We start from the raw sequence: 288,358 nt of genomic DNA, 5'->3' as shown, positions 1-288,358 counted from the left end.
ATATTCAGTGACTGACTTCCATTGTTTCTGTTGAGAAATCATTTGTCAGTATTTTCATTATTCTTTTGAAGATGATATTTTTTTCTTTCTTTTCCTCTTTCTCCTTTTAAAATTGCTTAGTTTCTATGTTTTTCTTCACAGTTTACTGTAAGGTGCTATTCTTTATATTTATTTACCTTGCTAGAGATCACAGTCTCCTTCAATCTATAGGTTAATATTTTAAGCTTTTTTAAAAAAGCTACTAGCTTTTTAAAATATTCCTACTGCCTCATTATTATAGGACATCATATTTTATGGGGCTTCATTAGACATAGGTTAGACCTTAATATTTATATTTTTTCTGTACTTTTTTTTCCTCTGTGTGCTTTAATTTAGATATTTCCTATGAACATGATTTAAAATTTTCTAATTTTATCCTGAATTTATTCTTTTATTAAAATCAAATATTAAGTCTAATTTCATTCATTCTATTTTTCATATCTGGAATATGTAGAATATCCATTTCATCGTTTTTTTAGATTCTAGTAAATTTTTGATCTTTTCTATTTTGTGCATTTCCATTTTATTTTCTTGAACAGTTAACCTCACTCTTATTTTAAATTTCTTGACAGGAGTCTCCAATTTCTGGATATCCTGTCATCTGTTTCTGTGGTTTGACTCTCTCTTCATATTGTGTCATATTCAATGATGTTCCAGAACTGGCTCATATCCACTTGAGAGAGCAGATAATGAACATCTCTTCCTAACTCTGCATTCAATAACTTTACATTGATAGTGTGAAATCACTCATGGTACTAATGTTTAAACCACAGAAATCAGCAAAAGCCACAACTCAAGACTCCTCCAACTCCCAAAGCCATGGCATATGGTCCTGTATTTCAGCATGTCTAGTGATTTTTTTTAATTGAATGCCAAACTTTGTCTATAAAAAAGTTAAAGTGGCACTAGCTGATTTACTTTCCTTTAGGGAGGCTTCACTCTTTGCTCTGCTAGGCAGATAGAATGATGGCTGGTAACTTTAATCAAACCAGACTTCTAGCTGAGTAGATGGTGGATTGAAACTTTGGTAAGGTTCTGTCTACCTCAAGTTACCCAGCTCCTCTGGTATAGCCCTCCAGAATTTTCAACTAAAAGATCCTCTCCTGAACTCTCAGCCTTCTTGTCTCAGCAAAATTTACATAGTGGAGAGCTTATTAACAACTTGCAAATTCTATATCTAATATTTCCCTATCCCTGTTTTTGTTTTCCTTAAAAGAGGAAGGAACAATTGGCTATATACATTTATAAAAATATACTAATTTTAATTTTATGTACAATTTATGGAGAAAAAAACTGTGAAATGGAAAGACTAGCTGAATTTAGGATAAATGTTTCTTCTTTGCAATAAATCTTAATGTTTGAACGATTCCTATAATTTTGAGAAAAATATAAAACATTAATGGTAGAAGTGAGTTTTTAAATTATAATACATGCTTTAATTTTAGACAGAATTTATTGGCCTCCTCTTATGACACATTATCCCACTTACCGTTTTAATTGTTCTAATTCTTTCCTCATTCTGGTTTTATATAAATATTTGTATCTAGTAATTTTTATATTTAAAATATTGCATTTATAACAATAAAACATTCATTTCTTCAGTAAAGACTGAAGTCATGTCTCATTTCAGAAGACAACCTGTTTATTTATGCTCAAATAATATACAGCAAAATGCAATTAATAATAATCTTTTCACTTGAAATTTTTCTCCAGAACCTTATTTTGGGTAGATGTTAGGTAAAAGGAATCAGAATGTACGATGACAATTACGCAATAACTTTATCACTAAAGGCTTAAAATCTTTGGTGAAATAGGTGGGCTTACATTTCAATCATCCACTATTCATTTTAGAGCAGTTTTAAAGCAGTTTCAATGAAGGATAAAATATATCCAGTTACTTCTTGAGAAAATTCTCTGATTATCCCAAAGTTTTTGCTTAGGATATTATATGATAGTTATTTAATAACATCATAAACATCAAATTTCTGAGTGATATTATTAGAATTTCTACATTGTGGTTACATGGTCAAAGATAAACAACCTGTCACAAATATCATCATTAATCAACATTTGAATGCACATATTCGAATTTTCCTTAAAATATTTTTATCTTACATACTTATGCAATTGTAATGAAATCAAATGTTTAAAAAGCCTGGAATGATAAAGATATTGGAAATGATCACTCAGAGATTAAAATAACTATAAATAACATCTTAGAAGGTCTAGTGAAAGAGGTAGAGAACATGCCTGAAAAACTGGTGAATTTAGTAGACATTTAAACCTAAAAAAGAAGAGTATAAAGGAAATGTCACAAGTAAAAAGACAAATTAGAGATGAGAATTTCCTTTGAAAGTTTTATCACAATATTGGACACTGCAGGGGGAGGGGGGGAGCAGGAGGAGGGGGTGGGGGAGGAGATAAATTAAGATAAATCAATGAAAATTATCCAAATAAAATGTAAAGAGGAAAAAAAGGGAGATAAAAACAGGGCAGAACTCAAGTTTTTGGCTGAGATTCAATAACATGTACTAGATTTACACTCCCTCCTTAAGCAACTAAAAACGTATAAAATATATGAAACAAGAATTTTCAGACATTGGACAAAACTCAGTACAGGATAGTGATTTCTGAGAGAGGAAGAACAAATGAGCTGAGCCCAGTAGTATCCCCAGCACACTGCCTGTAGAAAATCTCTATGGCACAGAGCAAGAAGGTGGAACCAAGGTAGAGCTGAGTGGTTTCCCTGAGTGGAGGGGACAGAGTTGGGATTCCAGGGAGGTCAAGGCCGCTAGAATGTGCAGGACAGAGCACCAGAGAGGAGAGAACTGCATGAGAGATAGTTCTGGAGCTCTTTGCAAGGTCAGCCTTACATCTGCAACTAAGCAAAAAACAGCAACATGTATGAAGAAACCACACAAGGCTTTTGGGGGAATGGGAGCATAAGGAACAGTCAATGGAGTTTTCAAAGGGTTCTCAATAGTTTGTTTCTACAGAAAGAGCCATAGTGAAAACAGTCTCTTAATTCATATGGGATGGGGTAGTGTACTCAGAAGATACTCAACAGTGGGACAAAGTTAGCCCTAGAATAAAAGTTGCTCTGGTCCTACCTGAGAAACACACATGAAAATGTAGATCTTTTCCTCTCACCATATACAAAAGTTAATTCAGAAAGGACCATAAACCTAAACGTAACATAAAGTGTGTTTTACAAAAGCACATATAAACTATGTAAAGAGACAAGTATTATTAGAATTTGCCCCCATAGGGAATCTATTCTGAGCAATATTTTAAACCATATGCTTAGAATGAAACATAGATTTTATTATGTCCATCAAACAAGAGTGAAGTATTCAAAGAACAACTTGGTAATAACTAAATGGGGAGGAGTGACTTGATATCTGATTCCAGAGTAGCCTACCTTAATCCAAAGAATATTATATATCATGCAGAGGAATGAATATAGTGTATGTTCATTGGGTAATCCTTAATAAATAGGTATTATTTTTGACACATTTTAGAACTACTAAATCTTCTGTTGTAGGCCCAGGGGATAACATTTTTCTTTTACCCTTGAGGAACCTTCTTTCTTCATCCCTTTGTCTACAAAACCGTAAGATCTTGAGGGGCAAATTGGGGTGAAGACCTAAAGAAATGAGTCAAGGAAGCTGATTCTAGTCTACCTGATTTTAGTTTCATCCAGAGATTAAAGATACAGATTAGTCTCTGTGTTTCATGGATAGGCACTATTTCAAGCAACTACAGTGGCGTTTGAGGCCAAAGCTCAGCTTGTAATAGTGCATTTGTTTAGTCCTGTGCTGGTACATCTGTCTCCCTCAGGGACTTTACAAAGTGCCTACAGGAAGCAGAATTTTACTTCATCTTGTATCCAACATTCTTTTTCTACCGAATATGGCTGAACAAAATCATATCATCTGCATTAAACTAATTTAATTTCTAGCCAATAATTTGTTTTTCATGAAAACTAACAGTTTAGGTTTTTTCCCTCTTTACAAACAGTTTCACTCATGACTATTCGGCACAGGAATGACACGGCTTTTTTAGCATAGTTAAGATTCGAGAGTTTTTCATAAAGTGAGATATTTAGCTCATTTTTAAATAAGCTAAACGAATCTTAGCTCTTTCTACGAAGACACTAAAATAAAGGATTCAAACTTAAGTTTTATCCTGACTGCATTTTACTTATCACTGTTTCTTGAACAGTATTCTAAAGCAATACACATTTCAGTGAAGATGTTGATACAACTAAACCCAGAATGGATAACTTTCTTTCAAAGCAATCTACTTCCTAATTACATCATCTTAGCTGTGTTCTAAATGGGCCCGGTAGTCTTTGCAATGTTTTAAAAATACAGTTTTCCTACATCAGTTCTAATTTTACATGGAAGACTCTCAAAATAGAGCCAAAGACATGATACATATTCTTTACAGCGAGAAAGAAGAGGTGACTTTTTAAAAAATAAATTTATGGGCTTCCCTGGTGGCGCAGTGGTTGAGAATCTGCCTGCCGATGCAGGGGACACGGGTTCGAGCCCTGGTCTGGGAAGATCCCACATGCCGCGGAGCAACTGGGCCCGTGAGCCACAACTACTGATCCTGCGTGTCTGGAGCCTGTGCTCCGCAACAAGAGAGGCCACGATGGTGAGGGGCCCACGCACCGTGATGAGGAGTGGCCCCCGCTCACCGCAACTAGAGAAAGCCCTTGCACAGAAACGAAGACCCAACACAGCCAAAAATAAATAAATTAATTAAAAAAAAAAAAACTGACCACATGCCTTAAGGTGTAACATAGGTAAATATTAAATAGGGATTGTACAAGGTAAAACAAGAAATTAAAAAAAAATTATTTATTTATTTATTTATTTATTTTATTTTTGGCTGTGTTGGGTCTTCGTTGCTGTGTGCGGGCTTTCTCTAGTTGCAGCGAGCGGGGGTTACTCTTTGTTGCGGTGTGTATGCTTCTCATTGCAGTGGCTTCTCTTTGTTGCAGAGCACGGGCTCTAGGTGCGCGGGCTTCAGTAGTTGTGGCTCACGGGCTCTAGAGTGCAGGCTCAGTAGTTGCGGCGCATGGGCTTAGTTGCACTGTGCATGTGGGATCTTCCCGGACCATGGATCGAACCTGTGTCCCCTGCACTGGCAGGCGGAGTCTTAACCACTACATCACCAGGGAAGTCTGAAGAGGAGGTGACATTTTATAAAAACTAAATAAACTATATGCTCCTTTGTGACATAACATTTATACATGTACCATCTTAACTTAGAGAAGGCAAACCTACTCCCCACCCCACCACTTTCACTTTAACCTACAGGCCAATAACTTCAAATTGAATTAACTTGCTTTTCAATAAGACTGTTGATGCAATTGAGTAATTATGCTAAGTTGCTTCATCATTATTCTTCTCAGCTCTGCATATATAACAGTGATTGAATTAAAACTCCTATTTACATATTACAATCAGTGGTTACCTAGACTGTCATATTTTAAATTTTGAGGTAACATTAATTAAAAGACATGAAAAATTCATCTAAGATATGAGCCTAGAGAAACTTTACATTTTAATATATTTATATGCACATAAAGTACATGTATACAATTGTTTTCTTAGGAGTCATTGAGTTGTTCAAGTAATAATAAGAAGTGTTATGCTATTTTTATAATGTTCAACACAGTATATTTTGAAGTTCCTTCAATAGGTGAATATTTCCAATTAGCAAATAGTACACAACAAAATACAAGTTAGTTTCTAAATCTTAACCTAAATAGTTGTTCTTGCCTCCAAAACTATTCACACCCCCCAGTAAAAAGTCTTGTGGTTCTGACTGTAAAATTAATACATCTGATGCAGTAGTATCCTTTGGAATCATCTGTAGCAAGTTCCTGAACAACCTTTGATCCTGTTCTGACTCACAACTTTTATCCAGTGTTTAATGCCCTTTTCTCATCAACCAACCACATATGCATCTTTTATTAAACACATGGCTTGCAGGATACAATAAATAATTTGACCTGAATTGGAAATTTTCTGTGTGCTATTCATTGTGACACATGCTGAAGGCTCAGAGAGGAACAGGGCATAGTCTGCACTGACAGAACATGTCATCCAGCCATGTTCAGCTAGATAAATAAACAAATGACAGTGAAGTATGATGAATACAAAGCAGGAAAAGCATACAGAGATTGCACAGAGTGAGTGATTATTGCTACTTGGAGAGTCAGGGGAGACTTTGCAGAGGAAGTGATATGTGATTTGGGACTAAAGAATGAATAAAGTATTCATCAGGTGGACAAAGGGTATTTTAAATAATGGAACTTAGATGTTCAAAGAAATAGGGATTTACTATTCTTCCCTAAACAAAACACAACCACCCTTCCTAACAGAGCCCATGCTAATATCACTAGTGGATTATTCAAACCCTCATTCAGGTTTATATTACCCCCTTCAAAGCTCCCACATGTGTTTTGTGGTAGCAGTCAGGAAGTTCATAAACATTTAGATTTTACTTCTGATACATGGTAGGATTGTACTTACTTGCCTCACTTCATGGTAATTCTGAACAAATAACTTTCTTTGATCAGTGAAGTAAGAACAGAAGTTGCATGTATTATACCTAGGCAAATGCTTTTGAGATCTGATGTATTACTTGATACATTCCCTTCCAACTGTCATGGTGATCGTGGACACACATATTGAGGAGTCTGTGTGAGCCTGGGTCCTTGAGTGGCAATGATAAGCAGGCCCACAACCTGCTCCTGGATGGACATTTAATGTGAGGGAATAATGAACTTTTAGTCTTATATATTTATAAGATTTTGGGTTGTTCGTTACCACAGCATAATCTAGCTTATTCTGCCTGATAATGGTTTTAAATACTTTAATATTAAGCCTTTGGTACCAAAATACAGTGGGTAGATGAGTGAGAAGTTGCTTAGATATATAAAATATACATTGTTGTGCAGTGTATCTCCATATTGTAATGATTCTCCTCATAACAGGCACTGCACAGCTCACCTACTTACCCCTGGGCGTGCATAGCCATTATTAGTCCCCCTGCTTTTATATGGTTTCTTGGCAGTCTGTACTGTGTCCTCATAGTACTTAATTTAATTCATAATTATGAAATTACTGGTAGAATTATTTCATTATTGTTTGCCTCCTGTGTATATATATTGTGATCCCAAGTAGATAATGCCATGTCAGTCATACCCCAGTGAATAGCAAAGACACTGAACCAGGGTGAGTATCTAAAGTAAAGTCTAAATAAATAAGTGAATGAATGCATGAGTGTATGAATGCATGATTTAGGATACTAAATGCATATATTTAAAAAAAAATTTTTCTGCCCCTTAAAGCCCCAGACAAGGGGAAAGAGACAAAGTTGTTATAAGTAGGTTTTACTGACTGGAATTTAAAATAATCATCAAGAACTAAAATTATTGACTTATAATAGATAAAAGGGGTATTCATAATGATATAATATGATTTTCTCATTTTACAGATTAGAAAACTGAAATTGGTACTGGCTTGTGATTGAACAGTGGCAACACAGAGAGTAAGCGACATTGCTTTCAATTTTATGATAACAATAATGATTTTCCTTTTCAGAATGTGGTTTCCATAATTTTTGTGAATAAATGAATAGCTGCCATTAGATAGCCACATCACCTTGAGCAAATATTTAACTCTTTGGGACCACAGTGTTCTTGTCTCTAAAAGGAGAATACCAATATTGTCTACCATATAGGCTTGTTATGTGGGCTAAAGAAATATATGTTAAATAGATAAGAAGGTTTCCTGCATACAATTTACATATAGATGTGCAGACACACACTATATGAAATGAATACTATATGTGCACACACACATATTTACTCTGATGGTGATGATGTTGGTGATGATGATGAACGTACGTAGTCAAATCACAAAATGTGGAATCCTAAACAAGTTTCAGAATTCTAATTATTCTTCATACATTCAAAGTCTCTCAGAATAGCATGCATTTAGATGAAATATGTAAGACTGAAGAATTTTATGATGTAGGGTGGAGAAATTATGGGTATTATGGTTAGCTTCATAATTGTGGCACATTTTAATTTTTTATGTTTATATCTCCATGATATTATTATTTTTGAGTTATAACTTTAAAAATCATACTGGTTTATATAATTACTATCATTAAGGCTACGTTTTAAACAATTATTGCAGGGAAAAAGAAAGCTAAGATCATTTATGGTGTGCTGATTTTACCCAAGATTCAAAATGGTACAGAGAGGTGCTAATATTTATAGAGAATCCACTTTGTGTCAGAATTTTCAGGCATATTTTTTTTCTTTTTTTTTTTTAACATTATTTAATCTTTCTGAGGTGTTTTCAGTTTTTTTTTTTTTTTAACATCTTCATTGGAGTATAATCGCTTTACAATGTTGTGTTAGTTTCTGCTGTAAAACAAAGTGAATCAGCTATATGTATACATATATCCCCATATCCCCTCCCTCTTGTGTTTCCCTCCCACCCTCCCTATCCTACACCTCTTGGTGGTCACAAAGCACCAAGCAGATCTCCCTGTGCTATGTGGCTGCTTCCCACTAGCTATTGGTTTTACATTTGGTAGTGTATATATGTCAATGCCACTCTCTCACTTCGTCCAAGCTTACCCTTCCCCCTCTCCATGTCCTCAAGTCCATTCTCTATGTCTGCGTCTTTATTCCTGTCCTGTCCCTAGGTTCCTCAGAACCTTTTTTTTTTTTTTTTTAGATTCCATATATATGTATTAGCATATGGTATTTTTTTTCTCTTTCTGACTTTCTTCACTTTGCATGACAGACTCTAGGTCCATCCACCTCACTACAAATAACTCCATTTCGTTTCTTTTTATGGCTGAGTAATATTCCATTGTATATATGTGCCACATCTTCTTTATCCATTCATCTGTCGATGGACACTTAGGTTGCTTCCATGTCCTGGCTATTGTAAATAGAGCTGCAATGAACACTGGGGTACATGACTCTTTTTGAATTTTTGTTTTCTCAGGGTATATGCCCAGTAGTGGGATTGCTGGGTCATATGGTAATTCTATTTTTAGTTTTTTAAGGAACCTCCATACTGTTCTCCATAGTGGTTGTATCAATTTATATTCCTACCAACAGTTCAAGAGGCTTCCCTTTTCTCCACACCCTCTCTGGCATTTGTTGTTTGTAGATTTTATGATGATGCCCATTCTAACCAGTGTGAAGTGATACCTCATTGTAGTTTTGACTTGCATTTCTCTAATAATTAATGATGTTGAGCAGTTTTCATGTGCTTCTTGGCCATCTGTATGTCTTCTTTGCAGAAATGTCTATTTAGGTCTTCTGCCCATTTTTGGATTGGGTTGTTTGTTTATGTGATATTGAGCTGCATGAGCTGCTTGTAAATTTTGGAGATTAATCCTTTGTCATTTGCTTCCTTTGCAAATATTTTCTCCTATTCTGAGAGTTGTCTTTTCATCTTGTTTATGGTTTCCTTTGCTGTGCAAAAGCTTTTAAGCTTCATTAGGTCCCATTTGTTTATTTTTGTTTTTATTTCCATTTCTCTGGGAGGTGGGTCAAAAAGGATCATGCTGTCAGTTATGTCACAGAGTGTTCTATGTTTTCCTCTAAGAGTTTTATAGTGTCCAATCTTACATTTAGGTCTTTAATCCATTTTGAGTTTATTTTTGTGTACGGTGTTAGGGAGTGTCCTAATTTCATTCTTTTACATGTAGCTGTCCAGTTTTCCCAACACCACTTATTGAAGAGGCTGTCTTTTCTCCACTGTATATGCTTGCCTCCTTTATCAAAGATAAGGTGACCATATGTGTGTGGTTTTATTTCTGGGCTTTCCATCCTGTTCCATTGATCTATATTTCTGTTTTTGTGCCAGTACCATACTGTCTTGATTACTGTAGCTTTGTAGTATAGTCTGAAGTCAGGGAGCCTGATTCCTCCAGCTCCATTTTTCTTTCTCAAGATTGCTTTGGCTATTCAGAGTCTTTTGTGTTTCCATACAAATTGTAAAATTTTTTGTTCTAGTTCTGTGAAAAATGTCACTGGTAGCTTGATAAGGATTGCATTGAATCTGTAGATTGCTTTTGGGTAGTATAGTCATTTTCACAATGTTGATTCTTCCATTTCAAGAACATGGTATATCTCTCCATCTCTTTGTATCATCTTTAATTTCTTTTATCAGTGTCTTATAGTTTTCTGCATACAGGTCTTTTGTCTCCTTAGGTAGGTTTATTCCTAGGTATTTTATTCTTTTTGTTGCAATGGTAAATGGGAATGTTTCCTTAATTTCTCTTTCGGATTTTTCATCATTAGTGTATAAGAATGCAAGAGATTTCTGTGCATTGATCAGGCATATATATATATATATATATATATATATATATATATATATATATATATTATGGAATATATAATTTATAAAATAGATAATTTGTAATATTACATATAATTTCAATTCCATATGTTTCCTACTAATTTTTAGAGACATAAAAGCTGAATATGTTATGATAAGCAATTTGTCAAAATCATCAACTAGAAAACTACTAATTTTAAAAAGTTTAGAAAGAAAGTAAATTTATACACTAAAATGATAGAAGCCAAACTCTCAGACTTCTTAAAACAATGTAGTTTGAAATTTTAAGGACAAATTGAGTACAATATCCAGATGTACAGAGATCAACTGTTAAACATCAACTGTTTTATTTTACTTATGCAATACTAAACCCCAAGGATGCCAAAGAGCTTGCCTAATTTGAATAGTGTTTGAGAGATGATGACGATTCTGAATCTCTACTCCTCCACCCCTGGTCTATATCCAAGGTCTTTGTATTATTATACATGTTACAATGTTTGTAATATAGATTTATTAGTTCAAACTTTCATCAAAAATAAATGTGTGGTATTCTTGTAGATGATCACCTATCACTGCCAGACATCATGCTGCTAGATCCTTCCTATTTAGTTTAGAGTCCATTCTCACTCCATACACTCTCCTTTCCCAGACAGTTACTTATGTCACAATCAAAATAAGAGATAATTAAAATCTATCATAAGATTCTAAAAATGCCTTAATATTACTGTTGGAAAACTTGCAGATAACTTGAAAAAGATGGCTTTTTAAAAGTTGTTTATACTCCAATGAGACAAATACTTACATCCATGGAAATGAATGACTATGATATGTCAATGTCTAATCCACCTGGATAGAACAAACTTGGTCAAAATAGTAGCCTGTAAAGGAAACCATGTTATACTCACTCTATTTAAAAATAAACATTTAGAGGTTTCTAAATCAGGACTTTATGAAGGTGATTAAAGGGTTTGTTCAGAATGACTGAAAAAATATATATATTCTGGAATAAAAACATTATGTATGTATATATGAGTACATGTACATAGACACAAATATACATATATGTACCTTAATTCATCTCTGTGTATATATGTTATATATATGTATGTATGTGTGTGTATATACACACACATATATATACTGTATAGTTGTTATTCTTGTGGGTAACTATATGTACAGATGTGTTTGTGTGTGTATACATCACTATGTAGTAAATTTAGGCATCCTATATAAAACAATAAAGTTGAAAATTTGAAAAGACAGAATTCTAATATATAAATATAATATTCTTTATAAAGAGGATATCGGTAAAAAAAAGAAAACTTCCTCAAATAAACAAACCCTTAATGTTGGCTTAAAATATAGTCTCTATTCATAGTATCTTCTGTTTTTTAACAGTTCCTTATCATTATATTTGCATCCTGTTCTTCACCTATATGATTCTTGAAACTGGTAAATTTCTCATATCAACATTATTTCTTTGGTTGAAAAACTTAAGTCTCTGCTCCTTACCTTAACTTCCCCTTGAAGCAGCAATTTGTCAACAGTATGGTAGAAGTCTTTATGTCTCTCTAAACAGTACTGCAAAGGTGTTCTGCCTCCAATTACTGCTTATACAGGAAGAGTAGTTCTACCTGTATCTTGGTTCTGAAGAGTCCTCTATGTCTCAAAAATTTTAAGATAAATATAAATGACAACCGCTCTTGTCCCTATACCCTTGTGATATCCACAATTTAGAGGTGGGATGTCAGTATTCTTTTTCCACAGCTGGAGGTATAACATAAGCAACATTATCTTTACTTAATTTGATATTATCTCTTTCCTAGTCTTAACTTTTAAATTGAAATTTTCAGTGCTTGAGAAAACAGAAAATATATTTTCAATTAAAATTTTTCTGATTATCAGAATTTTTATTCTAAAATATATTCAGTATGTCTTGATTTAAAGTTCTTGACTAAGATTCATATCTACAGATATAGCATTTTCTTTTAAAACCTGTATCTTTAAGCATAGCATATTAGCGTTCAACATTAACATTTTTGAAATGAATAAATACTAGAACATTCATCACATATTTTGAAACTTGCATAATTTAAGATTAATATTCCCAAGGGAATAAAGATAAATTTGAGGCAATGCAGTCTTAGATATTATAAATCTATAATGAATGCACTTTATTTCTTTCATAATGCTGTTCTTTTTCTCACCACTATCAATATGTAATTTATTGAGAGGCCCCTATTAAATTACCAGTATTCTTTATCATTGTAGTCATAAGACTGTGTAAATTTGCCCACTTTTTTTTTTTTTTTTTCTCTTTTGGTGTATTTTTTATTTAGCTCTTGATGTGAAAGCACCACTATCACATAATGGATGCTTGGATAACATTTATTTACCTCTAGCTCAGTTCCTTTGTGTTACTGCTATTTTTGTGTACTGATAGCAGACTCAGGTTAAATAATGAGATGAAAGCTCCATTAAAAAGTATAAAGGAATATACATGTAAAATTTGAAAAAAAATATGCCTTTACATATACTGATACACCGCATAGTTAGCCACAACCTATTTGCTTTGAAGGGATAAAGTTCATTGGTTCATGAAAGCAAAGAGAAAGGAAGAATTAATAAGAGCTTCTGACATTCAAAAGAAAAGTCACATATAGAAGAGAGAATCCATCGGTTCCACGAAAGGGTCCCCCCTCATCTCCAACATCACAAGGGTATAAAAGACCCTGCTTCCTTTATACTTTTTCTAAACAAACTGGGGGAATAAAAAACAAACAAAATTATTGTTTAAATAATTATACAGAAATGTATGGCTTGAGATATTTTAAGGGATTAAACTTTGTGCATTAGACTAAAACTTTTCCCACTGCCATGCCATAGATAAGAACTAATGAGAAAGAAAAGAAAGTTTTATTCTCTTTGCATATGGTCTAGTATGTTAATAATAATTGTGGAATAGTATATTCTGGTATGCTCAGAAAATAATAATCACTATGTTTCATGGTATTTTTAAGTAAATATGAGGTTAAAGTAATAGGCTTGTGCTATGACCCTCTACATGATAGAACACTAGAGAGATGCAAAAAGACATCTGTATATATGTGGCTGAAGGCATGAGAAAATTATAATAGCAAACCACAATTCTTAGAAAATATTTTTACCATAATAATAATTATGAAGATTGTTTCATTGTTAAGAATTTCTCAAATCAATTTATTTTATGTACACATTAAAATGTTTTATATTTAATAAATATGTAAGATACAAAGACAACAATACTGATTCCCAAGACCCGAAACCCATGATGAATATGAGTTATCATGACCCAGCATTTACTGTCATTAAGGTCTGAAAATATTTGTTTCCATCTAATTGCTATTTTTGTTATTTTAAAATTATTGTTCTTTTTGTTTAAAAATACACTTTATGCAATTGAAATTTAATAGAAAAATTAAACTGCAGAAATTTTTGATCTTTATATGTAGATATTACCATGTTTAGTGACATTAATAGAACCCTCAGGCTTGTGTTGAGTCCATCCTAAAACTTTTTGATGGATAGAGGTAGAATTTGAAAACTAACTCTGCTCATCCTCTCTGTTTGCTTGATAATCTTCTATTATTTTTTTCATGGTGTCCATAGTTTTTGGGTTTTTGTATATTATGTGGTGCCCTATTCAATGGTGGAGTCTGCTGGTGAGTACTTTTGCTGACATTAAATATTTCTGGGAAATTTTGATAAAATTAGTAAAAAGAAATACCATGAGAATTTCTGAAACTTCTGTGATATCCACTTTATAGCCATTTAATAAAAATTTCCTTCAGAGGCTAGACAGGTTTTCATTTGAGTTTTAAAACTTTCAGGATTCTAAAAAGTCCAAGATTTTTACTTTTCATTTTGTTTTATTTTATTGACATGTATCACAGACATGAAAAATAGCAACGTTTTATAGATATGAAAAGCACAGTAGAGATACTACCTTTTTCCTCTTTCAACTGATATTTTAAAAGAAAGTTTTCTAATATCCTTTTTTCCCCTCTTATGTTGCCTTTTTACCTCGTTTCTATTTCCCTTTTTATAAAGGCCTTTTGAAATAATATTTTCCACAGAGTGGAAACAGTCTCTCATAGCCTGACTGACACTTCTCTAGGGGGTTCCTGTTCTTGGAATATAGCCTCGAGATTATTAAACCAACAAATAAAACATTTTAAGACATCCCATAAATTTTTGGCCCAAGCCCAGCAGCAGTTTCAATGTTTCTGGTCAGGGTGACTCTCTGAAGGACAGGTATGAGAATTGCTCCAAGTAGAAGGAAATTGTGACGTGGAGTCAGTCTGTTTTGTTTGTTTTGTTTTTCACTCAGCCATTAGTAGCATGAAATGTGGTCTTTTCAACACAATTTCAACCTGAATACCTCTCAGCCTGTACTAATGCTTGAGACCTAGAGACCTTGATGAAGCAGTTTTATTTTCTCCTCTCAGTTAGTGAAAGCTCCCATTGTAAGCTCTTTGTAAACAGAATAGAAAATTCTGACATACTATATGTAAAGTATTTGAAAATTCAAATTCCATCATTTAAATCTCAAGCACATCCATTGTATATTTTAAATAGAGAAGATGAGACAACTTTAAGTGTTTCATATCCATTAGCAAGTGAAGGACTTGAATTGTATCTCAATTACCTTTGCAGATTTTTCCGAAGGTTGCACTTTTACTTTAAGCTGAAGAAAAGAAAAAAATTAGAAAAGTTCCAACTTGACCTATTTTGTTTAAATTTACCTTTTTTAATTGGTAGCTCGAACATCACAGATTTTATCTAGTGTTCCCTGACTCTCCAAAAAGTGAACTGATCCTTTACCTGGCCTTCAACAGCACTTGGCTAATATTCCCTTTTAGCAATTATTGCATTCAGTTATAATCATCTGGAATATATTATCTTAACATTTTCTCAATCACTCTAATCATACCTTTCATCTTTTTCATGAGTCCCCAAAACTGAAAAAGACAGAGATTTTGGAAAGTAAGACAAAGGATTAGTCTTATTACTAATAAGGAAAATAAAAATCATTTGACACAATGTGTATTAGTTTTGTGAGGATTAATCTTCACAACTATCCCCTTTCCTAACAACTCTCTCAGTAGGTAGTTATTATTATCATACCATCTTATTTATGAGGAAACTGAGTCACAGAGAAGGTTCAGGAACCTGCCCAAGGCCATGCACTTGTAAAGCTAGAATTCAAAGCCAGACAAGCTTACCTCTAAAACCAGGTTTTCTGTATCAAATGTTTTGTTAGAAAGTGTCAAAGTTGACACTAGAAGCATGTTTAGTCAACAGAAAAGAATGATACAGGCAACAAAAGTTTTCTTAACTTTTTGGTTGATTACACTAAAATCTATATAATATTCATTATATATATTTTTTCCACAGACACATATATATGCATGTTTGAATGTGTGTACCAATGTCATATATATACATGTACACATACACACATATATCAATCCATCTATCGAGAGAGAGAGAAACAGATTATTTTTTTTAAAACTTGGTTTTTAATAGCTTAGAAAACTGAAAGGACGAAAAGAGCTCTTTCAATATAACAACATAGAAAGATAAATCTCTAGAGGAAAAACTGTACCAAGAAGTGTGCAACTTTTATGTGAAGAAAACAAACAAACAAAAAATTCTCCTTAGCTATATAAGAAGAATAAACAAATAGAATGCTATATGTTGATTTTGGGTAGAAAGACACAATAATTTAAATATATCAAGTCTCCCTAGATTAAGTATGCTTGGATAGAAAGACACAATAATTTAAATATATCAAGTCTCCCTAGATTAAGTATGCTGACTCTGTTGTTTATTTACCCAACAATCTGTTCACTTCTTCTTCCTTGAAAATAGAAACCCAAAAAAGCATATGAAAAGCTGCTCCACATCATATGGCATCATAGAAATACAAATTTAAGCAACAATGAGATATCAATGCACATCTATTAGAATGACCAAAATCTGGAACTCTGACAACACCAAAGGCAAGGATATGGAATAATGGGAACTATCATTCATTGCTGATGGGAGTGCAAAATGGTACAGACACTTTGGAAGACGGTTTGGCCATTTCTTACAAAACTCTTACCATACAATCCAGCAATCCCAGTCCTTATTATTTACACAGAGGAGTTGCAAGCTTAAGTCAACCCCCAAATTTGGGCACATATGTTTACAGCAGCTTTATTCTTACTTGCCAAAACTTGGAAGCAATCAAGATGTCCTTCAGGACATCAGATATCTGATGTACAGACTATGGAATATTACACAGTATTAAAAAGAAATGAGTACAACTTGGAATGAAACTTGACAATATCTATAAACATTTTAAATATCTACATCCTTTGAGTCAGCCTTTCAACATCTAGAAATTTTTCTTACAAACACATTTGCAAGTGTGCCCAATGACAAACTGAAGAAACAATGATGTTTATTCAATCTTTACTGATATGGTACAGCCCAGAATATAGCTTAGAAGATGTACTGTTATATGAACAAAACATAATATATCTAATAGTAAGAAGATATTGTGGACTATAGTCAACAAGAAACCATAAAATTTACCAGAGGAAAAAAATATTTTAAAGGATAGCAAGAAACAAATAAAGTCTTATTAATAACCCCATGGTTTTAGGAGACACATCAGGACAAACACCAAAAGGAGGAAAAGTACAGCTCTTCGTATCATTTCTGTATTTCTTTTTCCTTTATTCTCTCTTCATTATCTTTTGATTTTTATGCTGACATCTGTAGCCAGAAAAGCTGCTGCAAATGACTACTCATGCTCTGGAAAGAAAATTTAGGTTTAACTTTAACGCAATGTGGGGTGTGTGTGTGTGTTCACAGAACTCTGGACAGAGAGTCCCCTGAGAAGTTAGCAGTCTATCACTAATATAATGAAGGTATCCAAATGGAACAATGAAGGCTATTTATGTTTGCAACGCTGAAGAGAAAAGTTTTCAAAGGATACACTTAAGTTCTGTCTGTTTCTAACCTTCTACTTTCATTTGCCTTTGTTACAAAAGGCCCAAGAATGGGAATCTTTTAAAATTCAGCTATCTAGCCTCAGCCTCCACACGAGTAGTTTTGATGGAATGCTGATTAAACTTTATACAGCAATCTTGTTTGAAAACTTCAGAGCAAGAAGCACTTTATTTTCCAGGTATCAAGAATAAACACTTTGAACTCTTTAGCACTGTAATAATTCTCTGAAAATGTTAAGTTCTGTTTTCCAAATTCTCTATGCTCCTAAAATGATGAGAAGTTACAGTGTACACAAATGACCTTCTCCCTAAGCCACATTAGTGGCTTATTCAGCACAGTGACCTCCCCCTCCACAGACGTTACTGTAAATCAGTGATGAAGATGTCAGGTCCAGGTTCAGAGTTCAGTGTCATCATTTTCTCTTCTTAATGGAAGAGCTTAAACACTGTGGTTCCTAAGCTTTCCATCAAACTGAATATCTCTGCTATGCAACACAACGAAACATGCTTTTACTCCTCTAAATTGCTATAGCTGATGCTTGCCCTCTCTTAACCATTGAGAAGTGACACAGATTCTCTCTCTCTCTCCCACTCCACATTAATCTGTGTTTTAAAACACAGAACACAATCAGGTGGCTGGGACAGGAGGAAGAGAAGATGGAGATTTCTAAATATGTTAAGACATTTTAGAATAAGGCAAAAGTGTTATTTTGAATTAAATTTACCTTACTGTAGTCACTTTTTATCCATCACTGACTAATGAGTGCTGAGATTTAGAGAGGACCTTAGAAATAGAATCCAATGTTGTACTGAGGAGTGTCTAAATATTTCTAGGCTTTGTAAGAAAGAAGGTGTGCTGGTATAATTCAGCAGCCCTAATTTACGTGAGAAGAGTTTACTATGCAGAATACTTAAACATGCATACTTTTTGCTAAAACTATTTTAATTTTTTTTTAGTTCCTTAATTATTTGAGGGTATTTTAGTATCATACTGTAAATATACAATTATGCTACTTTTAATTTGTATTGTGAAAATCACTAATCTAAGTCTAAATGAATGAACATGAGAAAAACTAGAGGAAGGACTTTATATAAATAAAAGTTGCATTTCCAGACACTGTGGTGTATAGAAATTATAACTCAATTAAGCACAAATTTTCTTAAATATTTTCTCTAAATGTCATAATCCTAATTAAGTTTATTACTAAATTCCTTACAATTGTAAAAGCTATCCTTTTGTGCTACAATAATTTTCCTTTCATCTTTAATTACTTTATTAACTTCTGAAAATAATGTCATTATTGTAAATAGTTTTAAAAGTATAGAAATGTACATATTAAAAAACCTCATGGGGCTTCCCTGGTGGTGCAGTGGTTGAGAGTCTGCCTGCCAGTGCGGGGGACGCGGGTTCGAGCCCTGGTCTGGGGGGATCCCACATGCCGTGGAGCGATTGGGCCCGTGAGCCACAATTACTGAGCCTGCGCGTCTGGAGCCTGTGCTCCGCAACAAGAGAGGCCGCGGTAGTGAGAGGCCTGCGCACGGCGATGAGGAGGGGCCCCCGCTCGCCGCAACTGGAGAAAGCCCTCGCGCAGAAACGAAGACCCAACACAGCCATAAAATAAATAAATAAATAAATAAAATTAAAAAAAAAAACAAAACCTCATGATTCTAATGCCTAAAGAAATCACAATCCACATGATAACTATTCCAGTATTTCTTATTACACAAACATCAGTATACTATCTTTTGCAATTTAATGGGATCAGATTTTATATAAAAATTTGTATTTGCTTTTCAATATTAACATTATATTTGATCATTTTCTATGGCATTAAGGAGTCTAGAAAACACTATTATAGTTGCCATATAATATATACCTTAATTTACCCGTTCTATTTTTTGTTATTTCGATTGTTTACAAAATATGCCCTCATAAGTATTTGAAAACCAATATTTTAATTAATTTATTCTTTATTTCTTATTTTCTTATTATTAATCTTGAGATGAACATTTTTATATTTAGATTGCCAATTAAATCTCTAGAAATATTAACTAATTCTATTCCCACTAATTATGTATTAGGGTGCTTCTGTTTCATTGAAGCCTGCCAGTGTTGAACAGAATAATTTTCAAACACCTCTGTTTATTTTATAGGGTGGGAGTATGACATTTTAATATGGATCACCAGCTTTAGCTTGTGTTATTTTCACCTCTAAGATTTACACATGTGCATATAAATTCGATGAAATGATTGGGAATACAAGTCCGTAAGAGGGCAACATGCATGCAGAGATGATTCTGCTTAGGGAAGAAGACAATTTAAGGAAAAAAAAGGAGATGAGAAGAAAAGTACATGCCTTTCTTTAATACTGATCTAGGGCACAGCCCAATAAATCTTTGTAAGAGGGGTAGTGCTAGTCCATCTTATTGATGATGTTTCAGATAAATTATTTAAAATTTGAGGGCAAGGAAGCCTTTTTGGGGGGTCTAGGAAATAAAGAAGTGTCAGGTTGACACAGAAAGATATTCTTCTAACTTTTCTAAGAACATGTAAACTGTTAACTCCTCATCATACCCCACAATTTGAATTCGTTCATTACGTATTATCTTCCCTTGAGTTATGTATTTAATATTGTCTGTTTGGGGGTTTGCTGGTAAGTTCTCTTTAGCCGTCTATTCTTGGAGCAGTATCAGCTAGTATTAAAAAGCTTTCTGTAGGGTTTTATAAAAATAGAGAAGGAATTTTCACCTTTATCCCTCCCACTGAGTTTAAAAAAACAATTTTATTTGAAAAGTAATATATGAGGAGGATAAAAAATCAAATAGAACAAACTGCATATATTGGCAAGTAATTTCTCTATTGTTGCATATCCCAGTCCTTTCTTCCTTTCACAATATTTGTCTTCAGTCTTATATGTATCCTTCCTAAAATATTCTATGTATGCATAAGTAAACACATGTTTATGCATATGCATATGTAAATACAAATATTGATACAGATTTTTTAACACGTGAGATATTTTTCTATCTTCTTCTTCCCCTTTGTTTACTTGTACAGCATGAAATATTAAAGTTAACTTCCTTTGTGAATTTACACCTTGATTAATATACCTAAATCTTGTTTTTTAAAAGATTTTTCTGCCAAATATATTAATTTTTTTCTTGAAAAATTCTGCTATATTTTGCTAAAACACTATTCAAAGAAGTGTAAACACTATAAATTCATATGGTTATATTTGAACTCTCCCTAGAGTTACAATTAGTAACAGTGAAGAAGAGATTTTAATGCTTATTTGAATTCAGTTTTCTCGTTATTCTGGGTACAGTGGAGATTAAGCTCTCTTACTGCCTGTACTGAAAAGAATGAACACAGCAGACCTGAGACTACTATCCTTACCATGGCTTGCTTGCAAGGTTGGACCTTGGCTGGCATCTGGCAACTTGGATCTCAGGGTGTTCCTAATCAACAATTAACAGATAAGGATGGTCTGCTATGTTTCGGCTTTTAAGTAAACAATATGATTTATGCTGAGCACCTACTTGTCTTTTATGAGTCTGGAATTTTGGTATCTTCTAAGCAGAGGGTACTCGTGTGACCAACCCCAAAAAAGCTCTGAACACTGAGTCTCTAATAAACTTCCCTGGTAGACAATACTTCACATGTGTTATCACAAGTCATTGTTGGGGGAATTAAGTGTGTCTTACATAACTCCACTGGGGAAGGACTCTTGGAAGCTGTGCTTGGTTTCCTCTGGACTTCACCCCATGCACCTTTTCTCTTTGATGATTTTGCTTTGTATCCTTTCACTATAGTGAATATTAGCCATGAATACAACTATATGCTAAGTTCTGTGCATCCTTCTAGGGAATCACCAAGGCTATGAATGATCTTGGGAAACTGAACACATTCTCCCTTGCACTGGGTAGAGTCATGTAACTGGAGCTGGCCAGAACACCCCTTTGTTTCTTTCTCGCTGAGATGGTAAACAACAATATCCCACAGTAAAGATTCTTTAAAGCTGAGGCTGAGAATGGAGATGATGTGGAGCAAAGCACCCAGGTGACCCAAGGTGAAATTTGCATTGTAAGAAATGAATCTTTGATTGTTTTCAGTCACTGAAACTTTAGCGTTTTATGCTATTACAGCACAAGTGGGACAGTCTTGACGGATACAAATACTAAGCAGATTTTTGTTATGCTGAAAATAAGGTTACATAGCATGAAGGGTATTTATATCACAGATTAATAGCAATAATCTCTTGTCATGCATGAAAAATTGTACTACCTATCACTCATACTTAAAATTTTAATGGCCATAGTTTATTTTATTAGAACAGATTATTTTCTACTGCATATTTTTGTCATTTTGTTACAAATAATATTGACAGCCTGGACTAATTGTTATAAAGAATATTCATAGATCAAAATATACTATAATTTATATGAAAATAGCCTTATAGAGTCTTCTAAGAGTTGAGAAAACTTTCAAAATTAGGTGTAGGCAGATATTAAGAGTCAGTCACTTAATAAAATGATGAACTGAATGAAATGGCAAATGAATGGATGGTTTTTCCCACCTCATTTTTATTAACATTGAACTATGTATTTTTTTTTTAACATCTTTATTGGAGTATAATTGCTTTACAATGATGTGCTAGTTTCTGCTTTATAACAAAGTGAATCAGCTATACATATACATATGTTCCCATATCTCTTCCCTCTTGTGTTTCCCTCCCACCCTCCCTATCCCACCCCTCTAGGTGGTCACAAAGCACGGAGCTGATCTCCCTGTGCTATGTGGCTGCTTCCCACTAGCTATCTATTTTACATTTGGTAGTGTATATATGTCAATGCCACTCTTTCACTTCGTCCCAGCTTACCCTTCCCCCTCCCCACATCCTCAAGTCCATTCTCTACGTCTGCGTCTTTATTCCTGTCCTTGTATTGATTATATACTACAGGGCATGGGTCATTAGCTGGACTTAGTAGAAGAAGCATTAGCACAAAACTGAAGTTGGATGCAGCTGGATATGACAACTTAATATTATTTATTCACAGTAATTAATATGTCCAAGAAACTTTACCTTCAAAGAAATATTTAAACATCTCTAAAATATACTTTATTTAAGGGGAAATATATGGGTACAAGCTGAGTTTACCTCTCATCTTGGGGGTTTCTAATTGGAGTGTGGATATCTCTGCCTTTACAAATAATTCATAGACCAAAAGTAAGAGCTGGATATTTTAATGATTTCTATTTTCTAATCTAATTTTTCTAATTTTTTAACCCCAAAACTCAAGTAATTAATCTTCCAGTAAAATCTTAGAAAAGGTGAAGCCTAAATATTGCTACAGAGTTTCCTGATGTTATAGCTATAGTGAATTAAAAAAAAGATATAATGAACTGAAATACACTTTATAAGATTACTTGTTTGCCAAAGGCTAAATGTGTTTTTATCACTAATTTACATCTTGTTTTAAAATGTAATAAATAAAATTAAAAATTTTATATGAATATTTTTACCTTATGATATAAATGCTGGTACTTAGAATGCGTCTGCTTAGGTCATAAACATGTAGTTGATAAAGACAGCCTTTCCTAATTCCTATCTATGGAATATGATGTTTTCTAACTCATTGGGAAAATTTGCTGAATGTAAAGTTCTTTGTATTCTATAGTTTTATAAGTAGGTTTCATTTAAAATTAACATGAATTTATTCACAATACCTTTATTTTATTTTATATCCTAGCAAGATTATGGTTCTGTTTATGCTATAGCTACAGAGAAATATGTTTAATTAAGTTAGCAAATAATGTTTTTAAAAATAAACTTTATTTAGAATAGGTCTATTTACAAAAAAAATTATGAAGATAGAACAGAGAATGCCTATATATCTGCACTGTTTCTCCTATTATTAACATCTTATATTAGTATAATACATTTGTTATAATTAATGATGTTGATACATTATGATTAACTACAGTCCATACTGTATTCAGGTTTCCTTAGTTTTTATCTAGTGTTCTGCACCTGGATCCCATACACGATATCATATTTATTCATTATGTCTTCTTAGGCTCCTTAGGCAGTGATAGTACCTCAGAATTGGTGTCTTATAACCTCAAGAGTTTTGGGGACTCCCGGTCAGTAGAATGTCCCTGAATTGGGATTTCTTTGATTTTTTTGCAATTAGACTGGGATTATGGTTTATTTTTTTTGACTTTTATTTTATTTTTTTTGAGGGGAGGGGAGAAATATCACAGGGGTGAAGTATCAGTTTCATCACATCATATCTTCATATAAAGACACATACTATTAACATAAATTATCATTGTTTGTGTTCACAGTTGATAGAGGTAGTGTCTGTCAGGTTTCTCCACTGCAAAATTACTTTTTTCCCCTTTACATACCATATCTTTTAGAATGAAGTCACTATGCACAGCCCACACTTAAGTGGGAGTTATGTTCCATCTCACTGATGCCAGAGTAGCTACATAAATTATTAAATAATATTTTAACTACAACAAAATACTTGGAAAAAGTATTTGCAGTCATTACGTACTCATTTCGACTACTAAAATGATTCCTTTAAATTAATTCTAAAGAGAATAGCCTGTTAGTAACTATTCACATTTCCATTGTTGGGAATATTTTTCTAGATGCTCACTGAACTCCAACCCAGAGTTCTCTACACCAAATGTTATCGAACAAGTCTGCAAAAACATCATTAGGTCTGATGTGGTCCCATTAACATAACAGAGAATTTTGGTGCATTGAAGTTTGAGAAACAATGTATTAGATTCCTCAAACATCCAACTACTTTTTAAAATTGCCTTGGAAATATTTTATTCTAGTCTAATTAACAAACTTTATAAATTAAATAAATTTCTTATCTAATTCATACAGTTAGGGTGCAGTATAAATTAGAATACCATTTCCCTGACTCACTGGGCAGTGAGTTCTCTAGTGTGGTATATTAACTATTTTTCTTGTCTTATGAGGGCTAACTCGATCATCAAATATGGTACAGTCACAGACCGTTAATCTTACATAAAGCCTCACTTTTTACCATTCTTTCCTCAAGTCAGATAGATAACACCTCTTCAACATTTTACAGAGAAAGTTGAAAAGTTTGTATGACTTTCCTCTATTTCTCTCTTTTCTCTCTGTTTACCTCAAAGCATCTCAAAGCATTACCACATCATGCATTTGTTACGTAGCAGATATTCTGTACGATTTCTTTCTTTACTTCTGTCTACCTCAGGGATATGAGGTGTTGTTTGTATTTTCAAAATAAACTTCTTCATAATTACTTTAACAGATTTAACTTAAATATGAAATTATAGGAAAAATATCATGACTAAATATTGGCTAAACACTGGATAGAATACGAATATGAAGAAGGTATAGTCCTTATTTGAAAAGGGAAAATAAGGTCTTCTCAAGTTATCTACAAACATTTATTAATGTGCCAACCCCACACTCCCATGTACAGTGGCATGTTCTACTCCTTCAGGTCTCCATTTTGGTGTCAATCCCTCAACAGTGCTATCCCTGATTCAACTGGACATATTTTCACAACTTCTACTTTTCTTTCATAGCACTTACAACAATTAAAACAATCAACAAAATAAAAGGCCACCTATGGAATGGAAGAAAATTTTTCCAAGTCATATGCTGGGTAAGAATATGCAAATAACTTACACAACACAATAGCAAAGAAAAATTAAGAAATGGGCAGAAGAACTAAATAGACATTTTTCCAAAGAAGACATACAAATAGCTAACAGGTACATGAAAGGGTGTTCAACATCACTGAAATGCATAACAAAACCAAAATGAGATATTACCTTACACCTGTTAGACTGGCTATTATCAGAAAGTATGGGGGTTCCTCAAACTATTAAAGAAGTTGAGGAATTTCCCAAGATAAATTCTGACCAGAAAGCTCACTACAGTTGAACAGGCCATACTATATTGAATTTTCACTACATTCTGGGTAATCTTGACACTTGAGGAACTACAACGTTTAAGGCAGAGCCAAAAGACTTCACAGAAAAAAAAACCCCAAAAAAACACACACACACACAACAGGATAAAGATGCTCTCTGATGCTAAGAGAGAAGTAGAGAAACATCTGAGGTTTTAGGCTTAAGACAGGAATATTGGTGTGCTCTGAACGCATCTGATGAAAGCTCTAAGGAAGAGCCAAATTGAAAAATTTTGGCAAAATTTTCTTATAATGTGTGATACAGAATGATGGATTTGTAACCAAACATTTACCTAAGGTTCTGGGAACTAATTCTAAGTTAAAAAAACAAATAGCACACACATGCACACATGTATGTGAGAATGTGTGTATGTGCACACACATGCACACACACACACCCTGTCTACATATAGATTAGTCCATAACTAAGAAGGAAAATAAATTACTTCTTAAAGATTATGACAAAATTCCACAAAATTTTTCTCATGAGCCAATGAAATGTTATTACTTTTACTTTTCCAATACAAATTATTTGTACTCAAGGTTAATTTTTATTTATTGAATGTAATGAATTTTATTATGTACTCTGTACTCACATGTGGATAAGAATATTTGATACCTGAAAGACAGCTGTGTATTAATATGATAGGTATGAAAAGACTGGATTTCAAACATAATCCTTAACTGTTCGTTAATCTACCTCAGTGTTTTCTTTATCCTTCTGTTAGGCATCCACTTTTCTGGCCGTCATTGTCCCCCATATGTTTCAAATGCTAGAATGGTCACATTGGCAAGGTATCCTCTTACCAGGATGATTTCACAGGTCACCAAATGATGAAATCTTTAGCAACTGGACTACCACCTTGTGGCAGAGATTATCCATGTCCCACATTCACTTGGAACATGACCAACTGGGTTATAAATCAGCCACTCTTAAAATCCCTTTCTCTGAACATTCGCAGAACTAGCTGTGCCATTTTGGGTTGTCTGCAAGCTGACACCAAGACAGAATAAATATGACAGATATTTTTTGTGGGAATGCCTATAAAGGATAAACTAGGACAAAATGAGTAGTATGGAGACCCTTCAGATCACAGTATAAATATGATACTTGTGAAAAGAGAGAGGAAACAGAAGGATTGGGTAGGAAGTAATTCAGACTACAGCAAAGTTCTAAGAATGTCTCAGCCAGACCAGTGTGGACTCTTTAAGCAAATCTTGCTCATTCCCGGAATCCCACATCTGGCAGAAAGGGACAAGTACTAAAGAACTTGCTGTGCTTAATCATTAGCTGGGAACAGCCCAGAGGGAAATGTGACTTTGGTAGCAACTTAATAGTAGATCCACAGGGATCTGCAGTTGTCAGCAGGAGCTGTCAACTATATTCTACATAGAAGTTTCTCTTAAGCAGTACACTGAGCAGTGCACTTATCACAACCCTCTCTCTTCACTTGGTATAATCCGCTGTTATTTTAAGATTCAGCTTAGATATGACTTCCTGAAAGGTCATCTCTAACATTTTCCACAAACAGCATCATCTAGGTTAGGAATCTTTCTTCTATTCACTCTATGCATGATCTTGTCCTAATATCTTATTTTGTTTTAAGATAGTCATTTACTTATTTGTCTTATACCACTGAAATTAAACACTTTGAGGTTAGGAGTTATTTCCTCTTTATCTTATATTCCACAGAATCAGGCAAAGTGTATTACTGAAAGAAGGAACGAAGGATATAAAGAGTGGTAGATTTTATTTCCATTATGTAATCACTTAGAATATGCTTAAACCTGGAGATAGATGATACCCCTATTGCCAGTATTGTGGCAGCTGTGATATGAAAGGAGACCTGGTCCTGGAGCCAGATGACAAATCTAGATTAGACATATACTGATAAGATGTAGTTGATTGGAACTCTATGAATCACAATTTCGTCAAATAGGACTATTAATATGCATTTTAATTCACTGCCATTAAAATAAATAATCTTGGTTACAGATTCCAGACCAAGGTAATAAAGAAAACCTATAGCCAGAACTACTTAAACATGCTTGAATATATACTGACAGTGTTAAAAACAAGGCAATGGGTCCTAAATGGAGTTGCTTATGCTAAACCCCATGTCACCAAACTGAGACTTAATTATAGTTTTGGCTGTCTCAGAAATGGAACCTTAAACCGGTCAATCAGGAATCACCAGATCAGCACTAGCGAGGTCATCTGCCTGACAGACCACTGCCATCTGCCAAAAGAAAGTAACTTTGCAATAACCAACCCACTTTTTTGCCTCCTTTATTTTCCTCTTTCCTGCTCCCTTCTGCCTATAAAAGTCTTTCATTTTGAACAGTTCCCCAGAACTACTTTCTATCTGCCAGACTAGATACTGCCTGATTTGAATTGATTTTTGCTCAAATAAAGTCTTAAAATTGTAATATGCCTCAGTCTATCTTTTAACAGTTCTGTTAGAAACAGTAAGAAGCGGGGACCGAAGGAGACCCCCGACGGCCCCAGGAGCAACGAGCAACCAGACGTGGTACCTGCTGAGCCCTGAGCTCGCTGCCTCTTCCGCCTCAGGAGGTGCTGGGTCCGTCCCTCGCGGAGTCTCCGCGGCTTTTGTCTTAGCTTTCGTCTTAGCTTTCAGGCTTTTTTGAACATTTTTTTTCCAGACCGGGTCCAGAAACTGGCTGGAGTTGAACTAGGTCTGACTTAAAAACCAGACGGGGTCTAAGGTTGGACAAGGTCCTATTTAGAAAGCGGACCGGGTAGAAGTTCCGACCACAGACGAGTTAGAAAGGGAACTGGTTCCGGGTCGGACTGGATCCGACGGAAGCTGGACTGAGCCGAGGGTAAGGCCTCAGGTGAATATAATTTTGTTTTGAGGCCGAACAAGCACGTTAATCTTACCCAAGATAATCCTGAATTACTGTGGCCACAGGAGAGAACCTTTAACCTAGATTGGTTTATCCATTTAGGAGGCGCCTCAAAGAAAAAGGGTCTCAGCCAAGCGCTCACTCTAAAGCGTAGAGGGAAAACCATTTTCCCTCCTCTTCAGCTGCTCGTGACCAGCATGAGACCCGCTGGGACGCCGCGCGCGCTCCGGAGCCTGCAGAATCCTGGGGAAACTGGAAGAAGCCGGCAAAGGTAAGAATTCTTATCAAAGTCAGCTCTCCTAGGCCTCTATCTGTGGTGCCTGGTCGCGAGAGGAAGGGAAACCTTCACGTCGTCCTTTCCTTTCAGATTGGCAGGCAAAAAGCATGTGTGAGAATTAAATCTTTGAAGCGTGACTTGTGAATTTGCTTTCGGGTACTACCGGTTGTCGACCTTTTCTCTCCCTGGGACAGCTATCGCCTTGTTTGTCTCGTTTTGTGTCCTGAGAATTTGACTTGGCTTTCTGCCTGACTGGGGCACGTAGGTTCTTATGTGTGCAGGAAGCTCCACTGTTAGGTTTGGGGCCCCCCAAAATATGTAGACAGAGATGTGGGTTGCACTCCATTGGTGGCTAGAATCCTTCTGTTGCCAGCCCTCAGGGGAATTGTCTTTCTTTTGGTTGGTTGTCTTTGGGAGTGGCTCTGGATCTTGAGAGGGAAGTGTCTTTTGTAGCGTCTTTGGGGATGCCCCTTGTGTCCATGGGGTTGTTCAGTCCTGCCATGGAATATTTGTTGTTTGTCCCAGCTGAAAATTGATAAGATATTCTTAAAACTTTTAATATTCCTCAGTTTATCTTTTAACAATAGATAGATGAGAGAGACAGGGAAAGAGAGAGAGGCAGAGAGACAAAGAGAGGGAAAGGAAGGGGGGGGGGGAGAGAGAGAGAGATTGATTACATGTATACATATTCTTTCAAGAAAGAAAGATAGTTGTCTAGTGTCAGAATCAAATAGGGACCTGAAAAGGATGGTGGTAGAAACATGAACAAATGTAATGACTGCCCTGTGGCTATTATCAGAACCTGTATCCTAGAGAACTGTGTCAGATATTGTTTGTTGATAGTCAGTACTTTCCCATTCATTCAGAGCACTTCATATGAACATAAACGTTAAAAAACCTGAACTCCATTTCTCATATTCTCTTTCTAGCAGGATTCTAGATAAATCCCTACAATTAAGGGAAATAATTTGGAACATGAAGACATTGAGGTTAAGTCTTCCTACCCCTTTTGGGACCCTTTTGTCGATCAGCCATTTCAGATCCTCAAGCAGATTCTAGCCTTTCAAACCTGTGTGAAAACCTTCAGTTTCCTGTACTGAATCTCTTTTTGTTTAAAATATCTACATTGGTGTTTGTTTTCCTAACTCCTCATAAATTATATAGTATTTGATATAAGAAATTAGAAAGTTAACCACAAGATAGAAATCTGAGATTATTTACTTAATTGGGTTAGATTAGGAAGCATAATAAACATGTTGCTAAGAGACAATGGGATACTGATAGTTCATGGCATGTAGCTTCTGTTATGAAACAAATTATTTAACTTATCCCCTTTCAAGGCAGCACTTTGGGAGACAAACTGCCTTTTGTATTGGAATACTATGAAGGAAATAATAAATATAAGCACAAGTCTGATGGCTGTCCTCCTGCACTATGCAGTGTACAGAAGGAAAATGAAAGACTCAAGATTTGAAATACACAAATCAGAGACCAGAGAATTTCTTTACTAACTGGGTAGGATATCTTATCTGCTGTAATCACAGGAACAATGATCTGAAAACCAGACTCAAAGTTTGATCTTGAGGTTTACAGAATTACAACACATGTTGAATTCAAAGCATCACTGGGTCTCTTATTCAAAAAATCAGGACCAGGAATTCCCTGGCAGTCCAGTGGTTAGGACTTGGCACTCTCACTGCTGGGGCCCAGGTTCCATTCCTGGGGAACTAAGATCCTGCAGGCCACATGGCATGGCCAAAAAAACAAAAGGAAGAAAAAAAAAAAAAAGAAAAATCAGGACCTTTTTCTAGAGAAAGTAAGAGCCTGAAATTTGGAATGAGAGAATTTGAGAAGATTATAATGACTAAATAACTTGAACTCTCAGAAGACTCTGAGTCCTCTTGTCAACAAAAGCAAGCTTTCCTTCTCTGTGGAGATTAGCCTCTTCATAATTGAATACTCAATAAAGACTTAAGACAGTTAGTTACCTTGGAGAAGGGTGGTAAAACTTTGGGATTATGGATGAGCATGTATTCTAAGAGTGTTAGAACAGGACAGAAATATCACAACACTGGATCAAGATAAATTTATGATAGTGGCTTAGAATAAATAAAGATACAAGGCAATAATGTGAAAGAATTTATTCACAATCTTAGGAGGCTAGGGATTTGAGCATTTGTCATGTGTGACAGCCTCAGCCACACCCTACCAATATAAATTTGAGTACTCATAAGACGTGTCTTTATCACTGATGTATTCAAAGATATATCAGTGAGGAGAGCCCCAGAATTTTTGGAAAACTCTATAGTGGCTATATTATGAAAGCTAAAGATTATAGTGGTAGATGGCAATATTGAAATGAGTTTTCTGGGGTTTGGGGAGAGATGATGTTGATCTCGGAGAGGCAGCAGTGAGCGGTGGTGTGAAGCGAGATCTTAATTCCCTGCCCAGGAATTGAACCTGGGTAGCCTGGATGAAAACTAGGAATCCTAGCCACCGGATCCCCTGGCTCTTGCCCCCAGTGAAAAATGCATTTCTCACGGAGGCAAAAACTGTAAAAATAGATACAAAGTTTATTATTAGTGACATAGCACAACAACAAGTGGGAGAGCACACAGAGAAACAGTTTGTTTAGTTAAGATAGAAGCAAGGCAGAGATGCACACCTGGAGAGAAAGGGTGTGGGTGTCCTCCCTAATGAGGAGGAGTGCAGGAAGAGGTGGTTAAGTCATCTATATAGGGCAGTTCTTCCAGGTCTTTTTTTACCTTTGGCCAATTATCTGGTTTCTTTTTCCACACCTGCCCTGCCCTAGGATCCTCCCCACCATGCGTGCTCATCTTTTTCCCAAGATGGATTCCAGCCCAGAGACCTATGGGGTGGCCTTAGCATCACATATTATGGGGTGGTTCCCCCTCCTTTTTGACCCCCAAGGAACCTTTCTGCACATGTACAATGTTTCCCTTGCCCCAAGGATGGGAAATATATGACCTCTTGGTCCTGTACTCAAACAGGGTTTAGCCCCTCTCTGTTCCTGCCATGACTGTTATCTTAAGGTGTCCACAGGAGACAAAGCCTGGCTATTTACCCTGTTTCTGTTGTTACTTCCACTTCGGAGAGCAAACAGGAGGCTGATTGTAAATACCTAATCTGGAGCCCAACTATCTCCTGTCTCAGGAAATGCAAACAGGAGGCTAGTTGTAAGTGTCCAGGCTGAAGTCCACTTTTTTCCTGCCTCAGTGTGACCCTGGAGTCACAGAGTTCAAGTAACAGCACTTACAAACCAGAGACAAAGTAGGCAAATTACAATAATAGACAGCAGAGCAAATTGAGGTATTCAATGATATAATTTGTTGACATCATTGTCAGTGAACTGTCTAGTAAAATATTGCTTATTCTGTATACTAAAAATTCTAGATCTGGTGGAAGAGATCTAACATGAATTAACATAATGGAAAATCAGTGTCCCACATTGAATTTCCAGACTTGAGCCAGTTCACACATGCAGAGTCCCTTGAATGATGTAAGACTGAATCCCCATTAGGGACTATATTGCAGTATTGCAAAGAGTATGTGCTTTAACTATTTCTCCTCAGCTTCCTTAAAGAAATATGTAGCACTTAACATGATGACTGTGCTTGGGGGAAATCCAAAACAAAACAGGGATGTCTGGTGAGGCTATACATTTACAATAATCCCTGGATACCCCAAACACCATGGTGATCCATTGTCAGAGAGGAAAATTATGAGGGTCAAATGATCGATAGAGTTGCGAGTTGAATCCATGTTACAATAGGTCTGGATGGTCTTTGATTTTCCCTCAGTTCCTGAATACATAGTCTTACTCTCCAACTGGCTGAAGGGACAACTGGCTTTCAGACACATACAATAAAGCCAATGTTATAGGAAAATACAAGTGGAAACCACTAGATCTTCCATTACTAGCAAAATACTGAACTAAAAGCAAATATTACATTCTTGGGTACTGGTTGAGAATAGTACCACCATGGTGTAATTGCAAAATGTTAATCATAAAAATAGATTTTAAACAATGAGGGAAAAGAGACAGATTCCATAAAAAGCAATAACAATTAGATTTATATGGACTTTTCATAAGCCACAAGCCAAAAGGTATTATTAAGATAATAACACCTTAAAAGCACTAAGTGGAAATAAATGTCTATCTGGAATTAAATATGCAGCTAAATATTCAAAAATAGAAATAAAATATGATAATTTTAAGCCAAAAAAAGTGAATGAGTTTATTGCCAAAATGCCTTAACAAAAGCCACTTCTAAAGAATGACATTCAGTCATAAAGAAAACAGACCAGAAGAAATAGGTACAGAAGGTAATGGTAAGCAAATGACTTGATGGAAGGCAATTTCAGGTAATCTCCTAAGGCTGCAAACTGGGACTTTCTCTTAGAATGCTAAAAGCTGTTACCTTGTGAACAATTGATGTAGAATGCATACATACATGTAAATAAGAGCCATATGGTCTTATTCAATACAATATCCAACATGTAGGAATCTGTTTTGGTTTCACCCTCCACAGTTTCATTCTCTATACATTTCTCCAGTTACTACTGAATCCAGCGTTTTCATACCTGTGTACTTCCATTCAGCTCTTCAAATTTCAAGTAAATTACTTTTATTTCCTTAAAGATCTTTCTTGATTGTTTTTTCCTAAATTATGAAGGTCTAATTTTCCTTCCTTTTCTTCTAATTATGCCAGGCTTAAATGAAACTTGATAATTGTACTTTCACTATCTCTTTGTTATGTAGCTTTTTTTCCTGCAAACAAAAGACAATATTTGTAAGATGCTTTGCACATTTAACAGCTTTATTTACATTATATATTTTAATAGTCTCTCTTTTTTAATATTTATTTTATTTATTTTGGCTGTGCTGGGTCTTAGTTGCAGCATGCGGGATCTTTAGTTGTGGCATGCAGGATCTTTAGTTGTGACATGTGAACTCCTAGTTGCGGTATGCATGTGGGATCTAGTTCCCAGACCAGGGATCGAACCCCAGGCCCTCTGCTTTGGGAGCGTGGAGTCTTAACCACTGGACCACCAGGGAACTACCCAATATGTATTTTAAATTGACCTTTTTTCTGTTCTCCCAAGTCTAACTCTCTTTGCAAGCTATTCATTTCTCATCACCTTTTCAAATTTATTTGCCAAAATTGTTTTAAGTGAAAGAAATCACAACTCAGTATTACTTAGGTCAGAACTGGTATTCAGAAGAGGGAAAATATGCACATAAGTCCTAGGACAGGATGGAATATAGCATCACTGGAAAGAATACTGTCTGATTGATAGGGTACCTTGGGTTAAGGACAGTGGCAAAGTAGGGGTGAAGAGAGGGAATTTGATGTGAGACTTATATCTGAAAACATGTCCAGTTCTGTTATTTCAAAGATCACAAATAAACAGTGAAAAATTGGTCACTATTCCAATAAAAGAAAGAAGAAGAAAATGTATGTTCTACTGCTAGAAGGTCAAAGTTATTGTCCTTATAACAAAGGGATCATGAATTTGTAAACTGAAGGAGACCTTATTACATAAAGTTTTGGTTGGATACATAAACTATGAGTTTTCAGTAATTTGATACTATAGTTGCATAATTATAATAATGTCTTGAGTTGTTGCTTTGGAAGATGGATTATGATGTATCTAATTGAGTTGAATCCTTTAGATAAATTCCATTAATTTGACTTACTGAACACTAAAGAGTGTGTAATTTAGGATTAAAAAGGCATTATTATACCAGTTATTATTACCAGTTTATTCCAAGAGATATTTCATTTACCAGAGAGTGGAATACTAACCAGGACAAAAGGTCAAAGATACAATAGAAGCTATTATTTTCTCTTGCACAAGAGCTAGTGAGAATATGAACGTAGCTATCGCACTTCATTCCCTAGCTACACTGTGTTGCAGGGCCATGGTTGTATAGCTGAAATGAAGCATTGCCAGATATTTCACACGGTAAGGTCTTATACGACCTGATAAGTTATTAAGGAAACCTCATAAGCTTCCTACATGAAAGATATATTGAGCAGTCCATCTTTCATATAGAGTATTTGGAATTGAAATATCAGCATGCATCCTGATCGCTGATCTCTGGACAGGCTATTAATTATATTATCCAGATAATATTTTTCCCACATGCTTCACAGCACAAGTTGTTTTTTTCTAATCAGAGATGTATTATTGAATGACAGTATTTGAACAGCATATAATTAATGTGCTGTTCAAATATTGAATAGCATATAATATAATAAATCTTTGTAAAATCATACCCTAGAAATGGCAGCTCTTTCTTCAATGCCAATTTCATAAAGAGACAAGAACAGATTTAATCTTGAAAGTTTTAATCAAATCTGTGGGATGTCCTTAACCAGGCTTCTTTACTTGTCAAATTATATTCCTTCTCTATTCCTTCTTGGAGAGCGAGGTACTTGATTCCTGTGGTTCTTAATTGTCTCTTTCCAAACTTCAAAGGAAAATTAAAGACTTTTCATATCACTTGAGAAATATAAAATGTAGGCAAGATGAACTAATAAATATTAATGCCATTAAAATAACAAACAGCAACAGGAACAAGACACTCATTTGTGCACCATTTAAATGCCATTTTTAATATATGTGCTTTAATACATTGCAAAAAGTCATATCACTTGTGAAATGTATTATCTTCATATGAGAACTATAGACATTTTTGCAAATGCTCTAATATATTATTTTGTGAGGACTTGGCTTCCCTAAATAAAGTATTAGCTATTATATTAGCATAGTTTATGCAAACTTATATTCCAAATGCGTGCAACTCTGAATATTATGAATCCAGTATTCTCTATGGTCTATGAGAATTATTAATAAGAATAACATAAGGGCAGTGCCATTAATATATAATTGGCTTTTGCCAGTTTCATACAGATTACTTTCAGTATAATATATGATAAAATCACTTTTGCTCTTTCAGTCAAGACAAATGCCATGTGGTTCTGTCAAGATAGATATATTTTATTTTTATTTTACGAACCTTTATTGTTTTTTATTCTGATATACAAAATCCATTCTTTCATACAATATTTACTTCACTGACAATGAACAAAATAGATACCATTCCTAATCTTATGAAGGTTATACTTGGGTGGATATAAGAAACAATAAACAAATAAGACATAATAAGACAGGTCATGAAATAGTATTTGAAAAGAAATAAAATAAGTGGATAGAGAAATTCAAAGGTACAATAGATGTCTCTTGGACGATAGACATGGAAGGTATCTGTTAATATTTGAGCAGAAAATTTAAAAAGAAAATGAAAAATCATACAACAAGACTATTTCAGGAAGAGGAAGTGACAAGTGTAATTGCTGCAAGGTAGAAAAACACTTAGGGTGAATAAAGAAGAGCAAACAAGTCAGTATGGCTGAAAGTAAATGAAAGAAGGAGAAAAGGAAATTAGATATGGGAATAACAAAAGGCCAGATTTTCTGGGATGCTATAGGCCACATTAAGGAATTTGAATGTTATTCTGAATGAGATAAAGAAGCATTGGAAGTTTCTGAGCCAAAGAATAACATTATCCAACACATATTTCAATGCATATTTGCTGCCCATGGTGGAAGTAGAGGTCAAGAAAGGAATCAGGGAGAAGAATTAGAAGTCCTCTGGCATAATCTAAATCAAAAGTATGGTGGTTTATAACATGAAAGTAATGATAGAAATAATTGGGAAAGTTGAATTAAGGATATATTTTGAGATAATAGCAGTGGGATTCATTGATGTGTTGAGTATGAGGTGTGAATGAAGAATGAGAGGCATAAGATAGAAATATAACTTGTCAAATTCACAAAACTAGTTAAATGCATAACCAGCTTTGAACACAGGTAGCCTGGCTTCAGAACAGATGATTAAATTACATTTACTTAATGACCCTGCAACAATAATTATTTAACTATAGCTCATAGTTTTGTACATCAAGAATTATGGAAATTCTTACCTGAATGATTTTTCTGCATCATGTGGCATTGAATGATATCACTCAGTTCAGTTAGTGTATTATATGATCTGAAGAGTCCAAAATGACTCCATTCATATGCCTGGTCCCTTGTTTGTGATGACAGGAAGGCTGGGGTTGCATGAGGCTCTCTCCCTCTTCAAGTGGTCTCCAAATTTCATGGCATCACTGCAGGAATGTAGTTGGGATCCATACATGGAGATACACGGCTTCAAGGGCAGTGTTCAAGAAACATTAAGAGGAAGCTGCTGGTCCAGGTTAGACCAGGCTGGCATAGCATTATTTCTGCTGTATCTCATTAGTCAAAGAAGATACAGAGCATGCCTCAGACTCACTCTTTCAGTGAAAAAATATCAGAGGATTAGTAGACATCTTCCCATACCCACAAATATTTATAAGTATTAAATTTTTTCAGAAACAATGCTGACTACTCTGTTTCTAGATTAGTTAACTGGGTGGGTATTAATGCCTCTAATTGTGAAAGAAAATTCAGAAGGATGTAAGTTTTAGGTTGGATGAGGGAAATTACTTTAGAATTAATATAATTTGAAACCACTTCAAGACCATTATATTCAGTACTTAAGTCCACCATTTTATAAAATATGGAGAGAAAGTGACTATATAGGAAAAAATTGGAAATCAGGATGTTTCTTTCAGTTTATCTATTCATCACAAATATAGCATTTTCATATCTGTAAGAAAAAAATAGTTGCACCAATTTCTTATCAGATGTTTTATGGCTAAATTAAAGCTAGAATAATGCAGAATCAGACTGACTAGTTTAGGATCTCATTTTCACCTTTAAATAACTGTGTGACTTTGGATGACTTACTTAGCTTTCCTAAGGCTGAATTCACACTTTTATAAAAAGACAGTAATAATAGTGCCTAAAATGCAGTGTGGTAACAAAATTTAAATGAGCTAATAAATTCCAAGTATTAAATCCAGTGCTCAACAATAATGACTATTATTATTCACACATTCACACTCTCCCTATAATCAATTGGGTATCAAGAATAAATAGTTTGACAAAACAAAGAATGAATTTGACAAATTCATTCAAAAAATGAATAAAATGATTTTGACAAAAAACCATCAAGTTCAATTCTTACCAAAAAACTCCTGTTGAAATATATATGTGTATATATACATATATATATATATATATATGTATATATATGTGTATATATATATATATATATATATATATCTCACAAACACACATTTCTAGAGCATAAAAGATTATTATTCATTTATAGTAAGTAATCATTTTAGTTCCCCAGGCCCCAACTTCCTCTTTACATGAAGTGATGAGAGGCAGACTGTGTCACTATACATGCACGGGATTTTGTACTACAGGCAGGCAACTCTTAAAAGATTAATCTGACTGGTTAAATAGAAGAGGAACAGCTGTCACTTCTATTCTCTTGAGAAAGAGAGAGAAAGCTTTTGCTCCCTAGCGTAAACAGTTTAGCTTGGGAAGGATCCTAGGTTATTAACCTTGGAAAGATGAGACCAGTGTCTCTAGCTTTCCATCCTAGGGGATGTCCACATAGTTTCAGATCTCATACCTGCTTGAAATATAAACACTTACCGCTGGAATGGTAAATGTCTATAGTGTTCTCATGAAACAGATATTCCATCATAGCATAACTTCTAAGGGCTTCTCTCTCAGCCCAGGTCCAAAGTTTTAGTAAAATTTGTTCAGAAAAAAAGCCCTAACTGAGCAGAAGCATACAAATATTTCTTGTACAGTACCACAGTATTTTAATTCACCATGGATATTCTCCTAAATTTACAAAGAAATAACCTAGGTATTCTCAGTAAGATTTAATTCTTGCAATAACAAGTGAATATTATAAATTTTAGCTCTAACTGGTAAAATTGGTAAATTCTTTTTATTTTTTCTTTTATTTGTATCTTCTAAATTTTCTTCAGTGACTATGTATTGTTAATTTTGAAATAACTAAAAAATATATATTATTTTCTGGGTATTGCATAATATTTTTTCTACAACTAGAACCTAAGAAAAAACAGTTTGTAAACTTAATTGCTAAATATAGTTTATGAAATTTCTATGCATTTTAATAATTCATGCATTTTCTATGCACAAATATGAAATTTTTGGCATTTTTTCCAATAGCTGTTAACATTGTTATATGCAGTTTAATATTTTATGCACATCTCTTCATCTCAGTATATTCAAATTGGGTAGTAAATGACCCTGCCCTGCATTCAGGCTCAAGGCAGCAGAGTTACTACTCACTAAATACGTCAAGATTCTTTACTATTAAAAGTTGGCATTGTATGCTATGTCATTGCATATGACATTGTATGTATGTAGTTTTCAGGAGACAACAAAAGGGGGAAAACTTCAATAATTCAAAGCCTCCGTGACTAAAAATGAACACTCACTTTGGAGACTTTTTAAAAGTTAACTTATATTTAGACTCTTCCCGTACTCCCCTCTTGGGGATTATTTCCGCATAAAGAGGTATTTCCAAATAAGATAGAATATTCAATGTTTACATACATGTGTTCTTGCCAAAAATCTTGTAGAATATAAGAATTGGAGTTTATCAACTTTAGTCTGAAATCATCCTTTTAAAGTGTCATTTGATCCAGCCATGTACCAAATATTGGATAATAATATTCATAGCCTAAGTAATTATTCATTGTATGTGGCCCATTCTTGGGGTAATGAGGCACAGTTATTGTCTATGGCCTTAGTGTGCAAAGCTCTCTATATAACTTCACACTTCATCAATGATATCATGTGAAAGGTAAATCCAGTCCTTCTGCAAAAACAATCCATCAGTTGTCCTTGCTTAGGAGCAGCTTTCACAATTTCTTTCATTGATTTTTACAAAATTGAGAATACCTTGTAAGTATTTGTTTTCACTGTAAATTGTGGACTTTATCCCAAACTATTTAGGCAGCAAACTCCAGGTATAATCCCAATTCTGGACATAGACCCTAAAATGAGCAAAGAAACAGCCGTAAATTTGTTTTGAGTAGAGATTATGCATGCTTGACCATTATTCTTACAAATTAATAGCAGAGCAATTTTAATTTCTTTTTCCTTGACCCTTACTAATATGCATTTGAAATCATTCAGAAAACCCTCTTTAGTAAGGAACTTGGGAAGGTATACTGTAGCTGTCAGATGACCAATTGCATGGAAAATTGAAATAGATGAGAAAAAGTGTTTCCACTGAATTACTTTACACCAGAGTGTGATAATCACCTTGGTAATGTTAGGCTAATGCCCTTCTTTTCTCCATTACATTCCATCAACTTCCATCATGCTTCGCTTCCTTTCCAGGACTCAGGGTGGCTCTCACTCCTCCCTATACCAATTTCATTCAGTACCAGTCCATTTCACACCATTCCAACACTTTGTTCTCATCAGTTTTTGCTCACTATCTTTTCAAATATCTTATATTACAAGTGAGCTATACCACTATTTCATTTCCTCATTCATGTATTTAAAGCATCCTCGAAATTCATGAACAAGGAAAGAATACATAATAAAAGAGATCTTGAAATGAATAGAAAAATTAGAAATGCCTGTTAAAATAACACACCAAGTCAAAAGGAAAAATTTCACCTATCCTACTTAACACTTCAAAATCAGGTTATATTAGAGAGTAGATGGAAGCCTATTGATCATTTAGACCTGTGTTCAGACTACTCACTTTATCCTTTCTAGTCCATAGGCGATCTAATAGGGTATTCCAATCCTTAGTCCAAATCCCACGATAGAAAACAAAAATCCTTTACCCCTAAAAGAGAAGCTAGAAGATTGTGTTAAATTTATGTTACCAATAAACAGGTCTTACGGACTACATTGATTCGTTGATCAATCATCTAATGACTACCTAAATGTGTCAGAGAAATATATTTGACTTGAGAATACAAAAATGAATAAAACATAATCATCATCCCTTTGTCTTATAGTCTAGTGTAGGATTAAAATGATATTAAAATATACTACATCTGCATTTACTTGTATTATCTGATTGTTAAATGTGATAATTTCATGTTTCCTCAACCAGATTGTAAACTTCAAGAATAATTCTTTTAAATTATGTGTATGTTACTGATACCATGACAAACTTCCATCTCTTCCAACTGCCAGGATAATATAGTAAGGGCAGAGAAAGCTGCAGGAGACTTTAATGGGAAACATAGAGCCAGTGAAAATGGCAGGAGTAGGTAATATGATTTCCTAAATACTTCAGAAATTAGAATATATTCTCCATATTTACCTAGTCTAGGCTTTTCTTCATGTGGCAATAATGTCTTAGTACCTTCATAATTCAGGATATATATTCAGGAAAACAATCCATGTTCTATAATCATAAATTTGGAGCTGTTTTTCAGAGTGTTTAAAAGATGAAAATCTCATTTACCTTATTAGTGATTTTTATTTCCTTGTATGTTCTTTGTATTTTGTGATCTCTAGTACAAACCAATTAGTAATGTAAGATTTTCCATGTGGTTATGGATGTTTTGGCATGTTGAAGGATGTCTCAAAAACACAGTAATGCCTTCTTCAATATCCTACATATATCCTGTCTATTACTAGAAGAAATTAAAAATTATATCAGTTATACACAGGTGATAGATAATAGGTGAAGGACGTACACATTTATGCCCTAATTTCAAAGGAAATTATAATATTATCTAATATAAAATAAAAACAGATATCAGTGGGAAGTTTATAATCTACTGGAAAAGACCTACCCAATAGCAAAGAGAGAGAAATAATATGGAAAATACAGAGTAAATGATAATTCAAGAGAAGTCAGAATGGCAGATATGAGATTATTTCACTCCAGTTTTCTTTTAGTAACTCTAATTTTTAAGCTTCTTGTGCTGGATTATCATTTACCAACTCAATATCACCCCTCCCTCTTCTATATTCTCTACAAAACTGTAGAAGAAAGTGAGAAACAAAATTTTCTAGAATCTTTTTTCCTTGAATCTGGACTAGTTTCCCAAGAAGAGGAAATCCCCAGAGATTTAGAAGGCATTACAAAAGAAGGGTCCATATTGTTTTTCAGTGGCAATAGTAAGCTTACTTTTGAGCAGAGATGAAATTCACAAGAGCAACCTAGTGAGGAATTGAGAACAACCTGAAGCTTGCGAGAATTGCTATCAGCTTCCTAGAGATTCTTTAGACTGGCAATGGCCTTTCACAAGATCTGGTGGAACACAGATCTTGGTGCTATAAACTGACTGGTGGTATCTGATTGCTTCCTTTGCTCTTCCTAGGATGGTGAAAGCACCGACTTCCTTACATTAAAATATTTAATATGTAGATTATATCGAGTGGCTTCTGTTTTCCTGAAGGAACTGTGATTGAAGGAGTTGTGATTGAAGGGTAATAGACTATTATTGATGAATAACAGATGAACTATCAAGACAGAAAAAGGCATGGATGGATCTTATATGCATATTTCTAAGTGAAAGAAGCAAGGCTCAAAGCCCTACACACTATATGATTCCAACTAGAATACAAAATTTTGGAAAAAGTAAAATTATATAGGTGATGAAAAGGTCAGTGGTTTGGGATAAGGAAGGAAGGATTTGGGATAAGGAAGGAAGGTTTGAATAGGGGAAGTTCAGGGGATTATTTTTAGGGCAGTGATACTACACTTTATGATATTCTAATAGTAGTTATATGACTGTACGCATTTGTCTATACCCATAGAATTTTACAATATAAAGAGTGAGCCTTAATGTAAGCAACTTAAAAAAAAATCATTTTGGAGAGTGGAGGATTCCAGGATAGATTGAAGAATGTGACTCATCAATCTAACTGTATTATACATGTATGAAATAACTTCACTGAAGTAGTTAGGGGACATATGCACTGGTATAGGTATTTATGAAACGAGTGGAATCTGTAAAGCTAAAGATACAAAAAAAGTCACCAACAAGAAAAACTGCACATAATCATTGTAGTTGATATAATCATTTCCCATGGTATATGGGGTTAACAATTCTGATAATGCTCTTCATGTACATTAGATTTGAACAATTAAACAAGTGGATGGTGGATGGCAGAAGTAAGCTATCTCACACAGTGGAGTTTTCAGATAAGCATGGGAAAGAGGCTAGAATGATTCACATGGTAACGAATTCGAGTTGGAGACCTCAGTAATAAATTACGTTTAGCTTAATGTAGATACAGATGGTTACATGTAGAAATATTTATAGATATGTGTATATACCCTAGTTAGTGTACACAGGTATATTTCCTTGCTCTGTCAGTTGAGAGGACCTAAAAACAAAGAAGCCTCAGTGGCAAAAAGAGTACCCACCACCCTAATCTTGCTCTCTAATTCTATTCTCAAATAAAAAGAACAAGCCTCCTTGGAGAAATGGCTGATTCTATGTAAAGTCCATATAGAAGATGAGCCTGGAGTATCTTGTAGTGTCAAAATATAAGAAAATGCTAAAAAATTAACAAACAAAACATACAATGATGGGATTACCAAAGGGACGCAGGAGCCAAGTGAAGAGTTCCCAATGGCTAACAACTTGAGAAACACAATGAATAATATAATATTGGATTATAACCCAAAGTATAAAATAAATATCTATAAGTTCATACTGACATAACTAAAGAAGTAAAAATAGTAAATGGAGGGGAAGAAACAAATCTGTTCAGAATTTCAAGTAATTTATGCAGACACACTGCCCTTGAGGAGGAGGAGCATAACTCCTCACTCTGTAAGTATGGGCTGTGCATAGTAACTTCCATACAGACTGCAGCATAAATGGGTTTAAAAAGAGTAATCTGCAGTAGCAAAACCTGACAAGCACTACCTCTGCTGGGTGATCAAGGTCCATATCAACACTAATAAGTCATTTTGATAGTATGTACCCTTTTTTTTTCTCTCCCATTTTCTTCTAATCATACTCCAGTACCCATGGTTTAATTATTTTAACTTCATAATATGCTCTAATATCTAGCAGTGGTTTTTCACCCACATTCCTTTGTTTAAAAAAAAGTTTTTAACTATATTTCCTATTTTAAAGAAACAAACCAAAAATGTCCCATTGAAATTGTTAGCATTTCCAAGTTGATGTCATCCACATCTTCAGGGCTCCGATTGTTAAGTGACTGACCTCATATTTTATACTATTTGCTTTTTCCCAAAGAAAAAAACATCAATTTGGCAAGAATTGACATATTTCAGTGTGTGATGCTTTCATCCAGCACTTCAGCATTTTTGTCCATTGATTCAGCTTCACCAGCACAATTATTTAACACCCACACTGCCAAGCCCTGTGCTAGGAGCCAGAGATATTCTTTTATATCACTCGGTAGAGTTGTTGCTGTTTTTGTTGTTGTTTTGACCTTTAATATATGATGTGGTGAAATGGCACTTTAAGTCCAATCTAATAATGATGAAATATAGGAGACAAATTCCATTTGGGGGACATTCTATAAAATACCTGACCAATACTCCTCAAAACTTGCAAAGCCATCAAAAAGAAGGAAAGTCAGAAATTGTCACAGCCAAGAGATCCCTAAGGAAGCGTGATTGGTAAATGTGGATATACTGGATAAGATACTGAAACAGATGAAGGACATTAACTCAAAACTAAAAAAAAAAACTAAGTATTTTCTTTAGTTAGTAATGAATTAATACTGGCTCATTAATTTTAACAAATGTACCATACACATATAAGACGTTAATAATAATTCTCTGTACTATCCTTGAAATTTTTCTATCTAAAACTTCTAAAATTAAAAGTTTATTTTAAAAACACAAATACTAAACTGACAAGCATGTAGTCAAAAAAGGACTACTTAATCTACGGTATTTTTTATACTCCTTTTCCTAAGTATCTTTGGTCTCAGAATAAACATGTGACTAACATTATGCATGTCCAACACTATACACAGCCTATCACTTTACACAAAAATTTACAAATCAACTTAAAGATGGGAGATGGTGAAATCCACATAAAACAAAATTGGAAATATATATCCAGGGAAGAATAATACAAAGATGAGATTAAAATACAAAACTCAAGTTTCAGATCATTGGCCTGTTAAATAACAATGCAATTTAGCATTTTCAGGTTACTCTATTATTTAGATTACCTATCATATACAGCACATAACTTTCCAAGAGTTCTTCTAGAAGAAGCAAATGCCATGTAATGTTACATGGTTAAGTACTTTAGGGAAATAAAATTGTTACAATTCTGTACCCTACTTTTGGAAGGTCATTACATATTGGTTTAATAAAAGTTTTGATAAATGTGACAATAGAGAACTGCATTGAACAACTATGACTTTATTTTCCCAATATTTCCCAGAAATATTTGATCATGTGGATCTGATTTTTTTTTCATAAAGCCTGTAAGTTTCTTACAAAATTAATACATCCATAAATATATGGCAAAAATAAAAAATCCTACAATTTTGTTCATGAATAAAAGGACTTGATCATATTAAATCAAAATTCAAATATGAAACATCTCAACTCAGCATCATACTGGTTCTTGTGTTTTCAACATAAAAGAGAAAGAGTTCTAAGAAACAAACACAAAAAATAAGCATTGACCAATGTTTTAAAACCTTGAAGCTGTTCCATTTTGAATGAAAATAACATGTTATTTAGAAAATTATCTGTATTAAATCAATTTTATAATTTGTTTCCATTTTAGTGTTCTATGAAACTATTTTATTGCATTTTTAGGAAAGTGTGATTTCTGAAATAAATGATGGATGAGCAAGACTTTATGTCCTATAATTATACCTATTATAACAGAACCTCAATATTAAATAATCAAGTTTACTATATTCATAGTAAGTTAGCCTAAGGCTATAAGAAAAAATTAAACTGGGCAGCAAATTGATGTGCTTTTTGTAAGAGAATACGTTTCACAATTTCTCTAAGAAACTATTGATCTGTTACTGAAAAAGCAGAGAGGAAAAAACCCCTCAAATTCTGAAACCAATATACTAATGCAGATTTATGTGGAACAAAAATCAAATTTCCTTCAGGCTAGACCTAATCACTCTGGGATGAAAAAATATATTGAAAGGATATTCATAAAATATTTTCTTCATTATGTTTTTCCTGTGAGATTGTTCAAAATGTTTAATGCTTTTATACGTTGCTTTGAAGTTTTAATAAAACATTTTCCAGAAGTCTTCCTAACTTTACATTGTATAAGATAATACAAATTTCTACTTAATAAGTGATTTCCTGAGATTGGCCATTACTGAACATTTGAGTACCTGCTGTATTTAAACCAATAGTTCTGCAATCCTGAAAATCCAAAGTACCATTCTGGCAAATGGTGAAAAACAAATGAACAGTTTTTCAAACAGTGAAAAACAGATTCTTATTGAGAAATTTATATCTCTTTGGGATGGTCAAAAATGTCAAGAGAAGGATTTCATTGTCAAATTCCAAAGAAATGTGATGTTACCCATTCAAGAGAACAAATCTTTCTGCCACACACTACTTATGTTACCTTAGACAAGTTATTAAAATATTGTGATCAATCTGGTCCCTCGTTACTGCTCCCAGGGGGGAAAAAAAAAAGGAGGACTGGAAAATGTAGTAAGGGTGGAAACTGACATGATTTGTAAACATTTTAGTGACATCATTTATTCTATGCTAACCACAGGACTCATGTAATAATTAATGGAAATTTCAGGTGAAGCTCAAGGGAGTGAATTTTAACATACATTTTAATATAAAAAATACTAAAATGATCATATATGGGACTAGTCTCATGATATATATAATTTTAGTCCTTGATGAAGAAGGAAGGAAATTAACTGATTAATTACTTTGGATATCTCAAATGAAGGCCTTAGTAAACAATTATTTTAAAGATTGTTTATTATAAAATGTTTTTGGTTGTATAAATTTTTTATTAGTAAAAATTATGAAGTTTGACAATGCCAGATGTTAAAGAGACTGTGAATTAAAATATCCTCTTTAAGAAACAATTTGGCATGATCTTGTAAGTCTAAACATTCACATAACCTATAAACCACAAATCAATTCTTAAGAACACAACAGGAGAAATTCTTGCACATCTGTAAATAAGATGGGCATAAAAGTGTTCATAATAACACTGTTTCTAATAGGAAAAAACAAGGGAATACTCCTCCAAAAGGTAATTGGTAGAGATTTCCCAGAAGTATTTTGAATTAAATAAGCAAATATCAGAAGTTTACATAAAGCATATCTTTTTTAAAAAGATCAAAAAAATAAGCAATATCATATTTAAGGAAACATATATGTGGTAAAATTATTTTTAAAGCAATATGAAAAATCCACTATTTTTCTAGCAATATCAAAAGTTTCCTCTTAAATGTCCAGGATGTAGGGATGAGAAGGAAGTGGAGGAATAGTATAGGGGAGGAACAAATGGTAAATAAATGTAAGGTATTGTTAACATTCTAGTTCACAAACATTCATGAACAATGAACAAATAAAAAAATAAGTAAAAAGTTGGTCATCATCTGTATGATTCCAACTTTGATGTCCTGCAAAGAGCAAAACTGTGAAGGCAGTAAAAAGATCAGTGATTGCCAGCAGGGAGAAGGAAAGGAGGAGAGATGAATACACAAAAGTACAGAGGCTTTTAGAGCAGTGAAAGTATTCTGTATGATACTATAATGGTGGATACATGGCATTATGGGTTTGTCCAAACACATAGAATGTACATCAACAAGAGTGAACCCTGGTGTAAACCATGGACTTTGAGTGATAATGATGTGTCAGTGTAGATTTCTCAGTTGTGACAAGTGTACCACTCTGATGAGGTAGGTTGATAGGGAGGCTGTGCATGTGTGGCCATAGGGAGTGTCATGGGAGCTCTTTGAAATTTCCTCTCAATTGTGCTGTGAACCTAAAACTGCTTTAAAAAATAAAGTCTATTTAAAAGGAAGGAAAAAAAAGGAGTCATCCTATACCAAGAGGTGTGATAATACATATTGAACCTTGCATTAAGATTAATTCAATTTTGAGTAACCTACCTCCATTTTTTAAAAATCAGCAGAATAATTTACTAAATTATAAATTGAAAAATAAAATCATATGATTATCTGAAAAATATGGAAAAAAATTAAATCATTTTTTATGAAAGAAAAAAACACTTGGCCAACTAGGAATAGATGAGAACATCTTTTATATTGTAATTGTTATGGTATCATACAGTTTAACTCAAACTTAAGTTTGAAATATTTATGTCATTCCCTTTAAACTCATGAAGGAGACACTATCACTACATCTATTAAACATTATATTTTATATCCAATTCAGTAATTTAAGACAAACAAAATAATTCAAATATATAAGGGTAGGAAAGAAATAAACATTTTATGTTTATATAAAAATATCAAATCCTCTCAAAACTATTGATAGCAAACTCTATTTTCCCAGAAATGGAATCAAAATTATGGAAATTTGATATGTGAATGAAGTGACAAAGGAATAAAAAATAACTCGCTGCCCCATACCATGGACATGTATCAATTCCACTTCAATTTAATAATCTGAATTTGAAAAGAGAAACTTTAAAATATTTGGAAGAATATAAGTACAGACAAGAGAAGGAATCTTAACCAAGGTCCAAATAGGACAGATCTAGAGAGGAGAATATGAATAAATTTAACAACATTATAATAATAACATTTTTGCATAAAATGTATTATTAAACATCAAAATAAAAGCTGAAGACTTAGCAAAGATATTTACAATGAATACAATAACAGAACATTAATTTCCAAAATATATAGAATAATCACTAAGATCAATAAAGGCGAATGGCCCAAAAGAAAGGGAGCAAGCAATGAAGAAGTTCATAATTAAAAGAAAAAGATTATAAATGTAGTAGAAAAGGAAATAAAAATCAAACCACAGTTAGATACTTACATCTAGCAAATTGAAAAATAAAAAATAAAAGCTGACAGTTCCTGCTGCTGCCAAGAATGTTGAGTAATTGAACCTGTTTTCCACAGATCTAGAGAGTATACCAGTCTGGAGAGCAGTTTGGCAAGATTCAGTAAATTTTAACAATGTGCATAAAGAAATTCTTGGAAGACGGCAGTGTGACATAGGTTTTTAATCTCTTTGATTCCCTTTGTATAGAACAGACAGTGTAAAAAGGAAAACATAACCCATCCCCCCAAAATTTATGGACAACATCAAAAATAAAAACTAACTGAAAATGTATCCCCATGAACCCCAAAATACAGTGGATGGAGAGAAATCACCTACAGCTTTAAGGCATCCATTATATCAGCAGGGAGAAGAAAAGTGCATCTGCCAGAGCTGAGAACATAAATAAAGTCAAAGGTACTCACTAAAGAGCACAGAAGGCCAATCATTGGAGAATAGTAGCTGAAGCTAGAAGAGCTTTGCACAGCCACAAATAATCGAAAGGGTTCTGAAGCAAGATATGAAGGAGCTTGTATTTGTTATCTACTGTTGCAAAGCAAATTACCATGATCTTAGTAGGTTAAAATAACATACATTTATTATCTCACAGTTTCTGTGTGTCAGGAGCCTGGGGGATATAACTAAGATGCGTCCTTCACTTAAAGGTCTCAGAAGGCTGCTATCGAGATGTTGGCTGGTCAGTCTACATCCTCATCTGAAGCCTCTACTGGGAAAGAATTATTTCTAAGCTTACTAAAGTTGTTGACAGAATCCACTTATTTGCAGGTTTAACACTGAGTACCCTAGCTTCTTACTGGCTGTCTACTGGAAGATACCCTAACTTCCTTGGAAAGTGGACCTCTAGGAATGGACTCTTACTTCTTCAAAACCAGGTAGGGCAGAGGCTCTAGAGCAAGTCAGCTAGTAAGATGGAGTTCTAAATGTAACATTATCACAAGGAATGGCATCTCCTTTTTTCTATAGTCTACTGATTAGAAAAAAATTACAGTTCTGGGCTTCCCTGGTGGCGCAGTGGTTAAGAATCTGCCCGCCAATACAGGGGACACGGGTTCGAGCCTTGGTCCAGGAAGATCCCACATGCCGCAGAGCAACTAAGCGCATGCACCACAACTACTGAGCCTGCGCTCTAGAGCCCGCGAGCCTCAACTTCTGAAACCCCTGTGCCTAGAGCCCATGCTTCGCAACAAGAGAAGCCACTGAAATGAGAAGCCCACGCACTGCAAAGAAGAGTAGACCCCGCTCGCCACAGCTAGAGAAAGCCCGCGCGCAGCGACGAAGACGCAATGCAGCTAACAATAAATAAATAAATAAATAAATAAATTATTTTAAAAAGTCAGTTCCTCCCACACTCACAGGGAAAGGATTACACAAAGGTATGACACTGTGCGATGGGGATTGTCGTAGGCCACATGCCCTCTCTGTCCGTGACAGGGCTAAAGCAAAATAGCCACTGCAGCTATTTTCAAGATCAAAGCCCCATACTGAAAAAAAAAACCTGAGCAATATTGATTTCAAATTTGGGACAAATAAAGAAAATAGAAATAAAGAAAAAAAAAATAGGCAGCAAAGTATCACAATCAAATTTCACTTGAAGTCATTGTAAGACAAAAGACCATAAGGAGCTAAATAATATCCTTACAGGAGAGTTTTTGAATTACTGAAAAATTTATGCATAAAACAGGTGAAAAGTATAAACTAATATTTTAAAATTACCTAAAAGTAATTAAAAAATGATAAAATATATCAAAGAAAAACAATGCATTATAATTAGATAAATGGCAAACACTGTGATAAAACTCAGGAAAGAATAAGATATAAAATAGTAAAAAAAAATATTTTAGAGTGGAGACAAAGCTAGAAAGAAAATAAACACTATAGGTGCTGATTTAAAAAGCAAAATGTTAAAAAGAGTATATTTTTAAGAAATGAATAGAATTGAAGACATTCAAAGAGTTTGAGAAAGAAATTAGTACAGGAAAGATATATATCATAATGCAAAGGAAGAAATCCAAAAGAAATGTATCATAATCCCTAGTATGTATACACTCAGTAACATAACTTCAACTGCATGAAGCAGCAATTGACAAAACTAAAAGGAGACATTTTAAAATGTACAGTGAGACTAGGAGACCTTAATATACTTATCACAATAGCAATTAGAATATCAGACAAAAACCTCAGTAAGAATATAGATTGTAATTAACAATGTCAATAATTGATATACATAACGTAATTCAATTTACATTATTGGGATGTATAAAACTGCATATTAAAAAATAACTGATTATTTTTAGTTGAATATTGAAAACTTAGCAAAATCTATATTATAGGCAATAAAGATAGCCTCCAAAATTTTCAAATTATTTAATTCAGAGTACTGTTTATGACAAAATTGAATTAAGCTAGAATACAATAACAAGATAGCTAGGGAATTTGCATTTAATTTGAAACTAAATAAAGGGCTTCTAAATTTATGCATCAAAGAACTAAAACTGAAAATTTAAGTTTGAGGTGAATTTTAAGTGAAAGAAAATAAAACTACATGTATTATAATGTGGGAAGCAGCTAAAGGCATACTTAGAAAAAAAATTTAGTTACATTCACTGTTAGAAAAGGAGAAAGGCTAAATGTCAGGGATTTAAAGCTTCCACTCTGGAATAGAAATTAAAATCTAATAAATGTAGATAAAAATTAATAATAAAAGAGCAAAAGTAAATAAAATAGGAAAAATAATTTTAATAGAGAAAATGAAAAATCAAATACCCCTAGCAAGGTTAAGCAAAATAAAATAAGAAAATATACAAATTGTCAATAACAGGAATGTAAAGGACATCTCACTACAGATCCTACAGACATCAGTAGGATAAGAGGATATTAAAAATTTTATACCAATACATTTGAGAATTTGGGTGAAATAGACAAGTACCCAGAAAAATACAAGTGACAAAACCAACAGAAAATCTTGCTAGTTGTATATCTATTAAAGAAAGAAAAACTGTTATTTAAAATCTTTCCCATAGAGAAATCTCTAGACTAAAATAGCTTCACCAGTGAATTAGTTCAAACATCTGTGGGAAAAGTAACACTAATCTTACAGTTTTAGAAATAGAGGAAATATTTTCCCTTTTTATAAGGAAAGTACAACCTTGATTTCAAAACCATAAAAGGATCTTAAGAGAACATGATCTTAGAGAACAATATTCCCCATGGATATAGATGTAAGAATGCTTAAGAAAATATAAATAAGTTAAATCAAGCAATATATTTAAAAAGATATATCACACAACATGATTCTAAAAATGATTAGTATCCTTAACATATAAGTATATTCTATAAACAAACAAACAAAACAAATAGAAAAGTTAATAGAATACATGCCAAAGACTAGAGCAGAATATTGCATAAAAGGGTACCTCCGATAGGTCAATAAACACACGAGATACCAGTATACACCCAGCAGAATGGTTAAAATGGAAAAAAAATACCAAGCGTTGATGAGGATGCAGAGAAATTGCAATTCTTATAAAGTAGGAGCATAATATTGGCAAAACCACTTGGAAAATTCTGTAACAGTGTTGACTAAAGCCAAATATAAACATACACTCTGATACAGCAATTATATTTCTCAATGTATGTATAACAGAAAGGCATTCATGTGTTCACCCACAGATGTGAATTTTCAGAACAGTATTTATAATGGGTGCGATATGCAAACTATCCAAATAGTAAATGTCTACCCAACTGTGGAATTGATAAATTATGTGAAATATAGTCACACACCAAAATAGCATAAAACAGGAAAGAACAATCTATAATTCAGCACTCAACAATATGGCTGAATCTCACAAATACAAAATGTAGGAAGACAGAAAAGAGTTTAAGCTGTATTCATCCATTTATATAAAGTAATTCAGAGTATTAGAAATCAGGGACAGTGGCTACCTTTGAGGGAGTTGTGCCTGGGAAAGAAACATGAGGGGAACTTCTGTGTTCCTGGCAACGTTTTGTTTCTTGATCTATATGTGAAATACACTGTTCATTTTATGAATTTGCAGTAGTTGTACACCTATGCTAACTTCTCTGTTCTATATTATTTGTCATTAAAAAGCTAAAGAAATGGCCAGTGTCTGCAGAGTGAATGCAGCCTGTTGGTCACCTGGCCTATGCAAATAGAAGGAAAATACAAGCCAATGTAATTTTCAAATATCTGCTGAATTCAGAATTCTTTCAGTAAACTGGGTTCACATTATAAGTTACCCCAGTTCTGATTGACTATCCTATATTTAAATCTCCAATATAAAACTCATGCTCATTACTAAAATTGATTAATAATTGTTGTGATGATTACATAAGAAAACATATATAAATCCCTTAGTCCAATGTTTGGAACATACGAAATATAGTGTCTGCCCCATAGAGTCTATTTTATTCCCAACTTAAAGAGGTTTGCAATCATTTGTGTAAACTGAAAATCCATGGTACATAGACAATTTTAACATACATACAATTAAATATCCTTGGAAGCCATCACAGAGCTTTGATGTCAGCTCCCTGGATGCTCCCCATATACTCTAGCTTGCTCAATTCATTTTGCCCTTTAAAATTTAATGAGAATTGGCTTGAATTCTCATATGTAGCCAACATTTCTGAATTCTTACTTTTACTGAGTTGTCCATGCCCACTCTTCATGTTTTAACTTTCCTGTATATTTTAACATACTAGATATTTCACTTCTCCCTTTGTTCCTAACATACCACTAATTCAATGATAAAAACTTCATTATACTTAGGTATAAGCAATCCAAAATTCAGAGTTTATAAGACTCTATAATGTTGTTCTGTAGTTGGAATACAGTTTTAAATGTTAGCAAGGGCCTGATTTGATTTGGAGAGGATGGAACACTGACAAGTAGCCATAAAGCTTCCCATGAAATAATCAGGAATATTGATTCATAAAAAAGTCCTACATAAGAGCAACAAAATGAATGAAGACATAGGATTAGATGAGTTTTACTTTAGAGTTTAGCAAGATATAAAAAAATAGAGATAGTTAAGTATAGACTTTGCAGGTTGTGAAAAGCCCTACAGAATATAAGTAGACAAAGATAGCCTCAAAAATTGTAGACAGAGACTTGTCTTCTGGGTCCTGAGCTTCTTCACATGTGGGCCATTTCTCCTTGGTGGCACATTTTCCTCTGCCTATTTTCTGTCTCCGCCTCCTGTCAATCTCAATATTATCAAGCTCTCATCAATGCCATCCATACAATTAGATTTTACCTCACATGCAGATAAAAACTACTTAGAGGATTAATCTCCCAGGACTATTTGCATTTTGCAATGTATTAACTCTTTTAATGGGTGATACTCTAAAGGTGAAAATATTCACTTTGGACAGAGTTAGAAGAAAGTGTCAGCACCCTAAAAAGCAGATAACATAATCAATAACCTATTCTGAATACAAAGACCAGGATGGCCCTCAATAGAAAGTTTATGTAAGAACTTATGCATTAGAAATTAGTTACAAAACTTTAATAAGAAAGCAAAGCATTATTTGTTATACGTTGAATTGTGTTCCCCCCCTGCCAAATTCCTATGTTGTCTTAAGCAGCAGTACTTCAGAATGTGAACTTATTTGGAAATAGGGTTGTTGCAGTTGTAATCTATTACCTTAAAATGAAGTCATTACATGGGTCTGATCCAGTATGACTGGGGTCCTTGTGTAAATGACAAATTTAGACATGGAGATGACACTGACACAGAGAAAACTCCATGTGAAGATGGCAATTATTCTGGCACAAGCATTGGGATTACCAGAAGCTGGGAGAGAGACCTGGAACAGATCCTTCCCTGGCAAATTCAAAGGGAGCAGGACCCTGCCAAACACCTTGATCTTGGACTTCTAAGCCTCCAAAACTGTGAGACAATACATTTCTCTTGTTTAATCACTTAGTTTGTGGTACAGTAGTCTCCCCTTATCAACAGTTTTGCTTTCCATGTTTCACTTACATACAGCCAGTTGCAGTCCAAAAATATTAAATGGAACATTTCACAAATAAACAATTTATAAGTTTTAAATTTTGTGCTGTTCTGAGTAATATGATGAAATCTCACACCACTCCTTGCTGCTCGGGATCCCCAACCGTCGGCATCTGTCTGCTCCTGACATGCAACCGTCAACATCAACCATTAATCATCAACATCGTCGTGGCTCGATGATCCAGAATCACCCAAAGTGGATGATCCTCCTTCTGACATGTCGTCAGAAGGTCAGTAGTAGCCTAACATTACGCATGATGCCTAAATCATTCACCTCATTTCATCTCATTATGGAGGCATTTTATCATTTCACATCAACACAAGAAGAAGGGTGAATATAGTACAATGAGATATTTTGAGAGAGTGCGAGAAAGACCACATTCATATAACTTTTATTACAGTATATTGCTATAATTATTCTAATTTATTATTAATGTTAATCTCTTAGTGTATCTAATTTATAAATTAAACATCATCATAAGTATGTACAGATAGGAAAAAAAAATAATATATACAGGGTTCAGTACTATTTACAGTTTCAGGCATCCACTGGGATCTTGGAACTTATCCCCTGCAGATAATAAGGGACCACTCTACTTTGTTACAGTAGGTTTAGCTGTAATATAGTATTTTATTTTCAAATTAACTTTTATGTAAACTTCATTCAAAGGCTAGAAGATAGGAGTAGGTGTGTAAGGGATTGAGAAGACATCCTCACATATAAGACTGTTACTCTATTCTACATGGAAAAGGGCTTCAAAATGAATTTTCTCTCTGGGAAAAGAACTAATTGTGATGTTGTCTTTTCTCACTCTTTTGATGTATGAGATATGCATCAAGAGCAAGATTGAAAAATGTCATAAGCTAATGTATCTTATGGAAACAAATAATGCACGTAATTAGATAAGGAAGGATTACATATCGTCTAGTAGACTGAGAAAGGCTATCACATCAAAAGACTTCTAACCCCTACAGCAGATAAAAGCTTCAATTCTAGAGAAATCTAGATAGATAGAGGCCATTGGCACAGATAGGCTTAGAGCTAACTAAAAAGTCATTAGGTTAGGTGTTTCTGTATTATTAGTGCGGGGGGAGGGAGATGAATGGGAATATACTAAATGATAAGTAATATAACTGTAACCTTAATAGTGTTAATGACTGTTTGTCATGGAAATGCTCAGTATGTGTGGGTAAATATCAATTATAAAGCATTGGAATTAAATGATTTAAGAAGTAAGTAGCAGATTTTACCTTCAGATTAATGTTTTTAGATTTAATTTAATCTTTATAATTTGATTACATGCCATGCTACTATTAAACAGTGTGACATGATTATAGGAATTGGAAGAAGCCAGGTACATACCATAAGGAGATATATTTTTAGAGAATTTTATTGGGGGAGACATTTCAAATGGATTTTTTTTTAAAGAAAAGTGTCTGGAAAGAAAAGAAACGTAAAGAGAAAATCAAGAGATTGTAATCTCAAATTTAAAAAAAAGCTGCTAAATTGAGTGGTACCATATAAGACTTAGAATTTAGAAAACTCATATTAGGTTCACACACAACTTAGATGATTGCCTACTATAATGCTGAATGTAGATCACAGAGGAGCACAACATAAGCATCAAAGAGTAATAGCAAGGGATCACAAATGGAAAGGTTGCTCATATATTCAGTCCACATAAGATGGATCTGACATATATAAGATGAAAAAAAATTTTTGATGGGGTATGGATAAATGGAATTTTACCAGCTTCATATGCCATGTTTAGTAAATACTATTTTTATACATTTTTATATATTTTTAAATATAGGTATGAGTTTAAGAGTTCTTATTCTGCAGTTTAGTTATCCCTACAAGTACTAGGGTATGAGGAGAAATGCGGTATAAGATGCTAAAATGACAAGATGCTATGTAAATAGAAATGTCGAGCAATTTGGAGTAAGAATTTTTAAATCAAAATTTTGTAATTATCATGCATTTTCTAAATAAATAATTTGTTTAATAAAAAAATTCTGTAATCTATAACTCTGCATGCTATATCTATAAAAAGTTAATGATGCCTCAAATCTTGAAGAGAGAACCTGAATTCATTATGTTTTTTAATGGTGGTATAAGCTCTCCTGGGTTTAAGGGGTAGTGTGTTGGGAGTTGAAACGTTATTAAATTATTGTCTTTATGCCTAGCCCATTGTGGTGCATTTCTGTTTATTCCCCACAAAATCCATTCTCTCCTTCTCCCATACCAAAATATTTTAAATGCATATGACTTCCAAGTTATAAAAGGTATTCCCTAGCCTTCCTCCCAACTAGGCATGGCCATGTGACTAAGTGGAATCAATGGAATATGAGTGGAGTGAGGTAGACTACTTCTCTATTATTTTGTATAAAGAATTTGTTTGTTCTCCATTTCTATTCCAGTTCACTAAAATGTTAATGTGATGATTGAGGTTAACACCCCATTTGCTGTGAGAAAACAAGAGAAAGAAATATCAAAGCAACTATAACTTAATAAATTGCTCTTAGGAGTATAATATTGGCAAAACCACTTTGGAGAACTTTGCAGACATTGTGGAACAGGGCCAGTTCACACCTCTTATCCTCTCTCCTGAAAGGCAAATGCCAAATCGCTGTAGTATACTGGGGAATCTTTCATACCAGATTAGTTTTGTACCCTAAGTCATATCACTTGTAAATTGGTTAAAATGAAAATAAATTAAAAATAATATTTCATAGGACAAAAAAATGGGCTAATTATATAATAGAAACCAAACAGCATATGACATGTTAAGCTGGACTCTATTGTCTGGGCAACAACCTCAACTCTATTATTTTTCTATGTTATTAGTGAAATGTTTGGTTAAAACATTAAATACATATGAAAATATAAAGTGTGAGGCATCAAAATTGTAAATCTATTTCCTAAGAAGAAATGAAACCTCCAATGTGTTGGACCTGAGAGCTCAAAGCAGTAATGTGATAACAAAAATATTAAGTGCTTTAACATTGTAGACAGCAGAACTGGTCTGTAGGTCCATATCTGAGTGTCTCAACTGGTGTCATTATTTGAGCTAAAAGTTGTTATGCAGTGTCTCTTTCATCCTCTTAGTTTTCAGTCCAAAGTGTGCCCAGATTTCCTGGTTTGGGCCAGGTAATCATAGAAAATATTTTAAAGATATTTGACAATTTTAATCTGTAACTTCTGCAGTAATTCAGCTACTTCTGGGCATAGAGTATCTCTCATTTATGTTTAGAAGCAGCCAAATTGTATTAAGTATGCTTCATTAATGATTCACTCAACATGAGGCATTAATTAAGCACCTTATAAATTCATATTAATTGAGAAAAAACAGTAATTATAATGATAATGAGCTCTTCTCCAAGTAGTTCAAGCCATGTCTCCAATATTTTCAGATGTATCAAATATAAGATTTATTTTGGGAATAAGCTGTTTTTTTCCTTGTTTACATCCTATCATCATACCTGGAAATATATCAAAACATAAATTGCTTTTTCTGCACAGAAAGACTAAGTAAAGATGAATGTATTGCCCATTTCAAATGTTATGACCCCCTCCCAATCTGCACATTCACTCCTTTGTGAACTCCTATGGATGCTTTTGCATGGGTGGGATTATTTCAGATGTTATCTTTAAATAATGTTTCTTTCTCTGCAGTCCCCACATTCAAATGCGTTTGCGGAATCCAGCCATGCATATAAACAACAATTTTTCAAATCCCTGAATCCAAAAAAAAAGAAAAAGAAAAAAAAAAAAAACACATTTTCTGTCTATTCCTTAGCACAGTGTTCAACTGAAGTGCTATTATAATCATCTAATTAAATGATAGCCAAAGCACAGAAGAAAATTATTGTCCGCTGACAACAAGAAACAAACACAAAAACAAATGTAAATAAGTGAAAGAGAACAGCTGTGTAACATGTGTAAATACATGTATTTTTTTTTTAAAGAATATAATTGCAAATCATAGAGACTCTGAATTTGAAATAGCTGTTCACTCTATTCTTCTTTAAATGCTTTTATTTTCTTGTCCAAAGGGACAGAATATTCTCTCAATTTTTCTCTCTCATTGCTGCTCCCTCTCCTTCTCCATCCCTGTCTCTTCTTCCCTCAACACTCCTAAGTATTGGAGTATCTCAGAATTCGTTTCTCAGACCCTTTCTTTTTTTCTTTCTTTACTTGCTCTCTAGGCTATTTCGGGCTTGAAATGTCATCTGTACACTGATGTCTTTTAAATTAACATCTCCATCAATGACCTCTCTCCTAAACGGTAGAATCTATATCCAGCTACCTAGTTGCTATGGAGGTTCCTTGGTTACTAATAAACAACTCAAATTTAACATATTCCAAGCAAATTAGTAATTTCTATCTCTTCCTTTAACCTGTTCCTGCCCTATCTTTCTTAGAACGGTAAATGGCACTTCCATTATCTCATTTTCTCAAGCCTAAAACTATTTTATTTTTTTATTTTTTATTGAAGTATAATTGATATACAATGTTGTGTTAATTTCAGGTGTGCAGCAAAGTAATATATCGGAATGCATATGAGATTATTTCTAAATCAAGGCTGTGTTTTCTGATATAAGTAGTTTAGAATTTTCCATCACATAAGAGGATTCTGGAAAATCATGAGATTTGCCCAAGTGTTTATCTAGGGGCAGTGGAGGTACCTACAGAATAATTTTAAAGAATGTCATAGAATAAAAATGTTCTGCTGTGAATACATTCCATGGGCTTTAATTGTTTGTACATAACTCTTAGAGGCAGAGATCAAAACTTGAATAATCAGGCATTCCTTGTTTGATTGTTACATCATGATGAGATATCTTCTGAAAATAATAGACTAGCTGGTGATTTTCAGCCCCATCAGTCACTTTCTCCAGAGAAATTTAGATATGAGATGCAGAAAAGGACACTCAGTGGTGTGGTGCTAAGAGAGACAATGGAGAAATCAAAAAATAGTTACAGTTATTAGCAAGCAGAATATGTGCAGTAGAGAGAGATGAGAACTGGTAATAGCATTTAACAAACCTGAAAACTCTGGAATCGCTCTGTATCTAATAGATTAAATGGCAATAGATTTCTTTAAAGTTTTGAATACCTGATTTCTTTTTGGGAAACAGTTGTCTTTGTGTTCTGGAACAAAGAACAATAATTACTGTCAGGAGACCCAGGGTATGTTACCAAGGAGAATATTTTTGTGTTTCTTCACCATGCTGTGTTTCCTTAATATCAGCTCTCATCTCTCTCTAGACATAATCTCCAGAGATGGCCCAGTTTTCTTAAATTTTATGTACAGAATTTAACTGCTTACTGATAACCAATATATAACCAACATACTTATGTTGGTTATCAATTTTTTTCTACTCTATACATACACACCTTTAGCTGATGATAGCTGCATCATCAATATATGATCATTTATTAACAATTTACATTTTGATTAACATTTAAATTATTTCCAATTCCTGTGTCATTATCAACAATTATTCATGGATACTTTTATGTAAAGGTTTGTACCTGTCACTTTTTTATGATGTATATCTATATATTGTATTACTCAAAAAAAGATTCTCACAGATAATTGGATCAATTTACACACACAGTAGTAGATTCTTAATCTCTAAAGACCTTTGGTTTTTGGGTGTCGACTGGGTAATGCTCAGTATGAAAATTATATAAATGATATTCTGTAATGAATGTGATGATATTTTTGGCCTGAAAATTCCAATTCAATCACTCTTTTGAGAAAATAAACTATATTTGTGTAAAATTTTAGGTAACTTTCATATTTCATAGTAACATTTTAAATATATATAAATGATTAGCTCATCTTTAACAGAAATAATTTGGCAGAAATAATTTAAAAGTAATTATACAGAGTAATTTGAATGAAATTTCGTTTACTTTTTAGGTACTAAAAATTAGAAACTTTTGAAAGAGTATCCTTAAAAAGTGTGCTGACTTGGAGGAATGTCATATATACACACAACTGTGCAAGTAATAGTCACACGAACAGCAAACAAAGTAATAGACACATAAAGATAAATCTTTAACTGAATTCTTCAGTGACTAAGACATGTATAATATTTGCAAGTAGGCATTTTAAATACAGGCGTACCTTGGAGATCTTGAGAGTTTGGCTCTAGACCACTGAAATAAAGCAAATAAAGCAAGTCACAGAACATTTTTGGTTTCCAAGTGCATATAAAAGTTATATTTATACTATACTGTAGTCTATTAAGTGTGCGATAGCATTATGTCTAAAAAACATACATACCTTAATTAAAAATTACTTCACTGCTAAAAAATACCAAAACAATTACAATAGCAACATCAAAGAACACTGATCACAGATCACCATAACAAATATAATCATGATGAAAAAGTTTGAAATATTGTGAGAATTACCAAATGTGACACAGAAACATGAAATGAATAAATGCTGTTGGAAATATGGTGCTGTTATATTTGCTTGATATGTGTGACAGACTTTCAATTTGTAAAAAGCACAATGTCTGCAAAGTGCAATAAAGAGAAGCACAATAAAATGAGGTATGCTTGTTATTAACTGTATATATTTCTCTTATAATTATTTATTAGCTTTTATATTACGAATTTTTTTAGATGAGGGAAAAAAGATGTTAGAAGACTGATTTGGTACATCTTAAAGTATCTATTCATAGAAAAATATATTCCAGTATGAATCATAGACAAACACACAAGTGGATACAGACTTATGTATATGACATCCGAAAGTAATCATTTTCTATTTTTTAAAGCTTTGTCTGGTAAAGTTGTAGGTTATGTAACTTAGAGAAGAGTTTAAAAGAAGTTGAGTTATTTAGCTGCAGTAAGTAGAGGTTTAATTATAATGTCGTGATACTGCCTAAATAGAAACCCCCTGGATTCTTTCTTTACCTAAAGTAAATGTATGACTCCAACGGCGGGAATTTTATTAGGATATATGGAAGAACATTCTTGAAATATTTTTAAAATGAGCTTAATAAGCAGCTATTTTTAAGAAACTAGGCTTCTAGTAGGCTTCTATTGTATTAAAATAGGTTAGGTAATCTCTCTGAGAATGTGTGGGTGAGGGTAACTGAGGAGACTAAATTAAGTCTCCTAGCTTTCTAGTTCCTATGAGATCAGGGATTTTGCTCTCCTTTTACTAATCCATACAGACTAGGGTTTGTTTCCTAAACCTTTTCCAGTGACTCATCCTTCTTTCCTGAAGACAGGACTTTGATGCCATCAGTCTGAATCTCTGTGTGGTATTTGTTCCCAGATTCCCATTTGGAGCCCCCATCTCTTGTTCTACTTATTGGAAGCCTACCCATTGTAAATGTTTATTTCTTCTGGACACTAAAATCTGCATCAATATCTCTTAATTACCTGCAAGCACAGTGTCTAGATTCTGGGCTCTATCTTTATGTATAAACTTTGTCCAGTAACCTGGTGATGAATTATTGGTAAGTATCTACCTCATGCTCATCAATATATCTAATTTCTAGTTGACCCATCCTATTACTTACTGAGTTCTAAGCCCCCGTTCTGTTGGTTCCACTCCTTGTATTTTTGCAAGAAACTTGTAAGTAGACTGTTATTTAAGTCATATCATGCAAGGAAATGTGTTTAGATTGTGAGAGCATGGAACAGGGGAAGCTGGGACATAGATAAAAGAAAGTGGAAAAACAATTCTGATGTCAAAAAAAGGGGGGGAACTAATCCATGCTTCCAGGAAAGTGGGGCACGTTAACAGGGAATAGAGATGTGCCTACCTCATGAAGCTGAGAAAGTAGTATCACCATAGTCCAACCCAAAGTTAGAGCCCTACCAAAATTTAAAATCAAAGTTTTTAAAATCTTGATTTAAAAATCTACCTCAACCAACAGCGCAGGAGTTCTAGTAACAGTGTCTCAGAGTGAGGGTAGATAGATAGTGGAACTTTGACTTGTAGTTCCCATAATAAGTAGTCATGGACTGATAGAAGAGTGACATGAGGACTTTCCTGACTACAGATAGTGCCAGCACTGGAATGATCAGAGGACTACCTCCATAACTCCAAAGCCAGAAGGTGCCTGGGAACATGGAAGAGAGAACAGTTTGTAAAACATCCAAGCAATTTGCATCCTTCTCTGAAATGACAATTTTGTTGGATTTGTAATTCCTAAGCTTATGAAAGTGGATGATAATCTAAAGAAATCTAGAGAAATAAGTTTTTGATTTGCTTTGTTACCAAATTACACCCCAAACTAGGAGCCCTAGAAGCACCTGCTGCTGTGTGAACTGTGTGTTCATTCAGCCAATATGTATTGAGCATTTTCTAAGTGCATTACTTTTACATATCATAATAGGAACTAAGTATAAAGAGGACTTGGTGGTAAACCAAAATGAAGGGAAGTCTAATACTTTCTGGTAAACATAGATTTTAGTTGCTTTTAATTGATTTCTCTCTTTCAATAGAGAAACTTTGCCCAAAAGGTGTAGACACTAGAAAAATATGAAAGACTTAAGAAGGCCTTATTCATTTTCAAACTAGAATTTATTTTTGTTATGCTAAAATAAGATTGATATTTGGTAAAATAAAGCTAACTTCTTCCCTTCCTTTTTCCTTTCTTCTTGTCAAAAAGTGAGAAAAATGTAATATTAAAAAATATATATGTATAGGCATGGTCTTAGAATTAAAACAAAACTTAACATCTGTTTAAATATGATTATATTCTTGTTAGAAAGCAAATTTCAAATTACCGTTTCCTCCAAATAAGAAAGATAGCTTACTCATCAATATTTTAAATCATTTAATTTTATTTTTACTTCTTTTAACTAAATGAGCTGAAGTACAGAATCTTCTCCCCCGACTTCTCTAACTTTCATGCTATTTTATTTTTAATAAATTTATAAATTATTTCATTCTGTGAGGAAGTCGTCTACATTACAGATTTTTTTATGTGCCAGAAAATTGGGGTGGATGGTAAAGGAGAGAAGTAACAGGGTTTCCTAAGCAAACTTATGACTCTTCCAAGCCAATGAGTTGCCATGTACAGTGCTGGGTAATTGCATGTAAGAAAGTGCTGGCTGGACAAGGAAGATTATATTAACTATCAATGAGAATAGTTAAGTTTTCAGAGTGAGCCAATAAAATTAGAATGAATGGTGCTATAGTAAACTTTGGAGAGAGAGAAGGGAAACAGTATATAATAAGCATGATATGTTAGTCTAAATACCATATATATTTTTAAATTAATTTTTAAAGTTTTCTCAAAAATACCTTCATTTTAGTATATAGTAAAGCTTAACCTAAAGTGGTAAAACTTTGAGGTTTAATTCCTAATTTTTTTTTGGCTTTCAGAGGTACATTATACATGAAGTAAAATTCACCCTTTTGAACTGTAGAGTTCAATTCTTATCATTGTATATAATCATGTAACCTCTACCACAGACATGTTATAGAGGTTTCATTACCCTAAAAAGTTTTCCCCTGTCCCTTTGAAACTGATTCCGCCTGTAATGGGCTGAATGTTGAAGTCCTTTTTTTTTTTTAGCATCTTTATTGGAGTATAATTGCTTTACAATGGTGTGTTAGTTTCTGCTTTACAACTAAGTGAATCAGCTATACATATACATATACCCCCATATCTCTTCCCTCTTGCATCTCCCTACCACACACCCTCCCTATCCCACCCCTCTAGGTAGTGACAGAGCACCGAGCTGATCTCCCTGTGCTATGTGGCTGCTTCCCACTAGCTATCGATTTTACATTTGGTAGTGTATATATGTCCATGCCACTCTCTCACTTCATCCCAGCTTACCCATCCCCCTCGCTGTGTCCTCAAGTCCATTCTGTAGTAGGTTTGCATCTTTATTCCCGTCCTGCCCCTAGGTTCTTCATGACCATTTTTTTTTCTTTCTTTTTTTTTAGATTCCATATATATGTGTTAGCATATGGTATTTTTTCTTTCTGACTTACTTCACTCTGTATGACAGACTCTAGGTCCATCCACCTCACTACAAATAACTCAATTTCGTTTCTTTTTATGGCTGAGTAATATTCCATTGTAAATATGTGCCACATTTTCTTTATCCATTCATCTGTCGACGGGCACTTAGGTTGCTTCCATGTCCTGGCTATTGTAAATAGAGCTGCAATGAACATTGGGGTACATGACTGTTTTTGAATTATGGTTTTCTCAGGGTATATGCCCAGTAGTGGGATTGCTGGGTCATATGGTAGTTCTATTTTTAGTTTTTTAAGGAACCTCCATACTGTTCTCCATAGTGGCTGGATCAATTTACATTCCCACCAACAGTGCAAGAGGGTTCCCTTTTCTCCACACCCTCTCCAGCATTTATTGTTTGTAGATTTTTTGATGATGGCCATTCTGACTGGTGTGAGGTGATACCTTATTGTAGTTTTGATTTCCAATTCTCTAATGATTAATGATGTTGAGCATTTTTTGTGTGTGTTTGTTGGCAATCTGTATATCTTCTTTAGAGAAATGTCTATTTAGGTCTTCTGCCCATTTTTGGATTGGGTTGTTTCTTTTTTGATATTGAGCTGCATGAGCTGCTTGTAAATTTTGGAGATTAATCCTTTGTTAGTGGCTTCATTTGCAAGTATTTTCTCCCATTCTGAGGGTTTTCTTTTCGTCTTGTTTATGGTTTCCTTTGCTGTGCAAAAGGTTTTGAGTTTCATTAGGTCCCATTTGTTTATTTTTATTTTTATTTCCATTTCTCTAGGACATGGGTCAAAAAGGATCTTGCTGTGATTTATGTCATAGAGTGTTCTGCCTATGTTTTCCTCTAAGATTTTTATAGTGTCTGTCCTTACATTTAGGTCGTCAATCCATTTTGAGTTTATTTTGTGTATGGTGTTAGGGAGTGTTCTAATTTCACTCTTTCACATGTATCTGTCCAGTTTTCCCAGCACCACTTATTGAAGAGGCTGTCTTTTCTCCATTGTATAGTCTTGCCTTCTTTATCAAATATAAGGTGACCATATGTATGTGGGTTTATCTCTGGGCTTTCTGTCCTGTTGCATTGATCTATATTTCTGTTTTTGTGCCAGTACCATACTGTCTTGATTACTGTAGCTTTGTAGTATATTCTGAAGTCAGGGAGCCTGATTCCTCCAGCTCGTTTTTCTTTCTCAAGATTGCTTTGGCTATTCGGGGTCCATACAAATTGAGAAATTTTGTGTTCTAGTTCTGTGAAAAATGCCAGTGGTAATTTGATAGGGATTGCATTGAATCTGTAGATTGCTTTGGGTAGTATAGTCATTTTCACAATTATGATTATTCTAATCCAAGGACATGGTATACCTCTCCATCTGTTGGTTTCATCTTTAATTTTTTTCATCAGTGTCTTATAGTTTTCTGCATACAAGTCTTTTGTCTCCTTAGGTAGGTTTATTCCTAGGTATTTTATTCTTTTTGTTGCAGTGGTAAATGGGAGTGTTTCCTTAATTTCTCTTTCAGATTTTTCATCATCAGTGTATAGGAATGCAAGAGATTTCTGTTCATTAATTTTCTATCCTGCTACTTTACCAAATTCATTGATTAGCTTTAGTAGTTTTCTGGTAGCATCTTTAGGATTCTCTATGTATAGTATGATGTCATCTGCAAACAGTGAAAGCTTTACTCTTTATTTTCCGATTTGGATTCCTTTTATTTCTTTTTCTTCTCTGATTGCTCTGGCTAAAACTTCCAAAACAATGTTGAATTATAGTGGTGAGAGTGGGCAACAATGTCTTGTTCCTGATCTTCGTGGAAACGGTTTCAGTTTTTCAGCATTGAGGACGATGTTGGCTCTGGGTTTGTCATATATGGCCTTTATTATGTTGAGGTAAGTTCCCTCTATGCCTACTTTTTGGAGGGTTTTTATCATAAATGGGTGGTGAATTTTGTTGAAAGCTTTTTCTGCATCTGTTGAGATGATCATATAGTTGTTATTCTTCAATTTGTTAATATGGTGTATCACATTGTTTGATTTGCGTATATTGAAGAATCCTTGCATTCCTGGGATAAACCCCACTTGATCATGGTGTATGATCCTTTTAATGTGCTGTTGGATTCTGTTTGCTAGTATTTTGTGGAGGATTTCTGCATCTATGTTCATCAGTGATATTGGCCTGTAGTTTTCTTCTTTGTGGCATCTTGTCTACTTTTGGTATCAGGTTGATGGTGGCCTCGTAGAATGAGTTTGGGAGTGTTCTTCCCTCTGCTATATTTTGGAAGAGTTTGAGAAGGATAGGTGTTAGCTCTTCTCTAAATGTTTGATAGAATTTGCCTGTGAAGCCATCTGGTCCTGGGCTTTTGTTTGTTGGAGGATTTTTAATCACAGTTTCCATTTCAGTGCTTGTAATTGGTCTGTTTATATTTTCTGTTACTTCCTGATTCAGTATCAGAAGATTGTGCTCTTCTAAGAATTTGTCCATTTCTTCCAGGTGGTCCATTTTATTGGCATATAGTTGCTTGTAGTAATCTTTCATGATCCTTTGTATTTCTGCAATGTCAATTGTTACTTCTCCTTTTTCATTTCTAATTCTATTAATTTGAGTCTTCTCCCTTTTTTTCTTGATGAGTCTGGCTAATGGTTTATCAATTTTGTTTGTCTTCTCGAAGAACCACCTTTTAGTTTTATTGCTCTTTGCTGTTGTTTCCTTCATTTCTTTTTCATTTATTTCTGAGCTGATTTTTATGATTTCTTTCCTGCTGCTAACTTTGGGTTTTTTTTGTTCTTCTTTCTCTAATTGCTTTAGGTGTAAGGTTAGGTTGCTTATTTGAGATGTTTCTTGTTTATTAAGGTAGGATTGTATTGCTATAAACTTCCTCTGTGTTTTCATTGCCATTTGTTTCTCAGTATTTTTTGATTTCCTCTTTGATTTCTTCAATGATCTCTTTTTTTTTTTTTTTTTTTTTTTTTCATTTTTTTTTTCAATGATCTCTTGGTTATTAAGTAGTGTATTGTTTAGCCTCCATGTGTTTGTATTTTTTACAGAGTTTTTCCTGTACTTGATATCTAGTCTTATAGCGCCGTAGTCGGAAAAGATACTTGATACGATTTCAATTTTCTTAAGTTTACCAAGGCTTGATTTGTGACCCAAGATATGATATATCCTGGAGAATGTTCCATGAGCATTTGAGAAGAAAGTATATTCTGTTGTTTTTGGATGGAATGTCCTATAAATATCAGTTAAGTCCATCTTGTTTAATGTATCATTTAAAGCTTGTGTTTCCTATTTATTTTCATTTTGGATGATATGTCCATTGGTGAAAGTGGGGTGTTAAAGTCCCCTGCTATGATTGTGTTACTGTCGCTTTACCCTTTTACGGCTGTTAACATTTGCCTTATGTACTGAGGTGCTCCTATGTTGGGTGCATAAATATTTGCAATTGTTTTATCTTCTTCTTGGATTGATCCCTTGATCATTTTATAGTGTCCTTCTTTGTCTCTTGTAACAGTCTTTGTTTTAAAGTCTATTTTGTCTGATATGAGAATTGGTACTCCAGCTTTCTTTTGATTTCCATTTGCATGGAATATCTTTTTCCATCCCCTCACTTTCAGTCTCTTTGTGTCCCTATGTTGGAAGTAGGTCTCTTGTAGACAGCATATATATGGGTCTTGTTTTTGTATCCATTCAGCCAGTCTGTGTCTTTTAGTTGGAGCATTTAATCCATTTACATTTAAGGTAATTATCGATATGAATATTCCTATTACTATTTTCTTAATTGTTTTGGATTTGTTATTGTAGGTGTTTTCCTTCTCTCGTGTTTCCTGCCTAGAGAAGTTCCTTTAGCATTTGTTGTAAAGCTGTTTTTGTGGTGCTAACTTCTCTTGGCTTTTCCTGTCTGTAAAGGTTTTAATTTCTCTGTCAAATCTGAATGAGATCCTTGCTGGGTAGAGTAATCTTGGTTGTAGGTTTTTCCCTGTCATCACTTTCAATATGTCTTGCACTCCCTTCTGGTTTCCAGAGTTTCTGCTGAAAGATCAGCTGTTAACCTTATGGGGATTCCCTTGTAGATTATTTGTTGTTTTTCCCTTGCTGCTTTTAATATTTTTTCTTTGTATTTAATTTTTGATAGTTTGATGAATATGTGTCTTGGCATGTTTCTCCTTGGATTTATCCTGTATGGGACTCTCTGTGCTTCCTGGACTTGATTGACTATTTCCTTTTCCATATTAGGGAAGCTTTCAACTATAATCTCTTCAAATTTTTTCTTTGTCCCTTTCTTTTTCTCTTCTTCTTCTGGGACCCCTATAATTCAAATGTTGGGTGCATTTGATGTTGTCCCAGAGGTCTCTGAGGCTGTCCTTAATTCTTTTCATTCTTTTTTCTTTATTTTGCTCTGCAGTAGTTATTTCCAGTATTTTATCTTCCAGGTCACTTACCCGTTCTTCTGCCTCAGTCATTCTGGTATTGATTCCTTCTAGAGAATTTTTAATTTCATTTATTGTGTTGTTCATCGTTTGTTTGCCCTTTAGTTCTTCTAGGTCCTTTTTAAACTTTTCTTGCATTTTCTCCATTCTATTTCCAAGATTTTGGATCATCTTTACTATCATTAGTCTGAATTCTTTTTTAGGTGGACTGCCTATTTCCTCTTCATTTGTTTGGTCTGGTGGGTTTTTACCTTGCTCCTTCATCTGCTGTATGTTTCTCTGTCTTCTCATTTTGCTTAACTTACTGTGTTTGGGTTCTCCTTTTCGCAGGCTGCAGTTTTGTAGTTCCCGTTGTTTTTGGTGTCTGCCCCCAGTGGGTAAGGTTGGTCCAGTGGGTTGTGTAGGCTTCCTGGTGGAAGGGACTAGTGCTTGTGTTCTGGTGGATGAGCCTGGATCTTGTCTTTTGGTGGGCAGGTCCCCATACGGTGGTGTGTTTTGAGGTGTCTGTGACCTTATTATGATTTTAGGCAGCCTTTCTGCTAGTGGGTGGGGTTGTGTTCCTGTCTTGCTAGTTGTTTGGCCTAGGTTGTCCAGCACTGTAGCTTGCTGGTTGTTGAGTGGAGCTGGGTCTTGGTGTTGAGATGGAGATCTCTGGGAGATTTTCACTGTTTGATATTACATGGAGCTTGGAGGTCTCTTGTGTACCAATGTCCTGAACTCAACTGTCCCACCTCAGAGGCAGAGTCCTGACACCAGGCTGGAGCACGAAGGCCCTGTCATCCACATGGCTCAGAATAAAAGGGAGAAAAAGAGAAAGAAAAAAAGAAAAAAAGAAAATAAAATAAATTAATTAAAATAAAAAATAATTATTAGAAAGAAAAGAAGAGAACAACCAAACCAAAAAACAAATCCACCAATGATAATAAGTACTAAAAACTATACTAAAAAAAAGAAAACAAAACAAAACAAAAAAGGACAGACAGAACTCTAGGACAAATGGTAAAAGCAAAGCTATACAGATAAAAAAAGAGAACAAGGAAAAAAATATACATATCGTTGTTCCCAAAGTCCACCGACTCAATTTGGGATGATTCGTTGTCTCCTCAGGTATTCCACAGATGCCAGGTACATCAAGTTGAATGTGGAGATTTAATCCACTGCTCCTTAGGCTGCTGGGAGAGATTTCCCTTTCTCTTCTTTGTTTGAACAGCTCCTGGCATTCAGCTTTGGATTTTGCCCTGCCTTGCCTATAGGTTGCCTGAGGGCGTCTGTTCTTTGCTTAGACAGGACGGGGTTAAAGTAGCAGCTGATTAGGGGGCTCTGGCTCACTCAGGCCATGGGGAGGGAGGGGTACAGAATGTGGGGTGAGCCTGCGGTGGCAGAGGCCGGTGTGACTTTGCAACAGCCTGAGGCGTCCATGTGTTCTCCCGGGGAAGTTGTCCCTGTATCATGGGACCCTGGCAGTGGTGCGCTGCACAGGCTCCCGGGAGGGGAGGTGTGGATAGTGACCTGTGCTTTCACACAGGCTTCTTGGTGGCTGCAGCAGCAGCCTTAGCTTCTCATGCCCGTCTCTGGGGTCCACGCTGATAGCCGCGGCTCGTGCCGGTCTCTGGATCTCGTTTAGGTGGTGCTCTGCATCCCTTCTCCTTGCACACCATGAAACAAAGAGACAAGAAATATTGTCTTGCCTCCTAGGCAGGTCCACACTTTTTCCTGGACTCCCTCCCGGCTAGCTGTGACGTACTAGCCCCCTTCAGGCTGCATTCACGCAGCCAACCCCAGTCCTCTCCCTGGGATCTGACCTCCGAAGCTGGAGCCTCAGCTCCCAGCCCCCACCCGCCCCAGCGGGTGAGCAGACAAGCCTCTCAGGCTGGTGAGTGCTGGTCGGCAGCCATCCTCTGTGCAGGAATCTCGCCACTTTGCCCTCTGCACCCCTGTTGCTGCGCTCTCCTCTGTGGCTCCAAAGCTTCCCCCCCGCCACTCACCGTCTCTGTCAGTGAAGGGGCTTCCTCGTGTGCGGAAACCTTTCCTCCTTCACAGCTCCCTCCCACTGGTGCAGGTCCCATCCCGATTCTTTTGTCTCTGTTTTTTTCTTTTTTCTTTTGCCCTACCCAGGTATGTGGGGAGTTTCTTGCCTTCTGAGGTCTTCTGCCAGTGTTCAGTAGGTGTTCTGTAGGAGTTGTTCTACATGTAGATGTATTTCTGATGTATTTGTGGGGAGGAAGGTGATTGCCACGTCTTACTCTTCTACCATCTTGGTGTCCCTGAATGTTGAAGTCTTAACAGTACCTCAGAATGTGACTGTACTGGAGATAAGGGCTTTAAATAGGTAATTAGGTTAAAATGAGGTCATATATATGGCCTCTAATCAAGTATGACTGGTGTGCTTAAAAGAAGAGTTGATTATGATAGAGAAACACAGAAGGAAGACCATGTGAAGATAAAGGGAGAAGATGGACATCTATAAACCACGGTGAGAGATCTCAGAAGGAATCAACTCTGCCAGTGATGCTAGATCTCAGACTTCTAGCTTCCAGAACTGTGAGAAAATAATTTCTGTTGTTAACCCTCCCAATCTGTGTTACTTTGTTATGTCAGCCCTAGCAAACTAATATGTCCACTCTCACTCTCAAGCCCAAGCAATCAATGATCTACATGGTGTCATAATTTTTACCTATCTTGAGTTTTATATAAATGGGACCATGCAGTATGTAACATTTAGCATTTGACTGTTTTTACTTATGATGTGTTTGAGATTCATCAATGTTGTTGCTGTATTCATATTTCATTTTTATTGGTGAAGAGTTTTTCATAGTATATCACAATGTCTTTCTCCTCCAGTGGATGTGGCTATTATAAAAGAATGCCCCTCTGAACATTAATGTATACTCATGTGTGGACATATTTCACTTAGAAAAATACCTAGAAGTGGGATTGCTAGATTCTATAATAAATATACAACTAATCCTATAAGATACTGCCAATCTGTTTTCAGAAGTTAGTATCTGTGTCATTTTGTATTCAGCAGCAAGACATAAGAGTTACTGTTTTTCCCCATTCTTGTGAACACTGGGTATATCAGTCACTTTATCTTATTCTAGTGGGTGTTTTGTGATATGTGATAATTTTAATTGTAATTTTTCTGAATAGTGGTATTTACCATTATCTCATATGCTTATTTGCCTGTTTATGTCTTTTATTGTGAAGTGTCTGTCTAAATTGTTTGCCCTTTTAAAATTAGGTTGTTTTCTTATTAATGAGTTCTGAAATTTTTTTGTATATTCTGTATACGAGTCCTTTATTCAGGATGTGTATTGATATTTCAATTTTTTTTTTTTGCAAATGGATTGGAGAGTACACAGGTGGAAACAGTAATACAACTTAAGAGGTAAATGTAGTGGTCAAGGTAAAATATCTTCTGTTTGCCTAAGAAAATGGTTTAGGAATTGAGGAGATGAATTGGTTTGAAGGATATTAATAGGCAAAATCAATAGGATTTAGTGATTGTTTGATAATGTGGGCAAAGGAGAGAAGTAATTGTTGAGGATACATTTAATGTAACAATTTGGATGGTAGCACCAGCCTGAGTCAAACACTGGAGCATGACTGTTTGAGAAGTGACTGATGGATAGAATAACTTTGATTTTGGACATACGAAGTGGATATCTTAGTGAAAATGTGAAATGGGCAATTGGCTACATATGTCTGGAGCTTAGGTGAAAAATAAGTGAGTATAGCATTTTGAGAATTATTGATATAATGAAGAGTAAATCTTTGATGCAAAAAAATACATATTTTTCTCTTTTGAATCTCTTTTTGCCCTAATTAAGCTCATGTTTAAGACTCTTTTTATTCTTTTTATCCCTGCTTTATAGGATACACTTACAAAATAGCTTAATTTTGTCCTTAGCAACACTTGGACCCTTTTTCGTGAATTTACTTTTTTCATTCTTGCTTTCCTTTATCCATCTGTCCCATTTCCCCACTGATTCTCTTAGTGCCTTGACTCTTGTAGGAAACAGATTTGGCAAGCTTCTTTTGTAAAAGACCAGAGAGTAAATATTTCAGACATTTTGTGCCATAGAACATTTCTGTTCTTTGATTTTTTTTGATAGCCTTTAAAAATGTAAAAATCAGTCTTAGTTCATGGATCAATATAAAAACTGTTCACGGGCTGGATTTGACCTATGGGCTATAAAAATCTTAAACAGAAACCTCAATTAAATAGAGTTGAGATACCAGAAGGGGGAGCTCTCACACCCTGCCACAACGGGAGAACCCAGCAGGAAGAAGACTTTTCTTTCCCGGCAAGGACGCAGCCAATGAAAAGCCATGCACTCTGTTTACTATAGCTCTCCCAAATTCCTTTCTCTTTCTATAAAAGTGTTCTCCTTCCCTTGCTGTATGGGGAAATTTACATGTGACTTGCTGTGGTTGCAGACCCCAAAATGCAATTCTCTGCTATCTTGAATAAACCCATCTTTGCTGGAGAAATAACTGTCAGTCTATTTGTTTCAGGTCATCAGGGCCATAATTTGCCAATTCCTCCTATAAAGCATCACATTGCTCGAGGCTGCCCTCTTGGTGGCATGTTATGCTCTAATAGACTTTTGCCTATTCTTTACTCATTTCCAATAATCAGTTCTGAGTACTGTTTCCTTCTGACCATATGTACTTCCTACCTGAGCTTGGTTTCCCCTTCACTACCTCAAGTTTTATTTACTCTCTAATAGTGACCTTCAAAGACTTTCTTGACCCCACCCTCAAACCAAGTTGATCACTCCTTTCTCTATGCTTCCACTGTGCTTTTGGCATATTCCTTTTATTTTATTTAAAAATGTCGATGGTAAGTTTTGTAAATATGAAATGAATTAAACGGAATTGAATCTGTTTGAATCTCTCTACAGTTGACCCTCGAACAATGCAAGGGTTAGGGGTGCCACCCTCCACACAGCTGAAAATCCCTAACTTATAGGATCCTGTAGTACTGCAGTATTTGCTATTGAAAAAAAATTTGAGTATAAGTGGACCTGTGCAGTTCAAACCTGTGTTGTTCAAGGGGCAACTATATTGCAACTAATGCTAATACATGGAGCTAATGATGTCATTAAACTGTGAGAGGCAGCATAACATACGTGTAGTTGGTCTTCCTTATCCATGGGTTCTACATCTGCAGATTCAACCAACCTCATATCAAAAATATTAAAAAAAAAAAAAAATTTCCAAAAAGTAAAACTTGGGTTTGTTTCACACTGGCAACTGTGTGTATAGCTTTTACAGTGCATTAGGTATTATAAGTAATCTAGAGATGATTTAAAGTCTATGGGAAGATGTACATAGGTTACATGCAAATACTACACCATTTTATATAAGGGACTTGAGCATCTGTAGATTTTGGTATTCACTGGGGCCCTGGAACCAATCCCCTATAGATACCAAGGGATATATAGCCCACTGGTGTGATGTGAACATGTTGAATGTAGTTTTATTTCTTGTGTTGCATGAACTTTGGCCTTTGTTCTTTATTCTATTAAATGTAGATAGTTATATTTTCACTTTCAAGGTGCTAGTAGGGTTGGTTAAAAAGGGTATTGTAGTTACTATATAAGTCTAAAGTGTCCTCTTATCCAAAAGATATTTGCGTTTTTAACTAGGATTTTCAATGGCTTAGCTCAAATGAATTATCAAATTAAGCACCATGATTAGTCACTCACAACAATCTTTTTGGTCAGAACATCTCCTCCCCTCCCCAGTCTTAAAATTTGAATATTCTTGATTTTCTTAAGTATAAAACAACCCTTACTGTCACATTGATAGTAAACAAGTGACAGCTAAGCTTATTGTCAACTTCATAGGGAATTGATGACTGTACAATAAAATTGTAAAAATGGAATATTGCTTAGTCTAAAAATACAAGAGTAATTTAATTCAGGGAGTTTTAAATTTTTAAAGAACTGTTCAATCCCTGCTGGACTACAGTACACACATACCTACTCCTTGGGGAAGGTTAGTGGTGAGAAATTATAAAAAGTCTAATATCTGTAAGGTTAAATTAGATTGGAGAAAGTTACAAAATTCTCAAGTGTTTAGATGATACAATTATTCCAGAAACAAACTTGATTGTACCTAATAACATAGAAATTTCTTTATATATGTTTCTGCCATTGGAGATATTATGTCACTATAAAAATTCTTTTTCAAACCCATCCAAATAAATTACGTTAGAAAAGATTTAGTAATTGTTTAACTCATAAAAAAACAATAAATAAATATCAGGTTACTGAGGATAAAATGTCCACGACCAATAATATTTAACACAATATGAAATGTAACACCATGAAAAATGCAGTGTAATTACATTTACTGACATGCTGCAATTTAACTAGGGTTAATTGAACTATTGGCAATTTTTGCTTATTTGCCTTATTTAAAAAAAAAAAAACTATGATTTAAAGGTTAATTGCAGAATTTATAAGGTAATAAAATTGCTTCTCCATCAACTATTTTTCATATAAATATGGATGGTTAATTTTGTCACTCTCTGTAAATAAATTTGTGGATTTATTATTTAATATCTTGCATTGAATGTAACTAAAGAGTATGAATAACTTAGACTATAAATATAAAAGTTTATTTTAAACTAATGATTACTATGTTGGTGTTTCCTTTTATTCAGAGGGATAATTCTTCTTAAAGCCCAGGAAGGTGGTCTTTTATGTTTAAGGATCCTTCTTTTGGGGCTGTTCTATTAGTATCACTTATGATAACATTCTACTTGTATCTGCTTTTATTTAGCTCTAGTATGCTCTCCAATTCATTGATTTGTTTTATAATACTTTACCTCACTTTCTGAGATTTCAAACAAAATCCTTAAACTTCATCAAGCTTATTGGCTACTGTCTTAATTCCTTTATAATACTGCTGCTTCTCTAGTGAGCACCCTTATTCTTCACAAATTATCAGCTCCACTACATACTTATATGTATCACCAGCATTTCATCATCTCTGAGCAGCATGACCTACCCCTTGTTAAGTCACGTATTTTCCCAAAACTTCAGTAAGTAGTGATCCATTCCAACTACTAGTAGAGCATAAGGGTGGAAACTGCAGACTAGTTCAGGATGTCTGAGTTCGAATTGTAACTCTACCGTTTACCAGCTGTATGACTTTGGGCAATATACTTAGCAGCTCTAATCCTCTCTTCCTTCAAATGTAAATGAGACTAATATAATATTTAAATATTCAGTGAGATCATGCAACTAACCAATGCTCTAACTCATATTAGCTAATATTTGTATAACTGGCTTTGGTCTTCTACAGTTAGCTTCTCAGCCAATTCTGCATATTCATTATCATCATCGTCTACCTGTCAGTTCTGTATGCAGAAACACAGGACTGTAACTGAAAACTACCATAATGATGTGACATCTCAAAATCTACTTTAAATAAATGTGTTTAGTGGAGAGGGAGAAAATGTCTCTTTGGCCTGAAAGGCAAGTTAGATAATTATGTTACAAAGATGTATTTGCTTTTTTGCTTTCTCTGTGTTTTTCCTCCTAAGTCATGGCCATTTGATTCCATGCAGTTCTAGCTCAGGCAAATAGTCAGGGTTACAAGTACACAAGTTCAGAGCAGGGATGAAAATCAGGTAGATTTGGCACTCAGACTATTGAATATTGAAGTAATGCTTCTCTTCAACAAAGCCACAATGAAATCAAATGATTTTATTTGGAGAGACTGGGCAAACCATTGTAATATGAGCTGTCTCTGGCCAGAGAGTAAGAATTTTCAAGAAATGCAATTTAATGAAATAGCTAAGAACTTTTGCAACAGAGAACCTATGTCTTAATTATGATCAGTCTTTTTTTTTTTAATATAAATCAGATTCTAGATGTGTATCTTTTTTCTGCAGGGACAGTCAGTACATTACATACAGTAATACAGTACATAACCTGTGCTCATATTTTCATTTTTTAGCCTACAATCATGTGTCCTTGAATAGAGAACGTAATACAAATGGAGAGCTAAATGTAAAAGTGCATTTTTCAATAATGATAAGACAAACTCTCATATTCCTTGTCTTGAGATTTTGTTTTACAGTCCTTTAAATTAGAGTGTTTTAAAAATACATTGGCAAGATTTTCACTGTGAAAGATAATCATTTCAGTTCATATCATCTTTTAATGATGTACTTAAAATTTCTAGCATTATAATAGATGTGTTCTAATTTATTTTAGACACTACTCGTTCACTGTGTGCTTTACAGATATGCAAATACTATTGAAATAACCACAAACATATTAAAGATACTAAAATAATTCTTTTTAAAGCCATTTTCATTAAAATATATTATTCTTGAGTATATATCTTTAACATAACACTGAAATAAGTTGTATCTGTTTAATATTGTCGCTAATAGTAATTGTGATTTTTTCTTTCCTTCATTAGAAGATGTGAGTAAATTAATAATGAAAAGCAAACAATTAACAGTGTTCCAAATAGAATTTCTTCTTAAAAATCCATTTCTCCTCGAGAAAGGACATTATGATTTAGAATTTTCTCATGTGGCTTATGTGTCTGAATAATTATCCTAATAAACTTATTTTTACAATTGAGCTAGATACAAAATATTTATTCATGGGTACATATGTGTGTATCTACTTGGACAATTGATTTAGAATGACACAAAGTGTATGAAAACATGAAAATGTTTTGCAACTTATGTACAGCTTTCCTTTCCAATGTACCATAGATATTTTAGTGCAGCTCCCAATTTTAAAATAGCATGAAGTGATTAATATTCATCAAAAGGAAGTGGGAAGAGAGGCATCATTTTATTTTCAATTAATAGAAAACATGGTGTTGTCTATTTTTAGTCACCTGCTATTTATCCATTCCCCATGGAAGTGAATGGACTGCTACACTCCTTGTCTGCTTTCTTGCTGAAAGTGCTTGCCGGTGCTGCCAAGCTCACCACGCAGTTCCCATCTGGCATTGAAGCACTATCTTTTTCAGCCATGCAAGTCTGTGTTCTGTGATAAAGTACAGTTATGGGCAGCCTTGCTTACTCTACTCTGCTGCAGAAAGAACTCTCTTGCTACACTATTCCATTTGAGAACCCTCTTGTTATACTATTACATTCGAAAACTCTCTTCTGATGCTTGAATTTCTTCTGAAAGTGTACTTGCAATCGTAATGGTTCTTTCTTTAATATTTTAACTAACTTTACCTGTTTAGTATGAACTAGATATTTAATTCTAAGTTGAACAGCAAGGAAATGTTTACTGCTGAAAGTAAATTTTATGAGGAATAAACCACAATTTATATACTTGATTTAATCCAGCACATATCACTTAAATGTGGGGATTTATAGATTTTCCAAGCTACTGTGGAGGTAATCTGATTTGTGATATGTTGGTCTATTCATTTCAAATTCTACAAGATCTACAGTGATTATTTCAGGCTATGAGATGGCATAATGCTGTGTATCACTGCAAATCCTTTCAGCATGAGGAAGAATGCATTGGTTGTACTATCAACCATTTATTTAATGTGTGTATAGGTATCACCTTGGAACATCCTTTTCTGGTATTTTGTAGACACTGCCCTGCTTTGCCCTGCTAGAAATGAAGGGTAGAATAAAGATAATACTCTGAGTTAAGATGTACATTAAAATTTTAAATTATCAAAAATACAGGTAACAGAAATAAAGAGCAACATCTTAGTAAATTATTGAGCCATATCAAATAAAAAAATAAAGAACATAATCAAAGGAAACAATTCTGCAGAAGTCCCAGAAGTCCCAGGAATATGCATCTTAATGGATGGATGAAAGTAAAATTTGTGTTTTATTGACCATATATAAAAAGAAAAAAGCCTTGACAAAGAGTCTGCATATTATGAGAGAATTAGAAAAGGGATCCTCTACATAGCCAGGTTCTTCTAAAGGCTATAACCTCAAAGAAAGTGTGGATTAGAAATAAAAGTCAATCACCAAAGCAAGTAGATGTCAGGAAAACTTTTATAAGTTGGCCTAGCCTTTGACTAAAAATAAATAAATAAATAAATGAGCCCCCTCATAACAATAATCCACTGTCAAGTGGGTTTAACTACTTGAATTACATAATATATTGAGTGTTTGAAAATGCAAGCTAAAATAATATGAGTATTCCCTAGCCAGTGATCTACTGAGTGCCAGAAGAAAAAAAAATTTAAAGGCTAGTTGGATATTTGAACCCTAATCCAACATTACACAGCATTTCCAGAGATTAAACATAAACTGAAGTATCAGTAGAATTTGCTCATGATCCAGTTTTTAAAACCACATGATTGAAGATTCAGCAATTAATGAGATAATAGCAGGAAAAATATAGAAAGGAGTATCTGACCTTCATGTACTTCAACTAATAAAATTATCAGATAGAAACTATAATATAATCATAATAAAAATTAGGTAATAATAACATTAAGTTATAGGTAAACATAATAGAAAAGTAAACATTTTTCTTTTGGTTATAAAACCAAAATATTTTACAATAACTTGATTGTAGGAGACCATTGTTCCTGATTAGATTATTTAGATTAAAAAAAAAAATCTAAAACAATGTTTTTTAAGACATTGGAGAGCTGCTTTGGCAATCAGGACTTAAAGGTCGAAACCTGCAGAGAGGGAGACTTATTGAGGTCAAACTCTACCTTTCTGGGTTGGGGAGGCCATCTCCATGCTCATGGAAAGAGCATCTTTTTAGTTGCAGAACAACTGGTATAGATACTGTAAATTTCACAGAACTTGGGATACAGAATTTAGAATTCTGATCTTCAAAGGAAGTAGGACTTGAGAGCTCAATATATAGGAAGAAAAGAAGCTCAGAGAAATGATCATGACCCTCATAACTATATACTCATTTAATTGATTAAATTGACCAGTGCACTAACCCAGAAAGCACAAAGAGAGCTCCTTAGAGCAGAGGCATTTATTTTTTTAGCGGTTTCATGGAGCTGAAAAAAATAAAATGCATTCGGAATTTTTAAAGGGAGTAAAGTACTAGAAAATACCTCCGGGTCTTAAATTAAACAGCAATGTATGGTTAATGGTAAAATATTGAAAGCTTTGCTCCTGAGATTGAAAAAATATGGGTGTGCTAGCTAAAACTATTTCCATTAAAAATTGTATTGAAATCCCCAGAATAAGGCAAGAAAAAAAGAATAATGATTAAAACAGAAGTAAAACTGCCATTGTTATAAGACTACCTGATTAGTCTTACAAGCAAAATAAGACTCATAAGCAATATGAACAAGATTGCATATCTATGATATGCAATCATAGATTCCATATTTAAATGATTAAATTAATAAGAAAATTAAAGGTCACAGGATATAAGAGCAAATTATAAAAATCAATTTTTTCCTATAAGTCACTAACAAATTGAATTTGAACACTACTATTTCGAAAAATACCAACTCTGTTAACTCTTTTGGAATATGTACATCTTAAATTATGGGCAAGACCTCTTAACAGAAAGCCATGAAACACTGAGAAACATTGAAGCAGGTTTATATCCCAATAAATGTGTGCCTGTGAAATGAAAAATGAAAGACTGATACAGAGTTACAGTGTTTAATGCAGTTGGTTTAATGCAAGTGTAGCCATGTAGACCAATGAAAGAGAATAGAACAGGGGTTTCCAAACTTTATTGTACATCAGAATCACCTAAAAGGTGATTCAGTAGAACTGGGGGAGGAGGTCCCATTTTCACAATGGGCACTACAATCTGAAAAGCACTGGAAGGTAGAGAGTCCAGAAATAGGCCCATACTTATATATTTGCTAGACTTATATATTTGCTAGACAAAGATGAAGTACAAGAATAACCGTTTCAATAAATGACAGACTCAGTAATAAAATTGACAAAGAAACATGCACAGACAATTAATGAGACAGGATAACCAAGTGACCATCTGAAAAGTTGCTGAACTTCATTAATTATCAGGGAAATGAAAATAAAGCCATAAGATACCACTACTTAACTAAAAAAAAAAAAATTGTACGATATGATAAAGTCTGAAAATGTGAAGTATTGGTGAGGTTGTGTATAAATCCATACCTAGACACGAGGTAGTGAGATTGAAGAAGAATAAAGTCATCCTTGAAGATTGTAAAAGCCTCCAGATAGAAAGCAAAAACAATAAAATTGATAGCAGACTTCTAACAGTAACAGTGAGAATATAATATACTTTGAAAGGTTGAGAGAAAATAAAATCAGTCTAAAATGTATTCTACATAAACTATCATTCAGGATTGAAATAAGTGCATTCTCAGACAATAACTGCTCAAGTTAAAATAATTGTAATAATAATATATTTAATAAAGAAAATAATTTAAAATGAGTGAAATAAAAAAAGAAATTTGTACGCATGTATGCAGAGAAACAAGTAGCTGTGTAAGTCGTAAGCAGAGGCTCAAAGTATAAAACAAAAAGTATTAATTTGTAATCTATGGAAATAAAACCTGCAGACTGAAAAGGTCCATTAGGATTCTAAATTTCTTCTATTTCTCATGCGTATGGATAGAAGTCTTGTATGTTACTCATTCACTTAAAAATGTTAAGGATAATGATTAAATAGTAGAATATAGCCAAATCACTATTGTGAAAAAAAACAGAAGGAACTAAAGGTACCTAGAAATGTCAATCAAGCCAATATAAGGCCAAAAAAAAAAGAGAGAGAGAGGAAAACAGTATAAAAAAGCAGGATAAATTAAAAACAGAAAAAGTATTAGAAATAAATACATCAGTAATTAATACATGTAAGATAATAAGGCAATTTAAAGATACTGTCTAAAGGTTTGTATTACATTTTCAGACTGCTTTAAAGATTTTGAGGCATAGGATTATCAGCGAGAGAACTGCTACTTACTGATGAAAGGAAAAAGTCTCTAGAAAGATACTCTAATGCTAAAATTATATGCACTGAATAACATGGACATTTTTGCATATTCAAATCTTTCAATGCAAAAGTAAATGCATAAAATTAATCCTGTATATAATTTTTAAAAATTTACTTAATGGTATTATTTGAATGTTTCTAGGAAACTATAATTTGTATATTAAATTTGTATTCAAGTTATTAACTTATAAATATAGTGTTGTAAGAATCTTTAAGTTCAACTTACAAAATTTGTTTTACAGTTTTTTTTATGTAGCAAATAACAAGTACTTCCAGCAAGGCCTTTGAATAATATAAATTAATTCTAATTGAACAGAATGGAATACTGTAAAAAATTCTACTTATAATTTTAAGTAACAAAGTTTCTTTAAACTATTTTACTTGCATTTATAAATTAGATATGTTTAGTTTTATTTTTAGGCATCTCATAAGCATGACAGAGAAAACTCACAACTTAACAGGAAAATCTCTCCCAAAACCACTTAAAGAATTTTCATAAATCCAAACTTTTAATTGGTGAATTAAATTCTCTTAACACTCTAATACTGTTAACAGAAACCCAAATTATCTTAGACATTTTAGCTAAAAATAAAGTATCAAATATACAACATTCCCCTAAATATCACAAGCACTTTCATAAAAAATAAAAGACACTGATTATTTTAAACTTAATAATGGAATATTAGCTATTTAGACTTGGCTGTCTTCCTTCTATCTTATCTCTTAACTTACTATTGGGCATGCTGAGGTTACTTGGTGGAAAATTAAAAACCACTGTACTATTTGCAATAGCTGGTTTGCTGTAATTATTGATATATTTGTTTATCGTTCAGAAATTTGAAATCACTTTACAAGAACTGGTTATATGCCTGGGTTCGTCCCAGGCACTGATTAGACAGGTGGGACCATTTTTAAAGCTGCCTGATTTGGTAGATGGAATTTCCCACTTCTATTTACTACCTAATTGAATTCCCATGATCTTATCTGGCTATAATTCTAAGGACATTCTTTAGCACTGCCACAATTCTAAATATGTTTTATTGTCATTCATTGGATTTCAAAATTCTTCACATAGCTTTGTCTTCTGTAGCTATAATTCTGATGTCAGGGTAATGACATTTCAGAAACAAAAAGGAAGGCAAGTTATGATTAGCAGAAAAGAAGATGGTATTTGTTTCTTTCTCCCTCTAATACAGACTTTTTCTTTCCAATCCATTGTTATCAAGTTGGTTTTTAACTCCTCTTCTTATTGAATAATAGCAAGTTCAACATGTTATTCATATAGGAAGGGGTAATGTCAGCTAGTCTTTGACATTTAGGCAATATCGGTGGTCAATTTCAACTGAGACCCTGAATTTATAGTGTGGACTATTGGAAAGAACTTGGTTTTTAGCGTTAGATCTGAGGGCTAATCTGACTCTATTAATCACCACCTGTATGAGTTTGAACATATTACTTAATTTTTAATATGAGTTTCCATATCTTTATATCTGGGGTAACTAAACATCCCACACCAATTTGTTGTGAAAATAAAGTCACCTTACATATCTAAAGTACATTTTAAAGTGCTTTATCCATAGATAATTATTATTACATTGTCATTGCAATTAGGTAATCTATCAACATAATCTTCTACATGCTCAGGTGGAGTAGTTCATTACTAGTATTAAATGTAGCTTCTAAAATAGATTTTACTTTTAAGCTCACTAGAGCAAAGATTTTACTTTTAAATCTGCCATATTTCATACTGACATCAAGATCTGTGAAGGGTCTGAGATTTTACCCTATGTGTAAGCTAATAAGTTACTCTGCCAAAAGTTCATGTATACCAGCAAAGATGCAAGACTCCTGCATGAGACAAAGGGCAGTTTATGACTCACAGCAACAGCAGTAGTCAGCCTTGTATCATTTACCACTAGTTCCCCAAACCCTAATTCCCACATACAGACATGACAAGGTGCAGGTGATGCTTGTATATACAGTGGATTGTGTTAGAGGAAAAAACTGAGTTTAGGAAACACCAATAATTTACAAGGAGACTTCTAGCAAACCTATCCAAACTTTGCCCTAGAAAGAGACACTGTCATTATTAGTGTGAATAGCAAACCAATATGCCCTCTGTTCCGGAAGATTCTCTCTAACTTCCAAGGCTATTTGCTTTATAAACAATCTTGAAAGATAATGCGAAACTAAAACTGTTAGTGCCTCTGCTCAGAAGAGAGACAGAGACAAGAAATTTATAGAGATTTGTCTCCCTACGGCAGAATAATGGAAACTTTGCCCTTCTAGTATAAAAGTCAGGACAAAAGTTTCATAAACACAATTTTAATACACAGTTGTTTTAAAGTATTCAAAGTTATAAATTCTACCAAAACAATGTGTTGAAAGTCATGGTAGATCAATTACTTGTAAATGTCATAATAGTGTTTCAGAGGCGGGACATAAAAAACTGGGATATTTATGAGGTTTGGGGGGTATAGTTCAAGATATGTATTTCAATGTGAGGGGCTGATTAAGGTCAGCTCATGATATAATAGTTATGGATTTGTGGATAGGGCAAATCTAAGGTTTTGAGAAAAAGGTCCCAATGTGAGTGTATTTATTAAAAGTTAGCTATCTGATGTTCATCTTAATGAGTTTTTTATTCCTTTCATCCTGAAAGGAACAGTAATGTTATTTGCATATTTTATCTTTCTGGGCAAGAGTTTTCTGGAATAGGAGAGTAAGTGTAAGGTTAGTGTAGTCATGACAATGTGGAGATTAAGCTGTGAGTGTATAGATGATGTTGGTTCTCCAAAGCCAAATGACCTGCAACCAAAGCCTGCCATTGCTTGTATATGAAATTGGACTGGTGGCAAAGAGGATTCTACTAATTTTTAGTAGATTAGTTTTACATCTTGAAGACTGTGGTGGGAAAAGTGGTAAAACACAGAATACACCAAGTAGGGAAATAAAAAAAGTTGACCATAGTGTCAAGAAATGACTGATTTAAGATTAAAAATATAGGGAAAATAAATAGGGAAGAAATATTAAACGGAAAAAAATGTTAACAGAACATTGGGATCTGCTATAAGGATGAACATAAGGATGGAGTCACCTTAACACACAAAAAAGAATCTTTCTCGCATTCAGGACAATGGGGAAAATCAATTCCAATCGTAATACCTGATCTAAGTATATATAGACATTTAATATTATTATAGAAAATACCTGATTGCATAGTATTTTAAAGAAGGTGATTACATTGATTCATAGTTTTAGCCAGCTGAGAATTAACTCCTCTCTCTCCATGTATTCTTATTTTTATTTCTTTTCTTATTTTTTCTTTTAGTATAGATCTGATTTTTTCCAAAATCAAAAGTTGCATAAATCCCTGTAGACAAAGGGTGATTTATAAGCAAAGAGGGGCATCAAGATTAGGATAGAGTTCAAGAGAAGCAATAAGAAAGAAACCACTTGAGAAAACAAAAGTCATTTTATGTTCCAGTGACAATTCCCCAAGCCTATCATTTTCAAAGCAGGCTGTCTAGAAAATAAAACCTTTTCTTAAAAATAAACTTTCAGATATGAAAAATACTTTTTGTTCCATATGACAAACTTAGAGCTGTATAACCAATGGGCTTCCATTTTCCAGAGATAATTATTAGAATGAGAAAATAAGGCAGCAAAAATAGGTATAAATTTAATACATATAACTTTTCCCAAACAGAAAATTGGTATCTGTTCATACAGTTTGGTGGGCTGCTTCTTCTTACATTCTGGTTCATATCTCAGTTTCTCTATTGATGATTTGCTCTGGTGTATTACTGGGAAACCCATTATTAAAACACACCAAAGCTGTACCCTTCAAACTCACCAATATCTGTAAGAAAGGTGTTTCATCTCCATCATTCTGACTCTCTTATCTATCAAACTTGTTTCTGAATTTTGACATAGTAAGAAATGCAACATCTAACAAAGGAGGACACAAGAGGTGAAAGAGCTAACTGGAATGACTCCTTCAGAGGGAGCTGAGAACCAGTGGAAAATTGAGATGTAACTTCTTAATGCATCAGATTGAAAGGTAGTAACAACAGAAGTTGAGGAGCAACTATTTAAATATTGTGACAGCTGTGTTGCATTGTCACAGAAAGTCTGGGCAGACTTTAGGGTGGATGACTAAACATATCAATGTAAAAACTTTAAAAAGTATAATATGTCTCAAGATAAACATTTATTCTAGGTAGAGGCACAGGTAATTCCTTGTTTCTGTTACTGAATGCAAGTTCATGTACCATACACATAGTGAGGCCAAACAAACTGAAACTTTGGAGTGTGGAGCAGAGAACAATTCATTTCAGGGCTGTGCAAGGAGAATGGGTGGCTCGTGCTCAAAAAAACCCTGACCTCCCCGAAGAGTTTCTGCAAAGCATCTTTAAAGGCAAGGTGAGGGAGGGGTGTCCCAGGGTATGTGATCAGCCCAGGCACTATTCCCTGACCGGTTGATGTTGAGGTAACAGGATAGTTAACATTATCAATCCTTAGGCACCAGGAGGTCTGGGGGCCGCGTGCTCATAATCATCAAATAGTTAATTTCTTCCACTTGGTGATGGTTTTTAGCATCTGAAAAACTCAGGAAATATTCATGAAATACTGTTATCTGGGTATTTCAGAGAGGAGCTACAGCAGAGGATATGAGGGAGGGCTCTGTCCCAGGAAGGCCCCATAGGGTCCTACTTGGTTATACTTCCTCATGAAATATGTCTGATAAATTAATGCAATTTATCCTCTAAGGAAAGATGCAGCCAAGATGACACATTAAATGTTCCTTAGCTGAAGTCCACCATGAAAACAGAACCTGAGTCAAAGCTTGTGTGAGGCTAGTTTATTTCAGAATGTGATACCAGGTAGGAGGTGGAATGCAGGGCAGGGAGAGTGAAACAGAAAAGGAGGAAAAACCAATTGGAGGATGTGGTCTTGGCTTGGATGCTTTCTGGGCAACTGTTACCCATTTTCACTGGGACCTTCTGAGGAGCCTTATAAAATGAACCACACAATTATCCACCCAAAGACAAAACACGGAAATGTTTGTCCAGTACTCTTTGTTCCCATTGGTCCAGGGTGGCCATGTTAACATTGATTCCTTATACTTCTGACTACCTAGGCAATCTGACTAGATGAGAGTCCACACATGGGTCTCAGAGAAGCTCCAGGGAGAACTCAAACTGCAAGATGCTCAGCTCAAGTCAAGGCTCTGTGAGTTATGCCTGCAAAAGCTGCTCAAGGCTTGCATGGATCTGGTTATTGCAACCAGAGGATTTTAAAATAGTGTACAAGTCATGTCCAATATAAACAATAGCTAATTAGAACAATAATACTATATTGAGTCTAGACTGGGGTTAGATTTTGTCTAATAAAAGACAATTTGGGAGGAGATTTAATGATTTCAGTGATTCAGGAGGCAGCAGCATACTAGTGTATTTGTTTCCCAGAACCAATCTCTTTAATACTCTTTTCCTTTATGATGAAATTATTTTCTGTAGTAATCATGAAATTAAGTAATAATGGTCTAAAAAGAGCACACAGTGAATTTTTCTTTTATCGAATTTTATAATTATAATAATGCCAGTAAAATAATACAAATATTAATAATATAAAATAAATATCGCAATACAAAAAAAGGAAAACAAAAGGTGATGAATAAAACACTTTAAGAATCTATGTTTTTATAAAAGATAAAAACTCAGTTTTATATCTACATACTGGTCTATCACAGTAATGAATGAAAATGTTTATGTTTTAGTTTTGAGTCTTATGTTCTGCAAACTTGCCAGTGATTTTGTTAAAATCTATATTCTTTACATAGTAATGTTTAGTAAATAGCATAGCCAGGTCAATTTTAATTCATGATTGATAAAAATATTTTTATAAATTTTTAATTTTGATAAGTTTCACTTGATGTGACAATTATCCAAAAGAAAAATTCTTAAACATAATAATTAGCATAGCAGAGATTCATAAAAAGATAAATTTCACAATAAAATCCAGACATTCCCACAATATCCATGTCTTTATTTCTTCAGAATTGATTCCAGCAGATTTCCAATATTTCTGTAGTCCAAAAATATCTTCACCGTATAATTCATCATGCAATTATATTACCTTTGGTAAAAATATGTTTGATGTTTTTTCTTCAGAGAAAAATCACTAAATGTTAGTGTACATTGACTTCATTTGATCCACTGATTTACAACAGTTGTCCAGTTGTTAGTAAAAATAATTGAGGCATTCAAACACCGTCTTTTTGATTTTTCTGATAACATAAGACTACTATCCTTTATCATTTCTTTTGGCATTTTTCTTCTAAATTTTATTTTTTTCCCACAAAAATATTCATTTCCTTACATGTTCTTGTTGCAAAGTTAATAGCCTTTCCATATTTTTCTGTGAGCCAGTCTTCAAGGATTAATTTCAAAGCTTGGTGTTTCACTGTAAGTGACTCAAGTCTTATTCTGGCTGCTTGCTGTACATATGTCTTTATAATATTTATATCTCAAATTTCACCTTCAATTGAAAGATAACTCAGAAAAGACACATACAGCAGAAAGCAACATCTGATCTGATCCTTCTGAGCCCAGATTTTCCTTTGGATCACGCAGTACTTCATAGGTTGAATTAACTTTCAAAATTTATCTTTCCTGTACACACAGCTCCATCATGAGCACTCCACCTTTTAAGAAAGTCTTTAGTAATTATATCTACATTCTACAGCATTTTCTATTGGTGAGATGAAACTGGAAAGGGTGGATTTACTTTTCACAATTCCAAATATATCACCTGAGGAAATCCCTCTAAAAGAGTGAATTCTGTTCAGCTTTAGAGAATAATGTGTTCAAGGAACAAATGAGAATTTAGGATCATACTTTTTAACATTGTGCATCAATATTGTCATGCATATTGACCACAGTTATAGCATTGTCATATCCTTGACGATTGTGTACTTGTTTCACACAATTTCTCGGAAATAGAGTGAAAGCTCAAAATTAATTCTTTTATTTCATCTTGACCATCTTCAAGATTGATGTGTCTGACCAACTTATATTAAATGATCAAAGTATAAAGCTTCAGGAATGCTGTTAAGAATTTCAAACTACTTTGCATTTTTAATATCTGTAATTATCTGTTCTTTGAGGTAATTCCCAGAAGATGAATGTAATTATTTGGATCAATCTCTCTTCAGAAAAAATAACATACTAATTCTTACAAAATGTTCTTTCAACTTTGGATCATAATTTAAGAGTAATTCCTTCAACATCAACACAGTGTCCTTTATTTGCTGATGATACATAGTTTTTGTGATCAGGGAAAGAAATATTTTGTTTGGCTGAAAGCATAATTAAGTCTAAGCAAGATGCACGAAGTCATTTTTTTACCCATTTATATATAGTTTTCAGTTCTGTTGCCAAAATCTTCTATTTTGTAAGAAGATAGATATTCAGATATCTCAAGATCAGAGATTTTAGGGTATGCTTTTTTTTAAAATAAATTTATTTTATTTTATTTTTTTGGCTGCGTTGGGTCTTCATTGCTGTGAGCGGGCTTTTCTCTAGTTGCAGCTAGCAGGGGCTACTCTTCGTTGCGGTGCGTGGGCTTCTCATTGCGGTGGCTTCTCGTTGCAGAGCGCAGGCTCTAGGCGCACAGGCTCAGAAGTTGTGGTGCATGGGCTTAGTTGCTCGCGGCATGTGGGATCTTCCTGGACCAGGGCTCGAACCCATGTGCCCTGCATTGGCAGGCAGATTCTTAACCACTATACCACCAGGGAAGCCCAGGGTATGCTTTTTAATCAGGTGTTAAAGTGATTTTTTAAGGTAGACATTCCAGCTTTTGTCTCATTACCTGCAAATGGATAAAAGAAACAGTTCTTTAGTTTCAAGCAATTCATACAAACTGTTAACATTTTCCACCATATGGAAAGTATGTAAACACTACAGAAACCATGAAGTTGACAGGAGCTGACTTCTTTCTTTGTATTCTTTTCATTCTCACTCAACTGCCTAATAGTCTTTATTATGATGTGGTTCACTTCTTCTAACCAGGTTAACTCTCAATTACCTCAAACCATTATTAATCAATTAGTGACATCATAATACATCAAAATTTCATTTATCATATCTCTTCATCAAAGTCTTAGTCTTGATCTTTGCAAGCATCTCCTTATTATTATTATCATTACTACAGTATTAGTATTGACTCTTGATAATACTTCTTTTCTCTTAAACATTATCAAGGTTTAGAGAAAATGATTCATTGTCATCTTTCACCTGTATCATTTAAATAGTGTTTCTTGTATGGGTACTTTGGATGTGCAAACCTGAATTTCCTAAAAATTTTCAGGAACTATATGCAGTATTTCATGTATTATACTTTGCAAAATAGATTCAGACAATGATTCAATTACCTCTATTATTTTCCCTTTGTTGTACCCAGTAGAATGGTGTCCTTTCATATTGATAAGGGTACCTGACTTCAAAATTCTTTACAAAACTTAGAATAATTATAAACCAGTTATTGGTTTCACAATAATATTGCAAATGAATTCAGGCTTCTCCAAATTCCTGTAGGAAATGAAAAAAAAAACCAAACAAACAATGATGTAGTCAGTTATATATCGAATAAACATCATGAACTTTGAGCCTTTGGTTACAACTGATATAAAGATCACTTATTTAAATTATTTTTCATAAGTTACTAAATATATTTTATTATAACCAAAATATAAAATGTTTAATTTGAGTAACTACTGAATTGTTCCACTGGTGTGACATTTTATTTTCATGATTTGTTTTCTGTTTTTAAACAAAATAATAACAAAATAGAAGAATACATTTCAATTTTAAACATATTATTAAAATCAATAAAATATAATATGTGTGAACCAGTTTGAATTACCAAACAAAAATTGTACACTTCAGAGTTTACAGATTATTTTGCTCTATTATGTTCTAAGATAAAAACCAAAACTTCCAGTAGTCACATATAATGACAGACTCAAAATTATTTATCAATGCAATCTCTGTGCTATCACTTTATTTTGAATCTATCGTTGAAAAATAGTAATATGTAGTACCATATTTTTTGGAGACACACTACACCCAAGGGAATTCAAATGATTACAAACCCTTACAAACTTATTTAGAAAATGACTATATCTAAAGTACACTATATAACTGGAACTTCTCCAAATTAACTTCATATAGTGTACATTATTTAATAGAGGACAAATAATAAAATATATAAATTGGAATCACACATATACATTTTTTAAACTTGACTGTAACCACAAACATTTTTTGAACTTAACTAAAAAGGATTTTTACAGGGAAAAGTATTTTGTTACTGACATTATTTAAAACTGTTGGAGCATGATGATAATAAAAATATAGAATTTTAATTTAATTTAATTATTTTTGTAAATTATGGACAGTCATGCACCCCTTTACTGCCTGCTCCACAGCAGAATGCCAGGCCTCCACTGTCTATCATATGATAAAATGGAAAGTGACATGGAATAGGGTTATCTTTAATAATCAGTGCTTTAGCAAACCTATTACTGATTGACTTCATATCTCTCACTTTTTAGACTGACTTTAGAGAAAGTTAGAAAAAATAAGTATCCGGGTCAGAAAGTAATGGGAAATTCAGATCTAGCTAACATTACCAATTTAACAAGCAATTTAAGTAGACTAATTTAAGAGGCATGTTTAAGGTCCTGAAATCAACTGATATTTTCTCGTACGATGAGGAAGAGGCAAAGAAAGAAATAAAATACTTGGGGGATGTTTCTTGATTACAGTAAAAAGATATAGAACAAATACGTGCTGTTTTATCCCTAGAAATTACAAAATCTATGGAAAGCCAGTGCTTTGAGATTATATGGCAGAGATATTGGTTACAAGCACAGCTTCAGGTATGAATTCTCTAGGAAACAGGAAGCAGAAAGCTGTCTTCCTAGGCCTAAGCAATTCCATGGTAAGAGCTAATGATGCTAGTCCCCATTTTGCCTAAATTTGAGTAGGCAATTTTGTTTTTTCTCTTGTAACAGAAGTACTTCAAATGACAATTACCAAGTAGAATGCCTGGCATCTGCTAGGTGTTCTTAAATGGTAGCCATAAGTCCCACAATTATTATTACTCTTGTTAACTTTCAACAGATTCTACATCATATCAAGATGTTCAGATGATTTAATCAGCTTAAACTCCAGGATCATATAAGTCATAATACATGTTTACTGACAAGTTATTATTTTAGCTGTAGTTCTCATTTTCAAGTGTGTTGATGAATTGAACACAGATATCTGTTCAGATCTTTTTCTATTTCCCCTTCTTTATATGCCCAGTCTTCAGTGAAATGCAGTGAGATGCATGCTTGATATATGCCTAAGTGGAGCTAGCACATTTCTGAATCTGTTCACTGAGCTTAAACAGCTCACCTTGAGACTGGGTTGCTTTTTTTTGGGTAATTGTTGACTCTGTTCTTAACTACTGTACAGCTTCAAAACCTTCTTACAATCTATGTGTCACTGACATAGAAAATGAAAGTTAAGTTACAAATTTGGGAGTTTGCCACACTTATGAGAAACAGAGAAAGGCTTCAAAAACCATTGATGGGAAGGAATGCTGTGAAAATGGTATATTTTAATAACTTGCTATCAGATTATAACTTTTGAATAGATGACATTCATACAAAATACTCAGAGGATAAATGAATGCCTATTATTTCACAATTATTGGCAATAATATTGTATTGTTGATAATAAGCCAAGGAATTCCTCATTTACTATGTTTGAATTACTTTTGACTCGTCCATTCTTTTTAGGATTTACTCCTGAATCTGAAGAAAATGAAAACATATGAACTTGTTCATGATAAACTTCTTCCATTGTAGTACAAGACAGCATGCTTCTGAATTATATGAACCCAGAGGAGTGTTTTAATGTCTCTAATAGCCTGGGTTTATCAGGGGGAAATTTAAATTTTTAGTTAAGCTCACAGTTGATGTTTTCTACACTGTAGACTTTATAATCTTATATTAGTTCTGTGCATGGACTGTGCTCTTTCTCCCTTCCAGACCTCAGCATTTTTGGTCTTTTTAGTTCTGTAGATTCTTCTTCCCCACTCCTGAATTTAAAGTTCATTAGAAATACTTCTCTTGAAAGTCTTCCAGAGCTCTTAGATTATAATTTCTACCTATTTTGTGCTTCTATTTTACCTTACATTTTTCTCTATTTGTTCAAATGTTTTCAAAATTGTCTATGTCACTTCTGAGAACTTACAAGCACCACAGGGTCTCTGGTCTTGCCTCCTTACCCCTCCATTTTTCCCCACTGCCAAGAAAAGCATCTGATAATAATCTGTCAATATTTGTTGAACAAGTATTTAAATGAATGAGGGAGTGAACATGTTGAGTGTGATGACAAGGGCAGCAACCTGGGGTCCAGGCAGTTTACAGAAGAAAACAGTGCTCATACAACTAATACTAGCCGCAGATAAAACCATAATAAGAAACCAAGTTTTCTCAGTTCTTAGTCCAGTTCTAATTCTACCACAGTACACTGCCTTAATTAATCATGATTCCTTTATTATGTGTTATGGCAAACTAAGAACAAAAAGAAAGAATTGTTTAAGACACCATTTCTTTAAAGTCAACTTTGGGATTAATATCTGTGTTCACTTTCACTGACTTTAATAATTCAGGTGCATAAAACTTGCTCCAGAACTGTAACTCATTTGCTCTAATTTACATCTCTAAAGAGCAAGAATTCTACTGTCAATGAATAATGAATCACAACAGCTGGACTTTTATAGCTGAGGAGATATATATAGTGCTATAAATAAATCAATATTTTTATTTGTGTGATACGGCCAAAGTGGTTTTCTTCTTCTTTTAAATTAAGCCTTAATGAATTTTGTAAGTGATCTTGGACTTCAACGAAAAGTTCATCAGCAAACTCTAAAGGTTTTCCTTTGTGAGGTGTTAAAACAGAAAATATAGCAATGCTAGACGGCCTTTCTAGTAGAAGAGTACCTAGATTTTAAAGACCCAATTTGATTTTACTCTCTGATTATCCTTCCAGAAAATTTGTGAGCTAAGAATAGAATCTCATTGTTACGGTAAAGGGATCAATGATGGGTGTGAGAAATAACACAGCATCCCTTCACACAGAAAAAAAGGAAAGATCTTCTCTTACATCACCTTTTTGTCACATTTATGCTGGCTAATAAGTGCTTCTTTTAAATGCCCAACTTCTCTCATAAAGAGGAAATAAAAAATAACATAGATCAGGAGAAAGAGGACAGAAAGGATATTTCTTATTTTTCCTCTCCTGAGTTCTTCCTTGCAAAGGAAATGTGTAAAAAAATTTCATAAATATATTTATTAAAAGCTACTTAACTACTTAGCTACTTAGAAAAGATATTCATTTCTGAAAGGATCACTGAATAATAGAGAATCAAATAATTCTTTTCCTCATTACCCTCTAGTTGGAATTTATTCTGTAGGTGGCACATGCTGTTTTATATCATTAGAATATCAAAAAATAAATCCCAATGTGGTACTTTTTCATACTACTTAAATTTTCTTACAAGTCATTTAATTATATACCTAAGTTACTTTCATTTGATTATTGTACATCTGTCTTACAGACAAAATAAATGAAAACAGGATTAATATCTAATCACAGTTCCTTTTTTCCTTTTATTTAAAAAACACAGAACACTTTGTTAAGAGCATCTAGGAAGAAAACAGATGTTACTTACAAAGCATCCAATATTATTGATAGTTTCATTTCAAGCTTTTTTCTGCAATTATTTTAACAAAAAACAATGGCCTAATTTCCTCAGAATTTGTAGGAAAATGTTTGTTCTTCAATACTTATATACCCACTTCCAGTCTTGTTTGAAAGAATAGAATAGACTCAGGCTGGTAACAACCACAGAATTGACTGAGTTCTAATTAAACACTATATATTTTTCAAGTCACTATAACATTTTATTTAAAATTTAATTATGATTAGATTTTTATTGAATCATTCAATTAGTTTTTTTAAAGCGGAAACTTTATTTTAATAATGACATCTTGGTTTTAATAGTGAAAGCAAATTAACTGTATTAAAATTTTCTTTTTAAAGATAATATTCCCAATAGTTAACAAGTCATCTGTTTTTAAAATTTAACCATTGGTAAAAACTAACGGCATGAGTTGAGTTTGTTTCTAAAAGCTGAATTGCTTCTTGCTAAAACCCCAGGGGACTAGAGTTTTCAGTCTGACAAAGTAATAGGTGCCCTGTATATCTTAATTACATCTCCATTAACATAGGAAGAAAGAGTTACCTAAGTTAGCATGGAGAGTGGAGAGAATGCTCAGCTCTCCGTTGTGTCCTGTCCACAGTGAAGGCAATGTGAGGGTTCTGACAGTTGTTTGGTTCTTTTTGTCACTCATATTTTTCTGAAGCACCATGAGCTTCTGTCAAGACCTGATCATTTAGAACACTTTACTACCTTCCTACATAATCTTTTACAGGTGAATGGAAATATTAAAATGAATTTATTCAAAATATGTTTGTGAATATCTACTCTATACTAGGCATATTGAAGTATTAATGAGAAATACTTTGCATTTTTCTAGATAGGGAAACATATCAAATAAAGAATTACATGTAGCAATTGAAAATTTTAGTAAGAGCTACCCCATAGAGGATATAAGACGGAAATGGAATTGAAAATAGCAAGGTGAAAAGGGAAGAAAGAACCTATGGCTTTGTTAACTATGTAGACACATCAAAGTTTAAAGTGAAGTAGAACAGAAAAAGAAAAAAGGAAAATGTTTCTTTATTTGCCCTTACCTGATAGAGAGATTGGGAAAAGCTATATTTAATTTTGCAATTTTATTGGAATTTTTAAAAACATTTGATAGCAAGGGGTGCCCAAATAAGCATAGCTTTGGGTTTAAAGTTATTTGAACCCTGACCTCCTCTAATTGTATGGGACTGTTATTGTGCTATGATAATATTCTCTTTTTACACTAAAGGCAGATATATCATTTTTGCTAAAATCCACATTTATGTCAGAGTTTAATGTACCAAAAAGATTATTCATTTTATAGCATGTATTGGATCTTGACCAAAATAGCCTCAGAAGGCCTTCCTAAATTTAACAGATTAAACTGTTGTGAGTTAAATTGCTAGATGCATTAAGAACATCCAATAGTTTAATTTTTGTTTGTCTTTTAAAAAGAAATTCTACACTATATCTTAGTTTGATAATTGGAAATTTTTCTTTAGTATAATATATACTTGCATTCTGATCTCTCTCTCTCTCACTCACACACACACACACACACGTATACACATGCAAACCTCCCCCACATGTAACCTAACTCAGATGAGATTATTTTGGCCATTATTTTGGATTATTCATGAAGCTGTGGTTAGAATCACCAGTTTGATTTTTCTTATTAGTTTAATCAACATCATCACAGTGTCACTATCTTCCAAGACAATGCCTTGAAGTCATTTTACACTTTGCCTTCTACCTCAGTCATTTTTCTTTATTTAAATATTTCTTGAGTTGGCTATATTATACTATTAATTTCATATTGTTTTTGTCACATTTCTCCACCTTTTCTTTTTGACTGATGACTAAAAAATTTCTTGACTGAAATGCACTAAGAATGTGACTAATTTCGATGGTGACTATGAAGTAAAAATACTGTTGCAAATTTGCACACATGGAAGAAGCAGTGTGGTGGAGTGAAGAGACCATGGGGTTTGTGGTAAGGTCCCATTTTTTGTTTCTGATTTCTTACTTATCAGCTTATGACCTTGGACAAGTCACAGTGTATATTGACTCCTACAGTATTATGGTAAAGAGAATGTGATAAGATTATGGTGGAGCATAAGGGTTTTACAGTTCAAGGCTATAAAAATGAAAAAGTGATTTTTATCTTAAATACTCATAACACAGTTCCTCAGAAAGCATTTTCTTATCTGGGACTAGGGCAGTGGATGGTTATGATTGGTGAAAGTCACTTATATTGCCATACTGATGGCCCTCATTAATTATAAGTTGTCCTAACCTCCATAAAAACGTTTATTTTTGAACATTAAGGATATAGCATGTATGAGTTCCTATTTCAAAAGCTGAACAGTGGTTCAGATCCCATAGAATACAATGATTAATGTCTAAGACTCCAGAATCAGGCTGCCGAAGTTCGAGTGCTGCCTTATCACTAACAAACTTTGTAACTTTGGCCAGATTACTCCATGTAATTTGATCATAATCAGTAAAAAGCAAGATGTGGTACTTTGATAATATGTGATATGTTTTAAAATTGAAACTGTCTGTCATGGAGGAGGAGTCAATAAATTTTTGCTATAACAATTAGTGTTGGTTTTGTTGGTGGTGTTATTATTAAAGTTTTTAAAGGACAAAAAATGTAGACTTGAAAATGACCTTCTTTGGAACTTTAGGTAGCCATATATCTTAGTTCTACAGCTTATCAATTAATAAATCACATTAAAATTAATTAAATCCTTTCAAGTAGCAGCTGCTTATCTCATTGAATTCTAAAGAGTAGCTTATTACTTACTACTATATGACTAAATGTGAAACATTTTCCAAGCTTCAAGTGGATAATGGAAAAAAAGAAGGTATTTAGAGTGTTTTATAGATCTTTTCGGATTTTATTTGAAGGAATAATTAATTCAATATTCACTTAACTGTGTCTAGAACTTAAAATACTTTGATCATTCTTGGATTTAATGAGGGCTCATTTGGCTGTACTACATTCAACCATATTATGAAGTAGAGTATCTTTAAATTTCTAATTAGACAATAGTGCAGATAATTATCCTTTAAAAGCTTATATGAATACAGAACATGAGTATTTGATTCTAATTCCTAAGTATTCAAATCAAATTTTATCATATGTAGAATAGTCATTTATAAATAAATTAGGCACAGCATTTTTTTTCATCTAAATGTTGTCTTTCCTAGTTGATGTTTATTGTGTTTGAGACTGCTTTCTTGAAATGAGAATATATAACTTTATACCCAAAAGAATGTGTTTTGGATGTCATATTCTTCTTTGTGGAAAGTTCTATACCTCTATTTCCTATGCTAACGAAGATGATATTAGGTAAAGGGAATTGAAAATGTTAAGTTTATATATGTATATATACACAAATATGTTGAAATTTGGATTATTTAATAAATTTTGAGATTTCTTTGGGAAGATAATTTTTTAAATGATAATTGTCTCAAAAAGGCTTTTCTCCTGGAAATGTTTACAACTTTATAAAAACTAGTGTTAATAGTTTCATATTTGTTAGTGAAAAATTACTGAGTTTCTACTATGAACAGCCTACTAAATAAAGATTAAGGGAATGAGCTTGAATATCATCATACCTAAATTAAACCATCGAGGCCTAGGTGTACAGAGCCTACCTAAGATTGAAGTTAAAATAGGAGAATTGAAAATCCCTCTGTCATCAATAGCATTCCAGTACTAGGGATGGGGCAAGAACATGAAGAGAGATCCTCACTATACAGAGACTGCTGAAAATAGAGCAGAAACGCTGAGAAAAACCTTCTAGCAACCCGCTCCCAATATAAAACACAAAAGTACATCAGCTATCTGCTAGAGAAATTTGGAGACTAAGGTGAACTGAAGAGCCTATATCAACCACAAAACCTCAAATCCAACTTAGCTATTGACTTAACACCCATAAGAATGTTCAAAAAGAAGCAGCAGCATGCCCTTTTTAGGCATAAGTTCTATTTACCTCATATGATACAATATTAAAATAATATATAGTGATAAGGAGTAAATAGCAGAAATGTACAAAAACTTTATGGATAAAATTTTAAGATTTTATAAAAGATATGAAAGAGGATATTTCTGAATATAGAGATACACTATTCAGTTAAATAAAAATACTTAATACATAGCATATCATAATTCTCTCCAAAGTGATCTACAGATTCAATGCAATTGAATTAAAATCACAAATGTATTTTGTAGTGTTTGACATGGCAGTTCTAAAATTTCAGTGCAAATGTTTAGAAATAACCAAGTGATACTTAAAAGAGTGCCTTTTTGGTTGCTTGATAAGACAAAGATGGAATTGAAAAGAGAAAAAGCACCATTTCTTTTTTTATTGTTGCTGTTAACAATTGTCTGGTGAATGCATAGGGAAAAAATGAAATTGGATCCTTAACTCACACAAAATACATTAAAAATTTTAAAGAAAATATGTAAATGTGTAAGTGTAATAATTGCTCAAAATAAAACACAAGAAACCATATTCGTAATGTTTACAAGGATTTCTTTATACAGAATAAAAACTAAAAGTAAAAAATATTCATAAATCATCTGACATTGCGAACTTCTATTTATTAAAAAAAAACGAAGGGAAGTGAAAAAAAATGCCATAAACTCTTCTGGAACACATTTAACTGTTGAAGGATTTGTTAATTTACAGAATATAAAAAGAACTTTTATGAATCAATACGAAAACAAACATTAGAAAAATAATGAAAAAAATTTCAAAGAAGAGGAAGCACAAGTCACCTGTAAACTTTGAAAGATAAAGATGTGTGTGTGTGTGTGTGTGTGTGTGTGTGTGTATGTCTGCACACACATATATATGTAATCATAGGTAATGTAGGGTGATCAGGGTAATGTAGAGTAAAACCTGTGTTAAAAGAAGGTACTATTTTCTACTCACCAAATGAGCATCTTTTAGAAAACAGACGTTGGTAACAGTGCGTGTGGAACAGCAAGCACTCTCAGTCACTGCAGGTGGAGTGTTAGTTGGTACAATTACTATGGAAAACTGAACACACTTATCTTAAAACATAGGGATTCCACTGCTAAATATTTGACCCAGAAAATCCCCTATATCTCTGCACCAGATATATGTATATATGTATGTGTATATATATGTGTGTGTGTGTGTGTGTGTGTGTGTATATATATATATATATAATGAATGTAAATGTCAGCATATTTGTGGTTTGTCATAGCTCTAAACTTGAAACTATTTAACTATCCATTTAGAGTAGAATGAATAATTTGTCATTAATTCATACAATGGACTACTTTTTAACAATAAAAATAAATTACAGCTACATACATACGAATAAAAGAAAGAAGTCATAGAAACATACATACAGATTCCATTTATATAAGATACAAAAATATGCAAAACAAAGTAGTATATTGTTTAATGGTACTCATATTTTAAAAGGAAAATATAATTTGCAGAACATTAATGTATATCTTTACCTCTGCTGGATAGGAGGGAGATGAGATTTAGGAAGAACAATAGTGTGTTTTGAGGTGTAGTAATCTGTTTCTTGGCCTGGATACCACCATAATGTTACCTTCATAAGACTTCTATTTTATCACTTTCAACAGTGTACATGAACATTTTAATATAGTCTTTGTATGTTTGGTACGTATTATTTTTTTTTAAAGATTTTTTTTGATTTGGACCATTTTTAAAGTCTTTAGTGAATTTGTTACAATATTGCCTCTGTTTTATGTTTTGGTTTTTTGGCTGTGAGGCATGTGAGATCTTAACTCCCCAAACCAGGGATCGAACTCACATCCCCTACTTTTGAAGGTGAAGTCTTAACCACTGGACCGCCAGGGAAGTCCCACATATTATTTTTAAAAACTTTATTTACATTTGGTAATTTTTCATACAATAATATATATTTGCTTATATATTGCATGAATATATAAATTTATATAAATTTAATAAATTATACTTATTTAATATATCTACTAACATTTTAGCTATAAATTCACATATCAATTTTTTAATAAAATTTCAAATATATAGTTTAAAATAAATAATATACTTAGTATTAAATAGTACTTAAATATAAATATATGTCAAATAAAAACATATGAAGTTATATAAACATTCTCTTATAGTTAATTTATAGCTATTGAATGTGTACTAAGTGCAAGGACTAGTGGTATATATTGGTATATAGGCACATAAGAGTTGAGCGTAAAATACAGTTGCAAACACAAAATGCTTGCCTCAAAATTTAAAAATTAAAATAATTAGATATATTTAATCTATAAGAGCATCTGAACAAAAAGCACTTTTAACACTAGTTATCATTTATTCATATTAATAAAGGGAACCATATATCCATTATTTTTCTTGAGATATAGAAAGATGTAATTTTGATTTAAGAAATATTCAAGTTTTATTATAAACAAGTTTTTATTGTAACTTTGGAAATGAGTGATTATTCTTATTCATGTGTGGATATCTAGCATAAAAACCTCTAACATTTTCGTATTTTTTTCTTTAGTGAAGTAGTCTGAAAGGTAATGGTTTAGCTAAAATTGCTCTATAAAAATGAATAAATTTGGGGCTAGAAATCTGACATGGGTTGTAAAGACATTACTAGAAATGGAAGCAGGGTAAATCAGATGGACTAACACATTGTTTGAGGAAACTGCTATGTGAACTCGCACGAAAAATATGTCATGCTGACTTTTATGAAAGAAGTGAGCTGGGCTTTGTGGGTGACAGTTGTGGGGGAGGATAGAGGAAACAATTTTCAAAATATTACATGTTCTACCAGTGAAATTGTTCTACAAGTGCTAAAGAATCCTTCTGGATATGGTAATGTGATTTGCCTATAAAAAATTATTGAGTATGAGAAAAAATGCGCACACACACACGCACGGTCCTTCAGTGTTATTTCCTTAGACTGATATGAGGACAATTGTTAGGAAACATGTACGCTATATGCCTGCAGTGCCAAACGAGAATACTTTCAGAGGGTAAAGCTATATCCCATTTTACTAGTAGAAAAAATAGGGCTCTTACTCTATGCAGGCTCCCTTCTGTGTAGCTGTTCCCTTGCACAGTAGTAGCAGGATTGTGTTTACAACAAGCATGCATAGTATAGTCATATGATTTGGGTGATCGAATTTTTCATTTTGGTATCATTGCCAATATTTTGTGGTTGTGAAAACTTACAAAATTGCTATAAATTATGTTTAATAAGGGAGTATTTTCATGGGGTGTAACTTGTTTAAAAATGCTTTTGAACACGGCGTATCTCTGTTACTCTGTGAATCTAATTTTGTAACACCACACTTCTCACCTTATACTCTTTGATGTTTCTCTAAGCTGTTAGAAGCCCTGCTAGCAAAAGCAACTAATTGCAGTCTGTCAACACAGACCTAGTCCAGAAAGGGCAATCCAGCCTTCTCTCATAAGTAAAAAGTAGAAAAAAATGTCTCCAAAGCTCAGAATCAAACACAAAAACAGTTTTTATTAGTGTCCTTCCCACCAACACATACTTTTTAAATGGTTTTAATTAAAGTAGTTCTGAGGGAGAAAGCTTTATAGTTTATAAAGTATGACAATATGGGATGTAAGTATTTGGTACACCTTAACATATCCTTAAAAATTAATGAACCAGATTGTAAAAGAAATAATATTTATTTTGTAGCAGCAGAGGTATACTTAGCAAAATGCACAAGGACAAACATACACACAACAGTAACATTTGGTTTGAAAAAAGAGTAATGATTTAAAATATAAGTTAAACTTACCACAAAAATGCAACATTATACCTGATGGAAAGTTCCTTTCAGAAACAACCTGGAGTATAAGTGATAAAAATAATCTGGGTATTAATTTTACATATATGAGGTGTTTTTTACCCACTTAAGTAAAAGAGAAACATTTTAGAATTCCTTTTTTTAAATCAACTAGAGATGGATACTGAAGTCATAGGCCTAATCATAGTTAATATATGATATATTGAATTTGATATATATATGTATATATATATGCATAAGTATATGTAAATGCCCCCCCACATGTACACATATGATATTGATGGTTATTCTTATACAGGTAATACACGCTTCTATATAATACAAGTTCTTTTTTTTTTTTAATTAATTAATTTATTAATTTATTTATTTTTGGCTGTGTTGGGCCTTCGTTTCTGTGTGAGGGCTTTCTCTAGTTGTGGCGAGCGGGGGCCGCTCTTCATCGCGGTGCGCGGGCCTCTCACTGTCGCGGCCTCTCTTGTTGCGGAGCACAGGCTCCAGACGCACAGGCTCAGTAGTTGTGGCTCACGGGCCTGCCTACTTGCTCCGCGGCATGTGGGATCTTCCCAGACCAGGGCTCGAACCCGTGTCCCCTGCACTGGCAGGCAGATTCTCAACCACTGCGCCACCAGGGAAGCCCCAATACAAGTTCTTTCTATGTAAAATCTAGTACTTACCAGAAATATAATTATTTCTGGTATGTGATCTTAAAATGTTTCAACAAATTTCATAATCTTGTGACCTGTGAAAATTGCCTTATGTATTTAAAATGATAATCATTTAAAGCAACCTAGATGCATTCACATATAATTATCAAAAAATCACGTGCAATATATTGATTTTTTAAATAAAAATCTATTTTTGAGCAGCACAATATCAAAATTTGAATGAGGATTCTGATGAAACTGAAAAGTAATATACTTTTAAAATAAATAATGATTATTTTCCATAAATGATGAACATTATGCTTAATGGATTGTTATTAAAAATTAGGGCATTCAGAGACGATGTGATTTGAAAAGTGGTATGAGATATGAGATGAAAAACCTCTAATACTCAGTGATGAGTAGTGTGCTAATTAAACCGCATAATCAAGTAATGTCAAGGATTTAAAGGTTATTATGCAGTTGCTTCAGAATGAGTGTGGAAAATGAGTGAGGATTAGTTACTGTTTACTCCTTTAAAACTTCCATGCATTCAGGCTGGAGGTGGTAAGCAGGAGAATAAGAAGAAAGTGCTACAGACTAGCCCATCTTCTCTGCACTTGGAAACTCCTCTTTCCATCTTAATCCAGTCTTTTTGTTTGGTCTATTTGAATTTGCTTTCCTTAGTACAAATATATTATTTCACTAAATGTTGTGGTTAGCAATGACTCCTCAGTTTCAAACTCCGAAAATATGGCTATTTCAAGGCACTAGGCTCCCCGTCCCATTTAGGACCTAGAAGGTCACCACAAACCCACAGCACAAAATTCCTTTACATGTGTAGAGTGCAAAAACAAATGCATGGGATACCATTTAGACTGTACTCATCTCTCTTCACTTGCGTTAGAGGTTTTAGTGAACTTTCATTTTTATTTGGGGTGTGGCAATCCTTATTAGTGAAAACATTATCTTTTAAATACAAAGCAAAACTGCCTTATTATTTGCATCCATAAAAATAGTGGTTATATTCTGCTTTAGCCTTTCAAGAATTGAACATCTTAGTGCCAAAACCTTTATTATGCACATTTATGGAAAAGTGGACTGGAGCCAAGGTTGGCATCCCCCTCATATTTCTTCCTGAGAATGACTGGATGCTAGAAATAGCTGTAAACAACTTTTTGCAATTTGAAGAAAGCCAATATTAGTTAAGAGAATTTGTGTACACTGGAGTATAAGCTCTGCATGAGCAGGGGTAATTTCTGTCTTATTTAGTGCTGTAAGCTTTGTGCATAACCTATTACATGGAACATAGTTGTCACTCAATATATATATAAATAATAAAAGGTGATATTAGATAGGAACTTTATTTTAGCGACAATAACTTATTTCCTGAGACTTTTTTTGGCATAACATTCTCATTGTTAGTGATGATGGTAGCAAATAATACTAGTATCTTATTTTAACAAATATTATGCACCAACTATGTACAGTACACTGTGCTAGTGCCTGCTGTTGCTGACTGATGGCTATACCTCTGCATAGACTATAACTTGACGGGAAGTCTGTAAAATGTGCATGTCTGATGGTTCCATGTGTACTTCCTTAAGATGACCATGCTTTTTGCATCTTAATTTGTTTAGCAGATATTTATAGTATATATGTAGAATTACATATTAATACAGTTTTTTAAACAGTCCAAAATAAAAAATGACTGAACTTCTTCTTCTCTTTTTTTTTTTTTTTCTGTAATATCCCCATATCTCCTCCCTCTTGCATCTCCCTCCCATCCTCCCTATCCCACCCTTCTAGGTGGTCACAAAGCACGGAGCTGATCTCCCTGTGCTATGTGGTTGCTTCCCACTAGCTATCTGTTTTACATTTGGTAGTGTATACAAGTCCATGCCACTCTCTGAACTTCTTTTTGAAACCATTTTCTTTAACAGACTAATATCTATTTTACTCTATAGGTTATATGTTTTATTTTAACATGAGAAAATAAAATGAAGATAATGATTGACAATTGAAACAGTATAACTTACAATGCATAGAAAAGTTATCATCAAATATAAGTTTATTGTAAATTCAAATCACATTCTTAGAATTTGTAACCATTCTTTCTCTTATTATTTCATCTCTTAATGATGAACTTGCTTCATATTCTGTCATACGTTTTAAAAATCTCAGTAAAGAGAGATTTTATTCTGACATTGTGTTCTAGCAACTATTCTAAGGTCTGAAATCTAAAACATGTATTTAATGACATGACTTAAAGAAAACAGAAAGAACTTCTGGTTTCAGCTCCAACATGCAAAGAGCTTAAAAGTTGTCACTCCTGTCCCTACAACAACAACAAAAACTGAACAAAATGAAAATGAATAACTTTTCTTGAATCGTCAGATAAATGAGGTTGCAGGGGAAACCACTACCCTGAAATCTGAAGAGAGAGTAAAGGTTGAGAATCACAGCCAAGGTGGGCTTCCCTGCACCAGAAGCCATTGGAGCTATAAGTGCTAGGAACCTGCAAATGGCAATTTTGGTGAGCTGTTGGAGGCTGAAGGTAAACAAGCTTGAGTTGTGAGAAACTCCTAGGGACCACAGTCTTGGGAGGCAGCGTTTATGGCTTTTACTCCCAGGAATGCCACCAAGTTCTCATGGTGAAGAGCCCATAAAAATCCTCTTGTGACTTTGGCAGGAGTAGAGAAACATAGAACTTGATATTAAAGGCCTAATTGCCTCAGTTCCTATTACCCCATATATCATATCTGTATTCTACCAAAATATTACAGGGCATGCTAAAAGGCAAGAAAAAACATAGTCTATAAGATAAAAGATATACAGGAGAAAATCTACATGAACTTTGGTTCATTTATGAGATTTTAGCTTATAACACCAAAGCATAATCTGTGGAAGAAAAAATTGACAAGTTGTTCTTTATTAATATTAAATACATATCTGCTTGGAGGAAGACACTTAAAATAATAAAACAACGAAGCAAATGCTGGGAGAAAGTATTTGCAAGACACATATCTGATAATTTGTAGCCAAAATATGTAAAGAACTCCTAAAAATCTACAATAAGAAAACACACAGCCAGATTTGAAAATAGGCAAAAGATCTGAACAGACACATCAGCAAAGAAGATATACAGATGGTGAACAAGCACATCAGAAGATGCTTAATATCATTTGTCATTAGGGCATTGCTAATTAAAACAGCAATGAGAAACTACCACACACCTATTAGGATGGCTAAAATCCAAAAAACTTACAAATACTGGTGAGGTTGAAGACAACAGAAACTCATGCATTCGTTGCTAGTGGCCACTTTGGAAGACTGTTCTACAGTTTCTTACAAAGCTAAGCATAATTTTATTATATAATCCATCAATCACACTTCTTGGTATTTACCCAACTGAATTGAAAAATTACATCACAAGAAAACTATTATGTGAATCTTTATAGAAGTTTTATTCATAATCAACACAAACTGGAAGCAACCAATATGTCCTCTAATAGGTTTGAATGGACAAACAGAATATGGGTGCCTCAATATAATCGAATATTATTCAGTGATAGAAAGGAATGAGCTGTTAAATGATGAAAAGACATGGGTGAATTTTAAATGCATATTGCTATTTAAAAGATGCTAGTAATAAAAGGATACATGCTCTATGATTCTAATTACTTGAAATTCTGGAAAAGGCAAAATTATAGACTGTAGAAACATCAGTAGTTTCTTGGTTTTCAGGGTAACTAGAGAGTTGAATAGATGAAACACAGGATTATTTTTAGGACAGTTAAGCTATGTTTTAATAATAATTTAATGGTGAATACATGTTACTATATATTTGCCAAAACACATAGAAATTTACTGCACAGAGTGAACCCTAATATATGCAAACATAAAATTTGTTGGGGAGGTCAGTCACCCAGGATGGAATGAGAAAGTGACAAACACTCTAACTCATTACAAATACATGTAACAATCTCACAGAAAGAGGGGTGGAGGAAAAAGATGGTGACCTAATTAACTTTGGAGGTGATTAGAATCTGTATATAAGCCCTGTACTTTAGATGATAAATTTGTGTCTGTAGGGAGTGCATGTTAACAATTCTGATACCACTACACATGTATAATGGACGTAAACAATTAAATTAATGGGTGGCTGATTGTAGGTGCCAAGATGATCATGACTGGAGTTGGAGAGAAAGCAAAGATCTGCTTACTTGGAGCAGGTGGAAGAGGGATAGCGTAAGGTAATAGAAAGGAAGGAATCAGTATAAAGCCATCTGCAGCTAATGTAGACACAGATTGTTACATATAGAAACATTTATCAATATGTGTTTATACATGAGTTAGTAGATCCACATATATTTCCTTACTTTACCACCTCAGAGAGCTAAGAAACAAGAACACCCCAGTAACAGTGAGCAGCCCTAGCATCCAGATATTGGTTTCTTACTACCATTCTCAATAAAAAGAATGAGGAATCCTTGGGAAAATGGCTGATTGTAGGATGGGGTAGGAAATATACACATTAGTCTAGGGCATTTTACAGTCTCAGAAAATAAATTCTCCAAGAAAAATCCACAATGATGGGAGTATGACAGAAAGACACAGGAGCCTACTAAAATGCTCCCAGTGTCCAAAGCTGGACAATTTGAACAACAAAATAAAGTAGTATTGGATTATAACCTAAAGTTTAAAATAAATATTTATGAGTCCATCCTGATATAAATGATTAGCTAAATAAACAGAGAAGAGACAAATCTATGCAGAAAATTTCCAGATAATTTATGTGCTCTACCTTCAAAGTGGGGAAGAATAATTCCCCATCCCCTAAGTGTGAGCTGTGCATAGTAACTTCATTCCAAAGAGTACAATATGACAAGAAACTTTATTAAAAAGTATTAACCTTATAGTGAAGAAACTTGACTAACACTACTTCTGCCAGTTGATCAAGGTTAACATCAACAGTGATAAGTCATGTCTATCGTATGCACTCTTGATCTGAAAGGATAAAAATGGCACTTTCTCCCTGTGGTCTTTCATGAGAAACCCATAAGCCAAGGATAATCATGAGAAAAAACATTAGACAAATCCCAATTAAGGGATGTTGTTCAAAATACCTGACCAGTACTCCTCAAAACTGTCAAGATTATCAAAATCAAAGAAAATCTAAGAAACTGTCACAATCAAGAGCAGCCTAAAGAGACATGAATAGCATGTGAAATGTGGTATCCTAGATGGGATCCTAAAACAAGAAAAGAAAATTAGGTAAAAACTAAAGGAATGAGGCTTCCCTGGTGGCGCAGTGGTTGGGAGTCTGCCTGCTAATGCAGGGGACACGGGTTCGAGCCCTGGTCTGGGAAGATCCCACATGCCGCGGAGCAGCTGGGCCCGTGAGCCACAATTACTGAGCCTGCGCGTCTGGAGCCTGTGCTCTGCAACAAGAGAGGCCCGCGCACCGCGATGAAGAGTGGCCTCCGCTTGCCACAACTAGAGAAAGCCCTCGCACAGCAACGAAGACAAAACACAGCCATAAATAAATTAATTAATTAAAAAAACCCCCAAAAACTAAAGGAATGTAAATAAATTATATAATTTAGTTAATGTATCAGTATTGGTACCTTAATTTTGTTGAGTATGCCATACTAATATAAGATTTTAGTAATAGTGAAATTAGTTGAGAGGGTATATGGGAAGTCTCTAAAATATTCACAAATTTTCTGTAAATTTAAAATTGTTCTAAAATACAAAGTTTATATTATGTTATATATATACAGAATCTCCCATTTTTTAATAAAATTAGAAAATAATTTTGCAGTTTTAATACTTTGAATGCTTTGCATACATTAGTGACAAATTAAGCAATATCCATATGTTCTAGATATCCGTAAGGTGGCTTTTGAGTGTGGGTTACCTTCCCAGTTTTCTTACTATGGCTACATCAGTATTTATTTACCTTTAAAAAAAATATCAAATATTTATTCTTCGAGAGCACACTGTTAATTAGGATGTTTCGGAAAATTTCAGCTAATGATAGGCTTGGTGTATTTTGCCAATAAAATTGAATTTGAAATTATTGGGATAATGATTAAAACTTCCTATAAGCATATTAAACCATTTAAAATGATATCTTGGTAGTGTATTCATAGTTAAAATGAAGGATTGGTGGTGCTTAGAGCCTAACTGGAGAGCATAAACTCCTTTTTTGATAACCCTTTTTATTTCATATCTTTTGAAATTGACATGGTAATTCCAGGTTTGGCATATTTCATTCAAAGTTGATACTGTTGTGAAAACTGCAAAGTGTTGTCTAGGGTCACTGGCGTATCCACTTGTATGGCTTCTAAAGATAGCTTCCACATTTGAGAACTCTTGGATTACTTTCTAAAGGCCTTTTTATATTGTTCATAGTCTGTTGAATTTTGAAAATATGCTAGAGAACTAGAAGCATTTTAAAGTTTCTTTTTTTAATTATTATTTTATTATTATTATTATTATTATTATATTTTATTTTTGGCTGCATTGGGTCTTCATTGCTGTGCACGGGCTTTCTCTAGTTGCGGAGAGCGGGAATAGTTACCATGCCCTTGTGTGTTTTGAATGGCTATTTTCAAGAGACTGAATGAGACTTTCCCTAATATACAATGATTCTTCACTCCACTGGTGCTGAAGAATAGGTTTGACTGTGCTCTTTTAAGTAGGATATAGCCAACTATCGCTATGAAGTAACTTTAGTTTCTCATCAAATTTGCTCCTCCATAATATATTTGTTGACTACTAAATCCCTGCTATGAATTCTTAATTGTTCTCTGTTTATAACTCTCTTATGTCATATCATGCTTTGCCTTGTGTATAATTTTTTCTCATTTGATCAATTTTAAGCTTTCCTACTGAATTGTTTCTAAGATCTTATAGTAATAATAAGTATTTTTCTTTATTACCTGGAGTGCCTAACACAGTGATTCAATATAATTATTAAAATTTTGGCTGGAAAATGCTATGTAAAGATACTGATATTCCCAGATTTTTCCATAGATGAAGGCATAGTATGGTATGATGAATGAGTACTAAACTAACAGTATTTGTTCTAAATTTTCTATCACTGACTTTGGGGAAGACAACGAACTAGGAAATAAGAAGGGATTGAAGTACATGATCTCTAAAGTTCTTTCATAAATTTAAATTTATATGATTTTAAGATACACCCCCAAAAAGATATCACATGTCCCAGATTTCACTGGAGCCTTAAAAAGAGGCCCCAAAATTAGAAAATACTATGAAATAATTGTGTAGAAGCTCTCCATTCAGTCATTTCGCAATAGGGAAGGATATATTGTTTTCATGATTATCACACTCAGCTCTCTCACCAATCTGGGAGAAGATCCAATAAAGTTGGCTATTGGTGTATAATTTTAACATTTTTTCCGCTCTCTATAGTAAAATAAACCTCTGCATATTCCCCAAAATTTCTGCTCTATAATAACAAGAAATCATCCCAAGTGTGTCTTTTGGCCTTGAGCATGGCCTTGGCGTAGTTTTATTTGATATTGTATTATTTTTGTCTACATGAAGTTCATAGTGTTCTCTTATACACTTGTACTTTTTTAACTTTGAAAATTGGCTCAAATATTTTTTGAATCATGAACAAACATGGATCATAAAAATATTAAATTTTTAAGATTTACACTAGAGTGTTCAGTGTTTTGACAACAAATCTGATGACATATGCTATAATTGTCACTTTAGAGTTAAAAATGTTGTTTAATAGCTTTCATAACTGACTTTAAAACTTACATCTAACACAAGCCTTATTGATCTATAAACTATTTCAACTACTTTATTTGTACCCAGAAATATATCAAAGTATTCCTACATGACATATATAACAGGCAGCAATTCTGAAAGCTAGAAGCAACTCAGATCATTTGGATTGGAAATTCGTTGCCACAATTTCCTATATATATTTATTTTAATTGAGGAATTATGTCATTTATTTTTTATGTGGTGCTTTAATAAAACTTAAGTACCTGCAAAAGGAGTATTATTCTGACAATGGAGTTTAAATGATCTCTTAAATTGTGTTTACCTACCTCATAAACTACTTAACACTGATTTAAAAATACTTTTAAGTAGTTTAACAATTTTTGAAATAGCACTTTCTGACAAAACAGTTTGTTGTTTATAATAAAATCAAACTCTCTTGAATCAAAGATGTCAGTTCTAATAGGATTAGTATTATACTTTTCTCAAGTCATTTATAAGTACTCTATTTTCATGGAAATCAGTAATAATTCATGAATAGATAACTGGGCTGAAGCTCTTATCTTTAGTGTTTGAATATAAAGGATAAATGAGAAACTCATTTATTTAAGAAGAACAAAATATAGTTTGCTAATCCTATTGGATTTTTTTTCAAAGTCAGGGTTCACATGTTTAAAGAAACTTAAGACATCTTCCATATCTTTTGCCTTATCACTGGATCTATTGATGGAGTCTTTGAAGAATTAATATTTCAGCTTTCTTGAATACTCCAGGTACTTGAATTTATGCTCTTTAGTCCAGGTTATAATGTATAACATGAAATGCTGCCAATTTTAATATAATTATCAAGAATATTTTACTTTGAATTAAACAAATAAAAAAAGGTAAATAATTTTTACTTGGTAAAATTTGAATTTACAAATAAAAGGTGTTTTAGGAAATAACTGAATGAAATTTCTTTCCTATAGATTATAATTTATAATATTAATATGAATTCAAGGCCTATCATTGACTCTTGTTTTGTAAGTATATTCTCACATATTTTTGCAATGATTTTTAAAACTCATTTTCCACAGAAAACATATTTTAAAATGTATTTATTATGATTTTTAAATTTTAAATTGTGACAACATAAAATTACCATCTTAGTCACTTTTAGTATACCCTTCAGTAGTGTTAAATAAATTTAGATTGTTGTGCAATCATTCTCTAGAACTCATTTCATCTTGCAAAATTGAAATTCTGTGTGTGTGTGTGTGTGTGTGTATGCATATGCTCCTCGTGTATATATATATATGGAACTTATATATATATGTAAATTCCTTATATGTATATGCATATTTCATACATATATTTTTCTCTCTGAGTTTGGAGGGGGAGATATATCCTTAAGGTGTTAACAATGCTGGATTTATGCATTTTATTCTCCTTAACCTTTATATTCAGATTTTTCTACAACTTTTTTCTGTTAGAAGAAGAAATACAATTTATGTTTGTTTAGACACCTACATTATTAACCCAAGAAACTTAATGTTTTTATCCCCTTATTTTAAGATAAAATAGTAATAAATAATAATAGTAGTTATCCTATAACTCAGAAACAAGACATGTTTCTTCAGATTATTTACTATGTCATACAGAAAACAGCATATATGTTCAATGCTTTGATTCTAACAATAATTTGGCTTAGGCTTAGGAAGATGTTTAGAATGTTTCACTTCTGATTTTTTTTATCAGAGGTGAATAATGATTCAATTTTTACTTTTGGACTTTTTTTGTAGTAAAATATATATAACATAAAATTTATAATTTTAACCATTTTTAAGTGTACAGTTCAGTGGTATTAGTATAATCATATTATTATGCAGTCATTGCTGGTATTCATCTCCAGAACTTCATAATCTTTCCACACTGAAATGCCATACCCATTAAATAATAACTCCTCATTCCTACCGCCCCAGTACCTGACAACCACCATTCTACTTTCTATCTCTATGAATTTGACTAATTTAAGTACCTTATATAAGTAGAATGATACAGAATTTGTCCTTTTGTGCCTGGCTTACTTCTTTTTTGTATATATTATTTTTTTTATTCTCATACTTATCAATCTTTTCTTTGTGTCATCACTTTCTCTTTTTCTTTTCTTTTTTTTTGCCGCACCGTGGGGCAGATCGAACCTATGCCCCCTGCAGTGGAAGCTTCAGAGTCCTAACCACCGGACCGCCAGGGAATTCCCTGTACCTGGCTTATTTCACTTAGTATAATGTATTCAAGCTTCATTCATGTTGTAGCATGTGTTAGAATTTCCCTCCTTTTAAAGTCTGAATAATATTCCATTGTATGTATATTCCACATTTTGTTTATACATTCATCTTTGTTGGGTACTTGGGGTGCTTCCACCTTTGGGCTATTGTGAGTAATGCTGCTATGAACATGAGGACACACATATCTGTTTGAGTCCTTTTCAATTTTTTAGGGTATATACCAGAAGTGAAATTGCTAGATTATATGGTAATTCCATTTTTAATTTTTTGAGGATCTGCCATACTGTTTTTCATAGCAGTTGCAGCATTTTACATTCCTAATAACATTGCACAAGAATTTTGATTTCTCCATATCCTCACTCACACTTGTTATTTTCTGTTTTGCTGGCAGTAGCCACCCTAATGAGTGTGAGATGAAGTTTCATTGTGGTTTGGCTTTACATTTCCGTAATGATTATTGATATTCAGCATCTTTTCATGTGTTTATTGACTGTTCATATATCTCCTTTAGAGAAATGTCTATTCAAGGTCTTTGCCTATTTTTTAGTTGGGTTGTTTGCTTTTTCATTGTTGAGCAGTAGGAGCTCATTTTACATATTCTGGATATTAACTCCTTATCAGATATATGAATTACAAATATTTTCTACCATTCCATGAGTGGCCTTTTCTTTGCATTTATTGTGTCATTTGACGCACAAAGTTTTAAATTTTGATGTAGTCCAATTTATCTATTTTTAAAATTTTCTTGCAGATGCTTTTAGTGTCATATACAAGAAACTACTGATTAATCCAATCTCATGAAGATTCCCCCTAAGTTTTCTTCTAAGAGTTTTACAGCTGTGGCTTTTAAATTTAGATATTTGATCTATTTTTAATTAATTTTTGTGTATGGCATAGGGTAATTGTTTATCTTCATTCTTTTGTATGTGGACATCTAGTTTTCTCAACACCGTGTGTTGAAAAGACCATCTTTTCTTTATGGAATGGTTTTGGTACCCTTGTAAAACATCATTTGACCATATACATGGGTTTATTTCTGTGCTGTGTGTGCTGTTCTACTGTCTTTATGACAGTACCATGCTATTCTGATGACTCTGGCTTTGCAGTAAGCTTTGAAATCAGAAAACATGAGACCTCCAGTTTTTATTTTTATTTTCAAGACTGTTTTGCCTATCAGAGGTCCCTTGAATTTTGATGTGAATTTTAGGATAGATTTTAATATTTTTGAAAGGAAATGGCATTGGGATTTTGATAGAGATTGTATACCAATCCATGTACACAGGATATCTTTCCATTGATTTGCTTCTTTAATTTCTTTCAATAACACTTTGTAGTTTTTAGTATACAAGTCTTTTACCTCATTGGTTAAATTTATTCCCAATTTAAATATTTATTATATTTTATAATGTAAATCTGTACTTCTCTTCACACAATGCTCTCAGTTGAAAAAGCGGTTCATAATCTTTCTAAAATATTTATCTACTAGATTTGTTTCTTTTATTTATAAGCAAGATACTATGTCTGTGTTTATTATTTCTTAATTTATTATGTTGCAACCATCCCCTGTGTTGTAAGGTCAGTCACTCTAATAAATTTTTAAGGATAAATAAGTTATTAAAATTTAAAAATGTATAAATGTGGAGCTGATTTTGTTATAAAATGTAAGTCACATTTTTGGACTGCTACATATATTATAAAACTAAATGAAAATGAATTATTAAAAAAATCATGTAGAGTAGCAAAAGGAGTAAATCTCCTTTCTGATTATTGCTATTAAAAATAAATTTTGAATGATAAAATTAGTTTTGCTGTACATTTAGGCTCTTTAATATTTTAATTGAAATTGTAACTTGGGGGAAAAAAGTATTTTATGATGGAGTTTGCAGAGAACCATGAATTCAACAAGTATAAAACAAACAAACAAAACATTTCTATGTAGACATACATCACAACTATGCAATGCAAATCAAATGCAACTCCTTTCCACAGTTTAATTTTGCATCATGTTAATTGAAGAGAATATGAAAAGTAGAGTCTATCAGTAGGAGAAAATTTTAGAATATTTCTAAAAAGTTAGTAAGATAGTTTCAAGGTCTTTTTTTTTTTTTTTTGAGATAGCAGGATAGAGGAGAAATGGAGCAAGACCAGCAAACAGAAAGAAACAAGAGAATAAAAATAGAAAAAGAAATAGAAAAATATATAAGAATAAATTGGAAGGGGAAGAAAAAATAGAGAAACAGTAAAAGTGAGAAGTAGAAGGGTATAAATGAAAGTATCAGGAAAAAAAATAGATGACAGGAGAAAAACTGAGAATATAATATCTACAGCCAACTCAAAAGACATAGATATACACAAACATATGGAAAGCTAAAAGCAGGAGTAAATCATTAAGGAAGGGAGAGAGAAGAAGGGAGGGGAGGGGAAGGGAGGGAAGAAAGGATTCCAAAAGGGAATATGCCTTTTACCTGAGAATTGACTTCATTGAGGTGGTTACCAAACCATCATATAAGAGACAAGCATTAGCTCAGAGGACAAAATTGACTGACTATGAGGGAATCAGGATGGTTTCAAAGAGAAAATATTTAACAAAAATATTCCACGTTGTTATAAAGCAGAAGCTAACACACCATTGTAAGGCAATTATACTTCAATAAAGATGTTTAAAAAAAAAAAAAAAAAAAATTCCACGATATAAGAGAGTTCTCTAGCCACATAGTTCTGATGAAAAATTCTAGGTAGAAGGGGCAGCATATACAGAGGCTTTAGAGGTAAAATCAAATAATGTGGTTTATTAGTCTTGTTTTCTTTAGTTTGCAATCTGGTCAGGGTAACTGTCCATTGAGAAAGCCATGTAGTCAGATCTTGCTATTCGAAAAGGTCATCTAGAGGCTGTGACCACTTGATTGACCTATGAGCTGGACCCAGGCTATCAGAGGCTCCTCACATCTCCCCGTCCTTGAAATATACCTTCTGCCCACTGTTCCCACAGTGGGAGCTGTTTTCAAGGATGCAGCCTTGAGAGAGCAATGTGCTGTTGAGACCATCTGGACAGTATACCTGACTGAACAGAGTAAGGCTTCTGTACAGACTTTTAAACTTCGGGTGGTTATAGAGATCTACTTGTCTTGCGGCCACCCAAGACAAGTCTCATATGTAAGTTCCCTTGCTTGTTAAACCTGCCCCTTACCAATCTGGACTGGTCTGCCTCTTTCTCCCATCTCTCCTTGCCCTCTCTGTGTGTGGGTCAGTTTCAGATTTCACCTGGGAAGCTCCCAAGTTTGTGAGCCAACACTTCCCGATCATTTTAAGAATTTGGAGCATTATTCTCCATGAACTGGCAGCTGTGTAAGAGGTATTGATGGAGACAATTACTTGAAACAGAGACCTCAAATAAAAGATTCTTCCCATTATGTAGGTAAGAGATGATGAAAGCTAGAAATATGCCATGAAAGCTAGAAATAGCAAAAGGTATTTAAAGAAGGTAGGATCAATGGATAATAAACTGGATATTAGAAGTAAACGAAGAAGGGGTGAATCGTATGACTACTAAGTGTTTAGCTTGGCTAACTAGGTGTGCAGTAGTATTTTCTACCTGACTAGCATGACATGAAGAGTAATCTTTCTGTAATGCACTGATTATTTATCTTTCCCACTTAGGAACCCTCAGAGATAAAGTCCAAGCTCCTTTATATAGCATAAAGGACTCATTATCTCTCCAGACACACCTCTTCCATGCCCTTCATACCTCACTCTACACTCCAGCCATACTGAGCTATTTCATTTATCCAAATGTGATATGCATATTTCCCTTGGGGCTTTGTTCTCAGTGCCTGGAAATATTCCTTATCCTTTTTTTTTTAAATTGTTTTTATGCTTTTTTTAAAAAAATTAATTAATTTATTTATTTTTGGCTGTGTTGGGTCTTCGTTTCTGTGCGAGGGCTTTTCTCTAGTTGCAGCAAGCAGGGACCACTCTTCATCGTGGTGCGCGGGCCTCTCACTATCGCGGCCTCTCTTGTTGCAGAGCACAGGCTCCAGACGCGCAGGCTCAGTAGTTTGTGGTTCATGGGCCTAGTTGCTCCGCGGCATGTGGGATCTTCCCAGACCAGGGCTCGAACCCGTGTGCCCTGCATCGGCAGGCAGACTCTCAAGCAGTGTGCCACCAGGGAAGTCCCCTTATCCTTTTAACTAAGGCTTACTTGCCCTTTTCTAAATGTTACTTCCTACAAGAGACGATTCCTAATACTTCAAGAATAGTTTAGGTATCACTCATACATAATTGCATATAGCCCTGAATTTATCACTGCAATATAGTGCTAGTAAAATTGGCAGTTTCTAAGTGGAGAGAGACATCTGAAATTCTTAAAGTGTGCGCCTAGTTTACTACTGTAATTATCTATTACATTATCTGGGATGCTCAATGCACATGTGTGCAATGTAGTTGGATTTTCGAATCAACTGTCAGTTATTGGATATATTAACTTTTATCTTTTTTTCATTTGTTTTATGTATATTCAGCGCTAAACACCTTAGTCTTTTTTAAAATGGCAATTGAGAGTCATAAATAGCCTTCTTCTCTTCCTCCCTCCCTTCCTCTCTTCTTTCTCTCCCTTGTTTTTCTTTCATGGTCTTTGAAAATCTGCTAGATAACTATAGTTCCCAACTGGTATGCTGAAGTTGCTTCTTTCCAACTCCCCTATGTTTTCCCCTCAACAATACCTACAGAGTTGCCACTTCTGTAGAGGGAGAAGGGCTGGAGGCATTTGCTGTGCTGTGTTCTATTTTGTTTCTCCTATTTCTTCTCCCCTCCACCTTCCTGAGTAAAGTGATCAGCTACAGCTACAGGGTGAATGGAGGAAAAATAAAAATATTCATTTACTTCTTCTGTTGGTTCCCAGGTGATTATATTATCATTGCCTCCCTCACAATATATATATCCCATTTTTGTTGTGGAAGCAACAATTTGTTTATCCATCAAATAATCAGACATAGAGCATTACAAAATGCCATGTAGAAAAGTATAGAAAGATAAGATTGGGTATTTTAGCCAGCATTTTTAAAAACGTACATATACTCATGGATTATGATGCTTTTTAAATGCTCTTTCTGAAAATGTAAACACTGTTTCATATAGAGGATCCAAATAAAGAAATGGAACTGAAAACTTTGATAACCCTTCTTCCTGGGTTTTGTGTGTTGCTAGTATTCCACATAAAGTGTTCTAAGTCTCAAATCCAGAATATTATTAAAATTCTGAAAGAATTTTCTAATTTAGGGGAAATTGTCATATCACAACATATTCAACTGAAACAGAATTCAGAAACGACTTGTTTTTATTTGTAATAGAAGGGAATAATTTATGTGACGGTTTTATTTGGAACATCTTATTTTCTCTAGGAGGATATTCGGAGTCAATATTTATGTCTGTGGTCACATATTAGGAATCTGCATTCCCCTTGTTTATTTTTATATAACTTCTGCGTTTTAGCTGATGTTTAAAAATGATACACTTCTAAGTGGATCTGTATTACAATAAGTGATTGTTAATAAAAATACAATTATTTATGTTCAGTTACTGTGATTTAAAACAAAACCGTCTACATATTATAAAATTCATAAAATGACTTTAGGATGTAAAGAGGAAATTTCCTGTACATAAATGATCCTTAGAACTGCAAAAAGGGATACGATTTAATATGTTAACTGAAAACTTTAAGTGTTTCTCTCAGATAGAAATGTATATAGCATGATAGTATGGATTCTGGACTGTAGTTTGAAAGAAAGCAACAGTGAAAATGAATTTCATGCCAGTAGACACTTTAAAAACTAGATTTAGCAGCAGTCACATTAGCTTAGATAATGGGAGAATTTTTCTTCATTGAAAATGCTCTGTGTCTCTTAAGAAGAACTTACTGAGGCAGCCTGCCATCTAGCTTTTTCACAGAAAAACAGGCTTACAGAGTGCAGATGAGAGAGTCTGGAGCAGCGACAATTTTAACTTAGCCATTCCTAATTTATCTCAAGCATATTCAATTCATCTTCACTGCTCTATGCACACAGGAACACCAGATTGCCTTCCCTGGGGAACAGAATGCAACCAGGGATCTAGAGAGCTGTCACATTCCAAGAAATATTTAAATTGTGCTGATTTTCTTCTGGAGAACTGAGCACAGGGAATGAAACTCTCCATCAAGTCATAGCTTTGCGGGCAGTAGATCAGAGGATATTGCCAGTTTTCTAATGGATTGTTGTTATCGGGCAGGTTTTCTCTGAAGGTACGTAGTTATTTTCTCAATTCATTACCCTCTCCCTATTTATCAGGTAATGAGCTAATGAGCTGGGGATCCAAACCTGTAAAAAAGAGAGATGTTAAGTAGTCGGTATTGACTAAAGAATGACACCTTATTGCTGCATGTTTATAGGTGAATAATCGGATTCCTTTACTAAAGATTAGTAGGGTATAGTTTGAATTGCATTATCAGCAAAAATAGGCAAAAACAGAACCGTGCTGCAGGCTGCATTATCATAAGTTCATATTAATTCTCTTGAGGATTTTCTTTTGTAGCTGCAATATATAATGAAGGGAAATACAGACTTTAGAAACTCACTTAACCTTACACGTTTTAATCTTTTTACATAATCATGATATTTTCTCCGTAAGTTCCCAAATACAAAACTTTGTCTCAAATGCTGTTATTAATTTTTGGGTCATTGATGCTTATGATATATGAATATATGAAGGACAAAAGTACTTAAAGAAACTCCAGTAGGAGTCTTCATGAGACTATTATATCAGTGTGCTTTGTTGGCTTTTCAGCTCTTTATTTTTGAGTTTGCAAGCATCTTACTAAAATAAATTGCTATAGTTTAAGTTAAAGGCACATACTATAAAGATGTATTATTCAACTTTGTTCTGTGAAGCGAAAACCCCTACATCTATAGAAAACACAAAACTATTTAGCAAACTAAAATGTTAAAAGCTGACAAACTTCTGAATATTAACTGAACCAATACAAACAGAGAAAGCCTTATCCTGACCTGGAATTTAGCTTATTATACCTGTGATATATTAGACAGGAAGGGGTGACTTCTGTGCATGTTTCTTAAAAGTTAAAGATATGTTTGTAGGGCATTGTTCTTTGTCAGAGTAAGTAGGGGTGTAGGACAGAAAGCAAGCACATAGTAGTCACAGTGAGTTTATGAAAACTGAAGAACTATTTTAAAATATGATATGAGGGCTTTTGATGCTTCTAAGTATTTTATTATTGTGTGAATTCACTCAGTGAAACCTACTGTGGATTAATATTTTTACATGTCAGAAATAACTACTAGGATAGGTAGAACAGCCGGTGCATGTGGCCTGGAGCATGGTGTCTCTGCTGCCGTTTTTGGATTGTTACACAGACTTTGTGGACCCATCAATGGGTTAATCACAGGCTTGGGAGAGGAAATGGTGGCTGAGCTTCACGAAAGCTCTTGTTAAATGTGCTCTAATTTCTTTGGAGCATTTGAGAGACTATTAGAAGAATAAAGGAGAGGAGAAGGACTGAGTCACCCAAATAGTAACTTTAAGTGCATTCTCTTATCCTCAGAGGGGTTGTAAAAAAGCAACAAATGGAAAAAGAGGAGAGCAGAGTCCTCAAAGAGTACTTCTAAGTGCTTCTTTTTTCATGAATCTTACAAGAATTGAGGAACAGGGGCTTAAATTAAGGTTTCCCTATGGATTCTTCCATTTTAAAAGCTTTTTCTCTCTTTTATGGAACATTTTTCCCTCCACTCACTTAAGAAAGAAAAGAGTGAGCTAGTCCCCAGCCTTATTTCTTCCCAATGACTTGTAGCTCTAATTTAAATCTACAGAAGTGTGCTTCTGAAACTGCATACACTCCTGAGAGTCTCAGTTTCACAATTCAGTGAGTTATGAATGCCAAAGGATAAAGTGATTTAACATCCTTTTTTAAATTATTATCACAATTAGCTTTTCTGAAAATCTCAGACTATGTGTAAAAGAGGGCACAAGTAGGAAAAAAAGAATAACTTCAGGGAACACACTTTATGTTCTTTCAGAGTAAGATACTACCAGTAGATAAGGAAATAATATTCACTTAATGTTTGGGCATGGGGAAGAAATGACAGCAGCTTAGAAATATATCCTTAAATTTACATTTTAGATGTTAGATGGACAGAACAAATATGAAAACCAGGAGGGGCAGTTTCAATTTTCAGATTGCAATAAAATTTTTATTGCTCTAACCTCCTATTAACTTTTTCTACCACAGTCATGTTAGTGTCTCTTACCTTCCTAGAGGGTTATTCACTTACGCCACTATCTAAATCTGCTCAGCTTCCAGATCTAGTGCTAAAACTTGTTTTACTTCATCTTATGGTGAGTTCATTGTAAAATATATTACCATAATTTCATTTTATTAGTTGCTGTTAAATATTTAATATTTATTGAGTTCCCATATGTTTGGTGCTTAAAAGCAATATGTAGGAAGAAAATACATAATGATATTTCCCCCAAATCAGCCAGTTTATTAATATTTCAAGATTTCTAATTGGTGACCACGGAGGAAGGCAATTAAGTCTGACTCTTTAGTAGCTACTTAATGTGCATCTAAGGCATGAACAGTCCTATATTCAGTCAATAATTTGCATTCAGCTTTACTGAAGATCCCAGACTAATCATCCAGATGTTTTCAAATTCTCCCTTAACTGTTTTATATGTCAAAGTGTCATTGTAGACAGAACACTGGATTGGGGGTAAGACAAACTAGGTTTAAATCTGTTAATCAAGTTTGCGTAGGTCAATCATCTCCTCCATACCTCTATCTTGTCAGTGGTGTAATTGTGATAATTCTTGTGGGTAGTAAAGATCATGCACATTAAGTAACAAACACATAGTTTGTGCACAACATATGCTCCATAAGCAGTATCTGTTTTTGAACACATTTTATCATAGTTTCACATACAGTATGTTCTATTTGAAATCACCTTGACTCTTTCTTCAATGATGTGTATGTATACCTGTGTAATATCACAGATACATTTGTTTAACAGTTTTGGTAATAAAAATAATGTATTGATTATGTAGTTATTGCTTGGCACTAAAGTACTCTGTAGAATTACTAAAGCATTACCCATGCGTAGATAAAATTGGAATTTAAGATTAGTTTGAGAAATTAGTTGGCATGTTCCCTTTGGCTTTCAAATAGCAAAATTATCAACCATAACTTACCAGGGAAAGAAGATAGAACTATATCTCATTTTTCCACTTTTCCCTTCTCCCAAAGGATATGGAAATAGAAGACAAAACAGTAAATCCTCTTGCTCATTATAATGTGCCCTTTGCCCCTTTCATTTGCATTTTATTTTGCTACAGTAACTTGTCTAGTGAGATGGCCTCAAATTCCAAGTGCACAGGGCTGTTCAAGCATACAAATCCACCCCTCAAGGAACAAAGCAAATATATGAAAACTTTTATTAAAATAAAAGACAGGTTTTGCTTTGAAAAATGCTGAACATTTTTTAATGAAAGTGAAACTGTCAAATGCGAATGTTAAATCCAACCAGATGTTGACCTTAATTGTGAGTTTGAATCTTTACAAAAAGAGTATGCAAATCCAAGCTAGAAGCTGCTTTCTTTAGGTGACAAGACTGCTGAAAAATACTTTGTCTGAATTTCTCAGATACATTTCATATTGAGTGAAGCATGTACAGAAAACCTACTTTAATATTCTGAGTTATATGGGGAGGGAAATTAAGCATAATACGAGTCGGTCTTATATATCTGTATATATCTGTATTTATATATCTGTATATATCTGTATTGGAATTTGGAAATAGATGTACAAAAGTCTTTTTTATAAAAGGGAACCACCAAGTAATTATTTTGAAAGGCATGACAGGAAAGTATCTTGCACATTCTAACTAGATCAAAATGTGGACACAAAAGCAAGCACCTGCTGAAAAGCTCTTCTTTTTTTGGTTAGTGCCAATCCTGTTTTAAATCTATGAATTTACCTACTCATCAATAAGGAGAAGGTGAAGGTTTGGATATCTGACTTCATTTTCCAAAAGATCCTTGAAGTTCTTGTTCTATTGTTTTTTGATCCCCAACTTTGGATATTTTGGCCCAGTACTTAAGAAGATTGAAATCTATATTCTAATTCCAACTCAGTTTTCTGATTTGTACAAGTGTGTGTGTGTGTGTGTGTGTGTTGGGATAATAATATTCATATGGTGGTGTGGAATAAATGACATAATGTTGCAAAATAGCATTACAGGGGCTTGTTCATATAAGTACAGTTGATCCTTGAATAACATGGGTTTGAACTGCACAGGCCCATTTATATGCAGAATTTTTTCAATAGTAAATACTACAGTACTACATGATCCATGGTTTGTTGAATCCAAGGAAGTGGAACTGAGGATATGGAGGAACCTTCCTCCATGTATGTGGAAGGCTTAACTATATGTTATATGCAGATTTTTGATTGCTTAGAGGGTTGGTGTCCCTAACCCCCAAGTGATTCAAGGGTCAACTATGCTAAAAAATGTTAATAAGTATTATTGTTTTTCTTATGACATCACCTTCTCCATGCCCACTTCTGATATTAGGTTTCCTGTTATTCAGTTTGATCTTCAGACCACCTTTCGAGGGGGGGTCCCAGATTTGTGCTCACCTACATATTTCTCCTACCTATGGTTTCCTCCAAGTAAATAGTCTTATTTACTAAGCCCTGCCCCTTTGACCTAACCTTAAACAGCTTAGCCACCATCCCTTGAGGTGTTTTTTTTCTCAGCAAATTCTTAATGGGAAAGTAGATATCTTTAAGCTTGGTAATTCTCTCCTTATGTCTATTGTGTATTGACAAACTAATAAGAAAGGAGACACAAAGAAAATACTGGTTAACTTGTGGCAGATATAACCTCCTCAGCCTTCTAGAGCAGAGGCTTTCTTCTATGAAAGGCCTACCAATAAGAGTTATGAGCTGAATTGTCTCTCCCTAAAATTCATATGCTGAAGTCCTAACTCCTAGTGACTCAGAATGTGACTGTATATGGAGATAGATTTTTTAGAGAGGTAATTAAGTTAAAATGAGGTCATTAGGGTGAGTCCTAATCCAATATGACTGGTGTCCTTATAAGAAGAGGAAATTTGGACACATACATGCAAAGGGAAAACCATGTGAAGACACTGGAAAAAGACGGCCATCTATAAGCCAAGGAGAGAAGCCCCAGAAGAAAGCAACCCCCCTGACACTTGATCGCAGCTTCTAACCTCCAGAATTGTGAGAGAAAAAAGATTCTGCTCCTTTAGTCACTCAGTCTGTGGTACTTTGTTATGGCAGCCCTAGCAAATTAATACAGTTAAACATTTTAGATTTTGTGGACCCAATGAGGTTTCTGTCACATATTCTTCCTCCTCCTCCTTCCCTCCTTCTCCTTATTCACCCTTTAAAAATGTAAAACAAAACAAAACAACAACAAAAAACAAATAAAACAAATATTCTTAGGGGCCATATTTGTTCATAAGCATAGTTTTCCAACCCTTGTTCTAGAAAGGTCTTTCAAATCCTTCCAAAGTTTGGCCAAAAGATAGTCCTAAACTTCCACATTCTTACATGAGATAGTCTACTTTACAAATGGCACCACTGATTTTTAGCCTAAAAATTTAACTTGGCCCTTTTTTTCCTGCTAAAATTCTTCCAAACAGCTCAATTTAATGTAGAGTATTTTGATTAGAGTATTTTACGTTCACTCTGAAAGGACCCTTTCAAGTCCTAACGTTAGAACAAAATCTGAAAAAATATATAATAATAATAGCAGTTTACACTTGTTGAGTACATTCTGTGGGCTAAAGATATTCTGAAAACTTAACATACATTTTCTCATGTTACCTACCAACTACCTTGCAAAGTATCTGCTGTTATAATCATTTTACTGATAAGGAAATTGGAGAATAGAGAGATGAAACAACTGCCCATGGTTATTTACCATAAGTAACTTAGGTGACTTGTAAAAGTTTGGATACAGGATCTTTGGCCCAGAGTCTGGCATGTAATCAGTCTACCATAATGACTCTCAGATCATGGTAGAGTTTCATGTTTACTGTAGAAACAGGTATGAAAATGTTGGAAAGCACGTATCAAGTAGCAATTCAGGTGAAAGAGAGGAGAAATGATATAGTGCTTATTTTAATCCTACATATTATGTGAATGAAGTAGGTATGATAGTTCTCTAGTTAATTTTGTAATTTCTGTTTGTCTTTTCTTATATAGAATATAATTTAGAACTTTTTTCTCCTTAAAATATCATACAGTGAGAGAGTATGGATAAAGAAGGTAGTTTTATCATAGAAAACCAAAGGAACAAAATGGTATAATTTTGAAACTCACAGGAATTTCACATTTAATTTCACATGTAAGCATGTTAATACTTAATTTAATAATTCCTATTAGATGGAGAAATCCATGAAAAACCAAACTGACAACTGGGTATAAATACTCCATTATTCCTAGTCATTTTAATAGTATCAACAGGTAGTAGATTTGAATGTGTTTGTACAAGGACCTGTTTGAGTGAAAACTTTGCCAGGTGGCAATTCTGCTTTAATTCTAAGAAACATATGTTGTGTACTGTGTGAATATCTAGGTTGTCCTTTTTAATTTCATCAATACATCTGATATGCCTTCAGTATTTTTGTAGAACTGAATCATATTTTCTAGCCAAATTTGCATTGGTAGAACATCTTTAAAAAGAAAAATAGGCCAGCACTCCCATATGATATAAGTACAGTTGACCTACTTTATAAATTATTCTTCTGTCACCTCATTTGCACAACTGAATCCTTGTGATGTTGTCAGATGTTTATATTTCTAATAAAGAAATATAATCATCATAAAGTGGAAGGTTGTCAATCACCTGCCAAAGTCAATCAATGTAAAAAACCAGTCTTAGTAGTTCCAGCTTTTAATTATAATTTCTAGTAATTAAAATATATGCTTATATATATGAAGAACCTTAATAAAACACTATTATTGTTTAGGAATTTATTATAATGGACCCTGTTACTTTAGGCTCTGGTAGGTTACTGTTCATTGTAGAGCAAAACCAAAGTAAAATTTCTTTGTATATTTTCATTGGGACTGGTGGATAATATGGGCATTCTATTGTTTTGGAATTATTCTTTAATGTGAATTGAGATTTATTCTCTCTAAAAATAGTTTTATTTATCTTTAAGAAGTATGTGAGTAGGCATGTGAATGTATGTGTGAAGGTATTTGTGTGCATGTCTATGAGTGTCATGTGTGTTTGTGGATTTTTTTCAAGAATTACCCACAGAAGACTTGAAACACAGATCTTTAGTTCACAGGCAGAATACTATTGAGAAGCATCTTCTCACTAGTAAATGGACCCTGAAATATATAGAAATTAGAGCATTAAACCCCACCCTGGTTTATCTTGCAACTCTCTCCCACCATACTTTTACTTAGTGTTATTCCTCACAAAATAATTCATGTGTTAGAAAATATTCTACCAGGGATGTTTTTTCTCCTTTGGATTATCCTTATGAAGTCAAAATTGGGAATATTCTAGGGAAAGGAAAATCTTTAGCAGAATTGGTGGAATTTACATGAAGGAATGAAGATTAACATTGAAAAGAAGATAATGATTTCTAGGTTGTCAGTGGGGGTAGGGGTGGGCTAGATCTTGAGAATAATGTTGGGAACTGGGATATACTCATAACAAGAATTCTCTGAAGAGTTTAAGTTATTATGTATTCTCCTTTGATAGTGAGAATAGTTGTATTTGTCATTAGCTTCAACTCTGGTTTTCATTTTGTGACCCCTAATAGCTATCTCTGAAACTTTGGTAAACACCCACGTAGACCACAGGGTAGAGTGTAGACTAAATCTACACTAAAGGAAAAATCTTAATTTGCATATGTGTACACATAGACAGATAGAGTCATGGATAGACAGACACATACCTACAGACCAATTCGTACAGCCCAACAGATATGCAAACAGGAACAGGCTGACAGACAAAGACATGTAGAGAAAGATTGACAGATAGGAACTGGTAATGGGACAGGGACGGTAGACCAATATACAGGGACAGGCAAACTGACAGCCAGCCAGAAATATACTACAGAGAGATATAGATGAATAGACAGGAAGATAAGCACAGACAGGCAGATACAGACACAGAGATACTGAACAGACAAGGAGTCTGAGACTCAGACCCATGCTAACATGGACAGGTAGGTCTGGCCACTGAAAGGCATAGATATAAACGTCGACATGTGTGTGTATACATACACTATACACTAGAGTGTTACCTTATGCATTCATGAGGTAAAATTCAGTAATAAGCCATTTTCATTGCTTATTAAAGGATCATTTAAAAAATATATTCATCTATGCATTTTTTTCCCACTACACAGATGCAGTATAAAGAACCATAGATAAGTATGTCAACATGCTTTGTCATTCCCTTTATCTAGTATTTCTGTCTTTGGGTAAGAGAAACAAATAAAAATAGTCAAGTTATTGTGAGGTTGCTATTGAAATGTTCCCTTAAGCTCTTTTAAAGCTTTGTAATGTAACAGACAAGTCAGAATTCAGACAAGAAAATGATGAGTTTTCTTTCTTCAGGAGAAGTGACAACAATTATAAAACAAGCAAACAAAAGAACAAAACACTTGTGCCACGAAAACATTATTAATGTCAAAAAAATTATTGCAACCTCAGTCTTTTGCTTTGGGTCACTGAAATTACTTCTAAGTTATAAATGCACTTGATAATTTTTGCAGCAATAAATTGAGAAAAGCAAGGGGAAAATATAATGCTTCTGTGATTGAATGGAATGTTAACAGCTTGAATGGACGTATATCAAACTTTTAAAGTCTTGTAGAAAGTTTTGATTGTTGCATTATATTTAACTGCTGATTTATTTGAAATAGTTACTCAGTTCCTCAAAATGTTTTTAAAATTGTAAGAATGTGTTTAAAGAATGGCAAAGTCTAGTAGTTATTTAAGAGCTGCTTTTAGAGGTTTGGAAGGATGTATAGACTATATAATTAAATGTACTTTTTAGATTATTAACATTAGATAAGTACTTTGCATGTAGTGTCTTGCTGGTACTTGTAACCATCCTTTATTTTTAGTGGTAGGTGGGCATAATCAACCAGCTCAAAACTTTAAACAATCTTTCATATTATTTTAAAACTACTATTGTGCATCACATCTGGTACTTTTACAAATTAATACAAACAAAATTGAGATTTGTATTTTCCTATGAGTTTACTCTTTTTGGGGAGGGGATATTTTCCTTTTTGTTTTAATCTCTGAAAAGCACACATAGTTATATGATAAACCCTCCTTTTAAACATCTTTACTGAGGTAAATTTATATACCGTAAAATTCATCAGTTTTAAGTGTCTAGTTCAGTTACTTTTAGCACATTTACTGTTTGTGCAACTATCACCACAATCCAGTTTTAGAACATTTCCATCACCATAAAGAGACATCTTATTTCTACACAGACTCACTTTCATTTCTTACTTCAACCCAAGGGAACCTCTAATCTACTTCCGCCTCTCTATATTTGCTTTTTCTGGACGTTTCATATAAATGGAATCAGGCAATATGTAGTCTTCTGTGTCTGGCTTCTTTCACTTAGCATACTGTTTTTGAGGTTCATCCATGTTGCAGCTCCTTTTCATTACCAAATAATATCTTGCTCTCTGGACATACCAAATTTTGTTTATCCATTAATCAAGTAATGTACCTATGGACTGTTTCTGAGTTTGTTTTTTGGAGTTGTTCACTCTCAAAGAGTGAAGACTGTGTTTATTTTTATAGATTCTCTATTCATAGCATGAATGTGTACTTGGAAGCTAACGTTCAAATTAATTTACACTATGTTGAAGTTTACAGGACTCTTTTTCTAAAAACTATGAATGAAGCAAAGCTAACTAATTCAAAAAAAAAGTATGTATGTAGAAGTATATTAAGGTAATGCATAATGATATATTCTCACCTGAAAAGCTTAGGATACTTGTTTTAAATATAAATAATCTTATTTACTTGCTTTATATAAAATGTATCTCAAAACAGCAATATAAATGACATACACAGACTAATTTTTTTTATTATATTGCTTGTTGTATTCCTATTGAAGATAGAAATAAACGTTCTTGTAAAAGTTTTGATGTTTTCTGACTGAATAAACTATTTTAGAAATATAAAGTCTACAGATAATTAGCTTTATTGAACCCTTTTGTTGGTAACAGATTTTCCATTTAAAATGCATATTCTTCTATTTCTAGAGTTTTTAGTGCTTAATCTTAACAACTACCATGAATTATTATGTGACAGCTGTTTAAGTTTTGATATTCAGAGTTTGCTAACGTAATGAAAACAGGTTAGGTATCAATTTCTAAATCATATGGATGACTGAGGCCAACTGTGTGTTAGCCTGATTATCTCTATGGTTCCTGTCATTCTCTAAATTTACCAACGTCCCAGGCAGCTTGCAAACCTTTCTAGGAGGCTTATACTTCATGGTGATCTTTCTACTTCATTTATTTGTGACTAAATGACATGGAACCCTGTCTTTATTCATGTCTTTTATTTTGAAATATGTAACTTGGATATGAAGCAAAATTTATTTGACTTTAAATGGATTTTATTTCTGCTATTCACAGTCAGAAAACCAAACATATGGTTTACTGCAACAATTTCTATTAGTTTAAGTGTGTGAAATGCACCTTTTCCCAAGATACTTTTCTTTTGTTCACCTTTTAAGTATAAAATTTTATTGTTCCCTTCCTATTTTTGTTCTGTATTTTCTCAGACTGGGTGGTTGCATCCATTTGCTATACCTTCAACTCCATCTAAGTCTATTAGAACTCTGGTCATGGCTTCTTTCCTTTGATTCTGACATGGTAGTTTAATGTTGAATATCCAGTAGAAACTTCTGTTTACATAAAATACTGGAAAATATTTATTCAATAAATTATAAAGAAAAAATAGTGCATATGTTATTTAAGAGAATACAAATATTTTCCTGTTTTATAAGGTTTTGGACCATGTCCATGATTGCACCAAAAACACAGATTTTGGATCTCTGTTTTCCATCGTTATTCTCATGGATGCTATAAATGCAGCTTAGTCTCTTTCTGCTATTAAAATGGCCCAGTCTTTACTATCAATTGAATGTGCTCTCATACTAAAGCAGTTTTCCAATAAACAAATGTCTTGTATCTTTTAATTTATTACCATGAAATATTTTTAATTCTATAAATTATGTTATTCAATTTTGCCATCTATTACAATTTGAACTGCTTTTCTAAAAAAAATTAAGTACCATATTCTCTCAGTTATCATAGAAATATAGAGGATTAGTAACAGAGATAACTAAGGAGTTTCTTTGCCTGTCTTTGGAATTTTTCTTTTTGAACTGAAATAGTAATTTTATTGTACCTTATATTTTAGAAAAAACAAACATTGGATAAAATTATAGAACTACAAAGTTAACATTTTACTGTAGATTTAGCAGGACATTCCCCATTCCTACTATGTTTCAATTTAACTCAGTTGCTGATTTCCAGAAACAAACTAGAAATGTTGTAGTGCATCAGCCTAAGGAGAGCCCCACAAACTCTCACAGGAACTACCCCATTCTGACACATGCCCACTACCCACAAAACACTATTTCTGTGGAATTCTTTTCATTATGATCCCTATGTATCCATGGATGAAAAATGCAATGAACTGTTTTGGGTAAAAAGACATTGCCTGTTAGGTTTTACTGTGCTGGCATCATTTAAACAAAAATGATTGTGATGACATTATTGAAGGCATGGATCTATCAGGAAAACTTTGGGTATACTTTTTAACTTGCCCTTGAGTAAATATCTTAAATTACCACATGTGCAAAATGGGAGATACTTACAGTGGACTTTTGGGGTTCCTGAATTGCAGCCATTTTTTTAGCTGATCCTGCCCTGCATCCTACCAGATTAGTAGAGGATAACTATGACCTCATGACCTAAATTACAGCAACTAAATTCTCTTTCGCTAGAATCTAGAGTAGGGTTATACAAACTCTAATCAATCTTAATTTGGTGTCTAAACTGGGTAGTCAAGTACGGCAGGAATTTGTCAGCCAATTTGTTGGCTATGTGCAAATGGGAAAGAACAAGGCAGTTTGCAGGGAGCAATATGGGAGAATGAAGCATAGGGAAGTGGGGATGAGACACCCAGTAGTCACAGTAGGAGACACAGTGATAGTCTGAATAGCTTTTCTGTGTCCTGGTTGCACTCACTTTCTGCTCTTGGATTCTGGGAACCACCAAGTACCCCTGTATCATTCCAATTGACCTGAAGTAGGTTATTAGCACTCTTGCCAATCATACTAACTTCCTCATTACTGCAGTCTATTGTTCTCTCAGAAAATTATTTCAATAGTTTTTTTTTTCTTAAACCTCCAACAACCCTCATTTTCTCATTTCTTGTTTCAATCAGAAGAGAGATTTTTCATCTCCTCTTCAAGAGACACTTTAGTATCACAATATAAGATGCTGGTAAGCAGCTTAGTCTCTGGAGCCAGTGATGATGTGTTTGAGACTCAGCTCCACCATTTATTAAAACTATATATAATTTATATCTTTAAGTATTCTCTGTCCCCTTGATATGTTAAAGGTTCAGAGAGTTGAAATTAAATATTCTCTAATGTATTTTCTTCTCCTTGTATTCCCTATATATTTGTTTATGCATTTTGAACTGCTTGTTTGATATGTAGATGATCAGAATTATTTTATCCACAGTGTTACTTGTACCCTTTAATGTTATAAAGACCCCTGATTTGTGCTGTTAATGCTTTTTGGCCTGAATTCACCCTTGTTTATTACTGATATTGTGGACTCTGCTTCTTTATGTTTGAATTGCCTATGTCTCTGCACATTTAAAAAAACCTTTATGAATCATTTAGCTTCAGGTTTATCGTTGATATACAGCAGAGAGTTAGGATACTTTTGAAATCTAGTGTGAAAATCTTTCTCTTTTAAAAATTTAGTTTAGCCAATTTAAATGTAATATTTGAGAAATGTTTATGAGTTTCGTTTTTTTTTTGATGTAAGCTATTATCAGAAAGGTGAAGAATGAGCATAGCTCCTGCTTTCTTTATTCTCTTTCCTCCAACTTTGGTGTTTATATCATTTCTGCATTGAGCATACCTTCTGTTCTTCACCCCAAACCCCACATTTGTTTTAATCTTACATCTATAGATAAATGTGTAAAATGCCTCCACAGTTGCTAACTCCCTAGGGTTTTTCTGATAGTCTTTTGATTGGCTGATTAGTACCTATATCAGAAATAGTTCATAGAAAAATATTTTATTGCTTTTGTTCTTGAAAGATTATTTGACTCAAATAAACTCTGATTCATAGTTTCGTTCCTTATTTTTATTTTTACGTTTTATTCTCACAATGAAGACTCTTCAAAACAATTCCGAGATTAGCCATTTTTTTGGCTTAATCTCAATTTAGAGGAGATTTTTTTTGCCTGACTGCCTATAGCACCTTTTTTATGGCATTTTTATGTTTGATGTCAAGTAATTTTACTAGGGTACGCTTCAGTGTTGAAAATTTGGGATGATTTTTTTTCCCTGGGATATGATACCCTCTTTTAAATATGTAGTTTCAAGCCCTCTTTTGCATTTTATATTAGCTTTATTCCATTATTTCTATTTTTTTCAATGGGGATCCACTTATACAAATATTGACTCTCTTGTGTAAAAGCATCCTCTGTGTACACTATGTGTGCTGGACAGCTTTGGCAGAAAGACTAGAACTGGAGTGGGTGCAAGTCAGGGAGTATCCTGGGGCACACGGAGTCAGGGCTGCATTTGTGGGATGGCTAGTGCTGGAGCGGGCATGGCCTGAGGTGATTTCAGGGTGTGCTGTGCCAGGGCCTCCTTTTGGGGAGTGGCTACAGCTGGTGTAGGCCAGGGTCTTCAAGGATCTCTGGCAGGCCAGCTAGAGTATTTGGGCCATATTTCTTACCTGTGCCATCAAGGTAGAGGGGGAACATACAAAATGGCCTACACACAAAACAGTGGACAGAGTTCCACCACTTCCCCACTTGTTTGGCAGATGCTTTAGGGTTAGCACACGGATTTCCTTCACATGTTGTTTAGGTGCCCTTTACACCACTGCTTTTTTGTTGTGCCCCAGGGTGGGTGAGTTTGCACACAGGCCCCCTCAGTAATATGTCTCCCCACTGCAGGTCTCCATGTCAGGAGTGGGGTCTCTGTTGATATCACGGCTTCATCTCTCCTACGCATTTTTATGTGGTCCTTCTATTGTTTGTTGTACAAAAGCTGTTCAGTCAGATCTCAGTTCTTCTTCAGGAGGAATTGGTCTATATGTAGGTATAGATTCTGTGTGTCCATAGAGGAGGTGAGTTCAAGGTCTTCCATCTTGGACTGTAAGTCTAAAATGCTTGTTTTTATATTTTTTACTTTCTCCCTTACTCCAGTATAAGTTCCGTGAGAACAGTAATTTTTTTCTTCTTGTTACTGTTTAATGTTCACATCTAGAACAATATCTGACATTTATAGATATATTATACATGTGTTGGGATTAAGAAATATTACCAGACTTTTTCTTAATGTTTTTTGTTGATTAAAATAGAATATTTTCCTGACATAATAAATAATTAACAATTTATTTAATAGGTACTCTTCTAAGAATGTTGAAGGTATTTATTCAATTTTAAAACACACCTGTTGGTTAAATAGTATAATTATGTTTATTTTACAGATGAAGGAATTGGGGAAAGAGAAATTAAGTACTGCTTATAAGTGATGGAGAATGATTTAATTTAGAACTGTGACTCTTAACCAGTTTGATATATATCTGTATATCTCTCTGTATAATCAGAATTACTGATTTAAACATAGCCTGCCCTTTTCAACTTTTACCTTTTTGCTCACACTACTGGATACACCTAGAATGTCAAATTTTTTAAAAATCACATTTCTGCAAAGATCTTTCAAAGTGCAAGTCAATGATACCTCTTCAATAAGCCATGTTAGATTCTTCTCTGTCACAAAATTATATTCTTTTCCTCTGGTGCCAGTGTTGCTTATTTTATTCATTTATTTTGAGTGATCTTCTTTTAAGGTGCATTACAAAAGCTGTATCATGATGTACAGGTTTTTAACAGTCTGCTCTAAACCTGTCCAAGATTCCATTATTCTTCTACATAAATGACATATCAACTGCATGTTGTCTTTTAAATTCATCCCACTTTTTTTCCAATTAAGTTGTTTTGTCTATGCAGATTCATTCTTTTAGATATTCTTCCATCCATCTTACCACAATTACATTCCATTTTATTGAAATATATAAACTCAACATCCTTAGATATGTGTGTACACACACACACACACACACACACACACACACATAATGGAATATTATTCAGCCATGAGAAAGAAGAAAATATTGACATTTGTGACAACATGGATGTACCTTAAGGGCATTATGCTAAGCAAGAAAAGTCAGAGAAAGACAAATACTGCATGATATCACTTATGTGTGAAATCTTAAAAAGTTGAGTTCACAGAAATAGAGAGTAGAATCATGGTTACCAGAGGGAATTGGGGAGAAGCTTGTCAAAGGGTACAAACTTATAGTTGAAGGTGAATAAGTTCTGGGGATCTAATATATATATACCTCACCTCTTCTTTCTCCATTCATCTGTTGATCATTGCTTAGGCTATTTCCATATCTTGGCTTGTGAATAATGCTTCAATAAACGTGGAGTGCAGATATCTTTTTGATATCCTATTTTCATTTTCTGTGGATATACCCAGAAGTGAGATTGCTGGATCATATGGTAAGGTCTATTTTTAATTTTTAAAGGAACCTCCATAGTATTTCTCATAATGACTGAACTATTTACATTTCCACCAACAGTGCACCAGGGTTCCCTTTCAATCCAGTTTAAAAACGGACAGAGAAACCAAACAGACATTTTTCCAAAGAAGACATACAAATGGCCAACAGGCACTTGAAAAGATGCTCAACATCACTAATCATCAGGGAAATGCAAATCAAAATCAGAATAAGATATATCCTCACACTTGTTAGAATGTCTGTCATTAAAAAGACAAGAGATAAAAAATGTTGGCAAAGATGTAGAGAAAAGGGAACCCTGGGTACCTACTCTTATTTGTAATAGATATCCAAATACATACGTTGCATCTGCTTAGGTACCAGAATCAGTGACAATGCTTATGTCAATAATCTGTTTTCCTTAGTGTCTTAGTCAGCTTGGGCTGCCATAAGAAAATACAATAAACTAGATGGCTTAAACAACAGAAATTTATTTCTCTCAGTTCTGAAGCCTGAAAGCCCAAAATCAGGATGCCAGTATGGTTTGGGGGTCTGGTGAGAACTTTCTACCTGACTTGCAGATGGTGTCCTTCTCACTGTGTCCTCATATGGCAGAGGAAGAGAAAGAATGGAGGTGCAAGGTGGAGGGGGCTGGCTCCTCTCTGGTGTCTCTTCTTATAAAGGAACTAATCCCATGATGAAGGTCCCACCCCTACGGCCTCACCTAAACCTAATTACCTCCCAATCTCCATTTGCAACTGCCATCACATTGTGGGGTTAGGGCTTCAACATATGAATTCTGCCAAGACACAGTTCAGTACATAGCACCTAGATTTGGCCCACCCAGACACAAAAGTTTTAAGAAAGGCAATCAAAGGATCAAAAGCTTTTATGAGAATATATTACAAGAGATTCGGTTGTATCTATGTTTCTATAAGTAGGGTAGAATTCTATACTAGAAATTACATAGAGAGAAATTCTGACTATAGTGATCCATGAATATTTATATTGTTCATACTACTTATTACTTATATGATTTATTCATTTGTTTCTTCATGTCTGTTTGATACAGGAGTTAAAAATCTTCCCAGTATGGGGTAGCTTCATATCAAGTATAGCCTGGAAAATCTTTAGAGCCCTACAGTATCCCACAACCATTCTATAGCCCAAGTGTATTTGTAATGATTCTGATACTTATGGATCTGTGTTATGTCTTTATATTCTGTCAGCAACAATCATGCAAATCAACAAATATTTATTAAAGACTAAGTAAGAAGAATACAAAATAGTGTATAGTCCTTACACTTCTGGAAGCCTATGAAGAGTGACACATAATATACTAGATAGTAGTGCAGAAATATAAATTAGTATAGGCACAATCGGAACACATAGTAGGGACAAATAACTCAGCCTGAGAGAAGGTGAATTAGGGGAACCCTTCTTTTGTAAATGATGGCTGAGCTTAGGCCAGCTTCCTTTGAAATAGCAACTCCACTTCTAAGATTTTATCCTAAGGAGATATCACAGAAATATGGAAAGATATATGTCCAAGTAGCTTCCTTGCTATATTAATAAAAACTTTGGAATCAACCTAAATGTTCATTAGCATAATGGAAGTTAAGTAAATTACATACTTAACATAGCTCAAATAATATTTAGTCATTGAATGTAATACTATAAGCCTATATTAATTGAAAAGCAATAATTTTGCTTTTAGTTGGAGGAAAAAGATCACAGAATGAATGTGAGCTGCCTTTTATGTGAAATGGAATAATAGAGTGTAGCTCCTCTGTGTGGTGTAGTTTCTGAATTTTTTAAATTTTTCTTTTGTTGTGCTTACATTGTTCAGGTTTTAGTCATTTTGCAAATATGAAACAGTTACTTAAAATGTATAGGAATAATGGATCCTTTAAGAAGACACATATTATCTAACATCCATTCTAGTAACTAAAAACAGAACTTGAAAGAATTTTAAAATCTTTGCTGATTATTGTAGAAAAACTTTATTTTAGGATTTTAATTAATATCTGTTAATAATCTATATATGAAAAATAATTATGATCATGATTCTATAAAAATAGAATTTTATTACCAACACTACCAGAATAGGAATTAATCTTGCCAAAATGATCTAAAGTACTCAATATTTAAAGAATTAAAACCTCAAATTCCAATTTTTTATTGTAAGTAATTTGATTTTCATGTATTCATAAATAAGAATATCATGTCTATTTTATAATCTTACAGATCATTTTGCAGTTGTGAAACTTCATGCAAATGAGTGTATCATTAATAGATTAGTAGCTAATATATCATAGTATATTGTAATTTACTAGCATTTTAAAAATTATTTCATTAGTGTTAAAATAACTAATATTAAAATGCTTTGAAATTCACTTCGTGGTAAATGTTACGAAGCAACTTAGATCGATTTTTAATCAAAGAGCATTTAAGGCAAATATAAATTTGAAATGTGGCTGTGTTCAGAGTGTTGACATTTCTGTGAGTTGAGATACATTGTTAAAACTTTATATACAGTAAGTTAAATTTTAAATAAGGTATTCCTTGTACACTAAGAAATATCTAATTTTGTGATACTTAGAAGCTTTTTATTTGTTTCACACAAACAGTACTATCCTCAATTTACAAATTGAAAACAATATATAATAGATGGTCATCTAGTTCTTTGATTCATTAATAAAAAAAAAACTTTTTTCCTGTTCTGCTAGATTTGGAACTGTGGCATGAGACATTGACAAGACTCATTTTCTTTTCTTAAGAAACTCAGTCTAAAAATGTTCTTTTTTTCTCGAGTCCCTTTGTATCTTCTGCTGCACCTCAGGATGACCTGGGTAATTTCTAACTCTCTTCTAGTCTCAGCTCCAGCACCACTTTTGGTTTAAAGTGTTTCTTGATGTTCCTGCCTCGCTCCATATGTAAGACTGAGTTAGGGAATTCCTCCATGTGCAGCAAATGTCAGGGGCCCCCATCTTCTATAATAGTAATCTTTTTCATTTTAAGTGTAACTTGTTGACTTATTTTACTCTACCTTCCCACTGGGCATCTGCAGTACGAAGAACATTTGGCATAATATTAGTTTAATATTATCAAGAGCATTCTAATTCATACTAATTTGCTCAAAAGGGTCGCCCATTCTTATAGATTCTAAGGGTGTCTACTTTTCTTTCTGCTGCCTTTTACTTCTCTAACTTCCCATTCTTCCTTTTTGAAATCCCCTTTATTTAACTTAAGATGGAAGTCAGTCTTTCACAAGTTAAATCCTCATTGAATCCTTGAATGGCAATGAGGGAGGTTATAAGTAATTAGTAACTATCCCTTTTTTCTCTTTTACTTTTTCAGATTTTGAAAAATACAAAAATAGTAAAAATAAAAACAAGTACTCATATTCCAATTTCCCAGATTTATCCACGGTTAATATTTTGACATTTATTTCCTGTCTTTTTCCTTCGTATGCATTTATATTGTATCAGTGGAATATGAGTGTATTTCCCTTTAAAAGGTACAATATTAAGAAGCTTAATTAGCCCATGTGTAAAAAGAAGTCAGATTCTCTCCCCCATTTGCAGATATAATGACTTTTATAGGTTTGAGGTGTAGACTTCTACTCCATTTTTAAACATTCATATTCATATAGGAGTGACAGTAGATCTTGTTTGGTATTACTTTGTGTGTTTTAATTTTTTTAGTTTTACTTAAATAATATTATGAGACATGAACTATATTATATGTCTTTGTTTTCCATTTAGTATTTTCCCAGAGAGTCTTCTAAATTATTACACATAGATTTAGTTCCTTTAATTTCTATAGAGTATTTCAGTCAATAGATGTTCCATTATTTATTATTCCTTGCTCTATTTATGCACATTTAGGGTGTGTCCTGTTTTTCACTATTATAAACAATGTTCTACTAAAGTTCCTTTTAAAATTTTGACATGTCTTAGTTTCCAGAAATGTTTTTCTGAGGATACTTAGAATTACAATTGTGAACACAGGGAATACGTGTTTTCAAATCACTATTTCCCCCAAAGTTGTGTCAGTTTATATTCCTGTTCAATGCTTGATCTATTCAGCTCTTTTTCAAAAATTTCCTTTTTTCTTTATCTCCTAAAATAATTCATAAACTGTAATTAAAGTTTCTTTTTCCTATAAAGTCACTTATACCAAATTGTAGTGCTCTTTAATTTAAGAAACTTTAAATGAGACCATATGAGAAAGGCTTTATAGAGGAGAAAATACCACAGTGTTCAGTATCATTCTCAAGGAATATGTATGGGAAATTCCAGGAAATACAAGCTCTGTCTGCTTGGCAAAATGTGAGTTTACACACAAACTACTCCACACATTATTTTAATAAATACTTATTCAACAAATATATTTTTATGTCTACTATAAGAAGAGCCTCAGGCAGTGTGAGTAGGAGGGAACAGACAAGGTGTGGGAACAGTGGAGGGAGATAGATTTTGATCATCTGGAGCTTTATGTATCTTGCAGCTAATTCTGTTAGCAGCACTATATAATTAATACCTAGGCAGAGGTCTGTCTTTTCCTGTAGCACCAAATATCCAGGCTAACACCTTGCCCTCTCTTTGCAGCTTAATTTGATCCTACCACAAATGTCTTATCTTCCTAGGACCTTGAGCATAATCACTAAAATTTTCTGAGCCTTAAAAATAGCATTGACTGAGCCAGCGGTCCCATGGCGAAAAATAATATGTAGATAATTCAATCAGGTTTGTAGATTTCAAAGCCGTTTTCATTTTCCTGATTGCTTTTCTCCACACACATTATCAAAAATAATGAGGATTTCCTCACTAGCATGTAATTCTATTTGTCTCTCTTATCTATGTATAATATATTCCATTTTGCTCTTTATGTTTATACATGACAGCTGAAATGAGTGACAAATGAGTAAATGATACAATGACAAGAATGTATCAGTTGCCTTCTTCATTATATTTTAAAATCAAAGCCAGCAACTTAAAACTTTTTTTCAATGCTTCTTTTTAACTCGCCTCAAATATTTATTAGGCACTAAGGGCTAAATTAGCCACTAGGCTAAATGCCCAGTGACTCTAAACACTCACTCACATTGCAGTTTTCTACAACTACTGTAAACAGGAAGATAGCCTGAACCTATAATAAAATCTTCCCTACTGCATTTAAAAGTGATAGTTTATTTCATCCTCAGTGATTCACCCATTCCTTATTCATTCATCAGCGCAGCCCATATACATTTACAAAGTGCCTAGTCAGGCACTTTTATACTGGCTGAAGCTACATCACTGTAGAAGAACAACGTCCAAACTCTTTGAGGGCTGATATTCTGTTGGGATTTTTCCAACCGTTTAAAATTTCTTTTCATGTATTGCATATTTACTCATTTTTAATGACTAAGTTATATTTTTCTTGAATGCCTTATTTGTTTATATTTAACTTCATTTAAGATTTACCAAAGAGGATACATGGCTTAAAGACTTCCCATATGGACTGGGATTTGCTTCTTGTTTCTAATCTCCTATAGAGCTCTAGTGTAATTGAGGATACTCCACCATTGGATACTTTCCATATTTTTATTCATTGAACCAAACATGGTGGAGCTCTATTTAATGTTCTATGAAAATATTATAAATTAGCTCTAAGTTAGTCCTTGTAAGGTGGCTTTCCAAAAAAAAAAAAATGTATTCTTTGTAGTAAAATACAAATAGGATTTGATGCTTACTATATGTTGTTTTAATAGTGTGCATTAATTGGCATGAGGAAAATTTTGGAAATCTTACAATAAAGAAATATCTTTTATGCTGTTTACCTTGGCTTTTCCTAAATATATTTGAGCACAGTACACTTTTTTCATACACTACCTATTGACAGCGTAAGAAACTAGTATTTTGCATTGGACAATTTAAGAAATTTTAGTGTTATAAATTTATAGAGAAAGAATAAATTATGTATAATTTGTAGTATAGTGAATTTTACGTATTTGGGTTCTTTGAAAGCTGAAAAAGTTTTGCAACTGTTGAAAATTTGGTTAAATATAGAACGGTATACCAAGTCACAGGTAAAAAAAAAAAAAAAAAAAAAATGAAAGGTCATATCATGTCTGTACCACTTACTTGACGTAAGGACTTGGGAGTTATTTTAGCTGTAATTTTTAATTTTCTCCTTTAAATGGGAGTTGCTGTTGGTAATAATACATATTATTGATACCTTGAGTTAATAAATATTTGAGGTCTTTTGTGTATCTCTTCTACCTGGATGACTTGTAGTAAGTCTGAAATACATATGTATTTCCTCATCTGTTTAGAAAAAGATAGATAATAACCATGTAAATCTTAGTTTGCTGTTTTTCAAAGTCGTATCATTTTGCATTCGCACCTGCAGTGTGTGACTTTACAGTTCCAACACATTCTTGCCAACACTATTTTCAGATGTTTTAGTTTCAGCTTTTCTAGTGGGTGTGTAGTTGGATCCAAGTGTGGTGTTAATTTGCATTTTCTCAGTGAGCATTTATTAATATGTTTATTTGCCATTCATATAATTATTTTGGTGTGGTGTCTGTTCAAATATTTTGTTCATTTTTAAGAGTGTTGTTTGGATTGATGTTATCATTATTGTATTGCAAGAGCTCATTATATATTACAGATTCAGGTCCTTTATCAGATCTGTGTTTTACTAATATTTTCTTTTAGTCATATTTTTCTCATTTTCTTCAATGATAACTTAGGTTTTAAATTCTAGAATGGGTCTTAGCTTTATTCAACTCCTTAAGATAATTATTTCATCTAGTTTGAATTTTTGTTCTAGCATTTAATATGATTTCTGAAAATCCAATATGTTCTGCTCTTTTGGATATAGCATTTTTTTTCTCTTCAGAAGCTTTAAGACTTTTTATTTGTTTGAATTTTGCCTTTTCCTATCATGTGTCTAGCTGTAGATATATTCTACTCAGGAGCTGTTGTGTTTCTTAACTTGGCAAGAATTTTATCAATTCTGGCATATCCACAGTTGTTACCTGCATTAAAATTACCTTGCCCCATTTTTTCTAATTCCTATTTTGTCAGGCCTTCTCATTCTAGTTTCCATGCATTTTAACCACTCATTATGGTTTTTCATTTTTTATCCCTCTATGCTTTTTCATAACTGTTTAGTTCACTAATTATCTTTTCATGCTGTGCTAAACTGTAGCTTTATCTGTAAATTATTATTAATATGCCTTTTTAAATTTCCTTATAATACTTAAAAATTGTTAGCTTTGATTTGTTATTTTACAACTTTGTTTATTTATAAAATATTTTCTATAGTCTTAATTATGGTTCTTTTATCAGTCTTGGGAATTCTAATTCTCTTCTTTGTGCTTTTGAAGATAATTCATGGTGGAAATTTTATGCTTGTTTTGTGCAGTTTTGGATAAAGAATGAATCTTTGGTGGTACGTTTTTCTCCTGTACAAAATTCATTCAGTCGCAGGTTTGATAATACACTTTCAAAGCATCCAACAGATGTACGGTTAAGCAAACTGTGATACATACGTATAATGGAATAATAGAATAAAAGGGAACAAACTGTCTGTACATAAAATGATTTGGATGAATCTTCAAGAAGTTATGCTATATGAAAAAGCCACATCTAAAAGATGACCAGTTGTAGGATTCCATTTAAACATTTGGAAATGACAAAATTTTAGAAACAGAGAAGAGATTAGTGCTTGCCACGTGTTAGGGTTCAAAGCAGATTGGAGGGGGTGAGGTGGGGGAAGAATGGCAGGAGGGAGATGGATATAGTTATAGAAAGGCAGCAGGAATGATTATTGTTGTGATGGCACTTTTCAGTATTTTGACGGTGGTTGTGCATAAAAGAACAAGCATGTATGGAAAAATTGTGTAAAACTAAAAGACACACACATGTGTATAAGCAAGTAAAACTGGAGAATATTGAGTAAGAGTTGTGAATTGTATCAATGTCAGTATTTGGTTGTGATATTATACTATAGTTTTTCAAAATATTACCATTATTACAAACTGAGTAATGTGTACACTAAACTTCTAGGTATTTCTTAAAAGTGCATGTAAAGCTGCAATTATCTCAGTAAAAATTCCACTTAAATACAGAATATATAAAGAACATATGCAATCCACAATCTAGGAAAAGATATTTGCAACCCATATAACAAATAAGGAATTAGTGGAGAGAATATATACAAAACTCCTGTAAATTGATAATGAAAAGAAAAAAATACTAACAGGAAAGCAAATCCAGGAGAAAATGTTTTACAGTATTTTTAAAGACAATTCAAGGGGAAGATATCAGTATTCTGAATAAACATAGGGAAAGTTGTCCAACCTCACTAGTAAAAACTACTGAAAATTCAAGCAACATTATGTAATTCCATATTCCACAATTGGAAAAACACTAATATTCAATAAGATTTTTAGTATAGATACAAGAAAAGGAAAAATATATTTCTGGTAATATGACTGGCAACATTTTGCAGAGAAATTTGCCAACTCCTATGAGTGTTGAAATGTGTACACCATAGAGCTGATAATCTTACTTCTACAAAAGTAAATTTGATTCACATCCCACTAATTAAATCCTTGACCAAAAATTTTATTATGTCCAAAATGCCTAGGATGCCAGCGCTTATATTACTTATCAAAGTTTTACAAGCATCGGTTTTCTAAAAGAGTTAAAATAGTAAATTTATTCACAAAATTTTTAAAAATGTGCAATAAGTTATAAGCATATGTTGATACATGTGAAGCAACCAAACTGTTGGGGAATGTGCAGATTTCTTTGACGTCTTGTGTGATTTAGAAACCTGTCATTTATTTCCTAGGTGACCCAGAGAAATCACTGTAAATGTACGTACTTGAAATCAATATTGTCTATTCAATAAAAACACTCATTTATGCTTTGAAGTGTTATGGCAATAACTTAAGTGTTTGTGGATATGAGGTAACATTTTTTGTTTGTCATTCATGTCAAGTTTCATTTCAATTATAATGTTAGCACCATAATGAGAATTACCTGAAAAGGATAAAATGAGGTAAGCAAAAATTACAAATTTAAAAATAGGTATTTAAGAGCTAGAATAACATGTTCTTATTTTGGGTATATTTATGTATTATGGAATATCACTAAAGATGTAGGGTGCTTGAAAGAATTAGTGAATGAATTAATGATTTTCTTCAGACAAGAACTCTGTGGGCTTAATAATATGGATAGAATTTTTTAAAGTTTTAAAAACCATTATTAGAATATCTCATGGGCAAGAGAATATTTAATTCATCTTTGCATTTTAATTAACTTATTACAAATTTTTAAATTTTATATTTTTTTACAGTTTTAAAAAATTTACCTTTGTATCCAAAGTATCTAGCACAATATGCGTTCAGTAATCACATTTTGAATATAATGAATCAAACATAATCATGCCAGAGAAGTAAATCTAAACCTGCTTACTCAGGTACTGACAAAAGGATGGAAAATATAAAGTTTATAAAATACCTACCAATACACTAATATTCCAATAATTCTAAATATATGGTGGAGAGTCATCTTGCAAGAATGAGACTAATTATAGATTTTACATAGGTATCAATCATGATTATCAATCATAATATTTTAGAGAATGACTTATTGACCTGGTGCCACGTGGATTCCAAGATGACAAGTCCCTATGTGTAGCTGGCAATGCCTAAGAGTGAAAAGAGGAAAAGAGATCAGGAAAAAAATCAGAGTTAGTGAACGGTAGAAAAGAAGGGGCCAGTTTGATATTAATATTACATTTAAAAATATTCCAATAGTAACCCTTAAAAGACAGATTACTTAAAAGATACCACTTAGTGAGGAGGTAAAGCAGTAGCAGTCTACTTCCTGCAGGCTTATCGCCTCATGTGGGAATGTCTTTCCCTGTTTCAGACTCAAGGGTACTCCTTTGTTCTATCTCAGTGTGTATCATATGGCACCTGACCAACCCCACTGCTATATCTGTGCTGTGTGGGGAGGGGAAGGGATCCTTCATCCTGCAGCACAGAAGGAGTATGTGTAGGTCAATTGCCCTGTGTCAGTTGCCAGGAGAGACCCACTGGCTATGGGAGACCTATGCCTACCACTGAAGTTGATTTTATTCTGTCTGTTCTCTATGTGAGTAAAGTGTTGTTCCATCCAGTGCTTGACTCTTCTGTGCTTTCCTTGTCTACCAAGATGCAATGGACTGAAGTATTTGGACTTCTACTCCTGGGATAAGAAATGGATGTCGTTTTCCAAACATAAACCGTTTCCATTTGATGATAGATTGCTAATGCTTATGCCTAACCTTATGGTTTAGAGGATCATATTATACCTGGTACTTGAAAAGCTTCTCATATTTTATAGTCACTGCAGCATGATTAAGTGTTCAGTCTCTACTATAGCCTATAAGCAAGCTAAGAACTGCTTTTAAAATACAGAACACTTCCCTTACCTCTTTCTCTTCTACTTTCTTGTCCTTCACTTCCCTCCAGCTATAAAGATCTATTTTATATTCCTCCAATATACCAAATATGATCTTATCTCAGTCTTTGTAACTTGTTATCTTTAACACTCTCCTCTCAGTAGCTGCATGGCTTACTACCTCACATTCTTGGCTTTTCTGCTCCTACAATACCTTCTCAGGATGCCTTTCCAGACCATCTAGTTAAAATAGTAATACCCGCCCCAATCCCATAATTCATACCCCCTTCTTTGCCTTGTTTTTCTCAACATCGTTTACCACCTCTAACATATTATATATTTTACCTGTTAATTTTTAAAATTGTCTCTGCGTCCTTTACTCCCTCTACCAGGGAGCTTACATTTTTAGTTTTTCATTGGATTTTCTTTGTATTTGTTTTCTTTCTGTCTTTGTTTTGCTACTAGTGTAGCCTCAGGAAGTACCCAATACTAGCTGTTCAGTAAATATTCACTGAGTAAGTAAGCGACTCACTTTCCCTTTCTATTCTTGCTTCTCATATTTATGGTCTGAATTTTGCCTTCTTATATGCCACAGAAAGAATAGTAATGATCTGCATATAACTGCATAATGTAAGTTATATGAATTAAAATTTTAATATGACTTCATCAACAATTTGAGAAATGTCTGGTAGTTTGATACAATCTTTTAAAACGATTGCATTGTTGACGCTCCACAATATGAGATAATCTAAAGGAAAAGAGATCATGCTGGTAATTTAAATATAGTATTCTAAGAAAAAAATAGAAACTGTGAAATCGAACCCTTACGGGACATATTTACTTTCAATATAATATTTAAAAATGCACCAAATATAAATAAAGCATAATAAAATTCAATAAGTAAATAAATATTTCTCCAAGTTCTCATACTGAAAACTGCTTTGAACAATAATAACAAATTCTTCAGATTTCAATAGCACTTTAAAATCTCAGTCCTAGAAAGAATATTCTCTGAAAAGCATTTTCTATGTGGATATTGCAGAGGTTTTAGTTAAAAATACTTGCCAACTCAGCTATTCTTTAAGTTACCATTCTCTTAGTTTTCTTTTAAACAATTATTTATGATGCAGATATAGCTTTTACAATTTCAAGAAGAGCATCTCAGATGAGAGAATAATACTAGAATCTACTTTAAGAATGAAGCATGTATCATATGGCATCTTTCCTATGGCTTTTAATGTTTGCCCATAAAGTGGATACATGTGTTAAGGATGTTATTACAAAAACTACTACATATATTGAAATTAAGTTACCAGCATGATCTCATTTGTTTTAGATTACCTCATATTGTGGGAGCTCAACAAAGTGATCTTTTTAAAAGTTTATATCAGACAATACCAAAAAAGAAAATTACAGGCAATATCTTTGATGAATATAAATGCAAAAATTCTCAACAAAATATTAGCAAACCCAGTCCAACAGCAGATACAAAAGATCATACACCACGATCAAGTTGGATTCATCCCAGGGTCACAAGGATGGTTCAACATATGCAAATCAACCAATGTGATACACCACATCAACAAAAGAAAAGACAAAAACCACATGATCATCTCAATAGATGCAGAAAAAATCATTTGAAAAAATTCAACATCCATTCATGATAAAAACTCTTACCAAAGTGAGTATAGAGGGAACATATCTCAACATAATAAAAGCTGCTTATGAAAAACCCACAGCCAATGATTACATTGAGTATTAACTCAATAGTGAAAAGCTGAAAGCCTTCCTGCCAAAATCTGGAACAAGACAAGGATACCCACTCTCACCACTTCTAGTATTGGAAGTCCTAGACACAGCAAGCAGACAAGAAAAATAAATAAAAGGTATACAAATTGGAAGAGAAGTGGTAAAATTGTTATTATATGCAGATGGCATAATACCATATACAGAAAATCCTAAAGACCACACACAAACTCCTAGAACTGATAAATGAAATCAGCAAGGTAGCAAGATACAAGATTAACATACAGAAATCTGTTGCATTTCTTTACACTAACAATGAAATATCAGAAAAGGAAAGTAAAAAAAAAAACAATTCCTCTTAAAATCACATCAAAAAAAAAGAAATAAAACACTTAGGAATAAACCTGATCCGGGAGGTGAAAGACATATGCTGCAAACTATAAGACATTGATAAAGGAAACTGAAGGTGATTCAAAGAAATGGAAAGATCTCCCATGCTCTTGGATTGGAAGAATTAATAGAGTTAAAATGGCCATACTACCCAAAGCAGTCTACAAATTTAAGGCTATCCCTATCAAATTACCCATGACATTTTTCATAGAACTAGAGCAAATAATCCTAAAATTTATATGGAACCATAAAAGACCCAGAATTGCCAAAGCAATCCTGACGAAAAAGAACAAAGCTGGGGGCATAACCCTCCAAGACTTCAGACAATACTACAAAGCTAAAGTAATCAAAACAGCATGGTATTGGCACAAAAACAGACATATTGATCAGAACAGAGAGCCTAGATGGACATATGGAACAGAATAGAGAGCCCAGAAATAAGCCCACACACTTATGGCCAATTAGTCTTTGACAAAGGAGCTAAGAATATATAATGGAGAAAAGACAGTCTCTTCAGCAAGTGGTGTTGGGAAAGCTGGACAGCTGCATGTAAATCAATGAAGTTAGAACACACCTTCATGCCATACACAAAAATAAACTCAAAGTGGCTTAAATACTTAAATATAAGACACAACACCATAAAACTCCTAGAAGAAATCATAGGCAAAACATTCTCTGACATAAATCGTAGCAATGTTTTTTTAGGTCAGTCTCCCAAGGCAACAGCAATAAAAGCAAAAATAAACAAATTGGACCTAATCAAACGTATAAGCTTTTGCACAGCAAAGGAAACCACAAAGTAAATGAAAAGACAATATACAAACTGGGAGAAAATATTGGCAAATGATGCAACTGACAAGGGCTTAATTTCCAAGATACACAAACTTATACAGCTCAATAACAAAAAACCAAACAACCCAATCAGAAACTAGGCAGAAGACGTAAATAGACATTTCTCCAAAGAAAACATACAGATGACCAAGAGGCACGTGAAGAGATGCTCAACATCACTAATTATTAGAGAAATGCAAATCAAAACTACAATGAGGTACCACCTCACACCTGTCAGAATGGACATCATTAAAACGTCTACAAATAACAAATGTTGGAGATGGTGTGAAGAAAAAGGAACCCTCCTACACTGTTGGTGGGAAAGTAAATTGGTGCAGCCACTATGGAAAACATTATGAAGGTTCCTTGAAAAACTAAAAATAAAGTTGCCATATGATCCAGCAATCCCACTCCTGGTCATATATTCAGAGAAAACTATAAATTAGAAGAGATACATGCACCCCAATATTCATAGCCTCACTATTTACAATAGCCATGACATAGAAGCAATCTAAATGTCCATCGACAGAGGAATGGATAAAGATGTGGTATACATACACAATAGAATACTACTCAGCTATAAAAAAAAGCATAAAATAATGCCACTTGCAGCAACATGGATGGACTTAGAGATTATCAAACTAAATGAAGTAAGTCAGAAGGAGAAGGACAAACACCATATGATATCACTTATACATGGAATCTAAACTATGACACAAATGAAGTTAGTTGTGAAACAGAGTTAGACTCACAGACATAGAAAACAACTTATGGTTACCAAAGAGCAAAAGGGATTGTGGAGGGATAAGTTAGGAGTTTGGATTAGCAAATACAAACTACTATATGTAAAATAGATAAAACAAGGTCCTAGTGTATAGCACAGGGAACTATATTCAATATCCTGTAATAAACCATAATTAAAAAGAATATGTATATACGTGAATAACTGAATCACTTTGCTGTATACCATAAACTAACATAACATTGTGAATCAACTATACTTCAATAAAAACGTTTATATCAAACAGAGTAACAGACATTTCTCCAAATTTTGCTAATGTTATACTCAAATTTGAATTCAGATAAGTTACATGATACAATGATTATATGTAGATTATAACAAGCAGAAATCACTAGAAAAACAGGTAAAAGAGCAGTGCATGCTGATTGTGCTGGTGAAGGGAAAAGAAGATAAGGAGTTGTCAGGGGTGATAAATAGATAAGTATTCCAAATATCTAGGCTACATTTATGAAAACCAAGTCAAATACTTTTATCCCTATTGATTTTCATTTTCTAAACTTCTCCTTAATATACCTCAAACTTTGTTAATTAATTAGTCACTGGTTCGTTTTTTTTTTTTGTTTTTTTTTTTTTTTTTTGCTGTAATGTGGCACTTTATTTCAACTACCAGCCCTCACTTGGATTCCCAGTCTAGTCATGTAAAGGAGAGCAGACTGTTAACCTCTGAGAAGTCAACTATGATTGTATCCACTAACCTGAAACCTCCTACTCATTATTTCTAAATTATATTGCATGACCAACAGATCAGGAGCCATCACGTACATTGGAGGGGAATAAATTCTCAATATAGCTGCTGTGTATGTTCTCCAGTTCAACTTTCTGTTCTGTAGTCCAACCCATGTTTTATAAAGAGGCCCTACCCAGTGATAAGGGGCTTATTTATAAATCCCCAGCCAGATTCTCCTGCTGTAATCTAGACTTCATCTTATGTAAGCACATGACTCATATACATTTGTCCCTTTCCTGAAACCTCGGATGAGAGCCAACTCTCAGTTACCTGTGGTATAAATGCCAGAGATGACTGGAAGAACTAAAATCCACTGGTTAGTCCTAATGTGCATTTTAACTAATAATGTTAACCTCCTCCCTGATGTCAACTTTCTTTAACTATTGATTCTAATGAACACAGAAAAGGCCAAAGAGAAAAGCATAGGGTCTGGTAAATCAAAAAACTATACAATTATCGAACAGTTGAGACCTTGACATTTCCATTCTCTTTCACAGTCAATATTCTGGATAAGTATTTTCTACCAGCATCCAACACCAACTCCTTTAATCTAGAGCAATCTAACTTCATCATCCACTTCAACAACCACTAAAAACATTCTTTCAAAAGGCACGACATGGGCTTCCCTGGTGGCACAGTGGTTAAGAATCCGTCTGCCAATGGAAGGGACATGGGTTCAAGCCCTGGTCCGGGAAGATCCCACATGCCATGGAGCAACTAAGCCCATGCGCCACAACTACTGAGCCTGCACTCTAGAGCCTGCACCCACAACTACTGAGCCCGCGTGCCACAACTACTGAAGCCTGTGTGCCTAGAGCCCGTGCTCTGCAACAAGAGAAGCCATTTCAGTGAGAAGCCCGTGCACCACAGTGAAGAGTAACCCCCACTCGCCGCAACTAGAGGAAGCCTGTGCACAACAACGAAGACCAAATGCAGCCAAAAATAAATAAATAAAATAAATAAAAATTTTTAAAAATGCATGACATTCAGATGTCAAAACCAGTGGCATTTTTACTCTTCAGTTTTTTTTTTTTTTTCTTCTAGGTTTCTTGTGTACTGGAAAGTGTTGACTATTGCCTCAAATCTTAGATTTTTTTCTCCTGATTTTCATGCCATTGTGCTCCCCTACTTGCTCTCCTGGTTATAGCCATCACTAAGTCCTGTTGATATGAGTTTCATTCTAAATACAGCCCAAGTTCAACCACTTCTCACGAACCCCACTACTATTATCTTTGTCCTAGCCATGTTATAATTTAAGTGGGTGAATAAAATAACCCCCTACCTTGTCTTCCAGGCTTGTTTTGCCCCTCTTTAGTCTATTTAAAATTGAAGTATAGTTGATTTACAATGTCATGTTAGTTTAGTTTCTGGTGTACATCAAAGTGATTCAGAATATGAATATATATATTCATATTCTTTTCCATTATGGATTATTACAGGATATTGGACATAGTTCCCTATGTTCCAACCCTCCCCCGCCTCAGCCCCCTTTGGCAACCACAAGTCTGTTCTCTATGTCTTTGAGTCTGTTTCTGTTTCGTAGATAAGTTCATTTGTGTCATATTTTAGATTCCACATGTAAGTGGTATCATATGGTATTTGTCTTTTTTTTTTTTAACATCTTTATTGAAGTATAATTGCTTTACACTGGTGTGTTAGTTTCTGCTTTATAACAAAGTGAATCAGTTATACATATACATATGTTCCCATATCTCTTCCCTCTTGCATCTCCCTCCCTCCCACCCTCCCCGTCCCACACCTCTAGGTGGTCACAAAGCACCGAGCTGATCTCTGTGCTATGTGGCTGCTTCCCACTAGCTATCTATTTTACATTTGGTAGTGTATATATGTCCATGACACTCTCTCACCCTGTCACATCTCACTCCTCCCCCTCCCCATATCCTCAAGTCCATTCTTTAGTAGGTCTGTGTCTTTATTCCCATCTTGCCACTAGGTCCTTCATGAACTTTTTTTTTTCTTTCCCTTAGATTCCATATATATGTGTTAGCATACTGTATTTGTTTTTCTCTTTCTGACTTACTTCACTCTGTATGACAGACTCTAACTCCATCCACCTCATTACAAATACCTCCATTCCACTTCTTTTTATGGCTGAGTAATATTCCATTGTATATATGTGCCACATCTTCTTTATCCATTCATCCGATGATGGACACTTAGGTTGCTTCCATGTCCTGGCTATTGTAAATAGAGCTGCAATGAACATTGTGGTACATGACCCTTTTTGAATTATGGTTTTCTCAGGGTATATGCCCAGTAGTGGGATTGCTGGGTCATATGGTAGTTCTATTTTTAGTTTTTTAAGGAACCGCCATACTCTTCTCCATAGTGGCTGTATCAATTTACATTCCCACCAACAGTGCAAGAGGGTTCTCTTTTCTCCACACCCTCTCCAGCATTTATTGTTTCTAGATTTTTTGATGATGGCCATTCTGATCGGTGTGAGATGATACCTCATTGTAGTTTTGATTTGCATTTCTCTAATGATTAATGATGTTGAGCATTCTTTCATGTGTCTGTAGGCCATCTGTATATCTTCTTTGGAGAAATGTCTATTTAGGTCTTCTGCCCATTTTTGGATTGGGTTGTTTGTTTTTTTGTTATTGATCTGCATGAGCTGCTTGTAAATCTTGGAGATTAATCCTTTGTCAGTTGCTTCATTTGCAAATATTTTCTCCCATTCTGAGGGTTGTCTTTTGGTCTTGCTTATGGTTCCCTTTGCTGTGCAAAAGCTTTTAATTTTCATTAGGTCCCATTTGTTTATTTGGGTTTTTATTTCCATTTCTCTAGGAGCTGAGTCAAAAAGGATCTTGCTGCGATTTATGGCATAGAGTGTTCTGCCTATGTTTTCTTCTAAGAGTTTGATAGTGTCTGGCTTTACACTTAGGTCTTTAATCCATTTTGAGTTTATTTTTGTGTATGGTGTCAGGGAGTGTTCTAATTTCATACTTTTACATGTACCTGTCCAATTTTCCCAGCACCACTTATTGAAGAGGCTGTCTTTTCTCCACTGTATATGCTTGCCTCCATTATCAAAGATAAGGTGACCATATGTGCATGGGTTTATCTCTGGGCTTTCTATCCTGTTCCATTGATCTATATTTCTGTTTTTGTGCCAGTACCAAACTGTCTTGATTACTGTAGCTTTGTAATATAGTCTGAAGTCAGGGAGCCTGATTCCTCCAGCTCCATTTTTCATTCTCAAGATTGCTTTGGCTATTCGGGGTCTTTTGTGTCTCCATACAAATTGTGAAATTTTTTGTTCTAGTTCTGTGAAACATGCCTGTGGTAGTTTGATAGGGATTGCATTGAATCTGTAGATTGCTTTGGGTAGTAGAGTCATTTTCACAATGTTGATTCTTCCAATCCAAGAGCATGGTATATCTCTCCATCTATTTGTATCATCTTTAATTTCTTTCATCAGTGTCCTATAAATTTCTGCGTACAGGTATTTTGTCTCCTTAGGTAGGTTTATTCCTAGATATTTTATTCTTTTTGTTGCAATGGTAAACGGGAGTGTTTTCTTAATTTCACTTTCAGATTTTTCATCATTAGTATATAGGAATGCAAGAGATTTCTGTGCATTAATTTTCTATCCTGCTACTTTACCAAATTCATTGATTAGCTCTAGTAGTTTTCTGGTGGCAGTTTTAGGATTCTGTATGTATAGTATCATGTCATCTGCAAACAGTGACAGCTTTACTTCTTCTTTTCCGGTTTGGATTCCTTTTATTTCTTTGTCTTCTCTGATTGCTGTGGCTAACACTTCCAAAACAATGTTGAATAATAGTGGTGAGAGTGGGCAACCTTGTCTTTTTCCTGATCTTAGTGGAAATGGTTTCAGTTTTTCACCATTGAGGACAATGTTGGCTGTGGGTTTGTCATATATGGCCTTTATTATGTTAAGGAAAGTTCCCTCTATGCCTACTTTCTGCAGGGCTTTTATCATAAATGTGTGTTGAATTTTGTCGAAAGCTTTCTCTGCATCTATTGAGATGATCATATGGTTTTTCTCCTTCTATTTGTTAATATGATGTATCACGTTGATTGATTTCCGTATATTGAAGAATCCTTGCGTTCCTGGAATAAACCCCACTTGATCATGGTGTATAATCCTTTTAATGTGCTGTTGGATTCTGTTTGCTAGTATTTTGTTGAGGATTTTTGCATCTATGTTCATCAGTGATATTGGCCTGTAGTTTTCTTTCTTTGTGACATCTTTGTCTGGTTTTGGTATCAGGGTGATGGTGGCCTCATAGAATGAGTTGGGGAGTGTTCCTCCCTCTGCAATATTTTGGAAGAGTTTGAGAAGGATAGGTGTTAGCTCTTCTCTAAATGTTTGATAGAATTCGCCTGTGAAGCCATCTGGTCCTGGGCTTTTGTTTGTTGGAAGATTTTTAATCACAGTTTCAATTTCAGTGCTTGTGATTGGTCTGTTCATATTTTCTATTTCTTCCTGGTTCAGTCTCGGCAGGTTGTGCATTTTTAAGAATCTGTCCATTTCTTCCAGGTTGTCCATGTTATTGGCATAGAGTTGCTTGTAGTAATCTCTCATGATCTTTTGTATTTCTGCAGTGTCAGTGGTTACTTCTCCTTTTTCATTTCTAATTCTATTGATTTGAGTCTTCTCCCTTTTTCTCTTGATGAGTCTGGCTAATGGTTTATCAATTTTGTTTATCTTCTCGAAGAACCAGCTTTTAGTTTCATTGATTTTTGCTATTGTTTCCTTCATTTCTTTTTCATTTGTTTCTGATCTGATCTTTATGATTTCTTTCCTTCTGCTAGCTTTGGGGTTTTTTTTGCTCTTCTTTCTCTAATTGCTTTTAGTGCAAGTTTAAGTTGTTTATTCGAGATGTTTTCTGTTTCTTGATGTAGGCTTGTATCGCTATAAACTTCCCTCTTAGAACTGCTTTTGCTGCATCCCATAGGTTTTGGGTCGTCGTGTCTCCATTGTCATTTGTTTCTAGGTATTTTTTGATTTCCACTTTGATTTCTTCAGTGGTCACTTCGTTATTAAGTAGTGTATTGTGTAGCCTCCATGTGTTTGTATTTTTTACAGAACTTTTCCTGTAATTGATATCTAGTCTCATAGCATTGTGGTCGGAAAAGATACTTGATACGATTTCAATTTTCTTAAATTTACCAAGGCTTGATTTGTGACCCAAGGTATGATCTATCCTGGAGAATGTTCCATGAGCACTTGAGAAAAATGTGTATTCTGTTGTTTTTGGGTGGAATGTCCTATAAATATCAATTAAATCCATCTTGTTTAATGTATCATTTAAAGCTTGTGTTTCCTTATTTATTTTCATTTTGGATGATCTGTCCATTGGTGAAAGTGGGGTGTTAACGTCCCCTACAATGATTGTGTTACTGTCGATTTCCCCTTTTATGGCTGTTAGTATTTGCCTTATGTATTGAGGTGCTCCTATGTTGGGTGCATAAATATTTACAATTGTTATACCTTCCTCTTGGATTGATCCCTTGATCATTATATAGTGTCCTTCTTTGTCTCTTGTAATAGTCTTTATTTTAAAGTCTATTTTGTCTGATATGAGAATTGCTACTCCAGCTTTCTTTTAATTTCCATTTGCATGGAATATCTTTTTCCATCCCCTCACTTTCAGTCTGTATGTGTCTCTAGGTCTGAAGTGGGTCTCTTGTAGACAGCATATATATGGGTCTTGTTTTTGTATCCATTCAGCCAGTCTGTGTCTTTTGGTGGGAGCATTTAATCTGTTTACATTTAAGGTAATTATCGATATGTATGTTCCTATTCCCATTTTCTTAAATGTTTTGGGTTTGTTATTGTAGGTGTTTTCCTTCTCATGTGTTTCTTGCCTAGAGAAGTTCCTTTAGCATTTGTTGTAAAGCTGGTTTGGTGGTGCTGAACTCTCTCAGCTTTTGCTTGTCTGTAAAGGTTTTAATTTCTCCATCAAATCTGAATGAGATCCTTGCTGGGTAGAGTAACCTTGGTTGTAGGTTTTTCTCCTTCATGACTTTAAGTATATCCTGCCACTCCCTTCTGGCTTGCAGAGTTTCTGCTGAAAGATCAGCTGTTAACCTTATGGGGATTCCCTTGTGTGTTATTTGTTGTTTTTCCCTTGCTGCTTTTAATATGTTTTCTTTATATTTAATTTTTGATAGTTTGATTAATATGTGTCTTGGCGTGTTTCTCCTTGGATTTATCCTGTATGGGACTCTCTGTGCTTCCAGGACTTGATTAACTATTTCCTTTCCCATATTAGGGAAGTTTTCAACTATAATCTCTTCAAATATTTTCTCAGTCCCTTTCTTTTTCTCTTCTTCTTCTGGGACCCCTATAATTCGAATGTTGGTGCGTTTAATGTTGTCCCAGAGGTCTCTGAGACTGTCCTCAGTTCTTTTCATTCTTTTTTCTTTATCCTGCTCCACAGTAGTTATTTCCACTATTTTATCTTCCAGGTCACTTATCCGTTCTCCTGCCTCAGTTATTCTGCTATTGATCCCGTCTAGAGTATTTTTAATTTCATTTATTGTGTTTTTCATTGTTGCTTGGTTCCTCTTTAGTTCTTCTACGTCCTTGTTAAATGTTTCTTGCATTTTGTCTATTCTATTTCCAAGATTTTCGATCATCTTTACTATCATTATTCTGAATTCTTTTTCAGGTAGACTGCCTATTTCCTCTTCATTTGTTAGGTCTGGTGTGTTTTGACCCTGCTCCTTCACCTGCTGTGTGGTTTTTTGTCTTCTCATTTTGCTTATCTTACTGTGTTTGGGTTCTCCTTTTCACAGGCTGCAGGTTCGTAGTTCCCGTTGTTTTTGGTATCTGTCCCCAGTGGCTAAGGTTGGTTCAGTGGGTTGTGTAGGCTTCCTGTTGGAGGGGACTAGTGACTGTGTTCTGGTGGATGAGGTTGGATCTAGTCTTTCTGGTGGGCACGTCCACATCTGGTGGTGTGTTTTGGGGTGTCTGTGGCCTTATTATGATTTTAGGCAGCCTCTCTGCTAATGGATGGGGCTGTGTTCCTGTCTTGCTAGTTGTTTGGCATAGGGTGTCCAGCACTGTAGCTTGCTGGTCGTTGAGTGAAGCTGGGTCTTGATGTTCAGATGGAGATCTCTGAGAGATTTTTCGCCGTTTGGTATTACGTGGAGCTGGGAGGTCTCTTGTGGACCAGTGTCCTGAAGTTGGCTCTCCCACCTCGGAGGCACAGCCCTGATGCCTGGCTGGAGCACCAAGAGCCTTTTCTCCACACGGCTCAGAGTAAAAGGGAGAAAAAAGAAAGAAAGGAAAGAAAGAAAGAAAGAAAGAGAGAGAGAGAGAGAGAGAAAAAGAAAGAAAGAAGATAAAATAAAATGAAAAAAAATAAAGCTATTATAAATCAAAGCTATACAGACAAAATCTCACCCAGAAGCATACACATATACACTCACAAAGAAAGGAAAAGGGGAAAAATTAATATATCCTGCTCCCAAAGTCCACCTCCTGAATTTGGGATGATTCGTTGTCTATTCAGGTATTCAGCAGATGCAGGCACATCAAGTTGTTTGTGAAGTTTTAATCCGCTGCTTCTGAGGCTGCTGGGAGAGATTTCCCTTTCTCTTCTTTGTTCGCACAGCTCCCGGGGTTCAGCTTTGGATTTGGACCTGCCTCTGTGTTTAGGTCGCCTGAGGGCATCTGTTCCCTGCCCAGACAGAACGGGGTTAAAGGAGCAGCTGCTTCGGGGGCTCTGGCTCACTGAGGCCGGGGGAGGGAGGGGTACAGATGCGGGGCGAGCCTGCAGCGGCAGAGGCGTCGTGACGTTGCAGCAGCCTGAGGCGCGCCGTGCGTTCTCCCGCAGAAGTTGTCCCTGGATCACTGGAGCCTGGCAGTGGCGGGCTGCACAGGCTCCCGGGAGGGGCTGTGTGGAGAGTGACCTGTGCTCACACACAGGCTTCTTGGTGGCGGCAGCAGCAGCCTTAGCGTCTCCTGCCCGTCTCTGGGGTCCGCGTTGATAACCGCGGCTCTCGCCCGCCTCTGGGGTCCACGTTGATAGCCGCGGCTCGCGCCTGCTTCTGGGGTCCGCGCTGATAGCCGCGGCTCACGCCCGTCTCAAGTTCGTTTAGGTGGCGCTCTGAATCCCCTCTCCTTGCGCGCCACGAAACAAAGAGGCAAGAAAATGTCTCTTGCCTCTTCGGCAGCTGCAGACTTTTTCCCGGACTCCCTCCTGGCTAGCACCGAAGCCCGAGCCTCAGCTACCAGTCCCCGCCCGCCCCGGCGTGTGAGCAGACAAGCCTCTCGGGCTGGTGAGTGCTGCTTGGCACTGATCCTCCGTGCGGGAATCTCTCCGCTTTGCCCTCCGCACCTCTGTGGCTGCGCTCTCTTCCGTGGCTCTGAAGCTTCCCCCCTCCGCCACCCGCAGTCTCCGCCCGCGAAGGGGCTTCCTAGTGTGTGGAAACCTTTCCTCCTTCACATCTCCCTCCTACTGGTGCAGGTCCCGTCCCTATTCTTTTGTCTCTGTTATTTCTTTTTTCTTTTGCCCTACCTAAGTACGTGGGGGGTTTCTTGCCTTATGGGAGGTCTGACGTCTTCTGCCAGCATTCAGTGGGTGTTCTGTAGGAGCAGTTCCACGTGTAGATGTATTTCTACTGTATCTGTGGGAAGGAAGGTGATCTCCGCGTCTTACTCTTCCGCCATCTTGCCCCTCTCTCCTGGTATTTGTCTTTATCTTTCTGACTTACTTCACTTAGTATGGTAATCTCTAGGTCCATTCATGTAGCTGCAAACAACATTATGAAATACAAATTTTATCACCATCCTATTCCCAAACTTTGATGACTTGTTGCATTTTAAACAAAAGGCAAATACCTTACCGAAGCCTATACCTACTAAATTTTCGGCCCTTGCCTACTTCTCTGACTTCTCTTGCCATTCCATTGAGCATGCTCCAGCCATGTTGATCTTACAGTCTTTTTTTTTTTTTTTTTTTAGCTTATAAACAACAGAAATTTATTTCTCACAGTTCTGGAGGCTGGAAGTCCAAGATAAAGGGGCCAGTATGATCAGGTTCTCATGAATGCAATTTTCTGGGTTGTAGATTGCCAATTTCTCACTGTGTTCTCACATGGTTGAAGGGACTAGGGAGCTCTCTGGGCTCTCTTTTTTTTTTTAACATCTTTATTGGAGTATAATTGCTTTACAATGTTGTGTTAGTTTCTGCTGTATAAGAAAGTGAATTAGCTATATATATATATATATATAATCTCCCCATATCCCTCCCTCTTGCGTCTCCATCCCAAATTCCCTATCCCACTGCTGTAGGTGGTCACAAAGCACCAAGCTGATCTCCCTGTGCTATGTAGCTGCTTCCCACTAGCTACCTATTTTACATTTGGTAGTATATATATGTCAATGCTATTCTCTCACTTCGTCCCAGTTTACACTTCCCCCTCCCCATGTCCTCAAGTCCAATCTCTATGTCTGTGTCTTTATTCCTGTCCTGCCCCTAGGTTGATCAAAACCATTTTTTTTTAAGATTCCATATATATGTGTTAGCATACGGTATTTGTTTTTTTCTTTCTAACTTACTTCACTCTGTATGACAGACTCTAAGTCCATCCACCTAGTTACAAATAACTCAGTTTCGTTTCTTTTTATGGCTGAGTAATATTCCATTGTATATATGTGCCACATCTTCTTTATCCATTCATCTGTCGATGGATACAGGTTGCTTCCATGTTGGGGCTATTGTAAATAGTGCTGCAATGAACATTGTGGTACATGACTCTTTTTGAATTATGGTTTTCTCAGGGTATATGCCCAGCAGTGGGATTGCTAGGTCATATGGCAGTTTTATTTTTAGTTTTTTAAGGAACGTCCATACTGTTCTCCATAGTGGCTGTATCAATTTACATTCCTACCAACAGTGCAAGAGGGTTCCCTTTTCTCCATACCCTCTCCAGCATTTATTCTTTGTAGATTTTTTGATCATGGCCATTCTGACCAGTGTGAGGTGATACCCCATTGTAGTTTTGATTTGCATTTCTCTAATGATTAGTGATGTTGAGCATCCTTTCATGTGTTTGTTGGCCATCTGTTTATCTTCTTTGGAGAAATGTCTGTTTAGGTTTTCTGCCGATTTTTGGATTGGGTTGTTTGTTTTTTGGATACTGAGCTGCATGAGCTGCTTGTATATTTTGGAGATAATCCTTTGTCGGCTGCTTCATTAGCAAATATTTTCTCCCATTCTGAGGGTTTCTTCATCTTATTTATGGTTTCCTTTGCTGTGCAAAAGCTTTTAAGCTTCGTTAGGTCCCCTTTGTTTATTTTTGTTTTTATCTCCATTTCTTTAGGAGTTGGGTCTAAAGAGATCTTGCTGTGAGTTATGTCATTGAGTGCTCTGCCTATGTTTTCCTCTAAGAGTTTTATAGTGTCCGGTATTACATTTAGGTCTTTAATCCATTTTGAGTTAATTTTTGTGTATGGTGTTAGGAAGTGTTCTAATTTCATTCTTTTACATGTAGCTGTCCAGTTTTCCCAGCAACACTTATTGAAGAGGCTGTCTTTTCTCCACTGTATATTCTTGCCTCCTTTATCAAAGATAAGGTGACCATATGTCTGTGGGTTTATCTCTGGGCTTTCTATCCTGTTTCATTGTTCTATATTTCTGTTTCTGTACCAGTACCATACTGTCTTCATTACTGTAGCTTTGTAGTATAGTCTGAAGTCAGGGAGCCTGATTCCTCCAGCTCCGTTTTTCTTTCTCAAGATTGCTTTGGCTATTTGGGGTCTTTTGTGTCTCCATACAAATTGTGAAATATTTTGTTCTAGTTCTGTGAAACATGCCTGTGGTAGTTTGATAGGGATTGCACTGAATCTGTAGATTGCTTTGGGTAGTAGAGTCATTTTCACAATGTTGATTCTTCCAATCCAAGAACATGGTATATCTCTCCATCTATTTGTATCATCCTTAATTTCTTTCATCAGTGTCTTATAATTTTCTGCGTACAGGTCTTTTGTCTCCTTAGGTAGGTTTATTTCTAGATATTTTATTCTTTTTGCTGCAATGGTAAATGGGATTGTTTTCTTAATTTCACTTTCAGATTTTTCATCATTAGTGTATAGGAATGCAAGAGATTTCTGTGCATTAATTTTGTATCCTGCTACTTTACCAAATTCATTGATTAGCTCTTGTAGTTTTCTGGTGGCATCTTTAGGATTCTCTATGTATAGTATCATGTCATCTGCGAACAGTGACAGCTTTACTTTTCTTTTCCGATTTGGATTCCTTTTATTTCTTTTTCTTCTCTGTTTGCTGTGGCTAAAACTTCCAAAACTATGTTGAATAATAGTGGTGAGAGTGGGCAACCTTGTCTTTTTCCTGATCTTAGTGGAAATGGTTTCAGTTTTTCACCATTGAGGACAATGTTGGCTGTGGGTTTGTGATATATGGCCTTTATTAGGTTGAGGTAAGTTCCCTCTATGCCCACTTTCTGGAGGGTTTTTATCATAAATCGGTGTTGAATATTGTCAAAAGCTTTTTCTGTATCTATTGAGATAATCATATGGTTTTTTTTTTTTTTTTCAAGTAAATTTATTTATTTATTTATTTTTGGCTGCATTAGGTCTTCGTTGCTGCACGCAGGCTTTCTCTAGTTCTGGCGAGTGCAGGCTACTCTTCATTGTGGTGTGCGGGCTTCTCGTTGCGGTGGCTTCTCTTGCAGGGGACACGGGTTCGATCCCTGGTCCAGGAAGATCCCACATGCCGCGGAGCAGCTAAGGTCGTGCGCCACAACTACTAAGCCTGCGCTCTAGAGCCCATGAGCCACAACTACCTACCCCATGTGCCACAACTACTGAGGCCTGCACGCCTAGAGCCCATGCTCTGCAACAATCATATGGTTTTTATCCTTCAGTTTGTTAATATGATGTATCACAGTGATTGTTTTGCGTGTATTGAAGAATCCTTGCATTCCTGGGATAAACCCCACTTGATCATGGTGTATGATCCTTTTAATGTGCTCTTGGATTCTGTTTGCTAGGATTTTGTTGAGGATTTTTGCATCTATGTTCATCAGTGATATTGGCCTGTAGTTTTCTTTTTTTGTGACATCTTTGTCTGGTTTTGGTATCAGGGTGATGGTGGCCTCGTAGAATGAATTTGGGAGTTTTTCTTCCTCTGCTGTATTTTGGATGAGTTTGAGAAGGATAGGTGTTAGCTCTTCTCTAAATGTTTGATAGAATTCGCCTGTGAAGCCAACTGGTCCTGGGCTTTTGTTTGTTGGAAGATTTTTAATCACAGTTTCAATTTCAGTGCTTGTGATTGGTCTGTTCATATTTTCTATTTCTTCCTGATTCAGTCTGGGAAGGTTGTGCTTTTCTAAGAATTTGCCCATTTCTTCCAGGTTGTCCATTTTATTGGCATATAGTTGCCTGGAGTAATCTCTCATGATCCTTTGTATTTCTGCAGTGTCAGTTGTTATGTCTCCTTTTTTATTTCTAATTCTGTTGGTTTGAGTCTTTTCCCTTTTTTTCTTGATGAGTCTGGCTAATGGTTTATCAGTTTGTTTATCTTCTCAAAGAAACAGCTTTTAGTTTTATTGATCTTTGTATCATTTCCTTCACTTGTTTTTCATTTATTTCTGATCTGATTTTTATGATTTTTCCTTCCGCTAACTTTGGGGTGTTTTTGTTCTTCTTTCTTTAATTGCTTTAGGTGTAGGTTAAGTTGTTTATTTGAGATGTTTCTTGTTTCTTAAGGTAGGATTGTATTGCTATAAACATCCCTCTTAGAACTGCTTTTGCTGCATCCCATAAGTTTTGCTTCGTCATGTTTTCATTGTCGTTTGTTTCTAAGTATTTTTTGATTTCCTCTTTGATTTCTTCAGAGATCTCTTGGTTATTTAGTAGTGTTTTGTTTAGCCTCCATGTGTTTGTAGTTTTTACAGTTTTTTTTCCTGTAATTGATATCAAGTCTCATAGTGTTCTGGTCAGAAAAGATACTTGATACGATTTCAATTTTTCTAAATGTACCAAGGCTTGGTTTGTGACCCAATATATGATCTATCCTGGAGAATGTTCCATGAGCACTTGAGAAGAAATTGTATTCTGTTGTTTTTGGATGGAATGTCCTATAATTATCAATTAAATCCATCTTGTTTAATGTGTCATTTAAAGCTTGTGTTTCCTTATTTATTTTCATTTTGGATGGTCTATCCATTGTTGAAAGTGAGGTGTTAAAGTCCCCTACTATGATTGTGTTACTGTCGATTTCCCCTTTTATGGCTCTTAGCATTTGCCTTATGTATTGAGGTGCTCCTATGTTGGGTGCATAAATATTTACAATTGATATATCTTCTTCTGGGATTGAGCCCTTGACCATTATGTAGTTTTCTTCTTTGTCTTTTGTAATCATCTTTTTTTTAAAGTCTGTTTTGTCTAATATGAGAATTGCTACTCCAGCTTTCTTTTGATTTCCATTTGCATGGAATATCTTTTTTCCATCCCCTCACTTTCAGTCTGTATGTGTCTTTAGGTCTGAAGTGGGTCTCTTGTAGACAGCATATATATGGGTCTTGTTTTTGTATCCATTCAGCCAATCTATGTCTTTTGGTTGCAGCATTTAATCCATTTACATTTAAGGTAAATATCTATATATATGTTCCTATTACCACTTTCTTAATTGTTTTGGGTTTGTTATTGTAGATCGTTTCCTCCTCTTGTGTTTCCTGCTTAGAGAAATTCCTTTAACATTTGTTGTAAAGCTGGTTTGGTGGTCCCGAATTCTCTTAGCTTTTGCTTGTGTGTAAAGGTTTTAATTTCCCTGTCGAATCTTAATGAGATCCTTGCTTGGTAGAGTAATCTTGGTTGTAGGTTTTTACCTTTCCTTACTTTAAATATGTCCTGCCACTCCCTTCTGGCTTGCAGAGTTTCTGCTGAAAGATCAGCTGTTACCCTTATGGGAATCCCCTTGTATGTTATTTGTTGCTTTTCCTTTGCTGCTTTCAGTATTTTTTCTTTGTATTTAATTTTTGATAGTTTGATTACTATGTATCTTGGCGTGTTTCTCCTTGGATTTATCCTGTATGGGACTCTCTGTGCTTCCTGGACTTGATTGACTATTTCCTTTCCAAGTGGGATGATTCATTGTCTGTTCAGGTATTCCACAGACTCAGGGTACCTCAAATTGATTGTGGAGATTTAATCCACTGCTCCTGAGGCTGCATGGTGAAATTTCCCTTTCTCTTCCTTGTTCACACATCTTCTGGGGTTCAACTTTGGATTTGGCCCCGACTCTGCATGTAGGTTGCCCTCTGGCATCTTTCTTCACCCAGACAGGAGGGGGTTAAAGGAGCGACTGATTATGGGGCTCTGGCTCACTCATGCCGGGGTGAGGGAGGGTTACAGAATGCGGGGCGAGCCTGCAGCGGCAGAGGCCAGTGTGACATTGCAGCAGCCTGAGGTGTGCCGTGTGTTCTCCTGGGGAAGTTGTCCCTGGATCACAGGACCCTGTCAGTGGAGGGCTGTACAGGCTTCCATGAGGGGAGGTATGGATAGTGACCTGTGCTTGCACACAGGCTTCTTGGTGGCTGCAGCAGCAGCCTTAGCGTTTCATGCCTGTCTCTGGTGTCTGTGCTGATAGCTGTGGCTCGCACCCATCTCTGGAGCTCACTTAAGCAGTGCTCTGAATCCCCTCTCCTCGCGCACCCCGAAACAGTGGTCTCTTGCCTCTTAGGCAGGTCCAGACTTTTTCCCGGACTCCCTCTCGGCTAGCTGCAGTGCACTAGCCCCCTTCAGGCTGTGTTCATGCAGCCAACCCCAGTCCTCTCCCTGGGATCTGACCTCTGAAGCCAGAGCCTCAGCTCCCAGCCCCCACCCGCCCCAGCGGGTGAGCAGACAAGCCTCTCAGGCTGGTGAGTGCTGATCAGCACTGATCCCCTGTGTGGGAATGTCTCCACTTTGCCCTCTGCACCCCTGTTGCTGTGCTTTCCTCTGTGGCTCCAAAGCTACCCCCGCCGCCTACCCCGTTTCCACCAGTGAAGGTGCTTCCAAGTGTGTGGAAACTTTTCCTCCTTCACAGCTCCCTCCCAGATGTGCAGGTCCCATCCCTATTCTTTTGTCTCAGCTTTTTCTTTTTTCTTTTGCCTTACCCAGGTACGTGAGTAGTTTCTTGCCTTTTGGGAAGTCTGAGGTCTTCTGCCAGTGTTCAGTAGGTGTTCTGTAGGAGTTGTTCCACATGTAGATATATTTTTGATGTATTTGCGGAGAAGGAGTTGATCTCCATGTCTTACTCCTCTGCCATCTTGAAGCTCTTCCAGTCACTGGTTCTTTGAATAGGTTTACAAATTCTGCTAGGCAAATTGAATTATTTAAGCAAAGGTCTCTCCTATAAAGTGACTCTGGTTTAATAGCTTTTGCTACTTCTGAATGAAACTTATTTTAAAAACAAGTGTTGCTAAGCTTTAACAACACTTAGATTACTTGGTTCATATACCCTAAAAAATAAAACATTGTTATATTTAAGTTAATAAAATAACTTGACTTTTACAGAATATTCCATTTAATTCTTCAAGACTTTACATCCATAATCAATTGATAACATAATGACCAATTGATATAAAAATAAGGTATACATTTTAAAAATGCCAATGAATAGACAGTATTTTAAGCTTCCACCACTTAGCATTTATTACAGTGGTATACTTCATTCATTTTTTCACTTTCTCTGAAGGAAAGCAAAACAAATTGTGCCTGATTTTCTACACACATTGCTTAGATTTAGGAGCCCTTCTTATATTGAACAACTTCTGTGCAGGAAAGAAGAGAAAGATAAATAATATTAAATCACTGCACTCAAAGGAGTTCAGAGTATACTACGAAATACTCTCATGAAATTATAAAATTTATAAGGGAATTATAAAAGAAATGCTCTTAATTAATCCTGGGGAATATCTAGGTTTATTTAGTCTGTGTGGCAGGGGCGAGGGTGGGAGCATGGAATGGCTTCTCAGGCAATGACACCTAGCCAGATTTTAATGTAGAACATTACATAGAAAGTATGCTCATCAAAGGAGGTGGGAAGAAAATTCCTGGCAGAGAAAACAATGGAAACTAATGAGAAGATGGAATACAATCAGAAGTATGAATAAAAATAAAAAAGATTAAATAATGTGTGAATTATGGTTAATAAAAGCAGTTTTGTGTTTCATTATAACATGTTAGCAGGGCTGGCTTCATGGGCATGTAGTCTGTGATGGTTTTAAGTGTCATGGAAAGGATCTAGTCAGTTATTCTGACGGAGGAAGCCACTAAGTTGTTATTATATAGAGAAAGGATATTGTTATGGTCTAAAGGTTTATATCCCCTCAAAATTCATATGTTGAAACTTTAATGCCCAGTGTGTTGGCATTAGTAGGTGGGGCCTTTGGTAGGTGCTTAGGTCATGAGAGTGGAACCCTCATGAATGGAACTAGTGTTCTTATAAAAGAGACCCCACAGAGATCCCTCACCCCTTCTTTCATGTGAAGATATAAGAAAAAAATCTGATATCCTAAAGAGGGTTCTCACCTGACCATGCTGGCACCCTGATCTCGGACTTCCAGTCTCAAGAACCTTGAAAAATAAATTTCTGTTGTTTGTAAGTCACCCAGTCCCTGATATATATATTTTTTTATAGCAGCCCAAACAGACAAAGGTAGATATGATGTGATTTATACCTTGACAGCAACTGGAGATATAGTTATAGTTATGGGTAAGTTATGCGCGCATTCAGATGATACAGAGAATATAAATAAATGCCATGGTAATAAAATGAAGAAATCTATTCAAGACTATGTAAGAGATAAATATATGTGACTTTAGCACTCAATAGGTTGTAAGATTGAATAAAGATTTCAACAGATTGAAGCATCTTGATTTCCCAAGATGCCAGCTTCAGTGACGTGGTATCAGTAACTACAATGAAGAACATCAGAGGATGAGAGGTTATACAAGGATCAAGGATCTCAAACTTGAACATTTTGCCAATAAAGTGCTTTATGTCATTGGACAATATGTTATAGGCTTATTTTCATTAATCGAAATCAAGAGAACAGTTTAAATTTTCTAAAGAATTAGAAGAGGGTTAGAGGATATATTTACATACTGTGTAATTAAAGATAAATATTCAAAGAAAAGCAGGTAGACCAGGAAGTGATAAGAGCCTGCAGACTCCATGGCTGCAGTGGGTGAATGAAAAATGCATTAAAAAAAAAAAACGTAGCCAGTGATTCTGGAATATTTAATAAACTCAACTGAAAAGAGTATCTGTTGCATTTGGCAGTTGTTGACTTTCACATGTGTAGACATAATTATTATGGTGAATATAGAAGCCAGAGGTAGTGAAATGAGAATTAAATGGATTGTAAGGAAGTAGAAACAGTAAGAAAATTTGTGAGAAAAATAGAAATAAAAGCTTACATAATAGTTGTTGGGGTTGCAGTATTATAGGGCAGCTTTTTATTTTTGTTTTTATTTTTTTCATTATTGAGGCACTTGGGAATACTCAGGGCCTGTGGGGAGAAGCCAGTAGATAAGAGGGGACAAAACATATAGAAGAGAGGAGATAAAGCAGAGATGAGATGAATGATGGGGAAAGGGAAGCACCAGTTTCAATAGGTGTGGTTTTTCTCAAGCTACACTTTTTTCACCTTGTACAAGAAGAGGGAAATCAGGCAATGATACTGATTCAGGATCGGGGTTTTCACTCACTTTGTTAGTCAAAAAGAGAAGTCTCTTTTGCTTCCCAGAAGCATAACACCTCTTCATTTCCTTTCCACATTCTTCATGGTTAGGCCATGAATCATGCTTCTGCAACCACTGTGAGGATGTGTTCCCTATTTATTTCTCACTCTACCATGACTACTAAGTCTGGCACTTAGTATGTCCTCAGTAAGCATTAATGCAGAAAAGGAAGGGAAAGGAGGAAAGAAGATAATGAAAGCACAGGGTGACAGAGTTTACTAGCATATACAGCTGTAATTTAGTGTGGTTGATAGCACACCAAGTATGAGACTGCAGAGATGGAGAAAATGCAAATTGCAGATCTTAAAGGTCAGGTTAGGTACCAAACACATTTTCCTACATAAAAATGGTTGTACTCATGACCAAATAATTCAGCTTGCAAACTTGCACATTTACTTCTTTTTTTCCCCCATGCTCAGGGTCAGCAAATACTTTTTGAGCCAGCATGTAAATTTTTTTAGAAGTTCACATGAAAATCTGTTTTTTTCTTTTTTTTTTAAATAAATTAATTTAATTAATTAATTTATTTTTGGCTACGTTGGGTCTTCATTGCTGCACGCGGGCTTTCTCTAGTTGCGGTGAGTGGGGGCTACTCTTCATTGCGGTGCACGGGCTTCTCATCGTGGTGGCTTCTCTTGTTGTGGAGTACAGGCTCTAGGCGTGCAGGCAACTCTAGGCGACTTGTGGCTCACGGGCTCTAGAGCGCAGGCTCAGTAGTTGTGGCCCATGAGCTTAGTTGCTCTGCGGCATGTGGGATTTTCCCAGACCAGGGAATGAATCTGTGTCCCCTGCATTGGCAGGCGGATTCTTAACCACTGTGACACCAGGGAAGTCCCAAAAATCTCTTCCGATGCTCTTAAAAATCACAAGGTCTGGCATGATTCTGTTTATAATTTCCCATATGGCATTATATGATTCTGCTTAAAAACCTGATTTTGAAGAGTTTTGGAGGCTTCAAGTAAAGATCTCCAAGAGACTGGGGTTTAAATGTAAGCCAGGAATACCTGTGCCATTCTATATAGCCCAAATATTTAGAAGAAGCAGGCATCAAATTTTTCAAGACAAATGTAGGAATTCCTGGGAAAGGCTTGTTGGGCAGTGGAGGGATAGAAGCTGGCTTATATCAAGCAATAACTTAAAATAATCAGGGACAACTCAGCTGTGTCCAGTCTCTTTCTTCCCTCCTCCCCAACTCCCTCTATCTCTCTCTGTCTCTCACATCCTCAATTCCTAAATCCATTGACTCCCTGCTATATTTAAGCTTGGGTCCACAAATTAGAAAATTTAAGTTGAATTTTAAAAATCGAATGTCAGTTGTAGGGGCTACTATAATGCTAAGGATTAGATGAAAGAAGTTTTGTTATACTGTACATGATATTGTAGATATAAGTTGGGTTATTTTTGTGGAGAAGGCACTGGAATGTCATTGAGAAGTACTGTATCAGAATTTCACAAATTTAGGTCTAGCAGAAGTTTAACTGTTCAATGGCAAACAGTCTATTTCTTCTCCATTTTTTCTTAGTTATAGCACAGGACAAATTCATTATTGTTCTTATCATTAAGTGAGAACCGTAATGAAAAAATCCTAATTAGAAAATAATCAATGTGAAGTTTCTATTAGAAAATAATTCTCTAATTATAAAGGAAACACAGATTTTTAAAATTTAAGTGGTTTACCTATTTTTAAAACAGTAATATGTTAAATAATGTTATTTTATTTGCACAAAATTCTATTATAACCCTAAATATCCAAATAAATAGTGACATTACTGTTGCAAATTTTTCACTTTATCATTTTTATGATGCCAAAGTAATGGCATAATTTCCATAGTTATTTATCTATATAAATGTATATACATTCTTTAATATTTGTTTGAATTTAGGGTGTTGTATTTATATGGAAATATAAACCCAAACATTCGTGCATCTCTTACTTGCCTATTCATTTAATTTTTTTTCACATTTAAAAATTTTAGTTATATGTGGAAGTTTTCCAACTCTGCAACATTTGCCAATTTTCATGTTTTAGTTTTCAATTCAGCTTAATCTATAAAAAATAATTGACAGCAACTAAGCTGAAAATTATGGCGGGAGAAGTGAATTATTTACATTATTAACAAGTTAATGAGTAGATAACAGGAATTAATAAAATTATGACAATTTTTATGTTATAGCAACACAAATTTATTATTATATATTTATAGAAAACATTGACAGGTACATAAATGTGTACTCAGAAATGTTTGTTAACCGAAAGTAAATGAGTGTATGTATAATTTTAAATCATTATTTTATTCATAGTTTTAAAATCATCCAAGCTTTCTTCTGGTACTATGCCTAATTTCAGTGAAAATACCCACATTCATTTTTAGTATCTTACTTTTTCTTAGAAAACAAATGTAAAATTAAAACTAAAGAAAATATTTACTAAAATCTAACGGTATTAGAAGTACTAATAGCAACAAAATAAATAGTCTTTTACATTTGAAAAAGATTGCAGAGCTCAGACCAAGTTAGCATTCACTTATAATTTGCATTGAGTTGGTATAGATTTAGTTTGCCTTAATTACTCAATAAATCACTTCCTTTCTGAGTAATGATATACTCCTCTGAACAGCGTAGCATCTTTAGATAGCCCTGAGCAAGATTAAACTAAAAAATGAACCTCTGAATAATTATCTTTAAAACAAGTGTTAATCAAATCCAAAATTGACTAGACAATTAAATATGTCAGATTTCAACATTTGAAGACAAATATGAGATGTTATTTTCTATCAGATAAATGATAAGTGTGTTGTAAAACCTGAAGTAACTGTAAAGTTGGAGAAATGGGATGTCCGTAGAATGTCATTACTAATTAGATTTCCCAGGCAATTAAATTTTAAATTTTAATACTTTTTTGCCAGAAAAAAGTATTTCAACCATTTTTCTAAAATGCACAAACTAGTACTTTGTAGGAGTCTGTATATTTCCTCAATTTTTTTTTTTTTAATTTGAGCTTAGTATTCTGTTAATGATTTGAATTCTAGATGTGGATATATTAGGGGTAATATGTTTATGTGGATATACCAGCAGTATACATTTACTCTTTTCTGATGAAATCCATGATAGCAACCCATTACCAAGCAAATTTGAACGTGCTTATCTTTCTGTGCAAGTGTCTCATTCATCTCTCAAAATTTTGCTCAAGAATACATTTTATTATGTATTTAACATTTTAAACAATCAATGGTTATTGAAGATCTTAGTGAATTTTTATTCACTAAGATAATTAGTCCATCAATTTAAAGTTATATTTTGTGTAGTAGGTATGAATAGTACCTAGTTGTATAATAAATGGGACTTTATTTCCTTTAAATTGACCTCATTTTAACTGGGCTTTTGATCCCACCAGACTGGAAGGAAATACTGCCTTGGTTGCTTATGGGACTTTCACTAGATCTAGAAACTTTATGCTATTTCCCTGTCAACTGTGCACGTAAGAATCTTAGTCAGCACTTGTAAGCACACGTGCTATGGCTCAGTTTCTTTGTAAGCACCATTCACTGACTCCATTTGGGTGTTTTGGCCCCTCTTCACTGTGATGATAAGTATCTCCAAAACCTACCTCTCCTTTCCTTCTGTGCTCACGGTCCCTGCATACTCTTTCCCCAGCCTGGAGATTGGACTCCTCTCCATCTATTAGGTAAATTCCCTCTTGATGTTTTGTTCAAAGGTGTTTCTCTCTCTTTATTGTTTTCTCAGAGGCACTTTGTAAAATTCCCTCATTGGGTTTAGACTTCTGGCAATAATAGTGGAGAAAAGGATCGTTTATCTGCAACTTTGCTTTCTTTCTAGTTGCAAACCTATCCATAGGCAAGGAAGCATAGAAATCACTAACTGCTTCAATGGAGAAGAAAAGGTGAAAAATCCAGGGAGAATAAAAAAGAACCTCTAAAATTATTATAAGTAGGACAAAATATGAGCACACTAACATTTAAACGTGCACAGGAAATAAAGTGATATTTCAAGCCTTGCACCCTGCCTTCAATCTTCACATTCACCTGATATGTAAAAGAGAAAAAATAATTTAAAAAAAGTATTAATTTAAAGTACTATTATTTAAGCTTAAACAAATTCTCATATATGTAAATGCTCAAATTCTCAACTTTCATGACCCTCTGTTCCTTTCAAGATTGTGTTGGATCTCAAGATGCATATGATGTTCTGGATATTTGTTGCAGAGTGGCTCCTCTGCTCTTGGGCCTGGACTGGTGACCTTGGAAGAATACTGTGTTTTCTGGCTTTTCAGAGTGATTTTTCCACACCTCTTGCTGGTGTCTATCTATGGTCCTAGTCATTTTTCTTATTTATAAAACCCCCATAGTCAGGGGTCTTTTGGTCCTATCTGCCACTCTTGACTTATTCTTTAGCCCTCCCAGCACCTAACTAGAACACACAGGGACTTCTGGATCCTTGCAGACTGGGTTTAGGCTAGAAAATTAGAAGAGCTTCCTTGGACTCTCTCCCTGACAACTTCCCAATAGCCCAGTAATGCTATTGCCTACATGCAGTGGTAATTTGTTATGCAGTATCATTTTTTTTTTTCTAGGGCAATGTTTGTCAACACTGACTTAACATTAAAAAAAAAAATGGCTGTTTGAAAAATATGGATGTGTAGGACTCATTACTACATTACTCATTACTACTACTAAAAGATTGAATCTAATTAGTTTGTAGTAGAGTCTTTGTATTGACAGTATTGGGCTTGCCATTACCTCTTTCCCTGTGGCATGGGTTTCTCTACATCATATGTAACTTCTCCTTCTGAGTCAGCATTAATGGTTTTGGGAGTTATTGTCAGTATTCATAATATCCCTTCAAAGTTATGGGACAAAATTGATGATTTATTCTGCAAGGATTGGCTCTTGATATGTGAATGGAAGCTGATGGAACATAAAACTTCATAACTTTTTCAGCAAGGTCCATATTTCAAGATTATTGCCTTAGTGTACATTTAAAAAGAAGCAAAACCAAAATATAAGTACCCACTGAAACTTAAATCTAGCCAATGGCTGTTTTGTTCCAGGCAGCACTGTCCCTCTCTTATCCCTGGGTTGAGAGACTTATGATAGTTCATAGACTATTAGGGAACATGATTAATGGGAGAAATGAGAATTCATCAAGGTAATGCACTCCAAATTTCTGGTAACCTTAGCTATATACAAATATATTCAATAGCAGTCATAACATGCATTTACATATTCCAGTAATTGGGGCTTCCAACTCTGCCATCAGATAGATCTAGTTTGAACTTTAGCTCAACTATTCATTGGTTAATTACTTCAGAGTAGTTATTTAATTTCTTTGTGCCTCAGTTTTCTTATCTTCTGGAAAATGTCACCTCACATTTTCTATTATGACTACTTTCATCACATGTGGTTAGCAAGGGAATGTCCTTGTTATCCTCCACTCAGAGGATATGAATGTACAGTACAATGAATGACTACGCAGTACAATTGGCCCTTGAGCAACACAGATTTGAACTGCACTGGTCCACTTATGAGAAGATTTTTTTGAGTACTATATACTACAGTATTTAGTACTACATGATACGGGTTAGTTGAAACCATGGATGAGGAATTGAGGATATGGGGAAACAACACATATGGAGGACCATCAGTTATATGTGGATTTTAACTATGTGGAGGGTCAGCACCCTTAGCCCCACATTGTTCAAGGGTCAATTGTATAATGGTTACTTTGTAGGCTTTAGAGCCTGACAACTTTTTATTGAAGTATAGTTGATTTACAATATTGTGTTAGTTTCAAGTGTATAGCAAAGTGATTCAGTTACATATATATTATTTTTTAGATGATTTTCCTTTGTAGTTTATTACGAGACATTACATATTGTTCCCTGTGTTATACAGTAAATCCTTGTTTATCTATTTTATATATGGTAGTATGTGTCTGTTAATCCCATACTCCTAATTTATCCCTTCACCACCTCATTTTCCCCTTTGATAGCCATAAGTTTGCTTTCTATGTCTGTGAGTCTGTGTCTGTTTTGTAAATAGATTCATTTGTGTTATTTTTTTAGATTCCACATATAGGTGATATCATACAGTATTTGTCTTTCTCTGTCTGACTTACTTCACTTAGCATGATAGTCTCTAGGTCCATCCATGTTATTGCACATAGCAATATTTCATTCTTTTTATGGCTGAGTAATATTCCATTGTATATATATATATACGCCACATCTTCTCTATTCGTTCGTCTGTTAGGTTGCTTCCATGTCTTGGCTATTGTAAATAGTGCCGCTATGAACATTGAGGTACATGTATCTTTTCTAATTAGAGTTTTCATCTTTTCCAGATATATGCCCAGGAGTGCGATTTCTGGATCATATGGTAGCTCTAAAAATAAACTCAAAATAGTTTAAAGGCCTAAATATAAGACATGACTCCATAAAACTCCTAGAAGAGAACACAGGCAGAACATTCTCTGACATAAATCTTGGCAATATTTTCTTAGTCTCCCAAGGCAAAAGAAATAAAAGCAAAAATAAACAAGTGGGACCTAATCAAACTTGTAAGCTTTTGCGCAGCAAAGGAAACCATAAATAAAATGAAAAGACAACCTACAGACTGGAGAAAATATTTGCAAACAATGAGAATGAAAAGGGCTTAAGTTCCAAAATATGCAAGCAGCTCATATGATTCAATAACAGAAAAACAAACAACCCAATCAAAAAATGGGCAGAAGACCTAAGTAGACATTTCTCCAAAGAAGACATGCAGATGGCCAACAGGCACATGGAAAGATGGTCAACATCGCTAATTATTAGAGAAATGCAAATCAAAACAGTGAGGTATCACTTCACACCAGCAGAATGGCCATCATCAAAAAGTCTACAAATAATAAATGTTGGAGAATGTGTGTAGAAAGGGAACCCTTCTATATTGTTGGTGGGAATGTAAATTGGTGCAACCATTGTAGAGAACAGTAGGAAGGTTCCTTAAAGAACTAAAAACAGAGCTACCATATGATCGAGGCTGACAATTTCTAATCAAACCCCAGATCTTCTACTTGACATCTGTCTGAATATTGCCAAGTAAATCTGTAAAAATATTTATTTATCTATTTATTTATTGGCTGCGTTGGGTCTTAGTTGCAGCATGTCAGATCTTCGGTTGCAGCGCGTGGGCTCTTCATTGCCGTGCGTGGGCTTCTCTCTAGTTGTGGCACATGGGTTCAGTAGTTGCAGCGTGCGGGCTTAGTTGCTCTGTGGCATGTGGGATCTTAATTCCCCAACCAGGGATCGAACCGGCCTCACCTGCATTGCCAGACCAATTCTTAACCGCTGGACCACCAGGGAAGTCCCTTGTCAAGTAAATTAATGTCTCTGTGCCTCAGTTTTCTCTTCAATATAATGTGGAATAGTAGTAGTGCATTATGTATTATGGTATTGTGAAGATCTATAATCTATTCCAAGTTCTTTGAATTCTGAAAGTAAATACTGTAAGTGTTCATTGCTATTATTACAATTATGATCTTTATTATTACTATACACACAATTTTTTTTTGTTACAAATAGTGCACAAGTCAGTCAACATATGTCTTCCTGATTGTGTCAGGAATGAGTACCATTCAGTTTAGACAATGATAATCAAGCCAAGATATTAACATGTTGAAGGATAAGAAATTTCTCTTTTCTTTGGACTTCAAGATGGTAGAGTGGCCAGTTGGACTTACATAACCATCCTATGATCATGAAGGGTTAGACAGTGACAACTAATAAGATAGGGAAGATTCAAAGTGAAAGACTGAATCTATAAATTTTGTTTATAGCTTTTAAGCCCATGAATATGCCTTTTAAGACAAACCTCTTCCAGAAAATTCTATATATGTGAGCCAATAAATGTTCTATTTGCTTAAGCGAATGTGGGTTGTGTTATCTGTTCCTATGTGATCTGAATCCTAAGAATTATAGAGCCTGTCCCATAGCAGTCTTCTTAAACTTAAATGAGATAGTTCAAATAGTGTTCAGAATAGACTCTGGCACATAGCTCTAGAGACTTTTCAACTATTATTAGTAGCAGTAGGTGTTGTAGTTTAATGTTAGCAAGAGGTTTAATGGATAGCTGACATATAAATCATATAACATTTTAATTTATGAAAATAAATTTCTTGCCTTATATTGCTTTTATCCTGAGTCTGTCCTGCTTTTAGTTTACTCTTAACCTTTTATTCTTTTACACAAAACTACCTGAAAGTGAATACATTTTTTTTGCCAGCTACACATTTTCAAGTAATTGAAAATATTTTCTTCAAGCTCTCCAAGGATAACCTAGTCCTGGCTTTCTCAATATAAATCGTTGATTTTATGGACTGGGTACAATGGCATGGTAAACTTACTCTTTTCAAGAGCCCTTTCTAAGTTACAGTTACTTTGCACATGGATTTATGATTTCCTTCAAAAGGTAGCACAATTTTCTACATATTGATGTCTTGGAATAACATCAATACTACAAAAACTCTTTCACAGTACAGATCTTTTGATTTTTCATACTTTCTTTGAAAACTACATATGTGAAACAAAATATTGTTTTATTCAGACTCTTACCATCTATGTGAACATGTCGTATAATATAATTCTGTTGGTTTCTGAATAAAGGTACTTTGCTTTTAAGTAACAGAAATCAACTCTAGCCTACTTGAGGGAAACAAGGAATTTATTGAAAGGATTCGTGATAATTCAGAGGCCAAAAGGAAAAGCTAAACCACCAGCCCTTGCAACCGACAGGACACAAGGAGGTTTGCCGGAATGAGAGGATAATCTGTCCATGACACTGCAATTGGTGTGCTTCCTCCCATTTACTGTCCTTGTGTCATTGATTAACATTCAAGTTCCTGGGATAGAGGGTTACAGTGGCCCTTTGTGAAAAGGGATATTTTCAAAAGATGATTCAGCATCATTTTATAAAAAAAAGAAAATATAAACAAGAATAAAATAAAATAAACACAGGTAAGAGATCCCAAAACAAGAGATACCCACTCTAATACCTAACAAGTCTTCAGCCTGATACTCAAATCTCCCTCCTTCATAACCCTAATCTTTCTTTTAGGCCTCATCTCATTTTATTTGTCTATCCATCACTTATTCTCAGGCCAAACTGCAGAACTTTCTTCATTCTAAACACAATACCACTTTCCTAACTTCGATAGCTTTTATAGGATTTTCCTCTCCCTTGAATGAGCCACATGATCTATTGAAATTCTTCCTATCAAGTTCCAGCTCTAATTCCTTTTTCTTCACAGTTCTTTCCCATTATTACTTAAACTTCTTGAGAGCGGGATCTATATTTACCTAAAATTTTTCATAGTACGTAGTATTGTGCCTAGAACAAATATAGTATTGAATGAATAGTGGATCAGTGGTTGAAATAATACTTGCCAAATCCTGGCAGTTCCTCCTTTACAAGCCCTCCTATATCTGTCTTCCCTGATTTTCCAGTCTTACTTTATCAGTTCACATTCTGTTATTATTTCTCCTATTAGTCTCCATGCACATAAATCTCCCCACTCTGGCCTTCATTAAACATATCAATACCCCACTCATAATTTTATCTTCCTCTTGCTTATTGATTGAGAAATTGATTTTAATCACACAAATTTCTAGAGTCTCCTGTTCTAATCACAGCCTGAATTTCTGGCCCTATTTACTCACTGACTAATTCAACGAAGTTTTCATTTATAAATCCTTTCACTCATCTCTTATCTATTTTCTTTTATTAAGCCTACATTCCAGCATAGCAGAACTCCTTTCTCTCCCCTATTATAAACCATGTTTGCCTACATTTTCAACTGCACTTTGTTGTTTCCTGTTTCTAGAAAGCTTTTGAATCAGCACATTCAAATTATACCCATGTATGTCAAGGACTTTCTTGAAAGTATATGTATTCATTTTTTAAGTCAAAGTGTAAGCATCACTGCAAACTAACATTTAGGGATATAAAAATGAATAACTTCCAGTCTCTTTCCCCAGATTGAGATAAGAAAGTAAGGAGAGAATTACAGTATGGAATCTTAAGTGCCCTGATAGAGGTGTGTTATTAATACAGTTATATACAAACACTGAAGAGTGATATCTGATGGATGTTAGGGGATAAGGAGATTTATGGGAAGAAACAATGTCTAAATTAATTTTTGATAAACTCCTAGGAATGTGTCAGACTGTTGGAGTCAGGGTATTGAAGGCTAGTATAGGAATATGTGCCATGATGTGGAGGGGGGGGTTGGGGAGAGAGAGACACACGTAGAGACAGACAGACACTTTTTGACAAGCACGTCATTTGGTAGGTCTGCAGTTTAGAGCTGAGAAGTATAATTCTAAGGTGAATTTACTGTTTATGAAAAAAAGAAAAATGACTTAAGTCAAATGCAAAAAAAATTTATTTAGAACTCTGTGCATAGAATTTTACATAATATTTTAAAAATTATCAGTGCATGTACTGACTAATTAGGGAGATACAACAAGAGTAAAAGCTCAGGAGTACGTGAACAGGGTTAATACAAGTAATCCAGAGGACTACTGCTTAGAAATTCAGAGAAGGAGAGAGCAATGGAGCTCAAACAAGAAGAGATGTCTTTAAAAGGATACCAGGCCAGCATGTGTTTCTAGCCATTTTGGTTTTGATTTGAGAAAGAGTTTTTTTTAGGGAAAATAAGTGGTATTTCAGAAAAAAAAAAAAAAAAAAAGATTTGTACAGAGGATTGAAGGTAAAAGAAAACCTAGTGTATTTTGTGAAAAATGAACCCCCTGACCAATCGGAACAAATGTTCTATCACACCAACATATTTACTTCCCTGGCATCTTTGCCTTGTTCTTTTTTCCAGAAGCAAAAAAAAAGAAAAAAAAATTAATATCAAAGCCCAATTCTTAAGTACTTCTTTTATTAGAAGCCATTCTTGACCATACAGTGCATTCCCTACAAAATCAATCACTTCCCTCTCTGTTTTCGTGGCACTTTATACATTACTTTTCATAGTATGTACCACATTGAATTTAGCCATTTGCCTGCCAGCCTTCACCTGCTGCGTTTTTTACATTACTTTTCATAGTATGTACCACATTGAATTTAGTCAGCCATTTGCCTGCCAGCCTTCACCTGCTGCGTTTTTGAATTTTCAGAATGCAAGGATAATGTTCTATTCATCTTTGTCCACCATAACATGTAACATTTGACTGCATATAGCAGGTATGAACGCTGAGTGATTATAAATCTTAAGGGCTGTAAGGGGGAAATTACAGTGCTACAGATAGAGCAAGCAGAGAAGCAAAGTTGTGTCAGAAGTTGGAGGTCTTGGCTAAATGATCTGAAAAGGCTGAAAAAATAAGAATTTAAGTTGCATACTGGTTCTTAAGTGTTAATACTCCTCGGTCATTTTGTAATGTACTTTCAATCACCAGAGAAAAAGGGGAAAATTTGGAGTACTTCAAATATTCCAAGCTTTTTTCAATGCTATATTATATCATGGTAATATAAAATTAGATCATAATTTTCTTGCATTAGTAGAAAATTTTAGTATCAAAATATTGAAATAATATCTTTAGTTAATATTGTGATAATAAAATAATGTTTTATTTTATATCACCTCTGTTACTTTTTATTGAATATCAGACATTATTTTCACCAAGAACATAAAAATAGATTATCTTCATGGATTTTACATTTGATACTTCATATTCCAGAAAACTGTTTGTGTGACTTACTAACCTATGTATAATTTTCATAACATCTATACTTTTCTGCACAGAATTTGATTTTTCTCCAAGATTGGAAATTAATTCTTAAAAGTATTTATTTAATGTTCATGTATGAACTTACTGAACTTATATTGTGTATACTCTAAATGTTGTCTTAAGCAACTCGGGTTGCTGTAACAAATATACCATAGACTGGGTGGTTTAAACAACAGACATTTATTTCTCGTAGTTCTAGCTCAGAGTTCTAGCATCTTGGAAGTCCAAGATCAAGGCACTAGCATATCCAGTGTCTGGTGAGGGCCCTCTCCCTCGTTTGCAGAAGACCATCTTCTCATTGTATCCTCACCTGGCTGAGGGAGAGAAAGAAAGCAAGCTCTTTTCTGCCTCTTCTTACAAGGACACTAATTCCACCTTGAGGGCTCTAAACTTATGACCTAATTACTTCCCATAGCCCCTATCTCCAAATACTACCACAATGGGGATTAGGGTTTCAACATATGAATTTTAGGGGGACACCAACATTCAGTTCATAGCAATTGTATTAATATTTTTTATAGAGTTTACTTTTTGAAATACTACAATGTTTCTTGTTCAATTTGGTAGTTATTTAGTAATAGAGAAAATGCACAAAAATAAAGAACAACTATTTCAGTGTCAGAGCGAGGGAATATTGCTGTTCATTATCTTGGAGTGAATATACTGCATTTATTTTTCCAGCAAATAGAGACAGACATTTATGATAGCTTAGTTTTCTCGTATTTAAATGTTAAACAATACATGAAATGGCTGTATAATTTAGCCACTGTATTTATAAAGTTATTCCTGGCAGCTAATACTGCCTTACAGGTAAAGAAGAAGGGTATAAAGAATTATTTTAGCATTTAACAAACAATTATTATTCCAAATCTGTGTCATGCATGGAACAGAAAGCCCAGATCTGAGTAATTCCAAGTGCTTAACAGCTGTTTTTCCATATCCACCAAAGTCTGCCTACACTCATTTCTCTTTCTCTGCAGCACTGCATGAATTATCTTTTCAAATTCAGATTTTATATTTCCCCTTCTCTGTCATACTTTAGAGTGTACACCTTACACTTTAAACTGTGTTGGCAGAGATGCTGACCTCCAACATCTTTCCTTTTTTCTAAGGTTAAATTAGCAACAACCTGTGTGGTAGACTCAGTCTCTGCTTCCTCTTGTAGCCTCCTGCAGGGCACTCTATTCCAACTGGACTAGCCTACTTTGAGTCTCTTTTACCCACTGTTACATTCATTGATTCATTCATTCACTCATTTAAAGAAAGTTTTTGCCCATGTTATTGCCTCTGTCGTCATAAATGTTGTCATGGTTGCAATTTCACTTACATTTAGAAGTACGTGATCATTTTTTCCCCTTTCTGGTTAGAATGTGAACTTCATGAAATTGTGCGTGGCATCTCTTTGCTTACCAATTTTGTGTTCTTTGTGCCGACCCCAGTTAGCAATACACAGACAACACTTAAAATATGTTTTCAAGAATAGTGAATTAATGAATTAAACCCTTTGGGTTCCATGTGCGCTGCATACTGGTTGTGAGGAAATGAGCTAGTCACAGAAATTCTCTCTTGTCACCTCCTATCCAGACTTCTCTAGAGACAGGTCTTTTGGTCTTTAGCTGGTAGGAAAAGTTGCTACAGAATAAGTATCTTCCTAATGTCCTTCTAGATGGACTATAGCATCATTTAATTGCAATGAATATCCTGATTAGGCAATTAGGCACTATCAAGAATCTTGCAGGTAAAATGGGAAAGGAGGTAAAAGTGGAGACAAAGATCAAGACCTTCATTATACTTGTTGTCTGTCACCCTATCACCAGGTTGTCCTCAAATTTGATAAGATACAGAATCACCTCAAGGAAAGGTTTGTAGCATTGGAATCTTCCCTCCTGCATTAGAAGGAAGTTTGATGAAGACTTTGACCCTTAGAATATCCAAAAAATCTTTATTCCCAAAAGTATTTGACAATCAGTGCTACTAATTTATTCCTAGCCAGCTTGAAGACTAAATTGATTGTCTTTACATTAATATAGTATTTGAATTTCATAAGTATATCAATTTTTGTTCATGAAATGATTAAGGTGAACACAATTAGATCCTACTTTCGATAAAAAAGAAAATGAATGAAGCTTCTCAGTTCATTCTCCATAACACAAAACTTTTCAGGACCAATGGAGAAAGAGAAGTTAGGTATTTAGAATATTTTGCATTTAACTTAAATTTTAAAAAGTTTAAAACAGTTGGATGTAACGGAAAGAGAAAAGGGAAAATAAATCTGGATCTTATTGTCTAATGGGGGAGATAGGCAATAATGAAAAAATCACATGAATAATAATAAAATGGCAATTGTGGTAATTTTCTTGATGGAGAGATATATAAGAAACTCTAAGAGTACATAATAGGATATTTATGTTAGTATTTTTGTGACTTTCCCTAGGTTTGGGGGAATAATTGAGGTAATGGATGCAAAATGACTTTTTCATTTACATTAAACTACATATGACATTCATAATAGTAATAATTTGCCTTTTGTCAATAAAACTTTCTTTATGTGCCTGCTTCTGGATTTATATTGTCTTTTAATCTTGTGGTCTCTCTTTACATGTTTAAACTGTATTTATAACTATAACATCACAAAAGACTGGTGTCCTCAGTTTTGTGGGAAAAGCAAAGATGATCATGAAATCACAGATTCCTCTGGTTAATACATTGTACTCTAAATTATTGATATATTATCAGTCTTCTTAAGATTACAATTGATATGTTAACAAGATGCATGGAATTTATTCCCACTTCACATCTAAAGTAGATCATATTAAGATAACAAATCATTTAGAAGGACATAAAAGCACAGTCCTTAGCTGCTGTATTGTAGATTATATTAGTTTTCTTGGGCTAGAGACTGGGTGAGTTAAACAACAGAAATTAATTTTTTCACAATTCTGGAAACTGGAAGTCCACTATCAAGGTGCTGGTTTCTGGTGAGACCTCTCTTCCTGGCTTTCAGATAAGCATCTTCCCCCTGTGTTCTCACATGACTTTTCCTTTGTGTGCCCGCAGAGAGAGAGAGGGAGATATCTGGTGTCTCTTCATCTTCTAAATAGGATACCAGTCCTATCAAATTAGGGTCTCACCCTTATGATTTCATTTGACCTTAATAATCTCTTTAAAGGCCCTAGCTCCAAATGCAATCATATTGGGGGGTAGGGCTTCAACATACAAATTTTGGTGGGATGCAATTCTGTTCATAACCTAACTCTTGCATTATTTTGAAAAATAAAGCACATTTATACCACTAACGACAACATTTGTGAGACATGGCATTTTTATGAATCCCATTTCAAGGAAATTCTAATTTCAAAATCATAATCTATCATTGGACTTTAATAAAAAATTGATTAATTTTAAGTAACAAATGGAAAAAATCTGTTTTAATTTTTGCATAAAAACTTTGATGAGTGCTAGAATAACAGTCAAATGATTCTGTATAAAGTAAATAATTTTGGTATAAAAGCATCCACATATATGTGTGACTGATGAAATTATCAAACTTTAAAAAATAATCTTAAAATATTTTGTGGACAATTCTAGATTTGTTATCTCATAGGAAGAGAGGAATCCGGGATGGAAAATATTGAACATTGAGAAGATAACTGTCTAAAATTATATCATAAGAATGGGATTTCCATGAGGACAGGATTGTTGTCTGTTTTGTTGTGTGTGTGTGTGTATGTGTTTTTTTTGACCACTGTATCTCAGAGCCTGGAACAATGCCTTGCTCAAAATAAGTGCTCTCAAACTGTTTGTCAAATAAATAAGTAACACATCATTTAGTCAAACTAACTTAATTTCCTATAAGCACTTTACAATTCACCTGAATCCTTACCATAATATCATGAGGTAAAGAAAGATATGATTTTGCAAACCTATTCAGTTTACTGAGCAGACACTTTTGTACTGTCATGGATTTTCTTTGTTGTTGTTGTTGTTCTAGGTTAAGAGTGCTGTGTTATCATCTTAATACTCTGTCCACTTTTTAAAATTTCTGATGTTGACCTTAGATTCAATATCCGTGACTTCTTACTTAGAGAATTATGATTAGAGTTAAGGTATCTTAACTTCAACTTTAAAGTTAACACTGAAGTCTTAGGCAACAAAAATGAGCAAACTGTGGTCTAATAAACATTTACTTAAAAGTTTTGAGGCCGTATATAATCAAGTAATCACAAAATAATTGGATAATTGGCATTTGTATTGTTAATCTGTTCTGTAAGAAAACTTTATTCATTAATTTGGGCACACAATAAAAAATAGACGTTACCCTTTATTAAAACTATCATTTCTTATTTTGATGATCTGTATTTAAGGATGGTAAGTATTATTAGTTTTCACAAAATTGAGGAATGCTTCAATTGTGATTTGAGGAATGCTTCAATTATGATTTTTTTTTTACTTTGCCTTTTATCATTTTATAATTTGTCTTCTATATGAGGTAATTAGAATGTAGAATAATGTAGGGGAAAGAACCTTGACTGTAGAATTAAGCATAGCTACACTGTAATCCCTGACAGCTAAACTGCTTCCTAGCTGTGTGTTCTCTGGAAATTTATATTCCCTTTGTTTTCCCCTCCAAGGAATATTATGTATTTAATACCAGGAGAAACAAAAATGGCTCCCATTCTATTCTTTTAGCAGAGGTTTTGTTTGTTTTCTTTCGTTTTTGTTTTGAAGTAGTAACTGCTTTATATTGAGCTGGTTATTTAAACATTTAAATATTTGTCTTTGTATTTTATTAAAATCAATTTAGATTTTCTTGATTGGCAAACTAGAAGTATGAGTGTATGTCTCTGTAAATAATACAATCAGTTGCATACTATGCAGGAGAATTTTTAAAGTTTTGAAAATATAAAAATAAAAGTTTTATCTTTGGTAGGAAAGCCACCTCTTAGAGATCCTGTACTCAACATTGGTAAATGTGTAATTTCAAAACCAGGCTGACTCAAATCACATAAGGCTGTGACCTTTTCCTTGTTATTTGTCACTAACAAGCTTAGCAGCAGTGAGGATGTTAGTGACAAACATAAGAAAATAGGTCATCTTTGCTCATTTTGAATATAGAAGGTACCTCTTTTCTTATCTGGTTGTCAGGTCTACATTGTTAAATTTCAATGTATGCATGTTTGGCTTTATTTTGATGCAACAGTTAGTACTAGAATAGAATAAGTTTTTTGTTTCTTAAATTCGTTCAAGTCTCTGTTCCACCAGCTTATATTCTTCAAATAAATTTTAGAAAAGAGACATTTATCAAAGAAGAACATACCTGTATTCTTTGGTGTCTTTTGTAAAATACTTGCAAATGTGTTTTCTAAGATATGCATCTTTTCTATCTTTATACAGATTATCTTTTTTTTACTGTCTCAGCCTCTCTCATTGTCTCTCTCACACACACGTGCATGCACGCGCACATACACGCACACACACTCAGACTTGAGTGAAGATAGAAAATTGCAAATACTCTTCAACATTAGGACCTTTGAAATTGATCTTGATGCTGTACATACATTTTCTTTATCCTTCAACTCTTCTGTGAGGATGGGATTATCCTCCTTTTAATATAAAGAAAGATATTTTGAGAGAGAAAGGGATTTGATGCAAGCCTCTTGATGAGTAAGTTTTGGAGCTGAGATTTGAATCTTAGTTCATCAGGCCACGTTCATCTCATCTTCCTCCCTTTAGAGGGAAAGGAATAAGAAAAATATAATGAGATGATTTTAAAAGAAATTATTACTAGAGAGGCTGGTTAATAAGTATTATTTAAAATTTTGACTTACACATAGAGAATTTATTTAAAATATATTGGAGACTAACATCCCCATATAGCTATTTTTTCTGAATTTTATCAGTGTTTCTTTTATGACTTAAGGTAGTTCTTCTATTCCAAATACACAGAAAACATTTGAAGGTATATTTCAAAGAACCTCTAGAGGGTACCAGTAATAGGGAGTCAACTCAAATTCTTGTATTTCCTCTTAGACTGAAAGGCACAAGCTTCCTTCATTATATATTTCTCTTCCCATGGTCCCCAATCCCAGCTCCCTAGTTTTCCAAAACTAACACCCTTAATTAAGAGGACATCTGTGCCAAAGACTGCTCGGAACTTTTCCAACCACAAGATTCACAGTCTCTGGGTGCTTTTAATTCATTATCTTCTACATATCCATCAGTGACTCAAGCCAGACACCAACCAGGCCAGGACACTTTTTGATCTGCCAAAGCAACCTGTGAAAGAGGTAAACCAGTCCAAGTCTGATAAATTATCTGTGAGCAAATAAGATATTCTTCTAGAAAGTGTCAACACTGTAACCAAGCAGAGGTGACAGAATTCACAGGCTCATCATTGGCATATATCAGTGAGAACATTTCTGTAACCATGGTAAATGTACTAACAGTTTTTCCAGCATTATACTAACCTTATATTTGGATTTGATAAGAATGACTGGGCCACATCGCTAAACACAAAGCAGTATTGTGATTTGGCAACTTGCCACTGAATTTCATGTATTAATCTTACTGAACTAGTCAAGTTCGTACTCTAAAATTATTTATGTGAAGACCCAGATAGCCTCTAATTATAATTTTAGTTGGCTACATTTTTTAGTCAAATAGGCAATTTTAAAATATAATTTTGTGTTATGTGGATAATGACCAGTCAGAAATAAACTGAATCTTTTCATAATTGATAGTCTTATATGTGTCTTAATAATCATCTTTTAAAAAAGATATTCATGGGTCTCTCTTGATTTAGATACAAAAGAGGAATGAGAGGGAAGTAATGTAAAATGTTAAAACACTGTACTAGGAAGTCCATATATTTTTAGCTATTTAGTTCTTAAAACAACTGGAAAATAATTATTATTCATATTGTATAGATGGTAAAACTGAGGCTTATAAAAGTATAAGGTCACAAATTAGCGAATGGATATTATTCTATTCAATAGTTTGAATTCTCTACCATCTCATATAAGGCTCTTTTAAAGATATTGGTAAATGACTATTTAGAAAATTTATTTAGATACTTTTGAAAAAGTTTTACTTCCCCTGTTAAGCTACAGACCACTTGGGGGGGCAGGTGAGATGATATCTTAAATAAATATATCCTCCACATCAACATACCTGGAAATAGTTACCTGAATATAAACTAAAAATAAAAATAAATTATAAGTGTTCTTACACATCCATAACTTTTAGTAACATTAAATTAGTATTACGTTTTATAAATAGCCACTTAAATGCAATATATCCAAAATTGAATTTTTTTTATGTTCTCTATTCTGTCCTCTGAAACTGACTCTTCCCAATATTTCCAACTGTGGTGACTATTTCTATTGTCTACTTGATCCCTGTGCTAAAAAACCTTTAATTATACTACACTTACTCCTTTTGCTCAACTCCTATATGTAATCAGTCATCAAATTCTATAGATTCTGCCCTATTAATTTCCCAAATCTGTCTTCATTCTCATGTTTATAGCAGACACTCAACAAATATAATTTTTATTAAATTGTTAAATAAATATACATGCTAATTTTTGGATATATATAGATCAATTTTATGTCATATATTGCTATATCTCATATATGAATTATATAATATGAATAATTGTATATGTTAATTATACATATGAATGAAAAAAACAAATGGATGCATTTACCTTTATGCACATGGCTTTGTGTTAAATTACATAGTTTTTGCTATGTTTGGTAGGATAGTAAGTTCATTCTAAACACTTCCCCATTAGGGAAACAGAGAGGTGACTCACCAGTTTTCTAATCCACAGGAGGAAATTTTGTCTGTGCAAACTGTTTTAGAGAGTCATTTGCAACTCTTCACTAAATAGAAACATCTATTTATGCTAAAGGCCTGCTGCCTTTCATAATAAAATGTATGAATTTTTATAAGTTAAGCTTTTGGTATATTCATGAAATTAACCACCAATTATTTCTGCTTAAGTTTACTTGACATACAGATAATCCATTACATGGATTCTTTTCTCATCAATAGTTTTCTCTTATTTCCCAGAACTGGTTGTCCTTTGGGTGTTACTTTATTACATAGTAATGTACTCATGAGACCTCATTATATACCCAACTCTATTTTCAATCATCAAATTAGTGTTCTTATTAAGATAAAGCATGAAACTGCCTGAATAGTTGCTTTCTTTAAAATGTTTCTTGAAATATTTAAAACCTTTAGAATAAAAATGAAACTTCTTTGTGGTAATAAAGAATGATATTTTTAGGTTAAGGAAAGCTAATTGGAATTAAATCGATATATGTAGTGAATTATTTTATATACAAACTGAATTGATGCAAACATGATTTCTTTTCAAAAGGAGAAAAATATAATAGCATAATTATAATCATTTGGCAATACAGTCAGGCCCAACTGTGAGACATAACTTTTCAAGGAAATATATCAAATGCCTCTGTATTTGCTTGTTTCCCTTCACTTATGTTATTTGCATGAATAACAGTTTTTTAAAAAATCACTTTAGAAGTTACTTTCATTTAACTTAGACATGTTGAACTGTTATGTTTTGGCCAAATAGGGTTAACCATCTAATGTAAATTAAATAATATATATTTAATTAGTTATTTTATTCAAACATGAAATACCATATATGCATATTATTTGTAATATGCTATATTATGTATAAATACAAAATCTTTCCCTGAAGGAGCTCAAAATCTATTTATAAGGATAGATAGATAGATAGATAGATACGGAGCTATGTATATACCTCCATTGTAAACAAGTAGTTAAAAGATATGAATAAAAATGATTAGATTTATTATACAACAGAATCAAAAGGCCCACAGTGCCAATAAATGACCAAATTTTCTATTTCTTTTTCCTACTCAATAATAGGGAAAATTTTAAGAAGTGTTTTAGTCAGTTGTCTTCTCTGTTTTCTGGTGCTGCCGTAACAAAGTATAATAGACTGAGTGGATTAAACAACAGAAATTTATTTTATTATAGTTCCAGAGGTTCAAACACAAGATCAAAGTGTCAACTGCGTTGGTTCTTTCTGAGGGGCAAAAGGGAAGGCTTGTATTCCAGGCATCTCTCCTTGTCTTGTAGATGGCTGTCTTCTCCCTGTCTTCACATCATCTTCCCTCTGTACATGTCTCTGTTCAAATTTCCTCTTCCTATAAGGACACCAGTCATACTGAATTAGGGCTCACCAAAATGACCTCATTTTAACTTTACCTCTGTAAAGTATCTTCAAATATGGTCACATTCTGAGGCATTAGGAGTTAGAACTTCAACATAGGAATTTTGGAGGGACACAATTAAGCCCACAGTACTCCACTGTTTGGCACCCTGAATGTTATGTCTTTCTCATATGCCAAACACATTTACCTCATCCCAACAGACCCCAAACTATTAACCTATTCCAGCAACAAATCTAAGTCCAAAATCTCCTCTAAATATCATGTACATCAGGTATAGGTGAGACTTGAGGTATGATTCATCCTGAAGGAAAATTTCTCTTCAGCTGTGATCCTGTGAAAACAGATAAGGTCTATATTATTAAAATACAATGGTGAGACAGGCATAAGATAGACATTTTAACTTCAAATTGGAGAAATCAGAAAGAAAAAAAGGGTTAAGGATCCCAAGTAAGTCCAAAACTATCAGGGAAAATGCCACTAGATTTTAAGGTTCTGGAATAACTTTCTTTGGCTCAACTCTGTGTCCTCTCAGCCCACTGGGGTGGCAGTCATGTCTTTTAGCCCACCAGAGTGGTGGCCTCACCCCCTTGGCCTTGGGTGGCCACGGCCTGGACTTCTGAAACTGAGGCAATAGGCACACCCTCTGGATCTGATAAACAGGCCTCACTCTTTGGAACTGATGAGGTCACAGACCTACTCTTCCCATTCTCCCCGTGGGCCTGTTCCCTCTGGACTTGGGTGGCAGGAATGGCCCTGCTGACCTCTGAACTCCCTTTAGGGTCATTCTTCCCTTGTATTGAAGGATAACACACATTCACAGCCAGATAGCTCTTTTGGACCATCCTTTAGAATTCTAGAAATGAGCCTTCCCTCATTTCTCATTTTGTCCTATCTCTGCCCAGTTCAGTCTAAGTTTGCAGTGTTTCATCTGGTATAAAATTCTCAACTTTGTTGGCCTCCTATGCAATTCATGAAGGTCCAATCCATCAGACAGGAGGATCTTCCACAGAACTTTCCTGAAAACCCAAATCTTTATTTCTGGTTTCTGTTGAGGTGGTTGAATGAATCCATGAGTCACATGTATAATCTTTTTAGCAAATGGTTATTCTGCACGCTCTCGATGTTCTCTCCAGAACACACTTTCTCATTTTTGCGGTATGGATCAGCTGAGAATTTTCCAAATCTTCAATTCTAGTTCCTTTTTGCATAATGATTTCTTCTTAAGTTTCTCTCTCCCCTCTCACATTTTACTATAAGCAGCAAGGAGAAACAAGGCCACACCTTCAGCACCTTCCATAGACATTTCTGCAGCTAAACATCCAAGTTCATCACGTACAATTTCTACTTCCCACAAAATACTACAACACATTTCACCCAAGTTCTCCGCCACTTTATAGGAAGGATCACCTTTCCTCGAGTTCCCAATAATCTGTTCCTCATTTCCATCAGAAACCTCATCAGAAGAATTTTTAACATTAATATATCTAACAATATCTTATTCATGATGCTATATGTATTCTCTAGATGATAGAAGCTTTCTCTATAGCACTCCTCTTTCTCTGTGAACTGTCCCTAGGAATGCCTGTAACATTCATATTTCCATCAGAAATCTTTTAAAGGCAATTTAGGCCTTTTCTAACTCACACCTCAAAATTCTCTCAGCCTCTATTCATTGCCCAATTCCAAAGCTATTTCCATATTTTTAGGTATTTGTTAGAGCAACAACCCACTTCCCAATACCAAATCTGTATTAGTTTGCTAAGGCTGTTATAACAAGTTACCACACACTAGGTGGCTTAAATAATAGAAATTTATTTCCTCACAGTTTTAGAGGATGGAAGTCCAATGACAAGGTGTTAGCAGAGTTGGTTTCTTCTGAGAACTCTCTCCTTGGCTTATAGACAGCCACCATTTTCTTCCTGTGTCTTCGTATCATCTTCCCTCTGTACATATCTATGTCCAAATTTCACCTTCTTATAAGAATGCCAGTCATATTGGATTAAGAGCCATGCTAATAACCTAATTTTAATTTAATTGCCCCTATAAAGACCCTATCTGCAAATACGGTCAGTTTTGAGGTACTGAGGTTTAACATTTCAATGTATAAATTTGGAGGCAGGGCTAATTCAGTCCATAATATTTCCTTTAAACTAATGTCATATTTATAATACTATATCTTATAACTAAAGATTTCTAGAGAAACCACTAAAATTTTTTACTCTTAAATAATTTTTTTTTTCTGATTTAGGACATAACTTTCTAACAGTGCAGATTAAGGCCATTAAATATTTTCAAGACTGAATCTTTGGTCTTAATGTTGACAGCATTCATATATAAATTGATGCCTCAGGTGTTTACCATATGTTACTGAATTATCTGGAATTTATTTTCACAGTCTATAACAAGAACATGATCTATATAAAAACAAAACTGACAATTATTATTAATTGTTTTTTAGCTGTCTTCTGCAATCCCAGTCCCGTTGCATCATATGCAATTTTTGACATGGTTTTGAGAAGCCTAAAAATAAATATAAATATAAAGCAAAGTGTAAATTATTTATAATTTTAAATATAAACGCACTATTACATTTATAACATATACATATTTTAAAATATATAAATTAAATATAAACTATAAACTACTGTATTTATAATTTTAAGAAAATATAAAGCAGAAATGCTAAGGAACCATTATAGATCATTTCTTCAAGAACTTGAATAGTCAACAAATAACAATGAAACATTAACTAGATATAAGTATATAATAGACACTATTTTTCAGAATTGAACTAACACTGGGAAATAAAATAATTATTGCAAACCATACATATTTTCTCAAAGAGTTTAAAATTTGTATCAATAGATATTTGTCGTAAAGGTACATAAATGCAGTTACTTTTCAATGCACACACTATTGTTATCACCGTAAGTTGCAATTTATAATGAAACTGCTTTTTTCTTTTCTCTACTCACTTACAAAAGACCAATGTTCTATGAAAACTTTGCTCTGTTCTGGAATACAGGTTAAATTATTCTCCTTGGATCATAAACATTAACACCAACTGCTGAACACAATTTCTAATAGGATGGAGCGAATAATGCCATTATTCTTACGATGTTCTAGATATAGAAAGCTAGGTGAGTTGATCTATAAGTGTAGTTATAGTTGCCAGTTATACAGCAATTACTGTGTGTCAGGCATTTTGCAGGTACACCATATACAACATGTATACACACACACAAACATATTTATGTGTATTATTGAGTACAAGTTGGTATCTGTCCCTCTATCAATGAAAATATATGCCTAGATTACAGGATGCTTAAAATTGTGTGAAATAATGTAATCAAATTTATTGAAATCATCTACAGAATCATTATAAATTATTTTTGGTAATATTCAAAGCATATATATGGACACTAGTGAAAAAACAAATATAGAATAATTTCTGCCCTTTAGTTCATAATTTACTTTGACATGTAATATATATGCAAAATATTAATTAAAATCAAGTAAAGCATATTAATGAGATATCAAATAAGCACTATAGTCAATCAGTTTAGATTTAGATATGGTTGTGATAAAATAATTCTATATATGAATGTAATTCTGAAAGGCGTGTAGAGTTATTATCCTACCTAGCTTCCAATAAACCCTTGTAAAGGCAAAACTTAATTAAAAATGGTAGAATAGATTCATCTTTTTGTTTAGCAGCCAGCGAGATAGATATCACTTTTGTTTTTTTTTTTTCTCCCTTGTTATTTATATACAAATGTATGTTTTGAATCACATTTAATGTTTTTTCTCTTGATAATTTCTCATTGTAGTTTTACTTAAATCAAACATGAACATGAGGTTGTATTTCATTATGCTCTTTTTAAACCAATGACAAAGACCTATGGTATATTATTTTATTATATTTTGTTCCATTCTTCTCAAAGTATTAGAAAAGTCAATAATGTACATTTTGTAGCAAAATGTCCTGAAGAAGAATAAATTCTAGAGACAGCAGAGACATATGTCATAACTCAGTATCTGATTTGTATTGAACACCTGCAGACTAGAACTTTTCTATTTGCTTTTCATTTGGAAATGGGAGAAAAAAGCACTGAGCATCATCAATGTGACTCTTGTTAGTCTGCTTTGAACCTGCTACTGCTTCATGCTGACATGCTTTTCTACTTTGGAAATGTTTTCATTTTTTTTATTTGTTAGTGTGTATGTTAGGTGGAGACTTTAAACAAGATAAAACATATTTAAATGTCAAAAGTACCTTACAAAAGGCTTCTGATTTTTCCTAAAATATATAATGAAAATATTCAAAGGGTTTTTCATAACTTACTTAACGGAGGGAAAATGCTGAGTACCACAGAACTAAGTTTATGTAAGTCATCAACCATCATAATAACAGGAAAATTTTTCTCTTGCTGGTTTCGAAAAGTGAACTGCATGATGTGAGAGGGTCATGCCACTAGGTCATGAGGATGGCCGCTAGCCACTGAAGGTGACTTCCTCAGCTGGAAGCCAGTAAGAAATCCTAGTCTTAATTTTGTCAACAACCTGAATGAGGTTGGAACAAGACCTCTGACCTAGTAGAAGAGTGAAGCCCTAACCATCACCATGATTTCAGCCTGTTCAGACCTGTGCACAGGACCCAGCAACTCCATCGTGGTAGGCTGAATGATATCCATGGTGGTAGGCTCCCCAAAGATATCCATGTGTTAATCCCTAGAATGTGTGATATTACCTTAAACGTAAAGAGACTTTGCAGGAGTGATTCAGTTAAGAATCTTAAGAGGAGAGATTAGCCTAAATTATCCCAGTGGGAGCGATCTATTGTCAGATGCATGGCTGAATAAACAAATCAATGATGAAATGGTCTCATATCATACAAAAAACATTTTCAGATGGGTGAGTTGAGTCCCAAATGCCTCATTTAGTTGAAAATCTGCATGTTGTAGGGAAAAAAATTAAAAAAAAATAAAGAACACCATAAGGTAAGTTCACTATCAGAAGCATATGAGCAGAAGCTCTTAAAGAGCAGTAGAAATAGGCAGCAGTCTCAGCATTGGTAAGTGATGACTTCTTCTATCAGCAAGAAGCAGTCAGCAACCCCGGGGGCACACAGCGTGTCCTGTGTGAAATCTTTTCACAATATTGTACTGACTACAAATTTATTTTGCATTTTGGAGAGAGAGTGATATTCTATAAATACCCAATAAACAAGGAAAAATGTTAAAAAAAATTATCCCAGTGGGCAGTAGATACACAGGTTCTTAGGAGACAGAGGCAAGAAAATCAAGAGATTAGAAGACAATGTGAAAGTGTAAACATATATGGAGTGGATACAGTTTGAAAATGGAGGAAGGGGCCACAAACCAAGGAATACAGGAGGCCAGTAGAAGCTGAAAAAGGAAAGGTAATGGAATATCCCGAGAGCATCCTGAAGGAAACAGCATTGCCGACACCTGACACCTCAGCTTTAGTTCAGTGAAATTGATTTCAGATTTTCGATCTCCAGAAATATAGCAAATATAAATTTGTATTATTTTAAACAAATGAGTTAGCAGTAATAGGAAACTAATACACTCATGCTGATTCCTGACCCATGGAAACTGTGAAATAATAAATTTGCATTGTTTTAAGCACTAGATTTGTGGTAATTTGTATGCAGCAATAGAAAACACAATGTCCGTAGATAATTGCAGTTATCCCACAACAATATTTAATCTCAAACTCCTTCTGTTCTCTCTCTCTCATATGACCCAAATTAATATTCAAGCCAAATTATTCAAGTTACAGACCTCTAAAACCAATATACTCTTGCTCTGCTTGCACCCTTCACCAAGCAGAGCATATCCTTTCCTTTTATTTTCATTTATTAAATGCCATCATTCAACGAAGACTGTCTTAATCAGTTTAGATTGCTATAACAAATTACCATAGACTGAATGAATTAAACAACAAACATTTATTTCTCACTGTTCTGGAGGCTGGAGGTTCAAGATCGGCATGCCAGCATGGTTCGATTCTGGTGAAGGCTCTCTTCCTGATCTATAGGTGGCTGTCTTCTGGCTGTATCCTCACATGGAGATGAAAGAGAGAGGCAAAACTTTTTTTTTCTTATAAGGACGCTAACCCCATAAAGGAGCTCCATCCTCATAATCTAATTACTTCCCAAAGGTTCCACTTTCCTATTAGGGGTTAGGGTTTCAACACATGAATTTTGAGGGGACACAAACACGTCCTTAGCAAGGACCAATTCTAAAATCCAACTTTCCTAAAACATTATGCTCACACCAGAAATTTTTTCATAGTTTTCCTGAGGTATAGTTGAATACAATAAATTGCACATATTTCGAGTATACAATTTGATAAGTTGTGACATATTTATACACCTGTGAAAACATCACTAAAATTAAGATAGTGAATATATCCATCACCCCCAAAAGTTTCCTCATGCTGTTGTGTAATCCTTCCCTATAAATCTCTTTGCACTGAACCTCCCCAGGTAATCACTGGTCTGCTGTCAAAATAAGTTTGCATATTCCAGAATTTTATATAAGTGAAATTATATACTATGCTCTTTTGTTTGGCTTCCTTCACTCCATACAGTTATTTCGAGATTCATTCCATGTTGTTCTATTGCGGTTCTCTCTCCTAAACTGAGAACTTTCAGCAAAACGTCCCCAATTCAGGGAAACTTTGCAGCTCCAACTGGATCCCCTTTCCTTTGCTATGGCCTGGCATACTCTCAATAAGCTGGGGTAGTGTGGGACTCAGCACTTTGTTTCTTATTTCCAGTGTGAAACTCACCGTTTTGTCCCTCTTTTCTCAGGGATCACTCTCCTTCCTTGCCTGATGTCTTGAAAACTGTGTGTTATATATTTTGTGTAGGATTTTTTTTTTCTTTTGATTGTTTCAGGCAAGAGAATCATTATTACTCCATCTTGGATGGAAGTGGAAGCCCCAAAGAGTTCTGAATTCTCATAGAATTTATTACCATAATCACTCATTTTATGTTTGCCAGTTCCTTTTTTGAAAAGATGCTTACCTTTTCATCTATAAGCTAAGAAATATAAATAAGTTCTTATGTTTTATTCTAAATCTGTCACCAGTTTTGTGACAGGTTTGTGTTCAGGAAAACTCAGACCATGGTATCAGAAACATAAAGGAAGTGCAAGGAAAATGAGCTCTTGTGGAGATTTATGATGTGGTCCTTAGAGTTACCAATTTTGGCTAATAAAATATCTACCATTTATGATTCATTTGAATTTGAAAGTTATAGCAGTATGTAAATGTGATTACATGGAGAAATCTCCAGAACCAGAGTGCCTCTATTTGAATTTTGATTTTGTCACTTACCATCTGAATGAATTTTAAAGTTTTACTAAGTCTATCTGTGCCTCAGTTTCCTTATCTGATGCAAAGAGATGGTTAATAAATGAACTTAGCTCAAAAAGTTGTGCAAGGATTTGATGAGCTAACAAAAAAGTGAATGAAGTAATAACAATTGTACCTAAGAGTTGTGCTAAGGAAAAGTTAGTTATTTTTTTAAAAAGCACTTAGAAATGAAAAAGTGTACTAGCTTTGTTTTCTAAGGGTTTGTGACATATCAAAATTCCTCTGATTCATCTTTATCCAAATGTGTTTCTGTGATAACCTGCCAATTTGGTCTAGCAAAACCTTTAGTATTATATGATTGCAAAGTTTTATAGTAATCTATTTTGTGACACCAATGTAAGAACCAAAGGAACTTTGGGTAATTAAAATGCAGTTTGTTGAACTTCCATAGAAACTCACAATGTAAGATCTCAATCAACAGCTCTGCCACCTATCATAAGAAAAATGTAAAAAGTCTCATAAATTGTGCTCAATATAAAATGTTCTTTGAAAATTTTAAAAAGAAGACTTTTGAGGAAGGTATTTTCTCATTTACTTTTCAGTTGACCCTGGGGATCCTATATGTGATATCCATTGGTTCCATAGTAACTGAATTTAAGAGGTTTTAAAAGTGACCAGATATGACCCATACAGGACATAAGAATTTCAGCTGTTAAAATTGAGGTGAAGCTATGGTTTTAGCTGAATTGGAAACTGAATTACTACTTACTGTTAGACAGAACAGTTATTTTTAGTGCCTTGGGGATAAAGTCATTGGGAAGACAAGAATCAGGGGGTTGTATTATATCTTAGGGAGCTGTCTCAGTTGTAGCAAGTATACAATTCAATTTGTGACTATCCTTTACATTTTTAAAGCAAAATACATACTGTAAGAAGAACAATAATCCTAATATTAAAAATATTAAACTGTATGCAGGTATCAAATCTGTAGGGAGCATTTTCAAATCATTCTAATAGCATGGGGCAACAGAGGGTTCCAATGATTTACTTTGAGTAGAAGTGGATGGAATAGATTCAAATCCAGATCCCTGCACTTACACACATGCATACCACTTAAATTAGAGGCACCTCTTCAATATATGTAGCCCATTGGATTTCATTGCATGCATTTATTTAAAAAATAATTTTCTTGTTTAAGTTTCAAATTCTCTGCATTACAGCATTTCTTTCTCCCTTACCTGGGGAAAATATATATTAGTACAATGTACAAAATACATTTTACGGTATTTTTGCATGTATTTCATACAGATTTTTTGAGAACTATTCCGGTCATAACTTTTAGATAAATAGATCAACATCAATTTTAATATAATTTATTTCAGCTTGGCAAAGAAAATTGAAGTGAAGCTAACACTGGTTCACTGGTAACCTAATTACTGCTGAGTTTTTATAACAATTATCTTTCAGTGCTTTGAGGGTAAATCAGTAGAAATGCCAGAACTAAAGGGTTTTTATTGCAGCTGTCCCTATTCTCTGGATTCCATGCCAATATATAGCTCTTTCTTTCATGGATTTGAAAATATGTTGTAGCAATATGGTATAACAAAATTATAATGGTGTGATAAATTATAGGAAATAGTTTTTGTTTCTGCTGACAGTACTTAATGAGAAGCATTTAGCTTTTTTAGTTTTAGTTGTTTTTTTTTAAATTTCTTCCTATGAAAAACAGTGATACGGTACTTAATCTATATACTTGATATAATGGCTGTTAAAATCAAATGAAACAAAATATGTGATAATATTTAAAGGGGTATAGAATTCCAAGGAAGACAGGTAATTAGTATGATTTGGAGTAGAGGGTGTTTATTTATTACTATGAACTGAATTGTCTCCTCCCCCAAATGCATATGTTGAAGCTCTAACCCCCGGTGTGATGGTGTTTGGAGATGGGGCATTTGGGAGGTAAGTAGGTTTAAATGAGGTCTGAGGTTGGGTCCCTCATGATGGGATTAGCACTAGTGCCCTTGTAAGAAGAGACCAGAGAGCTTACTATTGTTCCCTCTCTGACTGCGCATGCCGAGGAAAGACCATGTGTGCTGCGGCAAGAAGGCAGCCTTCTGCAAGGCAGAAAGAGGGCTCTCATCAGAAACCTAATCTTGATCTTGGACTTCCTAGCTTCCAGAACTATGAGAAATAATTTTAATAAAAAATAATTTTCATCACCTAGACTTTTGATGGTGAGCATGCTCTAGTGTATTCAGAAGTCGAACTGTAATGTTGTACACATGAAACTTATATAATGTTATGAACCAAAGTTACCTCAATAAAAAAAAGAAGAAAATAATTTTAATAATAAGATGCCCAGTCTTATTGGCTGAAGTAGCCTCATTGAGACTGGGACCTCTATGATAAAAGTGATTTGCAGTTATAGCTTTTTCAACTGAGCTGTTACTTTCTTGGGAGATATGTTCCTTTCCTATGAGGCTCTACTTCAACTCTTGTATAAGGTTGACTGCATTTGTATAGAGTTACTAGAACCTTACTTATACAAAATTATTATTCCTATTTCTGAATAGATGCTTCTCAAAGAGGCTACTTCTCATTTTATCAAGTTTTGACAATATACACTTCATCTCAATTTACTCACATGAGAACCAAGGGTATAAAATCAACAATCCAACAAATATGGTGATTCCTACTATGCTCAAACTGTATGCTAGGAACTCTGTGGGGTTCAAGATGACCAAACTGTTCCTATAATTGAACTGAATAAACCTTGATCATCAATATTAAACCCAGATAAATTTATATTCTCAGTGGCTCTTAACATACATGTGGTACAATGGTACTGACTTCATTTTGAATCTCTGCTCCAGTTAAATGGGGCTCTCATTACTGAAGGAAAATCTTTCCTCAAATGGGTAGATGTCTTTAGATTTTATGCCAGGAGAGAGTCATGGGTTTTGAGTTTCACACTGTGTAACCTCCAAAAGTGACATGACAGTCTGCCGTGCAACACAGTTTTTCCCCAGCCTACTTAACCAAGGTGTTTGATATAGAAAGAAGCCATGTTTGTTTTGCATTATTTAGTTGATTTAAAAAGACTTAAGGATGCCACTTTTTAAAAATCAGGAAACATTTTTGAAATCTGATACATTGAACTATTTTTTCTTCATTCTTTTTCTTACTAATTTTATGATCCTTGGAGGATCAAACAATTAGGTTTGTCTTTAAAAAGGAAAAATCACATCAGAGGAAAGCTAGTACTTTGCATTCAATGACAACTACTGTTTTTTTTATATAAAATAATTGAATGAAGATATAGGTTTTACACTAGAAAACTTACCAAAGTGAAAGTATCTATATATTTTGTGCTAATATAATAAAAATTATAATTAACCGGACAAAAGTCAGATTGTTAAAGTGCTTAAGAGGTTGTATGTTGTCTTAGGGTATTGCAAGTCTATTACTTAGAATAGAGGATAAGGAGAGAAGTATCTAAATATTGAGAAAAGCTGCCATCCAAAGATATCTGATTGCTCTTAACATTACTCTAGACATGTTTGTTTGCAGCTAATTTTGATGACTAGCTCATCTAAACTGAGAGAAGAGAGTTGAGGCAGTGTTATTATGTATAAACCAGATTGAATGAGTTCCATAATGAGAGGGTAGAAGGAAAAGAAAACAATGTCAGTAACTTTTTCAAGAAATTTGGTTGTAATCAAAGAATAAAAGGTTGAAAGAAAATGCATATTCCTTCAACTTAAAATTTATAATTAAATGCTCAAAACTTTAAATTATTAATAAATTAATGTGAACAACTGATAGCTTGCTTTGGCTGAATTTTTTACTGATAGCGTTAAAAATTTTAATTTCCTCCATTTCTTAATCATTTTGAAAGATATGGCTTTGTTAATGTTAAGAAAAATATTCTGACCCTAGCAACACATTAAATTTCACATCTTACACCCCTTGGAGTCTCTGCAGATACTCAATGATTGATTACCGTTTCCTTTGATACTCATTCTTCTTTGGTTTACATATAATTATACAATATATTTCTGACCCTGACTATGCCTTCCCCTACTCTGACTTCCATTCTTTCTCAGAACCTCTCTCTCTTCTTTCTATACATTACTCCTCAGTACTCACATTCAGTCATAGCTTCATTTAGTATCTTCACTCATGTGATTCCCAAATCTTAAAGTCAATTAACCTTGAAGAGATTGGCATGTTAGGAACATGAACCAAAATCCCCAGTGATTCAGCTTCCACTGAAGAATATAGACATGAAAATAAATGTTAAATTCCTGGCTCTTTGTTATTCTTCTGGTTTCCATAATGATAAATTCTTGATATTATGCAGAGGCCATAGCCCCTGTTTAAGGCAATTCTACAATTAGAACTATTTGTAACATTTCTAACTGCCTGTATTATCTGAAAATTAGCTGATGGCAATGTTCAGATGAGTGTGCTGGATAGTCATCCATTTAATATTACTATTTAGCATATTAATAAATCAAAGTAACACTCTCTTATAAGCTACAAAATGCATGGTCAAAGGAATTTTGTTTGTATTTATATCTCCTTAACCAAATATCCACTGTTAAATTGATAAATGAAATAGCAGTGAGTAATATAGGATGTGGGTCCTGTTTTTTGTTAAATCTACGTAAGAATTGATGCTAATCAAATTAAAAATCTTGGCTTTAATTATGATGGGTAACTTATGTGTTATCGAGCTTATTATTAAAGATTTCAGAATTCCCAATTCATTGTGTGGATAGGAGTTTTCTTCCAGATTGTCACAGTGTTTTGTGCCATACCTTCACCATGTAAGTGACCCACGTCTGTGATCTTTCAAATTGAACATATCAGCCATTTATTACCAGCTCCATTTTAATTTCCTTTCCAGCTACCACTGAAAGTAAAAGACTGCTGGTGGTTTTTAATTTCACTTTAGACAACAAAAGACATATCTGCATGATTAAAATGCCAGATTTCTGTGTAACTGTTATCAATTATATTAACTAAGAGAAAATTGTAGCGAAATTTGTTCTGAGGAAGAAAAATATATTGCCCTAAAACCTTTCTTAATGCACAGCTGTCCACAGGGTATTGTGTTTCTCATAGTATAGCCATGTTTTGTCCAATTTTAAAGCAAAAATGTTAGAAGACTTGGAAAAAATGTAGTCTTAAGGAGAAATAATTGTGAAATTGGTACCTGTGAGCATCATGAGTAACTACTTTAATGTGAATTAAAACACCCTCCACACAAGTACAGGCTGATTAAATAATTGAATTGACTAATTATTTTAAAATATATGACTAGTTGGACAGCCATTTAAATTCTCTAACAAGCTCCATAGTTCAGAAAGTTTTTAAGCCATTTAGGAAAATGAACCTTATGATTCAATAGCATTTCTACTAACATTTTAAAAATTATAGTTTGAATTTAAAATATTCATAGCTGTAAATCAGCATTTAAATAAATTTTACATACATTTCCTCACCTAACTCTCACTGAAGTCCTGCAGGGTAGGGAATATCAGAGGATGCTATGAAATTAAGGCAGCTTGTCCATGATCATACAAATGGTATTGGAGTACAGATTCAAAATCAGGTCGTCTAGTTCCAAGTTTAGTGTCACCCTCATCAATTCACTTATGTTTAAGTACCTAGTATGTGCCAGTACCTGGTAAGTACATCATAGCTTGGGAATGGAGGGTACAATTCTGAATAGGTCAATTTCTTTTTTGTTTTCAAGTAGCTTTGAATGTAGCAGATGAAACAAATAATTAGGTCATGTGGTATTTTTAAAGTGTCATATTCAGGATAATATGGTTATCCTGAATATGGTTGTAGGTGGTATAAGGTGGTATAAGGTATATATGGTATAAGGTGTTTTGATAGAACATAGAAAGGATATCTGCATTTTGAAGGGGACACAGAGAAGAAGATATCTAAAGAGCTATTTGTTGGTCCTCCCGAAATTAGATCTATGGAGATAAAAGACAGTTCCAGAAGAATGAGGAGCATGTAGACGTATCTGAGGTAAGAGAAAATGTTGCTTGCTAAGTGAACTGTGAGTAATTCACTGTTGATGGGAGTTTAGTACTTCAAGTGAGAAGTAGTCTAAACTGAAGAGGTTTTCCAGCCTTCCCATGGACATTTGCAAATCTGTGGAAATATTTTTGTATGTCAGAATGACTGAGGAGCAGCATTACCAAGATCTAGTGGGTGTGGGACAGGATTTCATGACAGGGAGAGTCCAGTACAGTAGGTAATTTTCTCACCTTAACATGATAATTGTGGTCTCCTGAGAAACACAGAGGACAGATCAACACTGTACTGAGACATTTGGGCTCTCTTCTGAGGCACTATTCTGGCCCACTAAAGGATTTTAAACAAAGGGTGTACATGGTAAGATTTCTTCTTCAAAAAAATCCCTCTAGTTGCCCTGTGGAAAGTGAGTTAGAGGGTGCACAAGTAGACACTAACACCATAAGTGCATGTTCCACCTTGCAATGGGCAAGTCTAAGGGAGCAAGAAAAATTTGGTCAGCACTGAGAGAATTTTACTGCCTTGACTCTTACCACTGGAAAATGTAGATACTAGCTTCCCTTGAGCAGAGTGAATGAGAAAGGGGGAAATGAACTAGAAGTAACTCCGATAATAGTCCCTATAGAAGGCTAGAGCAAAAGCCACTCTGGAGAACAGTAGTATTCTTTTCCCCAGGAATAGACAGCTGTGCAATTCTGCCTCATTAAAATAAATTACGAAATAAAAGATACCTCAAATCTTTGTTTAGTTTAACTTCCTGAAGTTGGATTTCTGTTTCTGCAATGGAAAAAAAAGTCCCTATTGATTCACGTGGGGATAATCAATCATGGCATATCTTGATTCTGAAACATTACCAGAGACAGTGGCTCTCAGCTTATATTTTAGTATTTTTATGAAAAAGAAGATGCTTTTTATGGAGCCAAATTTATTAATTAGTTCATTAGTTCATCTATGCATGCAGGCATCCATCCATCCATTCATCCATCCATCCATCCATCCATCCATCCATCCATCCATCCATCCATCCATCCATCCATCATCATTCCAAACATATGTGTTGTAGGCATTGGTTAAGCCCTGGAGAGAAACAAACGCTGTTCAAAGTTTGGTCTTATAGACAAATATCTCAGGAATTCACCTATTTTTTTTCATATTTCCAAGGATAATGTATCAATGTGTTGTTCATACTTCCTTTGAAACTTATCCACACTGTAAGAACTCATGTCTACTATGTTGTGAAGTTTGGACACCAAAATCAGAAGTAGAAATTCTTATTCTGAATTTCTATGTGAAGTTTGTGAATATCTTCTGTAGTTGGTACTTCATTTCTACCATATATCTCTTTAGTTCTTCAAAATACTTTGGTTCCACAGAAATAGGAAATTTCTTCATTCTCCAGATGTAAACTGCTTCATTTGCATGACTATTTGAATATGAATATATATATGCTTTTCTTTGTACAATTTAGTTATTCTGGACCTTCTGTGCTATTTTAAAAGATGGAATGTCTTCAGTAGTTGGTGAAAAGCCTGTTAAAAACATTTTTATTTTACACAGGTGTAACACAGGTGGTACGCCCTTTCCTCTCTGCCCCATAGGGTGTAGCTCTAACTACCCTCTAGGGAAGAGAAGGTTGGGTGAACAGCCTTACTATTTCTCCAGCTCAGTAATTACCTGCAGGTACATTCTCTTCACTGCCCAGGAGTTCTTAAGGGAAGTGCAAGCTGGTGCATACAGAATGCACTTGCATCACGGTTGAGTATGAGTAACTTCAGCCCCTTCCCCAAACCTTATACATATTTATGGCTGATTGTTTCCTATCTTTTTTATTTTAATTGAAGGATTCATGTCACTGTCATGAAATTGTTCATATTCTGGTGGAGGGGCCTCAGATGTGATGCTCTGACTTAGCTACTTTGTTCTTAAAGACACGTGTGGAGACAAATTTTCACACGTAGAAGCTCAGAGTGTTCCTGCAAAGATATACCGTCATCCATAATACAGATTAATAACTGGTTTTGTTATGCTCAGAAAGTCCTAGGTTTCATAATAGAGCAACCTCAAAATAGTCAAAAATAAATGATAAGACGTCTAAATCACTTCTGATTTTTCACCTCATTTTAAGAAACAGTGGTAGCTCTTGGGTAATTCACCACCAGTGGTTACTTCAGTCCATTGTACCACCCCATGAAGAGGCAGAATTCCTTTTGAGTTTTAAATGAACCAAAATGTCTTTTGAATCTGGATAGGATTAAAAAGAGGGAGAGATTTAGAAAGATTCTCTTGTTTCTGTCTTGAAACACTGGATTAATGTGTTAGGGACACTTTGTCCCTCCAGGTCTACTTTTCACCCTCACCACCCAACTCTGTCGCCAGAAGACCAACTTTTATTAACTTAATCAATGGCCTTTTCTTTTCCCCTGGCTTCCTGTGGAGTCTGGTTAATGGAAGCCATCATGGGAAAGGGTATGTCAGGTGGACAGTGAAGTAGGGGTACTTAGTTCTGTGGTTCTCTCCCTACCTAGTCGTGGATTGCCCTTTTATGAGTTTCTCTACAAAAGTCCACAGTTTCTGTTGAGCAATACTCTCTTGTAGTAGCTACAGCCCTCTCTGTTTCATAAGTTCTCCCTTCCCTTGCCTCTTTAGGCCAAATAATGTTGAGGACTCCCTGTTTTTGCTCAACTCGGGGTGCTTCAGTATGCCTTGTTGACTTTCTTTGACTCTGTCCTCATATTTGTTAACTGTCCTTGCATTAAAGTCTCTTAAACTACTACATTTGAATGTGCCATCATTTCCTGTTGTGATACTTGCTGATACTGATGTTCATACTACTTAATATTTAACCACTATTTAATAGAGCAAAAATTAAAAGAGTTCCACACTTAGCTGGGGAAGGTAGAGGTGAATTCACTTTTAGACCTGTCAAATTTTATATGTCTGACAAGTATCCCAGAAGTCACATGTCTGACTAGTATTTCTGTAGAGATGGAAGTGAAAAGAAGTATTTGGGATGGATATTTGATTTGGAGACATAATGAACTTCATGAACTTGGAAGAATCTGAGCTTCATTTAACAATCCATAAAATTAAGGAAATGTATTGGTTGTTTTCTTTGTGCTTCTATCCTTGTAACCCTTTATTTTTTATTCTATAGAGGTAACTAGAAAAGCAGGAACTTAAGAGGCCCAGAAATCTATCAAAGCCAGAAAACTTATGTGAAAGCTGAAATGTCTTATTTTGTGCTAAAACTACCATTTACATCAAGGGTGTAAAATAATCTCTTCAAGGGAAAGCTCATCTTCCCCTGAGACATATTAACTCTTCAAACATGGAATGTATACACTCCATAAATTATTAAATCACTGAAATATGTGATACATTTTAGGCAGTATATAATTGAGTAATACATTTTCTTTATTTATAACACATTTCTAATATTAAAATTTTTAAAACTTATAATATGACTATTTCTCGATTTCTTTGTGTATTAAATCTATAGTACTCAATGGTATCTGAATGGAAACCAGAGAGTGATCTGAAAATGACACCTAAATGAAATACACACATGCACACATATGTATGTATGTATGTGTATGTACGTATTATGTGTGTGTGTATATATATATTTTTTTCTGTATAATTGAGCTTTTCCCTTAGGTGATTAACTACCTACAGGTAAAATGTTATACCTAGCAATCTTTGAGATATTCTTAAAATATCTTAAAGATTCACAGCCTTGACTTCGAGAATAACTCATCATCTATGCACACTATTTAGTCAAGATGGAAGATTTACGATATGATGCTATTTTTATTAATAACATTCTAGAGTGGTTACTATCTTTCTGTATTTGTTCTTACAGTTTTATAAAAGGCTCTGAATAAGTCTCCATTTTCTATGCTAGGGAGTATTAGTCCTTTTTCTGCTGGAAAAATCCTGCATAACAAACAGCTGCCCCAGAAACTCAATGACTTAGTTATTTAAATCTCATTGGAGTGCAGGTCAGCTAATCTCAACTGGGATATGCTGTGCTAAACTGGACCACAGGTTTTTGGTCCACGTGTTTTCATTCTGGTATTCTGGCTGAAGCAACAAAGGATAATTATGGCATGGCATTTTCAGGGAACAAGGTGGAAGCAGAAATGCATAATGCTACTCTGTTAAGGTGTCAACTCAATAATGACAGCCTGTCACTTTTCCATTGGTTAAATCAAGTCACATGGTTATGCCTAACATTAATTATTTGTGGAAGTTGTTAATCTAAAACAAGTAGACTGCCAGATATTTCTCCAGCAAAGATGAGTTTACTTGGTATTAGCAGAGAGTTGCAATTCAGGGTCTGCAACTATGGAAAGCCACATGCCAGTGGCCAGGGAAGGAGAACACTTTTAGAAAGGGGAAAAGGAAGTCGGGAGGGCTAAGGTGAACAAGGAGTCCATGGCTTTTCCTTGGCTGAGTCCTTGCCAGGAAAGAAGAGGAGTCTTCTCCCTGTTGGTCTCTGCTCTCATGGTAGGTTGTGAGAGCTCTGCCTTCTGGTTTCCTGACTTTATTTAATTGAGGTTTCTGTTTATTAATTTTTTGAATAAAGTACACTATAAATACTAAGCCTTGGCAGTCACTTGGGGAAAAGGAAGAATTTATTGGCGAATAATACAATCTGCCAATAAGGTTTGCAAAGAGATATGTGTTCTCAGTTTTAACTAATCAATCAGTATTTATTATGCTTTTTTTAGTCTTCTGAAAATTCATACAAGGGAGTGTACAGTTTGAGGTAAATAGTGTGTGAATTCTTAATAACCTTAAGCCTAAAAGGAGACACAAGAACACAACACAGATAAGAATAAATTCAGGATAAGTAAATGGAATGAATAAAGAGAAGAATAGAGTAACTTCACTGATTAATTACCATAATAAATAAATAGATAAATCTTAGAAAAGCTAAATATTCAAAGAGGTGGAGAATATTTTGTTGAAATTAAACATAGGAAAAAAATTTGGAAGCTATTATACTGGTTTACTTTTAAATATATAGTTGAAAAACTATGAAAGAATAAATCAACCCTTTTGTTCATGATTGGTTCCCTATTTAGTAATCTGATGGGGCTTTTTATTGAAAAGTCGAATCTCAGGATTGTAAGAGTCCTTAAAGGACGTGAGAACATCAGGAGGTTGTGTAGAAATAAAGCAACATGATTCATTGTGTATAAGTAAAGCCATTCTTGTGAATGTAAAATTTCTGAAATCTTCAGGGATACTTTCTCTGCCTGGGTTCAAGGACTGTTCCTGGGTGGTCATGTTGTATTCTGAGTTAAAAGTAAGTTTTATTTTGCCTTTTGCCAATAGTATAACACAATGTTCAAACATCGTTTACTCTTTAGATATTCTGAATGGCACCAAATAAAGCACATTGGTTTCCCAGTTTTTAACTCGGCATTTCTAAGACATCACTTTAGAACAAGAAGAGAAATTTGACACTTAAATCCTTGGGAAACCCATTGAGGGAAAGGTTTTTTTTTTAAATCTATTCAATATTAGTTTTCTTTAGTTACTGCTGTGTAAAAAGGGAGCAAATTATTGCATTCAGTGTATTTTTTATCATAAAAAGGAATATATCTTATAACTCCAAAAGACAAAAGAAGATCGTACAACACTTTTATAATATTTTATGTATGATAACTTAGAATAACGTAAAATAAAATCAAATATTAAAATATGTTATGAAACAATTTAAAAAATCATTTGTATTAAATGGTTTTTGGAGGCAGTAATCTTAGCTTAAAAAATCTTGGATCCAAATAACAAATCCCAAGTATATGTGTCAAAGTTCCTTGTTTTGACTTAATGTAATTAAGAATAAAGTCAAATTGATATTTATTTTCAAGAGAAAATTGCTTTATGGAAGACCATCAAGACATTGAGGTTTTTCTGAAAACTTCCAAAAGCTAAGAAGCCTAATATATAAATATTTATAAAACATTCATTGGCATTTCATTGTAAAGACAAAATAGTCTAGGAGATATACTGTACAGATATACTTATGTACACAAGGAAATTAGGGTAGAAGTTACTGCAATTTTAAAATATAGTTTTGTTTTTTTTTACTTTGTTTTAATTTGAGTCTAATAAGTACATCATCTATTTTCTTCCTGACCAATAAAAGCTTCCATGTGGTCTTTCATTATTTTTCAGTGTTATAAAGTCATTTTTACAGAATCTCTTTCTTCAATTTGGCTTTACAATTTTATACTGGAAGTTTAAATTATCTTACCAATCTGTCCTCATTTCCCCACTCCCCAGTCCCTGGTAATCAGGTAACCAGCATTCTACTCTCTGCTTCTATGAGCTGGACTTTTTTTTTTTTTTTAAAGATTCCACATATAAGTGATACCATGCAATATATTTCTTTCTCTGTTTTATTTCACTCATCATAATGTCCTCCAGTTTCATTCATGTTGTCAGAAATGGCAGGATTTACTTCTTTTTAAAGGATGAATAATATTCCATTATATATAATATACATATATATTATATATTATATAATATATATATATAAAATATATATTTATATATATATATATATATATATATATATATACACACTACATATTCTTTATCTATTCATTCATCCATTGACACTTAGGTTATTTGAATCCTATAATCATGGATCATGATGATTTTACAGCTTTTGAAATACGACAGAAGTAGTATTTCTTTTCTCAAAGGAAAAGAAATAAGATTAAAAAAATCCAGGGGATCAAGATGGCAGTGGAGTAGGAAACAGAGTTCACCTCCCTACACAGAAACATTGAAAATACACCTACAAATGGAACGATTCACACAGAACAACTACTGAGTGCCAACAGAAGACCTCAGACACCCAAAAAGACAAGAAAACTTCCACGTAACCTTAGGACAAAAGGAAAAAGAAAAAGAAGGAATCAGGATGGGCCCTGAGCCCCAGGGAGGGAGCTGTGAAAGAGGAAAGGTCCCTGCACCTTGGGAAGGCTCCTTGCCAGCAGAGAAATTAGACTGGACTAAGGGGGAGTTTTGGAGCCTAAGAGGGGAGAGAACAACCGGTTTGTGGAAGGCAAAATGGAGAGGAACCTGCACAGAGGGTCAGCACCACAACCCTGCACATCCCAACCTGAGATAATCCTCTGTCGGTGAGGGTGGGGGTCGGGTGCTCAGTCCTAGGGAGAAGACCAGGGTTAGGTGAGGAAACAGCCTGAAGAGATCAGCCATGGCAACTGAGGATATACTAGGAAGGAGCCTGGGCCCACCAGAGAGACAAGGCACCATTATTGGGAGGCAAACGAGGAGAGGGACGGGACCACCATAACAACTTCTATCCCTGTGAATGCTCCCAGGCAGCAGGACACTGCCTACAGGAGCTCTGGGGACAAGAGTGAGTCACCATCACCATCTTGGGCTCCAGAGGCTGGCACTGGCTGCCTCTTCCAGACCCTTGGGCAGATGCCAGGTCCCACCCCTGCTGACCCAGAAGGACACAGACAGATCCAGCTACTAGTAATTCTGCCAGCAGGCCTCAGGACCTGCCCATATTATCCTGGGAAGGCACAGATAGTTTCTGCAACTAGGAAATCTGTCAGTGGTTGCCGGAACCTGCCATGCTGTTCCGGGAGCATGCGGATAGATTTCACTACTAGGAAATCCACCAGTGTGTGCTGAGACCTGCTCCACTGTCCTAGGAGGGTGCAGATAACTCACCCCACTAGGAAATCTGCCCAGAAGAGGGGCTGAAATCACAGCTGAGCCCCAGGGGCTGTGTGACTAAGGAAGAAGGGCTGAAATCTCTCCTCGTGTCTGCACAAACTGTGGAGTTACACCTCTACTGATGACTTCTTAAATTCAGTGCCTGTGAAATATCCAAAAGGACAACAAGTGCTCTTGCAGCTGTGATGGGTCTAGCTTTAGCAGCTGTGGGCTCTGTGGACATGTACAGACGGGGGTTGGGCCAGACCAGAGTTTGAGCTGTCTCCATAGCTCCCCCAGGTGCATGACTACTGCACGACTCCTACAGTCCTGGACCTGACATCAGTACACCTGCACCAGTGGCTGGGTGAAAACAATGCATGAGAGTCACCAGGGCCAATTGCCAGAATACCCACAGTTAAGGCAGGATGAAGAGCAGTGCCAACAACAGTATACTCTGTGAGCCTGCACAATGGGTGAAAGGGGACACAACAGAGCACATGCACAAGTGAACAGCTCCAGAAGAGGAATACTCAGTGGCTTCTCTCCAAGTGGGAGTGCTCCAATCCCATCTACCTTGCGCCACAAATCAGAATCACAGCTAAGAAACAGATCTAGGGACCTCTACTCCAAAAACTAGGGAGCAGACCCTGCCGTAGACAGGGCAGTGACAACCACAGAGCAAAGGGGAGACCCCACTCAATAACTTGGGCAGGCTCTGATCTCCACAACACCAGTCAAACCCCCTATCAAGGGGATAATGGCACAAGCCTCTGGACCAACGTCACCCACCAGGGGGCAGACAGCAGAGCAAGAGGAACTATAATCCTGCAGCCTGCGGAAAGGAGATGACAAACATAGTAAGATTGACAAAATGAGATGACAAAGAAATATGTTGCAGATGAACGAGCAAGATAAAAGCCTACAAGAACAACTAAATGAAAAGGAGATAAGTAATGTATCAGACAAAGAATTCAGAGTAATGATAGTAAAAATGATCTGAGATCTCAGAAAAACAATGGAGGCATGGATCGAGAATATACAAGAAAAGTTTAACAAAGACTTAGAAGAACTAAAGAACAAACAAACAGATGAACAAGACAATAACTGAAATGAAAAAATACACTAGAAGGAATCAATAGCAGAATAACTGAGACAGCAGAATAGATAAGTGACCTGGAAGACAGAATGGTGGAAATCTCTCCTTCAGAACAGAAAAAGAATAAAGAATGAAAAGAAATGAGGACAGTCTCAGAGACCTCTGGAACAATATTAAATGCACCAACATTCAAATTATAGGGGTCCCAGAAGAAGAAGAGAAAGAAAAAGGGCCTGAGAAAATATTTGAAGAGATTATAGACAAAAACTTCCCTAACAAGGGAAAGGAAACAGTCACCCAAGTCCGGGAAGCGTAGAGAGTCCCATACAAGATAAATCCAAGGAGGAACACAATGAGACACATTATAATCAAACTAACAAAAATTAAATACAAAGAAAAAGCACTAAAAGCAACAAGGGAAAAGCAACAAATAACATACAAGGGAATCCCCATAAGGTTATCAGCTTATTTTTCAGCAGAAACTCTGCAGGCCAGAAGGGAGTGGTAGGATATATTTAAAGTGATGAAAGGGAAAAACCTACAACCAAAAATACTCTACCCAGCAAGGCTGTCATTCAGGTTCGATGGAGAAGTTGAAAGCTTTATAGACAAGCAAAGGCTAAGAGAATTCAGCACCAGCAAATGAGCTTTACGACAAATTCTAAGGGAAATTCTCTAGGTGAGAAACACAAGAGAAGAGAACAAAAGAGGAAGGGAAGAAAAAAGATCTATAAAAACAAACCCAAAACAATTAAGAAAATGGCAATAGGAACATTCACACTGATAATTACCTTAAATGTAAATGGATTAAATGTTCCAACCAAAAGACATAGACTGGCTGAATGGATACAGAAATAAGACTCATATATATGCTGTCTATAAGAGACCCACTATTGACTGAAAGTGAAGGGATGAAGAAAGATATTCCATGCAAATGGAAATGAAAAGACAGCTGGAGTAGCAAAACTCATATCAGATAAAATAGACTTTAAAATAAAGACTATTACAAGAGGCAAGGAAGGACACTACATAATGATCAAGGGATCAATCCAGAAAGAAGATACAACAATTGTAGATATTTGTACACCCAACATAGGAGCACCTCAATACATAAGACCAATACTAACAGCCGTAAAAGGGGAAATTGACAGTAACACAATAGTAGTGGGGGACTTTAACACCCCACTTACACCAATGAACAGATCATCCAGACAGAAGATCAATAAGGAAACACAAGCCTTAAATGACAAATTAGACCAGATAGACTTAATTGATAGTTATAGGATATTCTAACCAAAAGCAGCAGAATAAACTTTCTTCACAAATGCACACTGAACATTTTCCAGGATAGATCCACATCTAGGGTCACAAATCAAGCCTTGGTAAATTTAGTAAAATTGAAATCATCTCAAGCATCTTTTCCAACCACAACAATATGAGATTAGAAATCAATTACAGGAAAAAAAAAGCTGTAAAAAACACAAACACAGGGGAGCTAAACAGAATGTTACTAAATAACCAATGGATCACTGAAAAAATCAAAGAAGAAATCAAAAATTACCTAGAAACAAATGACAACGAAAACATGATGACCCAAACCTATGGTATGCAGCAAAAGCAGTTCTAACAGGGAAGTTTATAGCAGTACAGTCTTACCTCAAGAAAAAACAAAATGTCAAATAACCTGACCTTACACCTAAAGCAACTAGAGAAAGAAGAACAAACAGAACCCAAAGTTAGTAAAAGGAAAGAAATCATAAAGATCAGAGCAGAAATAAATGAAATAGAGATGAAGAAAACAATATTGTAGCAAAGATCAATGAAACTAAAAGCTGGTTCTTTAAGACGATAAACAAAATTGATAAACCTTTAGCCAGATTCTTCAAGAAAAAAGGAATCAAAAAGAATAAAATTGGAAATGAAAAAGGAGAAGTTACAACTGACACTACAGAAATACAAAGGATCATAAGAGACTATTAGAAGCAACTGTATGACACTAAAATGGACAACCTGGAAGAAATGGACAGATTCTTAGCAAGGTACAACTTCCCAAGACTAAACCAGGAAGAATCAGAAAATATAAACAGACCAATCACAAGTAATGAAGTTGAAACTGTGAATAAAAATCTTCCAACAAACAAAAAGTCCAGGACCAGATGGCTTCACAGGCAAATTCTATCAAACATTTAGAGAAGAGCTAACACCCATCCTTCTCAAACTCTTCCAAAAAATTTCAGAGGAAGGAACACCCCCAGCTCATTTTATGAGGCCACCATCACCCTGATACCAAAACCAGACAAAGATATTACAAAAAAAGAAAATTGCAGGCCAATATCACTGATGAACATGGATGCAAAAATCCTTAACAAAATACTAGCAAACGGAATCCAACAACAGCTTAAAAGGATCATACACCATGATCAAGTGGGATTTATCTCAGGGATGCAAGGATTCTTCAATATACACAAATCTATCAATGTGATACAGCATATTATCAAACTGAAGAATAAAAACCAAATGATCATCTCAATAGATGCAGAAAAAGCTTTTGACAAAATTCAACACCCATTTATGATAAAAACTCTCCAGAAAGTTGGCATAGAAGGAACCTCCCTCAATATGAAAAAGGCTATATACAACAAACCCACAGCAAACATCATTTTCAATGGTGAAAAACTGAAAGCATTTCCTCTAAGACCAGGAACATCACAAGGATGTTGACTTTCACCACTGTTATTCAACATAGTTTTGGAAGTCCTAACCACAGTAATCAGAGAAAAAAAGAAATAAAAGGAATCCAAATTGGAAAATAAGTAAAACTGTCACTGTTTGCAGATGACATGATACTATACATAGTAAATCCTAAACATGCTACCAGAGAACTAGAGCTCATCAATGAATTTGGTTAAGTTGCATGATACAAAATTAATACACCAAAATCTATAGCATTCCTATATGCTAATAACAAAAGATCAGAAAGAGAAATTAAGGAAACAATCCCATTTACCATCACAACAAAAAAAATAAGATACCTAGGAATAAACCTACCTAAGGAGGCAAAAGACCTGTACTTAGAAAACTATAATATACTGATGAAAGAAATCAAAGATGACAGAATCAGATGGAGAAATATACCATGTTCTTGGATTGGAAGAATCAACGTTGAGAAAATGGCTATACTACCCAAAGTAATCTACAAATTCAATGCAATCTGTATGAAACTACCAATGACATTTTTCACAGAAGTAGAACAAAATATTTTAAAATTTGTATGGAAACACAGAAGACCCCAAATAGCCAAAGCAATCTTGAGAAAGAAAAATGGAGCTGGAGGAGTCAGGCTCCCTGACTTCAGAGTATACTACAAAGCTACAGTCATCAAAACAGCATGGTGCTGGCACAAAAATAGAAATATATATCAGTGGAACAGGCTAGAAAGCCTAGAGATAAACCCACACACCTATGGTCACCTAAGCTACGACAAAGGAGGCAAGAATATACAATGGAGAAAAGACAGTCTCTTCAATAAGTGGTGCTGGGAAAACTGGACAGCTATATGTAAAAGAATGAAATTAGAACACTCCCTAACCCGATACACAAAAATAAAACAGGTTAAAGACCTAAATGTAAGGCCAGACACTATAAAACTCTTAGAGGAAAACATAGGCAGAACACTCTTTGACATAAATCACAGCAAGATATTTTTTGATTCACCTCCTAGAGTAATGAAAATAAAAACAAAAATAAACAAATGGGACCTAGTTAAACTTAAAAGTTTTTGCACAGCAAAGGGAACCATAAACAAAATGAAAAGACAATCCTCAGAATGGGAGAAAATATTTGCAAATGAAGCGACTGACAAGGGATTAGTCTCCAAAATATACAAACAGCTCATAGAGCTCAATATCAAAAAAATAAATAACCCAATTAAAAAATGGGTGGAAGATCTAAATAGACATTTCTCCAAAGAAGATATACAGATGGCCAAAAATCACATGAAAAATGCTCAACATCACTAATTATTAGAGAAATGCAAATCAAAACCACAATGAGGTATCACCTCACACCAGTCAGAATGGCCATCATCAAAAAATCTACAGATGATAAATACTGGAGAGGGTGTAGAGAAAAGGGAACCCTCCTACACTATTGGTGGGAATGTAAATCAGTACAGCCACTATGGAGAACAGTATGGAGTTTCCTTAAGAAACTAAAAATAGAACGACCATATGACCCAGCAATCCCACTCCTGGGCATATACCTGTAGAAAACCATAATTCAAAAAGATACATGCACCCCAATATTCACTGCAGCACTATTTACAATAACCAGGACATGGAAGCAACCTAAGTGTCCATCAACAGAGGAATGGCTAAAGAAGATGTGGTACATATATACAATGGAATATTACTCAGCCAGAAAAAAGAATGAAATAATGCCATTTGCAGCAACATGGATTGACCTAGAGACTGTCATACTTAGTGAAGTAAGTCAGACATAGAAAGACAAATATCATATGATATTGCTTATATGTGGAATCTAAAAAAAATGCATACAAATGAACTTTTTTACAAAACAGAAGTAGAGTCACTGATGTAGAAAACAAACTTATGGTTACCAGCGGATATTGGGGGAGGGAGGAGGGATAAATTAGGAGATTGGGACTAACATATACACACTGCTATATATAAAATAGATAACTAATAAGAACCTGCTATATAGCACAGGAAAATCTACTCAATACTCTGTAATGGCCTAATGGGAAAAGAATCTAAAAAAAAAAAAAAAAAAAGTGTGGATATATGTACATGTATAATTGATTTACTTTGCTGTACACCTGAAACTAACACAACATTGTAAATCAACTATACTCTAATAAAAATTTTTTTAAAACATCCGCATGTTCTTATAATAAATAACCTGAAATAAAATTAACTCTATTTCCCTTATAAAAGAGAGTATAGTTTTCAACATTGTCCAAAAAATTGAAAAGGGACTGTAATAATGAAGGGCTCTTACTAAAATGAAAATGAACATTTTGTTACAAATATTTTTGCAATTTCAAAAACAAATATTGTAAATCAGTAACAATTTTGGATTTGGGGTAAAATGTGGTGCTCCCTAGTGTTTTTTAGTTATGGATAGTTTATAAGGATGACCACTCTCATCTCAGGGTGAGACCCCACCCTTGGTCCTTCTCTTACCCAGAGTAAGGCTCTTCCTCTGAGGGACTGGGGGTTCAAGGACACTGTGTCCTGGCCCCCACCTCCCACTTTAGGCTGAGATATTTTGTGGTGCTGGGCTTTCTGCCTACCGACCAGCAGTGCCATCTCCGCCCACCCTGGAGGCTCCCCTGGCCCAAGTCCCTGCAGGACCAGCCTAGAAGTCCTTTGCTGGTGGAGTTTAGGGGCGAGGGGTCAAGTTGCCTTCTCTTTCTGTCTCCCCTGGTCCTATTTGCTGTCTGGATGGTGCTTCCCTCCCCCACCCCATGTCTTTGGGGTCCATTTGTCTGTCTTTTGTTGTTGTTGTTTTATATTAACATGCTTGGACCAGTCCCTTACCCTCTGTCTACCCACTGCAGTTAATTTATCTGTCATTAAACGTGGCTGCTCTGCTTCCAGCCTCTGCTTCTGCCATATCCCTAATAAAACGTGGAGCCCCCCCCAACAAAAAAAAGAATAGACTCTTTAAATTCAAATACAGTAAGTCCCCTACGTACGAACATTCAAGTTGCGAACTTTCAGAGATGCGAATGTGCATCCACATGTCCAGTCACATAAGTTAGTTCATGTGTCTGGAGTACATTGTCAAGTGCATGTGTCCTCTACAAGTCGTTGTGCTTTTCTGTACTTTACTGTACAGTACTATGTAGAGTACAGTAGTACAGTATCTTTATTTCAGTATGTAGGGGACTTACTGTATATATACTTCATACAATTTGAATGTTATTGAAAACATAATTGTTTTAAAAGTTTCATGTCTGAAAATATAATTTTTATTTCAAAATTTGGTACAAAAATATTTATTTAAATTTGGAAGTTTACTCTTTAGCCATGGATAAAATATATACTTGTAGGTACGCTATCATATTCTGGAAAAGAGTATGACAATTTGCAGATGTTTGCTTTGTACTTAGGTTTATCTCATTTGCAGGTTTTGTTTGTTTTCCAAAAGATTTTTGTCTTGATCATAACATAAGATTTTCTTTTAACACAGAGAGCATAGCTGAATTAGAAATTATTTTTATCCATCTTAAGAAGAGTAATAGGACAGATGACAATAAATGAAAGTGACTACCCTAATGACAATAATAACTGACATTTATTTAATGTTTATTAGGCACCAAGGATCTCCCTTGACAACTTATACATATAAACTTTTGTACAAAATTGAGCGCAATTTTTTAATTTTCTCTTTTCCCCTATGCTTTAGATATGGATAGACAATTAGTAGAATTTTGTGATGAAAAAGCTTCCACAATTGTTTATATTAACCTCTTCACTTTTAGAGGCAAGAACTCTAAGGATCAGCTAATTCTGTGGTAGGCTGGAAATTCAACTCCGAAGTCCTAATGAATAAGTTCAGCCTTGTATCACTAAATTTGTTTTACAAATGAGATGCATAAAAGTAGATATCATATTCTTAACACTAGTTCTGTTAGTAATCAAACCTGAAATTTTATTGGTACTTTTAAAAGCAGTAACATAGTTGGAAAATACATAATATACTTTTTGTAAGAGTTTGATTAATGTAAACTAAATTTCATATTTGAGACTGATTATAAAATGGAACAAGTGGCATTATTCATTCATTTATTCATTCAACAGATATTTATTGAGCATCTGCCATATGTATAGGCTCTATGATCCATGAGTGAACAAGACAGGCAAAAGTCTCTGCCTTCATGAAGACATTTACTCTAGTGGGGAAACCGAAAATAAACAAGAAGCGGTGTGAACTATGCCTCATATTAAAATGTGATAAGTGCTTTAAAAAGGGGGGCAGGGTAGAGTGATATTAAATGGAAGAGATGGGGTAAAATTTCTAGTTAGGCTGGAATGTCTCACTGAAAATGGGATTTTTAAAAATAAAAATGTGCAGGAAATTCAGATGTGTGTGGGTAGGGCATCCCAGGCAAAGGGAGCAGTACGGGCAAAGACCTGATGTTGGGTGTGTAGTGGGCAGGTTTGAAAATTATGGAGGGAGGAATAAAGGAGGACTGAAGAGAAGTGTTGTGGTAGATGAGGTCTGTGAGGGAGCCAGGAATTAGATCAGGCATGGTTTTACAGATCATATTAAAGATTTCAACATTCAATTTGAGAGGTAAAACAATGATCAATTCAAGGCTTTTAGGTAAAGTGGAGTACAAATCTAACAAGTTTTTCTGGGATCACTCTGGCTTCTCGTTTAAAATGGACTGAAAGGTCGGGGAGGAGAAAGGCAGAAGCAGGGAAATAGGAAGAAGATTTTTCCAGAATATAGGCAAGAAATGATGGTAGCTTGTACTAGGATGAAGCAAGAATTGCTGAGAAACATTTTGAAAGAAGTGCAGATAGGAGTTGCTAATGACAGGGGTGTTTTGTCAGAGAAAAAGACTAAATGAAGGCTCCTTGGTTTTTTAAGTAGGCAACTGGAAGTCATTGACTGTTGGGTGAAGACACAGGAGGAGCAGATTTAAGGGAGCATGTAAGGTTCTCAGTTTTTGACGTGATAAATTTGATATGCATAGATTTTGCAGTTGGATAAATAAATCTGAAGTTTAGGAAGAGTTACAACTTTGGAAGGCATCAAAATTGACATGGGATTTAAGTCTGAAAACGAATGAAATCATTTCGGGGAATCAATATAGAGATATTGTTCAAAGACTGAATCTTAGGGTAACTTACTATTTAGGTGTTTGTTAGATAATTAAAACAAAAGAAAGTAGATTGAGGAAAAAGAGCCAGGAAAGTAGAAGGAAAATCAGGCGTGTGTGTAATTAGGAAAGAGGCCAAGTGAAGAAAATATTTTAAGTTGGAGGGAATAATCAACGGTACCAATTTCTTCTAAAGGTCAAAAGAAAAAAAAAAGTGAGGGCAGAGAATTGACCATTAGACTTAATAATATGGCGATCAATAGTGACAACAAAATGAGCAGTTTTGGAGGAGTTGTGGTGATAAAAATTTGATGATGGTGTGCTTGACAGAAAATGGGAAGAAAGACGTTCAAAGAATCAAGCATAGGGAGATATTTCAAGGAGTTTTTTACTTTATAGCTGGAAGAAAAATAAGGTGATAGCTTGAACGGGAAGCAGGTCAAGATATTTTATAAGATGGGCAACATAACTGCATGTTATTTTGATGCTGATGGGTATGATTCATTTGATGGGGAATATCTGATAGAAAAGGGAAAATTGCTAGAGCAGTGTCCTTAAAAAAGAAAAAGGAGATGGGATTGAGTACACAGTGGAAAAACTGTATTTACTTGGAGTGCGGTCCATCCTGATAACAGAAGTGGGAATATTCAAGCACAAATGCAAGAAAATAGGTGTGAAGGGGCAGGTGGTATATGGAATTTCTTTTTTTTTACTGTTTTATTTTCTTTAGTGACATAGGAAGAATGATCACAAGCTAAGAGTGGGAGAAGAGGAGAAGTTTGAGGCAAAATGACATAGTATAAAATAGTCCTAGAGCACAGAAAAGAGTGGAGGGTCTAGGGAAGTACAGTATGAGTTACTGCTCATGAATTTAAATTGATGCCCATGTAGATGATTTGGAATTTCCTCTAGGCTGGTACGGTGGGGCAGATGCAGGTGTGCAGAAGATGGAGAGTTGGATTTAACGATGGTTGTAGTTTAGCCTAGAAAGTAAATGAATATGATAGGAAAATAAGAGTTGATGCTGCATTTAAGTGAGTGATTTTGTAATGATTAGCAATGAAATTTAAGCTTAATAAGAGAAGTGCAGGTGTTGGTTGAGGGGTAAGAGGTAAGGAAAAATGGTAATGTTTCACTGGCTACAAACTATTGTTGGAGTTTGACTGTTTGAGGGGGTGAGCTGGAAAGATAGAAAATTGTAGTAAGGCATGTTTGAAATTGAGGTTTGGGGAGAGGGGTAGTGATTAGTAACAACAAAGTCATAGGTGCGATCATAGAAGGGAGTTCTGCAATTAGGGTGGGAACCAAGATGATTGAGAAGAATGGAGAGGCTAAGCCTTGGAGTTTGAATTCACTACAGAAGTGGTGTTGGAGATAGTTGAAGTGAGCCAGGAGCTATCTTCAGTAAAGAGAAAAAAAGGAGATGACATAGGGGATTTTGAGATGATAGCAGCAAAGGGAGGTGTTTTATAGAGGAAGGATATATAATTGTCTAGGATAGGATGATGAATACAAAAAGGACACTTACCCTACTTTAAGGCCCAGACTTATAACGTCTATAGAAGAAGTAGTATCATCAGGAAAGAATCAGGTTTAAGTTAGAACTTAAACATGCTAGGGAGAAACATTCTAGGAAGATTTTGAGGATATAGTCAATTTTGCTAATGATTGAACTTGAGAGAAAAAGAAAATATGAATGGCGGATGGATAAACATTCAGATTCAGAAGCGATCTTGGAGTAGGAAGAAACTTCAGAAATGATATAATCTAAATGTTTGATATGTTGAAGCCTCTTCACAATGTAACTAATATTCATCCAATCTCTATTTGAATATTTCCTGTGACTGGCTCCTTACAGGCAGCCCATTCCAAAAATGAGATATTTTTTAATGTTCAAAGATACTTCCATTTGCTTGAAACTTAAATAAAATTTATACAGCATAGGTTTCTTATAATTAGGACTCTCTTGCTTCCTGTTGCTGTTCCCAGACTATTATCTCTGCTCCCTATTTTGATCATCCCATTTGAACTCTCTGGTTTGCCTGTTCTTTTCCCTTTTCCCTTTCTGAGGCTGGACATTTACAGACCTCCGAGTTACTTGTTTAAAATCACCTATAATTTCATCAGCTGACCACCTTAACAGTTACCACCATTGCAAGCAACTTTAATGAGGAGGTGCCCAATTCATTGATCTCCAATTGTTCTCACTACTGTTCAGTTGCCTTCTACTTTCACATTATTCTTCCACACCTGGATTCTCTTTATAGCTGTATCATATTTACTTCTTGACTCCCTTACTCTAATTTCATACATACCTGTCAAGACTGTAACTATGGACAAATCCATCTCTGTGCCTGTACCCCAATAACGAAACATCAAACAGCATATTGGAGGCACTATAGTTTCATGTTCACCAAACTCAAATGGACTTTCCACAATTCATTCAAGAAACAATGTAAATATCTTCAGAAAGTTTACTCTGCTTATTTCCACAATGAAATCTCATTTATCCACTCTACTTAAATCTTTAACTACTTCTTTTTTCCCTCCACTAATCACAGCGTATGGTTCACTTTTTTCCAGAGAGAAAGCTTCAGACAGCAACTACTTAATATTTTTGCTACCATATCTAAAAACTGACCTGCTGCCTCCTGTTCCCATTACAATGAAGAAAGCATTGCTCCAATTTAAATCCAGTCCCTTCACATGTGCTTCTTTGCTCCCATTGAACTCTTAGCTCTGTCTGCTGCATCTTCAACATCTTGATTTTTACCACGTATTCCCTCTGATCAATCAAATATGATCTAATATCTGTAATCTTAAATAGAGCAAAACAAGCCTTGCCTTGATCTCATATACCCTTTTAGATATTACTTTTATCTGTTTTTTGTTTCCTATTTCCCTTCATAACCAGTTTTTCAAGAGTTTGTGTTTATATGTGTGTGTGTGTGTGTGTGTGTGTTTTACATATATCACTTCAATTTTTTTTTACCTTCCAGCTATTTTTTTACCCTTGTCATTCTAGGGTTCTTCTTGCAGGGTCACCAGTTAGTAACTTATTGCTAAATTCGACATGTTTCCATCCTAGTTTAGTTGTCAGCAGTATTTTACACAATGGACCACTTCTTTTTTCCTGAGAGATCTTTGTGGAGATCAAGAGGATGTGTTGTAGATACATATTCTCAGGCTCTAAAATTCAAGTGATGATAGTATGTAATTATTTTAATTTAATTTTTTTTTTTATCATAACCAGAGTTAACTTGAGTTCCCATTCTGCTTGGTAGGAAAAAAAAACTTAACTGAATTAATTCTAAGTAAATTTAATTGCTTCAAAGTATTCTCGGAGTCAGGTTTTAATTCCGTCAAATCAGAATTCCCCCTCCCTTTCCTTCCTTTCTTCCTGAATTGGTTTAATTTCTGAAAAGTTTATACAATACAATATCAGATGGTGAGGCATCTGGGCTTCAGCCTTCCTTTGTCCTACACTGACATCTGTTGCAATGTACAATCACATCCGCTATCCCCACCACACTGGCATCTGCTGAGGTTTCTGTATACCCACTTGGTTTTTTGACATACATCCTACAGTGCTCTTTGTTATAATTTACTCTCATCGTGACTACAAATCCCTTTAACATCTGCCAGTTTTCTCATTCTCAGCCAAGTGTCTTGTTACCAGAGGTAAAGGAAATCCTGTTTCTTTCTCTTGTCACCCAGGGACCACAGGAGACTTGCTGTGGCTGCCTTGTGTCTTCTTTAGCAGCAAAGAGACATCTCAACCCTCTTACTCCTATTTTCATTGGGTTACTAGGGAATACTAAAAGTGTGTTTTTCTCACATCATTTCAGAAAAGCTTAAGAGCAAATGCATCCTTTATTCCTGGAACTTCAAACTGTTTAGTACTTTCTGTAAATATCCCTTTTACTTTTTACTGACTTAAGAGCAGATAAGATAGTCATAAAATTCACCTTAGGCCTAAACCAGGGTGTAAATGCTTCTCTCTAACACACTGTTCAACCTTTCTCTGTACCAAGGGAGCAATTGTTCTTTTTATTCTAATAAAGAGGAAGAGGGATTTAATGTTTCTATTCTCTTTGTCTATTATATCAGTAAGATAGCTTTCATTAAAATAAAACCCAAGGATTTAGCATCTCTGCTTTTAGGTCTCTATTTTCACTTCATCCCATTTGGTTGTGCTGGGAAAAAAAGGACCACATGTTAAAGGTCAAGATATTTGATGGAGATTAGAGGGAGAGACTTGCATTTCTGTAGTATGGCAGAATGGGTAATCTGCCTATCTTTGGCTTGGGGAAAATATTATAAACGCTGAATAGATTAACACGTTTAAATGCATTGATGAGCTGAGTGGAAAGTAAGGAATACTCTCAGGCAAAACTAAATGAAAAGAGAAAAAGTGGTAAGTAGAATGCTAGCTTCCACTTTGAGAACAACTGCAAATTTTAGTGAATTTGAGTTTTAGTTTTCATAGATTTACCGAACATAGAGAACAGAGAGATAAGTCCAGTAGTTGCTTAAATTAGGAAGGCTAAAAGAATATAATCCCATCATAAAGCTGGGTCCACCAAATTGGCCAGTCCCTTGATGTAAGTGTAAAATAGATACAAATGTACATTTCTGGAAGGTGTTACAAGAAGACATTTCTATCTTTAATTCTAGTGCCGAATGACTGGGAAAAATACTCATTCTAGCTAAAAATAACCCCAGTATTGGATTGTAGCCTGAATTATGTGATGTGAAAAACTTTAATGCAATACTGTAGTTTAAAGTGGTCCTAGGTTGGTATAGCCCCCAGTCACCTGGCAGAAACAATTGTGAATTTTCTTCGGAAGAATCTGTTTTCAGTCTAAGCCACAAATAATTACCACAAATAAAATTTTAAGAAACATAAATTTATAATAAAAAACACAAAGCACCCAAAGAAACAAGGTTCTACAAGCTGGAGTCTCCAGAAATTAGAGATGGGATATCAAAACTGAACAATGTAAAATAAATATGCTTTATGGGATGCATAAATAGAGTACTGAGAAAAAGAAATCAACAAGAAAATGTTAAAAAGACTGAGAAGATTTAACAAAAGACTCGAGAGAATGGTTTGATATTGAAACTATTGTTTTAGATCAGGGTCCCTAGAATCAGATTCTGAGATATACACTTGAATGCAGGAGGTTTAATTGGGTGTGTTCTTCAAGGAGTGGGCACCTGTAGGGCAGTACAAAAAAGCCTGACTGACTGATGCAGTTGCAACAGGAGCCTTAACAGATCTTATAAACTCTGGACCCAATCACTCCTAAAACTACTATTTAAAACCAGACACATTTTAGTGTTTCTGTCTATTATACAGAACAGTGACCATCCCCCAGATTGAATATAATGGTCATAAGCGGGAAATGACATCATAATCATGAAAATTCTTTAAGGACTCTAAAAGTTCTGTGCAAATGGGTTATCATGACCATCTCTCCAGGAATCAAAAGCACAGCCACTGTAGTCAGATAAGCTCAATTCACTTCTGACTCTGACACTCACTAGCTAGTGAACCAAAAGCAAATTACTTTCTCTCTATGCCTTAGTTTTCTCATATCTAGAGTAAAATAAATAAAAATTACTTTGTAGCATTGCTGTGGAGGACTAAATAAGATGAACTCACCTGGAGAATAAGTATAGCACCTATTATATAACTATAGTTTATTAAATATTATCTGATGTAGCAAAAGTACTTTTATTATTTAGTTTTGGTTGTGGTGGGTCTTTGTTGCTGCGCACGGGCTTTTTCTGTTTGTGGCGAGCCAGGGCTACTCTTTGTTGTGGTGTGTGGGCTTCTCACTGTGGTGGCTTCTCTTGTTGCAGAGCACGGGGTCTAGGTGCGCGAGCTTCAGTAGTTGCAGCCCACGGACTCAGTAGTTGCAGCAAGTGGGCCCTAGAAAAGCAGTCCCTAACCATTTTGGCACTAGGTACCAGCTTCGTGTAAGACAGTTTTTCCATGGACTGGGGGGTTGGGGGGGTGGGAGTAGGGTTTGTTCAGGCGGTAATGTGAGCGATGGGGGGAATGTTTCAGGTGGTAATGTGAGCGATGGGGAGCGATGGGAAGCAGCAGATGAAGCTTCGATCACCTGCTACTCACCTCCTGCTGTGCAGCCCGGTTCCTAACAAGCCTTGGACCCGTACTGGTCTGAGACCCGGGGGTTGGAGACCCCTGCCCTAGAGCGTGAGGGCTTCAGTAGTTGCGGCGTGCAGGTTCTAGGGTGTGCGGGCTTCGGTAGTTATGGTGCACGGGCTCATTAGTTATGGCTTGCAGGCTCTAGAACACAGGCTCAGTAGTTGTGGTGCAGGGGCTTAGTTGCTCCGCGACCTGTGGGATCTTCCCAGACCAGGGATCGAACCTGTGTCCCTTGCAATGGCAGGAGGATTCCCAACCACTGTGCCACCAAGGAAGTCCCAAAAGTACTTTTAAAAAGAAAGAGGAGTATCATAATCATAATCCCTAACTTAGCATCTGCCTCACTTTTCCTATATTTATGATATGCTATTTAATCCCCTGTCCCCAGGACATTTTCTGACCATGGCACATGCAGAGCTTAACTCCCATGCCAAAAGCAAAATAATATTTTACTGAAGTTTGCCTTTACTGGAATATATGTATTCTGCAACAGCAAGAGGTCCTTGACTTTTTCTCTGACTCTTTATATACATTTATAGGAGAATATAAATGCCCATCCTACACCTGTTATGGGAGCATATCACATATTTGCATGGTGATACTATTCCTTAGACTAAGCGTTTTAGGATATGTTTGGGTTGATTCCTTTCACTTTACTACTACATTTACAAAACAAGTATAATTATAGTATTGAGATTTTTATTGGCAGAAGCATCCACTGTTAATCAAATAACATTGAAAAATATGTTTTGTATCTGTGCCCTGAAAAGACTATATATGACTTTCCTCTTGTGTGTGTTTGTTTTCCTACACTTAGAACAAGCCAAGGTGCGATTGTTTCTTTGAATAAAGTCCCTTTATCCTGGCCCCTTGAAAAGAGCAAAATTACTGCTAATTTTTATGGTTCAACTTTTCAACCTATCCAGTTGCAGTTGAAATAAATCCCATATAGAATCTGATCCACAAGTTGATTCCTTTACATCAATAAACAAGTCTTTGTTTCATTCTCTATGTTTGACCAGATTTAACCTGTTCTTCTTTAAAGAAAAAAATCTGGGGTAACTTGACCCCTACCATAAGCTGTCAAGATGAAAAATCCACACTGTAATGTCAATTTGCAATGCTTGTGGTTCAAAGAAGATTTGCGGCACATGTGATTTATTTTTCAATCACCTAAGATTTAACAAAGAAACTATACTGTGATTAATCTGAAAAAAATTGAGAGATAATTTATTTTTACAAATTTTAGTTGAACAGCAAAAGCATGTCATTTCTAACGGTGCTATTAGGAAAAACAATAACACGACAGCTCTTGAAGTGTGTATAGAATGAATATTTTAAAATCACAAAGAAAAAAAGGCAACACCTGAGAAAAAACTCTACTGACATTTTGGTATGATGATTTCATGATGTTAAATAAAATGATTTAACATCATTTTTAAATGATTTTAAATGATTTCATGGATGTTAAATAGATGGAAGTGATGTATAACCTCTTTTCAGGGCTTTTATTATGAGATTAAGCTCCTCTTTTTCAAATGCATGTCATCCTATTGAGTCCTTCTAACAGAGGATAATTTTAATGCAGATTTTGGTTATCTCAGTAATGAACTTAACAAAAATAAATTAGTTGAAATGAAAATTCAGCGATGTTGGGATGACTCCTATGTTTCAAATGCTCTGACACTTGCTCAACTTCGGCAAGTGATTTCTTGCAATTTTCAGCATCTTTAGGAAAATCTACTTTAGAATTAATCTCCTAATATTCACTTTTCAGCTGTATTCTATTCAGAATCAAACCTGTTAGACCTGCCTTCTGCTGAGTAAGTCCTTTGCTTCCTTACTTACACAATTTTATTTTCTTAATGATAACATCTATGATTTCAAATCGCGCCTGACAAATTCTTCTTAAGGTCTTTTCCCTTGTTTTCCTGCAAAACCAATTTAGTCTTGTTTTAACTATAAAACCTAACTTAATAATCAACAATTCTTGTTAAGTGCAGAAATGTTCTATTACCAAAAATCCATGTATGAATTAATCATTTTTACTCTTTTATTACAAGTATATAATCATTAAATAGTTGGATGTGTTTTAACTGATATTGAAAGATATCTAAGATACCATGTTAAGACAAAAAGTGAGTTAGAAAATAGTGTGTTTTTATACTTACAGCCATATGTATAAATATATTTGAACGTGAGAGAATAATGTTAAAATATGTTAGTACATACATGGAAAAATCTGACATAAAATGCAGAAAACTTAATAATATTCCTTTCTTAAGTGGCATCATAGTGAACATTCATTTCTTATATCTGTATATGTTATTTTTGGCAAACGAGGTTTTGTTTTGTTTTGATTTCTTATAATAGAATATGGGAAAAAACCAGAAGCATGTAAATCCACATATTAACAATGACTAGCTCCAGGAGATATGATTATAGGCAATCTTAATTTTCTTCTTGGCTGTGTTTAATATACATGTGAATGAATAAGAATTATCAGTTTAGGCAATGCAAGGTAGAATCATATTAATGGACTAAAATTTAAAAACTCCCTCATTTATGGTACTTATAAAAACGTCTCATTCTTTATACACTTTTTCTTTGTAAATATGGTTTTACATATATGGTTAATTTTATTTTAATGAAATTTATTTATTAATAAACTGCCTTAAATGTGTGAACATTGTTAAATCACCAAACCAAAGGTAATACATCACAGCTAAATTATTGCTTGACTTTCTCAAAAACTTCTCTGGTTGATTGCGTGGAAATTGGCAATTAAGTAAGATTTTTTTTTTAAATTATATTTTGGTTCCTTATTTTCCTTACCTTTTGTCCTTGTGGTTATGCCATTTTTTTTTTTTATAGGGTCACAGGTAATGACAGTAAAATAACAATATACCGCCTTTCATATACAACAGGGAAAAGACATTAGGAAGATTAGTTTCTATTTATAAGAAACATTGAAACCATAAAAGAGTAAAAAATCATATTCAGTAAGTCCTTGTTTTAGATATGTCTTTCCCCTACATTGCAATGTACTGAATCACTCTTTCTTATGAATCACATGAACATTTAGGTTTCATTAATTTATTTTAAAATTCTTATGTCATAAAGTATGCCTGTTTTGTTCCTAATCATCCTCTTAGTTTTTCTTACTATTATTGTCTTTTTTTGCTTCTTCAGTCATGGCCAGCAATATTTAAGGTCTCTGATAGTTAATGGTAATGTCAGAGGACATTTTCTGGATCCAAGCCAATCATAACATCATTCAGTAATGTTTATATATACCAAGCTTGCCAGCTACTTACCAGGGCATAACAGAAGATAAATGTACACTACTCTACTACCAAGGATAAAAGAATCCAAGCCATCTGACTGCTAGCAGCCTAATTTTTACATAGCTGTTTACAATTCTCATCGTCATGTTATAGCAATAGGATTTATTAATCCTTCTGACATTTTTCTCTTTGACAGCTTCTCAGCTTCTGTTATATCCTTCTTGGATGGGTAAGTACTATATGCTATTCTGAAACTGTGAGTCAAGTTTTGTATGTTGAGACTGTTTTAGACACTTAGTCTACTAAAGTGTAACAACTTGGATTTAAACCTATCAAAGATAAACAAATAGGGCTCAAGGGTTCAAGAAAAGTGAAATGAAGAAAAGTGAATTCAGAGATGTGATTGCAATGGAGCCTTTCAATATTTTTAACTCAGAGTGGGTTAAACTATAACTTACATTATAGTTTCTACAGGCAGGCCTTAGCATTTTACTCCAAATGGAAAACATACTTTTAAGACAGCTACATTCTTTCAAGAATATTCAAATGGTTTGATTTAGGTATATTTTTGCTATAATATTTTGAATTTTACATCTTTTTAACTCTACATTTTCAAATTAATTTCAAATCATTAATAATTAGTTAAAACCACCAATTCAAGGTGGTATTTGTCTCTTTATTGTGTATTACATTTTATTTAATTACTATTAAATAAGATTTGATAATATATATTATATACATTAAATATAAACAGTAAAAACAGAACAAAATTATTCAAAGGGTGTGTGTGTGTGTGTGTGTGTGTGTGTGTGTGTGTGTGTGTAGATCCACATACTAACAATGACTAACTCCAGGAGATAGAATTATAAGCCATCTTAATTTTCTTACTTCTTACATATATACTTTTATTTATATATACAAACACCTGAATTTATCATTTATTACAACCAAGCTCTAAACAAGGTTATGCTGCTAGAATCTATCGCAAAAAGGAGAGAAAATATTTAAATTCTGTTATTCCCTTTGTCCAGTAAAAGAAATCAAGTATTTTGTTTAATGTGGACAGATACATTTCTTTATGCCAGTGAATCCAGAAGCAATTCAGGCATATAAAATATATTAGTTAGATTCATGTTGTCAACCATAAACTTACACAGAAATTTTATTCAGATGGGTAATTTATATTTTTGGATCTTTGTCCGATCTTGCTTGAAAATTGAAATCCTATCTTAGTTTTGTCTTAAGTTAGTCTCTTAAGTTAATGAAAATTTTGCTGTAGAAAATAAAGATGATATGGTTTCATGTTACTTCCTCATGATCTAATTTGATACATTTCGTTTAAAATTTTAAAAGGAAAATATAGTTATATCATGAGATGATCTCACTCAAATTTCAGGTGCTTCAAACTGTCTTTTGTCAAGTGATAAATGCTGGTTCTGTTATGATTACTTAAAATTTTGAGATGAACAACTAAAGCAATATACTCTCTTGTATTATTAGAGAAGGATCCATAATCTTTAGACATTGGCATTCTTCTGTGAAAGTTTTGGAGTATGATTACATGTTTCCTCAACTATTCAGATGTTTTCTATCATATTTCTTCATAGATGTAAAACAAAGTGTTAATTCCTACACATGTAGGAAAAACTCAAACATTTTATGCATTTTGTACATTTGATGCATCTTAGAATCTGTTTTAACCTTAGAAAGGAACTTGTTTGAGATAGCATAATTCTTCACCATCTCATTAGAAAGTCATAGTATTTGTCTGAAGTATTTTGAACACAGGTGTGGCAGTTGCACAGGGTTACACAGGATAAGAAGGGAGTGTTGGTGATTTTCATCTCTGTGTCTGTCCGATTTCTTATGGAGTCTTTTGTCTGATGTAGTTTAATTCAAAATCATTGCTATACATAGCCAAATTGTGTAATTTCCCAGAGATTCAGAAAACTGGTAAGTAACCAATGAAGAACCAATTAAGTAATGATTAATTTTCACATACCTTCTTATTCATTAAAAAAATGGAGGAAGAAAAGAAAAATATGGTATACTCCAGATTCATCAATTTCAATCTCTTTTCATGGTATGCAGTAAAGTTCTAGAAAATGTCACAAGGTTAAAAAAATTTGACTTTTATGTCACTAGTCTTTATTAATGACTATCAGAGATCCTTTTAAAGTCCGTGTTTATTTTAAATTTTCAATAATTTACAAAATAATTTTTTATATTCATGTTATTAAAATGACATTTCACCAAGAGCAACTCTATTTCCCCAAATTAGCACATCCTCGTATTTTCTTTCTGAAGTCACATAAATGAATTAAATATTTTGTAACTGTTGTTATTGCATGCATTGTAGAAAAGTTTGGACCATTACTAATAATAATTATTAGTAATTTTATATACATATATAAATCTACGTATAAAATTTATGTAAAAAATTACTGCTTGAGGGAGGAACACTCCCAAACTCATTCTACGAGGCCACCATCACCCTGATACCAAAACCAGACAAAGATGTCACAAAGAAAGAAAACTACAGGCCAATATCACTGATGAACATAGATGCAAAAATCCTCAACAAAATACTAGCAAACAGAATCCAACAGCACATTAAAAGGATCATACACCATGATCAAGTGGGGTTTATCCCAGGAATGCAAGGATTCTTCAATATACGCAAATCAATCAATGTGATACACCATATTAACAAATTGAAGGAGAAAAAACATATGATCATCTCAATAGATGCAGAGAAAGCTTTCGACAAAATTCAACATCCATTTATGATAAAAGCCCTGCAGAAAGTAGGCATAGAGGGAACTTTCCTCAACATAATAAAGGCCATATATGACAAACCCACAGCCAACATTGTCCTCAATGGTGAAAAACTGAAACCATTTCCACTAAGATCAGGAACAAGACAAGGTTGCCCACTCTCACCACTATTATTCAACATAGTTTTGGAAGTGCTAGCCACAGCAATCAGAGAAGACAAAGAAATAAAAGGAATCCAAATCGGAAAAGAAGAAGTAAAGCTGTCACTATTTGCAGATGACATGATACTATACACAGAGAATCCTAAAGATGCTACCAGAAAACTCCTAGAGCTAATCAATGAATTTGGTAAAGTAGCAGGATACAAAATAAATGCACAGAAATCTCTTGCATTTCTATACACTAATGACGAAAAATCTGAAAGTGAAATTAAGAAAACACTCCCGTTTACCATTGCAACAAAAAGAATAAAATATCTAGGAATAAACCTACCTAAGGAGACAAAAGACCTGTATGCAGAAAATTATAAGACACTGATGAAAGAAATTAAAGATGATACAAATAGATGGAGAGATATACCATGTTCCTGGATTGGAAGAATCAACATTGTGAAAATGACTCTACTACCCAAAGCAATCTACAGATTCAATGCAATCCCTATCAAACTACCACTGGCATTTTTCACAGAACTAGAACAAAAAATTTCACAATTTGTATGGAAACACAAAAGACCCTGAATAGCCAAAGCAATCTTGAGAACGAAAAATGGAGCTGGGGGAATCAGGCTCCCTGACTTCAGACTATATTACAAAGCTTCAGTAATCAAGACAGTTTGGTACTGGCACAAAAACAGAAATATAGATCAATGGAACAGGATAGAAAGCCCAGAGATAAACCCACACACATATGGTCACCTTATCTTTGATAAAGGTGGCAAGAATATACAGTGGAGAAAAGACAGCCTCTTCAATAAGTGGTGCTGGGAAAATTGGACAGATACATGTAAAAGTATGAAATTAGAACACTCCCTGACACCATGCACAAAAATAAACTCAAAATGGATTAAAGACCTAAGTGTAAGGGCAGACACTATCAAACTCTTAGAGGAAAACATAGGCAGAACACTCTATGACATACATCACAGCAAGATTCTTTTTGACCCAGCTCCCAGAGAAATGGAAATAAGAACACAAATAAACAAATGGGACCTAATGAAACTTAAAAGCTTTTGCACAGCAAAGGAAACCATAAACAAGACCAAAAGACAACCCTCAGAATGGGAGAAAATATTTGCAAATGAAGCAACTGACAAAGGATTAATCTCCAAGATTTACAAGCAGCTCATGCAGCTCAATAACAAAAAAACGAACAACCCAATCCAAAAATGGGCAGAAGACCTAAATAGACATTTCTCCAAAGAAGATATACAGATGGCCTACAGACACATGAAAGAATGCTCAACATCATTAATCATTAGAGAAATGCAAATCAAAACTACAATGAGATATCATCTCACACCGGTCAGAATGGCCATCATCAAAAAATCTAGAAACAATAAATGCTGGAGAGGGTGTGGAGGAAAGGGAACCCTCTTGCACTGTTGGTGGGAATGTAAATTGATACAGCCACTATGGAGAACAGTATGGAGGTTCCTGAAAAAACTACAAATAGAACTACCATACGACCCAGCAATCCCACTACTGGGCATATACCCTGAGAAAACCATAGGTCAAAAAGAGTCATGTACCAAAATGTTCATTGCAGCTCTATTTACAATAGCCAGGACATGGAAGCAACGTAAATGTCCATCGACAGATGAATGGATAAAGAAGATGTGGCACATATATACAATGGAATATTACTCAGCCATAAAAGGAAATGAAATGGAGGTATTTGTAATGAGGTGGATGGAGTTAGAGTCTGTCATACAGAGTGAAGTAAGTCAGAAAGAGAAAAACAAATACAGTATGCTAACACATATATACGGAATCTAAGGAAAAAAAAAAAAAAAAAAAGGCCATGAAGAACCTAGTGGCAAGACGGGAATAAAGACACAGACCTACTAGAGAATGGACTTGAGGATATGGGGAGGGGGTGGGGTGAGATGTGACAGGGTAAGAGAGTGTCATGGACATATATACACTACCAAATGTAAAATAGATAACTAGTGGGAAGCAGCCGCATAGCACAGGGAGATCAGCTCGGTGCTTTTTGACCACCTAGAGGGGTGGGATGGGGAGGGTGGGAGGGAGGGAGATGCAAGAGGGAAGAGAAATGGGAACATATTGTATATGTATAACTGATTCACTTTGTTATAAAGCAGAAGCTAACACACCATTGTAAGGCAATTATACTTCAATAAAGATGTTTAAAAAAAAAAAAAAAAATTACTGCTTGATTATTCCTCATAAGATGTTAGACCAGAGAAAGTACAGGCCGCAAAAGATAGCTCTGGAAGTGACAGTAACAGATTTAAAGCATTGGATTACCTGGTTTTGTAACACTTATTAATAAATAAAGATTAATTTCAGAATATTATTAGGATATCTATAATTCTTTCAAAATTCAACTACATAGAGCTTCACAGTTTGAGGAGGGTCAGTGGTGTTGAAGAGGTCATAAAAAGTTGTTGCATGTTACACTTCACACATCACGAATTCATGATTTTAAGAGAATGATTAATTGTTGGGGTACTAATTTTCCATTAACTATTTTAAATTGTAATTAATGACAAAGTGTATATTTTGAATCATAATGGAAATATTTCATATTAAAAAAATCCTATATATGATGAAAGTCTATGAAAATTTATTTTTATTGAGGTTTGGATTTTTTCAGCATCTTATAAAAGTCAAATTTACAATGTATGGGTATTTTGTAGAACAAGTACATCTCCAGATAAAGGAAAACCTTACATATACTTAACACAGAGGCCTCACTTCCCTAAAACCCCAAAGCATCTTGACTCTCTTTTGTATTACTCTTTTAATTTTTACCTAGATCATTTAAGATATACACATACACAATTTGCAGACATGCAATTTCATAAATAGTTTCAGAGATGAGAAATTGAATTACATGCTGTTTACATATTTAACAGGGAACTTTATTGCAGTCATTATATTTTATTTTTTTATTCTCTGGAGGATTTTAAAAGATTATACTAGCATTTTTAAGTATTTAATTGTGAATTTCTAAAGAGCAGTGATAAACATGGCAACATTAGTTTTCTGATATTCTCAAAATTCAAAGAATAATAAAAGCCAATTTCCTTAGTCAATTGTTATATAAATTACTGAATAAATATTGTATGATGAGGCTATCAGTGTATAAAATTGTTGTAAAGACCTGGAACATGAATTCAACCTCAATGCAGTACATATGTCTCCATATTCTTCTCAAGAAGCAGAAGCTGCCTATTATCAGCATATACAGAATATGGTGGACGTATGTTTTTCATATGAACACCATATCTCTTCCACTAAAATAACCCAGTTCATTCCACGTATGTCAATAGGCAGGGGCCCAGATTGCATCCCTTCATAACCCCCCACACCATAATGAGAGACATATAATTCAGGTCTCATATATAATTAAAGCTCACTGTACTGTTGGTCAGACAGATTGGTTCAGGGATGTGTGAATAATCTGAGTTAGGTTACTGCCTTTGTCCCTATTTGCTACTCTGAAGGAACAAAGTAAAGGAAAGCTGAGATATGAATAGAAACAGAGTCACTATGTCATTGTTTGTGACCTAAAATCTTTTCAGTAACATCTGCCAGTATATTCACCTTCTTAAAAAACGCTTTCTTATTTTGAGAATGATTCTTGATAAAATGCATTAAGAAATATTGACTTAGTGGGATATATTTTGGGATTTCCAGGTCATTCATTCTCTGCGATGGCCTTGATAATAGTATGTTGGCTGAATCCAAATTTTGTTGTGTGATCAGGATCTAGACTTTCCACAAAATTTGTTAAATTAGGGGAAAACGAGGTATTTACATACATATTTTTTTACAGTGTGAGTGTGTATTTGTGTGTGTGCACAAGTGTTTAATTTTTCAGGATATAATTACTAGGAAAAGACTCTATAGCAGAATTATAAGTTTTCGATCTTTTATTGACATCTAGAGAATAGACCTCAGCTTCAGACGTTTAACTATTCTAAGGACTCTGGATCTGTTTTTCATTGTCTTTTAGGATCTTTGGAGAAGCTGCGTGCATAGAGTCTAATATGACCTGCAGCAGTGCTCCTTTCCCCAATGAAAATGAATAGTTTTCATTGTATGTACTGCTCGTTTCCTGGTATGCATAGCTAAGTATGCCCTGTCTCCTGCTGCCATCCTGATTTCTTCAGTTCTTGAGATCACTGATGGGAGAAAAGGATAATTACTAAATGACATCTACAAAATGCTAAAGTGCTCACTCGTCCATAAGATTCTTCTATTTACTGTTCTTATTATTTACGTTGATATTTACTTAATCTAGGATGTACACTCTTAACATATGGGGTGATTTAATAAGACCATGGAAATAAATATTATCCACTGTTCTTTCTTTCATTGAATTACATGAGATTAAGAATATCTGGGCTAATGTTTCCACATAAAATGCTATAACATCTTTCGATGTACTCTTTTAAAATATACAGTAGAAGATGCCGCTGAAGCATGGTATGCTGTATATTACCAGTGGGATGGACTTGCACAATTGAGGATATGGTTTGGACCCTCTGGCAAGCACCATGCTTTGTTTTTTTCAATCAATTTTATGTTATCAAATGTCTTGTGGTCACTTTAAGACAAAAACACAATCCCGATATGGTAAAATTTAAATGACTAACCCCATGTTAAAGTCAAATGCTGAACCTAATTTAAAGTTATTTCCCCTTCCTTCTTAAGGAACTTGAAATGAAAGGCAGAGCAGTGATTCTTCACTTTTTCCAGCTAGCAGTCCCTCAGCTTTTTAGCCAAGAACTCTTGAGTCTCCATGATCAAAATAGAAGGATGAGGAGAGAAAAGCAGATAAGAGCATTTTAATGATGAATTCAGTCCTTCTGAGCCAGATTCATTGCTCTTGTCAAACTTTTTTTTTCTTATGGACCATTTCTGTGGCTCTCATTGCTGGCCCCCTTTCCTTGATATGGTCAGGGTCTCTCTTCATTTGTTTGTTCTAACTCACCCTCCAATGCTGACATAATGCATATCGGCAGCTTTGGCTAAGGCCCTAGGAGGTCATCCTTTTGGACAAGATGCCTTATTATGTGAGTACAGGCCAGTCCTCCTATTGCTAGATCCACACTTAGTACATCAGCTTCTTACATTTTTGACCCACCATCAGGGCACATGATGTGATTTTGTGCCTGCGACCTTCTGCTATTTCCCCTTTAGCTTTCTCAAGCATGGGTCAAGAACCGTTCTGAGGGTCACACCCCCTTCAGTGACACATGTAAGATTCCTTGACTGGTCTGTTGAAGTTTCTCTCACCAACTCAGGATCAGTTTTACCCTCCACTTTTTGAAGTATGGGTGTAGGAGGGATTATGGGAGAGGACAGAGTGTACGATTCAGTATTCCGCCCTCTCCAAAGAAATCTTCTTCAAATATTCTGTCTTTATTTTCCAACTCTCAGCCATTTGCGTCCTTGATGTAACTGAGGGGATTCATTTTAATTATCAACTTGAATTTCTATAAATGATCCATCTATTTTGTATTGGTGACTAGGCAAAAATTTTATTTTTAACATGCTGTTATATTAATTTATATTCTAGAATTTTGTTTCATATTTTAGAATTTCCTTCAACTAACTAATGAGTGTCCTAAGGTCATGAACCATGACTTTTATTCCTTTTGTTTTTCATACTGGTCCTGACACAGATAAGTCATCATTAACTCTTTTTGGATGGATAATTGAATCAGACTTTAAAAAGAGAAAAAAGAAAGTTGGGAGCTAGATCCTGAATGGGGAAAACCTAAATCATAGATAGAAGATACAAATGTTGATATCAGTAGGGCCTAATTGGAGTAGTACTTCAGAGGAAAGATAATATATAAAGCACTTTCATACTTTAAAACATGTCACAAATTCTTTGACACACCTCCCATCAGGCCAAGTCTATGTCCACTCCCCTTGAGCCTAGAGATGGTCTTTGTGACCACCTCAATGGATATACTACAGAAGTGATAGTGCCTTACTCTGTCTGAGGCTTGATTTTAAAAGTTCATGTAGCTTTTGTAGATCTCTCTTGGGACACTTGCTTTGGGAGGCTTTAGCAACCAAAAAATCTAGCAATTCTGAGGACACCAGGTAGAGAGAGAAATCAAGACAGTTGGAATGGAAATATTTCATTTTAAGCCAAATTTGGAGGAAATATGAAGCAGTTGGGATTTGCTTTGTTCACCAAACAAAAAAAAAAGTATCTCATTCCCGACTCTCTACACTGCAAAGTATTTTCAAACAAGGTTACGGATTCCAGTCAAAGATCAAATTCAAGATCGGCCTTTGTTAAGAATCAAGAAAGATCTAAGGTCATGTTTTATAAGTCCTCTTAAAGAGACAAAAAGCCTTCTAAGCATGCTAAGACTGTGCCTCACAGATACTGTCTGTAAACAATAGGACATCAAAGAATTTTAAGTATTTTCCCCACGGCAGCTTTAAAAGGATCCCAAGATAGAAAAGAGCTTTCCCAAAAGATATTTCTGATAGTGTATTTTCTCTAATAGGAAGAATTATAAATCAATTCACAAAAAACCCACATAATTTTAAAGAAATTTTATCAGATGAGACTAAAAGGACAGAGACAATATAAAATTAAAAGAAGACTTAGACTCGAACATTTCCATGGGCTGGAATCAGGCTGAGAAAATATTCAGATTCAAACACCAATTATTTCTCTAAAAAAAGAAGGAGGACTCAGAAACCAAAATCAGGACCCAGAAGGCAGAGTTGTAGAAAAAACATTTCTAGGCAATAAAACTAAGCCGTTATTAAGAAACTGGCAACAGACACCCAGCTGGATTTCAGAAATACTATGAATCAGTGACTCTGTTTGTCTCCCATTTGATATATTTTGAATGCAAGTATATAGAGCAGTCATCCCATACCTGAGCCACCAGTATATGTTGGCTTTATGGTGGGGAGATAACTTGTCTCTTCAGTTCACAGGTCTTCAGACTGAGAGAAACAGTAATGAAGAAGCTGTACTGAAAGAACAACAACCAGAGAGCCTCATATGTGCCCAAATCTGATTTAGACAAGTTGCTGCAACTTGGACCTGAGTCTGATGCTATAGTATATGAGATATTTGGGGGTCTTGGGAGTGAGTGGGTGTGTTTTACATGTAAAAAGTGTAAATATTTTGTGGAAAGAAGGTGGACTGTGCCTCCAAGTTCTTTGACACTCAACAGTTCAAGAAGTGGGGGCCTGTATACCAGTTCTCCTGGAACCTGGACAGGATGTTGTAACTGCCTCGTAAAATAGAAGATAGTAGAAGGAATGCTACGTGACTTTGGATAAAAATCCACGCAGTTTCTGCCAGTTTTTCTAGGGACATTTGCTGCGGAAGACCATCAGCCACCATATAAAAAACCCAGCTACCTTGAGGCTACCACGTGGAGATATCAGGTGGAGAAACCATATTTAAAGAGAAGTGATGACCAACCAGCAACCCCAGTTGTCTGGCACTCACTGTTTGAGTCTTTCAAGCTACTCAAGTGTTGAAGTCTCCAAGATAACCCCATCCCTGACACGAGACACTGCAACTACTGCATGGGAAACCCAAGTCAGGGGAGAACTGACTGAGCCCACTGAAGTGCTGGATTCATGAACAAAGTAAATGATGCTGTTGTTTTCGGCCACTATCTTGGGCTGTTACACAGCGACAGATAGTCAGAACAAGAACTCTAAGATACTGAGAACTTTTTTTCCTTTAGAAAATACATGAAAAATGAACTAGTTGTAGACTTTTATTTTACCAATATGGTTTAGATCAAGATTCCTGATAGCAGCACTATGGACATTTGAGGCCAAATAATTTTTGTTACTGGGTGCTTCCCTGTGTTTTATTGAATGTTGAGCAGCATCTCTGCCCTGTTCTCACTAGATGCCAATGGCACATAATCCTTCTAGTTGTGACTACTAAAAATGTCTCCAGACATTTCCAGGAGAGACAAAATCACTCTTGGTTGAGAATCACTAGTTTAGATAAATTTAAGGGAAGAATGGTAGGAGAAAAATAAATCCTGGGAAAGAAAAGAGTATGGAAAGAAAAGAGTATGAAACTTTCTAGCCTAAATAGCAAATAATTTATATCAAGTCCTCTAATAATAAACCATAAAGTAGAGACACTATTGAAACAAGCATATTCTAGAATCAGATGTTCTGTTTGCAAAATCTTCAAAATGTCCATGCTGTCCATACTTTCGTAAATACATAGAATTAGAGGCCCATTAAGTTATGGGGTTATTGAGGTTCGCCTTGACTAATTGTTTTATTTGTTTCTGGCAATTTTGTATCTCTTATTTCAGGCTTCAGCTGATTTTTCATGTTATTTTCTGTTATTTCAGAAAAAAGTACTTTTAGAAACTAATGGCTTTCCAAGAGATGAGTTTTGTCCCTCAGATAACCCCATAATTTAGCATTTCAAGCTTTTAAAATACTTATCAAGAAACAATTGCTAATTGAGACCAATGAGCTATGCTGTACATTCCTGACAGCATAATGTACCTCTTCAAATTTTGGTAATAATAATTGCATGGCAACTTACAATTCAGAAAGGAAACACTATCAGAATTTTTAGCCATGAGAAAAAAAGGGTTAGGGTTTGGAGTGAGGGGACATTAGATTTTAGTAAGAATCCTTGTTTTCTCCTGTAGTGTGAATATTTTAAACTATTAACGTATTTCTGGTTTTTCACTTTTATAGAATCCATATTCTTATATAAGCCATTTAAGAATGAGTGTTATAAAGCAGAAACTAACACACCATTGTAAAACAATTATACTCCAAAAAAGATGTTAAAAAAAAAAAAAGAATGGGCTCTGTGTAGTTTGTTGTAATTTATTAGATTTCTTTCAAACTTTTCTTTCTGAACTAGGGTTATTATGATAATTATAATTTCTAGTTTTCCTTTTTTTTCTAATTGTTTAGTCATCCAGAAGGAGGTTGGTTGACCAAGAAGAGAGTGAATGGGTTCATTTTGTTTCCCTCTTGGGACCAATAATACTGCCATTGTTTCCTAACAATTCTGTTTCTGGTGTTGATTGTCATAAGCAGTAAGAAACCATGAGAAAATTAGTGCAAATTCAGTTTTACAATTGGACAGTGAAAATCTATCACCAGAACAATGAAAACAGCTCAGGGTGTAGTATATAGTGCTAGGAGGTGAGAAGCATTAACTACATGTTTAATGGGCAAGGGATTCTCCTATGCTCCCAATGTAGCATCATGTTTCTACTGGAAGTCTAAGTAAGCTAGTGCCTCATAATATTCTGGACTTAACTTTCAAATATACAAGACATTATCTTTTTCTTGGTAATTGGCATGTCACTATTATAAGACATATGTCTGTCATCAGTTGACAGCTACCACTTATCAGAGGGATAGGACATTCATTGCACAGAGCATTCAAATAGATTAAATAAATTTTCTTCTTTTTACAAACTTTACATGGTACGATGACATATAAATTGATTTGTAAACTATTCATAACTTCTAGATGGGTTTACCTCTTTCATTTTTCAGGAAGGAAGGAATTGTCAAGCTGGATTGATCTGGCATGCCAGTACATTAGCCCTTCTATAACTGATTTTCATTTTAATGTTACTCTCTTTTTTGCAAGGGCAAGATGCTAAATGAGATGAGATAATTTACATTTTGTCACATTTGCTTTCAAAGATTAATGTACACCAACAAGAGGAATCAAAAAGATAATATCAGGTAGAGCAAAGTTATGAAGCAAAGGCAGTAAGTTACTATTTAAAAGCAAAATTAGATGGCATGTTGTTTATTAAAATGGTTTCTTATCATTTATTCAAAATAAATGAACAGAGCAGTAATACCTAAAAACTTACATTTTGAGATGTGGCAGATTTGAGAATGAAACCTAGATCTGCAGTCTTATGGTCCTGTGATATTCATTTACTTCTCCAGTGCTTTTATGTTCACACATACACCAAAAGGAACAAGGGCAACTCTTTAAAAGGTTTGTGTATGGATGAACACCCCTAAATCAATTTAAATATTATTATTAATATTATTGTTATACTTTTTAAAATAAAGGGACGATTTATATATTGATTATTATATATAATCGATAAGGTTCAACTCATATAATGACATAAATTATCATGTGACTTATGGTGGAATTCTTACAACTTCACGGTTATTTCTCAAATATGTCATGTGATAGGAAACGATACTGATAATTTTTTGTTCACTTTTGCTTGCAGCTGTCTTATTCTGACTCATAACATACCTATATTATTTTAATAGATTCTCAAATGATGCCTTCCTATTTCTGCTTCCTTTTCTTCTCTCCCTCCTTCCATTCTTCCTTTCTTCCTTTCTCCCTCTCTCTCTCCCTCCCTTACTCCTTCCCATTCACCCTGTATATTTACTGAAGATTTAATATGTGTCAGATACAGAGATAGACACTGCAAACATAACACTGAGAACACTGGAGCATTTGTTCCCAAGGTACAACCCCTCTAATAGAAGCAGAAAAGTCATGACAAATAAAAAGAATTAAATACTAACCTGTGTTATGGCAAACGAACAAAAAAATATCACAAAGGAACGAGACATTGATTATGTTTTCTTTCTGTGTTTACTTCATTCCCCAACTTGTCCATACCTGGAATATATATTGTTGCACCGTTTAATGGATGTCTATAAGGTGTTCTTTCTAACAGAAATTTAGTTCTGTTGTTCCAAATATGAAATTTCTGTAATGGTTATGATGACTCACAGATACGGTACAACCTAATCACTATGTGTACTCACTACGTGTATCTTCCATAGCCTGCTTCTACCGTAACTGTCTAAAGTTATTTTGTATGCAAAATATCAAAAAATCTTTATTTTTATTTAATTCTGTTTGGCTTATATTTTGTTCTCACCTCCTGTCATAGATCACAGTAGATCACAGTACTTTTGACAAAGTAGGGCTCAATACCTTAATAGATCAGTCAATAAATGATGAAATGAATGAACAAACACATGATTGATGAACTGAATGATTGGCTGACTGAATGAGAACCATATGGCATATTTTTCTTGGTGTTCTCTCGGCCTAGAATATCTTTTCTTTATGTATGTATGTATCCCAGGCTTCAGTTTCCTGCTATTTCATTCTCCTTTGATCAAATCAATTGATAATGCCATCCTAATAAGTTATTGTTTATGTTAAACATTTTTCTATTAAATCCTTTTTGACATACCTTATGACAATGTTTTCTTGTTTCATTTCCATGCCTTCTCAGATAACTAACATGTAGAGAATTATCCATTGCATGCCTTCATCAATATTTTGATAAAACTATCTTTTTCTAAAGCCTAGAGTCTTCCAAAATTTACATATATATGTATATAGACAAATATATAGATATATATATTTATCTCTCTCTATATATATATATACATATATGTATATATATATATATATATATCTACAAAAGCTCATGTGTGTGTGTTTTTGTATACATGCATCCCTTTATAGTGGAGGTACATGATCTTAAAATCCCATAAATACTAATATATTTAATAGGTGTTACCCCTTATAAGCCTGTGGCTATAACAAATGTATGTTTTATTATGTGATAAGCCAAGAATATGAATTAAAATTTTCAGAATAAGATGATATATCCTCAGAGAGTAGGGTCGACCTAATACTTGTTGGTTTAAATATTTGACAGCTGTTCGAACATATTGTCATTTGGAAGGGGAAAAATGAACCAATTCATCAAAATCAACAATATTCACAGAGGGAGTTGTATAGTGTCAGAGCTACCTTTAAATTAAATGTAGCCTTAAAGAAAAAAAAATCATTTAAACCATCTATTGTACAAAAGAAGACACTAGTTAATGGCAACACGCTTATCTTCACCAGAAGCAGAACTGCTGAATGTAATACCATGCGTGTCATTTTGTATGTGTGTGTGTGTGTGTGTGTGTTGTGTAGCCTTATATATTTGAGTGGAGCATTTCACAGTAATTAACTCGAATGAAAACTTGTTCTACACAGATTTTCAGAATAAATAGTTGGCAATTACATATGGACTAAACTGTTGCACTGCTAACCTTTTAACAAAATCTCTTTCCATTAAACAATTTTATTAATGCTCATTATTACTCTCATGGTGGGACGGTGCTTTTTCATTTTTCGATTTAATGACTGTAGATCAATATGTATTGGGTCGTGGAAACAAACAGACTCTGTTGGGGATGGGAATCAAAGTAGGAAAATATTGTCTACAGCTGACAGCTACCATTTATGTGAAAACTCAAGGGAGTTTTTCCTTCTTGATACCTGGATAGAACTGGTATACTCCATCCACATTTCTTTCAAAATTAATTTTGTTTATGTTGTGGCTTAAAGGTGAAAATCTGAAAAACACTATGTTCTATTTCCAGTTTTAATGATTAATGCTCAAAGAAAAATCCAATTTTCAAAAATAATAATTTTGCCATGAGTCACAGTGACATCAGATGACAAAAAAAGCTTTATCAAACTGGAATCTTAATTCATGAAATGTTGGGCACAACTGCATCCTCCAAATGGCTCATTTATTCTTTGCTGATAATATATAGCCTAGAACATTGAATTCACTTAGGTTTAATGAGTTTTTGCTTTTGACATACACACTATGAAGATTTTTTTACTTATTGTGGTCAAGTATTGATTGCATTTTTCATGGATCAGGAACTGGTAAACATCTTAATTTTGAAAAACACTGTTTTGTTTTTCCTCTGCCATAATTTTATTTTTTCTTGAATTAGGGTATTATATTTTATTGATACAAGGTGAATAAGAATAAATTGTATATTTATACATTTCAAAAATATTTAAACTTTAAAAAACTTTGGATATCTTTTCAATATATAATGCATTTTTATTTTTTTATTCTCCAAACGTTTTTTCCTACTAAAATCTCAAATCTGTTTTTTTTTTTAATTTTATAAATGGATGAAGTAGGGAACTGCTACAAATTTGCAGTCTAAAGAACTTTATTTTATAAATGGGTACTTATACAATATGAGAAGCTATCTCTATAGTTTATGACAATATATCAAAATAGAAAACTTCTTCATTTAAAACTGTAGTATCCATTCCCAGGGCTGGGCAGGCTTCATGGGCATGTGACCTATGAAGTTGAACAGGGTCCCACACTTAGAAGGATGCCATTCTTGGTTTATGCCTCTGCTGTTGCTATCTCAAAATTCTTAAGAATTTTTAACAAGGAGCCCCACATTTTCATTTTGCGCTAGGCCATTGAAATTATTCACTGTGCCCCGAAACAGAGTAACACAGAAGATATCAAAATATCCACGTTTGTATAATTTGATATATTAACCATTTTAATATGAAAATACTAATTTAAATAACTAAATTTGTGAGGTGAAAGACTATCTAGTTTCCATTTTTTGCCTCCCTCTGTTCTTTATTCCAAATTAAAAGGTATCTTCTACAATTGGACAAAAATTTGTACTACTGAAATGAAAAGTAATAACCAATAACCGTATTTTCATGAGTATGACAGTGCAGTGACCATCTACACACAAAATTTTGAGTTCACATTTGTGACTACAGTTGACCCTTGAACAATATGGGGTTGAACTGTCTGGGTCCACTTACACACCAATTTTTTTCAGTGGTAAATACTACAGTATTTACCAAGGTTGGCTGAATCTGAGGATGCTGAACCAAGGTTGGTTGAATCTGAGGCTCTGATGAAACTGCAGATACAGAGAAACCTTGGATAAAGAGGGCTGAGGACCAACTATAACTTATGTTTGAGCATGGAGGGTTGGTGCCCCTAACCCTCTTGTTGTTCAAGCATCAACAGTATTTCCAAATTCTGTGATAGACCTGCTTTGGTACCTTTCCCATTTTCTCTTTATTAGGCCAGTATTTCTATCTCCCAGTTATTTTGAGTGGTGAATGAAGCTGATTTAAGACAGAACGCTTTTCCTGGAAGTGGAGCCAGAGACAGTGATTATGAATACGTTTTGAGAAATTGCTTTCTAGAAAGATTACATAATGTCGTATTGTCCATAGTAGATGTACAAGATTATTTACCACAACTTTATCAGCAGAGAGTTAATGTGAAAAGGGGGATCCAATCACTGGTGTCCAATTTGATTGTGAAAAGCAGCAACTCATTTTTAATTTAATTTGCTGTATCAGCGATTAATGAAGTTGCAAGTTTTTAAATTTATATTTTGGCTGTTCTTATGCCTGTTTTGCTTTTTCCATTGTAGTGTAAGTTGGAATTACTGTTGTTTATTCTATAAAAAACAATGATATCATAACCATAACCTTTATTTGAAGTAAAGTTTTACCAAGGTCAGTGATTAATAATTCTCAGTTGTCACTAAGATCAGAAAAAAAAAAAAAATTGGACTCAACTTGCAGAATTAGGACTTTTGTGTGCATATGTATAAGAACTTTACACCAAATGAGAATATTAACACAGAAATAGATAAAGTGAGATTCTAAAATTTCCGTCTCTACTGATGTGTATATATGTATACACACACACACACACACACACACACACACACACACACACACACATATATACATACATACCTGTCTCTTTGACGGTGTTTATAAGTAGATCTGTGAAACTCTCTAAGTCTCTTTAAAGATCCAGGACCTGTAATTATGAATAACTCTTAAAAATATTCAGAATGTAGTTTCATCATAAATCTTCTATGGCTGCTTGTGATAAAATAACCATCTCTTAGGGTTTATAAATATCAAGCTTTTTTAGTACCTCTGCCTGCAGGTATAAAAGTGACCCGATTCTCATACTTATTATTATCAATATGTACATATGCTGGATATGTAAAATATAATGACCAAAGGACATTTCTGTCAAACAGAGACTTCAAAAGAAAAATATGGTCTGGTGCTTTTTTTCTTCCCACTTGTCATTTGGAGAGTCCAGTATGTTTCATGCTTTGGGAAATAAATGTGCCAGTCCCTGAAACAGGAGACATATTGAGGTCCTTGCCTTATTTTCCTAGCTGCTATAGAACATATTACAAATGGAAAATTCATATCTTACTAGAAATAGCATAAAATAATCAGTTATTTTCTTAAATGCTGAACAGTTCCCCATAGAAAACTCTCCAAAACCCAATCTGTAAAACCCTATCCATCTTTCAGAAGTCCAATAGGTTTCCAATTCCCTTATGAAAACTTCCTTACTTCTCACTTTCCTTTGAGGTATGACAATTCTTAATAGTGTACATCATAAAGTGTAGCATTTAATTATGTACCATCACTTGACTAATACAGCTACTTAGTGGCAAATAAAACAATGCACTGTAGCTAGTTTAAGCAGAAACTAAGAGAGAGAAAGATTATATAGTTTATAGAATCTTACAGGACACAAATATTGGTGTTGGAAATCTATGCTGGCAGGAACAATGCTTCAAAAACAGACAGTTCTGGAAAAGGCAACATTTTCCTTCCTCAGCCTCCAGCAAATCCCCGAACCAAATTAAAATTCTCTCTGTTTGAATATGATTAGATGGGTCTGGAGGACATGCCAGCACTTTTCTATAAGAAAGGTTTCAAATTCTAATTCTGCTTAAAATTTGAGAAAGTGAAGCAATAACACAGGAAGTTACCTAAAACAGGAGGCTGCTCAGTGTAAATGAGGGAACACAAAATATGAAACATACTATCTCCCATGATATGATTGTTACAGCGTGTGTGTTTTTTTGTTATTCCTGAAAGCATTTAAGTCTTAGAAGTATTAAATTGTGTGCCATGCTTCTTCATACAGACCTGGTGTCCTCTTTACCTGGATTCAAAACTCTGTTCCATTAGTGTGACTTTGAAAGAAAGAAAATTGATTTCGCTATCACCAATCAAATTAACTCATCAACAAATGTTGGTTAATAAAATCTGTCTCATAGGGTGATTGTTAGAACTGAAGGAAACAACTTAAGTTCCCAGGACAAATACTAGGTACTCTATAACCTTTGTTTCTTGTCTTTCTCCCTTATACATTATTCTATAAACTTTTATCAATACAGTGATGAGCACATAAAATTCGTGTGTCACATAATAGGAACCAGAGGGGTCATTCCTACCTTTTTAGCCCAGCACAGCCAGAGGTCTGACCCATAACTTAAGTTGGGAAAGATGTTTTCTCCCAACGGGGTGACACTTGTTCTCTAGGAATACAGAGAAGTTATTCAATGGGAGAATAACCATAATAACTTTTTAATAGTTTCTCTAACAAAGTGAAATGAAGTAATTCAAGCAGAGCACTTATAAAAGAGCCTTGAATCCACTCAAAAATCAATAAAACTTAACTCTTATCATTGTCATTGTTACTTATGGAAGGCCATATTTGCTGTAAAAGTCATACTGACCTTGGGGTGGTTTGACCAAACCATTGTCTCAAACATTTGCTTCTAGAGCTTCCTTGCTACTTGTTTTTTCTAAGTCTGTCATAAATTCTGAGAACTCTTGATATCCTTGCAACACTTAAATCCTTCATCTTAAATTAGAGTCTGTTGCTTAAAACCCAACAACTATCACTGATAAATATACCAAAAAATTTGCCTTTGAAATTTTAGTAATGAAGAGGCTTGAGTTTCTTAATTAACTAGTTGAACTGTTTGGATTTTGTCTTTTAAAACAGTTAATCTGTCCATGACCAAAATGGAGAGAAGACACTGAAGAATACAATAGCAAAGCCTGGCCTCTATTTAAAATCCTGAAACAATAGAAACGATATATCATATTGAAATTCCTTTCTTTATTTAAATTTTATTAAATCCCTTGAAAGACTTTCTATTGTATATTAATAAATTTAGTTTTGTTATTTTTTAGTTATACATTACTGAGGAAGTTTCCTAACATCAGTAAAGCTAAATTTTCTCACTTGTCAAAAAAGAAAATAATACTATTTTTATAAGATTTTTTTTTTGGTAAGGATTGCATTAGATATTATATATAGTGCACTAAGTAATATTAGTTTTTTTAACCAAAATGTTGAATGAACAACATTTACAATAACAAGGAAAGTCTTAACTTTTTTATTTATTGAATCAGGCCAAACTAAAGTGGTAGTCATATAGTTTCTAGTTTAATCAAAACATCCCTTTCACTTCTGTCACTGTGGGTATAGATGTAGCTTTCTCCATGTTAATGTTACTGAACCAAACTTGGGTCCACTTGCCCACATCAGTAAAGCCAGTCTACTGACACTGGGTTGTGGTAAAGAAAAGTGTAGCGTTTATCGTAAGGCACCAGACAAGGCATCCGGAGCAGCTAATGCTCATAAAGCCCAAACTCCCTCCTGGGTCTCCAGGAAGCATTTTGAAAAGCAAAGTGAGGGAGGGGTGTTGCAGGGTGTGTGATCAGCTTGTGCACAATTCTCTGGTGGTGTCACAGGGGTTAACATTATCAATCCTCAAGCTTCAGTAGACCTGGGGGCAATGTGCTCATGGTCATCAAGTACTTAAATTCTTCCACTTGGTGGCGGTTTTAGCATCTGTAAAATAACTCAGGAAATGTGCATCAGATACTGTTATCTAGGTACAGTAAGTCCCCTACATATGAATGAGTTCCTTTCCAAGAGCTCATTTGTTAAGTCCTATTTGTTCGTTAAGTCCAACAAAGTTAGCCTAGCTACCCAACTAACAAAATCGGCTATATAGTACTGTACCACAATAGGTTTATAATACTTTTCACACAAATAATACATAAAAAACAAACACAAAATATAAGGAGAACATTATTAATCTTACAGTACAGTAACTTTGCAGACCCGTGAACTAACTACGTGGTTGGACATGCAAATGTGCATTCGCATCTTTGAAAGTTCGCCACTTGAAGGTTTGTATGTAGGGGACTTACTGTACTTCAGAGAGGAGCTAAATATTCCGTGACTACCATATGTCTGATTCACTGTTTACATTCTTAACAGTCCACCAGGCCCAACTGCTATTTTTGTGACTACATGTTTACATCCTTTCAATCATTAATTTTTGAGCCAGGCTTTTGTGACTCAGGGGAGGCCTGGGAAACTACAGTTCCACAAACAAGAGACAGGTAGAGGACATGGGAGGAGGGGTCTGTCCTGGGAAGGCCCCATAGGGTCCTGCTCTGTTATCTTAACCTATTTTTATGCCTTTGTCAGTGTTTTTTTTAAGTTCTACCTAGGAACAATAATATTAGAATGCCATCTCATTTAAATACTGTCAGTTCTTTTCTTTGAGAGGTATGAGGTTAAGGCATAATGACATGGTTGTGAAAAAGCTTCATTTTTCTTTACCTGAAGTCTCTATGTATATATTTACCTTACATTTAGCGGCCCAATATGCAAAGAATAATATTTGTCGATAATTTAACTTCTATATGTTTAGGTTTGTTTGTTGTTGCTTTGGAAATTGTTGCTTTGATTGTTGTTCTTTTTTTTTTTTTTAATTTGGGAGACTTGTAAGAGTGGTTTGGCTATTTATCATAAAAAAATTTGACTCTTCTAGCAATAGTTTGCTTTTTCCTTGAGAAAAAACTTTGATGTGCTCTAATACTTTATACACCTGCACTAGATATTTGTATAAATATTTATATGATACACAGTTTTCTAAATATTAAATTGACTTTACTTAATTACATGCCTGTCAGATGCTACTCATCTGGCACCAGTATGGGCCCATTTATACAGGCATAATTTAACTTTGCATTTTGTGTTTTTTATCTGTTTTTTGGCTCTCTTCAGTGTTTCTTCATGGTTATTAGTAGACATAAGAGAAAAATAGTGGTTTTGATCATGAATAAATAGCAAAGCAGAAAGCATATACATGGAACATATATATTAGTATACATATAAAATGAACTCTGCATTGGTAAATGTAATATGTTTAGTGACTTCAAACATATATATATATATATATATACACACTCTGATGATCCAAGTTGATATATAAATTATATACCCAGTTATGGTGAAAATCTAATCAGAAATAGAGTGAATAGATGGAAAAATACATTTTCTTTTCCTTCTTGAAAGACATGGAAATAATACTCTTTGGTACACAAGAAACAATCTAAGTGCTTATATTACTGCAGCATATTGATTTTCTGACTGTAGGATCCATCATAATTGAACAGTAAACTATCATATTTCATTTGTGGCAGTGTTGTCTGAAGTATATAATTTAGAATTATGTATTAAATGAATTTAAATAAGTCCCTTGGATTTATTTATTTATCTACCTTATTTGAATTAAATTGGACTTCTGTATGCTAATGAGAAGATATAGAATCCCTACTTAATGTTGAAGAATGATTAGAATTTTAACATTTTTTTTGGAATATAAATTAATCTTCTAGTTAGTAAAAATGGAGAAGAATGTGCCTTGTTGCTCTGAAGAACTTAAGAACGCTATCTTGCCCATTAACTATGAGCTTACTGCCTCTTTTTCCTTGCATGTTTTTCTAATCAAGGACATACTTTCTCCCCTGAGGCACGTGGGAGTTTAGCAATTACTTGCAGCTCTAACACTAGGCAATTTCTTCTGGGACTGCAATCTGTTAGAGTTCAATTTTCTCAACCACAGACAAAATGATGAGAATGAATTCATTCCTTCAGAATGAAACCAAGTGAATAAACTAAATGTGATTGAAATGAGCTTAGGTGGCACTCATACATAAATCAACAGACAACCCTGGCACATAACCCAACTGTACATACTTATGGCATGTGTTTCATGTTCCAGCAACTTTTTAAAGTTTTTTTTTAATCTTCCAAAGAACATTTTTTAAAGTCCCAGTAAAGTTCAATATAAATGTATAATTGTAATTATGTATAGATATCGCCATATCACTCTGCAAAGGGGTTGTATTACATTATGTGTGCTTCAGCAGTATAAGAGAGCCACTGTGACCACATGACTTCACCAATACTCAGTGATAACAAATGTTTTTGTCTTTGTCAATCTGTTAGGTAAAAAAGCAAAATAAAAAAAACCAACAAAAAACACTGATTTCAGGATGAGTGAGGTTAAATAATTTTCAGTTTTATTAGCCATTTATTTATGAATTTTTATGAGTCTATTCATACTAGTTTTACATTTTTCAAGTGGATTCTTTTCCTTTTTTCTTTGTAAAAACTCATCTCCATGTAAAGAATTGTCTTTTGCCACATGTGTTGCAGATTTTTTCCACCAGGTTTAACTATTACACACACATATCACTCATAGGAATTTATCCAATAAACATATTGGACAAATTTATAAAGTTATATTTATTGTACTGTTGGTAAAGAACTAAGGCTAGAATTCACATAAATATGGTAAATAAAGGATGGATTTGTATAAATTTTGATACATCCCTTCAATAGAATATAAAGTTAAAGAATGAAACAGACCTATTTGTGATATCTAAGGTTTACCATGGGAGAAAGGCAATACAGAAAAGTGATTTTAGTTAACAAATAGAATTTAGAGGCAGGGCTGAGAGTTTTATAACATATAAGGCCTTTTGTATTAATTTAATTTACTGTCATGAATTTGCTTTATCTTTATCATCACCATCATCATTGTAGTTGTCATTGTCATCATAATCATTCGAGTACAGAATCATTCTTGTTCAGCTTTTAGTAACCAATTTATATTTACATGAAATTTATCATGTAAATATTTAATTTTTTTTGGTGGGGGCGGGTGGGTTGTTTGTTTTTTGTTTTTATAGAGGAAAATATCTGCATTGGCAATAAGTATTGAAAGGTAAGGATGAGTGGGAGACAATTTGGATGATGACACCTAATTTGTGTAGCTCCTTGGAGGATATAATCTCATTCCGATTTTTCTAGGTGCAGCTTTATCTCATGCCACAAGAATCTGGAAATATGATTTCTATTCCCAAGGGTCCCAATCATACTACAGCTATAAAATGAGAAGTTTGGAGTTAGTAAACTTTAGGTTACCATTCTCTCCAACTATCTATGATTCCTGGCTCTTCCACTTTAATATCATCATATTGCCAAGATTGTAGAAACACTCAGCATATATGAATGGTAAAATGCCAAGATCACAAAGGTAAACTGCATGAAGAGACCATGAGACTACAAACAGGGGGAAAAGTTGCTGATAGCCTCTGGTTAATACATGTGGGAAATTCTAACCCATACTGCACATCAGGTCATGATCTTTATGTTACTAGTCACTTATGTAGAGTGCATGGAACTTCCCAGAGGACTGGCTGAATTGCCAACAAAAGGGTACTCCATTTTGTATATAGGAATTACTGCATTAATCCTTGTACTGTTTTAATTCAGTACAATAAGGGTTTATCAACTACCTTCTGTAAAATCTGAGGAAATTAAATAATGAGCCAGAGAGAAAGTTAGTTACAAGTTGTCTCCTAACATTTGTTTGTTGTCTATATCACAGTTCAGAATTTAGTCTTTTCCTTAGTCTCAAAATCTGATTTGTTCTGCACAGTGAAAAAAGCTTTCTCTATGCATGATGTTATTTAATCAGAACACCACATGACCAGTCGTATTTTGATCTCAGCAGACCCATAGGGGAAGCCAAATAAAAATTGGAAGGTTGTATGGAGACTACAGCTTTAGAATATAGAAAGTGAATCTAGGTTTAATGCATTAACTAAAATACCCTGTTACATTCCTTTCTCACAAATGGTATGGTTGTACAGATCGCACAGGAATTAACAAAGTCCTTTCACTGATTCTTTTGTATCCACCTTCAAAAAGGGATGACTTGCTACCAGAATACTGTTTCCAAAGATCTTTGCTTAAAAAAACTTACTTATGGTAGATTAGTACTTGAGAGGGCCACTCTGGATTTTACTTAATCACTCTAATTATCTTATAGAATTTTGGTCAACCAAATCTCATATTTTGATTAACAACTTCTTTTTGATATGTAAATACTCTTAAGAATTCAAGTCTTACTGGATTGGGAACACTGCAATCACTTCTGAAAGTGACCCTGGCTTTACATGCTTTGATTGCTTATGTACTGATAATAAAAGTAAATATTGAAAGAGGTATCTCATTTGATTTATCATCAATCTACAGAAAAATCATCAAACCATTCAAATACTGGTAAGGTACTATCAGGGAAGCAGCAGCATAGCACAGGGAGATCAGCTTGGCGCTTTGCGAAGACCTAGCTGGGTGGGATAGGGAGGATGGGAGAGAGGCTCAAGAGGAAGGGGATATGGGGACATGTGTATGCATATGGCTCATTTGCTTTGTTGTGCAACAGAAACTAACACAGTATTGTGAAGCAATTATACTCCAATAAAGATCTATTAAAAAAAAAAGTAAGATGTGATTCCCATTTTCTAATAACTCATTCTAAATATTTTTACAGCTCTGATTACCTCATGTTGAGACAAGCATACTCATTTGAAAATTCCAAGGGAAAGTTATGTTAAGGAATCTAGAGTTTTAATGATATTCTTCCATTTTTGTCATGTTCAAAATCTATTTTAAATGTATAAGAAAAGCCATTTATAAGAAGTATGATGGAAGCAGAGAAAATGACTAGCTTGCAAAGAGTAATTGAAGTAGAAGTTGTACCTAAGATCAGGGAAAAGGAAATTGAAATATCTGATTTAACATTCACTAAGAAAAAGATGGAAAGGTAGAACAACAGAGAGATCTTCAGGCAATTTGTTTGGAAATTCAGAAACACTAAATTTGGCAGAAGAATCTAGAAGCTACATGTTAAAAGTGTTCTCCTCCCTCTTAAAAACAGTGCCCAGAAAAAGGTGTATTTTTTTAAATTCTAAGTTTCAGTAAAGAAGCTGAAGATAATGGATGCCATTACTAGCTAAGGCTGTCAGACATTAGCATTTGTTGGCAAACGAGAAACTAACTGAAGAGTTTTCAAAACAAAATGAACAGGACTTCCCAGGACTTCATGTCAGACACAAGATTCCTGGATGAGACAGGACTAAAAGTATCTTATGGTAGAAATAAGCCAAAATCTAAAATATCTCCCCATATTCAGAATGTGAGATTAAATATGATAAGTTAGGGACTGATGGCAGAATACAATTATTTACCTTTCTTTAATATTAATTGTAACATTTTCTTTGCTGCTAATAATTATAACTATTATGTAAATATTTTACGTGGATACTTTATTTTTTTATCTCTACACCAAATCAAGTATTTTCACCAAAGAGATTATCTATGGGCCCAAGGTCAATTAGCTAATAAGGTTGACCCTTGAATAACATAGGTTTGAACTGAGCAGATCCACTTACACATGGATTTTTTCCAGTAGTCAATACTACAATACTACACAATCTGAGGCTGGTTGGCGCCCCTAACACCTGGGTTGTTTAAGGGTCAATTGTACATATCAGAACTGGAGATTAAATCTAAGTCAGCCATAAATCAAAGAGGGCAGAATTAGATACAACATATTTTTTAACAATATTTATATATCATAGCTTGGTCTCTGATTTTTCAGCCTCATTCATCATCTAAAAAATGTTTATCAAACACCAGTTTTTGACACAGTTCTTATTATTAGAGAGTGACCAAGAGATGAATTCCTTGCCCTCATTAAGTTAATCAATCAATCAGTGACTCAATCAATGTATAAATGACAGATACTAATGAATCATATGGAAAAATAAAGCATATTGAAGTAGACCCTGTGAAAAAACTGCCGGGTCTCTCTGCTGTACATGTTTCATCTGCTAGGAACGTTATCACAGAAGCCTTCAGATGTCAGTTCCTTCAGGGATTAGCTCAACTTCAGAGTTCCACCACACACTAAATTACACCTCTGCTTGGATTACAAGTCCAAACAGTGTAAAGACTCGGCCACCTTGGCATAATGGAGGTTCACTCTAAAGGTACTATAGAATGTCATGGAATAGGGTCATTTGAGGTTGTTATTGGATCTACATCATGGTTCCATTTTTCCCTTTGAACAATCCTGTTTCATGTCCTTCCCTGCCTTACATGTTGGTTTCAAGCACACTCCTTAACAAATACTTTGCATACTGCACCTATTCTCAGATAAAAAATTAACCCAGAACTCTTTTTTTTTTTCATACCTTTTATTTTAACATCTTTATTGGAATATAATTGCTTTACATTGTTGTGTTTCTGCTGTATAACAAAGTGAATCAGCTATACCTATACTTATATCTCCATATCCCCTCCCTCTTGCATGCCCCTCCCAACCTCCCTACCCACCCATCTAGGTGCTCACAAAGCACCAAGCTGATCTCCCTGTGCTATGCAGCTGCTTCCCATTAGCTATCTGTTTTACATTTGGTAGTGTATATATGTCAATGCCACTCTCTCATTTCATCCCAGCTTACCCTTTCCCCTCCCCATGTCCTTAAGTCCACTCTCTACGTCTGTGTCATTATTCCTGCCCTGCCCATAGGTACTTAAGAACCTTCTTTTCTTTTTATTCCATATATTTGTGTTAGTGTACGGTATTTGTTTTTCCCTTTCTGACTTACTTCACTCGGTATGACAGATTCTAGGTCCATCCACCTCACTACAAATAACTCAATTTCGTTTCTTCTTATGGCTGAGTAATATTCCATTGTATATATGTGCCACATCTTCTTTATCCATTCATCTGTCAATGGACACTTAGGTTGTTTCCATGTCCTGGCTACTGTAAATAGTGCTGCAATGAACATTCTGGTGCATGACTCTTTCTGAGTTATGGTTTTCTAAGGGTATATGCCCAGGAGTGGGATTGCTGGGTTGTATGCTAGTTCTATTTTTAGTTTTTTAAGGAACCTCCATACTGTTCTCCATAGTGGCTGTATCAATTTACATTCCCACCAACAGTGCAAGATGGTTCCGTTTTCCACACACCCTCTCCAGCATTCATTGTTTGTAGATTTTTTGATGATGGGCATTCTGACAGGTGTGATGTGATACCTCATTGTAGTTTTGATTTGCATTCCAATAATGATTAGTGATGATGAGCATCCTTTCATGTGTTTGTTGGCAATCTGTATATCTTCTTTGGAGAAATGTCTGTTTAGGTCCTCTGCCCATTTTTGGATTGGGTGGTTTGTTTTTTTGATATTGAGCTGCATGAGCTGCTTGTATATTTTGGAGATTAATCCTTTGTCAGTTGCTTCATTGGCAAATATTTTCTCCCATTCTGAGGGTTGTCTTTTCGTCTTATTTATGGTTTCCTTTGCTGTGCAAAAGCTTTTAAGTTTCATTAGGTTCCATTTGCTTATTTTTGTTTTTATTTCCATTTCGCTAGGAGGTGGTTCAAAAAGAATCTTGCTGTGACTTCTGTCATAGAGTGTTCTGCCTATGTTTTCCTCTGAGAGTTTTATAGTGTCTGACCTTACATTTAGGTCTTTAATCCATTTTGAGTTTATTTTTGTGTATGGTGTTAGGGAGTGTTCTAATTTCATACTTTTACATGTACTTGTCCAGTTTTCCCAGCACCACTTATTGAAGAGGCTGTCTTTTCTCCATTGTATATTCTTGCCTCCTTTATCAAAGATAAGGTGATCATACGTACGTGGGTTTATCTCTGGGTTTTCTATCCTGGTCCATTGATCTATATTTCTGTTTTTGTGCCAGTACCATACTGTCTTGATTACTGTAGCTTTGTAGTATAGTCTGAAGACAGGAAGCCTCATTCCTCCAGCTCTGTTTGTCTTTCTCAAGATTTCTTTAGCTATTCAGGGTCTTTTGTGTTTCCATAAAAATTGTGAATTTTTTTGTTCTTGTTCTGTGAAAAATTCCATTGGTAGTTTGATAGGGATTGCATTGAATCTGTAGATTGCTTTGGGTAATATAGTCATTTTCACAATGTTGATTCTTCCAATCCAAGGACATGGTATATCTCTCTTGTCTGCTTGTTTCCTCTTTAGTTTCTTTCATTAGTGTCTTATAGTTTCTGCATACAGAAACTTTTGTCCCCTTAGGTAGGTTTATTCCTAGGTATTTTGTTCTTTTGTTGCAATGGTAAATGGGAGTGTGTCCTTAATTTCTCTTTCAGATTTTTCATCATTTGTGTATAGGAATACAAAAGATTTCTGTGCAATAATTTTGTATCCTGCTACTCTATCAAGTTCATTGATTACTCTAGTAGTTTTCTGTTAGCATCTTTACGATTCTCTATGTATAGTATCATGTCATCTGTAAACAGTGACAGTTTTACTTCTTTTCCGTTTGGGTTCCTTTTATTTCTTTTTCTTTTCTGATTGCTGTGGTAAAACAAAACTATGCTGAATAATAGTGGTGAGAGTGGGCAACCTAGTCTTCTTCCTGATCTTAGTGGAAATGTTTTCAGTTTTTTACCATTGAGGACAATGTTGGCTGTGGGTTTGTCTTACATGGCCTTTATTATGTTGAGGTAAGTTCCTTTTATGCCTTTCTGCAGAGTTTTTATCATAAATGGGTGTTGAATTTTGTCAAAAGCTTTTTCTGCATCTATTGAGATGATCATATGGTTTTTATCCTTCAATTTGTTAATATGGTGTATCACATTGATTGATTTGCATATATTGAAGAATCCTTGCATTCCTGGGATAAACCCCACTTGGTCATGGTGTATGATCCTTTTAATGTGCTGTTGGATTGTGTTTGCTAGGATTTTTTTGAGGATTTTTACGTCTATATTCATCAGTAATATTGGCTTCTAGTTTTCTTTTCTTGTGACATCTTTGTCTGGTTTTGGTATCAGGGTGATGGTGGCCCATAGAATGCTTTTGGGAGTGTTCCTCCCTCGGTTATATTTTGGAATAGTTTGAGAAGGATGGGTGTTGGCTCTTCTCTAAATATTTGATAGAATTCGCCTGTGAAGCCATCTAGTCCTGGGCTTTTGTTAGTTGGAAGATTTTTCATCACAATTTCAATTTCAGTGCTTGTGATTGGCCTGTTTATATTTCCTACTTCTTCCTGCTTCAGTCTTGGAAGGTTGTGCTTTTCTAAGAATGTGTCCATTTCTTCCAGGTTATGCATTTTATTGGCATATAGTTGCTTGCAGTAATCTCTCATGATCGTTTGTATTTCTGCAGTGTCAGTTGTTACTTCTCCTTTTTCATTTCTAATTCTGTTGGTTTGAGTCTTTTCCCTTTTTATCTTGATGAGTCTGGCTAATGGTTTATCAATTTTGTTTATCTTCTTAAAGAACCAGATTTTAGTTTTATTGATCTTTGCTATCGTTTCCTTCATTTCTTTTTCATTTATTTCTGATCTGATCTTTATGATTTCTTTCCTTTTGCTAACTTTGGGATGTTTTGTTCTTCTTTCTCTAATTGCTTTAGATGTAGGTTAGGTTGTTTATTTGAGATTTTTCTTGTTTCTTAAGGTAGGATTGTATTGCTATAAACTTCCCTCTTAAAAGTGCCCTTGCTGCATCCCCTAAGTTTTGGATCATCGTGTTTTCATTGTCATTTGTTTCTAGGTATTTTTTTATTTCCTCTTTGATTTCTTCAGTGATCTCTTAGTTATTAAGTAGTGCATTGTTTAGCCTTCATGTGTTTGTATTTTTTACAGATTTTTCCTGTAATTGATATCAAGTTTCATAGCATTGTGGTCAGAAAAGATACTTGATACGATTTCAATTTTCTTAAATTTACCAAGGCTTGATTTGTGACCCAAGATGTGATCTATTCTGGAAAATGTTCCATGAGCACTCTAGAAGAAAGTATTCTGTTGATTTTATATGGAATTTACTGTAAATATCAATTAAATCTATCTTGTTTAATGTGTCATTTAAAGCTTGTGTTTCCTTATTTATTTTCATTTTGGTTGATCTGTCCATTGGTGAAAGTGGGGTGTTAAAGTCCCCTACTATTATTGTGTTACTGTCGATTTCCCCTTTTATGGCTGTTAGCATTTGCCTTTTGTATTGAGGTGCTCCTATGTTGGGTGCATAAATATTTACAATTGTTATATCTTCTTCTTGGATTAATCCCTTTATCATTATGTAGTTTTCTTCTTAGTCTCTTGTAATAGTCTTTGTTTTAAAGTCTATTTTGTCTGATATGAGAATTGCTACTCCAGCTTTCTTTTGATTTCCATTTGCATGGAATATCTTTTTTCCATCCCCTCACTTTCAGTCTGTATGTGTCCCTAGGTCTGAAGTGGGTCTCTTGTAGACAGCATAAGTACGGGTCTTGTTTTTGTATCCATTCAGCCAGTCTGTGTCTTTTGTTTGGAGCATTTAATCCATTTACATTTAATGTAAATGTTGATATATATGTTCCTATTACCATTTTCTTAATTGTTTGGGATTTGTTATTGTAGGTCTTTTCCATCTCTTGTGTTTCCTGCCTAGAGAAATTCCTTTAGCATTTATTGTAAAGCTGGTTTGGTGGTCCTTAATTCTCTTAGCTCTTGCTTGTGTGTAAAGGTTTTAATTTCTCCATCAAATCTGAATCATATCCTTGCTGGGTAGAGTAATCTTGGTTGTAGGTTTTTCCCTTTCATCACTTTAAATATGTCCTGCCACTCCCTTCGGGCTTGCAGAGTTTCTGCTGAAAGATCAACTGTTAACCTTATGGGAATTCCCTTGTATGTTTTTGTTGCTTTTCCCTTGGTGCTCTCAATATTTTTTCTTTGTATTTAATTTTTGATAGCTTGATTAATATGTTTCTTGGCACGTTTCTCCTTGGATTTATCCTGTATGGGACTCTGTGCTTTCTGGACTTGATTGACTGTTTCCTGTCCCATATTAGGGAGGTTTTCAACTATAATCTCTTCAAATATTTTCTCAGTCCCTTTCTTTCTCTCTTCTTCTTCTGGGACCCCTATAATTCGAATGCTGATGTGTTTAATGTTGTCCCAGACGTCTGTGAGTCTGTCCTCAATTCTTTTCATTTTTTTTTCTTTATTCTGCTCTGCGGTAGTTATTTCCACTAATTTATCTTCCAGGTCACTTATCCATTCTTCTGTCTCAGTTATTCTGCTATTGATTCCTTCTAGAGAATTTTTAATTTCATTTTTTGTGCTGTTCATCATCGTTTTTTGGGTCATTAGTTCTTCTAGGTCCTTATTAAACATTTCTTGTATCTCTCCATTCTATTTCCAAGATTTTGGATCATCTTTACTATCATTACTCTGAATTCTTTTTCACATAGACTGCCTAGTTCCTGGTGTGGTGGGTTTTTACCTTGCTCCTTCATCTACTGTGTATTTCTCTGTCTTCTCATTTTGCTTAACTTACTGTGTTTGGGGTCTCCTTTTCGCAGCCTGCAGGTTTGAAGTTTCTGTTTTTTATGCTGTCTGCCCCCAGTGGGCAAGGTTGGTTCTATGGGTTGTGCAGGCTTCATAGTGGAGGGGACTGGTACCTGTGTTCTGGTATGAGGCTCTGGATGAGGCTGGATCTTGTCTTTCTGGTGGGCAGGACTGCATCATGTGGTGTGTTTTTTAGGGTGTCTGTGAACTTATTATGATTTTAGGTAGCCTCTCTGCTAGCGGGTGGGGTTGTGTTCCTGTCTTGCTAGTTGTTTGTCATGGGGTGTCCAGCACTGGAGCTTGCTGGTCATTGCATGGAGCTGGGTCTTAGTGTTGAGACAGAGATCTCTGGGAGAGCTCTCACCTATTGATATTACATAGGGCCTGGTGGTCTCTGGTGCTCCAGTGTCCTGAACCAAGCTCTCTCATCTCAGAGGCTCAGGCCTGACAGCCATCTGAAGCACCAAGGCCCTCTCAGCCACATGGCTTTTCTGAGGTCTTCTGCCAGCATTCAGTACATCTTCTGTAGGAGCTGTTCCACATGTAGATGTATTTTTGATGTATTTGTGGAGAGGAAGGTGATCTCCACATCTTACTCCTCTGCCATCTTGAAGGTCCTCTCTGTTCACACTTCCTGTTGCTAGAGGATCCACATTTCATCTGGATAGGACATAAATCTGGCAATCTCACTTTGGGCCTAGCCCATCCACCTTTTTTCCCTTTGTACTTAGTCTGTTTCACTTGCTCATAGCGGGCCCCGTGCAGAAGCCTTACCCCCAGCCCTTCAGACCAGAGTTCCTCGTGAAATGGCTGAGCCGACACATCAGCTCCGGACGTGTGCTGCAGCTCCTCACAGGACACTCCCAGAACTCTTTTTGAGAAGACCCTCCTTTCTCCCACAGCTCTGCAGTTTTACCTTTTTGCAAATCAAGACTATACTTGGGTGGGTCTGATTCTGGAAGCTCTATTCTAGGTTTAAGAATCCTTGTGCCAATTTCATTCCCTCTTAGTTACTGTAAGTTAATAATAAATCTTTTTTTTTATTTTTAAATTGTGGTAATATCACTTAACATGAGATCTACCCTCTTAAGTTTTTAAGTATACAATACAGTATTGTTAACTGTAGCCACGATAGTGTATGGCAGACCTGTAACTTATTGCTTCTGCATAACCAAAACTTACACAGAGTGAACAGCTACTACCCATTTACCCCTCCCCCAGCTCCTGGCAACCACCATTCTACTCACTGCTTCTATGAGTTTGATATATTAGATACCTCATGTAAGTGGAATTATGCAGTATTTGTCCTTCTGTGACTGGGGCTTGTCTCACTTGGCATAAGGTCCTCAAGGTTCATCCATGTTGTTACACATGGCAGGATTTCCTTCTTTTTTAAGGTTGAATTGAACATATGTACAATTGAGTGAATTCCACTATATGTGTGTACCACATTTTCCTTATCCACTCATTGCTCTATGAACATTTAGATTGTTTTCACATCTTGGCTATTATGAATAATGCTTTAATGAACATGATAGTACAACTATCTCTTTGAGATCCTGATTTCAGTTGTTTTGGATGAATATCCAGAAATGGGATTTCTAGATCATATGGTAGTTTTATTTTTAAGTTTTTGAGTAAACTTCATACTGTTTTCCATAGAGGCTGTACCCCTTTTTCCAATCTTCATCAGTCTCCCCAGTCAGAGATTTTGGTGTCTCTCAAACCTTCTTTGTGTATATGTCTTCTCTGGACTTGTGTGTGTAAAATCCCAACTAGAGAGATTTTTCAGTTTCTTTTCCTTTGTTGGGGAGCTTGTCCTCTCTGCTCTCTCTGGTATCTGCTTACCACAGGTCTTCTTGGGCAGCAGCATACCTCGACCTAATGTTTCTTTTCTCAGGAGACTTCAGGTTTCTAAAGTATACCAGGTCCCCTCCATAGTCTTAAGACTGGCCTCAGAAAAATCTGAATGCTATGTGTATATTATAATCTCCCTCCCCCAGGAATTACCCAAGGATAGGGTATCTTGCTGATCTGGGGGAAGAAGTTCTGCTGGGTGATTGCATCTGGTCTGAACCACCATGTGTTTTATTGGCCCTCAGGTGTCTAGAGTATCTTGGGTCTCTTCAGTACACTGAGACTGGCAAGACTGAAGCCTTCCCCTTGGGATCTCTCCTTCCCCCCAAAATACCCTAGAATTTTGGAGGTAGAGTCCAATCCTTCCTTCTCTCCCCAGGAAGAAGCAGGGAGTTTCCTTTCAGTCTTATGCTACCATACTGGAAGAAAAGGATTATGGCAAGATGGTGTCTTGGATTTTTCTACCAGCATCAGTATGGTTGTCTTTGTGTTCATCTAGGGTACAGGAGTCTCTCAACTGGTTTCTGGATTTCTCACAAAGGGAATTGGTCTGTGGATTGTTGTTGAATCCATGTGTCCTTGGGGAGAAGGAGGTTCCAAGATTTCCTATTTTGCCATCTTGCTGATGTCCCAATCAGTCTTGATATCCAGACTGGTAATCTTCTGATTTTATTTTTCTTCTTCATGATGGTCTTAGCTATTTGTGGCACTTCTTATTTCTATAAGTATTCAATTTTCCTCCAGGTTATGCTGGGATTTTATTAGGATTGCATTTAAATTTAAATTAAACTGGTAAGAAATAAACTCTTTATAATATTGGGCCTTTTAATCTATAACATGATATGTCTTTCCATGTATTTACATTTCATTTGTTTGTGGTTTTGGGGGTTTTTTTTTGGTTTTTGGTTTGTTTGTTTTTGTTTTTTTTTTTTTTTGGCTGTGCTGCGTGGCTTGCAGGATCTTAGTTCCCTGACCAGGAATAGAGCCCGGGCCCCAGCAGCGGAAGCACAGAGTCCTAAATACTGGACCACCAGGGAATTACCTACATGAATTTACATTTCTAATAATTCTCAATAGTGATTTAATTTTTGTGTATTGTATAGGTCTTATACATTTTTCATTAGATTTATTTCTAAGCAGTTAATATGTTTTTGATAATTATTTTATATACTTATAAAACATAATTTTATAATATACCTGGTATAGTTTTCTTTGTAGTTATGCCATTTGCATCATTGACTTAATGTGTTTTTCACATTTAAAAATTCTCAAATATTCTTTCTTCAAATATTGTTTTTGCCCCTTTATCTTTCTCCTCTTTTTACTAGGACTATAGTTACAAATATATTTGACCATTCTACTCTGGCCCACATATCTCTTATAGTCTTCTCTGTATATTCTATCCTTTTTTTTCTTTTCATTCTTCGATCAGGATCTTTCTTTCTGACTTCGTTTTCAATATAATGTAGTTGAACCTTGAATAACACGGGTCTGAACTGTGCAAGTCCATTTACATGCCAATTTTTTTCAATAAATACTAAAGTACTACATGATCCAAGGTTGGTTGAATCCACAGATGCGGAATTGTGGATATGGAGGAGTCACATATATAGGAGGGCCAACCATAAGTTATACACAGATTTTCAACTGCACAGGGATTGACACCTTTAACCCATGTCTTGTTCAAAGGTCAACTGTAATTCTCCCCTCAACTGTGACAAATATGGTAAACCAATCCACTGATATCTTAATTTAAATTATTATATTTTTTCAGTTCTTTAATTGCCATTGAATTCTTTGTATATACTAAGTAGAATTTTCTACTGAAATTCTGCTTTGTCTTTTAACTGTTTAATGTAGATATTTTAAAGTCTATCTCTATGATAACTCTAGTATGCCTCTTTTCTATTAATTATGTTTCTATTGTAATTATTTTCTTTTTTTAAAATATGTTGTGTGACTTATGACATTTAATTTTGTATTGAATGTCAGATATGATATATGAAAAGTGTGGAGATAATTTGAGACTCTAGTTAATGTTATATTTCCTTAAAGTTGGTTTATTTTGCTTTAAAATAAAATGGAGAGACAAATGGGAGACAGCTAGAACCTGAAAAGATCACCTTAATCCAATTAAGAATTGAGTTGATTGGTAGTTCTAGTTCATGTTAACTGTTCCAGTTCACTCATATTCCTAGGATGTAGCCATTTGTGGTTCTAACCCAAAGCTTGAAGCGTTTACTGGGTGTCTCTTTCTTGGCTCTACCTCACTGACAATTTTTATGCCTTCAATACATTGATACCACAGAAGCTCTGCTCATGTGTCTCAATATCTCATCTGCCACTTTCAGAATCCACAGCTCAAAGGGAAGGGATTCCTTCACTTGGCTTTTCTCCTCTTCCTGATCATGATCCTGCTAATTCTCACTGCCACAGTAGCTCCACTATGCCTTGCTCTCAAGAGGATTGTTACAAAAAATGCTAGTTCTTCATTGCCAGTGTATGGGTGAAAAAAAAAACAAAAAAACTTTTTCATTCTTTCCTTCTAGGTCATTTGGCTGGTCTAATAATTAAATTGACATAAAACAGATTAACAGGAGAAAAACAAATTTTGTATGTATGGGAGCCCCATAAAATATGAGACTCAGAGAAGTGACCAAAGCAGGCAGCTTTTATACCTTTTAGACAAGGAAACAATAAATTTATAAAGAATTGACAAAACAAAGGGGTTTAGGGTAGTAAAATAGTGAAGAAGTAATAATGTTTGTACATACAGCTTTCTCGGCCCTAAATTTCCTGTTGCTGGTGATAAGAGTGCCTTCTATCCTCCTGGTACAGGAAGGATATCTTTCACATGGTATATTTATTTCCTGTTGCTGGTGATAAGAGTGCCTTCTATCCTCCTGGTACAGGAAGGATATCTTTCACATGGTACATTTATTTCCTGTTTTCAGGGGCATGTAGGAGGGTGAGAGTTTCCTACTTGTACCAGCTGTTTCCTAAGTAACTTTAATTCAAAATAATCAATATGCTAAACTGGCATATTTTGGATTAGCATATTCTGTTCTCTTTCATCAGTAAATGGAGCTAGTAATACCAGTAGATGAACTGAATATGGAGTGGAACAGTAGGTAAAGTGATCAAGAGGCCTCTAAGGTTTAGGGCTTGAATGACTGTGGAAGAATTTTGTCATTTATTACAGTAAAAATACTGAATGAAAAATGGGTTTAGAAGTTGTCAAAGATCAAAGTATTTTGTGAATATATTAAACTTGAAATACAATGTAGATACTTGAATATAGAAGTCTAGAATTTATGAGAATTACATGGGTTAAAATATATTTCAGAATTATTAATATAAATGATAATAAAAAGCCAGTAAACTAGATGAGACCAAGGACTGTTATAGGTAGAAAAAGGAAGTGATTACAAGATTGAGGTCTGGGAACTCCAGTGTTTAGAGGTTGAGATCAAATCAAAAACACGAAAAGAGAATGAAAAGCCATGTCCAGAGATGTAAGTGGATGAGTAAAAGTGTGGGATGTCTCAGAAGCCATTTAGAGTGTCAATAAGAAATTAATATGGAAATATCAAGTAATGATCTGTTTTAAATTGTAAAGTATATAGATTGAGAAATGTCTATTGGATTTGGTGATGTGTTAATCATAGGGGACCTTGAAAAAGTATTTACAGACAAAGGATGGGAAGGAAATCATGAATAAAAAATTTCAAGAAAGAAGGGAAAAGAAGAAATGCAGGCAAATTGATACAACCACTATGGAGAACAGTATGGAGGTTCCGTAAAAAACTAAAAATAGAATTACCATATGACCCAGCAATCCCACTACTGGGCATATACCCAGAGAAAACCATAATTCAAAAAGAGTCGTGTACCCCAATGTTCATTGCAGCACTATTTACAATAGCCAGGTCATGGACGCAACCTAAATGCCCATTGACAGATGAATGGATAAAGAAGATGTGGTACATATATACAATGGAATATTACTCAGCCATAAAAAGGAATGAAATTGGGTCATTTGTAGCAACGTGGATGGACCTAGAGACTGTCATACCGAGTGTAGTCAGAAAGAGAAAAACAAATATCGTATATTAACGTATATATGTGGAATCTAGAAAAATGGTACAGATGAACCGGTTTGCAAGGCAGAAATGGAGACACAGATGTAGAGAACAAATGTGTGGACACCAAGGGGGGAAAGTGGGGAACGGTGGTGGGATGAATTGGGAGATTGGGATTGACATATATACACTGATATGTATAAAATGGATAACTAATAAAAGCCTGCTGTATAAACAAATAATAAATTTTTTTAAAAAAGAAATGCAGGCAGCAAAATACAGACAATATAGTTGAGCCATTTGCTATAATGGAGCAGACAATTGGGGAGTAGCTGGAAGGATATAAAGAGTTTTCTTTTTAATTAAGTTGGGAAATTTTAAAAAAATAATTCTGCTCAGAGGGAAAATCTGATAATGTCAGAAAGAAAGGGGAAATTTTACAGAAGGATATTCCATGACTAAAAATAGGATACAAAATGCAGGGCACAAGTGGAGCCTGGCATTAGATAAGATAGTGGACAAGTCACAGCTGTAACAAGAAGAAAGGGAGCATCTTGGTACAGATGCAGGAGTTATTGGTGCTGTGGTTTTGTGAGGTTTTAAGGACACAAAACTTTATTACTTTTAGTTTTTCCCCCAATCACCAAAGAAGCAAGGTTATCAGAGCATGAGAAAAAGGGAGGATTATAAGTTTGAAGTAAAGAGAATGTGTGGAAAAGTACTCAAATGAATGGAAGAGAGGGGTTACTACGAAAATGTGATGGGAGAAATCATAGCAGGGCGAAGGTCTCACTCCACATCTGTGATCATAGATTTAACATGAGGCAAGTTAGCATAGTGGTGAGTATTTCTCCAGCCTCATTCATCTTCACAGAGGCACATGATTCAGCTTGGATTTAACAAGTGTTGAGTTTTTGATAGAAGAGTAGGTACAATAGGTATAGTTAGTGGAGGTGGGAAGAAGTACCTAAAAGGATGGATAATATGATTTAAACTAAGCAAGTATAGGGTTGAAGATGTGAGGATACTGATAGACTATGTAAATGTCAGAATCTCTGAAAAATTTCCTGGGACTTGCTTTATGATTTGGAAAACTTAAAGATAATTTCACATAGAGAGATGAACAAATAAACAAATAAGTATTTTTTATTGGCTCTTTCCTCTGTGCTAGCACAGAGCTCTAAGTGGTTTTTTTTTTTTCATATTTTTAATTCATTTAATCCTTACAACTCTATGAAGTATAGATATTATCAAATTTACCCTAAGTTACACAGCTAGCATTTCCAGAGTCAAGTCTCAAATCCAGCCTGTTATGATCCTGGAGTCTACTTTCTTAAAATTCACACTGTTCTTCCAACCCAGCAAAATGGGAAACACTGGAGCAAGCTCTCTAAATTGCTAGACCTACATGATAAAGAGAATTGGTTAAATGTCAGTGTTTTAAATGTGGGAGGTGCTGGTAGTGGAGTTCGGACAAGCTCGTTCTTCCTGATATCTCTTAAATTTGTAACCAGAGAGAAAATTTGATCCAAGTCCAACCTTCTTTAACTGGAAATAACTCTGTTGTAAGATGTTTGATAATCTTTCTCTTTGCCAGCCATGGGCCATGGGCTCGTTCTCTATGATGTGTGCAAATGCATTTTATACTAATTCATTTCATATTGAGCTCAGAAATTTTGAATTTGTTGAAATGGAAGCATAGCATTTCACATTGTAATGTGACCAACAACCTTTTTTTTTTTTTTTTGGCCTCCCACATCTAGTTGTCGTAGTAGAAGCTGATGAAGACAGCTTGAATTACCACTGTTCAATTATGAAAAACATAGCTAGAGCCAAATATACAACCCATCAGTGAAAAGGTTCAAGATTGCTTTTAAATATAGATCTTATTTAATGTCTCAGAAAAGAGAATAATAGTTTTATAGCTCTCTCATTGTTATAGCTTGAACGTTTGTTTATAGATTTTACACAAAATCCACATTTTGAAATACCCCCAATGTGATAGTATTAAGCAGTGGAACCTTTGGGTTGGTGATTAGCTCATGAGAATGGAACCCTCATGAGTGGGTTTAGTGACCTTATAAAAGAGACCCCAAGAGCTCTCTTGCCCCTTCTGCCATGTGAGAATGCAGGGAGATGATGACCATCTATGAACTGAGAAGTGGATTTTCTCTAGACACCGAATATGCCGGAGCCTTGATCTTGGGCTTCTCAGACGCCAGAGCTGTGAGAAATAAATTTATGTTGTTTATAAGCCACCCAGTTTATGATCATTTGTTACAGAAGCACGAACTAAGATGCCCATTAATTATCTAAGATGTATACTGTGGCTAAAACAAGTACACTTTCTTGAACTGCCCTGAAAATATTCCAAAAGCTCCCTAAAATGCAAGGTCTTGAGTCATAGAAAGTATTGGGTAAAATGTTTTGTCCTGTTATGATGATTTTCCTAAGTATGTATTAAGGCTGCTGCTTCTTGCTTCTACATAAGATCAATGGATATCTATTTAAGAACTTTGACATTAGAAAGATATCATTGTTGTAAGTTAATTAGCTCTGTAACCTCAGAAATTTAGCATTCAAATATTTATATTTAAGTTGGTCTACAGGCACTGGAAATACAAAGAAAAGGAAGAACCAGGTCTTTTTCTCACTGAATTTATTATATCAATAAATAAAAGGTTGGACTTCCCTGGTGGTCCAGTGGTTAAGACTCCACGCTTCCAATGCACGGGGTGCGGGTTTGATTCCTGGATGGGAAACTAAGACCCTACATGCCACATGGTGTGGCCAAAAAAAATAAAATAAAATAAAATAAAAATAAATGGTGAATCTCTTAGCTTTTTTTCTTGAACAAATTTCCTCTTTATTCTAAGCCTCAACTAATAATTTTTTAAGATTAAATGAAATAGTGCATTTAAAATAAAAATCAGATTCTATGCCATTTAACAATGCTAGTTCCTTTCTATTGCCAGGTTTTACCCCTAATAAAATTTAATCATTAGAACTATATTTCCAACAACTAATACTTTTCATTGTCTTTTACATGCACACTTAAATTCAGACTTAAATGTAGAAATTTGAAATTTGTGTTTACAATCTACTGAGGATGATTTTGCGGTACTCTACAATTTGTGCACTCTCCCGTTTTGAACTATATCATATATACATGCTGATTGTGCTCCTTAAAGAAGGTGAGGTGGAATAACAGCATTAGCAGGGAAAATTGCCTGGATTTTAAGAGTCATCTTTCTTCAGTAGATTTCTACTTTCCAGGTTCTAGAACTCAGCTGTGAAAGGTCAGAAATTTGATTTTTTTTCTTTAAACTAAGAGGGAATCAGTCTTTCATGCTTGAGTCATGTTAACTTCAAAAAAGTTTTATAGATCAGATTTCTAAGGTATTAATTTATGATAAAAACTATAATTGTTTAATGAACCAGAATATGCCTGTATTCTCAGCAGGTATGGAAAACCATACCACATGAAAATTGTTGATTTCTTTGCTTGTCCTATTAGGCTATAGTTTTCATTACAGAATTGATCATTTACTATGCATCTTTTGATTCCTAGCAACTAGCATAGTATTCAGTAAGCATGCAAGTGTTGATGAATGAGTGGATGAGTGAGGTTTGATGGTATCTTCAACCATCATTTACAATTAAAAGAAAATCTAGCTAATTGAATTCTCAGGGCACAATATATGTAAGCTTTCAATGTAAATATACTATGCAGAAAGGAAAATCTCATATAACAAGATTGAAAATGTCATAGCCTGTAAAGTAATTGTCATAAGAGATCTGCCTTCTTTAAATCAAACTATAATTACACACCTTTCCTGATATATAGTGCATATATTTAAATCACATCAATGGCAATCTAGTTGGTCCTGACATGGTTATTATAGAGGCTGTTACTGCTGAATTCACAATGAAATCTGAATTTTAAAAGATATGATGCTAAGATATTTCGTGGATAATAAGTACAGTATCTGTACATAGAGAGAACCACATATATCACAGGACTTTCTAAGTAGTATATATTTTCTTCTTGATAAGAAATAGGTCCTTTCTCATAATTTTTATTTAAATAAGTATGCTAAAGAGATTTGAAATAAATTACCAACATCTTGGGAACAGAATGCACAAATAATCCCATGAGCATGATGTATCACACACCAGAAAAACAGTGCTTGCAGATGTATAACAAATAAGGTTGCTTTCTTTTCCTGTTTCTTCCTGAAGTCTTAGATTCAAACAGCTCTAAATTCACAGCCATTGAAAGAAGAAATGAAAAGAAACATAATACAAATTCTTAAAATTCATAAGTTATACATAATGATTTTCCTACCACATTCAGTAATATCAATCTCATTCTAGCTCAGATGCATGGTCATTAATTTACTTTCAGCACACCCTAGAAATGGATATAACTTTTCTTCTACACCAGGAAAATTAGGTAAGATAATTGCTATTTTGTTTCTAAGTCATTGTTTACTTAGAGGGTAAGTTATTTGAAGAACTTGCTTTTAAAAAATGCAGTTTTTTCTGGGAAACTATTTAACCATATGGCTAAGAATTACACTCTATGTTTCTTTTATATGGCAGTGAACACAAAACAATTACATTAGTCTGGAGGCTCAGCCAGATAGGAGGTAGTATTACATCAAGAAATCCATTGGATCTGGGATTCCTCCTCCCTGGCCCCAACAATTGACTAGATGTGGGTCCTGGGAAAAGTTCCTTTACCTCTTTTAGCCTCATTCTCCTCATTTGTGAAGTAAGGATACTTAAATCTATTTAAACTGTGGATGATCATATGAGATAACCTGTGAAAATACTTTGTGAAATGCAATGCATTATACAATTTCCAGTTGTTAATTTTAGGTACTGTAATCCAACCCCCTAGATGTTATTAAGAGTAGATTAGCAACCTTCAAATGCAGTGTGCCTGCATGAACTCATTCTTCCAACAATCTTTACAGATCCCCTATAGCATGTCAAATAATTTTCAGCATACTAGGTATTTGTTCAGATTCTCTGCCTTTATGAAGCTTTATGTTTAGGAGGGGAGATGGTCAAGAACAAGAACAGTATATATAATTGAAGAGTCAGTGTATAGCAAGAGACAGCAAGAGCTAGCAAGAAGGAAGAACCATCTGAATCAGTGACATTTTATCAAATCCCTGAATGAGGTGAGGATATTCTACACAAAAGAAGCATTCATTTCAAAGGCCCAAAGAAGGAATAATCTTGTCATATTTTAAGAACCGTGAAAAGGTCATAGAGTCCAGCCTTGTAGGTGAAAGTTGAGTGTTTAGATTTTATGCTAAGTACTTTTGGAAGCAGCTGGAGAATTTTGAATAAGAAGACATGATATGTTTTGTGTTAGAAAAGATCATGCTGGTTACTATGCTTAGAAAAGCCTTAAGGGAAGCAAAAGAGGAAACAGGGAGTCTTGGGGGTTGTTGAATTAGGTAGATGATAAATGACGCCACCAGAACCAGGTAATGGTGGTAGAAGTGATGACCAATAGGCTCAGAGAGCCATTGCATGTGGGTGTAGGGTAAGTAAACTGAGGAGTAAAGCAGAGTCTGATGATTTTGGTCAAGCATTTGTGAGGATGGCAGTACCATTTACTGAAATGGATAAACTAAAGGGAGGAATAGGTTGTTTCACTTTGTTTCTTCTTCTGTGTGGGGTGGAAATCGAGGGTTCTGTTTCTGATATTTGAGATTTTCATCAGGTATCTAAACAGAACAATCAAGTGCGCTGAAGTACAAGCAATTCTGGAACTCAGGGTGAGTTCAGAACTGGTGATATAAATTTGAGTCATCAGCATACATTTAGTATTTAAAGCCATGGAACAGGATTCTGCTTCTGAGAAAGAGAATGCAAAGACAGAAGAAAGAGGTCCAAGAGCTGAACAATGGAGAGCTGCAATATTTAGACATTAGAGAGAAGAGGACCAATTTTCTTACGTTTAATAGTTCTAATCATTTACTTCCTAAAGCATGAGGAGGGGTTTATTGAAAATTAACATGAATAAATTAATAGCTGCATTGGCATTGCACCTACCCTATTTAGTATTTTTACTTTTGACCAATATGCACATCAGCTATTTAATCACAAGAAAATTAAATTTAGTGAAATCCATTAACTTGTACCCCAATATATTTATAGAAGATTAAGAATACTTCAAGGATTTTTATTCTTTAATCTTTTGAATACTGAGAGTAATGTATTAAATTTTCAATATTTTTAAGTAAATTCTCTACAAACAAAATATATTCCTGTATTTAGGAAGTTGCACAGTGTTTCCAAAGGCTTACAATATCAATGATTTTAAAAACTCTTGTTCCAAATGGCATGGAATCAGGAGAATTTGACCTCACTCCTGACTCCTTAACTAAACAGAAGAGTAAATCTAACAAGAATTATTTTAGTAGCCATTTTGTAAAAGCTCTACAGCTATTGATTGGGATTTTACAAAGAAAATGAGAGAAGTAGTTAGTACTAACTCCCAAAGTGGGTATTTGCAATCCAATAACAAGCAGGATATTGGTGACTTAACAGGAGGTATATTGAAATTTCCTTGAGATAGGTGGGGTTAAATGATATCAAAGATTCATGGAAGCAGAAAGTAACTGTTTTTATTTAATTCAAGAAGGCCATTACAGTGACTACATAGTTTCTCAAATAAGAAATTATGTAATTATCAGTTGAACAACCTGTGACTAAGTACATGTAGAACATTTCTTTTAAGAAAGAAAAAACACTACCTCACTTGCTGTTTATTCCTCAACTCTCAGCATTCTGGCTGCTAACCTCAGCCATGTCACTATAAACAGTCCCTCCACTGTTCTACAACATTGACATTCCTCACTACACACAATCTGGAAACATTATCCTATTGGAGATTACCTAATATTGGTCTCCCTTGGTTTTTCTCTTACCTTTCTAGTTATTTCTTCTCCACTTCCTTATAGAGCCCTATTTCTTCACCTGCCTATTAAATATTTATGCTTCTGAGAGTTATGTTCCTTAATCTCAATCTCTATGTTCACTTTATAAAACTATAGTATCAAATACCCTGTAGACTTGTTTCTCCATGTTTATATGCTCGCTTTCTCTCTTGGGTTCAGGTCCTTCATATATACATATGGAATGTGTTTAATTGACTATCTCATTGTCAACATTGACAAGTTGAAATGAAAGTTATCTTTTTCATCCTCACTTTGATTCCTCTACTCCATGCCTCAGTGATCATAAATGACAAGTCTGTCTACATAGATTCTCCAAAAAGATAAATGCTTATTGATTATTAATGATTATTACCTTGACTTCTAAACTATCAATCTCTAACCAGGGTATATCATTATTTTCTTCAAATTCATAAATAGCAATAGTGCTAAATGATAATCACGTTTTAATGTTTTAGTCGTGAACGTGAAATGTGGATTACTTATATGTTTGGTTTGCACATTAAGATTCTTCAATGCCTTCCTATTGTCATTATAGTAAAAATGTGACATCTTTGGCAGGACATTTAGGTTCCTCCATAGACTACCTCCAAGCTGATTATTTGACTCAGCTTTCTATACTTTCTTCTATTTTTTTCTACCTAACACTCATATTAAACTCATACTTGAAATCCCCCAGAGTATTCTACACTGTTAAATCTTTTTAAAGAAGCTCATATTTTTCTCCTGATAGTGTTTTTCCTCTGACCCTTTCCTTCTTTACTTAGGTGAGTTTTTCAAGATTAAATTGAACCTTAACTTCCTCTAGGAATCCTATCCTCCCCAGGTTGGTTTAGTTGCACCCAATCTGCACTATTACAGGAATCTACAATATCTCTAGCACATAGATTACAACTGTCTGCTCACTTGTTAGTTTTTCCACATTCACCTATGAACTCCATTGAAATGGAGGGTTTTTTGTTTTGTTTTGTTTTCCTGTCTCTGGCAATAGCAAACACATAGCAATAGAAATAAAAGTTGCAGAAGGAAGGAAGGAAGCAAAGATAATAATAATTTGTTATAATGTTAAAGATATAAAATTATATATATGGGGTCATTTTCAAAGTGCTAGATTGCTACATTCATTATTTAAGTTTTTGCAACCTAATCTAATAATTTAGCTGGAGAATTGTAGAGGGGAATTTAAAAAATTAGAGAGGAAATACCGAGTAGGTTTGATGAAAATAGGAAGCCTTTACCTTACTATGCAAAACTGTACACTAGTTTCAAATGATGACTTGAGGAAGAATATATGTGTGTGTGTGTGTGTGTGTGTGTATATGCAGATATATATATATATGTGTATATATATATATATATATATATATATTCTACTTAGCTAGAAACTAGAGTATAGAATTTAGACCTTCATTTAGAGATCTACTGATTCTTTTAGCTGTGAAAACAATATATTTCAGATTTAAAGATATTTTATACATCATCTAATACTATCACAAATCTGGCTGAAAAACAAAGCAAAACACAACACTTTAGGAGCCTTTTGAAAATACCAATGGTGAAGCTCCATTTCAGACCAATTAAACCAGAATCTGCAGTGGAACCGGAGCAATATTTGTTTAAAAAAGAAAAACAAAAACGGTCCCCAAGTAATTCAAATATGCAGCCAGGATTGAGAACTACGGATCTGGTATAGCAATCTCATCTTATAGTTAAGGAAACTTAGGGTCTTTACCTATAATCTTTAAAAGGCTTGGTCGTCTGGTTCCCTGACCCAGAGTCACTGAGAGGAATTGGAGCAGACGGCTGTTAGAGGCAAGTAGGATGATGGCAGACCATGCCAGCTGACAGCTTGACAGGCAAGGCATTACCACAGGGTATGGTAATGGATGTTCAAGGTGGAGGCTGTGAATGATGAAGATAAGAGCAAATTCCCTTCAGTGGCCTCTTTTTAAGAATACAGGGAAGTATTAATAGTTTTTCAGAAGATTTCTATCAAAAAATGATTAAAATAAATGTTTCTCTGGGACCCAAACGTCAATCTCTACTTCTGAAAAATTCAGTACTTGTATTCTCCAGTCGTGTCAGAAAAAAATGGCATCATCAGATTATGCTGTAGTGTAATTTAATATATGTCATCTCTTGTGTAGTGGGAAGAGACTTGGACTAGTAATTAAAATCTTGCGTTCAAATTCTAACTATGACCCGTATTCGCAACACAATCTTAAAGACACAGCATAAGCTTTAAGTTCTTTTAAATCTTTTAAGTTCTTTTAAATAAGTTCTGTCACTTAAAGACTGGAAGAATAACAGATACCTAATAGGTTACAATAAAGATAAAATTAGGTTAATGTGTTTTGTGTAAATATTTATAACTGTTCCTGTCCTGAAAAGGATATAAGGAAGCTAGACAAAAGAATGTGCATCATATATATATATACACACACACATATATATTTGCATTTTACAGATTGTCTGGAGTTTTACTGCATTTTGTTTTTGTGGTTGCTTCATTGGTTTATCTCAAAACTTGGGTTTTGTATGATGTTAAACTTGTAAGCATTCATTTTAGAATTTATTTTTAAAAAGGTCATGAAGACAAGGTCATAGAATGTTTTATACTTTAGTGGTAATGCTGTCAATTACCATATATAAATATTTTAATGTGAAAACTACGACCAGATTGTTGAAATACCTTACCATAAGACTAATTCATAAGTATGGAAGTTAGGGAGCCGTTGCTTGTATTCATAACCTCTCTTACTGAATTTCAATGTAGAATGAATACAAATATTGTATTAAAATTAGAAATGCACATATAATGTTCAATTAGACTACTGAGTCATTTAAATAAGAGAAAGAGTAACCTGTCAATGGGATAAAATTATCCTAATCCTTTGAGGCAAAATTTTCAGTATAATTAAAGGTAACTGATAATGTTCTTTTTGCTCAAATCCATATACTTCAACTAACCATTTAACTGTCTATTTAGTGTAAGATATGACTTTCATCTCTTCTTATACCCTCTAAAGATGAAATATTCTTTTATATTTTAAAATAAGTTCTATTATTCATATTGAAATGAAGAGTCTAACTAGGAAATTACTGTTATAGTGAAAGTTGATCAAGATAAGTGTTAAATTTCATCTAAAGGAAGTTTATCTGGATCACCTAATTTTTCATGCCAACCAAAATTATGTGAGTCTGTGTGTGTGTTTTGGGGGGGTGTATTATTTGATTACTCAAAAGGAGTTTCTAAGAATGAGGAAATAAGACATGAGAGGGTGCTTCTGATAATGATAACAAACCAAACAGCTTTATAAGTCTTACTTCGTGTCATTCCCTTTTCTAAGTATTTTACATAGATTAACTCAAAACAACCCTATGGAATCTCTCCATTTTGTAGGTGAATAAACCGAGGCACAAAGTTTATGAAAGTAACCTGTTCAAAGTCATACAGTAATAAGTGATAGAACTTTGATTTATGTCCAGGCAATCTGTTTCTATAAAACATTCCCTTAACCACTGTACATACTACCTTAAAAATGTAAATGTCCTCTTTAAAGTTAGATATGCTACTTTCATCTTGGCACTGCAGCATGAGATTCAAGTAACTACCATATGATAAGATACACAGTTTTCCATATATTTAAACATACATTATATCTTTGTGTATTTCATAGAAAAAGACGTAGCTAATTATTTAAAAATATCCATCTAGTCTCTAAGATAGTTTTATAATTGTAGTTATAGTAGTTGGAGCAAGATACAGAGAAATAGAAATAGTGCTAGGCACAATCTGCCAAATCTAAGTTCTTTTTTTTTTTTTTGTCACTAAATTAAGTCATAGGCTCTTGAGTCAGAAAAACTGAATTAGACTACTTCAAGTTGCTGATGCTATTAATTCTTGGAAATAAGTTTCAGAGTAGAAAACTCCTACAAAAACAACTCAGATTTTGTATATTCCCAGCATTCAACATGCTCACTTATTACGTAGGTTTTATTTCTCTAGATTATGAGCCAGCAAACTACAGCCCACAAATCAAAGCTGGCCAGTGCCTGCCTTTGTGCATTCTGAGAACTAAAAAAAAGTTTTTAAAGTGGTTTTAAGTGGTTGAAAAAAAATAAAAGGAAGAATATTTTGTATCATATGAATATTCAAATTTGTGCCTATAAATAAATTTTACTGGAACATAGCCATGTTCATTTGTTTATGTATTGTTTATGGTTGTATTCACACTGCAAGGACAAATATTTGAGTAGTAGTAATAGAAACTGAAAGGCCTGTAAAGCCTAAAATATTTATTATCTGAACCTTTATGGAAAACATCTACTGACACCTGCTTTAGACATTGAAATCTTCTTTCTTTAGGTTAAGCTGTGATCAGGTTTGCTTGATTATTCAAAAAGAAAAGAGTATGAATTCTAGTGATTTGCAAGGTTTCTCAGTCTAGGTCTTTGTATTCTAACCAGTTGTCCTACTGGATCAAAATTAAAGCTCAGTCGTTTACACAGTAGCCTGGTTTTTCCCTTGGCTACTGTGTTGATTCTACAAATCTAGCTTTTCTGCTACGTGACAGATGTGTTCCATTATCCTATTCTCCTACTACAAGCCTTTCCTGTGATTTCACAGAGATTCTGCTCTTAGCTCTTTTTTTTTTTTTAATTTTTATTTATTTATTTATTTATTTTTGGCTGTGTTGTGTCTTCGTTTCTGTGAGAGGGCTTTCTCTAGTTGTGGCAAGCGGGGGCCACTCTTCATCATGGTGCGCGGGCCTCTATCACGGCCTCTCTTGTTGCGGAGCACAGGCTCCAGACGCGCAGGCTCAGTAGTTGTGGCTCACCGCCCTAGTTGCTCTGCGGCATGTGGGATCTTCCCAGACCAGGGCTCGAACCCGTGTCCCCTGCATTGGCAGGCGGATTCTCAACCACTGCGCCACCAGGGAAGCCCCTGCTCTTAGCTCTTAAATCTGATTTTGCTCTTAGGTCATACACTCCTTTCCCTTAAGATTTTCCTTTGTATTTCGAAAAAAAAAAAAAAAAAAAATCTCTGCTGTGTGCATTTTATAGACTATACTTAAATGGCTATACTTGATCTCTTTTGTACTATGGAAGTTTAATAAAATATAAGAAGTAGACATCAAGTAGTGCCGTAGATCAATTTCCACATTTTTCATGATCAAAATGCTTCCCAAATGCATATAGCGTACAGTCCTTTACCACTAGGTAACCGATCATTCAGTACAAGCTACTGTTGATTCTGATGACAGCTGTGTCTAGTAGGAGAAATGGACTTCAGCTCTGTGTGAAAGTGAATTTGAATGGAGATAATATAATTTTAAGAGCTGGGTTTTCTTAAACTCATATGATCAGGTTAATGTTTATTAGATTGATAAATGCTTACCAAATGTCAGTTTGGGGGAAAAACTGCTGCTTCACTGCTTAGGGATATCTGATTCAAAGTGTGTCAGGAAGACTGGTCGGTGTGTTAAAGTCATGACAGCTCAGAAAAAATACTTGAAACGTTTTCCTCAGAGGTATTCTTAGAGAACAAAGCTGTCTTCATGTTTCTAATTACCAAAACACTTGTGGAGAAACAAAGGTGTTCCTTGTTATGATTCTCGTTCCTTTTCATAAAATAATAATTTCGTTGGTGAATCATGTCAGAGAAGATGAGAGACTCTGGAAAATGAAGATTTATAAAGTAATAATTCTCAGTAAAGTTAGATCCTATTTTTCTGCAATTTTTCTTTTGAAAAAGAGCAAGGAACGAAATGCCAGAAGATGTTAAGGAAAAAAAAGTATTGTGGAAAAATAGAATGCTTTGTAAGTGTGGCATGCCACATCAATAATATTTTAAGGCTGAATGGATTACCTGCTTGGTTTAGAAGAGGATTTATGTGGTTGAAGATTTGAGGATTTAACAAAGGTCCATTCTTAGTTATGAGGCTTTTTGAGGATAAATACTATTATATTTGTGTGTTATTTTAATTGAAATGACACTGCTGATCTTGGAGCTGTAAAAAGGGATTAGGCTAATGGTGCCAGAGTGCAGGTTTTCATTAGAAGAGCTAAAAATTGGAGGTTTGTAACTGGTTGTGATCTAATGGTCTGCTTTAGAGGCCTTCTTTGATGTGCAGTACCTTTGTGACATTGTCAGCAAAAGCAGAAGCACAAAGTGAGAAAGAAAGTCTGATTTTGTTTTTCCTAATGCTTGAATCCAAAATTGCCTCAAGCTTGTCTGAAGAGCCACAGTTTTGATTGTCACTTCTCCGGTTTTATTGGTCAAGTGAAAACAGAAGACAATTTTGTATAATATGCCTTTAAAAATGTATTTGTTTCTTTGAATGTAAAGACTGCAGAAGAGACTAAAGGAAATAAGCAGAGACGTAAAGAATTATTACTCTTTTTGAACTACTTCCTTTTGGAACTACTCCTAATAGTTTGTTTTTAAATAAAGATATAAGTACAAATAAATTCAACCCTAGGCAATATAATTAATAATCTTCAATTTTGCCCAAGGAAAATCAGTTCTTTGAACATCACTCTTTTTGACACTCTCTTATCCTTCCCCCACCATGATTCCAAACAGAAAAATCAAGCTTGTATAAAATTTCTGACATAATCACTTCTCTATAATAGGTTTCAGGTTGTTTCGCTTTTTCCCCAGACTTAGGCAGAAGGAAGTTGTAGAGGAACAGAGAACTACTTCTCAAATCCATTAAAATTTTGTCATCTCACCTGAGGCAGGCCTCCCACTGACTACTGTATTCCACAGACAACTACTACTTGTACTGGAAGCTGATCTCATTGCCTAACTTTGCTACTTACCTCTTACTTAAGATAAACCAATTCTGTATACCGTCTTCTTGAAGACAGTATATCCAATTTTAAAAAATTAAAGGACAACACAGACTGATAGAGGAAAGGAACTAGATTATGCCTGTTTGACTACAGGATTTACATCGTCTCAATGATCATCAAGCATAAAATGAGGGATACTATACAACTACTTAAATGGCCAACAATATTTGAATAACAGGTGTCTGACTTTATGCAAAACATCAGTTTGTATAAATGATACTATTTAGTTAACTAAAATGTTAATGCAGAAACCTGGGATTTTTCTTCTATAGGAATATATTTTATGGGATTCCTTAAACCTCATAGTTAAAAATTTTTAATATTATGAATGATAATAAATTCAATGCTCTATAGGTTAATAACTTGTGCAGTTATTAGGTGCTTTTTTGTTCTTGTAACCTTTTCCTCTTTCAGGCAGTAATCAATGTCTGGAAAAAAAATCAATGTAGCACTCTTAACTAAAAGACTCTGAATGAATCTGAAAATTCCCAGAGCACTTAAGTGGATTTGCTTAACAAGTGATTGTTTCATGATGCAAAAACTAAAATCATAAACTGTTGAGATAAAGGGTAGTATCTATTATCATGTTAATGGAATTGTCTTCTTTGCAATTTCATTCTATTCTGTTCAAAATCTGGTACAAATAATCAACTTTGTTTCTTGAAAACCCCTTTTCACAAATATTGAACTTTTAAGTAAATTATTTCTTTGGAGCTTTCAAATTTGAATGAAAAAAGACAGAAGAAACTCAGAAAAGAGGAAGGAAGTAAGGGAGAAAAGAGAGGACAGAGCAACGGAGAAGGAAGAAAGGAAAGGAAGGAGTAGAGAAAGAGAGGTAAGAAAGAAAAGTAAGAAAGATGCACTGAGAAAGGAAATAAAAAGGAAAATAAAGGCATTTTCTACAGAGGCTACTCCTGGGTAGCCCTGTAGAAGTAGGTTCTTTGATGCACAAAGAATATTGACTGTGCAATGCCAGATGATAAGCAATGTTCTTCAGAATTCCAACAGTTTTGTTGTTGTTGTTTGTTTCATACACTGACTGAATAAATACATTTCCAAATGCTTGAATGCCAAGTCTCAAAAGGTAATAAAATAGAACCAACTAATGACAGCTGGGAGAAAAAATCCTGATTAAAAGAAATGCAGAAATTCAAACAACCAACTCCTCCAAATAATTGAACTTTATTTTTGGCAGAAACCCAGGAATTCTTTACCCAAAAGCATAGATGCTTTGAAACAGCAAATTCAGTTGCTTACTTTTTAAACTCGCCACATGGTTTCAGAAAGCTAAGAAATTCGTTTTCCACTTCAGAAGTAAGTAGCACTTTGAAGTACAATCGTGTGTGTGTGGCGGAGGGAGCTCTTTTAGGTAGTTTTTCTTAAAACCTCATTTTACCCTTTCCCCGCCTGAATTATCCCATTTTTGCTCTTGACTTTCCATTGGTCGTCATTATAGACAAGAATGGTGCATTAAAAGCCATAGTTATAGGTCTAGATGGAAAAATCAATAGGACACATTTTCCAAGTAAAAATCAATAATACTTAAAACAACTTTTCTTACCTTAAAGCCAAATCCTATTGTGCTAAATAACTAAGTTCCACATGTGCTATGACCCTGTTCTGTCTGACTTACCATGTCTCCTTATCTTTTTATGAACGGTCATCTGACCAATTTTATGACAACACTAGCTACTAAATAAGAATGCACTAATGTGAAAGACACTTGGATAAATGAATTAGTACAGAAATTATTTTAACTGCAATGATCAATTATGTATTTTGTTATATGACTACAATATAAAAGGAAAGTCACTGGAATTTTTAAAAAGCAGTGTTCATTTGTGACACCAATTAATGAAGTTAATTGGCTTGCTTGTGGCCTTTCAAAACCTTGTTAGTGATCAAGTTAGTTTATGATTGAAGATTAATGCTGATTCAGAGCAGTGCTAACTCAGTAACTGTAAGTCTAACAACACAAATGAGGGGTACAATTCACTCTCTGCCATACATTGTGCTAGATGTTTGTTTGCATTATTTTTAATCTTCAAAATAGCCCTACAAGATGCATTCTACCCTCATTTACACATTGAATCCTATGGGATCTGATATATTAGGGGGTAAAACTCATAAACAGCTTAAAGCAGAATTAAGATTCAAACCCACAACTTTATAATGTCAAAACGTTTTGTTTCACTCTGCATTGCAAATACGCCTGTAATTTATTAAATCATGGCAGAAGCATGAGCCAAGAATTGAAATTGCACATTGCCTAAACTACTCTGCTTATAATTTTCATAGGGAAATTACCCTTCAAGTCATTCTGAGGTAAGTATGTAATACACAGACAGGAATTTTCCACCATAAGCTATATCATGACTATCTGCCAAGATTTCATTTTTTTCATTCTTTGTTTTCATTTTTCTTTTCCACCAATATAATTCTGTGATTATGCTTAATATACACTAATGACTTATGGTATGTATGAGTAAATCTCCTGTTTTTCTGATTTTCTGAGACTGTTGGGGTTTCTGAGAGCACTGAATTCATCAGTGTCTGGGTCTTCATAGGTGATTGTGGGTCTTCATGTTTCTCTGATTTGAAATGAAGGCTGCAGGAAAAGCAAGATCATATGCCTGCAGGCCATTTTTCAGAGTGATTAGGCCAGGTTAGTTCAAGGTGGTGGACCATATACCAGAAATTAGAAACGTTGAAGACATTAGTAAGAATTCAAATCCCTGCCCTACTTACGTTTGATTTCGTCATTTCTACCCTGTCAACCTCCCATTCAAACATACTTCATTAACTCACCTTGGACTTTCCTCTATATCTTTAGTATTATATTTATTTCATCAACTAGCATTTTCCCCTTTTTAAAAAATATTTTTTTTAATTTTCCTAACTTTAAAGACATATAGTTTTATACTTTATAATTATTAAGTTATTAATTTTGTACGTTCATATTAATATTTTGCCTGAGGATTTTAAGATTTTTCATTTCTTTCACACTGTAACATAAGCATCACTTTTGTTATAATCCTTATTAAAACATTGCTTTAACTTTAACTTTGATTATGTATTTTATTTTTTATTTATACCTACTTGTTTACCATTAATTCTTTTTTTTTTTTTTTTTAATGTGACACATACTTTTAATTAATTAATTTATTTATTTATTTATGGCTGTGTTGGGTCTTCGTTTCTGTGCGAGGGCTTTCTCCGGTTGCGGCAAGCGGGGGCCACCCTTCATCGCGGTGCGCGGGCCTCTCACCGTCGCGGCCTCTCTTGCTGCGCAGCACAGGCTCCAGACGCGCAGGCTCAGCAATTGTGGCTCACAGGCCTAGTTGCTCCGCGGCATGTGGGATCCTCCCAGACCAGGGCTCGAACCCGTGTCTCCTGCACTGGCAGGCAGACTCCCAACCACTGCGCCACCAGGGAAGCCCCTACCATTAATTCTTAATATTTCTCTTGTATTTTAGTCTGAAAAATCAGTTTTACTTTTATCTAATTTTTAAATTAATTTTCATTTGGCATTTCTCCTATTCCTCTCTTCTTTTTTTTTTTACAATTTTTGTTCTGATAATTACTGACAGGACTGTGACTACAGTGATGGTAATAAGGAAGGAGCGCAAACCATCGGGGGAAACCATGGGCCTGCTTGTCCATAGGCTTTCCAGCAACACCACTGACTTCCCCAGGGGATCTTCTAACTCGTTTAGGAATGGTTCCCCAAGAAACTTCACCCTGGGAGAGCTAGTTAATTCTACCCAGGGCTATAAATCACTCTGCAGGTATCACTCTTGATTTATTAAGATGATGTTGCTTCCTGATAGCTCACATCATTCAGTCATTGTATGAGAAATTGTTGTAAATGTCCATTGTCTAGAATGTGGATAACTATTGGATTTAGGTGCTGGAGCACACCTTATAGTTTGCCATATTTTAGAAGAAAAAGATATAAAAATATATGGAATGTCTCAATTGGGATAAAATCTCCATGTGCTACATAGGGCCTGACATTGTAAAGAAAATACTTGGTACTAAACATCCTAACTGGCAGAAGCCAAAAGAACCAAAGGGCATTAAATACTAGTGTTCTCTAGGTTCCCTGTCTTTGGTAGCCTTCTCTTTTCATTCTTTTCACTCTTGGTTGCTATAATCCAATTTGCACTGTATTACCTACCAACTCTCTGTGATATCTATATCAAGTATTTAATAATTATTTTATATAGGAAATGTAAAATCTATTTATGTTTGTATCTTTCTCCTAAGCTCCAGATCTTTGTATTCAGTTACCCATAGGCCACTTCCATCTAGATATTTAATACATATCTTTAATTCAATGTGTCTGTAACTTTACTTACTTACTTCCATCCCCACCAATCTTCTTGATGAATCTCCAAAGATCATTTCTTCTTGAATTACACATCTCAGGGAACCAATCATTCCTGGTGGAATTGGAGGATTCTTTATTTCTCCTTCTTCTTCAAATCCATATTCAACCTATTATCAAATCCTGTTAAATCTACTTTGTTAATGGCTCTATACCTGTCAAAGATACTATAACATCTTTTCCATTCTCTTGGAATGATCACCAAAATCTCTTACCTGACATGTCAGTTATCAATTTATTGCCTCTCAACTCCAAATTCATCCTGCATTGTCTGATCTGTGAAAATTATCCAAGGCCTTTAATTATTTTTTCCAGTTGGAATGATTTTAAGCTTTGCCAGTAGAGGATGTTGGACAGATATTGCAAGAGGAAAGGAGTTTTGCTTCCTTGTTCTGATGTGCTAGCATTGATGGCTTCTTCATCACCCAGTCTTGCAGTTCATCGCAACCAGAATTTCCCTTGGCACACTTCCTTAGGTATTTTTGTAGGAGAGTGCCTCAGTAAGACACTGCCAAGCCACCAGCTTTCTCAGCATCTTAGAGAACATATTTCCAGCACGTTCCACAGGTGTGGTACCATAGCAACTTCTCTGCCATACAATGAGTCAGAACCATGGCCACAAATGAAGTCTATGTCTCAGCCCAGGATGGAAGGTGGGAGAGTTGGGGGAAGGAGCTTCGTCTCTTCCTTGGGACTGTTATGTTAGTGCTAGTGCTATTTTTTATATTTGTAGCTGCTCCTTACATCTGCTATTGCTATATTCTTCACAGTTCTCTTTAACTTTTACTAGCTTACTTCCCATCACTCCACTCCTATATTACAGTTAATACTTCTGTATATTACATTAAACTTCCCCTGTTCAAATTGCTGTATGATTTTACTCTCCTGATTATGTCCAGACTTCATGGATAATCATAATAACCTAGTCCTCCAATTTCCTTTCCTCCCCACTTTGATTCATTTTCTCCCTCCAGCTGGAAAAGCTAAATAAAGTTGATACGATTCAGCAGCTTATATCTCTCCTCTGACATTTTAGGAAGAGTCCCACCTTAGCTTGAAATGCCCTTCCTCCTTTCATGTACCTTCCATCTGACTAATAATTACCACAGTCACTAAACAAGGTGCTGAGATTCAACAATTAAAAGAATAAAGCCCCTGCCCTCATGAAGCTTGTATTCTTATGGATGAAAACAGACAATAAACAAATATAGACTTATATGTTGAAGGGCAAAAAAATGCTATGGAAAAAAATGAAACAGACTGGAGGAGGTGTACCTGCTGCTTGTATGAGGTGGTGTGTCCCTGAAAACAGGGTAAGTTATACTGTGATATCAATCAAACTGCAAATTTCCGAGGATGACTACACTAACAGTTTAATTATAGCCAGTGCTGCATGCCAGTCACAGGTCAGGCATGGCTCTTTTCCATGTTGTCTTTCCTCTGGGGCCCAGGTTGACAGAGCAGCTTCTAGAAAGATCATTGCAGTCATCAAGGCAGAGAGAAATGAGATGGGAGCAACAATGTGAAGACGCCTAAAACTTCTGCCTAGAAAAACATGTGTCACTTACCTTCACACGTTATTGGACAAAGCAAGTCATATGACCAAACCTGAAACCAACTGGGCAAGAATGTCTAATCCTCCTGGGAGAGTAGGTAATTGTAAACAAAAATGCAGCCTAACACAGATGAAAAAGAAGATCTTTTATGAGAAAGTGATATTTGATCAGCAAGAACTGAAAGAAGTAAAAGAGGGAGCTGTGAAGATATTTAGGGGCAGATCACTCCATAACAGGCACATAATGACTACTTTTATTCTTTTTGTTTTAAGTGAAAACACTTTAAGTACAGGGAAAATGATTCTTTTAATAGTAATTCTCTTGACAGTAATTGCTGTGGTATGCCATGCCATGTATAGTTAGCATGTGAAGAAAATGAATCAGGCATATTTCCTAATAATAATTATTCTAGTGAATGATGATTCCAATAGACAAGAGGATAGCAGCTTCCTTAAGTGATTCTCTCTCTTGAAACTTAATGAAAGTTTTGTGTTTTAAACAAAATATCCTCAAGGTAGGTTTTTCGGGGAAACACTTTTTTCAGATCTGATTTTGCCACTAAGAAAGTCTTATCCAAACCCTTGTTATTTAATTGATCCCTTTGTAAAATGATTTCTTCTGATTATGTAGAGACAGAATTTATGAATCAATATAAATTGAATTTGATATTATACAAACATTAAACTTTGTATAAATACTTTAATGAAAAATGTGTAGCTACATAATCTCATGTTGGACATATTAATATTCTGCTTTGTTTATGTGAGTAAATGTGATCTTTCATTAATCTAAATATTCTACCTTCCAAGCATTTCCCTGGCAGAAATTATTTTTAATGTTTTATTCTTGATTCTAAAAGTAGGCTATATATTTTATAGAATATTTTTAAAGTAATAAATAGCTTATACAAGATCACCTGCAGTTGTAGCAATCTACAAATCTGGAGAACCACTGTTTATAAGTTATTAAGTGCTCTTATTTTTATGAAAATCTTGATCATGGTGCTCTTTTAGTGATAATATTTCACTACATTTTAATTTTCTTTGTTGTATTAGAATTTTTATAAGACTATGCTTTTCAGCTGTATTTTCCTATAAAATCATCCAGTAAATTTACTAGTGTAGCATTGTTCATAACATTCTTGTATCTTTTAATTGCTCCCATTCTGGTTATAATTGCTTCACTCCCAATTTCACAAATATGTTTTCTCTCTTGATTAGAGTTGTCAGCAACTTATCAATTTAATAGATTTTAAAGAACAAAACCTTGGTTTTATTTGTCAATTTGATAGTTATCCAGGTTTCTGAGCACTTAATTTCTGCTTTAACTTTTTCCCAATTTTCTGGTTGGTTCCCATTTATTTCTTTTCTGTATCCTCGGGTTAGATAGCTTGGGTGTGCTACCTGAGGCTTGCAAAGACTCTTCATTACCCCTTCCTTCCTTTCACTATTTTATCCCTTTCTATATATTGTATTGAGAAGGTAGTATTTATTCTTTTAACTCAAAATTTCATCTCTTTGTTTCATATAGATTCCTTCTAGTCTTGTTCAATGCATTGACTTGTAGGCCCAGATTTCCTCTTTGCTTAATCTTTGCCCCCCTTTAGTTCATGAATTCTCAAAATGAAAATATAGCAGACGATAAAGGAAGTGTTCTAGCTGTCGATACCTCAATTTCCATAAAGAGTCGGTAGATGGTATTATGGGATTTTTCTTTGAAGCCTCTCTCTCTCCACACACACACACACAGACATATGCATCTATACATATATTTTCAGAATACTGAAATCAATAGGGATTTCTGGTGTTATCTGGTTCCAAACTGGTTAAAATAGAAATGTTTAAAAATATTTTCAGATAGTAAAATTAAAAAGAAAAAAAACCCATAATTTTAAATGTGATCCTAGATCTTTTAATAAAGCTCTATTTATGTGGAAGTCAATTAGGAAGGT

The sequence above is a fragment of the Eschrichtius robustus genome, chromosome 13 (genome assembly GCF_028021215.1).
Source record: "Eschrichtius robustus isolate mEscRob2 chromosome 13, mEscRob2.pri, whole genome shotgun sequence".
Lineage (NCBI taxonomy): Eukaryota > Metazoa > Chordata > Mammalia > Artiodactyla > Eschrichtiidae > Eschrichtius > Eschrichtius robustus.
This window is presented reverse-complemented; position numbering follows the sequence as displayed.